A 288358-nucleotide genomic window follows, 5' to 3' on the forward strand; every position below is an offset into this window, starting at 1 on the left:
TTGATACAATGTACTGTAAAACAAAGAGTGATCGTCATGTGCATGTGGTGATCACTACCATTAGGCAGACGCACCATCCCTGTGTGTTTCAGAGGCCTGCAGAGCCCCGCCTCCAGGGAAGTCACTGCGAGGATGAGACACCACAACACGCCGTCTGAGGACAGTTTATTTATGCTCTTGCAAATGTACAAACGGGCCTTGTTTTTCTGCAGCATTAAGAGCACACTGGCTCACATAGCGTCCATGAGTCTACATTTAGAATTGTGTCTTCATTCACATTCTTTCCACACGGCTCACAGCTCCTGGACTGGAAGACAGTAGTCACTTTACCCTGGCCAGGCCTCAGGAGCAATGCCAGCCGTGGGTCACCCAAGCCCAGATCTTTGCTCCTTGCTGGGAAGTGGTCCATGCTATGTGCCCACTGTCATGGTTGTACAAGTAGAGAGACAGGATCATTTTGTTTTTTAGGGCAAATCAGTCTGAAGCCATCCACAGAGCTCTGCTGAACTATATAAAGATGAGAGCCAAGCTTTGAGGGTTTTTCTGGACCAATGTGTCTTAATTGTTCTCTTGTGATATCATTGACAAAGCTACTTGCCACTGCCCAGTAATTCTCCCCAAGTTTCTCTTTGCAATGTTCTTTTCTCACCCAACCATTTGAAGCAATAGAGCACAGCTCACCATTTCTAGAAGCCTGAACCAGACATGAGGTCATGTTCTCCACCTGTGAAGAATTAAAAGTAAGCCAGGGAAAAACCAACCCTGAAGAAGGGGAAGAAAGTGAGTGAGGAAATCAGAAGCCCTGTTGAATGTCTGGATCACATTACTTTTGCTCCAAAGCAAACTCCAGCACAAAATGAGATTTGCTCATATAATCTTCCCTAATGTCAGGGGCAAAAGGATTTGGGTCAAATGCAAATGACATGGGAAGATATGCCTATAAATTTGTTCCCATCTGTATTAGAGGAAATATAAAGTAATAGATCAAGTCTATGATTTCTCAGGTATGATTATTTTACCATAAAGTTCTGCTTAAAACAAGATTCAGTTGGGTGCCAGTGGCTTGTCCCTGTCATATGCTTGGGAGAATGATACCTGAGAACTGCAGTTCAAAGTCAGCCCAGACAGTTAAGTCTGTGAGACTCTTTTTTTTTTTGGGTCCGGTAGTGGGGTCTGTGAGACTCTTACCCGCAACTAACCACCAAAAGCCAGAAGTAGAGCTGAGTAAGTGGTAGAGTACTAGTCTTGAGCGGAAAAAAAAAATAAATAAAAGCTTATGGACAATGCTCAGGCCCTGAGTTCTAGCCCCAATACCAGCACAGGGGAAAAAAAAGAAAAAAGGTAAGTTGGTTCAATTTTTTTTTAGAGAAAAATAGTCAATGATTTATAATATAGATGGCTAAAGATGTGATTTAAAAATTAATATGTCTGTAATACTAGTTACTTACGGGGCTGAGGTCTGAAGATGAAAGCCCAAAGCCAGCTGGCAGGAAAGTCCATGGCATGACACTCTTATCACCAATTAATTTTGGGGAGTGGGTGTCCCCCCCAAACTCTGGAAATCACAGTGTGGCTCAAGTATAGAGTGTCATCCTTGGGTGATAAAGCTAAGGGACAGCACCTAGGAACTGAGTTCAAGACCCAGTATAGGCGTGTATGCGTGCATCACACACACACACACACACACACACACACACACACACACACACACAATCATGGGATGAAATAATGAAATAGCTGGTCTTTTGGAAGCTCTGAAATATATCATCATGTTTATGTGCATGAGTTCCTTTGACCCTCAACCCCAGAGAGCACAGCCACTCTCCTCAGCTTAGCCATAGGTAAACTGAGGCTCCAAGAGATGTCATTGGCTAGTGCCAAAATAAAAAGAGAAAAGAACAGAGGCAGTGCTGGAGTCCTGTGTACCATTTCTCAGTGTTGGTTCATGTCTCAGGTCAGCTGGTACTTGCTTGGACAAGCTGGAGAGGTGGGAGGATACACTCAAGAATCACTTTGGGCCTCTCTGGAACCTTCACTAAGCTATGAGCTGAGGACCCCCCCCCCATACCTCCAGGGCCTGGAAGTGGGTATCTTCCTGTGCCAGATCCCTGAGATCCAGTGCCTCAGGCTGCAGGGCAAAAAGTAGCCACTGTTTCTGACTTCATGACCTAGACGTCCACCATCTTGACCTCCTAAGGCTCATGGCTGAAGATGCTGCCAGGCCCCCGCTGAAGCTAGGATAGAGATGGCTGCCCTTGAGGAGCCCAGGGGTCAGAAGGAGAGGACAGTCCACAAATAAGTCCAGAGGTACAGTTGCTCAAGATGTCCAGGCTTTGGGGTACCATGTGGAACAGGGCATCTGGTGGGGATCCTTCAAGCTTTGGGCTAGGAGAGCATAAGAAAAAGATTCTAGTAGAAGAGAAAACACTTGTTCATTAAATACTGGCAATGAACAGAGCCGCAGAGAGCTGGCCATGTGAACTGGTACAGCATAAACAGAGGCACTGCAAGTGGAAGCAATTTGGGGGTCTGCAGACAGTTTGGAGAGTAGGGGATCCCAGATCAAGACAGAAAGCAGCTCATTGGACATCAAAGGCTTACATCTACAATTGTAGCTACTCAGGAGGCTGAGGTCTGAGAAGTTCAGTTCAAAGCCAGCCTGGACAGGAAAATCCATGGGACCCTTAACTCCAATTAAACAGCAAAAATCTAGAAGTGGAGCTGTGGCTCAAGGGGTAGAGAGTTAGCCTTGAGAAAAATAAATGCTCAAGGGACAGCACCCAAGCTCAGCATTCAAGCACAGGACTGACCAAAAAAAAAAAAGTTTTTAAAAAATAGAAAGTGATTAGAGAGCTTTTCTTGGGGCTATGGGGTGCAAAGAGGGAGCAAATAGCATTTGCTCCACAAAGTGATTTTGCTAATGGCACCCCAGCCTTACAAATCCACTGAGCTTGTTGTAGTGGCCAAACTCCTGAGTGGACATTATCTTGCCACCTCTCTTAGTATTACACAGCCCTGAAACCCAGCCTGGCCAGCCCCAGCCTGTGTCTGAGCAGATTATTTTGCTCCAAAAGCTAGGTTAGAGTACGACTCCTTACTCGAGGAATGCAGGCTGGGCTCATCCAGGGCCAATGATGAAAGCGGCTATTTCTGCTCGGGACCTCAGCAGGCCTGAGGGCGCTGGCTCCAAGGCACATGTCGTGATGTTCTCTGAATGTTTTCCTCAGACAAATGTTTTCCTTCCTCTCTTGAGCGATTTTGTTTTAAATTCCAATCTAAGTACCTGTAGTAGCTTTCGAGATGGTCGTGGATTGAAGAAAAATTGGAAACAGAGTGTGGGGGGTCTAATGGCCAAGCCATTTCTCACTCCTCAAGTTATCTATTACCCGTGGCTGTTCTGGATGTAAAAATAGCCGCCAAGGCTGTTTGTTTAATCTGACTGTTACTTGACACCACGCGGGTGTTGCAGTGTTTGCCTCTTCCCTACCAAGAACACCATTTGGTTTTTTTCCCCCTCAGCCGGGTCTCTGTAGGTAAGCTGTGTGGATTTCCAGTGTCTGGTCGGCTTCTTGTCTCTGATTTCCTCACGTGGGCAGGTTTGTGGGAGATCCTAAGTCTACGCTCCTCTCCTCTGTGGGTGAAGAAGTTTGGGGGCTGCTGGGCAGAGCTGGGCACTCCATTCCGGGAGAGGCCGGACCATCGAGCAGCTGGGACGTGTGGAAAGCGGAAGGTACAGTGAGGCCGGACACTTGCCTGGCTCCTTGGCACCCGCCTGGCAGGAACGATGCAGCTGATTGCAGGAGAGAATTTGTTCCAGGAGGGCTGGGGGTGTGTTGGGAGCATCAGGGTGTGCATGGGATGGGAGGACAAGGGCATGCTGGATGCTGAGGTGCTGGGGGTGCAGGGGATGTTGTGTGGCGGTGTACCCTGTGAGACTCTGTCCTCCCTTGGTCAGCCTGCTGTGCTCACACATGATTGGGTGAGCCCATGCCTCAGGACCTGCTAGACCTCAGCATTGTCAAATGGGCCAGCTCTGTGGGCCCAGGTCTCAGGGCCGTGAGCTGGAGGAGGAAACTGCCTTGTCTCCTCTTGGGTCAGGATCTTACCAGCCAGAGCAGTGACTATGGGATACTTGGACCTTTGGACTCTGAAAACATAAATGTCCCCATCACAGAGACTGCCTGTTCTCATGCACCCCAGGGGGTCCAACCAGTGCCATGGGCAGGCTAGGCCCAATCTTAGATCATTGCTATTTTTTTATTTGTGGAACAGAATTGATGGGTGGGGAAAAAAACAGTTTTGAATATAGAAGAAATGTTTTGCAGATATACATATATATATTTATATGAAAAGTTTTGAGTATAGATGAGAAGTTTTGAATATGGATGAAAAGTTTTGAATATGCATGAAAATAATTATTCTATGGTACCTTGACATCTGCCCGTAAGCACAAGAAGTCTAGAGACTAAATGAAGCACATGTGCATGCTGAACCATTTGGGTTTTCAACTTTTGAGAGCCTTTACAACAGTCGCTGCTGAATTACGGGGGCCAGTGGGCTGGGCATCTGGATTTGTAAATAAAGCTTTATTGGCATGCAGCCATGCTCATTCATTTACATATGGTCTACAGCTGCTTTTACATGATAGCAGCCAAGACCACAGGGCCTGTAACAGTGAAATCATCGACTGTGTGGTTCTGTACTGGGAAAGTTCGCTGACCCCTTGCTGTACAAGCCTGAGTCTTAGATGAGTTGATTTTGTCCCTACTTCTACTCAAATGATGAACATTACTATCAGAATGATCTGAGAAAGACCTTTCAGGACCTGTGGCTGGGTGGGCAATAGGCCTCCTCCCTGTCTCCGGGGTTATTTTTCAGATCTGCCTGGCACAGGAAATGTTCAGTTTGTCATGGTCGCTGTGGGGCTGGGAGATGGTTAGCTTAGCTGTGAAGTCACCAGCTGTACCGTGTCCGTGTGGCCCAGCCAAGCGGGGTAGATTGTGCTTATCGAGTGCTTTATAAATAGCCACCTCCGGTGACCCAAGTCCAACCCATGTCTGCCCCACGGGTCTTTTGGTGGTGAGTGGTTGTCTCTGATCTTTAGTGACCAGCAGCTCAATGGGATGAGAGACTCATATGAGATGCTAGAATGCTGGATGCTGGAAGCAGAGGGGCTCGGACACCCCCACCCCCACCCAGCCCCAGGAAACCCAGGCAGAGAGAGGGAGTTACGAGAGAGGGCAGAGGAGGTAGAGGCTTGACATTCTCAAGAAAAGGGTGCATCCACCTCTGGCCCGCTCATGTCTCCGTGCTTCCTGATTCTGCCCCTGATGGTCAAGATGCACAAGTGACCCTTCCAGCACAGGGGAAGCCCCATGTCTTGAAATAGCCCTACTCGGCCAGTCTCAGCCAGCCCCAGCCAGCCTCAGTTAGCGAAGACCTGCCCCGAGGCACCGAGGCTCAGCTGCTGCCTACTGACCCTGGGGCTTCATGCTGTCTGCCAGGGGGTTACTGGAGAGAAGCAAAGGGCTTTAAGGGACAGCCCACGAGAATGGGCTGTCGGCTGGAGTGGATCTTGATTTTATTTCCATTTGAGGGTCTAACCCCATCTCAACAAATCCAACCAACCCGTGGCCCTGTAATTGAATCTTAGGTTTCGTTTACTTAATTGGAAGAACCCCAGATGCCTCTTGGTTTCTATCTGGTTCCTCGGGTTATGTGACATGAGTTGCTAGGAGTAGCCAGAGAGAGAGAGAGGAGGCCAAGGGGTCAACGAAGGCCCCTAGCTCAAGACCCAAAAAAAGAACATGAGAAGCACTTGCTAGGGCTGAGGCTTGTCACCCCAGTGTAAGTCTCAGGCCCAGTGTGGAATGTGGCTATGAGTGCAGGCAGCAAACCTCTTGAATTCTTTTATTTTTGGACCAGTACAGAGGCTTGAACTCAGGGCCCTGAACTCTTGCTTGGCTTTCTCACTCAAGCCTGGCACTCTATCATGTGAGCCACACCTCCACTTCTGACATTTTTCTGGTTCATTGGGGATAAGACTCTCTTGGATTTGTTTGCCCAAGTTGACTTTGAACTGGGATCCTCAGAGCTCAGCCTTGGGAGAAGCTAGGATTACAGCTGTGAGCCACCACCTGTACCTGGCTGAGAGAACACGTTCTTAGCAAGAAGGGAAGAGGAACATTTCCTGAACTACCTTCTGTTCCTACTTAGGTCAACCTCTGGGGGGACCAGCCCAGGTCAGACATGAGGGGCACATGGCAGCCCATGAAGGGCTCTTAAGGCCTCCAGAGACCCCACATGGCTTCAATTGCTAGCTCGGGGCTCCCCTGGGCCTCAGTCAGCCCCCTTCTGCCCTGGGCTTGAAGGGCAGGAGACTGCAAGGCTGGACTGAGGGGTGGATTTCCTCTCAGCCATCTCCCTTTCTCAAAGCCCTTGTACAGAACTGAAGGAAGGCAGGGCAGAGCAGCTCAGATTCCTTTGAGGTGTCTCTCAGGGGATACAGGGACTAACCCTGTGCTTCCCACTCCTTGCTATGGCCGGAGAATGGTTTCACTCCTGCTGGCCACTGAGCCTCATCTACATAGGCCAGGTTACACTGAAACTGCCCTTTGCCGGCTCCTGACCTGGGGCCCACCGGGCCAAATATGTAACCACAAACTCGTCACCTCATCTGGCCCCATCTGTCCCTTGTAGAGACAGATCAGGCCCAAAGGTTGCAGAAGGGAAAGGGTCAGAGGTCAGACCTACAAGGCTAGACTCAAAGAATCAGACTCATTTCCTATCCTCAGTTTCCCCGTCATGTCCACCCGGCAATCCTGGCTACCTTGTCCCATGGGCAAGATCTTAGGAAATCTGGGGTTATTCTTAAGGTCACCAGACATGGTAAGGCTTGTAATCCCTTTCTTTGAGGCAGGCTCTGAGCCCAAGAGAGGTTAATTGACATCCCCACGGATACTTAGCAAATGAGCAGTGAAACCCAATCTAGGGAAGGCAAACCCCAGAGGTGGCTCCAAGGCTGGGGAGGCCTTGGGGGACCTGGTCTGCCAGGTCAATGTGAGGGCTGACCCTCTCCGCTGATGTGGAAAAGAAAAGCCATGCCAGCCACTCATGGCCCCTGGTCCTGTGTTAACCAGGCTACACTGTGGTAATAATGATGAAATCCCTTGGGTAATTGCTAGGGGTCTGTCACTTCACCCTCTCAACAACCTTGTGAGTTGAGGACTACTTTTACAAATAAGGAAACTGAGGCACACGTGACTCTGTAAGTTTTCAAAGGCCATTACACAGCTAGTTCAGGAGAGCCCAATGCAAGAAAGAGGTTTGGCTTTTGTCCCTGTTCTTCTGGCTAAGGGTTATGGTTCACATCAGGAGCTTCACAATGATGGGAGTGAGTGGCATTTAGGTATTAAATGAGCACCTGTTAAGTGCTTTACAGACTTGAGCTCCTGAGAACCTACTACGTGCTTTGCAGACGTGAGCTTCTCACAAATACTTGGCATTGCAGTTGGTGGTGTTGATGTTGGCTCTGTTGATTAATGCAGGATTCCTTTCCCCCACTACATGCTTCAAAAAAAAAAAAAAAAAAAAAAAACCAGCAGTCTCTGTGTCAGTCTGTTTACCCTGCTGTAAGAAAAAAAAATCCCATAGACTGAGAAGCTTTTCAACAACAGGCTTCTATTTCTCCCAGCTCTGGAAGCTGGAATTTCAAGATTAAAGCTTCAGCTCAGAGTCAGGTAAAGGCCTATGGCACTCACAAATGGCACTTTCTTGTTGTGTGTCTTTTTTTTTCTTTTTTGGTTCCTGGGGCTTGAACTCAGGGCCTGTGCACTTTGCTCAAGGCTAGCCCTCTACCACTTGAGCCACAGCTCTATTTCCAGATTGACTGATTGATTGATTGATTGATTTTTAGTGATTAATTGGAGATAAAAGTCTCATGGACTTTCCTGCCTAGGTTGGCTTCAAACTGCAATCCTCAGATTTGAGCCTCCTGAGTAGCTAAGATTATAGGCATGAGCCAATGGCACCTGGCAACAGCCTCTTGATGAGAAAATAACAGCCCCTTGGAGGGTCTCCTGTAAGGCAAGACGAGTGACAAACATGTGTCCCCTTTCCCAGGGGCCTCTCAGAACACACTGGAGCTTGTTACATATACTGTGGGCCCACTAGGGGAGGTCTAAAGTTTCCAAGGTTATGTAAAAACAACCAGAGTTTAGATAGACTTTCATAGTGAAGCAAAAAAGTAGATAAATAAAAAGCACAGGGCTCTGAGTTCAAGCCCCAGGACTGGCAAGAAATAAAGGAAGGAAGGAAAGAAGGAAGGAAGGAAGGAAGGAAGAGAAGGAAGAGAAGGAAGGAAGGAGAAAGAAGGAGAAAGAAAAGAAGAAAGAAAGAAAGAAAGAAAGAAAGAAAGAAAGAAAGAAAGAACAGAAGGAAGAGAGAAAGAGAAGAATAGAGGGAGGAAGGAAAGAAGGAAGGAAGAGAAGGAAGGAGGAGAAGGAAGGAAGGAAGGAAGGAAGGAAAGAAAGAAAGAAAGAAAGAAAGAAAGAAAGAAAGAAAGAAAGAAAGAAGGGAAGGAAGAGAGAAAGAGAAGAATAGAGGGAGGAAGGAAAGAAGGAAGGAAGAGAAGGAAGGAGGAGAAGGAAGGAAGGAAGGAAGGAAAGAAAGAAAGAAAGAAAGAAAGAAAGAGGCAGAAAGAGAGGAAGGAAGGAAGGGAGGGAGGAAGGAAGGAAGGAAGGAAAGAAGGAAGGAAGGAAGGAAAGAAAGAAAGAAGGAAGGAAGGAAGGAAAAAGAGGAGCTGTTATTCTAAGTAAACTTGCCAGACTTTTGGCTTTAAATTCCAGAAGACTTGAAGCCTTTATAGTCACAGCTGAATGTTTTTCTTGCCAGGAGAAACTCCATGAAGAAGGTGGATGTCAGCTGGGAGCTGGTGACTCGTGCCTGTAAACCTAGCTACCGAGGAGGCTGAGTTCTGAGGATCATGGTTCAAAGCACTAAAAAAAACCCTCCAGAAGTGGTACAAAAGTCTTGAGCACAAAAGTTCAGGATCAGCAACCAGGCCCTGAGTTCAAGCCCCATGACCAAACAACAAACACACACACACACACACACACACACACACACACACACACACACACACACACACACACACACACACACACACACACACACACACACACATCAGTCAGCATCTTGTGACATGTCACACATGGTGTGGGGTCCTTCTCTATTTTCCTCCCCAGTCCCAGCCCCCGTCACCCTGCCCTGCAAGTGAGGAAACAAAGGCAGCATTCACCTGTACCCTACAAATCAGCCAACTACGTGGGCCTTCCCAACCCTAGGCAGAAACCTGATGAGCAGCTCTGCCCCTGCGCAGAAGGGTTGGGATGCCCCCCCCATAGGTGATCTGTGCAGGGCCCTTTCCCCTTAGCCCAGATACCTATGGCTTCTCAGGTCAGGATGGGGCTACAGGGGTGCCAGGCCAGTGTGCCGAAGCTTCTCCAGCCTCCCCAAGGCAAAGCCTCCTGGTGGGAAGAGATAGCATAGAAAGCACCAGGAAAGAGGGGCCACCGCTCTTACCTCTACAGGGAAGCACCCCATTTCCTGCCTGTCTGCTTTTGTTGGTTTCAGAGGGCAGAGCCCGGAGACATGGGTCTGGATTCTAATTCTGCTTCTCTGTGGCTATGTGACCTTCAGTGAGTTCCTCAAATTCTCTGACCCTTAACGTCTCCACCTAAAATTGTCTTGTTCCCGGTCGGACCTAATGTATCGGTTGGAATAGAACTGGGTGGGGTCATGGATACAGAATGTAGATCCATGGGAAAAAATGATCTAGAGCTCAATCAACAGCATGGATGCTGAGAAAAGCCTGTAGGGTGCCTAGGTCAGTTGTGGCTCTCTTCTTTGCCTCTGGGCTGTTTCACCCAGCCCCATATCAGCACCATCTCTCAGGTGGGCAGTTGAGAGTCTAGGGGACTCTGCTGTACCTCTGCCCTCCTGTGCAGTTGGGAGAAAGGGGCAGGATCCCTCTGGTACCTTCTCCTTGCCTCCCTGGTCTGTGGTCCCATTAAGCCTCAAGGTGACCAGACATGGCTAAGACTCAGACAAATGGCCTGGCTTAGCTAAAGTCCAAGATTCTGAAGATCTCAATGGAGAGTCATGTGTGGCAGCCCCTAGAGGCACCACAGGGTTCCAGGATCCTGGAAGTCTTGGCTCTGGAATTCCAGGTATGATGGGATACAGGGGATAGGACATCCTATGGCTCTAGTTCCCTAAGGCCAGTTCCCAGGAGATCAGCGTGTGAGGAGAGGGGAGGGGAGGAGTTGAGGAGCAGGGTAGGGGCTGTAAGCTGGCTTCCAAAGACTATGTCAGGCATCTTAGTAGCTGCTGGTGGAAATCTGTGTGTGTGTGTGTGTGTGTGTGTGTGTGTGTATTGTGATATTGTGATCCTGGGGCTTGAACTCAGGGCCTTGGCACTTGTCCCTGAGCTTTTCTGCTCAAGCCGAGCACTCTACAACTTGAGCTGCATCTCCACATCTGGCTATTTGGTCCACTGGAGATAAGACTCTCATAGATTTTTCCTGCCTGGGCTACCTTTGAACCATGATCCTTAGATTTCAGCCTCCTGAGTTTCCAGGATTGCAGTGTGAGTTAACTGGCACCTGGCTGTAGGAAGGTTTTTCTTTTTTTTTATGTACATGGCTGGTGCCTAATCTTGGAGCAGCCCCAGGTCCCTGCCTAACCCATCAGGTGCTAAGCCTTCCCCATTCTTTCCCATTTCTCCTCAGGAAAGAGCAAGCATAATTCCTGCCACTCACGGCTGCTATGAGTTTGAATTAAATAATAAATACTAACCAGTAATGCTGTGCTACAAAGCACCCATCTTTTACCAGGTGCTCAGTAAATGGGAATGTCTTTTATTCATTCACTCAACAAACATGTCTCTTGTTAGGTACAGATGCAGTACAGGCTGTGGACATAGCCCAAGGCCAGAACAGCAAGGCCTAGCCCAAGCCCCTCCAGAGGGGGTCTGCCTCCCCAGAGACTCTGATCAGACCCTCCAATCTCTGCACTGAGGCCTTAGCTCTCCAACTCTCCACCCAAATGGAAATCTGTATCACTATCAACAGGTAAACAGGACAGCCTTGTATGGTGCCAGAGCAGGGGCACTGAGAGATTCTCACCTCAAACAAGTTTCTAAAAAAAACACTCAAGCTAGGTGCCGGTGCCTGTAATACTAGCTAGAAGGCTGAGATCTGAGGATCAGAGTTGGAAGCCAGCCCCAGCAGGAGAGCCCTGACACTCTTTACCTCCAATGAACTACTAGAACACTGGAAGTAGAGCTGTGACTCAAGTGACAGAGTGATATGATTGAGTACAAAAGCTCAGGGACAGTGCCCAGGCCATGAGTTCAAGACCCAAGACAGGCACAAAATAAATAAATAGATCATGTCATTCCTGAGTCCCCAAATCACTTATTAAGTTGCCTACTCAGTTTTTTTCAAATGAAAGATTATAATAGAAGTAAATATAATAAATAGGAAATAGAAGAGAGAGAAGAGAAAATAGAGGAGAATACAAAATAGAAGATAATTAGAGTAGTATACAAAGGAAGAGTAAATTTGCTTCATGAACTCGCCTTTCTAGATCTCTGGGTATGCTCTGTGGGGTGATGGTAATCTAGTTCACAGGAGTGGACCAGACCTCCCACCTCTGCTGGGGAAGCCGGGGAGGACCAGGTAGAGCTGTCATTCACTTGCTGTACAGCTGCCAGACAGGAAATGCGAAGCACTGCACTGACTCCGTTTACCTGGCCTCTGTCTGGCTGGGGAGTTAGGCAGCTCGGGCCTGGCTCAGACACCATTTCCACAATTGCTTTTCCCAGTGTGGGAAACGCCCCTGGGGGTGGGGCGGGGCAAAGCGGGAGCAGTTCTCATCATCTCTATCATACAGTGGTTGTTAAGTAACATGGCCAGCATGACACTCTTCCTTCTGCCCAGAACATTCTATTTGACTTCTCTCTCATGTCAGTTCCTGTGGTTTCCAGAATCTGGATTCTAGACTCCAAGGCCAGGCACTCCTGAGAACGATGAGCAATGCTGGGGCACTGTGGGGAAATGCCACGTGTGCATGCATGCCTGGACTCCGTAACAGTGGTCTCCACCTGAGGGACTCCCAGGGGTCTTTGGCAGTGTTATTTTAGAGACCCTTTGAGGGGCCTCTGCAAGGTACACAGCCTGAAGCTCACATACCTGGCATCACCTAGCCAACATTTAATGTGCACAGAGCCTCGCTGGGGACTTGAACCCAGATTCCCATGTAGAGTCCTCACAACTGTGTTTATTAGGAGCTGGCACCGCTCCTGCTTCTTGGTGCCAGCCTGGCTGGGTCTGGCAGTGCCAGGCAGTGGGCATAGCCCTGTTAGTTTGGATTGAGTGACGTGGCCAAAAGGTCAAAATTGAGCCAGGCATTGATGACTCATGACTGTAACCCTAGCTACTCCGGAGGCTGAGATTTGAGGATCAAGGCTCAAAGCCAGCCAAGGCAGGAAAATCTGTGAGGCTCTTATCTTCAATCAATTACCAAAAAAAAAAAAAAAAAAAAAAAAAGAGCTGGAAGTGGCTCAAGTTATAAAGCACTAGCCATGAAGACAAAAACCAAAAATCTCAGGGACAGTACTCAGGCCCTGAGTTCGAATCCCAGTACCAAAAAAAGTCAGAAGTGGAGCTATAGCTCAAATAGTAGAATGCTAACCTTGAGCAAAACAACTAAGCAAAAGCTCAAGGCCTTGAGGTCAAACCTCAGTTGTGGCATATAACATACACACACACACACACACACACACACACCACACACACACACACACAGAGGAAACAAGACAATGAGTCTTCTTTGAGATCAGTCACAGGCTGGCTAGAACAGAGCATGTGTTTACATCTTTTGAGTCAGGAACTGACTTTCAAGAACAATAAGGAGTAACTACAAGACTTTACCATTTCCCTGGTGCTCCAGTGATTCTCAGTAGTCCAGGCCAGTGTCCAGCAGCTCTGTATTGAAGACATCCACTGAGGTTCTGCATTTTGCACATGGCTATTCGATGATGTGCCAGGTAGCTGGTGGCAGGCATCAGCCACCAATGCAGGTGCCTCTGCCTTGTGCAGAACAAACCATACTGCAGCAAGCTCGCTGGTTCTCTGACACTCCTCGCACAGATGCTGGCCTAGGCAAGCACATATCTAGAGGGGCAGCTTCTGCACAGCACAGAGCCAGGGCCAGCGGGGTCCCAGGAAGAGGCTACATTTCATGTATACATATAAACATACACACATATACATATAAACATATATGTATATATGTGTCTGTCTGCCTGTATATATATATACATGTATATATATATACGTATATATATACATATGTATATATGTATATATATACATACGTATATATATATATATATGTATATATATACATACGTATATATATATATATATATATATATATATACGTATGTATATATATACATATATATATTGGTTTAAACAGCCAAAATTAAGTTCCCAAAGTTTGGAGGCTGGGAAGTTGGAGATGAACACACTAAAAAGCCCAGTGTCTGCCATGGCCTTACTTCCTAGCTTATGGCAGACATATGACAGAAGGAGAGAAAGGAAGCAAGCTTGCTTGACTTTATTGCTTGATTGGTGCTCTACCATTTGAGCCAGATTTCCAGCCTAGATTTTTGCTGCTTATTTTGGAGATAGAATCTCTCCAACTTTTCCCCTTGGGTTGGGGAAGCTTTGATCTGCCCAGTCTCAGCCTCCTGAGTAGCTAAGATTACAAGCGTGAGCTTTCAATGCTTGGCTCAAGCTTTCTGCTCATTGGGCACTCATAGGACTTGTGTCCCCACATATGATTTCTGGGGACACAAACCTCCAGTCTCCAGCAATGCATAAGCAAATGACAAAATGACCTTGCTCTAGAGGTCTTGGGGATGGGGTGGGGGGAATAGCAGACACAAGTTAGGCACTCATGGATACAGCCTGGGGCTCACCTCTACCTGCTCTTGTATTTGGTGCCTCATGGACAGGATTCCCCAGGAGACCCTTCATTCCATCTTGTAGTGGGGTAAACTGAGGCTCCTGGGATTAATCACATATTCCTTGCTGGAACAATGTAACATCCCATCATTGGCCTTTAATTCCTGCCTTATGAGCCCACAGTGATTTCTCCTCCACTATTTCCCAGTGTGGTGATTGCTGTGTCTTTGTAACTCCTGATATTTGCCAATCACCAATTTCAAGTTCACTTAGATTTTCCTGGAAGACTTTAACAAATTCGAGTTAATGAGAAGTACTTTGATACACTCTTTCATTCAAAAGCACCTGGGGCTGGGTGCCGGTGGCTCATGTCTGTAATTCTAGCTGCTCAAGAGGCTGAGGTCTGAAGATCATGGTTCAAAGCCAGCTTGGTTAGGAAAGTCTGAGACTCTTATCTCCAATTTACCACTAAAAAAGCCAAAAGTGAAGTTGTAGCTCAAGTAGTAGCGTGCAAGATTTGAGCAAAAAAAGCTCAGGAATAGCACCCAGGCCCTGAGTTCAAGCCCCAGAACTGGCAGAAAATCAGAACAAAAGCTATTGGTTGAGCACTTATTGGAGCACTTACTACACTGGTGCTGGAGACACAGCCGGGGCAGGGCTGATGTGAGCCTTTTCCCTGCAGAATTCCATGAATCCTAGGAGAGCACTGCTTTGTTAAAAGTACATTCATTCCAGGCACTGGTGGCTCACGCTTGTAATCCTAGCTACTCCGAAGGCTGAGATCTGAAGGTCAGAGTTCAAAGCAAGACTGGGCAGAAAAGTCCATGAGACTCTTATCTCCAATTAACTACCAAGAAGCTGAAGTGAAGCTGGGTCACTAGAATGCTTGCCTTGGGCAAAGAAGTTCAGGGACAACATCCAGAGCCCTGAATTCAAATCCCCAGAGTGGCACACACCACACATACACACACCAAAATGCATTTACCCTTGCCTTAGACTGGCTTCATTGAACAGTTAAAACACAGCTTTGATTTACACACCTTGTTTGCATATGTACTTGGCCATTTTGGCTGTCCCTACCAGGTATTCAACATCTAAAACCAAGCCTGGCTCAAATAGCCCTCAAATTGAGAACTAGGCTACAAAAGAGCAGTAGACTGGCTTTCCATTCATCCTGGCCTTTTGCCAGCTTCTTTCATAAGTCATGTGACTTCATTGCTTTTAGACTTTAGTATGTTGGACCCTCTGCTTAGCATTCTTTTCTTTTCCTCTGCCCTACCCTGTTTCCTGGCTAACTCCTACACATGCTTCAGAACCCCAGATACATACCCCTTCACCAAGAAAGCCTCTTCAGGTTATTTCAGGTGCTCCCAGGACACACTCTCATAATTGGTTTGGCCTGCCTAGCAACTGAACTGGGTGATTTGCTGGTTAATCTCTCTCTCTCTCTCTCTCTCTCTCTCTCTCTCTCTCTCTCTCTCTCTCTCTCTCTCTCTCTCTCTCTCTCTCTCTCTCTCTCTCTCTCTCTCTCTCTCTCTCTCGGGACTGGGAAGGTGGCTCAGTGGTAGAGCGCTTGCCTTGCATGCTCAAGACCCTGGGTTCGATACCTCAGCACCACATAAGCAAAAAGAAAGAAGCCGAAGTGGTGCTGTGGCTCAAGTGGTAGAGCGCTAGCCTTGAGCTGAAGAGCTGAGGGACAGCGCCCAGGCCCAGAGTTCAGGCCCCACGACCGGACCCAAAAAAAAAAAACCAAAAAACCTCTCTCTCTTGTTAGCCTGGGTGCTTCTCTGAGCTGGACTGTTGTCTGTCTGTCTTTCCACCTGTCTTCATGACCTGACATGAGATGTCTAACATGATTAAGTCTTTCTACTTCCACCCTGAATATTTTTTCACACTATTAGTTTCCTTAGCAGAATTTTTTAAAAATTGATTCAATGGTAATTTGGCAATTGCTGACCTACCACAAATCCTAGAATAGAGAACTTGAATCCAAGTGAATTTTCGTTATTTTTTTATTCCAAGCCCTAACATCTGTAACATTTATCTGTGGTCAATAATGGACTGTGGTCGAAAATGTAATCCTAACTACCCAGGAGGCTGAGATCTGAGGATTGCGGTTTGAAGCCATTCTGGGTGGGAAAGTTTATAAGATTCTTATCTCTAATTGCTTACTTAAAAACTGGAAGTGGGGGCTGGGAAGGTGGCTCAGTGGTAGAGCGCTTGCCTTGCATGCCTGAGGCCTTGGGTTTGATTGCTCAGCACCACATAAGCACAAAAAGTCAGAAGTGGTGCTGTGGCTCAAGTGGTAGAGCACTAGCCTTGAGCTGAAGAGCTGAGGGACAGCGCCCAGGCCCAGAGTTACTTGTAATTAACTAGCAAAAGTGGAGCTGAAGTGGAGCTGTGGCTCAGGTAGTAGAATGCTCACCTTGAGCAAAACAGCTGAGCAAAACAGCTAAACACAAGCTCAAGGCCTTGAGGCCAAGCCTCAATACTGGTATACACACACACACACACACACACACACACACACACACACACACACACACACACACACACACACACACACACACACGAAGCAGGAGAACTGGAGTCTTCTTTGAGATTAGTCACAGGCTGGCTAGAACAGAGCATTTGTTTACAATACATCTTTTGAGTCAGGACTGAGTTTCAAGTACAATAAGGAGTAGCTACAAGACTTTGCCATTTCCCTGGTGCTCCAGTGATTCTTAGCAGTCCAGGCCAAGAGTGGTTGAGGTCCAGTCAAGCATCCAATAGCTCCATGTTGAACACTCCACTGAGGTTCTGTGGACGTACCTTGCACGTGGCTATTTGATGATGTGCCAGGGAGTCAGTGGCGGGCATCAGCCACCAATGCAATTGCCTCTGCCTTGTGTGAAATGGACCACGCTGCAGAGCTCAACAGCATACTCGCTAGTTCTTTGACACTCCCTGCACAGATGCTGACTCTTAGCAAGCACGTGTCTCTGGGCAGCTTTTGCAGAGCACCACAGCCCAGGGCCAGCGGGGTCCCAGGAAGGAGCTCTGGGGTAGGTATTCATGTGTGCATGGCCTACAGGGGAAGAAGCACCTTTGCTGGAACCCTGGAGCCCTATGGGGGAGGGGGGGACTGTGACTGGCTGCTGGAGACTTGACCAGTGTGCTCAGAGTTCGAACAATTAACAGTGGAAAACCCTGAGTGTGTGGTTCCTTATCCTGAGTATTTGACCTTATACAGTAATCCAATCACAAGACAAGAGGCTTCCCAGTATGTACTGATCCTAGTACTTATCTGATTCTTAGAGTGTGCCCTTCTGCTATTTTCTCTGTTACTTCCTTAAGATATCCTATAGCAAGTTGGGCTCTGGTGCCTTTAATTCTAGCTACTCAAGAGGCAGAGATCTAAGGATCATGGCTCAAAGCCAGTCATGGCAAGAAAGTCCTGAGACTCTTATCTCCAGTTAACCACCAAAAAAACAGAAGTGGAGCTGTGACTCAACTGGTAGAGCACTAGTCTTGTGCATAGAAGCTCAGGGACAGTACCCAGGCCCTGAATTCAAGCTCCAGGACTGTCCAAAGGAAAAAAAGAAAACCTGGTGCAATACGAATCTATAAAAGCAGAGGCTGCAGGGAGATATCTTCAGTTTAACCATGTCTGTCAGTCAACCCATTCCTTGCCACATGATGTTATTAAGAGGTTTTGAGTTAACACGGTCTGGGTATATTCTTCATAGAACACAGCAGAATCTGGTTGTTAGACCCAACACACTTCCAGGAATGCATCTTGTCTTCTCTCATGCCAGGGATCTCTTTTTCAATTGGAATATATCAAACCTGTCAGATCTGAACACGCATCCTCATGAACCAGCCCCTTTGCAATGTGAGCATCAGAATATCCTTTCCTAAATTCACAGCTGGATTTTACCTCCTCCAAATATTTCTGCACATGATGCTTTTTGGCATGTCACACTGCAAGATGCTAATGCACTGTCAGGGAGGGATCAGAATGGACTAGAAGGTGTGACTTCTGCACAGACAATTGGTTTCTCTCCTAACTTCTTACAAATGCTAATACACCACCCTCCAGGTTCATTTTCAGCCCCACAGTGGAAGGGTGCAACATTCCAACAAAGACAGGGCCCAGATCAGTGACAATGGAGGACCCAGCTCAGGGGCTTCTGCCATGAATGAGGCCGAGGCTGTAAATATAAGCTCCTTCTCTTCCTCTTCCTCCTCTTCTCTCTCCTCTTCCTTCTTTTCCTCCTCCTCCTTATTTTTTCTTTTATGGTTCTGGAGTTTGAAGTTAGGAGCTTCATGCTGCTCAACTTGTTACTTGGCTGGCTTTCTACCACTTGAACCATGTTTTCAGTCCAGATTTTGCTGGTTTTCTTGGAAATGGGAGTCTTGTGGAGTTATGTGCCTGGCTGGGTTTGAACTGTGATTTTCCAGATCTCAACCTTCTGTGTAGTTAGGTTTATAAGTGTAAACCACTGGTGCCTTGATTCAGTTTTACTTTTGAGATGACACAGAAGGTTCAGAGAGGTGATACAAATACTCCGTATCTCACAGTGCATTGGTGACAGCTGGGCTGGGGACTTAGGCTACATGGTGCTGGGGTCTGCAACAATAAGATAGACATAGGTAGGGGTCTGGCATGCCTCGGCTGCCAGATAAAGTAATTTAAAATTACCCCCCAGTGAAAGCCAGGCATTGGTGGCTCACCCCTGTAATCCTAGCTACTCAGGAAGATTATAATATGAAGCCAGCCTAGGCAGCAAAGTCTGTGAGAAGTTGTCTCCAATTAATTCCACAAAAGCTGGAAGTGAGGCTGTGGCTCAAGTGGTAGAGTGCTAACCTTGAGCAAAAAAGCTCAGGGACAGCACTCAGGCCCTGAGTTCAAGCCCCAGGATTGGCACACACACACACACACACACACACACACACACACACACACACACACACACACAAACTACCCCTAGTGTAAAGATAAATACTTCTGTAGGTAGTATATCTGGGCAATATATGGAATGTATTTACAATAAATTACTAGCCTGAGTCTCAGACTATATATATACACGTATATATATAGTGGCAACCCCAGGGCCTACTAGTGTTTATAATCAGGAGGCCAGTATGGAGAGTCAATACTGGAATAACAGCGACATCAGTGATCTGTATGCACACCACTTCGTAGCTCATGACCTACTTGTCAGCCATTAGCTTGTTCAATTTGGAGAAGGGCTATGTAGGTGGAGAAACAAAGGCTCAGAGAGGCACACGACACAGCTCAGGGCTACACATCATACAAAGAAAGAGAGGGGTTGCAGCTGGGACTCAGGTCCTGGGGCTCAGGCTCCCCTACGTGTGTCTTGTGGCATTTTGGCCACTTGTGGCTCCTGAACTTGAAGAGTTCACCAAAGATTTAAAAGCACAGTGGAAAGAAAAGGAGTATTTTATGTTCATGCCACACGCTGGAAATCCTCTCTGCTATTTTTCTGTTGTAGCCACGGGGCGGGGGGGGGGGGGGGGGGAGGGCGGGGAAATAATAGTTTATTCCACAGGAAACGGGGTCCCTCCGTTTGGGATGTGTGGGTGCTGCTGAGGGTTGGGGACAGAGGCTGACTCAGGGGACCTTGGACAGGCTCTGAACGCCCATGGATTCTGCCCAGCTTTCGCAGGAAGCCATTGGGGTTTGCTCTGCTGCTGGGTTTGACCACTTGCCTGTACTGTGGTTTTGGAGCCCAAGGTCTTTGGGTAGATTTAATTGCCTTAATTGAATGGTGTTTTTACTTCTCAGTCAAGGAGGAAGCAGGAAGACAGAGGAGATGACAGAGGCTGGCTTTATCACACCCAGAAGGCCCTGACAAATTGGAATTGATTCCTCTTGCTCTGCTTTCTGGGGTGGGCTTCAGAGGCATCACCTCAGGCAGGCCCTAAGGAGTGCTTTGGAGTTGTGAACTACGACATCCCCTGTCTGTCTTCAGGCCTGAAGCCCCACTCCACTGTAGATCTATGCAGCCCTGCCCCCACCCCACAGCAGCCCCTATACTCTGTCAGAACTGTGCCTTGCTGGTCAGGCCTGAGCCACGTGCTTGGCCTCTGTGTCCACCAACAGTCCTGTAAGAGTCAGAGGATTTGCTTGTGCATATTCTGCATTGCATAAGGGGAATGTCTTAGTTTGGGCTAATGTGTGTGTGTGGGCGTGCACATGTGTGAACACACATATATATGCATACCTGCTGGTTAATTGCAGATAAGAGTCTAATGGACTTTTCTATACAGGGTGCCTTTGAACTGTGAGTTTGATAGCTCAGCTTCTTGAGTAGCTAGGATTACAGGCATGAATCACTAGCACCCAGATGATCCCTTTTGTGTCTTATTTTGGTGCTGAGTCTTGAATTCAGGGCCTGGGCACTGACCCTGAGCTTTTGTGCTCAACACTAGTGGCTCTACTTTGAGCCACAGCTCCACTTCAGGCTTTTTGTTTGTTTGTTTTTTGTCAGTCTTGGGGGCTGAACTCTGGGCCTAGGTGCTGTCCCTCAGCTCTTCAGCTCAAGGCTAACACTCTACCACTTGAGCCATAGCACCACTTCCGGCTTTTTGTGCTTATGTGATGCTGAGCAATCAAACCCAAGGCCTCATGCATGCAAGGCAAGTGCTCTACCACTGAGCCACCATCCCAGCCCCCACTTCCAGTTTTTAAGTGCTTAATTAGAGATAAGAATCTTATAAACTTTCCCACCCAGGCTGGCTTCAAACAGCAATCCTCAGATCTCAGCCTCCTGGGTAGCTAGGATTACATTTTTGATCACAGTCCATTTTTGACCACAGATATATGTTAGGGCTTAGAATCAAAAAATAAAGGAAATTCACTTGGATTCAAGTTGTCTATTCTAGGATTTGTGGTAGGTCAGCAATTGCCAAATTACCATTGAATCAATTTTTTAAGTTCTGCTAAGGAAACTAATAGTGTGAAAAAATGTTCAGGGTGGAAGTAGAAAGACTTAATCATGTTAGACATCTCATGTCAGGTCATGAAGACAGGTGGAAAGACAGACAACAGTCCAGCACAGGGAAGTTCCCAGACTAACAAGAGAGAGAGATGTTAACCAGCAAATCACCCAGTTCAGTTGCTAGGCAGGCCAAACCAATTATGAGAGTGTGTCCCGGGAGCACCTGAAATAACCTGAAGAGGCTTTCTTGGTGAAGGGGTATGTATCTGGGGTTCTGAAGCATGTGTAGGAGTTAGCCAGGAAACAGGGTAGGGCAGAGGAAAAGAAAAGAATGCTAAGCAGAGGGTCCAACATGCTAAAGCCCCAAAGCATGAAGTCACACGACTTATGAAAGAAGCTGGCAAAAGGCCAGGATGCATGGAAAGCCAACCACAAAGTAGAAATAGTCCAGAAATGAGGATGGTAGGAGAGACTCCTTACTAAGACTCCTTTGGAATATGTGAAAACAGGTAAGCCATTGAGGTTCTAAGCAATGGGTGGACATGACAGATTTGGCTTTCAGAAGCTGTATCTGGATGGTGTATAAGAGTGACTGGGGTCCTTCTGTAGCCCAAGAGTGTCATGACAGCAGGGAACGGTAGCTACTGTGGCGGTTGATAACAGGAGATGGGGACAAGATGCTTTCAGCAATGATGCTTGTCACACTTGGACTGGCGTGAGAAGGTGGCTGGGGCTGGGGCTGGAGAAGAGTGTGCTCCCATGTTGTGATCCTTGGGTTTGGGGATCCCCAGAGGGTGAGTGGTCTCTTGCCATGTCTCCCCTTTTACCTGACAAGTTGTCCTATGAACAGATACTCAGCCAAGTCAGGCCCTGTGTGCCACACCGCGGGCTTCTCCAGAACAGCCTCTGAGCTGCACCCAACCCAGGGGCCCTGAAAGAAACACCACCCACCACCACATGCCTGCCCCTTGGCCACATGTGGTACCCATCAGCTGCAGCTCAACTGTGAATATTCTTGTTTTCTGGCCACTGGTGGCTCACCCCTGTGATTCTAGCTACTGAGGAGGCTGAGATCTGAGGATCTCAATTCAAAGCCAGTCAGGGCAGGAAAGGCCATGAGAGTCCTGTACCCAATTAACCAACAAAAACTGAGAGTGGAACTGTGATTCAAGTGGTAGGGCATGGATGGAGCCCAGACCCTGAGTTCAAGCTCCATTATTATTATTATTATTATTATTATTATTATTATTATTATTACTATCATCATCATCATCATCATCATCATCATCATCATCATTATGTGATGATGATGATGGCCTTGACACACTCAAGACCAGGACTCTTTCTCCTTAAACTTTCTACTGTTTTGCTCCCCCTTATTTATTGTGTGTGTGTGTGTGTGTGTGTCTTGTGTATGTGTGTGCGGATCCTGGAGCTTGAACTCAGGGCCTAGGTGCTGTCCCTGAGCTTTTGTGCTCAAGGCTAGCGCTCTACCACTTGAGTCACAGCTCTACTTTTGGCTTTATTTGATTTTTGTGGTTAGAGTTAAGAGTCTCATGGATAGTTTTTCCCAGCCTGGCTTTGAACTGTCATCCTCAGATCTCAGCCTCCTAAGTAGCTAGGATGACAGGCATGAGCAGCTAGTGACTGTCACAATTGCCACTTTCTGAAGCCTGAGTATTATGATACTCGGGAGGGCACAGATTGAGCTGTGGGGAAGGTGGCGGCCTGCTGTGAGGATGGGCGGGCAGGAAGGCCCACCCAGGGCTGCCTGGGGAGGGGGACCGGGATTCACCATATGGTAACCGACACAGTGTGCGTCTGCGATTCTCCAAAGAAATATATTCCCCAAATTTATATTATTATGATTACTAATATTATTAATAAACTACCTTCAACTAGATTAATATCCAGCAGCTACAATCAAGGGATGGTCTTGTGGAAACCCCAGAGATCTGCACTTAAGATTTGCATAGTGGGTTTATTTTAATTAGTTTGCACTTCATCCTGAGCACTCTGAAAATTCTCCTGGGCAGCTTTTTGGTTCTGTTAGCTGTCAAAATAGATGTTCACACCTCCTGCCAACAATTAACCAAACAAGTGCCACTCTTTGCTGACTGGACACAAGTTTGGCTGCTTTTGTTCTCTTTAAAACCTAAGGGACCTTTGGTTAGACCTTTTACTAGAAAAAACAATTTCATGACTTGGCCAATCATAGAAGAAATCCCAAAGGCTTAAGAGTGGTTCTTAAAGATTTCTTGGACCATAGACAAATAAGGAATTTTAAAAGTGTTAACCCTATGTTGGTTTGCACCAAGAATGTCACTATTTAGAATTTTGTTGTGTTTATGTACAGATTTGGCAACAATGATAAGGTCTGGCACTGGTGGTTCACTTTCATAATTGTAGCTACTCAGGAGGCTGAGATCTGAGGATTACAGTTCAAGCCAACCTGGGCAAGAAAGTCTCTTATCTCTAATTAAGTACCAAACAGCTGGGTATAGAGCTATGGCTCAAGTGGTAGAGGGCCAGCCTTGAGCTAAGGGACTTCAACATCTTAAGCCCTAATTTTAAGCCTAAGTACCAGCATCGTCATCATCATCATCATTGATAATAATAATAGAGCAATTGAGACATTCAGGAAGTTGAGATGAGGATCATAGTTTGAAGCCAGTCTAAGCAAAAAGTTAGCGAAATTCTAGCTTAACAAACAAAGGGAATTGTAGTACACACCTGTAATCTCAGCTATGTTTTAGGTAGGTATAGGTAAAAAAAAATTGTGGTCTGAGACTAGCCCCAAAGAAAAATACAAGATCCTGTTTGAAATATGAATTAAAACAAAACAGGACTGGAAGGAAGCAGAATGCCTTCTTGAGTTCAAACCCTAGTAAGACCAAAATAAACAAATTTTAAGGAATGACTGTATTACAACTCAATCACTGGTATTTAAAGACAGTGTTTGTTTCTTTCCACTGAACACTTTGGCCCTTTGGTCAGTTGGGTTGCACTAAAATTATTTTCTCTTCTTTCTAGATGGGCAGTGATAACCTCCAACATAAGCATGGAAAGAAAGTTTAAGATCCCAGCTCCTGTACCTCAACAAGGCAGGCACCTGCAGCCCCCACAGCTCTAACAGGTAAGTGTTCATCCACTTTCTATGACAGTAACAAAGACCTGAGAGAACCAAGTTAAAAAGAATAAAGCTTTATTTGGATTCCCAGTTTGGAGGTTTCAGCCCATGGTGGGTTGACCCCATTGCTTTGGGCCTGTGGTGAGGCAGGACATCACACTGTAGCAGGAGCCTGTGTTGGAGGTTCATGTCTCGATGGAACCCTGAATACAAAGAGAGAGTAAGGGAGACAGACATCTAATAGCTTCTTCAAAGTCTGTTCAGTCCCAAAGACCTAACCGCCTCCCATTAAGCCCCGCCTTAAATTTTCCAACATTGCTGCAGACCAGACCTATAGGGGACACTCCAGACCCAAAGCATGATGATGTAGAATCAATACCTCCTATGGCTGGTGCCTGTGCTGGAGGAGCCACTGCTAGTGTGAGGATGAAGCCAGCATTGGGACTGACCTCAGGTCATCAAGTCAGAATTGAAGAAATAACCTGAATAAAGGCAGTGGGGTGGTGCTGCATCTCCCTGTCTCCTGGTGTGAACTCATGTGGTTACTTTTCTGGATGCTTAATCAGCAAACACTCTTCATTTTGTGTGTGTGTGTGTGTGTGTATGTGTGTGTGTGGTCCCAGGTATGAACTCAGAGTTTGGATGCTGTCCCTGAGCTTTTTTGGTCAAGCTTAGTGCTCTGCCACTTGATCCACAGCTACACTGCCAGCTTTTTGGGGAGTTTATTGTAAATAAGTGTCTCACAGCTGGCTTGAACTTTAATCCTCAGATCTCAACCTCCTGAGGGCTTATTTCAGTTTTAGTTGAAATCACAAGGTAAACTTGGGATCCATTAGAATTCTTTGGTCACAAGCAACAAAATCTGGACACATCTATAAAAACAAGTAATTGTGGAATGGAAAATTAGAGATGGAGTTTGAAGTTCAAAGAATGGAAAGATCAGAAAGCAAACAGTCCCCAAGGATGCTGAAAGTTCTCCCACTGATAAAAACCCAGAGAACAGGGGGCTCCAGCATAAACATAAAATCAGCATCTCTGCTGAGTGTGATAGCTGACACCTATAATCCTAGCTACTCAGGAGGCTGAGAACTGAGGATCATGTTTCCAAGACAGCCCAGACAGGAAAGTCTGCAAGACTCATCTCCAATGAACCACAAAAAGCCAAAAGTGGAGCTGTGGCTCAAGTAGAGTGCTAGCCTTGAGCAAAAAAGCTCAGCTTTGAGGCCCAGGCTCTGAGTTCAAGCCCAGGATCAGCACACACACACACACACACACACACACACACACACACACACACACACACACACACACACACACACACACACACTAGCACCTGTCCTGGCTCTCACCCTGGCTCAGAGATTACAGTAAGCTTCCTGGCTTTCAGCACCCCTCACTTCTGAGCATGATGGTTGGAAGAAAGACTTTCTCAAAGATATCAAGTCTTTTTACTCAGAAGGGTGAAAACTCAGTGTTCCAGAATACATAGCAAATATCGGCTAATATAACAGTTCACTTAGCCAGAGTCTGTTAACTCTCAGGTTCTAGACTTAGTTCTACAACTCTCCTATTTGTGTCATACATGCACCACGTTTTTCTGATATCATGTACCCATACTGATGAGTGATCTTGGTGTCCCAGACATCAGCAGACACCACCACCATACTGAAAGGGCCATGGGGCTGCTGGTAATCACATTGTAATGGAGAGACAGGCAATGAAGCAGTGAACATAGACGAGGAAGGGGACATCCATGGAATATGAGAGGAGGATTGTAAAACTTTATCTGAATGTTAGGCCCTTTATTAGAATTCTTCAGAACAGAACAGAACAGGATGATTCATAGAGGAGAGCGACAGAGAAGGAGAGAGGGGAGACACTTTAACTACGATCTATCCTCCTTAGCAAAATTCTGCCCACTCAGCAATGCAGCATCATTAAGAATAGGCAGCATACTCCACAGAAGAGCTCTCAAGTTTATTCATCATGTAAAATCAAAAGTTTTATCCCCTATGACCATCAAGCCCCCATCACCCAGCCCCTGGCAATGGCCCTTCTAGTCTCTGGAGTAGTTTGGACTCTTTTGAAGTAGTTTGGCTCTTTTATATAAGTAGGCTCCTGAGGTATTTGTCCTTCTGTAATCAGGCTTATTTTACTTAGTGTGATGTCACTTAAACTTAGTGTTTATCTGCAGTGTCACAAATGGCCTTCCTAACACTTTTATTTAGGTATGTTAGTTGTACCAAAGGGTACAACTAAAGGGTCATTGTGACATGACCATATATGCATACAATGCCCCCCAATCAAACTCACCCCTCCCTCTCACTACATCAGCCCCTCACCCGGCTTTGTGAAACAATTTTGGCAGGTTTCGTTGTTCTTTTTCCGTACATGTATATAAACTATATGGAGCATATCTGCCCTGCTTTACCCTCTCTATCCCCGGACATGCACTGCTACCCACCTCCCAGCTGGGCCTGCTTTTCTCTCCTACCATCCAGTTTTGAATGGATTTGATTGTATAAAGAGTTTTCACAGTGGTATTTCACATATGTATATATTATATTTTATCAGACAACTCCCTCTGTTGCTCTTTCCCCATCCTCTCTACCAGCTATTATTCAACAGTTTCCAGAGATTTCTTTTTTTTTCTTTTTGCCAATCCTCGGGCTTGAACTCAGGGCCTGGGCACTGTCCCTGAGCTTCTTTTGCTCAAGGCTAGCACTCTACCACTTAAGCCATAGCACCACTTCCAGCTTTTTCTGTGTATGTGGTGCTGAGGAATGGAACCCAGGGCTTCATGCATGCTAGGCAAGCACTCTACTACTGAGCCACCTTCCCAGCCCCTCCAGAGATTTCTTATACCATCTTCATACACAAATGCATTTCAATATTGTGTGCCTTCCATCATGCCCTCTTCCTCTCTCCTTCTCATCTCCCCAAACATTTCCACAGTTACAAGCATGTTAGACAGATGCATAGATACATTGATATATACATACATAACATAGAGACAGACACAGATGGATGATTGATAGATGAGATAGATGATAGATAGATAGATAGATAGATAGATAGATAGATAGATAGATAGATTCATTCTACCACAGGAAAGAAAACATGTGACTTTTGTCCTTCTTAACCTAGCTCTCTTCATGCATCCTGAGGATCTCCAGTTCCATCTATTTCCCTATAAATAACATAATTTTATTCTTCCTTGTGACTGATTAAATTCCATTGACTATAGACTAGTTTTCTTAATCCATTCCTCAGTAGTTGGGCATCTGGGATGTTTCGATTGCTTGGCTATGATGAATAGTGCTGCAGTGAACATGGGTGTGTCAGTGTCTCTACTGTACCCTGATGAACATTCCTTTGAATGAATATCATTCAATGTCTGAGGGTTCTAGCTTTATGATTTCCATAACAACTGCCCTAATTCATATTCTCACTAACAGTGTATGAGTGTTAGTTTTTTCCATAGCCTGCCTGGAAGCATTTGCTGTTTATGTTTTTGATGATGGTCATTCTGATTGTCATTTCTATTTACAATTTCTGCATGGCCAGCAATGCTGATCGTGTCTTTGTGCATTTAAGGTGTACTTCACTTCTTCTGAGAATTCTTTGTTCAGCTCATTTGCCCATTTATTAATTAGGCAGTTGGTTCTTTGGGCATTTAGGGGGTTTTTGGACTCATTGTATATTCTGGTTATTAATCCTTTGTCAGATGTATAACTATTTTTAAGACTAAATTATATTCTACTGTGTGCATGTACCACATCTTTTATCTATTCATCTATCCATGGACATTTAAGTTGCTTCTGTATGAATAAGGTTCCACTATGATCAGTTTTAGCTGATAAAAAGCAGGATCTCAGGGCTGGGAAGGTGGCTCAGTGGTATAGTGCTTGCCTTGCATGCATGAGGCCCTGGTTCGATTCCTCAGCACCACATAAGCAGAAAAGCCAGAAGTTGTGCTGTGGCTCAAATGATAGAGTGCTAGCCTTGAGCTGAAGAACTGAGGGACAGCGCCCAGGCCCAGAGTTCAAGCCCCACGATCGGACCAAAAACATAAATAAATAAATAAATCAGGATATCTAAGATCTTAATTTCATCTTCTTTATGTACACAAGTAGATATTGGATTAATGAATCATAAGGTAGCTTTTTTAACTTTTGAAGGAAACTTCACAAGGTCTTCCATAATGGCTATACAAGTTGCATTCCCACCAAGAATAGGAATCCTTAACAACACATGATCTTCATATATACGTATGAGTTTTGAGGGTTGGGGAGGTAGGCAGTACCGGGGTTTGAACACCAGGCTGGAAACACTCTCTACCACTTGAGTCACATTTAGTTACATTTCAAATAGAGTCTCAGGTTTTTGTCCAAGGTTGGCCTTGATCCTGCTATCTTCACCTCCTGAGTAGCTGAAGTGTAGTAGTAGCTGAGTTAGGTAGTACAAGCATGAACCACTACACCCTGCTCCTTTGTTGAAATGAGGTCTCAATAACTTTTGTACTGGATTAGCCTTAAACTTCAGTATTTCTGATCTCTGTCTGCTGAATAGCTGAGATTATGAGCCTGAGCCACTGTGTCTGACTCACTGTGGTTTTAAGCTACATTTTCCTGCTGATTACTCATTCTAGACACCTGTTATTATACCCATTGGCTATTTGTACCTCTCCTTTGAAAAAACACCTATTCAGTTCCTTTGCCAATTTTTAATTGGATTATTTGCTTTTGTTTAATTGTAGGTTATTTTGCAATCACTTTGTAGGAGTGCCTTATATAGTTTGGAAAACAATCCTTTATCAGATATATGGTTTGCAAACATTTCATCCCATTCTATGGGGTATCTTTTTTTTTTTTGACAGTCCTGGGGCTTGAAGTCATGGCCTGGGTGCTGTTTCTGAGCCTTATAGCTCAAAGTTAGTGTTGCCACTTGAGACACAGCTCCATTTCTGGCTTTTTTAGTGGCTACTTGGAGGCAAGTATCTCATGGACTTCCTGCCAGGGTAGGTTTCAAATCTCAATCCTCAGATCTCAGCCTCCTGAGTAGCTAGGATTATAGGCATGAGCCAAGGCACCCAGCTTCCGTGGGGGATCTTTTCATTTAGTTGTTTTCCTTTGCTGTACAGATGCTTTTCCTTTTTAGGTGATCACATTTGCCTTTTCTTTTTTTGCTTTTGTGACCATCCTCTTCTCCACTGTTTTTCTCTTAAGGACTTTAACTCACCTGCTTTACATGGGGTAATCTGCTTTGTCCTTTCCGCTGATTTGCATGTTCATTGTACCTGAAGAACCCGGTCGTAGGAACATCTAGTCTGTGTGCCTAACCCCAAACCATGCTTGCTGTAAGCGAGCCTCAGCAGCACCAAACTAGCCATCCCAGGCACCATTACCTACCTAGGCCAGCATACTGATCTATTACGTTGAATGTACTATTTACACTATGCATTTCTTTTCCAGAGGGGGAAAAAACAAGCAATTAATAAATTCCCACTTTGCAATTGCAACTGGTCAACAAGAAGCTCAAGTTTGTGGGAAGAAAGTTGTCCCTAATTCTGACAGAATCGCACCCAAGGCACTGCCCGCTGACAGGGACCGTCCAGCCACCGTCCACAGACCATGCAGGGGAGCAAGAAGGGCACAGATGGATTCAGTGACACCTCCAGCATTGGCAGCGTGCTGGACGATGCGGACAGGGAGGTGAGTAACCTCACAGACCGGGCGTTCCGCAGCTTGTGCATCTCCGAAGACACCTCCTTCCATGACTCTGAACTCACCCTTTCTCCAGATAGCAACCGCCAGGGGTTCGGCTCTTTCCACCAAGAAGCCGTGGGCCATGCCCACAGGAAGAGTGGCATTTGGACTCAGCTTCCCTCCCAAGGCACAGAGCACGCTGGCTGGGCTGCCGCCTTCCAGCAGCTGCCCAAGTATGCTCAGGGGGAGGAAAGGTACCCCAAAACCAGCCCCCCACCAACGCCAGCCCAGAGGCGACTGGAGGTCCCCGTTTCTGGTCTGAGGAGCAGCACTAAGCCCATTTCCAAAGTCTCATCTTTGATCAAATCCTTTGACAGACCTGAGAGCCAACATTGTGACAGTAGGCCCCCGCCTAGCAAGCCTCCGGCTCTCAAAAATCCCCCCAAATTCGCCCCTCTCCCAGAAAGCGGTGTCAATTTTTGTTTCGATTCTGCCTTTTTGACTGTCAGAAGAGTCCCCGCTGAAGTCTCCAATCCCCACCAGAGCGCCCACCAGCCCGGCAGGAACCTCGGGGAGCAACAGTCCCCCAAGAACTCTGACATGGCCTCCCCCGGCTCTGGCAGCTTCCTCCCCGCAGAGGACAGTGCCACCAGCTCCTTAGAGTCCCGGTTCCCCTCTCCACCCAACAAGTCAATCAAGTCTGAGCCCGAAAGAAGCAAAGAGTGGGCTCCCAGAGGGACTTTTCTGCATAGTGAAAACAGCGCTTTTGAGTCATGGAATGCCCACCAACCAAAGCTGCAGGAGAGGAAGGAGGTGGCTGAAAGCATCCCAGAAAGCAAGGCTCCCAGACATTACGAGGACAAACTTTTATTGAAAGAGCCCCATGCCCCCGATCGCAAAGTCTCTCCCTGCCAGGTCCGACCCAGCTGCAGCCAGGAAGAGACCAGAGCAGCACCAGGATCTCTGTGTACCTCAGGATCCTGGGGGCCCAGAGATCCAGGAGCCCCAGTGTTCCCTCCTGAGGGAAAAGCATCTTGCTCACAGTCAGAGCCTCAGGTGAAGTCAAGCCAGCCCCCGTGGAGGAAGCCAAAACCTAGCAAAGGAGGGAAAGACCCTTGCCAAGATACCCCAGAAGAAAAGAAACAGAGTCACTGGAGAGATCTGCCTCCATACTCAAAGCACAATCCGCCTGGGCAGTTTCCAGACAATGATGCTCTGGACATGTCTGGGGATCCCCATGAGCACTACAGTCCTCCTTTTAATATCAGTAAGCTACTGACCCCCATCATACCCACCAAGCACACCCTAGAGTCCTCAGGGCCCCAGCCTGGGCACACCAGCCCCTCCCCCCCAGCACAGCTAAATGGATACCAGGAGAAGGAGGCCAGCCAACACCTGCCTCGGGATGGTTACAAATCCAAAGCGCCCAGCCTCCTGTTCAACCTCAAGGATGTGAGGAAGCGGGTCAAGAGTACCTACAGTCCCTCCCCTCTCTTGAAAGGCTTTGATGAAAAGCACCGGAGTAAGACGGATAGCAAGCAAGAAGCCATCATCAGCAATGGGGTGATGCTGCCCAATGGACTTGAGGAAAGCCCTCCAAATGAGCTTTCAAAGGAGAGCCCAGCTGATGCCCCCAGCACTCCTCACAGCGGTACCCAGGGGGATCCCAGTGACTCCACTGCAGAAATCCATCGTACCCTCAATTCTCCTCCAACTGGCACCCACACCCCTTTCTGTGTCAATGGGGAGGCTGTAGAAAGGAACTCTGAGAAGGAGGAAGCAGAAGGAGAGGCAGAGCTGGGTCCTGCCAAGGCCAGTTGGCACCCAGACTCCAAGGAACGTCACCCCAGAAAGCACCTGTCACTGAAGCTTTGTGACAGGGAGCCTGAGACCGGACAGGCTACAGAGAAAACAAAGGTCAAAAATGGGCTCTCGAGATCCATCTCCCAAGAGACAGAACCTGAGCAAAAAGTGGGACTTCTGGTCCCACCCTTGAGCCAAAAGTTCTCCCCCGGGCCTCTCTCTCCAGAGGAAGAGGAGGTGTTCTACAGTGACAGCCAGTCTGATTTCATGCCGAGCCTCCAGAGCAAGGCCAAGTTCAGCACCAGCTCTTCAGACCAATCATTTGCCTCCTTTGAAGATCAGCAGAAGACATGGTTTCCCGAGAGCCAGTGGGAAGACAAGAAGAAGGACACAACGGCAGGTGACAGTCAGAAAGATGAGAAGAATGTGCTAGAAAAGGATGAGCCACCAAATCATGGGGAAGGGGGCATGGAAAAGCCTACCCAGGGTGGGGTGCTGGGAATAGAAGGGGCAGAGTTGTCTACAGGGAGACCCAGAAAGACAGCGGTGGAAGAAGTGAATTTGAGAGGCTCTTGGATCCAAGGAAAACAGGACACAGCCCTTCCCCATGCCAAAGACACCCCTCCCTCCCCAGCTTCTGCACCAAACAAGCACAAGCTGTTCCCCATTAAAGACAACACACTCAGGGCCACCCCAGTGATAAAACCTATCATCCTGCCTCTCCTGAGGACCACAGCTTGCGAGGAGTCTCCCAGCGGCGGCCACCGCGAGGAGGAACTGCAAAGGCCAGGGTGGGGGGAGGAGGCTGGTGGCCCCTGTGCTCCCCCAAATCAGGAGATGCCCAGCACCCCAACCTCTGCTATGCTACAAGGCACCTGCCTGAAGCACACAGTTAGTGAGAGCCTGGAGGACCCCTGGCAGGTGCACACTGGAGCCAAGATAGAGACCTCTGAGCAAGCTCACAAGGGGAACTTCCCACCTGAACCCCTGACAGGAGGAGGGGGTCACGGGATGTCACCCCTAGATGTAACACATACACTCCTGAGCAGTGATGGCAAAAGCAGGCCCACGGAAGGGGGCACGCTGCCCACTCCCAGGCATGTCCCCACGATCGCTTTCCCCCAGGAAGATTTAGAAGTCCAGCCACTTAGCACACATTGGGAAGGTTTGCAGAGTCAGTTTTTGTCTCCACCCAGAGCAGGGCCTGCTGGGAGAAGGCAGGTCCCCTCTGAGATGGTGGCTTCTCCCCACCCCAGCTCCCTGGGGGAGAGCAGCACCTGCTCCCCAGCTGCCAGCATCCTTTGGGATGACACTTTCCAGATCCCCAGCGACCTGGGTCTGCTGCCGGAAGAGCCTCCAGCCTCCAGCTCCTTGGCCAGCCAAGGTCCTCTCAGGCTCACCCGAAGAGAGGACCTGACCCATGGCCTCACGTGGGAGGCAGATAGCTCTGACCCCCAGCTGGAGGGAGCCGCAGAAGATGTCCGGACTCTCTCTCCAAAAGGTACACTATTAGAAATGGCTGCCAGTTCTGCAGGCCCTTCTGAGAAATCTGAACATCCGGCTCACCTGGGAAGGACAGCCAGCAAACCCCCGGCAGTTCCACCCAAGACAGAGAAGGCCCTGAGGAGGGCCAAGAAGCTGGCGAGCAAGAGGAAGAAGATGGACAGAGTGCAGGAGAAGCCTGGAGAGGCCTGGGAGAACTTGCAGGAGCCGGAGCACAGGCCCGCCTTGCCTGGAGACAGGCCTCAGGCTAGATTTCCTGTGGTGAGGGCCCTGCCCCCTCCAATACACCGCCACTCAGTATCAGGAGGCCCAGAGCCTATGGGAAGGCGGTCCTGGGGTCCTCAGTCCCTCACACCCCTGCCCCCCTACCCTGCTACCCAGAAGATCCTTCAAGATCCTCAGTCTGGAGAATACTTTGTCTTCGACTTGTCCCTGCAGGTGAAAATCAAGACCTTCTATGACCCGGAGACGGGCAAGTATGTCAAAGTCTCTGTCCCCTCATCAGAGGGGGTGTCCCCTGAGCCACCCCTGCAGGACGGCCTGGCTCCTTCTTACCTGCTGTATCCTGGCTTCCGGCCTGTGCCTGTGACCGCCCTGACACCCCTGCGGTGCTCCTCCCAGCTCTCTGCCCCTACCTTCCTCAGGCAGGGCCCCCACACCAGGCCCCAGAGTGTCCATGGTGGAGGACTTCAGCCGGCCCTAGGGCATCGGGGTGACCCTACCCCACAAGCTGCTGACCTGCACCCACGGGAGCCTCCCCACAGCCCAGAGGAGGGCACAGAAGTCTCCAGCCTGAACATCATCTCCACTGAAGACCTAGAGGACTTTGCCACTGAGGGCATTTCCTGAGAATTGCAACAGACTAGATCCTCCCACCCCCAAAACAAAAAAGCTTACAATTCTTAACAACTAATCTCTCTCTCCCTCCCTCCCTTCTTCCCTCTCTGTCTCTCTGGGTCTCTCTGTCTCTCATACACACACACACACACACACACACACACACACACACACACACACACACACACACACACACACACACACACACACACACACACTTAAACTCATACTTAGCTGTTTGAATTTCCTAAAATCCACAAGAAAGCGGGGATCCATGTGACTCCATCAGAAGGGCCCCAGCCTCGGCTCCCTCTCAGTCCCTTCTCAAATCTGCTCTCCTCCCTTCTCCCCCTTCCCCATTCCTGTCTTTCTTTGGCCCTGCACAAGAAGGATGGTAGGGCACAAGAAACTGTCAACCTGATGGGGTGACTGAACCCCCACACCCTCCTTCTCAAGGGTGGGTTCTTCCCTGAGGTCCCAGCAGTGCCAAGGCCTGTGGTGGGCACGCACACCCCGCAGGAGGAGCTCTGTCACACTTTCCTGGGGGGGACGCAGGTGGCACATGGTAGCCGGGCTCCTGGTCACTGAGATGGAACTGGCCGAATATGACCCGAGATGGATTTTGCAGAAACACTGTGAGTGGGCAATAGGTTTTGTTTGCAGAAGGATGTTTGCCCCGGGAAGGCTATGTCCTGATCAAGAAAAGACTCTCCTGGAAACAGTGAAACAAGTTTGCCAATGTGCTTCTGTCCCTGGACTCCTGTCTTTCTTCTGTGGGCAGTGGGAGTTGGGAAAGTTTGGTGTGCACTTCCCAAGGCAGCCCGCAAGGGATTCTGTGCCTGAATGGAACCGCAGCCCCCCGGGACCCACGGCATTCTTTAACCCTGCTAGTGCCATCTTGGGGAAGACTGTCAGTGCAAAAATGAGGGAGTCAGGCGTTAGCTCACTCTCAGCCTTGGCCCAGGAAAGCTGAGTCAGTTCAGTCAGTTGACTCCGTTTTCCCAAGTGAAGAAAGCAAGCTGCTCTGACTTAGTGACTGGGTTTTGCACCCTGCACTCAAAAAGAATGTGTACTCTTAAGTCCTTGGTCTCTGGGGGCAGAGCCGGGGGTGGCAAGGGGGGGGGCATGGGAGGAGAGGGTAGTGACTCTGCTTAGGTCACCACCTGGGCTGTACAAGTTTTGGGAAAGATAGGGATGGCAGGAAGGGACCAGATTCAAGCAGCAGTGCCAGTTCATGCTTTAGATTTCGGGGTTTTATACCTCTCTACTTTCCTAGCAAGTACAGCTACACCTGAACTTCATTGTCAAGATGTTCCCCAGGTAACTTCCCCATACACACACATGCACATACACCCTGGATTGATGCTACTGGCTCTAGTTCTATCTGTGAAGTCAGCTCAGCTCAGTGTCATACCAGGAATGCAGGTCCCAGTGCCACACACCATGTTCTCATTGCAAGGGGCAAAAACAGAGCAGTCCTTGATGCCACCAGCCCAATACCGGCAGGCCCTCACCACTATTTTTTGTCTTACTAGAATCAGAAAAATGAGTTCATCTGCGAATTCTCAGAGCCTCTGGGGGAAAATGCCTAACGAAAGAAAGGTCTCTTCATTCAATAATAATCACCTGTTAAAAGAACTGTGTCCTCACAAGGAAAAGTACTGGAGGGATGGGATGGGGGAAGCTGTTCCCTTCCATCTTGGGGTGGGGGGGATGTATTAAAAGGACTATGGGGAGGGGCAAAAGGATCAAGGTGAAGATCTGGAGATTCAGGTCAGCTCTTTGGGGCTCTGCTGGATTGCAGTGTGTTGGTGGATCGCACCAGGGAACAGGAAAGAATGTCTGGCCTGAAAAAAGCCAGCCTACACCTGCTCACCGCAAAGCATCCTCCATCTTCAGTTCAGATAACAGCCCAGGAGACAAAAGGTAAGAGTGGCTACTCAGGAAAGAACAACTCACGGTGGTTTGTACCAAGATGAGGGGGGGGATACTTATGTTTCCTTCTTCCCTCCATCCCTTATTCCTGTTCATCTCCTCTCCCCCCTTCATCCCTTCCTTTTTCCTTCTCCGTCCATCTGTTTTTCCTACTTTCTTTCTTCTCCCCTTCCCTCTATCCCTTCCATCTTCTTTTCCCTCCCTCCCTTCTTCCCTTCCTATCTCAGCCCCATCTCTTCCTTTTCCCTCCCTCTCTCTATCTCTTCTCTCTTCCTTCCCTCCTTTTTCCCCTCCTTCCTCTCTGTCCTCCTTTCCCCCAACCTCTATCTTTTGTCAAACCTCAGCACAGAGCCAGGCACTTTGGTGGGCACTGGAGGAACCATGATCATGAAATCTGCGCTCAGCTGTCAATGAGTTCAAATCTAACAGAGAAGAAAGACAGTTGCCATCCCAACATTCGGTGTTGGGACACAACTCAGCCTGGAAAGCTGAGGGAGATGGTGCCCAAATTAAGGAAGGTACAGCAGTTCATCTACCTATGAAGAAAGAACATTTCCCCTTCATCTGTTTATCAAAGATGACACTGATCAAATGTGTCTAGTAAGATGTGTCTTACCATAGCACATTGGATTCATCTAGCAATTCATGAGCATTTCTAGTCAGTGCAAGGGCTGAGGATAGACCTTTATTGAAATGTCTTTCAGCTTCTGAATTCATATTTTATTCTTTTGGCTTCCCAAGAAAACCCTTATTCGGCCATTGTGTCTAAAAGGGCGAGAAATATGTATGTGTGTAGTTAGTATATACAGTACATTCTGCCTGCATGTTCTTTACTGTGGGGATGTTTTCTGAGTTAGACTCCTAAAGTGTCTCCTTAGAAGGGACAAAAATGTACAGCCCACTCAAGGGGTGTATCAAAAGTCCTGAGGTTGGTTAGTGCAGGAGGGAGATTGTTATGCCAGCTTCTGAGTAGGGAAATGTGAGCCTGTTATTAGTCATCACAACAATCTGTATGGCTGCCTTGGCTTAATTTCCCCTGTATACAAACAAACTCACTTGGATATGATGTAATTGCCTAGGCACTAAGGACAGATTGTGTCAGAGGCTTGAGGCTCTCACTTCTGGGTGGATATTTGAATCTTAAGTTGATGCCTCTTCAAATCTGGTCCTCAGATCAAGCCAAAAGCTAACCAGAACCCCAAGATCTGACCATTTTTCCAAGGTCGCCAAGGTGACAGATTCATCTGCAAACTGAACTCTGTGAAAGTGCTTTCAGTACTATTGAGCCTGCATAGGTGATTTAAGTCAAGAAACTCACAGACCTGTCTATTTATTGTGGGTCCTGACCTTATACCTTCCTCCTATCTACTTCTGCAGGTCCTGACCTCTATCCTGACCTCTATCCTCCTTCTATCTACTTCCTGTATGTTCTAACACTCTCTTCCTGGCCTTATACCCTCCTCCTATTTCCTGTGGTCCCTGACTACATACCATCTTTCTATCTACTTCCTGTGGGTCCTGACCTTGTACCCTCCTTCTTGTCTGCTTCCTGTGTGTCCTGACATCCTCCTCCTGTCTACTCCTGTCTACTTCCTGAGTTTGCAGCCTTCTTTCACCTGCCTCCTAAAGTGCTGTATCTTCAACACTGTGTATTCAAAGAGACTGCCTCTGATGCCCTCACTTCTGGCCATACCTAACTCACTTGTGTAGTCTGCCAGCACTCTCTGATTCTCTATCCCTGCACATGTTATAACTGCCTTATTCCCTGTGTATCTTCCTCATCCACGGAATGGTCAATATGGAAGAGAAGAATCTTGCATGTCTGTGTTACTGCTGCCTTCTCCCCGTGGCACAGTGCCAGGTGTGAGGGAGGCCATCAGTAACCATCTCCAGATTCATCACTGACTTATGTTAAATTGTTGGGTTGGAGCTGGTAACAGAACTACACTGGGAGAACAACCATTACCATCTGGACAATGCTACTTTCCCCAATTGGGTGTGGCTCCCACACAGCTAAGCCTTGGTGCTAAGGCAGAGTAGGTACTTTACTGCCTTGACCACAGTTCTGGGGGACAGCTGAGCAGCTTGCACCCTACAAATGAGGTCTCAGGGACCCAAAGCCCAAGAACAGATGTCTCCCGATGTAACCCTGAAGTATTTGCATTTCACTAATGTTCTTTGATGAGAAATTCCACACCTGCCAACAAACGGAGGCCAAAAGACTTGCCCGGCACCCACATCCACATCCAAAACCCAGATTAGAACCCAATTATCCTTTGGCATTGTGTTGATCAAATGATGAGGACATTAGGCAAATTGTATTAAGTAGAAGTGATGAACGTGCCTGAAGTCTGTGTGTATCACCACAGGATGCCTATGGACCACACCTCATTCTTCAGAAGTATTTTACTGTGTTTGCTTGCTAGGTGGTAAGGCTAGTTTTAGTGTAGATGTGTTTTAACTTTTAAGTCATCCTCCTTCAGGATCAAGAAGGTAATCCAGGCACTGGTGGCTCACAACCTGTAATCCTAGCTACTTAGACAGCTAAAACCATAGTTTAAAACCAGACAGACAGGGAAATCTGTGAGATTCTTATCTCCAATTAACTGAAAAAGTGGAAAATGGAGCTGTGGCTCAAGTGATTAAATGCTATTATTGAGGGGGAAAAAAGAATGGATGGAGGGAAGGAAAGAAGGAAGGAAGAAGAAAAAGAAAGAAAGGAAAGGAAAATGAAAAAGGAAACTTGAGGGATAGCATCTAGGTCTTGAGTTCAAGCCTAGAAAACAAAAGGTAAAGTAAGATAGTTGTTTTTATCTTCTCATGTTCTCTTAATCCAATCCAATGAATCTGGCAAATTTTAGTTCCACTGACTGAGAAATGAGTCTAAAGGTCTTCTAAAAGCACCCACAAATCCAGGCTTAAGCCTGTAGTAGATTTAAACATGGAGGATCTTGAGAAAATCTTCACAGGTCCAGGGTAAGCCTGACATCTTCATACCCAATACACTTCTCTATGACTTTTTCAAACAGGTGACTCTGAAGGTTCTTAGGAATTCAAATTAGTCATTAAGAGATGATTTTTTTCAATGTTCCAAAAAGCTTCTTATTTTGAGCATGTTGTTAAGGGTCCAGAAATTTGACCAGTTGTTCCCCTCCGAGCACATATTCGAAGGTACTCTGACCACACTGACACCTTAGAGCACATTATCTTTGCAACCAGCCCCAAGAAGACCTTTGCCTCTCACATGGTTGGGGGAGAGGATCCATCAGAAGCCAGGAGAAGAAAGGCAGAAATCTCCATATATATATATATATGTATATACACACATATGTGTATATTTATATGTGTACATATGTACATGTATATAAACATATATGTGTACGTGTGTATATATGTACATATATATAAATTAGCACAGTACAGCACATAAATGCAATCAGGAAAAAAAAATCACATGATGGGGCTGGGAAGGTGGCTCAGTGGTAGAGTGCTTGCCCCTTATGCATGAGGCCCCAGATTCGATTCCTTAGCACCACATAAACCGAAAAAGCCACAAGTGGCACTGTGGCTCAAGTGGTAGAGTGCACTAGACTTGAGCTGAAAAGCTCAGGGTCAGTGCCCAGGCCTAGAGTTCATGCCTCATGACTGACAAAAAAAAATTACATGATCAACTCAATGGATAGAGAAAAAAAATCAACATCATTTTATGATTTAAAAAAAAATTAAGATGGGCACCAGTGGCTCATGCCTATAATCCTAGCTACTCAGGAGGCTGAGATCTGAGGATTGCACTTCAAAGCCAGCCCGGCAGGAAACTCCATGAGACTCTTATCTCCAATACACCACCAAAAAGCCAGAAGTGGTGCAGTGGCTCAAGTGTTAGTGCTCACCTTGAGCTGAAGAGCTCAGGTTCAGCAGCCAGGCCCAGAGTCCAAGCCCAATGCCTGACAAAAAAAAAAGAAAAACTCATCCAGACACTGGTGGCTCATGCCCATAATACTAACTACTCAAGAGGCTGAGATCTAAGTACAATGGTTCAAAGCCAGCCTGGACAAAAAGTCCCCATCAGACTCTTATCTCCAATTAACCACCCAAAAACCAGAACTGTCACTGTGGCTCAAAGTGGTAGAGCACTAACCTTGAGCAAAAGAACTCAGGAATAGTGCCCAAGGTCCCAAGATCAAGCCCCACGACTAACAAAAAAAACTGTGAATAAACTAAGAAGAAATACACATTTACATGACATATCTTTAGCCAACACCAAGCTTAAATTATGTCCTCTGAAGTCAGACAGAAGATAAAGGTGTCCACTCTCCCTAGTCTGATGGAAGGTAGAACTGGAACACCTAGCCAGAGCAATCAGCAAGAGAAAGAAATAAAAGGCATAAGGATAGGAAATACAGAAGTCAAATTATCCCTATTTGTACTTGATATGATACTATGCATAAAAGATTCTAAAAACTCCACGAAAACAAAAACCTCTTAGATATCTTTCAGCAAAGCAGTCAGATATAAAAATAAATAGAAAAAGTCATTTTTCTATACATGAGAAATGTACTTGCAGCTGGGCACTGGCAGCTCACACCTGTAATCCTAACTATGGAGGAGGCTGAGATCTGAGGATCAAGTTTGAAGCCAGCCCAGGCAGAAAAGTCCATGAGACTCAGAACTCCAATAAATGACTCTAAAAAAGCCAGAAAAGGTGCTGTGGCTCAAGTAGTAGAATGCTAGCCTTGAGCAAAAGAATCTCAGAGACAGAATCCAGGTTCTAATTTCAAGCTCCAGGGCCAGAAAAAAAAATGAGCTGGCTAAAAAAGAAATCAAGAAAGCAAACCCAACCACAAGAAGCCTCAAAAAATGTAGGAATAAACAACTAAAGAGGTAAACAATCGCTACAATAAAAAATTATAAAACATTGAAGAAAGAAGTCAGAGAAGGCATCTGAAGGTAGAAAGGCCTCCCACATTCATAGATTAGCAGAATCAATATTGCAAACATGACTATACTACCAAATTCTATACATTTGTTGTAACAATATTAAATTAAATCCCAACAATATTCTTCACATAAATTGATAAATCAATCCTAAAATCATATGGAAGCACAAAGACCTCAAATAGGCAAATTAACCCTGAGCAAAAAAGAAAACAAAAAAATAGTGTTGGAAATATAATACCTGACTTCAGGCTATAATACAGAACCATAGTAACAAAAAAACAAGGGTACTGGAACAAAAGACACAAAGACCAATGGAATAAAAGACCCAGAAATAAACCCATGCATTTACAACCATTTGATTTTTGACCCAAAAAAATGTACCAAAAACATAAAACGAGGAAAAGGCTCTTCAACAAATAGTATTGGGAAAACTGGTTATCTTTATCTAGAAGACTAAAACTAAATCCCCATTTCCCTCTCATTGCTGAAATCAATTCAAAATAAGTCATAAACCTAAATGGAAGACATGCAACTTTGATCAAGAGAAGGCAGCTTGTGCGTATGATCTTAGCTACTCAGAAGTAACAAGATCTGGAGAACTGGTGTTTGAGGCCAGCTCAGGCACAAAAGTTGACTGAATTTCATTCCCAAATTGACCGGCACAGGCAGGGCTAGTGGCTCAAGTGGCACCAGCCTCAGCACAAAAAAAAAAAAAAAAAAAAAAAGTCAAGCAAGATCATAAGGCTTAAAATTCAGGCCCTACTACCAACACACACACACACACACACACACACACACACACCTTTGTGCAGTTGATTTATACTACTTTTTAAAATAAATAAAAATAGCTGGTACCAGTGGCTCACACCTATAAACATAGCTACTCAGAAGATCTAAGAATTGCTATTCAAAGCAAGCCTGGGAAAGAAAGTGTCTGAGACTCTTATTTCCAAGTAACCACCAAAACGCAGAAGTGGAGCTGTGGCTCTAAAAAAAGCTCAGGGAACAGAGCCTAGGACCCGGGTTCAAGCCCCAGCACTGACCAAATAAGTAAGTAAATAAATAATAAAATAAAATTGGTACTTCTAGACAAAAATTTAAAAGAATGCAACTCTGGAAGACTTTGACCTCAGATATCAAATCTTATTCTTTTGACGCACTGATGGCTCACACCTGTAATCTCAGCAACTCAGGAGCTGAGATGTAAAGGTTGTGGTTCAGTCAGTATGGGCACACAAATTTGTTAGAGTCTCACTCCAATTAACCAGCAAAATGCTTGAAGTAGAGGTATGCTCAAGCGGTAGAGTAAAAGCCTTGTGTGAAAAAGCCAAGCAAGAAAGTTCAAGCCCAGTACCAGCAGGGAAAAAAAAAGTGAAATACTCAAACATAACAAAAAATAACCAGATTCTTTAAGCAGAGGAAAAATGACATACACTAGCAATCTAAGAATATAGCAATGAATTAACCACTTCTAAAATGATGAATATGTAGGCTAATAGAAACATCTCCCTGCACTTAACATATTGCAAAGAAATTTGTTTAAAACAAAAAGGACAATGTGTGAGGTTTACAGCAAAAATAGATGCAAGTTTATGTCAACAATGGTGGAAAGGTTGTAAAAAGGTAGAAAGAAAGTTTTCTTATAAGGTTTTTATGATATATAACAAGTGGGATAATATTGCTTGGAGGTTGTTTAAAATTAAGACTTAAGTTGTAAGTCCTGGAGCAAACACTAAAAATAATAATAATAACATTAAACCAATAATGAAGTAAAATAAAATTTTTTTACCCAAAACAAAGGAGGAAAAGGCAGGGTTAAAAAAGGACATAGACAAATGAAAATGCCCTAAACACTCCAATTCAGAGACACAAGATGCTCAGAAAATTCAATTACAACTTGTCAACAAAAAAATTCACTTTTACTGTAAAGCCACAGTCTAAATCATAAATAGAAAAGGATAACGCTAACCCGTCTACATTAATATCAAACAAAACATGTTTCGGAGGAAGAAAGCATTACCAAAACTAAAGAAGATCATCATCTTCTCATACTAATAAGATCCTAATAGAAAACAAACCTGCTCTGCACCCACAGCTCACACCTGTAATCCTAGCTACTCAGGAGACTGAGATCTAAGGATCACAAGGAGAAAGTACATAACTATAGTTCAAAGTTTCAACATTACTTTAACTTCTACAGCCCAACGTAATGGTGAATTGTAACAAGGTGACTGACAAAGCACACTTCTCTGGGTGTGTCCATGAAGGTGTTTATAGAGATTACTGACCTCATGAATGGACTGAACACTTGGTGGGTTCCTAATATGATGGCATTGGGAGGTAGGTCACTTAAGCTGGGCTGTAATCCTAGCTACTCAGGAGGCTAAGATCTGAGGATCATAGTTCAAAGCCAGCCCAGGCAGGAAAGTCTGTGAGACTCTTATCTCCAAATAATCACCAAGAAGCCAGAAGTGGAGCTGTGGCTCAAGTGCTAGCCTTGAGAAATAAAGCTCAGAAATAGATCTCAGGCCCTGTGTTTCAAGCCCCAGGACTGGTACAAAAAATAAATAAAAGCTAAGGGACAAAATTTACTAACCAAAAGCATGCTTGTCAGTAAAGTGAGTTAGTTATGGGGCTGAAACTACAGTTGTGAGCACCTATAGGTATCTATTCCTGTTACAGTAAAAGGAATACCAAAGACAGAGCCAAACTGGCTTATATAACAGATCTGCTCTCAAGATAACCTGCTAACCCATTTTCCATTAATCCAAGAATGGTTAATATATGTATGAGGTAAGGGCAGAGCCTCTGCCACCTAATAACCTCTACAAGGTCCTTCTGGTCCACTTCTTAATAACTCTACCAGAGTTTTAAGGGGTATATTAAGTAGGATCATAGATTGATAACAAATAGATGATAGATGGATGGATGGATAGATAGATACATACATACATATACAGATACATACACTGGAGGCTGACATCTGAGGATCACAGTTCAAAGCCAGGCTGGTTAATTTCCAATTAACCAGCAAAAAGCCAGAAGTGGAGGTGTGGCTCACATGGTAGAGTACCAGCCATGAGCCAAAAAAGTCAAGTGAGAACATGAAGCCCTGTTTAAGCCTCAGTACCAGCATCAAAAAACAAACCAACAAACAAAACCTTCAGTGTTGTTGTTGCCTTCCCCATGCATCTTAAAGAAACAATGCAATATAAATGCTATTAGCAAGTTGCATTAGCAAATTGTTGAGCTAATAATGATCATCTTCAGTACAGACGCAACATTTTTACGGGGTTTGTTTTGGGGGTTTTGTTTTTTGTTTTGTTTTGTTTTTTGTCAGTGGTGGTGCTTGAACTCAAGTCTTGGGTACTATCCTTGAGCTCTTTTGCTCAAGGCTAGCACTGTACCACTTTCACACCATTTCTGTTTTTCTGATGATTAATTGGATATAAATAAGAGTCTCATAAACTTTCCTGTCCAAGTTGAACTGTGATCCTCTGATCTCTGTGCTTGGTTGAATCTGCAGATGCAGGACCCACAACTACAGGAAGAAAGAAAACCAAGATGACTATTAATTAATTTCAGTCAAGGTAGATTTTAGATGAGGAAATAAATCAGGACATTTCAGAGTGAGCAAGAGGTAGAGCAGGAGGGAAGCTCAGAGGGGCTTGGGATTCCCTATCCCCTAAATGGCGCAAGGAGTGAAACTGTGTCTGCATGTTCCCTGAGCCTAAGGGACATCCACGTCCAGCCAGAAGGGTAGCGTTCAGTTCTGAGGACTAAGGAGGCTGATGCTGGGCAAGGAAGGATAGAGAGAAGACAGGCTCTGATCCTTATAAACCCCCTCACTCTAAATTCCTCCCACTGAGTAAACAGAGATGAATCTTCCCCATAAAGAGGGACTCCAACTGATGCCATTACTAATTGCTAGCAATAAAACTGCTAAATAAAGAACAGAGACGAGATGATGAATCTACAGGAGGCCGCCCGACAGAACAATTAGACTTGAGAGACGAACCTTCACTCACAGGCTGCGCCACCACGCATGCATTATTAATAAAGTAGACATTGAGCTCTGACACTAGAAGAAAAGGGGACCCTAGCCTTTGCCGCTCACCCCAGTAAAGTCTCCCACTCTCTCTCAACTTTGGCAATGAACTGTAACTGAAAAAGAAGTTGCTGGATGATGCCCCGCGATAGAGAGGCACCAACTCCACAACTCGAGTCCCAGGTAAAACTCTCAACAGTTCCAAATGCTAACTCATGCCCCAGGGCCTGCTCCTCTCCCAGGGCATCTCAATGGCAGCTCCCCCACTGCTGTTGCACAACAAAGTATCTTCTCAACTGAAAACAATAGTCGGCCAGGTGCTGGTGGCTCACGCCTGTAATCCTAGCTACTCAGGAGGCTGAGATGTAAAGATCATGGTTCAAAGCCAGCCAGGAAAGTCCATGAGTTGTTTATCTCTAATTTACCACCAAAAAGTCAGAAGTGGAGCTCTGAATCAAGTGGTAGAGTGTTATCCTTAAACACAAAAGTTCAGGGACAACACTTAGGCCCTGAGTTATGCCCCAGGTTGACATCAAAAAGAGAAAGAAGGAAAAAAACTGGTGATTATCTTCCAAGTTTCTGTGGATCAGGAACTGAAAGTGTCTTGGCTGAGTACTTCTGGCTTGTGAGGTCTCCTGGTGTTTAGGTGAAGCTGTTGGTCCAGCCTGAAGACTAATTGGAAGGAGCACTTCCTGGCTCATCCCAGGTTGGCTTGTTTTCCTGTGTCTGTGAACTTGAGGCCCCATCAGACATGGCAGCCACCCTTCATGCCACTCTCATCCTGAGGGAGTTGTCCTAGAAAGGGCTAAAGACCTCAGAATGGAAGCTGCCATCTTCTCAGGGCTCAAGTAACAAACTGACAAAACAAACAAGCTGGGTGCTAGTGGCTCACACCTGTAATCCTAGCTACTCGGGAGGCTGAGATCTGAGGACTGGGATTTGAAGCCAGCCTGGGCAGGAAAGTCCATGAGACCATTATCTCCAATCAACCACCATAAAAACAGAAGTGTCTCTGTGGCTCCAAGTGGTAGAGTGCTAGCCTGGAGTAGAAAAACTCAAGGACAGTTGCCAGGCCCTGAATTCAAGTTCCCAGGATTGGCCAAAATAAGTAAGTAAATAAATAAATAACTCAAAAGCCCCAACTCTAAAAATAGAACTACCATATGATCCAGGACTTGAACCAAGGACTCAACCAAGGAGTTGTACACCCTGATTCATAACAACAGTATTAGACACACACAAATAGCCAAAATATGAAAATGGCTCATTGATAGAGAAGATGAACAGAATGTGGTGTACTCACACAAAGGAGCAAATTCAACAACGTGGATGAACCTAAGGGACATGGAGTTAAGTGACAGCTGGTCACAAAAAAGGACAAATTACGCTCTGTCTCCACTCCTAGAAGGCACTCTGGCAGCTAACAGCATGGATGGTTTTCAAAAATAAGCAAAAGGGTACATGGGAAAGATTATAAGATGGAAAGTTCCAGAAATGGACAAAGGTAATGCCTTCACAATAACATGCATATACTTAACACTACTGAACTGTGAACTTAGAAATGGCTATGGTTTCAAAAAGAAAAACAATCTCCCTGTCTCATAATAGTCATGGCATACTTTTGTATCAATGATGGCCCCAGAGCTTTTTAACTCAGGGTCTAGGCAGTGTCCTTGAGCATTTCTGCTCAAGGCTAGTGCTCTATTATTTGAGTCCCAGCTCCACTAATGGCTTTTAGACGTGTATTGGAGATAAGAGTTTCATGGGCTTTCCTGCCCAAGCTGTCTTTGAACCATGATCCTCAGATTTCAGCTCCTATGTAGCTAGGATGATAACTTCTTTAGAAGTTAAGATGTGTAGTGGATCGAATATTTGTATGTGTCCCCCCTCCCTGCCTCCCCCCACTAATTCATATGTTTAAGCTGAACACCCCTGTATCATGTACTCAGCTGCTAAGAAAATAATTAAGGCCGGGTGCTAGAGGCCCATGCCTATAATCCTAGCTATTCATAAAGCTGAGATCTGAGAATCATGATCCAAAGCCAGACCAGGCAAAAAAGTCTGGGAGACTCTTACCTCTAATTAACCTCCAAAAAGTCTGGAAGTAAAGCAGATGGCAGAATGCCATCCTTGAGAGAAAAAGCTAAAGGAAAGTGCCTTGGTCCTGATTTTAAGCCTCAGCACCAGTAATAACAACAACAGCAATAATGATGATGATGATGATAATAATAATGAAGAATTATTATTATTATTATTATTATTATTAAGTAGGGTCATAAAAGTATAGGGTGGTGCTGGGCACTGGTAGCTAAAGCCTATAATCCTAGCTATTCAGAAAGCTGAGATGTAAGGATTGTAGTTCACAGCCAACCCAGGCAGGAAAGTCCATGAGACTCTTATTTCCCTTAACCATCAAAAAGCCAGAAGTGGAGCTGGAGGTCAAGTGGTACAGCAGTGGACTTGAGCAAAAAAGCTCAGGGATATTACTGAGGCCCTGAGTTCATGTCCCAGGACACACACACACACACACACACACACACACACACACACACACACACATATGTATGGGATGCTGATCTGACAGAATAGATGTCTTTATAAAAAGACATATTGAAGATATTTCTGTCTCCCTCCCTTTGCCCATCTTCTGTGCATACATAAGGTTATATACAAATAAAGAAAGAAGACAAATATCTGAAAGCCACAGAGAGCCCTCCCCAGGAACCAACCCTGCTATTGAACTGATCTTGAACTCCCAGACTGCAAACTACAAGAAAATAAACTTCTGTAATCTAAGCCACCCTACCTGGCCTGGGTCATTTTGTGACAGAAAGCTGAACTGACTGACAAATGCATGTTGCATATAATTAATGTTAACTCTCTGTATTTAATGTTTCAAACTATTATGGATAACAAGTCATATTTAATACTCTCCTTTGAAAAACAGCCTAGCCTAGCCAGTGTAATCCTGTAATCCTAGCTAATCACGAGGCTGAGATCTAAGAATCATGAATTGAAGCTAGCCTGGGCAGCAAAGTCCATGAGACTCTTCGCTCTAATTTATCACCCAAAAGCCAGAAGTAGTAGAATGCTGGCCTTGAGGGGGGAACTAAGCACACAGAAAAAAAAGTGTGTGTGTGTGTGTGTGTGTGTGTGTGTGTGTGCACGCGCGCGCATGCGTGCAATCCTAAAGTGATAGAGAATGGACCAGAGGCTATGCCATGACTGACGGGGATAGAAAGACAGTCTCTTTGGGATGATGAAACAGTCTGTACTCTAATGAAGAGTGGGTTACATGAATCTGTTCTAGGATGACTTTGCGCATATCCATTGTCCCCTCTCACATGCACCCTCTCCACCAAAAATGAGAATATGTAAAAACTGATGGAATCCAAAACAAGTCTGAGGTTTAGTAAACCACGCCGTCCCAATGTCTGCGTCCATGCTGATCATTGCTCTCAGCTCTTTGGGGAGAGTGGGTGAGAAGTTCGTGGGGATATCGTGCTACTTTTGAAAATCTAAAATTATTTTGGAATAAAAAAAACTATTAAAAATGTATCCAGTCAAACTGAGTGCCCGTGGCTCATGCTTATAATCCTAACCACTCAGGAGATCTATGGATTGTGATTTGAAGCCATCCAGGCAGACAAATCCATAAGAGTGTTATCTCCAATCACCCAGCAAAAAGCTGGGAGTGTAGGTGTGGCTCAAGGGGAAGAGTACCAACCTTGAGCAGGGGTGAGAGGTAGAGTATCCAATTACTGAAGACGTGGTATTTTGTACCTCTCTGGAGATAGAACTCACTGATAGCATAGAAGGTGTCATTTGTGCTCTTTTTTTCCCCTTGGTGCCTGTCCTGAGGCTTGAACTCAGGGCCTGAATGTTGTCCCTGAGCCTTTGTGCTCAAGGCTAGTGCTCTATCACTTAAGCCACAGCTCCACCTGCCTTCATTGGAGTTTAAGAGTCTCACAAACCTTCCTGTCTGGGCTGGCTTTGAACCATCATCCTCAGATCTCAGCCTCCTGAATTGCTAGGATTGCAGGTATGAGCCATCGGTGCCTGAATCATTGCCTCCATCCTAAAAGAGGGCAAACTGAGACATGGTTCAGGAAAGAGATTCGCCAAGACCCCACAGCCAATGGATAGGATGAGATCCAGGATGCAAGGTCAAGTCTGATGACCCCCTTACCTTGACTGCAGATCCCTGCGTTGGCCACCCTGGGCTGCCACCTGCAGGCTGGCCTCTGGCAGCAGGTGCAAAGCCAGCCAGTAAGGACAGGGCTCTAATTCAAGGCTGTGGGCAGAGCAGCTGGTTGCTGAAGTCCCCACGGCCCGGGGCCACATTGCTCTTTATGTTCCTGGGGAGATAAAATGCTCCACTTAGGGGAAGCTCTCTCCAGGCTGCAGGGCCATTAGCTCACTGACTCAAAAAAAAAAAAAATACCATTTGGGCAGCGCTGACAGATGTGGCCATTACACCATTACTTAGCCATTCTCCCTGCTCCTCCCGACCTTGGGAAGGGGAGGGGCTGTGAGGCACGCAAAGCCCTGGGGAGGGGCCTCGAGATTCACTTCCTGGCACCACCTCCTCTCCAACCTTAAGTTGCACTTTGCCAAGCCACCTCAATCCACGGAGCAGGAGACAGCCTCAGACAGTGAGTATGCTGCCACTCCCCTTGAACTTCAGTAACGGCCTTCACACGCCTCATCTCCGTTCCTCCCACCAATCTTGTGTACTGGGAATGAGACTTAGTAGTGCCATGATCCTGGAATAAGGAAGCAGCCCAGAGATGTTCAGGAGCTTTCCCAAGGTCACACAGAGAAGGGGTGTCCAACTTCTGGTCCCCAGCCTCCTGCTTCTACAATATTGTTGGGGTGATCCATTCTCAAAGTGGTGCTGATGCACTGAGGGAAGGATGAAGACTGACTGAGGAACCTTTCACGTATTGGCAATTGGTTCAACCCCCACTCCCGCCGCCTCACGTGACCCAAGAAGGTGCCTGAAGACCTTCTAACACCTGACAGTCCCCAGCCAGCAGCAAAGGCTGGGCCAGTTCCTCCAAGCTGATGGTGAAAAGCCACAGCCACAGCACAGCTGGCCTATGCATCCGAACCCACCTCCAATCCCAGACGCACAGTCCTGGAGAAGCATGCCAAAGGACAATGACTGTCTCTCACCCACAGCCATTTGGAGAAGTGGATGGATTTGGACAGCTTGGGCTTCCTTCAGCCTCTACTCAGCTCCATGACCTCAGAGTCCAGTCAAGGAAAGAAGGACCAGCCCCCAGCCCATCTCCTCCCATGGGCAGGGGGATGGGATGGGGGTGAAGAACCCAAAGAGAAGATGGAGCTGGGAGCAATGGCTCCTTATCTTAGCTGAGTCAGTCTTGATGGGGCAGATGGATGTCTCTTCAAGAGTCTGGAGGGCCCAAACCCTTCGTACCATCTTCTGATGGAGAATCTGAGAGGGTAAATGGGTCTGGCTTTGCCAAAACAGCCAGGGCCAGGAGGGAGATGGAGCCACTGCTCACGGTCGGTCATAGAGACTACAGACCCCAGCAGCTCCCAGGTCCACCCTCCTGCACTAGACAGTCGTTCGTGGAGCCCAGCCCTGGAGAGCCGAACTCAGGCAAGAGCTTCACTGTCACTGACAGCGCCATTTGGACACAGGCTGGCAGCTTTGGGTCAGCTCACAGGACACAGGGAACTCCACACCCAGGTATATGAGCTTTCTGGGTGTAAGCTGCACAGCCCACAGCTATGCTTGTGCAGGGGCCTGCAGCAGAGGCCATAGAAGTCTTTGGCTAATTCCTAGTGGGGGGGGGGGAACCCTCAAATGTTGACTTTTCTGAAAATAAGCTGGCTAGCTCCAGTCCTGGAGCTTTAAAATGATTATTCCAGTCAGGTGTTGGTGGGTCATGCCTGTAACCCTAGCTACCCAAGAGGTTGAGAACCAAGGATCGCAGTTCAAAGCCAGCCAAGGCAGGAAAAGTCTGTGAAAATTCTTATCTCCAATTAACCACCCAAAAAGCCAGAAGTAGAGCTGTGGCTCAAGTGATTGAGGGCTAACCTTGAGCACAAAAACTCAGGGACAATGCCTAGGCCTAGTTCAAGCCCTAGGACTGGCACAAAAAAAATTAATTAATTAATTAATTTTATTTATTTTAAAAAAATCACGATTTCAAGTCTCTTACAGTTTCTGTCACTAAGGACCATAAATGTCATCTTGACTCAGCAGAGGTTGGCTCTTCCTCATCTGTACCTCTCTCTGTACCTGATGTGGTCTCCCTGCAGTGGGCACATTCTAGACTCTGCCCAGGACCCAGAGAAGGGTATCCAGTGCTCCTCGGGCTCACAGGGTCAAGGCAGCCATGATACCATGCCTGATTGGACCAGAGGCATTTGCCCAGCCATGCTGCACCAACTGCATTCATTCACCATGGTGGCAGGATTCCCAAACACAGGGAATCAATGCTGAGCTAAGACTGGAGTCTAGGTGCAAAGAGAAGAAGCAGAAGCGGGCAGAACTGCAGGGTGAGGAAGCAAAGGAGGAAGAGGAGTTGCTCTCCTAGCTCCTGGTGCCTGTCCCACCTTCTCACTTCCACTTCAGGCTAACACTGGTCTCAACTTTCCCTGCAGCTAAAACATTGTCTTCCTTCCCTGTGCTCCCATCATGCTTCAGTGCCTGCCTGTCAGGTTCCAGGGCAAGTCCTCAGTTGCCTTCCCTGGCCTCAGACCAGAGGACAGGCCTCCTCTTGGAAGTCCTACACACCTTGTGGGGGTACTCAGGAAAGAGAGGTGGCCACTCCAACTCCCTCTGTAGGCTTGGTAACTCAGAGCCCAACCATCTTGTCTCCTTCTTGCAAGACTTTGCCTAAGGAACATCCTCAAACCGTTGACATGGTGTGAATTCACTTTACATTGTGACCCTGTGAGGCTTTGCATTCATCACGCAAGAGTGTACCAAAGCACAGAGAGGTTAATAAGGACTTACCCAGTCATACAGTGTCAAAAGGTTGGATTTCAAACAGGCCAAATGTACTCTTCGTCTGCAAAGCTGGACTCTGCGTTTGTCAAAGTTTTACGTTATCTTGTGAAGCCAGAAAATTAGGAAAAGAGTGTCCTTTATGTGGAGTGGTTAAATCTTGGAATACCTTGGTGGTGGCCCCCTCTAAAACACATATGCACACATCTGAGAGGCCTAAGAACCTCTGGGTACCATCAAATCTCTTTGGGACCTGCTCCTGACAGGCTAATACTCGCAGTCTTTCAAACACACCAGGACCCTTGACTACTTTCTAGGGTCTTAAGGAAACAGTCAATCCTAAAAATTCACCTGTTAAGTGTTGATTGTGTGGCAGGCAACGACATGGCCACCAGCCAGTTGCCCTACCCTCCTGGCCTCAGTTTCCCTATCTGCCAAATAGGAACAGAACTGTACATCCCTTATCCAGAATGCTGGAGATTAAAGTGTTTCAGATATGGGATTTTTTTTTCAGATTTGGAAATATTTGCATAAGCATCTTGGGAAGGGAACCACAAAATTCACATAGGTTTCATAGGCACTTAACACAGCCCCAAGGTAATTTTATACAATCTTTTTAGTAATTTTGTATATAAAACCAGTTCTTATGGTATGGAATTTCCCATTTGTGATGTCATGTCAACACTCAAAAGCATCTCCGACTTTGGAGATACACAATCTGTGTTTACCTTATAGATTGACTGTTGGAATTAAATTAGCTGAGCTTATCTGGCACTGGGGGCTCACATCTGTAATTCTAAATACTCTGGAGGCTAAGATCTGAGGATCACAGTTCAAAGCCAGCCTAGGAAGAAAAGTCTATTAGATTCTTTTGATTTTTTTTTTTTTTTTACCATTTTTTACCATTGCTGGGCCTTGAACTTAGGGCCTGGACACTGTCCCTGAGCTTCTTTTGCTCAAGGCTAGCACTCTACTTCTGGCTTTTTTCTGTAATTGGAGATAAGAGTCTCATGGACTTTTCCTGTCTGGACTGACTTTGAACTGCCATCCTCAGATCTCAGCCTTCTCAGTAGATAGGGTTATAAGAATGAGCCACTGGCACCAAACTCATGAGATTCTTGTCTCCACTTAATCAGCAAAAAGCAAGAAATGGAGAAATGGCTTAAGCAGTAGTGCCAGTCTTGAGTAAAAAAGCCTAAGGGAAGCATCAGATCCTGAGTTCAAATCCTAGTACTGGCACACGCGCACACACACACACACACACACACACACACACACACACACACACACACACACACACACACACACACACACACACACACAATTAGCTAGTCAATCCAAGGAAGACCCAGGAGCTGGTCTTGCATAAATAAGCAAGGGAAGGAAAGAAGGAAGGAAGGAAGGAAGGAAGGAAGGAAGGAAGGAAGGAAGGAAGGAAGGAAGGAAGGAAGGGAGGGAGGGAGGGAGAAAGGGAAGGAAGGAAGGAAGGGAGGAAGGGAGGGAGGGAAGGAAGGAAGGAAGGGAAAAGGAGGGAGGGAGGGAGGGGGAAAAGGGAGGAGAAGAAGGGAGGGGAAAAGGAAAAGAAAGGAAAGGAAAGGAAGGACAAAAAAGAAAGAGAGAAAAGAAAAGGAAGAAGAGAAAAGATGAGCTCCCCAGTGTCCTATGCCAAAGCAGCCTACCCTGCCCCTGTCTCCTGACTGTTTCCTCCTCTCAGGGCTCCTCTCGGATAGGATGCATGGGATGAATGGGATGAGTGGGATGGGCCAGGCCACTGCCCAGGCCCATTTCAGTGGCTTCTAGGCTCTGTTCTCCCAGCCTGGAGTGCATTAAGACATGCTCTTTGGAGTGCTTCAACTAATAAATGAATAATAATTATTAATCAATCAATCAATCCCCGGAGCTTGGGCCTCCTTCCCAGACTGAAGCTCAGCTGCCTTTTATAGTCATCTTATGACCATCTGCAAGCAGAGCAATCTGCAAAGGTTCTACCCACGGCTGCCCCAAAGGGTTCTTCACCAAGGACGGCCTTGAAGAAGAATGAACAAGGCCATGCCCATCCTTCCGGGGACCAAAGCCTGACTCCTCGTGGCACAGGCACCTGGGGAGAACTCTAGCTTACACAGGAGACTCTGTCTTGTCCCAGCATCTGCTGGGAAGGTTCCCAAGCCAAAGCCTCAAAGCCTTTCTGGAAGTTTCTGAGAGGTTCCATTTGCACACTGGCCAAAGTAGAGGAGTACAGAGCCACAGAACCTACCCCACACCACAGCCTCAGGACCAGGACCAGAAAGAACAAAGAGAGGACCTGAAATCTTTAGGTTTTTGTTTTAACTCTTCTAAATTTATTTGGGTATTTAAACAAACAAAAACTACATCATGCACCAGTTACTTTTTGTTTTTTTTTTTCTTCTTGTTGTTGTTGTTTTGCCTTTGTACAACAAAACTAAGTACTCAATATTTCTGCAGAGATTTGGCGCTGGCTTTTTCCCCTTCTTTCCGTAACGTCAGGCAGATTTTTTTGATGTTTTCCAGTTTTGCACAGTCACTGGAGTGTTGCGTCATGAATTATTAAATCAGTGCTTCGTGGTAATACATAATTTCTTATCAATTATTCATGCTAATGTGTGTGTAGTTTACTTAATTGTGTTATTGACGATCAAAAGTAATTTCCTGAAAGTCCTCAAGGACACAAAATTTAATCAGCGTAACTACTTTTCGGATGCAATGCTGTTAAGTATTCTTAATTTGCCCAACAGTTCACTTATTTATGTACCTTTCTGGAGGAAATACGAGTTTAATCAAACAATTAGATTGAAGACTTAGTGTGCATAAGGGCTCGAGCTTACATCGCTCAACGGAACATTCGTAATTACAGGGAAACAGAAGCTTTTTGGCAAATTGTTTCATCTTTGTACTCAACAAGCAAAATACAGCAGGAGGAAGGATCTGATTTTTTTTAAAGGAGACAGTGTTTTTTCAAACACTTTGTGGTAATTATAGACGAGGCACAATACACATGGGAATATTATTGGGGGAAATATTGGAAGGAGGCTAAAAAGAGGGCAGAGGATCTGAAAGTAGAACCATTTGATTATAATAACTGGAAGAAAACATGGAAAAAAACATCAGCAAAAGCCATCAAAAGACCCCCAACACCTTGTAGGAGTAGGTGATGGGCAGGGCTCACGGTATTGCACATTTCTCCCTTTGATCTCTTCAAAGTCACCATCTATGCAAGAGCAAATAGTCCCACTTGATTGAAACAGAAATCCTAAGAAATTTGGCTTTTGGGAATCCATTCTCTCCATACCACAAGGAAACCATCTTTCATAAGTTTCTTCTCTGCCCATCTACCAGTCTTATCTCATCTCATTTCCTACTTTTCTTCCCTCCAGTTAAAATAAATCACCTCTGGAGATGGTCCTCCGTGTACCAGATACTTGATGAGAGGTAATGCGTCTGGATGCCTAAGTATTTAGGAGGCATTTTTAGAAGCTTCCTCTCCAGCAAGGGTCTCATCCTTGCCTGGGCCAGAAAGCTGATTTCCAGTTGGTCAATTTCCTACCAATCTCCAGATCTCTTCCAGCAAGAGGCAAGACCCTGTGATGGGCAGTTCCATGGCAAGGGCTTGCTTTCTGCCCACAATGTCAAGATGGCAGCTCCCAGGTCATGGAGTTCAAGGCCAGTCAGAATGTCCTGGCCTCCCTGGCCAGATATGGCCAGCAGAGAGACTCCTGCCTGGGCAGTGCCATCATGTTCCCTGGGAACACACTGTGTCCCCTCAGCCCTTCTCCACCCCCACATTTCTTCACCTTCAAACCAAGCCCATCATCAGAAATACCCCTCAACAAGATAAAAGTCTTGACCAACAACAGTTGGTTGGGAGTCCACCAGTTCTGAGGTTCTTAAGCAATGTAACATGTTCAGTCCCATCTCCTATCATGAGATTTAAGCCCTGATTATCTCTCTGGGATGGCCCACACCACAGTACCTTCAAAGGTGACCCAAGGAGGGGACAGGAGCCATAATCCCCCTCTCTCCAGACTTATAGGCCTGGATGGAAAAATCCCAGGGGGTCTCACCATAGAGTGACTTCCAGAGTCCCCCAGTACCAGGGACATGACACCAAAAAGAGCCAGGACAACACAGCCCACCGGTGGGATTCCAGAGGGGACTGTCCAGGCGCCAAGGGAGCTGCAGGCATGGAGTTCCCATCCTGCATCCATGAGGAGGAGGCCCAAGCAGCAAGCGTCTCCTTGCTGTTCTGAGTTTGCAGGGCTGAGGCTGGCTGGGGAAAGCAGGAGCATGGGAGAGGGCACACCAGGCAGGGTACTCTGGACTCTCAAACACTCTTCTCTCCCTCGCTCTGTTCCTTGGTGGGAGAGGTCTTGTCTTGGCTGCCGTCCGGGGGTGCTGGCTTGGTGGCCGGGCCGGGGCTGCCGCTGGTAGATGGCAGGAGGTTGGCCGACTGGAGGACAGCTTCTGAGTGCTCCCGGGCCTTCATGCGCAGGGCTGCCACACTGGCTGTGCGGTTGCTCTGGCAGCCATAGGTGGGAAGGAAGGAGAGGCCCATGGGGTCTGGGACGCAGCAAGAGCACAGTGGGCCTCCTGGAGGAAGGAGGGAGAACAGATTTCATCATAGACCAAGCCTTGTCTCTTAAGGTTTGGTGAAAGCAAAGGACTGGGGCTCAAAGGAACAAGACTGATTCCATCTGGCTCCAGACGCCAAAAGGAAAGCAGCCTGTGCTCAGGACCCCAGAACTGCACAATGCACACCATCCAGTTCATAGTTAAAAACATAACCAGAGCATTAGGGGGGATGTGGTGATTGGTGGCTCCACCATCCATCAGCCACATGGTCTTTGATCAAGAGCTTGGTTTCTCTGAGCTTTGGCTTCAATGTATAAAATGAGAGCTGGGTGTTGGTGGATCATGCCTGTAATCATAGCTACTCAGGAGGCTGAAATCTGAGGATCACAGTTCAAGGTTAGCCTGGGCAGAAAAGTCTGTAAGGTTCTTATCTCCAATTTTCCAGAAAAATAAAAAGTAGAGCTGTAGCTCAAGTGGTAGAGTGGCAGCCTTGAGCAAAAAAGCACAAAGTCAGTTCCCAGGCCCTGAGTGCCAGCCCAGGACTCGTACGAGAGAGACACAGAGAGAGAGAGAGAGAGAGAGAGAGAGAGAGAGAGAGAGAGAGACAGACAGACAGACAGACAGACAGACAGACAGACAGACAGACAGAGAGACAGAGAGACAGAGAGACAGAGAGACAGAGACAGACAGAGAGAGACAGAGATAAAGACAGACAGAGAGACAGAGACAGAGAGACAGAGAAAGAGAGACAGAGAGAGACAGAGAGAGAAAGAGAGACAGAGAGAACACTGACATCATAAGATTACGATATGGACCCAATGAAGTAACTCCACATTACTTTATGCCAGGAGGTCCTGCAAGAATTTATTGAGGAACTCTGCAGGGACATTTTAAATGCCAGATGTCATGCACGCTGCTTGCTCTGAGCTGCTCCTGACTTAAATGTGAGAGCATAGTGTATTGCTTTGAAGGGTGTTGTATCTTTGTGAAGTGAAATTTTGCAAGTATCCATGTGCTGTATAAAATAAGAAATCTGGTACCACTCTAGCATTAGAAATACAGAGTGTTCTAAGTGTGTCCCTGTGTGTCCACCAGATACACAACCCATTAAAAAGAAATGTTAAAAGCCAGGCACCAGTGGTCCAAACTTGTAATCCTAGCTATACAGAAGGCTGAGATCTGAGGTCTTGGTTCAAAGCCAGCCTGGGCAGGAAAACCTGTAAGACTCTTATCTCCAGTTATCTGCCCAAAATAAAGCTGGAAGTGTAGGTGTGGCTTTAGTGGTAGAGCACCAGCCTTGTCTTAAGGAAAAAAAGCCAAAGGAAAGTATGAAGCCCTGAGTTCAAGCCTCAGTACCAGCACAGAAAATGAAAGGGGGGAGGAGAGGAGGAGGGAAAGCAAAGGGGAAGTGAGAGAGAGGGAGAGGAAGAAGATACTGAGATACTGAAGTCAAGCAGAAAAGTCCTCAAGACTTAATAAACAGCAAAAAGGTGAGGTAGAAGTGTGAGTGTGGCTTGAGTGGTAAGAGCATCAGCTGAGCAAGCAATCCAAGCAAAACTGAGACCTCAAGTTCATACCCAATTTCCAGAAGAAAAAAATGATTTTTAGATGGTAGCAAAGTTGTTGGGACATAGATTCTTACTGTCTAGTCTGGATCTAACCATTTCATGAACTGTCAGTTAGCTATTGCTTACAGCCCCAGGAGAAGGAGGGATTAAGAGTCTCTGAAGCGATTGTTAGGTAAGTACTTAGACCAAGTCCAATCCTAGGTATAGACTTCTTACACAATTATTACTTTTTCTGGAAATACTGGCAAGTAGACATGGTGAGCTGCACTGGAATATCTAAAGGGAGTCATAATCTAGAGCTGAGGGTTGTGTCAAAAATAAGACTCCAAACCAGGCACTGGTGGCTCATTCCTATAATCCTGGCTAGTCAGGAGGCTAAGATCTAAGGATAGCAGTTTGAAGCCAGACCAGGCAGGAAAGTCTGTACGACCCTTATCTCCAGCTAGCTACCAAAAAGCCAGAAGAGGAGCTGTGGCTCAAGTGGTTGAGTGCTGGCTTTGAGCCCAAAAGCTCAGGGACAGCACCTATGCTTTAAATTCAAGCCTCAGGAATTACACAACTACAAAATAAATAAGTAAATAAATGAGTAAGTAAGTAAAGTAAGTGAGTAAGTAAGTTAGTAAATGATAGCAAAATGAGAGACAGAAAGGGGAACTGTTAGGGATAAAAAGTGGCAGACATAACATGTAGCCAATAACATGTTCCATCAGAGCAGTTCTTGTTCCCATGATGCCTCATGTTCTAGCTCAAATGTTTCTTTCTACTCAAATGCTTCTTCTTCCCATATTGCCCTGGGTTCCTGGCAACCAACGAAAAAAGCCAGGGCTGCACATGCACAGGCCATCAGGCAAGCAGCACACAGCCAAGGGAGGAGATACGGGAGGAGCCCCATGCTATAATAATGGCCCTCCCAGAGGACACCATTGGACTCTGGGCCCCTCTCCAGATGGAGAGCTTCATTAGTTACTTTCACAGCTTTCTTTTCACTTTCAAATAAACTTACTCAGTTTACCTTAAACAGTTTTCTGCCTTTTAATTCTTTAATGGGAAGAGAAAATGAACCTTTGGAGAGCTAGTTCCCTGAGCCAATGTGGTTGGCTGGCTTCTAGCCTGGTGTGCACTAGGTCGGATCCCCAGTGGTAAATGTTCCATGGCTCCCAATGGCTTCATACTGACGTAGCCTCATACCAACAGTCTCATACCAACACACTTTGGGGAAGTGGAAAATTTTGCCAGAACTGGAGGTACAGCTGACAGAGCATTAGCCTTGAACAAAAAACCCTGAGGTCAAGCCCCAGTACCAACACACACAGCGGGAGAGCAAGAGAGAAATAGAGAGAGGGAGGGGGGTTACAATGAATACAATAACTCAGAATCAAGGCTGTGGCAGGAAGGAGAATATGTATGTGTGGCCTGGTTCACAACTCACTCCCAATTCTAGTCAGATGGGAAACTGAAAACCAGAAGGACTCTGGAAAACACTGTAGTTAAGAATTGTGAGGGCCATGCACAGCAGGGAGCAACATTCCACTTTAAAAAGAAGGAATGCCATCCAAAGTGATAACACAAACCTCAAGGACATGCTAAATGAAATAGGCCCCAACATGACTCCACTCAGGAAGTATCTGGAATAGAGAAATTTACAGGGAGAAGTCAAATGGTGAACTCAGATTTGGGGTGAATTGGGCCTAGGGAGCTGTTGGTTAACAAGTAGAGGATAGTAGGGGAAAAACAAAGGAGGGGGTAACAATGCTCAAAGTACTCATTACCTTATTCATGTAACTGTAACTCTCTGTACAGTATCTTTACACTAAAAAAAAAATAAAAATTAAAAAACAAGTATAGTTTCAGTTTTACAAAACAAAAACAGCATTCTAGAGTGGTGTCACAGTGTGATTAAAGTTGTCCCTCAGTATCCACAGGAAACTGGCTGCTGGAAGTCCCTGTGAGTACCAGAATCCAAGGATGGTTAAATCACCTAGAGCATCATGGCGATACATATGCACAGAACCTGCGATATTCTCTCCTATACTCCAAATCATGCTAGGTGACATGTAATGCCTCAAATGACACAAACACTAAACAAACATTTCTTATACTATATAATTTAGGGAATCATGACAAGAAAAGTGATCTGTACATTTTTGGCACAGATGTTTTTTTCTCCAATTATTTTCTATCAGTTAATTGAATCTGAGGATGTGGAATTTACCTATGTAGAGGGCTGGAAGTATACTTAAAGTTATTGAAATATACACTTAAAAGTGGTTAAGGTGGCCGGGTGCCAGTGGCTCACGCCTGTAATCCTAGCTACTCAGGAGGCTAAGAACTGAGGATTGCAGTTCAAAGCCAGCCTGGGCAGCAAAATCCATGAGAATTTTATCTGGAGAAAACCAGAAGTGGTGCTGTATCTTTTCTGTTGTTGTTGTTTTTGGTTTTTTTGGTCAGTTGTGGGGCTTGAACTCTGGGCTTGGGCGCTGTCCCTGTGCTCTTCAGCTCAAGGCAAGTGCTCTACCGCTTGAGCCACAGCTTGCTGTATCTTAAGTGGTAAAGTGCTCACCTTGAGCTGAAGAGCTTAGGGACAGTGCCCAGGCCCAGAGTTCAATCCCCATGAACAACAACAACAACAACAACAAAAAGTGATTAAGGTGGTAAAGTGAGACGGTAGAATTCCTTGTGGAACTCTGAATATTAATTGAAAGAGATATGGAATTACTAAGTGATATGTTCTCACAGTGTTATAAAGTCCAAAACTAAGTGAAGCCACTCTAAATCTTTCTAAGCTTCCATATCCTCTACTTAATACACTTACCTTGGATGACATCTACAAAATATCCGATAGCAAATCTTACTTCCCTAACTCCATAAAAACAAAAGGAGAGTTCAAGATCACATTTCACATCCTACTCCAGTGCCCACTGAGGAACCCAAGTTGTGCTGAGGGTACTGGAATCCACCTGACACTAACTGAGAGCTGTATTTGCTTCTTGTCAAAGCCTTCCATCTGATCAGAAGGCAGAATACTTTGCCAAGAGAATTCTGAGGAGCAAGCCAAATACACATCCAAAACCTCAACTTTTAGTTGTTAGATTTCTAGACTTGGAACTCCAGAAGAAGAATAAATAGCAGGAGTGGGTAGTTTGTTGGTGATGATGGTGTTTGTTGTTCCTCTTTTTGTCTTCAGTCAGCAGTGTATAATCATGGGCCAAAAATTAAATTAGCTACAAAGGAAGTTAACTTAATATGTCATATAGCAATGAAAAGCCTAACGATTCACAGTAACCCACTGTAAAGGCAGCCATCAAGAACATAACACAGCTATGACAAAACTGTACAGTTAACCCATCCTGCTTATGCTTAGTTTCATTAAAAAAATATATACACACTCCAAAAATCGAATGGTGCTTCACTAGCAAGGTAAAAGTTAATGCACTCTAATTTAAGTGATAAAGTGAAAATGTTAGATTTGTTGAAAGGCAGCCTTGTCTTTAGTGGAAGTTGGGGAGGATTGTGGAAAATATGAGTCAGGCATCTGCAGTATAGTCCTGTGCATCCTGAGTATTTGTGCTTTTTCCCTCAATGATGATCTCCTTGGCAACATGCACCCACAGATACCAAGGGTTTATTTGATGCCATGAAAAGAAGACTAACAAAATATTCATTTCACATTTCCCACTTCCTTTATCACACATGTACATTGAGTGTTGTTGGTGTATTCAGCTTCAAAAGACAGCAGAAGGAACAGTAAGCCAGCACAGCCCCATGTTGGCAGATGTGTGAAGGTGTAAAATGAACATACTCAGGACTTAAGATTTCCGTTTCCCCCCAAATTCTCCTATAGACATTCTAACCCTAAGGCAATGGTAAATAGAGGCAGGGAATCAGGAAGGCAAATAGAACACGAAGGTAGAGGCCCTGAGGATTAATCCCCTTGTGAAAGAGACACCAGAGGCTTGTCTTGTCTCTTCCACCATGCGGAAGCTCTCTACAAAACAAGAACTGAGCCCTCACCAGACACCAAATCTGCCAGATACTGAAACACTGGATTTCAAGAACTGTGAGAAAAAGATGGAATATTTTGTTACAGCAGACCAAACAGACTAAGAATACAGTTAACCACAGACAGAAGATAGATAGATAGATAGATAGATAGATAGATAGATAGATAGATAGATAGATAGATAGATAGATAGAATAGTATATCTTTATCACTTGAGATAGTCATTCCCCCAGGTCTATGATTTGGTTCCAGGACCAAATGCATGGATGTTCAATCTTGTTATATAAAATGATATCATATTTGAATTTAACCTACTTAATCCTCCCACATACCTTGGGTCACCTCTAGATTTTTTTCTAATACCTAATGCAATGTAAATAGCTTTTATGCTCTCATATCTAGGAACAGTACAGATGAAATAGTTTTCAAACACCTTTGATTTGTGTTTAGTTGAATCTATGGATTCAGAACCCCTAGTATATGAGCATATGCAATCCATATGCCACATGATTTGTGGTGCATAGGCATATGTAAGCTTTTACACATATAGTTTTTGAAGAATATTTTTAAATTTATCAAATTAGATCTTCTCATTTATAAACAAGTTCTGAAATAAATGTTCATTGGAGATACATATGTTTACAAATAGTCTGGTTAAAAACAAAGTAGTTACCAATACTGAAATACAGTGGTTGGTTGTAGGTGTTAATATTATGAAGAACTTCGTTTTTCTTGGCATTTCACAGTATTTTCTATGTTTTTCCTAAGCTTCCCAGTAGGAGTCTCATAAAAAGATGTCCTTCCTTTGGTCTGTGATTTCCTGTGTTCTGTGTGAGGGACTGGATGGGCATTCTTCCTTTGGACAAGAGATCCAACAATGCTGGTGAGGAATCACACCAGTGTCCAGAAGGGCAGATGCCTAGAGGCAGATGGCCTCAGCACTGACACAGATACAGAACTGAAGATGCACCATCGCATAACTCAGGAGCCCTCTGTCTACCTCCTGCTTTGTGAGAATCAACAGGAATGCATCCCTTCACCTGAGATCCAGCTCAACCCTCAGCCTAAGACACTCCTAAAAAGCCATAACGACTCCATCCCTTTGACCTAGCCAACTCCTGCCATCACCAAAGACTATGCAAGAGCCATCTGGCCCTGAAATGTGGCCTGAGAATTGTTTTGTTTGGAAAACATACTACCTCCTGGACGCTAAATTAAAACACACAATTAGATTTCCATTAAGTTACAGCAAATTCTGCTGAATTGATCTAATCGGCCTCCATCCCTATATGACATCATGCTTTAAAGGCTTAGCTTGAACATAAATACTTAATGTAATAAATACAGTCTGAAATATTTGATCTCCTTGGCAGTTTAATTGATCTACTGCAGAGACTGACAGGAAAAATTAAGTTAGCTCTGTCTCGTCTCTGCCAATAGCACATTTTCATCATAAAGATCCGTGAGAGCTGAGGTGGGAGGGAGGCAGAGCCTTGGCACTGTTTTCTTGTTGACCATCCAGACTCAATGTAAGAGGTGAACAAGAAAATGAATGCATGGATTCGTGAGACATTTCACAATGAAAACTGTAGCTCTTTTTCTTTCATAATCAAATACATAAATCTCCATGTTGAGATGTGAGGATCACGGTTCAAAGCCAGATGGGGCAAGAAAATCCATGTGACTCTTATCTCCAATAACTACCAAAAAAAAAAGTGGAGCTGTGGATCAAAGTGGTAGAGCACTAGCCTTAAGCAAAAAAGCTCAAGGACAGTGCCCAGCCCAGAGTTCAAGCCCCAAAACCAACAGAAAAGAAGGAAAGAGAGAAGGAAGGAAGGAAGGTAGGGAGGAAGGAAGGAAGGAAGGTAGGGAGGAAGGAAGGAAGGAAGGAAGGAAGGAAGGAAGGAAGGAAGGAAGGAAGGAAGGAAGGAAGGAAGGAAGGAAGGGAGGGAGGGAGGGAGGAAGGGAGGGAGGGAGGGAGGGAGGGAGGGAAGAGACTGAGTTTATGAGTTTATGAGGACAGTTTAAGTGGGACTGTTAGGAGATGCCCACAATATTCAAGTTTGTTGTTTTTTTTTTTAAGTGACTATGTTCATGATAACCAAATGTGCTGCAAGGGCAAATTCAAACCTGAACACATTGCGTTTTACCATGGGCCCCTTTGAAGTGCTTGGCTCAGATCCTGATAGACTGCTGGTTTGCTTTTTTAACCATGAGTTATGCTTAATTCCCTAGTCCCGCTCCCACATCCCTGATCCCATAACTAAAGTGTTCCATTTTGGTCCAAAGTAAACATTTAGTGAATATTTGAGGGGGACAGAAATCTGTCCTTTCAAACTAAATTGGCATATATTTTAGTATCTCAATTTCCCATGAATAGAGAAACTGTAAAGTTATCCAAATAAAGTTACCCAAACTGATTAATGCCAAAATCAGCAGCTTATTACATTTTACAGATTCTTTTGGTGAAAATGCTAAAGTTCACCCCTTGCCTTAATTCCAACTCAACTACCGCATGTAAGTTCCCTATCTCCTCTGCAAACTCTCACCAACCACTCAGACCAGAGCTGTGGGCTGTGACAAAGTCCTAGGGTCCCTTCAACTGCTCCATTTCACCTTGAATGTCTTTGCAAGGTCAAGCAGATCCCATGGGCACTAGCATAGGCTGTTTTTCCCCAGCCTCCCGCTGCCTCTGGCACTGGCTCAAAGCCTTCTGCTCAGCTCCTTGCACTCCAGGGTCCCATTGATCAACAGGAAGTGCAGGTCCGTCAGCACCCAAAGGAAATGACTTCCGGAAAATTAACTGCAGGGTTCTGTTTTAAGCCAGAGGATGACAGCGGGTGCCTTTCCAAGGACTGGAATCAATACAGGGAGCTGAGAGGTACATACCTGGGCCCTCAGCTGCCCTGCCTCTGCCAGACATGCTCCATGACCTTGGAAAGCCCCATCTCTCCAGTAGGTCTCAGTTTCCCCCACTGCAGCCTAGAGAGATGTTTTTCCAAGGTGTAAGACAGGACCATGTCTTGTCCCCTGGAGTCCTTGCTCCACACATACCTTGTGCAAGACTGTCTTTCCTTCCTTGAGCACCATGTCACAAATCCACCAAAACACCAGGGGTCTTAGTCACTACAACCTGGTGGCTGGGAGCCCTCATCCCTTGGCAAGAAAATGCATGTAGGATGCAGTCCTCAGTCACAGACATCCAAGCCCAAACCCTAAACATCCTCTCAGCCTTACTCCCTTGACACTAGCAACAACCACAGCACACGTACACAGAACCATCGCTCAACAAGAGGATGAACCATGCCAGTCTTATGCCTTGCATGTGCTTTCTGAGTATGGGGTCCATACTCACTGGCATTCCCTGAGCTTCCTGCAAGACTTCCTCATCCCATGCAGAGGGACTTCCTCCCTCTGCGTGCCTCATGTGGGCATGCTCCTCTTTGTCTCTGTGGGAGCCCATCACTTTTCTCTCCCAGAATTCCCAGTTGATCTGCCTGCCTCTCTCCTAAGCCACAGACCTCCTTCCTTCCTTCCTTCCTTCCTTCCTTTCTTCCTTCCTTCCCTCCTTCCTTCCTTCCTTCCTTCCTTCCTTCCTTCCTTCCTTCCCTCCCTTCCTCTCTCCCCCCTTCCTCCCTCCCTCCTTTCCTTCCTCTCTCCCCCCTCTCTTTTTTTTGTTGTGGCTCTGAACCATGATCCTCAGATCTCCATCTCCTGAGTAGCTAGGTACAGGTATGAGCCACCATTGCCCAACTATGGCATCCACTTTAATCACTACAACTCATCAGAGATGACAGTCTGCCTATTCTAGGTGTAACTGCGCAGTTTGAGAACCTCAGCTTTTTGACACGTGGAACCCAACTGCGACCCAATCCTACCCCAAATTGGCTGTGGTAAAATCGCTATGGAGAAAGAGAAAGAAGAGTTTCAGACTTAGCTCCCATCTGGCTGCAACCCTCTGGGAGACCCCAAGCGAAATCAGCAGAAGAATTGTCTAGCAGAGCCCAGCTAGTCCTTAGGACCAGGAGAAAATAAGAGTTGATGTTTTATTGCACAATCAGTCTCTTGTATGCATAGGTTCCCATTTTTGGATTTAACCAGCCAGAGAAGGAATATATATGAGAAAAACTACTTCTGTGCAAAACATGCACAGGCTTTAAAAAAAATCCTAAACAACAAGTATAACAATTGCTTATCTAGCATTTATATTGTATCAGTTACCTGGACAGAGTGTAAAGGAGAAAGTATGTATGTTCTATGCAAATATTATGCAAATTTATTATAAAGATTTGAGCACCTACAAACTTCGGTATCTGTGGAAGCTACTGCAATCCCCTGGATCCCAAAGGACAACTGATATTTATGGCAATCACAGTTCAATAAAATGTAGTCTGGAGATGATAAGAAAAGAAAAATCACTGACCAATTTCACAATCATAAATGCCAAAACCTTAAAGAAAATATTAGCAAACCAAATCCAGCCATCTATTAAAAAGATAACATGTCACTTTTAATTTGGGCTTATTTCAGGAATGTGCAGTTGGTTTAACATTGAGGAAATCAATCAAAATAATTCATCATCTTAATATATTGAGAAAGAAATATCATGCAATCATCTCCACAGTGGCAGGAAACGTATTTGGTGAAATTCAACATGCATTCATCTTTATGACTTTTTAAAATAATAAAACTAGGACAAGAAGAAAGTCTGCCTATTTGATGAAGTAAAGACTCTGTGCAACCATGAGACTTTGAAAGCATCTCCAGGGGTTCAAGAATAAAGCAAGGACAGGTGGCATCGGTGGCGTGCACTGAAGACAGTGCATTCTGCGAAATGCCCATGACAATGACAAAATGGCCATCAACTAGAGAGACAGAGAATAGATTTGTGGTTTCTTAGGGCCGGGAAGCTTGAGGGAAATGGCTGTCCACCCATGGGTAGCAGACAATGAAAATGCTCTAAAATGATGCAATGATTACCGTACAACTCATCAAACAAGCTAAAAATCACTGACTTGAAGCTGGGCACCAGGGCTCACTCCTGTGATCCTAACTGCTCAGGAGACTAGATGTGAGGATTGTAATTCAAAAGCCAGCCTGGGCAGAAAAGTCCCTGAGATTCTTATCTCCAATTAACCACCAAAAACGCAGACATGGAGGTGTGACTAAAGAAAGTGGTAGAGCTCAGTCTTGAGTAGAAAAATCTAAGGAACAGTGCTCAGACCCTGAGTTGAAACCCAGTATTGGCACCCATAAAATAATCATTAAATTCTGTACCTTAGTGGACAAATTGAGCAGTTAAGCATATCTTAATAAAACATTTTTAAAATTAAAATAAAACAAGGATATCTATTTTTGTCACACCTAAGATTACTTGGGAAGCAGAAAGAGGAAGATGCCCTGAGCCCAGGAATTGAAGGGCAGTTTGGGCAACCATAGCACAACTTCGAAATCTCAATTAAATAAATAAGTCAGCATACATAAATGTATACGTGCATATATGTATATGTACATATATATAGCTATTCAGGAGTACATGTAAATACATTGCATACACATGTATTTACATGAATATATGTGTGCATGTGTGCATATACACACATATACACACATATATACACACATATACTCCTCAGTAGCAAGAATTACAACCACAAGTGCTCGGCTCAGAATGCCCACCTCTATGGGAAAGTCATCTCATCATAAAAGTTAGCAGGGTAGTCTCTCTTTCTGCCATGTAAGGACATGGAAAGTGGGCACTGTAAGCCAGGAAGAGATCCCTCACTAGGAATCGAATCTGTCACAAATTTGATCTCAGAATCCCTGACCTCTAAACACTATTAGTTTAGACTGAGCTCCTGCACTGGGCCCAACATGTCAAATCAATATGGAGTCATTTGTGCCACCAAGCCCAAACTAAGTTGTTCATCTGACCTTGCAAGAAATCAGAAGAAAAAAAAAGAGATAATAGTCCAGTCCATGAACAGGCCAGTTTTAACTCACACACCCACAAAGAGACAGAGCCCACAGAAGCCTAGTCTCAGAGTAGCCATAGTAGGCAGGGCCCCTAGCCTCCTGAGAAGCTTGGAATGGTACTGGCAAGGACGTGCTTTTTTAGATTCACAGAATAAAGGAAAATTGAAGATGAATGAAGGGAAGCTTTTGTAGGCTCTGAGGAGAAAGTGGCCACTTCTGAGCCTGAGCCTTTATGAGCAAAGGTTTTATGACAGTCAAAACACATGTTACTGTGATGCTAGGCACTGGGCGCCTGTAGCTCACGCCTATAATCCTAGTTAATCAGGAGGCTGAGATCTGAGGATCAGGATTCAATACAGTATTTTTCCATCTCAATAGCTGGCACTGTGGCCTGTCTTGGAAATTAAGGCAGGAAGTGGAGACTCCCTCAGTTTGGGTCACACTAAGGAGACTTGTCATGGGGATGGACATGCTGGACTCTCTCTCAGCACGGACCATGCCTTTCCTTTCTCACACATGCAATGCAGAGTCAGGGCTGCTACTACAGTCACTGGCAACTACTGAATGCCCCAGGGGTGAGAGTAGGTGAAAGAGCATTATCTAATAGCCTCTCCTTCTGTCTTTACAACCAACTGGTCAGGCCAGTGAGGCCTGGATGCCAGCTCTAGCCCATCTGTGCCCAGACTCCTCCCAGCTGGATCAGCTGGACCCCTCCCACCTCTCCTGCAGCAGGTATAGAGAGGTAGAAGTAGGCATCAGGTCAGACTGGATTGTTCTGCTGGGTTTCTCTGGCCTCAGGCCTGACAGCATCAAGACCTGACTGCCCCCATCAGGCAGTTTGGGCCAGTGGGCTGTTTTCTTCTGTTTGGGGAAGGTCAGATATCATGTCCCTCCCAAGAGGCTGACCAGTCCAGGACAGGAGAGCTGCTGGGACTCTCCCAGCACACGTAGACAGGGAGTTATAAATACTCTCTGTAAGCTGGTCATCTGCAGCTCACGCTTGTAATCCCAACTGCTCAGGTGGCTGAGATCTTAGGATGGTGGTTCAAAGCCAGCCCAGCAGGAAAGTCTATGATACTCTTATCTCCACTAAAACCTATCCCCAAAAGGCCAGAAGTGGAGCTGTGGCTCACATGGCATGTGCTAGCAGCTGTTATTCTTCTCCACATCACATCCAGCTCTGACAATCACAGGTTAGAGGCATCAGGCTTAGTAGTCCAGGGAGCATACCTCCTCCACTCCCTGCAGCAATCCAACCCCCATCTGTACCTGCCCAGCATGTAGTCAGCACTTCCCCCAGAACAAACCCTGGAACAAACTCCCTGGCCATGAATAACTTCCACAATAATGAATTGTGATCACAGTGCAGGACAATTCTTAAGGTTGCTTCTCTGAATATCCATCCTAGTGCAAACCTTCCCCGCATAGGCTGAGTCCTGCTGCTTTCTTATCTGAGGTTTTCCAAAGAATATGCACTCACAAAATATGCTATTGTGCAGCTGTGCATGCCTGTAATCCTAGCTACTCGGGAGGCTGAGAACTGAGGATCAAGGCTCAAAGCCAGCCTGGGCAGATAAGTTTGTGAGGCTCTCTTCTCCACTTAACCAGCAAAAAGCCAGAAGTGGAGGTGTGACTCAAATGGTTTGTGCCAAAAAGCCAAACAAGAGCACCAGACCCTGGGTTCAAGTCCCAATACTACCACAAATAATGACAATAATAATAATAATAATAATAATAATAATAATAATAATAATAATAATAATAATAATAATAATCTACAAACAAAAGTTAATAACTCCTGCTACTGTCAGCCCTGCCAGCCTGCCTAGCAGGGCAACACCTCTCCAGCCATTGCAGATGCAAAGAACATCCTGTGAGCTGGGTGCTAGTGCTCACATCTGTAATCCTAGCTATTCAGGAGCCTGAGATCTGAGGGCCACAGTTCAAAGTCAGCCCAGGTAGGAAAGTCTGTGAGATTCTTATCTCCAATTAACCACCAGAATACTGGAAGTGGAGTTGTGGCTCAGGTGGTAGCATGTTATCATTGAGCAAAGAGCTCAGGGACTGAGCCCAGTCCCTGAATTTAAGTCCCATGACTGACAAGAAGAAGAAAAAGAAGAAGGAAAATAAGTGGAGGAAGAGGAGAAGAAAGAGAAGGAGGAGGAAGAGGAGGAGGAGAATGAGAAGGAAGAGGAGAAGGAGGAGGAGGAGGAGGAGGAGGAGGTGATGATCATCCTGTGAAAGCCCGAAGCAGCCATGGCTAGGTACCTCTGCAAGGCACAGAAGAAGTAGGAGGAAAAAAAAAAAACCTTAGCATTGTGAAAATACGAATTATGGGGCTTACAGAAAGGATGAATTTCCAAAGCAATAAAGCTTGGGGAGAAGGGGAAAGTCTACGAGTACTGATATTTCCATGGGCTCTCAGAAGGTAATGGGACCTGAGCCCTGGCACAGGAGTACATGTGGAGGACTCTGATGAATGGTAATAGTACTAAAAGTGCCATCCATATACCAAGGGCCTCAAACGTCCTCACTCATGCTCTCCTTGGCCTATGTCTTACAAAGTCAGCCCAGCAGGGTCAGGCTGCCCATTTGTCAGATGAGCAAATAGAGGCAAAGAGTATCAGTAATGGCATAATTGGAGAATAGGCAAACCAGGGTTCACCCAGGTAGACCCCTCCACAGCCCTTGGTTTGGGACTCTGTGCTTGCCAGCTGCCTGCTTTTCAATGATCTGCTCTGTCTGGCCTGAGCTATCTAGCTGCCTTAATCCAGGCTGGGGGTAGCCCAGTGCTGGCCAAGCACCTGCTTGATGAGCCAGGACTCTGGTCTCACACCTGCTTCTCATGATTGCCCAACCACAGGGGACTGCACACATGGGCCTCTCGTCCAACAAAAGTGGCCACTGCTCACTTTCTGTTTACTCCCTGCCTCCCATTACCTGAGCCCTGCAACTAGCATACATAGATACGTCTTTTCATGCATAGATATGAACAAGCCCTTCTGCATTCTCAAACACTGAGCCTCTTGCACAAGCACCCCCAAACCTCCAGCCCACAGCTGCCTCTCAGCCACCCTGACCAAATCCAGAAGCCTGGTTGGCACAGAGCAGCAGCCTCAGAATAGAAAGATGGTGATGTGGAAAAAGGGGCGGGGGGCGGGGGAACTGTCTCTGATCTAAACAACCACACACCTCTTTTCTTTCTTTTGTTGTTGGCTATGGGGCTTGAACTCAGGGCCTAGGCATTGTCCCTGAGCTCTGTTTGTTCATGGCTAGCTCTCTATCACTTTGAGCCCCAGCACCACTTCTAGTCTTCTAGTCGTTAATTGAAGATAAGGGTCTCAGGGACTTTCCTGCCCTGGCTGGCTTTGAACTGTGATCCTCATCCTCCTGAATAACTAAGATTACAGGCATGAGCCACGGGCACCTGGCTCATAAAGCATCTTTTAAGAACATCAGTACTGGGGCTGGGAAGGTGGCTCAGTGGTAGAGTGCTTGCCTTGCATGCATGAGGCCCTGGGTTCAATTCCTCAGCATCACATAAACAGAAAAAGCCAGAAGTGGTGCTATAGCTCAAGTGATAGAGCACTTGCCTTGAGCAGAAGAGCTAAGGGACAGTGCCCAGGCCCAGAGTTCAAGCCCCATAACCAACAAAAATAAAATAAAAGAGCATCAGAACTTTAAGATACTCAGCATATTTAACAAGCCCCAAGCCACATACAAATGCTCCACGCTTATAAGGCAAGAGCTTTGCACCCACCAAAACAATGCCTAGGAAAAACATTGCCCAAGAAGAAATGTACTCATTACCTGACTTATGTACCTGTAACCCCTCTGTACATCACCTTTATAAAAACCATAGAAAAATTAACATTAAAAATGCCTAGAATTTATAAGATTATTTCTTTGTTGCTTTGTATGTCACTCCCCCACAGTATAACCCCTGCTTTCACTATATTTGATGTCGGTATAATTTGTGGAGGGGAAAACAAATCATTTAAATAGGGATACAGGTGGACCCATTGCAACAATGAGATGTACAAGTCCTTATGTCAAAAACAAACTTTATAACTTTCGTGTGGGGCGGGAGGGGCGTGGAGGACTTGGGGGGGGTGGCGGGAGGAGGATGGGAAGGGATGGGAAGGGGAAACAAAGGAGGAGGCTACAATGCTTGATAAGAAATGTACCCATGTAATTGTAACTCCTCTGTATAGTATTTTCACAATAAAAATAAATAAATATGCCTAGAACCAAAGACTGTACCCACCCACCCCCAGCCTTGTCCTGGGATGTCCAGTAGGGCACTGAATGGGCACTTCAAACCCCAGAACTCCAATGGGACTGCTCCATGCGTTTGCAGGAGGACAGATACTATCTCATGGCGTTGGGAGCCCTGCATTTGTGTCCCCGCTCCCCCGCCTCAACTAGGGGCAGGGTGCAGTATAAAAGTGGTCTTGGCTGCGATCTTGTGCCACTGAGCCTACAGTCTTGTCCAGGGCTGGGACTGAAAGGGGTTATGTGATGGCAGGAGGACCACGGGCCTTGAATCTGGGAGATAAGATTAGCTCAGATTCATTTCTTGAATCCACTCTGGAGAGGAGGGTTGGGGGTCTCTGAGCTGGGAGGGGCCACAGAGTTCCCTCAACATGAGTCCTGGTCTCTAGAGCTCCTGCCTAAGTCCAGACCACCTCCCCAATAGAGACTCAGAGAAGCAGGGTAGATGTCAAGGTCCCATTGTGTTTCTCTTTCCAGCAGGTAGGTGCTCACTCAGAGGAAGGACTCAGTGAGTAATGTCTTCTTTAAAGAGCTCCCTAGGATGCTGAGAACAGCAATCTACCTTGGCAGTAAGGTCTCATCTCCTCATGTTCCTGCCCCAAGACTCAGCTAATCACCAGTGAAAAAATCTAGACAAGGGTTTCAAGTGCCATACCCCTCCCAGCCAGCTGGGGCAGTCCTCACCCCTCATTGGCCAGCAGCCCCAGAAGCAGCCTTAGAGAAGGACAGCTTGACTGAGCCAGCTGCGCTGCCCGGTATCTGAAGGTATAGGGGGGGGGCCTGGGAGGCTAGATGGTAGCTCAGAGCTCTTGGGGAGGGGGAGAGACTAGGCTATAGCCTAGAAAACTAGGCCCACTCCTCTTCTTAACCCAGATGAGGCATTCACTTTATTTCAGCAGCTTGGGGAAACATGAGAGGAGAGGGCAAGGTGGGCCAGCAAAGAGTCAGGAACTTGCCCTGGCATCAAACCATTGAACAAATTTCTCCCCGGGGTGGGCACAGGCACAGAGGCAAACTTGCAGGAACTTGTCTATATCCTGGGGCAGTGTTTCTCACACGCAGCTCCAGGGCTGCAGAGCCCGCATGGGTTGGACAGGGGCTGAGCGGAGCAGCCAAATCAGACACAGCTCCAGGGATTTCAGACTTAGAACAACATCTGACTTCCAGAAGAGCCACCACACTGTGATCTCCATCCCATGCATCCAGAATGCCAAGGTGCCCAGCCCACATCAGCTATGCTCAGCCAGCCCAGCTCCTCAAATAGCTGCCAGACTGCTGCCCCTAACTCACAGGATGCTGGGTCACCTTGACAGGAACTAACCCATGAGCATTCCTGATAGATTGCTCATTTCCCTGCATTTCCAACATGGCTTAGCTTGCTGGAGAGGTGGAAAACGCCAAGTGTTCAGTGGGGTGGGTGGATGAGAGGGAACCACAGAGGGAGAGAGTGAGGGTAGGGGCCGGTCACGGAGGGAGAGAAAGTGCCTGGGGGCGGGGCTACAGAGGCAGTCAGCCAGACTAGGGGAGGAGACCACAGAGGGACAGAGGCTGGGGGCGGGGCCAGAAGAACAGAGCTTGAAGAGGAACCCAGAGAGAGAAACTTTGCCCAGGGTCTGAGAAGGCCTGTGTGCAAGAACTAAGAACACAAAATGAGAGAGTTGAAGAACAGCTCTGCCCAGCCCAGTGCAAATCCCCAAAGGTAGGCCACTGGTTGGCGTTATTATATCTGACCCAAAAGATTTGCAGGCACCTTTTTTCTTTTTTTTTTTTTCTTTTTGTTTTTGGTGCTGGTCTGGGGCTTGAACTTAGGGCCTGGCCATTGTCTATGAATTTCTTTTGCTCAAGGCTGGTGCTCTACCACTTGAGCCACAGTTCCACTTCCAGCTTTTGGGGGTAGGTTTTAGTGGAGATAAGGGTCTCATGGACTTTCTTTCACAGGCTGGCTTCAAATCTTGATCCTCAGATCTCAGCCTCCTGAGCAACCGGTGAACAGCTTATCATTTAAAAGATAAGATTCTTTTTTCTTTTTTGGGGGGGGGGGGGTCCAGTCCTGGGGCCTGAACTCTGGGCCTGGGCGCTGTCCCTCAGCTCTTCAGCTCAAGGCTAGCGCTCTACCACTTGAGCCACAGCGCTACTTCCGGCATTTTTTCTTTTTGCTTATGTGGTGCTGAGGAATCGAACCCAGGGCCTCGTGCATGTAAGGCAAGTGCTCTACCACTGAGCCACCTTCCCAGCCCTAAAAGATGAGATTCTTATGGACTGACTGATTGTGTGCCCCAAATTCTAAGTTGAAATTCTAACACCCAAGGGCATGGTGTTAGGTGAAATTTTGGGAAAGATCTGGAGTCTGAAGGGTGAGCCCTCCCAATGGGATTTGCCCTTTTAGAGGCAACCTGCCACCTGAGCACTTGCTTGCTCCCCTGTGTGAGACACGGGAGGACTCCATAGGCTCAGCAGAAGCTGAGCTTCAGAGCTCAGCCAGGACTTTCTGGCTTCAGACCTATGGGAAACAGATGTATGCTTATATTCATGGCCCAGTCTTTTGCATTTTGTTATTGGAGCCCCAAGACAGGAATATTTCAAATAAAAATGCAGATTTCCAGCTTCTAAAAATTCCAAAATCCCCATCTCTATTACTGCCAAGTCCAAACCTGCCTGAGGGACCTTGTACATTGCTCCATGCATTACTATTTCTGATAATAAAGAAATATGCCTTTCACCTACACTTCCCTCAAATACCATGAACAAATAGAGCTCAAGCGCCCCGGGCTTCCAAAACATCAAGCAAGAGTTCAAAGCCATCCCAAGCATGGGCTGATATTCCTTGTGACTCTTGTCTCAAATTAACCACCAAAACTCCAAAGGAGAACTGTGGCTCAAGAGGAAGATGTCCACTCTGAGCAAAAAAAGTTAAGGGGTCCTAAGTTGAAGCCCTCCCAAAAAGCACAAAATTAAAAAAGAAAGAAAATGAAAATGAAAAAATATTTGTAGAGGGAAAGGAAATGTATGCATTCATTTTCTCTTATGGTTTGCCTGGGTCTGCAAAGATTCCAGCATGTTGCCAGCTTCAGTAGGCCTGGCCACCCCAAACTTTTCTCCAACTCAACCTGATGACACTCAGGAAGGGTGTCTAATGGGGACACTAACAGGTGGCCCTGGGCCCTGCAGCAAAACAATCAAAGGAAAATCCATTTCCAATGAGGCAAGCAGCCCAGCCAAAGGGGTTTATAGGAGGAGCAGAGGTAAGAACAGAAGAAAGAAAAAGGAGAGTTGCACAGAGTCCTATACTGAAGCTTCCCCCACCAGACCTGGCCTCTATTCTGGCAAGGTTATGATTTCCTACAGATATGGGAGATTCAAGTCCCAGTTTTGTCTCCCTCTCACTTCCTGTCCTTGACTTCTCCAGCCCTCCCTGCCCTAAGGTTTTGCCTTGAACCTTCTTACCTCTCGCCTTCGGCCACTGCAAGGGCCCACAGGGCCTCATCTGGCTTACAAGAGATGACCCAAGAACCAGAGAGGGGAAGATGTGTGGATCCCCTCCTACTATTTATGCAGCTAGAGGGAGCCAAGTAGAACACACTTATTAAAGGAATGGCTATGCTTAGGTCAGCTGCTGGCTCTCACTGGAGTAGACAGCATTGGACGGACAGATGGACAGACAGACAGATGGATGGATGGATGGATGGATATGAGACTGCTTCTTGGTCAAGATCAGACCTTTGGATGATGCTTAGATATGATTGGTAATCTCCTTTCTGGGGCCCTTTTCTCATTAGCTACCAATTTCAATTGTATACGTTGTTTATCTCTTATTTAAATATATCTCTTATTTGAAATGACCAAGAACAGAAATGTTTCAGATTTTCTCAGACTTTGGAGTATTTGCTTATATGTAATAAGATACAATGGGAATAAAAGTCAAGGCTAACTACAAAATTCATTTAGGTTCCATATACATATAGCCTGGAGTTGATTTTATACAATAGTTTTAGTGTATCTAATTTGGGGGAGACAGACAGTATTGGGGCTTGAACTCAGGGCCTTGCACTTGCTGGGCTCCATTCTAGCACTAGAGCCACAGCCCCAGACAGTGCATCGACAGTTTGACTGCATCTTATCACATGAGGTCAAATGTGGGAATATATATATATATATATATATATATATATATATACATATATATACATCAACATATATACATATATATATATATATATGTATATGCTAGTACTGGAACTCAAACTCAAAGCCTATACTCTCCCCCTTGGCTTTCTCACTCAAGGCTGGTTGGTGCACTCCACTTCTGGCTTTTTGCGGGTTAATTGAAGATAAGTCTCACGGTCTTTCTGCCAAAGCTGGTTTCAAACCAAAATCCTTAGATCTCAGCCTCCCGAGTAGCTAGGATTACACGTGTATGCCACCAGTATCTGGCAATTTCAGGGTTTTTATTTGAAAACTACAAATTGAGCATTTCTTATGTCAAGATGCTGGTGTTCTACATGGTGTCAGCAGCAGCCAGCCCACCCAGCACAGCCAGCTGAGCAAAGGGATGTACAAGTTGCCTAGATCCAGACCTGGGAGGTACACCTCTTACAGTGAGACATCCAGACCCAGCACTGGCCATTAGGGCCTTGATGGATTCCTGGGCTCTCTTGGTGGGCACCCAACACACTCTCCATCTTCTAGACAAGCGTATGCATGCGCTCTCTACACTTGGAATGCCCTCTCCACCTTCTTCAGCAGACTTCTCAGAGAGACACAAGAACTCTCCTTCTGCCTCCATCTACATCTGCATTGCACGTTGGGATACTCTGTGGTATGTGTATGTTTCTAACCCACCCGTATTGAAAGGACTGCTACAGGACAAGGAGGCCCCAGGTACTAGCCCATGACAGGCAAAAGACACCCAGGGCAGCCTCTCCCACTGCCTATGTTTTGGGAAAAGCCTACAGCCACACCTTGTTACCTCCCAGACCTTCTGCCACAGACAACAGGAAAGCACTGCTTCTCACTCTCTCTAACCTGGCTGGAGCCCAGCCCTGTTCCTCGCTGGCACAGCCCGCTCACTGGACCCACAGGTACATAGCAAGGCATTGAGAGATACTAGATCGGCCCTTACATCCAAGGATAGTACCCTCAAAAATCTTAAGACAGGGCTGGGAAGGTGGCTCAGTGGTAGAGTGCTTGCCTTGCATCCATGAGGCCCTGGGTTCGATTCCTCAGCACCACATAAGCAGAAAAAGACAGACGTGGCACTGTGGCTCAAGTGGTAGAGTGCTAGCCTTGAACTGAAGAGCTGAGGGACAGCACCCAGACCCAGAGTTCAGGCCCCACGACCGACAAAAAAAAAACCTTAAGACAGCCTTAGAATGACTTTCTCTGCTTCTGACAAAACATCCCTAGCCATTCTCATTCTTCATGTAAGAAAGCCACTGGAAGAAAACAAATCTTAGAAAGCTGTGAATCCTAACAGTGCACACCTCTGCCATGAGGAGTTCCCAGGAAAGTCAAGCTTCACATAGACACAAGCCCTGAGAAGCCAGATCTCTCTCACATACACACACACACACACACACACACACACACACACACACACACACACACACACACACACACACACACCAACACCCCTCCAGGCCTCCCTGCAAGCAGCAGTCAAACACCTTAACTGTGATGGAGAGGCAGGAATGATGGAATGTGAACATTTGAAACAACCAGCTCTGGGACAAGTCCTGGGCTGAGAGGGATGACACTTAATGAGGCGCTCACTCGTCCACATTCTCAAGTCAGATGGAAATCAAACAGGACAACAAGTCCAGTTCCCTGGCAGGAACTGACAGGAGGAGACTGTTGAGCCAGCCCCAGGGAAAATGAGCAGAGGAGAGCCCAAGAATGGACCATCAAGACATCGTTCAAGCCATCTCCACCCTCCCCACCAGCCACACCGCTCATCCAAGGGAAGCTTACCTTTCAGAGAGGCCACATGCGACAAGGCCTGGGCATATGTAGCTGTGTTCAGGAGTGTCCCTGGCAAACAGGAGGGAAAGAAAGGACCTGCAGGACCCACTGTTCGCCCCAGGCTGGCAAAGAAAGAAAATTCCGTTGAGTTCTTTTTATGTCTATTGAGCTGCCCAAGACCCCCACAACCCCCTCCCACACACACACACCAGGCCAGAAGCCCAGCAGACCCTCACCTCTGCTGGGCCTCCAGCACCTCCTTCTTGCCCCGGGCCTGATCCCCGGGAGGTGGAGAGTTGATGTTCCTCACTGGAGGTGGTGTCACCTCTGCCATAGGCTCCTTTGCTCCTGGCTCCTGATCAGAGGCCCCTCTCTCTGTTTTTCTCCACTTGGCTCTTCGATTCTGGAACCAAACCTGAGCACCAATGGGAAACATGCACCCAAAGGAGGCAGAAATTAAACAAGAGGAGGAAGCCACGACACAGCATCCTGGATGTTCGGCTGGTGCTCATGGCCAACCTCATACTGTGTTCTCTCAGAATCAGAGTTTCAAACTTTCAGACAGATCAGACTGATCTACATTTATGATAGGCCTCTCTCAATGAATACTAAAGAACTGACAGTATGCATTGCTCACAGGAAGGGTAAAACTGCTGCCTATGAAAGATCTCAGTACAAGAATTACACATGAATGTATTTATTTGGTGTGAAGTGTTCCGGTAGGAGACCATTGTCAACACAACTTAGAAAACACCTCCCTTGGACTGGGAATGTGGCTTAGTGGTAGAGTACTTGCCCTGCCTATTGGACTCAATTCCTCAGTAACACATAAATAGAAAAGGCCAGAAGTGGCACTGTAGCTCAAGTGATAGAATGCTAGCCTTAAACAAAAGAAGCTCAGAGACAGTGCCCAGGCCCTGAGTTCAAGCCCCAGGACTGAAGAAGAAGAAGGAGAAGAAGAAGGAGGAGGAGGAGGAGGAGGAGGAGGAGGAGGAGGAGGAGGAGGAGGAGGAGGAGGAGGAGGAGGAGGAGGAGGAGGAGGAGGAGGAGGAGGAGGAGGAGGAGAGGGGGAGGAGGAGGAGGAGGAGGAGGAGGGGGAAGAGGAGGAGGAGGAGGAAGAGGAGGAGGAAACACCTCCCTCAGCTGGGTGCTGGTGGCTCACACCTGTAATCCTAGCTACTCAGGAGGCTGAGATCTGAGGACCACAATTCACAGTCAGCCCGAGCAGGAAAGTCTATGAGACTCTTATCTCCAATTAACCACCAGAAAAGCAGAAGTGGAGCTATGGCTCAAAGTGGGAGAGCACTAGCCTTGAGTAAAAAGGCTCAGGGACACTGCCTAGGCCCCAAGTTCAAGCCCTACAAAAAAAAAAAAAAGAAAGGAAGGAAGGAAGGAAAGAAGGAAGGGAGGGAAGGAAGGAAGGAAGGAAAGAAGGGAAGAAAGGAAGAAAAGAAAAAGAAAACAACCCTCAGGCTTCCCATCAGAGACACAGTCCTCTTTCAGCAGGCTCACATCCCTGGGCTAATCTTGACTCATTGAAGTACATGTCACAAGTTCATGATTAGCAGCCCAGAGTAACCAGGAGAAACCCTGAATCGGAATCAGCCGTGACTTGGAATTATGGCACCCAATGAACCTGGTTTCAAGTCCACCCCAACTCTAAGCGTGAGCAGTTCTACCATCCCCATTTACAGACAAGGAAATTAAACACAGCAACTCCCCAGGATCAGCCAGGTGGTCAGAGACAGTTTACAATCTCCAGCCCAGTGACCTGGCTTAAAAATCCTACCACCCACAGCATCCAGGACACAATGTCTGCCTGGCACAGAGCCATGGTCACCCAGAGAATGCTGGCTAGCCTCCTAGCACTGTCACCCTTAGCTCAGTGAGAGCTTGATGACTGACCTTGACCTGAGCACCGTCGTAGATGCTGGTACCCATGGTTTTGAAACTGCATTTGCAAAAGTACAGCCCCTGGAAGCTAGGCCACCAGTTCAAGGTGGTGTTACCAGAGCTCTGTGAGAGTTGCTACTCTACTCTGCCCAGCAAAAATCTCCTGTCCTCTTTTCTCCTGTCCTGTCCTGTCCTCTCCTGTCCTCTCCCCTCCTTTCCTCCTGCATCTTCTCTCCTTGGAGATAATTCCTGGCCAAAAAAAATAAACAAGCCAGGCTTGGCCAGGGCTCCCCTAAGCTCCCCAGGGATGAAGCCCTGGGCCTCCACTGGCTGCAGACACACTGGCTAGGACAGAGCTTGGGTCCTTAGGCTGAGCCTCCTTGGCAGCCCACTCTATCTCTTAATTTTCATTCTCCTTTAACTGGGTTTCTTTCTTTCTTTCTTTTTTAATCGAGTTGGCTTTTAATTGCACATATCAGCAACCATTGAGTAATGATTTTATCTATATTCTAAATTTAGGGCAGTTAAATGCAAAGCAAAATGCAGACACTTTCTCGCGTCTTAATTGAATGAAGGTCACAGCTATAACAACATTTAATTGAGCTATTTTTCATTATCATATTTTAATGACTTTGCACTGACAGTTCTCCTGCTTCTGAGGAAAGAGCATGATGGAGTCGTTTATTTCCCTATTTAGTTATTGTTTGACAACATCAGCTTCGATTAAGACCCTGCTTTAGAGAACATTAATCATATTTGAATGAGCAAGGGGTATAAATGTAAACACATCTCCATTCCCCGACACCAAAGCCCACGTCCCCACACGGAAGCTCACTAAACAAACGCTCCAAGGCCATTGTCTGCCTGCATAATAGCTAACAACCGCCCGGACAACAGTTCTCAGCCTTAATTGCTACCACCCCTATCTTACCCTTGCACCTTTCAGAAAGAAGTTATGATCCTCTACTTCTGAATGCTTAATAATTGTGTCATTTATCTCAATTTGCAGTTCAGTCTTTAGGCAGCTATTGGCAAGCTGGCATTAAAAAAAAGAATGAAAAAGAAAGAAAGAAACGATAGACAGTCTCTGGGCCAAAGAAGATTTTCATTTCCAAATAATAATCAGTTTAATTTGCCTGCATATGACCAATGATTCATGTTCAGATTTAATCATCAGGATCACATAATCTGATTATAGGGGAAATAATTTGTTTACAACCCCCAATTTACTGCTCAGAATTCCATTATCTCTCTTCAGCCATTGGTTTTTAAGATATACTAACACGACCCAGGGGGACTGAAAGCAAACTATTATATTTCCTACAATTAGATCTTTGCATAGTCTTAACCCCAAGCTCCTACATTAAAAAAAGAAGAAGAAGAACAGAAACAGCATGGAGGGAAACTCATAAATAAAATGAATATATAATTGTGCTAAAGAATAGCTCGCCTGGAGAGGCAAAACTGTGAATGTGTTTCTCTCCTGCTTGGGCACATCTGCTGGGCTCTGTGGGTTTGTGCACTTAAAATATAATCACCGTGTAGTTTAAAAAAAAATCCTGCTCAGAGACCAACCATCACATAGCTTGTTCCCATCTCTGTCCAACCCTTTTGCTGCTGCTGCTGCTTAAAGATTTTTAAATTGCACCTGTTCTGTGGATCCACTTCACTGAAAGAGTCTGTGTACAGAAGAAAAGTTGGACATGAGGCAATTTCTGGAAAGCAAATCAGACTTCCCATCTGAAAACGTGGTTCTCTGCAATTGACCGGCCTCACCCCAGAGCGGTCAGAAGAGCTTTGAGAGCAGCATCTCAGCTTTTTTTTTTTTTTTCCAAAGCAAGGAAATGGATGTGCATTGATGTAATTTAGTACCTTAGAGACGCGGACAAATTAGTGTAGAACATTATCACTAGTTAATTATGAATGACCGATTAATCAACCTAATCTAATATTCCACATTATGTTGATGTTATTAAAGTGTATCATGAAAATGACAGATAGTCTTCATTTGCTTTCTTTGGCCAAATGTGCAATCTGCAGTCGTGATATCAAAAAAAAGTTTGCCAGTTTTAATATTAGAGAGCTAAATAATTCACAAGGTTTACCTGCACTCGAGCTTCTGTGAGGTTGATCTTCATGGCCAGCTCTTCCCGCGTGAAGACATCTGGGTAGTGCGTTTGTGCAAAGACAGCTTCAAGAGCTTCCAACTGGCAAAAGGAAAAAAATGTGTACTGGTAATAGGCTCTGGTTAGGCAAGGAGGAGCGGATGCATAGTCCAAACCTGCTGCATGTGACAAGGAAGGAGGCCCTTATCACAGGCTGATGGAGTTAAGGAAGCAGGAGGAGGAAGTTAGCTCTTGGAAAAGATCCCCACAGGGTGGCAATTTCAATCCTGGAGAATTTAGGAGCTGAGATTTATTAACCACCTCAGTGCTTCCCCCCAAGAAAGAGAAACAAGAAGAGAGATGTGACTATTTCTATGTATGTACATGGAAATCTTGCTACAGGAGTTAAAAAGGTTATAGGTGAGCTGAGCACCAGTGGCTCACACCTGTTATCCTAGCTACTCAGGATGCTGAGATCTGTGGATCGCAGTTCAAAACCAGCCCAGGCAGGGAAGTCTGTGAGACTCTTCTCTCCAATAAACCAACAAATGGCCAGAAGTAGAGCTTTAGCTAAAAATGGTAGCCTTGAGCAAATCAAAGAACAAAAATAAAAAACAAAACTGAGGGATAGCATCCAGATTCTGAGTTCAAGTCCCAGTACCAGCACATGCATGCATGCATGCACGCGCGCGCGCACACACACACACACACACACACACACACACACACACACACACACACACACACACACATGTTACAGGTAGCCTTAGGAACAGAGTGATCCACAGGGCTCCCACCAAGAGTCTGAAAGAAAGGAGAAAGTCCAGCTCCTGTGGTTCACACCTGTAATCCTAGCTACTTAGGAGGCTGAGATCTAAGGATCACAGTTCCAAGCCAGCCCAGGCAAGGAAGCCTGTGAAACTCTATCCAATTAACCACCTAAACTCTGAAAGTGGAGCTGTGGCTCAAGTGGCAGAGCACCAGCCTTAAATGAAAAAGCTAAAGGACAGTGCTCAGGCCCTAAGTTCAAACCCCAGTACTAAGAGGTAGGCAAGGGCTATCAACCTGAAACCATGAGCCTAAGGCAACTGGGAAAGAAATTATTGCTTCTCTAGTTCACAACCTGTGATTATAGGATTAAAATCTTCCTTCCCCACCCCAGACCAATTCCTTGACAAATAAATTGTTCATGAAAAAGGAATGGTCCACAATCACTTGACCTTATTTTGTTTTAATTTTTGTGTGTGCCGGGCCTGGGGCTTGAACTCAGGGCCTAGACACTGTCCCTGAGCTTTTTCACTGAAGCCTAGGGCTCAACCACTTGAGCCACATCTCCACTTCAGGCCTTTTGGTTGTTAATTGGAGAAAAGACTCTCATGGACTTTCCTGCCCAGGCTGGCTTTGAACTGTGATCCTCAGATCTCAGCCTCCTGATTAGTTAGGATTACAGGCGTGAGCCACTGGCCCCCAGCTTAAATTGACCTTTTTTGAAAAGATCAGGGAAGGTTACTCAGCTCTGCCTCGGGAGGAGGTGAGCAGCAGCTGAGCTCATTCTGGGGAAAAGACTGATGCTCACCTGTTGAAGAGTAAACGTGGTCCGGTTCCGGCGCTGCTTTCTACGCAGGAAGCCATCGTCAAAATCCCCCGAAGAGTGGTTGCCAAAGGGTGCAGTACCTACTGGAAGCAAACTGGATCAGCCTGAGCACAAGGGACCCTGATTCTCAGGCTCGCCTCCTCCTTGAACACCCATTCATGTCCCCTGCAGACATGGAGCCTGTCTGTCCCAAGGCACTTCTCCCTGCCCACGTCCCCCTCATCTTGTGTCAGTACTGGATCTTGAACTCAGGGCCTTGGGCTCTCACTTGACTTTTTTACTCAAGACTGGTACTCTATCACTTGAGTCACCACTCCACTTCTGGTGGTTAATTGGAGATAAGAGTCTTGGATTCATCTGTCCAGGCTGGCTTTGAACCACAATTTTCAGATTTCAGTCTCCTAACAGGCTAAGATTACAGATGTAGGCCACCAGCACCTGCTTCTGCATCCACTTCTTTCTCTATCTTTCTTTCTCACTTTCTCCTTCTTTCTTTCTCTCTCTGTCTCTCTCTCTCTCTCTCTCTCTCTCTACAAAATACCTCAGTGGTCTGTACTGAATAGAGTGATAGTAAACAATCCCCAAGAGAGTCAGGCCACTCTCCAAAGAGTTCTGGACCCTGTGTCAGTAGCTGGAAGTCATCTGCTGCCTGACTCCTTGTTGCACTTCTGATCCTTTCCCCTTCATTTCTTCAGATACTTTGGCTTCCTCAATAGAGGGCTATGTATCTCCTAGCTGCTCGTCCCTTAGCTTATTTCTATAGTTACCAAAGTTTAAAAAGATTGGGGGTAAAGGAGGCAGAAGAGAGGGAAAAGAAAAAGGGAGAAAGGGAGAAGAAAAAAATCAAGAGTTTTTCATCTCACCTTTTCTCCTGGATTTGCAGAACTCGTGGAAGTAAGAAGTTTTAAATGAAACTGCATGCTGATGGCTCATGCCTGTAATCCTAGCTACTGAGAAGTCTGGGCTCTGAGGTATAAAAGCCAGCCTGAGCAGGAAGGTCTGTGAGACTCTTATCTCTAGTTAACCACCCAAAGGAAAAAAAATAGCCAGAATTATAGCTGTGGCTCAAGTGGTAGAGCACTAAAGCAAAAACCCTAAAAGACAGCACTGGGGCCCTGACTTCAAGCTCCAGAACCAACACACACACACACACACACACACCACACGTGCACACATACACACAAATATAAGTTTATAAATGAATATTAATTACCATAGATCACAGCTCATCAGCACCATAGTGAATCTATTACACAGATGTCAGTTAACAAAAGGCCTGTCCCAATAGCAACGGTCTTGAATGCCAAGCAGACTTGGACAAGGCTACTCTCAAAGGACACCCGAGACTCTGAACAAGGCTTAGAAAGCACCCAGTGCTCCCACTTTCCTAGAAAAGAGAGACTTTGTCCTCCCCAGCAGCCTCCAAAGCTCATGATCAAGCCAGAACAGAGTCTGGCCCCAAATGTGCATTAGGATCATTTTCCAAATGTGCACTATTTACTTGATAGTCCACAATGGCTTCTTAGGAAAACAAATGAGCAAGTTGCCATTAACCAGTGAACACTTTACCTGCCATGGGCTCTGTTCTCGGCATTGCTGTGCATGCAGTCTCAGCTCTAAGCCACAATGCCGACAGCGTGGCTCAAAAGGATCTCGGTCCTCAGAAGCCAAACCCTTTGGGTTTCTTCAAATTATGTTCACTGGGGAAGCACTCCAGGGCCATCCTCCACTGCCACCAATTTCTGCCCCATTTTCTTGTCCAATTGCAGTCATCTCCAAAACCCTAGTCTCAAACATTTATCTCTAGCACAAAGGAAAAGTATGTGTGTGTGTGTGTGTGTGTGTGTGTGTGTGTGTGTGTGTGTGTGTGTATGTGTGTGTGTGTGCATGTGTGTACATGTGCGCGCTTGGGGCTGGAACTCAGGATCTGGGCTCTCCCCCTGAGCTTTTTTGCTCAAGGTTAGCACTCTACCCCCCTTGAGCCACAGCTCCACTTCTAGCTTTTCAGTGGTTAATCGGAGATAAGTCTCACCAACTTTCTTCTCCTGGCTGGCTTCGAATTAACCATGATCCTCAGCCTCCTGAATAGCTAGAACTACAGGTGTGAGCCACCAGTGCCCAGCAGAGTGGAAACTTTTAAAGGACAGTCTCTCCAAACAGTCTTATTTCCATTACTTTGCAAAAGGCAAAATTGCCTCCTTTGAAGACAAAGCATTTGACTAGTAAGGAAAGAACACAATCTCTAAGTCCTCCCAATCCTCTCACACCCCCACACTGCGCCATGTGAAGTTGTTTAATACAATACCTTTCAGTGGAATGCTCTATGCCACACAGACTCAAAAAGAAAAAAAAAGATTACTTTCCTCAAAATAAGAAATAAACTAACCAACTCATAGAACAGAAGCAGAGATAAAGACATTTCTCTCATGTAAACACAAATCGTATGGTTGACGATATGAAAATGTGCAGCCTCACAGCTACTTAAACACAACACAACAGAATAATAAACCATTGCTTTGCCATTTGGACCCAAAAATAAATAAATAAATGCCCAGTGCTAATAGGTTGCAATAAATTGTGCATGCCCATTCATCATTTATATGAGCATCAATTGGTACACTTATTAGAATGTCATTTTAAAATAATTATCAAAAATTTAAGTGCACATACACATCTTTTAATCTATGAATACTCTTATAAAGTGCACTAAGTTAGAAAGAGGGAGAAAAGAATATGCCTGAAAACATTGTAATTGAACAATAAAACATGAAAAAGCCAAAGTACCCATCAGCAGACTTTCTGCAAAACATATAATGGACTACTACACAGCTGTCTAAAAGAAATAAGAAGCTCCGCATTGACATGGAAAATTTTCAAACATACAGTATGAAGTAAAAACAAAATACAGAATGATATGACAGTATAATCTCGGTGCCCATAAGATATGACATTTAGAGAAGAAAACACAGACAGTAGACATTCTTTTTCTTGAAGAATTCTTAGGAGCCTGCAGCAACAGTTACCCTTCGGGAAGATAGAGAGGTGGATTTCATTGGTCAGTGTAGAAGTTTCTGTTCTATTTGAACTCTGGAAGATCCATGTCATAGTTTCAATTTATTGTCAGCAAAATATTTATTTGTTTGTTTATTTTTTATCTGAGAAGTGAAATTATGAGCCCTGCTTTGTTTTTTCTCCTGTATTCTTTTTGGATTAATAAGGAATTAAAATTAAAGAGCAAATTGTTTGTAATAAGAGGTTAGAGTCCAAAAATAGTCTGGTTCTACTCCAATCCTAAACTAAATTTAGCAAACTCCTGAAAAACTCTCACAGACAGCAAGATGGAAGTTTCTTAAAGCTCTGTCTCCTTTGTCTCTGGTCCCATCACTGAGACTTCCTGGGGGGGAAGAGAGGTGCTGAGGGGTGCGAGCAGTAAATGGCAGCCCCGTGGAGCTGAGCAGAGGGCAGCAAGCAACACTCAGGAAGAGCAGGAACTGCACTGATCTATTTCTACAGCTCGAGCTTTCCACTCAGATCCTCAGGATACCCACTGTCCATTACTGACTCAATGCCCAAGCCTCTGCCTCGAAAGCAGGGCTGCCGGCTGACAGTCAGCCCTGACCCCTAGGGCCCAGAGGCATAGAAAAGGTACCCATCACACTGTTCCTTGGTAGCCTCCTTCAGAAAAATCCTGCTGGATTCTTAAAAGCTTTTTTGGAGGGAAAATAGAAGCAAACTTCCAGAAATTCTGAGGCCAGGGTACTACTTAAAGTAACCTGGAGAGAAGAAAAGTCCCCTCTGCTGTCTAATGGGCTTTTCTCCTGTGCCATGTTCCCTGGATTTCTTGGCTCCAACATTATTCTACAGCAAGAATCAATCAAAGGACTAGGTTGCTCCCAAGGTTACCGAAGTCCTAATATCCTAGCCTTGATTTTCTGGGGAGAATCTGGCTCGAGCCCAGTGGATTATGTAGAAGAGTAAAAATCCCAGGTGGCTAATAACCAGCCCACTCCCTAGGACACTTCAGGCCCTGGGCTGGGGCTCCTGGAAGTACAGGCTTTTTTCTTATCTGGGAGAAAAGAGATCACACCAGGAACCCTGTAGGGAAATTTCTTGTGTGGTCTGGGCCTTCCAAGACAAGACTCTGGCCCTGGAGGGTGGGAGGGGGAAAAGAAGGACTAAGGGGTGATCAGAAACCTAATGAGTCAACCCTGGGCAAGTGGCTCACACCTGGAATCCTAGCTACTTAGGAGGCTGAGATATCTGAGGATCAAGGTTGGAAGCCAGCCTGTGTAGGAAAGCCGGTGAGACTCTTATCTCCAATGAACCAACAAAAAGCCAAAAGCAGAACTGTGGCTCAGATGGTAGAGCACTAGTCTTGAGCAAGAAAACTCAGGGACAGCATCCAGGCTTTGAGTTCAAGCCCCAAGACTAGCACAAGAAGGAGGGAAAGAAGGAAGGAAGGAAGGAAGGAGAGGGAGGGGAGAAGGAAGAAGAGAGAAAGAAAAACAGAAAGAGAAAGAAAGAGAGAAAGAGGAAGAAAGAGAAAGGAAGGGAGGGAGGGGAAAAGGAAGAAGAGAGAAAGAAAGAATGAATGAATGAAAGAAAGAATGAAAGAAAGAGAGAGAAAGAGAAAGAGAGAGAGAGAAAGAAAGAAAGAAAGAAAGAAAGAAAGAAAGAAAGAAAGAAAGAAAGAAGAAAAGAAAGAAAGAAAGAAAAGAAAAGAAAAGAAAAGAAAAAAGAGAACCCCGCGAGTGGGCAGAGGCCACGCGGGCCCTGGGGCAGGTGGTGAGCAGGGCCCCAGGTCTCTGGGGAAGCTCGGCCAGCAGAGAGACTGGCGCTGAGTTGCCTAGCATTTTGAGTGAGACCGCACCCCCTGGGGTACCCTGGCCAGAGCCCCGATTTAGGGCAGCCCAGCCTTAGGTCCTTCCTGGCTCGTGGTGGGGCCCAAGACTCAGCAGGCCAACTTGCTTTAGCTTTCCGAGATGTTCGCCAAACACCGTGAAAGATTGATGCGGGCCCCCTGGGCGGAGGCGCCCCGATTAGAGGCGTGACACCAGCATCTGTGCCTGGAGGCCCCGCGGCCCCGCCGGCCGCCTCGCCGCCCGGGGCCACCCGACCCAGGCGCGGAGTGCGGAGGCAGGTGGCGGCGGCGCGGAGGGATGGAGCAGGGTGTGGGAGGGAAACGAGGGCGCCCCGCTCCTCGCCAAGCGGCTGCTCCCTCCGGGGGCCCGGGACTCCCACTCTCCTCCAGTCCCGACGCCGCCCGGGCCCTTTCGGGCCGGCTCCGGCCTCGCCCAAGAAGCCGAGGACCGGACGCTTACTCACCCTCCAGCTGTGGCGGGCAGTGGAAATAAAACATCGCCGACGGTGGTCGGCGGTGCGGGCTGGACGGCGGGGCCCGAGGGTGGGTGGCCACGGGACACACGGGCGCGCGCAGGGCCGGTCTGGCTGCAAAGCAAATACAGTGCTAGAATCCAAGTCTCCTTCCTGCGCCCCAGGCCCGTCCTGGGGCGCACGGGGAGCTCGGCTTCTGGAAAGCCTCCACTCCCCACCCTACCCCCGCCCCAATCCAGCAGCCCACAGTAAGCACCTCCACTCGCGAGCCGGGGCAGCCCTTCGGTAGGTCCGTCTCTCCCACAGCCGTGCCCTAGCCCCAAACCCGCACGCTCTGCGCCCCAACTCTCAGGGGCTCCCCGCGCCGCCAGCCCTGCACCTGGCCCCCCGCAGTCAGGTCCCGGAGAGCGTGCGAGACCATCTGCGCTCGCCGCAGCTCTGGCCGGAAGGCGGTGGAAGCCCCTAGGCCGGGGCGCGCGGAGCCCACCCGGGGAGTGGGTCGGGGACCCCCCCATACCACGTACCTCCTCCGCAGGCAGCGGGCGACGAGGCCGGAGCGCGGCGATCTCCAGTTCCCGCGGGCGGCGGGCGGGGCTCGGCGCTGCTGGCGCCCGCAGGACCGGAGAAGTGACTCGGGAAGTGGCCAGCTGTCTTGTTGTCTGTCTACAGCGCGCGCCGCCGCTCAGCACTCGCCTTTATAATCTCACGCATAATTGGCCTTAATCTGATTATTTCCAGCGCTGTCTACAGCGAGTAACTTGGATAGGTCTATTGGGCCTTACAAATGGCCCACGTGGTGTTAAAAAAAAACCGTCATTTCTCAGCAAACATCAGGAATGGGTTTTTTTCCCTCTTTTCAAAGAAAATAGAAACAATCGCCACCAAGATCTCTCTCTCTCTCTCTCTCTCTCTCTCTCTCTCTCTCTCTCTCTCTCTCACACACACACACACACACACACACACACACACACACACACACAAAGAGGGTGATGATCTCAACCCTCAGCCCGCCCCCCACCCCCACCCCGTGTCCCCTCCAAGAATCAAACCTTCTTTTTAGGGAGAGATTAAATTTGGGTTCGCCCTTGTCAGAGGCCTGGCGACTCCCGGGCTTGGGCTACGAATTGGACAAAGCCAGCTCTGCTAATTGTCGCCGCTGGATGGGTTGTTTTTGGGGGGACTCTTTGCACACGGCTTCCCTTTCCAAGCGATCGTACAAAAGGAAAGTTTGATTTTGTTCTCAGCAAGGGGTCCCTGAATTTATGTTCGCTTCTCCATGCAAATGATATGCGGTGGGACCCTTCGCAATTACTTTTAAAATGCATCCGAGGCAGACACTCAGCGGAGAGAGACCGCCCTTCTCTCTGCCTGGGTGAAAATTAAACTCTAAAGTACCGGGCTGAAATTTTCAAGTCAGGGGCGCGGGATTGGATCAAATCACATAAACTGCAAAAAAAGCAAGTCTAATGGCGCATAATTGGTTCTGTAATAGCATTACACCAGGATAATAGCCCGTTACGGCCCCCTGCACTATTAAGTGCTTCCCTGGCGGAAAGCCTTTATGATATTAAAGGGGGAATATAATGATATTTTGGTTATTAAATGCGTGTAATTAATTTATGCACCACTGAAAATAAAGTTGGTATTATGGCCCACTCAAGATGCATCAGAAGATGCAAGTCAGACAACTGTTGATAAGTTCTGATGTCTATGTTCCGTCTAGACTGCTGATTTTATTTTGGGACGATGGCTTCTTGGACAGACTGCGTAAATTGAATATTTTATAAACATTCTAATGCTGCGTTCGTTCGGGAGCCTTGGCGAGGCGGTGGGGTCGGGTCTCTGCCCGGCCCGGTTTCTAGCTTCGATCTTAAAGACACAACGCATTGGAAAACAAAAGGCCTGGAGGGCCCACGCGTGGACAACCGCCCCAGGCGAGCAACTGGAGGGCTGAGAGTTGGACACTCCGCGGGGGGAGGAAGAAAAAAACTCCCCGAAGAAAACGAGGCACCGCTCCGGCCCAGGCAAGTTAAGGCTGGTTTCCGTGAAAGGCCCTTCCTGCGCTCAGCCGCCCAAGGGCGCGGGATCGGCCCAGGCCCCAAGCTCCGAAACGGCAGGATGATTCTGAGCGGAGACCCCAGGCATCGGCTCTCCGCCAGGGCCACTGATTGCACGAGTCCCGCGGCCAGCGCGGGAGAGGAACGCCCGTAGATCCGGGAAGCGGGTTTGGTAGCTGGCCATGGCCAGCGGGGCAGCCCCGAGAGCGGGCCTTATTTCTAGTTGAGGGCTGCAACCTGGGGACGGACCCCGGCCAAGAGGCGGGCGGGCGGGCGGGCGCCGTCACTTCTTTCTCCGTCTTGCTCTCGGTTCCAGAGCCCGGAGGTCCCCTTGAGCTCCCGAGTCTACCCTAAGTCCCCTCGGATTCCGTCCTGCCCCAGGCTACAGCTCCCCGCCCGCCCGGCCCGTGCGCTCCCGAGCCTGGAGTCTGGACAGGGAAGTGAGCAGGGTGCGGTGCGGTGCGTGCGGTGCGGTGCGTGCTGGCTCCCACCTCAAGCTCCAGGCACAAACTGGGCATCTCGGTGTGCGCGAACCCCAGGCGCCAGCCGCGCGCGGCACTGGGCGCGGCGTTGGCCCCAGAAACCAATGGAGTCCAAGCCTGGGGCTCGAGTCCCCTCACTGCCATCGATCGATGCACAGAGCTTTTTTTTTCTAGCCCAGGGCCCCAAGATATCTACCCGGGACCCGCCGGGGCTGTCCCGCTCTGCGTCAGCCCTCGTAGCGCGTCCCCGGATCAGGACCCTGGACAGCGGCGCTGGCGTCTCCTCCTCCCCCCCCCCTCCCCCCCCTCCACTACACACACACCCCAGCTCCAGATTGGGGCCGGGAATGAAGCGGGCGCCAGGGCCGGTCTGAGGGTCCCCGCTCGGCCGGATCCCAGGCGTTAGCGGTGGGAGGAAGAGGACGACCCCACTCTTCTCCGGATCCAAATCACTGAAGTTGTTTCGAATGCGAGTTCAGGCCTGGCGGCCGGAGCCCCAGTCTCCTGCGCGCCGAGGGGCTCCGCGCCGCCCGGCCCCGGCCCTCCCCGCGTCCCCCGACGCCGGCCCGGCCTCCTCCCTGGCTGGCAAGCCCGCCCAGTGCCAGGAAAGCACCCACCTCTCGAGGGGCTCCCAGCCAGCCCGGGACCCCCCCGGCCTCGCCTCTCCCGACGTCTACCTCCCAGAGCCGCTCGTCTGGACTCCTTCCTGCTGGCCAAACAGCGAATACACCAACAACCAAACAAACAGCGAACCAAGAGCAAACTTTGATGACGCGAACCCCTTTGCTCCCGATCGTCGCTGATGCCCGGGGGTGAGGGGTGGGGGCTGGAGAAGGTGAGCTAATTGATATTTGCTAAGTTCGCCCTCCGCCCCTCCCCCCCAAAGGGCGTTAGAAACGAAACGGTTCTTTTTCCTTAATTCGTGTGCAGTAAAAATATATTTTGCAATTAACCAAATTCGCCGATCTGTCCCGCTTGGACACTCTGATAATTTACAACCTAAAAGTGTACTTTCTTTATCTAAAGACCAAGGTGACTGCTTTTAATTTTCTCTAACCTTTTTACACTCGGTGTTCACCAGACTCATAACGTTAATTGGCTTCATACACGGATCATCAGTTTAATGAAGAAATAAATCCTGTGTTGCTTTATGTTTTAACAGTGATTGCTTTAATGAGGAATGTGACGTGTTCCAAAATCAAAGCTGCAGGAGACATTAGAAGGGGCTCGGGTGAAGACAGAAATGCTTATTTAAAGTTAAAATACACTGAGTCATATTTCATCAGATTCTCCTATGGGGAGGGGGGGTTCCCAGCCCCCACTCAGGGGGCTTCCGGCCTCTGCACAGAGACAGTGGTCCTGCAGGCTTCCCCTTTCAGTTACCTAATTCCCAGCAGCTGCAGAGATGCTTTCCATATAAGCGTTTCCTGGTTACTAAATAGAGTATGCCCCCTTACCTCCTGTCCAGCAGGGCAGAGAGGAGCCGGAACAGAAAACTTTCAAGGTGATTGGTGTTTAAAAATAAATAAATAAATAATAACTGAATAAATAGAGTAGCATGTACACTTCAAGACTTGTATGCAAATGTACTGCAAACGCAGCTCCCTTTCCCCCCAGAAACTTCCTTAGTGCTGAAAACTGAAACCCTAATTCTTCAAGGGCAGAAACTCGTGCTTAGGCCAAGGGGGTACCCCAGGCCCTGGTCCCTTGCAAATATCTATAGGAGAAGTGTTGAGCTCTCCAGGTCATGAGAGCCTTACATCTCTGTATCAATTAATTGCAGAGTAAATCTACTTTCTCTAATGGGTGTTTGATTTTTTTTTTTCTAATTTTAAGCTGTTCTATGAAGAGAGAAAAGTAAAAGAAACCTGTCCTCACAAAAACGCTGAGAACAGCAATAACACACCGGAAATGGGAACAGTCCATGCAAACCTTCCATTGTTCACAGTTGAATTATGAGTCATTTTAAATTGATTCCTAAAAAGAATCCTAGGTCTGTAGAAAATGTAGGGTTTTAAAACTCTAGACCAAAAGTTCTCGCACCACACACAGTATTTTCTTCTTGTTGCTTGCTCTCATTAGGGAATAGACAGACAGATGATAGTGTATTTTTAAAATTATTTTAAGTAATTGTCCAAAGGGGTTTCAATTCAACACATCAGCTTACAAATACAATGCATCTTGACCCCCATTTTGCTCTTCCTCTCATCTCTCTCAATTCCACACACCCCCTTAAGTTACCTGGTTGGACCCCAAATGAATATATGTAAGACTTAACAACTCATTTGTACTTAGCAGGGATTTTCCTGACTTCTCTTCGAAAACTTTGCTTAGCAAAAGCAATTTCAGTAAACACGGCTCAAATTTATAACAGTGTGGGTAAAGCAGATAAAATTATTCCATTAACGGAGTGAGGGAGCAAAATAAACCACATTGAATTCCTAATTATGTGTTTTGGAAGGGTGCGAACGTTTTATGGGTTTTTTGTTTTGTTTTGTTTTGTTTTGCTGCTGTTTTGATGTTCATTTCTAAATGAGCAGGATTCTCAACTCCAGCTCTTGTGACCACACAACTCTTTTGGGACAGAGCATACACCGTGTGCATGTGACATGCTCTCTACTTACTGGCAAATTCGCATTGTTTTGTTCGTTTGGGAAACTGCCAATAAAGTTTGGGTTAGCTAAACGTGATGCAATGTTAAAAGACCAAAAATAAAAGTGCAGCTTACGGAAATTCTAGGTGAACAGAAAACAAGTATATACAAAGAGATAGATATGCATTTGATTGTTGGTTTGTTCTTGTTGGTGGTGGTGGTGTGTATGTGTGTGTGTGTGTGTGTGTGTGTGTGTGTGTGTGTGTGTGTGTGTCTGTCTGTCTGTCTGTCTCTGTGTGTGTATCTGTCTGTGTGTCTGTCTGTGTTTCTGTCTGTCTGTCTGTCTGTATGCTGGTCCTGGGGCTTAAACTCAGGGCCTAGGTGTTATCCCTGAGCTTTTATACTCAAAGCTGGTGCTCTACTACTTGAGCCACCATTCTACTTCTGTCTTGTTGGTGATTGATTGGAGATAAGAGTTTCTCAGGCTTTTCTGCCTGTGCTGGCTTCAAATGGAAATCCTCAGCTCTCAGCCTCCTGCATAGCTAGGGTGACAGGCATGAGCTACAGACATCTGGTTTGAAATTTATTGTGTTGGAATTTCCCTATAATTCACAACTTCACCTGCAAGCCAAGTTCCAGTAACTTCACTTTGTCATTGTCTGGTGGCCTCAGGATAACACGGATTCCATGAGGTTCTCCAGGATTTTGCAGCTCAGCTTGGGCTTTTGGCCTTGTCCTTGCTCAAGCTTATGAGCATCACAAGGAAAGCAAGCAGCATGAAAGGGGATCCACCAGAGCAGGAACAAGGCACTTCCTGTCTCATGTGCTTCCTGAGTCATTTTGAGAGGGAGCCAAAGTCGATTCCTTTATCAAGTGCTAGTGGGAAGATCAAAAGATCTACAATATTCTAGCTGTGCACCAGTAGCTCACACCTGTAATCCTAGCTACTCAGGAAGCTGAGCTTTGGGGGTCCCATTTTGAAGTCAATCTGGGCAAGAAAAGACTGTGAGACTTCTTTCTCCAATTAACCAGCAAAAAGCCAGAAGTGGAGAACCATCTTTGGAGAAAAGGAGGAGGGGGAGGAAAAGGAGGAGGATGCGGAGGAATAAGAGGAGGAGGACGAGGAGGATAAAAGATACTTTATCCAGACCCCCAGTTCAAGCCCCAGTAGTAGCATAAAAAAAACTACAATATTCTTAGGGCATTCAAACTATTCTGCATGGTACCATAATGTCAGGTATATATCACTTGATGTTTGTGCAAAGAGAGAGCTTTAATGTCCACTCTGCAGTCTGAGCAGTAATGATAACACCATGGTGGGTTCATCTATCTTAACGAAGATGGCCAGGTAGGGCTGCATATTGATCGTAGAAGGGACTGTGCATGCATTGATGCTGGGGATGTATGGAAATTCTTTAGTTCTGCGTGATCTTTATTTTTGTATTAAAGTGCTCTAAAAACTAAAGGTTACTAGAAAACAAAGAAAAAACATTTCTAAAAACCAATGCTAAACAAATGTTCAGCCCTGAACGCCATAACATATGATTACATTATTGTTATTATTACTATGACTGTTTTGCTGTTATAGTGCTAGCCACTATTATACTTAGAAACCATCATCTGTGTCTCAGTTTCCTCTGGGCTTTCTTGGTGAAATGCTACCTGAGCTCCTTTGGTCTCCTGTTGTTGCCAAAGTGGCCATACCCAGGGGATAGTTCTCCTCGGGTTCTTCCTACCACCTTTTTGCCTGTCTGGTTATGTTTTCTTTCTTCTCTTTTTCTACTTCTCACACTTAAATGCCTCATTCATTGAGCTTTACTTGACACAATTATTTGGCTTATAAAAAAATACAGAGCAAGGGCCTTTGAGCTGGCTTACAGGTATTGTATTTGCCCAGTAGAAATTTAAATCAATTCCCTTTAACCTGGGTATATGGCTATCACTTGGCCCCAGGCCTCAGCATTCCCTGTGACTTTCCTCCAGCACAGCTCCTCGTGGGCACACTGGGCTGAGAAGCAGCACTATGTGCCCTGGCACACATAGGCACACAATCTATGCCAGTTCATCGTAACTCTAGACGTGTCAAATGTTAGGATGGGAAGGGAGCGTGTTGGGGGAGGGTCAACTGAGGAAGAAGAGTGACACCAATTTTAGTTTGTGACCCCAGAGGCTCTGATGAGGAAAGAAGACAGGGAATCAGGGAGAAAGGTTGTTGGGATCATTGGAGAAGCATCCAGAAGGTGCCAGAGGCCCTGGATGGAGACCCTTCTTAAGAACTTCTGGAAGGGCAGTGTTCAGATGAACCCCACCTCAGCTGGAAAGCCTCCAACTTCCTGGACCCCTCTATAATAGCGCCAGATGGAGAAGAGTTCACAAACACCATCTCCCAGTCCCCAAAGTTTGCAGCAGAGCAAAAGAGTTTTTCCAGGACTCAACGCCCACCCGCACTTCTTACCTTCCTGCTGTGGGCCCAGGGAGACCATCCCAAGCCTGACCACACTGGTCCTGGCTGTGTTCTGCAGGTGCACAGACAGGGGTCAGCTCTGATCGCTCCACTGGAGCAGAACCTCTTCCTACGCATCGAGTCGCTGAAGGCTTACTGAGTATTATTAAGACATAATAATGACTTGCTAATAGGAAAACAAAATCAATCCAAGGAAACTTCAAATCCAATGCAGCCAAAAATAGATTTTAAGTCTCTACATCTGAATTATCATGCCAATAATCCACCACCCACCCACCCCCCAAAAAACCAATAACCTTCAAGGTCAACACCTAGGTGTACAGCATTTCCCCAGAACACCTGGAGAAGGGAGCTGTAGACTGTACAGCACAATGGCTGGAAGATCTGGTGAGCAGCAGAAGCGGAGATGGCACCCACCCTTCCAACGCAAACCTTCTCCTCCTCGCAGCTCCTCTCAGTAACCAGACATGTTTTCCCTGAAACAATCATAGTCGATTGCCCACGCTAAGTGCTCAATAAATGTGCAGGATTTAATTGCAATTACGATTGAATGAATGAAATAAGTTTGCTACATGAATGATTAGTAAACACAATAAAGCCTTCCCATTGCTAATAGACTTGAGTTATGTAAACAGCCATAGTGGCAAGGCAGAGATTCTCAATCAGGAGGACTTGGGGTCAAATCGAGCTTCTTAAGACTCCTCCATTTCTGTATCCAACACAGAGATGAATGGGGTATTCTCCCAACTGCATAAACTCCTTCCTCTCTGTCCCTACCCTACCCCACCTCACACCATACACACACACACACACACACACACACACACACACACACACACACACACACACACACACACACACACACACACACCGAGTAGGTACTTTATAATGGTCATTTTTCTGTAATACTCTTACAACCCTGGAATTTCCAACCTTCTCTCTTCCCACCCAATCCACTTCCACCCAACACACACACACACACACACACACACACACACACACACACACACACACACACACACACACATTAAGAGTTTTAGGACTGTTATCTTTCTGTAATAGTCTTGCAACTCTGGAATTTCCAACCCTCCCTCTCCCCCCAGTCACTCCCACCCATGGTGAGGGTCCCATTTCCAGGACGCGCTCCACTCCTTACCTGGCACCCCCACACTTCTCTGCTCTGCCGCTTCTGTGTGTTCTGTCTTGCTGACATGACTTACATCACCTGCCCCATCCTGACCAGCCCAGTGTAGTCCCAGGGGTGGACTCTGCCCCTCCCCCTTCCCAACAGCCTCAGCTCACCCACAGCAGCTTCCCAGATTGCAGTTGGAGCCTCAGAGAAACATGGATGGAATGAGGCTGACGTGCCTAGGCCAGGGATGTCCCACTCTCAGCTCTATCCCAGGGGCCCACAGCCCTGACTGGCTCAACATGGCACCGCCTGAGCATACTTCACCTCCTGTACAGACATTCATTTCACAGACACCCTGGTCTGTGAACAAACAAAACTCAAAGAATCTCAAGAAGCTGGAATGAGCCAGGTGGGCACTGGTGGCTCACACCTGGAATCCTAGCACTCAGAAGGCTGAGGTGTGAATATTTGTCTGCTTGGGCAGACAAATCTGAGAGACTCTACTCTCCAAGTAGCCAGCAAAAAGGCCATGTGGAGGTATGGCTCAAGTGGTAGAGCACCAGTCTTGAGTGGAAAAGGCCAAATGAGAGAGTGAGGCCCTGAGTTCCAGTTCCAGTACCAGGATGCACATAAATGAAAGAAGTTGGCATATTGGAAGGATTTCCCATGGCCATTGTATAGAGCTTGCCGGAGCCAGCCTCTCAGAGATGGCAGTGGGTCCCAGAGTGCACACCAGACCGGATGCCATTTATCTAACACTGCCCTGCAGCTTGGCATCCAGGTGGTGCCCGCTGCCAGAGGGCCCCTCTAGGATCTTCTTTCTCTGCCTCCCTGAGTAGGAGATGAGGTGCATCCTAGGACCAACCATCATCTTCACCTCCACTCCTCCTTCCTTTAGTAGATGTTTGCTATGAACCACACTGGTCCCACTGTAGGCTGAGGCAAGAGGACAAAACAGTAAGATAATGTGGACATACTTTACGGATGAGATTTGGTTAATATTAGTGCCCACTTCGATTGTGCGGTCTGTGAAGGTGAGCAGAAGGTCTGCTTGGGCTCATCCATGTACCCGAATATAGTAGGCGTGCAGCAAGCACTTGTAGATGCATCAATGAAAATGATATGGTCAGCCAGACTGGTGGTTCATGCCTGTCATCTTAGCTACTCAGGAAGCTGAGATTTGAGGATCAAGGCTCAAAGCCATCCTGGGTGGGAAAAGTCCATGAAGTTCTTATCTCCAATCACGTACTAAAACCAAGCCAGAAGTGGAGCTGTGGCTCAACAGGTAGAGTGCTAGCCTTGAGAAGAAAAAAAAAAAGCTCAGGGGCAGCACCCAGGCCCCGAGTTAAAGCTCCAGAATTGGCAGCAAAAATAAAATAAAATAAAATAAGGTCTGCGGCCTGTCACAGAAGACAGAGACACCGCAGACAGGGAACAAAGTGTCTGCCTGCCATGCGACCCTGTGTCCTTCACTCTCCAGAACAAAAGTCAGCACTTACATCAGCCAGTGCGTTCGAGAGGACAAGCCATTTCCTCTTCTTCCCCGTGTCTCCCCTGTGCCCTGCTGAGCACTGTGCAGGGTTTGCAGAACACGGGGCCACTAGGTCCTTTCTTATAAGAAAGGCATTTCCCTTATCTGCACCCCACTGTGCCCTCAAACAATTCCAGTTGCTCTCCTGTCCGCATCTGTAGCCAAACTCTTAAGAGAGTCTGCTGCCTCTCCAACCCTGCTGTCACCCTTTGGAGCATCATTCTTCCATCTGCAAAGATGAGAAACTAGTCTCAGGTAGGGAGATGTCCTTTATGAAATGGGAAAACACTTCGAGACCACAATGGCCATAAACAAAACCAGGCAGCTGAGGGTGTGACCAGGACAGCACTTTACTTCCGCATTTCTGTCCTGTCCTTAGTCTAGAGATGCCCCTTCCTCTGTCCTTTCCCTTCCTTCCTTCCCTGCCTCTTCTCTTCCCTCCCCCTCCAGTCTCCTTCTCCTTTTCTCCCTTCTCCTCTTCCCTGCTTCTCTCTCCCTTCCTTTTCCTTTCCCTCTTCTCTTCCCTGCCCTCTCTTCCCTTCCCCACCACTCTGCTCCCCTCTCTCTTTTCTCTTCTCTCTGTCTTCTTCCTCTTTCTTCCTCCTCCTCCCCTTCCTCTCTTCCTCTCTTATTTCTCCTCCTCCCCGTCCTCTCCTCTTTTTCTTCCCCTGCCTTTCCATTTTTCTTCTAGGCTAGATTTTGCCACTTGAGCCACACCTGTTTTTTGCTTTTTGCTGGTTAATTGGGAGTAAGAATTTTCGTGGACTTTGAACCACAATCCTTAGATCTTGGCCTCCTGAGTAGCAAAGCTTACAGGTGTGAGCCACCAGCACCTGGTTCACTCGTGATTTTTAAAGGAAAAACTGGGGTGATAACACTGCCTGCTTTTGTAAAATTGTTAAACATAGCAATACATCATAAATCTCTTTCTGTGTTATTAAATTTCCATGCTGTGCACCAGCAGCTCATGCCTGTAATCCCAGCTACCCAGGAGGCTGAGATCTAAGGATCATGATTGATTTGAAGTCACTCTGGGCAGGAAAGTCTTGAGATTCCTATCTTCAGCCAACCACCAAAAATCCAGAAGAGGAGTTGTACCTCAAATGGTAGAGCATTAGCCTTGAGCACAAAGGCTCAAGGACAGTTCCTAGGCCCTGAGTTCGAGCTCCAGGAATGGCACACACACACACACACACACACACACACACACACACACACACACACAGAGCAAATATTCTTTCTATGAGTAGGCAGGATGTATGCCTGGTAGCTGTCTGTTTCAAAGACCTACAAGAATAGCTTAAGTAACATAGTTATTTTCCTCCAAGCTGGGTATGCAGAGTTCTGCCACAAGAGGACCCTATGCCACACTTTAATTTGATTTCTCTACCATCTCTAAGGTGCAGCACCTCCCCCCAACATAGTCCTCCTCCCTCCACTGGCAGACTCCCCCACCCCCCAGATGGAAAGGGGTCGCATAAGGAACACCCATCCTGAAGAGCCATGCCCCTCCAGGACCGGAAGCTGCCCGTTGTGGCTTCTGTTGCTGCCCGCAGTTCTGGCCACACCCAGCTGTTAGGGAGGCTTAGAAGCCAATTTTATCTCGGCATTTCCATGTAGGATATATATACAAAGGGACTCCTACTGTGGAAGAAAACAAAATAGATACTGAAGACAGCTGTCAGCCTCTGCCACAATTGTGTTTTATTTTGGAAACTTACCAGGGGCATGGATATATCCATTATTAAGTTCACAAATTTTCAGTCAAGGAATGATCTGATCAAAGAAGAAGCGTATCTGAGACTCCTCAGAATCACACCACTTCCCACTGATACTGAAAACCTGAAATATCTGGATGAGCTCCATTGTCTCTAGGGTCTCCAAGAACGACCCCACATGCACAGAAGAAGCAACGGTCATTGGACGGCCTACGGGCCATATCAGTCCCCAGACCTAATCAGAGGCTTCATGCAGCCTGCAGCAGCTCTCCATGTATCCTTTTATCTCTGACTGGATGCTCATGCTGGCACGCACCTCTGGGGCCCAAATCCATGGTTCTTGTACAAGTCTTCCAGAGGCCACGGTGTGATGCCCAGGGGCCCACGTGCACAACTGCTCAAGGCCATGATGATGAGATGTCCAGGGGCCCACACATGGGACTGCCCAGGCCCATGGTGGTGAGATATCCAGGCACTGGACATCCCAGATGTACGTGGGACTGCTCAGGGCTATGGGGATGGGTGCATATACTCTATGGGGGGGCCTTTGCCCTGATTGCCCAACCAGGCTCCATTACTGCTCTCTTAATCCCTAAGACATCCAGCTGATAGCCACAGCAAGGTAAATATTTTTCTCTCTGGCTTTCCTTCAGTATCTTTTCTCTCCTCATTCTCTCTCTGTGTGTGTATGTATGTATGTGTGAGCGTGTGTGTGTGTGTGTGTGTGTGTGTGTGTGTGTGTGTGTGTGTGTGTGTGTGCCAGTCCTTGGGCTTGAACTCAGGGCCTTGGAGCTCTCTCTGAGCTTCTTTTGCTCAAGGCTAGTGCTCTATCACTTGAGCCACAGCTTCACTTCTGGCTTTTTGGTGGTTAATTGAAGATAAGAATCTAGGATTACAGGCTTGACCCACTGGCACCTGGCCATAGCCCCACTCTTTGACCAGGTGTGTGGCCATGGATTGCTAGCTGGAGGGCATAACCCTGTCCATCAGTCGTAGCAGAGCATGGGCCAGGAAGGGACCCAGGGATGGTAGGCCGGTGTCAGATGCTGGTACGGAGGAGTGGGCAGCCCAAATGGCAGCCCCAAGCACCCAGTGCTTGCATCGAGAAGCTGTTTGAGGACAGGAGTCAGAAGCAGGAAACTCAAGATCAAAAGACTCTAGGCTGGGGGTTAGAGAAATGTGGAAAGCCAGGTGCAGGTGGCTCATGCATGTAACCCTAGCCACTCAGGAGGCCAAGAGCTGAAGACCACAATGCAAAACCAGCCCCAGGCAGAAAAGCCCTTGACACTCTTATTTTCAATTAACCTGTACCCCCCCCCCAAAAAAAGGATACGGAAGCAGGCTTGAGGTCAGTGAGAAAGGCAATGTCAAAAGACTCAAGAATCAATGTCAAAAGTCAAAGGTCAAAGAAATCAAGCTCCCGACTGACCTCTTCCAGGCAGGGTGCCACACTGGGTCTCCCCAGCACACCCCCAGCCTAAAGGGGCTGTCGCCAGCAGAAGAGGTTCTGCCTATAGCGAGATTCTGTAATGTCTTTCTGGATAACTAGATAAACTCCATAGCATGTAAAGTCAGAGCAGCAACTAATATGTCAGAAGGAGGACAGGGGACACAGAGGAAGGCAATAATCCAGACGATCCTGTCTCTGGGAAGTGGAGGTAGTGTGGGGGAAGTTGGGGGTCCCTACACCTCCAGGATTTCCCAGGCCCAACGCCTTTCAAATGGGACTGAGGAAAAAGTACCCAAGGAATCCCCAAACCTCCAATCAGCCCCTTCCACTCCAGCCAGTGCCAAGGACTGCCACCAGGTGGCGCCAAACTGCAAAGGGAGTAAACAGCTCGTTTTCCTCAACTGTGGAGGAGAGATGGGAGGCCAGCCTATGCGACCTTTAGTCCCTACCCCACTCTCTTGCCCGGCTCCTGGCTCCCTTCTAGGCCCCCAAACAGAGCAAGAACTCACCAGATGTGCATGGGTCTTCCAGTTGGAGAATAGGTGCAGGGAGGATGAGTGGGTGAACTGATGAATGGACAGGTGAATAGGGCTCGCTATTCCTCCCAAGACAGCGTGGCACCCCTTCTTCTGGTTAGTGTAAATGAGGCTAACGATACACCCTTCAAGAGCAGGCTTCAAAGTCTTTATTGCACAAAGACAGGTGCCAGGACTGTCCTGTGTGCCAGAGGGTGGAGAACAAAGAGGTCATCAAGGTGACTTCACACTGCATCCAGATCCCTGGCGCCATTAGAAAGTCTTCTCTGTGTTCAGTTCTAAACCCTACCTTGCCTACTTTGTTTTTGCTGGTACCTCAGGACCTCACTCTCTTGCTTGGCTATTTGGCTCATGGCTACTGCTCTACCACGTGAGCTACATCCCCCTTCAGCTTTGTTTCACGATGGTATTTTTATTATCTTGAAGTCATTATACAAAGTGCTCCCCATAATAACATCAGTTGATGAGTACAATGCATCTTGCTCAAGGTCGCGCCTTTCATCCTTCTCTAGCTTTCTGCTAGTTTTTTTTAGAGACAAGAGACTCTCAGCTTCATCTGCTTGGGTTGGCTTCAAATCAAGATCCTCAGATCTCTGCCTCCAGAGTAGCGAGGGCTAGAAGCAGGAGCCACTAGCATCCCACTCCTTGCCGCATGTTTTGCTCTCCCTGCGGGCATGTCAGCTCCACGTACCCCAATGTCTATAACAGGGCCTGGTGCACACGATAACCCCCACTCCTTCCAACTGGTTTTGCCCATTGCCAGGCAGGTTCTGGGTCTCTCAGCTGCTGTCAGCTGCGTAAATAAGGTGAGAGGACCATGGAGACTGCAAGGCCACAGTGGCTCGCAGCTCTGCAAAGCCCCCACCCTCCACTCACCGTGGACACTGGGGCTGGGCCTGAGCGCATGAAAATTTGGAGGGGCTCGAACAAACAGGGGATTTATAGGGCCCTTGATTTTGGCCAGGGCTTGGGGTGGATTTTGAATCTCTCTCCCTAGGCCTAAGGGGCCCAGACAAGTCCCCGGGCCTGCCCTGGGCACCTTGGCGGTGAGTGGCTGTGGGATCTCAGGCTGGCTAGGAATCTGTCCTCACTGTGCACTGCTGCCCACATCAGAGAAGAATTCCTGGCAGCTGCATATTCCTTGCAGACTAAGGAGCCTTCTCTGGGGTGAAATGGAAGGACACTGGTGGCTTGGAGCTGTGGGACCTGCAGGCCAGAGCCTGAGAGGGCCACTTGGCTTTTCAGACCCCCAAGCCCCACAGAAGGTGGGTTTGTCAGCCAAACTTAAGAATCTGTGGAGGGTCAGAGCTGGGGCGAGGACCAGGCTTCCTGCCCCGTCCCCCGCCTCCCAGCCAGGCTTGCCCAATCACCTAAGGAAACAATGAGGCAGGCTGAATCCACCACAGGCCCAGGAGTTGTGCCCTTGATGGGAGACAGAATGTCCCAGACAGGACATGTGACTGCAGGGAAGGGACAGCCAAGCCAGGGGAGGGGTGGAGCCCACTCCTACTCTATCAGGACCCAAGAGAGCCTGCGCACAGGACCTGCTCACCCCTGCAGCACCATCCTGTCCCCCGACCCTGGCCCATGGAAAAATTCCCACCCAACCTTCTAGATCAGCCAATCATTGCTGTGTACAGTGTTGGCTTAGCAAGCACAGGCCCTCAGATCACACCCAATACCATCACCACAACTTGTACCTACATAATATGTTCATATTTACATGACTGCATAATGTTACAATGGTCACTATATCAACATGTCCATATATGTAGTCATTAATATTTCAATGACCATATTAACAAATATAGTAATAAAATTAATATGATTATTATCATAATGAACATAAAAATTCATATAACATTAGCAATTTATATATAAATGTGTATTCTATATAATATAGATTTTTAAAATCTATATTATATGAGTATATATAAATACATGTGATATAGTTAATAGATTAAATCTATTCAATAACTAATATATTAATAAATATGCAATATGAATTATATACTTATAAGACTTAATACATTGATCACATAATTATGATTGTATTACATTAAAATATATCTATATAATATATAGTATATATTTACATATATATGTAAAAATTTATGTAGTACATTATATATACTATATATACTTACATATTTTATATAACATATAGTATATATCATATATTATATATAATATGTTTTATTATATATAAAATATATTGTATATGTTTATAGTATATATATTATATAAATCTTTATATATACCATATATAATATAGCATATTTTCATATGCTATATATATATGAATAATAAAATATTCTAATATCATGCACACATACAGAACTAGTCTTCTGAGTATGATTTCCCACTGAAACAGGAGCCCAGTTGGTGAAGGTTCTATAAACATGGAATGACTTTAGAAGAAAGGGCGGAGGGTGGAAGGGACACAGTCCCTAGAGAAATGGCTGACTTCAGCACGGGCAGGTAAGTACACCCAGAGCCAGGGCCAGCCATAGTGACGGGTCCAAAGCCTGCAAGAGCTGGCTCACCACAGCCCCAGCCAAAGTTGGGTAGTATCTGAACCTCAAAATAAAGGATGATACTAATGGATGATAATCCACCAAATACAACAGCATTTTCGAAGCCCACTGTGCTATAAATAAATAAACAATCGCGCTGGCTCTTGCTTTTCCCGTGAATGCCAATAATACACCGAGAAGGAAAGACGAAGCCAGAGACCCTTTGGCAGCCATCGTGGCCATAATGGATTCAGGCAAAAAAGAAGAAAAAATAAAACTTATCAATGAAGGTTAAAAGAGCAAGCAGAAGTCAGAGCCAGAGCGAAATGTGTGTGTCATCTCAAATGATTTCCCTAAAAGTCACTAAGTCAGAGGGACACAAGCAGCTGCTGGTGATGGAGCCTAGAGGAGTCTGAAGGACCCGGGGGTGAATGTGGGCTCAGCAGGGCCACCATGGACGGAGATCCCCTGAGGCACCTAGGAAGAACCAAACCAAGGTGGCCAACACACTCAAACCCAACTGCAGGGATATACTAGCCAGCCCCAAACAGAGGTGCTCTGAACACTGCGAACTGAAGGTCCGAAGGCAAAGATGGACCACTGGCCACGGGCCCAGGGCCCAGGCAGTGTGCGGTTCTGCACAGATGGCAGAGGATGGAACTGGTGCTGCTGACACTGGGGTGCAGCAGTGTCTCCAGTGAACTGTGTCAGTGTGAAGTGTTCGAACTTGGTAACAGCCACAGCTAAGAGGTCGTCCTCGTGTCTGAGAAAACCATGCTGAAATATGCACCAACAAAGGGGGGTGGTGTCTACAACGTATTTCCCAAGATTCAGGGGGAAAAGTGCGTGTGTGTGTGTGTGTGTGTGTGTGTGTGTGTGTGTGTGTGTGTGTGTGTGTGTGTGTGTGTGTGTGTGTAGACAGAAAAAGGGGAAAGGGGGAGGGTAAAAGAAAAAACAAGAAGGAAGAAGAAAAAGAGAAAGAGAAGGGGGAAATTGGAGAATTGGAGGGCACAGGAGGAGGAAGGAAAGAGCAGAGAGGGCAGGGGGAGAGGAGGGGACAAAAGTACCTAATTAGTCCATTTTGTCAAGGACACCTCTCTGCAATTCTCATAATGTTGCTTAAGTTTAAGGTTCTTTGAAAATGAAGATGACTTTTTAAAAAAAAGGGGGGGCGCTGGGAATGTGGCTTAGTGGTAGAATGCTTGCCTAGCATGCATAAAGCCCTGGTTCGATTCCTCAGTACCACATAAACAAAAAAAAAAAAGCTGGAAGTGGAGCTGTGGCTCAAGTGGGAGAGTGCTAGGCTTGAGCCAAAGCAGCTCAGGGACAGTGCTCAAGCCCTGAGTTCAAGCCCCAAGACTGGGGAAGTGGCCCTAGAACTGGAACACAGAGCCTGGGTGCTGTCCCTGAGCTTTTTCAATCAAGGTTATCACTCTACCATTTGAGCCACAGATCCACTTTCAGATTTTGGTGATTAATTGGAGTTAAGAGTCTCATGGTTTTTCCTCCTGGGACTGGCTTCCATGTAGGATCCTCAGATCTCAGCCTCCTGAGTAGCTAGGATTACAGGCATGAGCCACCAGAACCCAGCTTGAAGATAACATTTTTAAATGAGCAGCATTTATATGTACTGGCCCAGATACTTGTTTTGGGCACACCAAGAAGAGTGATAAAAGGTGAGGAGAGACAAGGCCTCTCTTACCTGTGGAGGTATCTGTCCAGCCTGATTGCTCTACCCTGACGGGGGAACCAGGTAGGCCAGGCTTTGGCCTGTGGGTAGGAGAAGGCACTGCCCAGGACCACTGTCTGACACTATGGTGTGAACCACACTGCTCTCCCCACCCCACCCCACCCCACTCTGGCTGGTGTTTAGTGACATCAAACACCAGCCAATCATCGGTGGTCAGAGGTGGGTCACTATGCAAGAGAATACTCCTTCTGTATGGAAATTTCAGTATTTTTCCTGCCAGGAAAAGGCTGGAAACTGGTGTTGAGAGAATTTGATCTAGGTGTATAGACTACAATATTATATGATTGCTGGCTCATCAGCAAACCATATTCAAACAGTAAAATCTGATGTCCTCCAGGCATCTTCATCCATTCTTCAGACCTTCCACAATTTCCCTGGGTTTTACCCTCACTGCCTAGGGGATGCAATCCATGCTGAGCCTCCTATGCTTACCCCCAACAGACTGCTGCCACATTCCACCAGGGGCTTCATTGTTGGCGCTGTTCTCCTTTACAAAGCGCCTTCTCCTGGTAATGTGTGTGTCTCCCCAGACTAGCCCAGCCCGGGCAGAGCGCCCCTCACTGGGACAACACTGGCTTACAGCAAGGGCCCACACAATGGGAAGTGCCATGCAGTCATTATGTCCCTACAATCTTACAATCCTGTCAGGCCTGCCCCTTCTCTGTCTCAGTCTTTCTCTCATTTCTGTCGCTGTCTCTGTCTCTGTATCTCTTTTTCATTTCTCTGTCTCATGCTTGGTTTTTTCAATCAAGGCTGGTACCACTTGAGCCACACCTCCATTTCTAGCCTTTTTAAGGGGGGGGCTGGTAAATTGGAGTTGAGAGTCTCATGGATAGTATGCTTAAGCTAGCTTTGAACCTCAATCCTCAGATCTCAACCTCCTGAGTAGCTAGGCATAAAGCCGCTGGCAACGGCACACACCGGCCTGTTCAGAGCTGTGAAACACCCCGCCACGGGGGTGCGGGGTGCGGGAAGGGCTTCATTTTATTCACCCTGAGAGATGGATGAGTCATATGTATCACTGACACCAACAAACACAAATGAAAGAAGAGTGGGGACAAGAGGGGAGCAAGGAAAGGACTCAGGCTTGCTAAACCCAGACAACCTGCTTTTTGCCACTCTTAGGCCCACTTTCAAAAACTCTTGCCACATCACCATGAGGAACTGGCCCCAGAGCTCAAACAGGCACCCGTCCTGGCTCTTTTCCCTCAGGCCAAGACCCTTCCCTCAGCCCAGCCTGGAGGCCGGGGAAAGTAAGGCTCCTGCACTGCAGAGCCTCAGGCGTGGGGAGCAGGTGGACCCTCACTGCCGGAGGCCAAGATACCCACATCAACCTTTTTGCTAATACTGGTTTTAATTACTTGGTCAAGGAGTAGCTCAATATCTGTATTGTATACTTACAAATTTGCCGTTTTATAATTAATAAGTCATTTGTGGCGGTTACATTGAGACTATATAAATATGCTCCAGACTTAACATCCATTAGTGGTTCTTCCATTTTTACTATGATAGATGCCAAATGGTTTTATTTTTCCCGAACTCCATCATTCTTTCGACATTTATTAGTTGGCATTCTATAGTTGCAAAGAATTTTTCCTTCTCCTCTGTCTATTTATTACCCATCTATCCACTGGAGAGCCACAAGCATTTTTGTTTTATTTAATAATTATAATCCAAGCCAGGTGCCAGTGGCTCACACCTATAGTCCTAGCTACTCAGGAGGCTGAGATCTGAGGATCACAGTTCAAAGCCAGCCCAGGCAGGAACGTCTGTGAGTCTTATCTCCAACTAACCACCAGAAAACTGGAAGTGGTGCTGTGGCTCAAAGGTAGAGCACTTGCCTTGATCTGACCAGCTCAGGGCAGGCCCAGAGTTAAAGACCCACAACCGACCAAAAAAAATTATAATCCATTACTGCCATTTTTATTTGGATATCTAGAGTGTCCCAAATTTGGCCAATGAATGACATTTCAAGTTTATACTTGTATTTATTATGATATAGCTCTGATAATCTGTTGATATTACTTTCTATCCCTCCCTCCTTCCTTCTTTCTTTCCCTCACTTCTTTCTTCCCTTCTTTCTACCTCAGGGTATAATTTTTGTGTGCATGCTGGTACTGGGGCTTGAACTCAGTTACTCATACTTTTTCTTGACTTATTTGCTATACCACTTAAACCACAGCTCCACAGCTTTTTGCTGGTTAGTTGGAGCTGAGTCTCTTGGACTTTTATGCTGGCTTTGAACTATGATCCTCAGATTTCAGCCTCCAAAGTAGCTTAGGAATACAGTCACTAACCCCTGGTTGGATTTTAAAATATTTTGATTGATTTAATTATGATCCTCTAATTCACATACTCATGGTGTAATAACCACATCAGGGTTATTAATCTATCATCTTAAATATTGATCATCTTTTGTTGGTGAGAACATTCAAAATTGCCAATTCTGCTGGGCAGGGGTGACTCACACCTATAACCCTTATATTCAGGAGGCTGAGATCTGAGGATCGTGGCTTAAAGCCAGCCTGGGCAGGAAAGTCTGTGAAACTCTTATCTCCAATTAACCAGCATAAAGCTAGAAGTGGAGCTGTGGCTCAAGTGGCAGAGCACCAGCCTTGAGTGAAAAAACTAAGAGACAGTGTACAGGTCCTGAGTTTAAGTACTAGCACCAAAAGATGGTCTATTCTATTTTGAAATATATGTAATCCACTGTTGTTAACTATATACACCTAACTATGCAATAGAACAGAGCTATTTCATGTCCTACTGTGACATCATATTGATGACTTTAATATGTCAATGTATTGACATCGTGTACATTGATCGACTTCTCTTCATTTTCCTTCCTCCTACCCCCCACAACTTCTGTTAAGCATTCTACCCTCAAACCCTATGAGATGCGAACAACTTTCTTTCTGCTTCTAGATTATTTCACTTAATGTAATGATCCCAGTACCATCCATATTGTCACATAGACCAGAGTTTCATTCTTTTTTATGGCTGAATAATATTCCATTGTACAGATCACATTTTCTTTACTCATTATCCACTAATACACAGTCTTGGATACTGTGGATAATAACTGCAGTAAACATGGATATGGCTTTAGCATAATAATTTTATTTCATTTGGATATAGACTTGGTAGTGAAATAGCTAGACTATACAATATGAAGGAAGAGCTATACTGTATTTTATAACTGTGTTAGTTTATATAATTCATACTTTAACGTATAATTTTATGTGTTCCTTATTCTCTGTTTCACCAGCATTCATTGCTTTTTAAAAATGTTAAACATTCTGAAACATTTCACTGTGGCTTTTTTTCCATTTTATTTTACTTTTATTTTGTGCCCATCCTGGGTCTTGAACTCATAACCTAGGTGCTGTCCTTGAGCTTTTTTGCTCGTGGGGCACCCTACCACTTGAGCCACAGCACTACTTCCAGCTTTTTGGTGGTTAGTTGCAGATAAGCATCTCATGAACGCTCCTGCAGGATGGCTTTGAACCACAATTCTCAGATCTCAGCTTTCAGAGTAGCTGATTATAGGCATGAGCAACCAGCACCTGGTTTTTTAAAAAATATATCTTTTAAGTACTTGTACAAATGGGGTTCAAGTAACTTGTCAGTTTACTGTGGTTTTGATTTGTATTTCCTTGAAGATTGATGTTGAGTAGTTCATATATTTATTGGCCATTTATATGTACTTTTGAGAAATGTCTATTCAGGTCTTTGACCTACTTTTTGGATTAGAGTATTTGCTTTTTGCTGTTGAACTGTGTGAGTTCTGTCTCTGTTCTGGAGAGCAATCCGCAAATGTTTTTTTTCTGAGTCACACTGTTGTTTCCCTTGCTCTGCAACACTTTCTAGTTTGATGAAATCCTATTGAATAATTTCTCTATTTCATGCTTGCTCTGTATGTGTGTGTGTGTGTGTGCTGGCCCTGCGTTCAAACCCGAGCTTGGTTTTGTGTGTGTGTGTGCGTGTTTCCTCAAGACTAGTGCTCTACCACTTGAACCACAGCTTCACTGCTGGGTCTTTCTGGGTAGTTAGAGATAAGTGTCTCATGGACTTTTCTGCTCGGGCTGACCTTGAACTGCAATCCTTAGATTTCAGCCTCCCAAGTAGTTAGGACTACCGGTGTGACCCATCAGTGTTTGGCTATTTTGTGCTTCTATTGCCTGTATTTTTAGAGTTTTATCAAGAAAAAAAAATCCTTCTCCAGACCATTATCCTGAAACATTTTGTTCTGTTTTCTTCTAATACTTTTGTGGTTTCTAGTCTTGCATTTAGGTCTTGAATCCACTGTCTATTGGTTTTGTGCATTGTATGATAGGGGCTTTGGTTTCATGCTTCTATATGCAGATATTAATTTTTCCAGCCCCAAATACTAAAGAAAACCTTTGGTTGGGTGCCAATGGCTAATGTTTGTAATCTCAGCTACTCAGGAGGCTGTGCTCTGTGGGAGCGAGGGAGTCAGGGGATGTGTGGCTGGGAGAAATAAAAGAATCCCTTAGAACAACGCCATTTTTGTCTTTTTTTTTTTTTTTTTGTCTGTTGTGGGGCTTGAACTCTGGGCCTGGGTGCTGTCCCTCAGCTCTTCAGCTCAAAGCTAGCACTCTACCACTTGAGCCACAGAGCCACTTCTGGTTTTCTGGTGGTTAATTGGAGATGAGTCTCACGGAGTTTCCTGCCCAGGCTGCCTTTGAACCGCAATACTCAGATCTCAGCCTCCTGAGTAGCTAGGATTACAGGTGTGAGCTACCAGCACCTAGCTTGTCTTCTTAGTTTTTGAGGGGATGCCACTAAGGTTTGAAAACAGGGCTTTGCACTTGCTTAGGCTATTCCTCCAGCTCCCTCCCATTTTTTGTTCTCTCTCTCCCTCCCTCCCTTCCCTTCCTTCCTCCCTTCTTTCCTTTTTTCTTCCTTCCTTAGGGCAGGAGAAGGGAGGGAGGAAGGTGTCTTGTTCCTTTTCTGCATTTGTAGATCCAGCTGGTTCCAGCTGAAGGTGTCTTGTTCATTTTCTGCATTTGTAGATCATTTTTCAGAGTGTTTACTAACTTCTCTGGGCTTCAGTAATCATCATTGAACACCAAGACTGAAGTTTGGGCACCCTTAAGATGTCCAGAGCATTTCAGGGGGCCGGCTGGGCCAGGGTCCAGCCCAGCCTCTGGTGGATAGATTCCCTGTACTGCTTAACAGTGAAGCCAAAGGGAGTCTGAGAGAGGAGAGCCTCCTCTCAGGGCCTCCATGTTTATTCTGCCCTGTAGAGGGAGGCTGGAGGCTGGAGGCTGGAGGGCCCTGCCCCAGCCCTGGAAGGAAAAAAAGACAGGGGAGGGACTACCTCTTAGTCTGGAGGAAAACAAAAAACAAACAAACATTTCGAGAGCACTCATCCCCAGGGCTTTGCTCTCGCACTAATTTGGGTCCAATGACCCTCTAATCTGGCCTTGTTATAGACAAGAGAGCAGTGGTCCTCCAGGCAAGGGCCTCACACAGCCACCTGTCACCCACCTGAGAACTACTGAAAACACACATTCCTGCCCTAACCCAGGCCTCGGACTCAGAACTTTGACATGGGGCTTGTCATTGAAAAGATGTTTGTTTGTTTTCTTAATTTATGATGCTGGGAAACTAGCTATCTCTATGTAATTCACGAAGGTACTTATGAGTGTGTATTGACCTTGCTTCTTAAATAAGGAAACCCAAACATGGGCGCTAAGTTTATCATATTTAAATGTCTAAGCCAGGCACTAATGATTCCTATTTGTAATCCTAGCTACTTGAAAGCTGAGATCTGAAGATCTCTGCCTGATAGGGCAGAAACATCTGTGAGACTCTTCTCAGTTAACTACTAAAAAGTCAAAAGTAGAGCTTTGGCTCAAATATTACAGCACTAGTTTTGAGCAAAAAAATCTCAGGGACTATGCCTAAGTGCTGAGTTCAAGCCTCAAGACTAGTGCAAATTTTTTTTTTTTTAAACTCAAGTGATGTCACAATTTCATGGATGTTCTAATCTTCCCTTATTTATTTATTTGGTAATGGGGCTTGAACTGTGGGCCTGGGCACTGTCCCTGAGCTCTTCAGTTCAAGGCAAATGCTCACTTGAGCCACAGGGCCACTTCCGGTTTTCTGGTGGTTAATTAGAGTTAAGAGTCTTACAGACTTTCCTGCCCAGGCTGGTTTTGAACCTCAATCCTCAGATCTCAGCCTCCTGAATAGCTAGGATTATAGGCATGAGTCACTAGCACCCGCTCATCTTCCCATATTTCTTATGTAAGTTTTAAAAAGGCCGTTAAGCAAAATTAAAAACCTAGAGCCCAATAGGAAGTGTGTAAGACCTTTATGAACAATGTTATTAAAATTTTACCTGACTATAATGGACTTAAATAAAATGAGGCCTATCATCATACTAATGGGGACAATTTAATTATAAACAAGTCTATTATATTCAAATTAATGGATAAACTAATGCAACCCTGATCAAAAGAACCACACCATTTTAGTAGAACTTCATAAGCTGCTTCAATTTGTTTGGAACAAAAATATACAAGAATAAGACACAGAAGAGGGGAAGAGAAGGTCAGAGACTATACCACAAACAACACACAATGCAAATCCAAATGGCAAACATGCAGTGCCTGAAAAACAGACGCCTGGTTCTATGGCAATCACCCAGCACAGCATAGGGCGAGGTGAAACTTGGATTTCAAGTTGGCAGGGGAAAAAATGGTCTACTGACCAAGACTGAGAGCATTTCTATCTGGGGGCAGCAAGCCCCAAAAGGAAATACCCCTAAAAATTAGGCAAATATGTATATAGAGAAATGTTTGGTTTTGGAAGTAGGAAAATTCAAGTTAAAACAAGACTATTTTTTTTCACCAGGTTGGTCTGAAAGAACCAATGAAGACCAACAGTACCTGCTGTTGGTCAGTGTGGACAAATGAGTCCCTTAATGGGTTGTGAATTGGAGGAAACAATTTTACTGCCTCCATGAAACCTAGCAATCGGGTGAAAGAAGGAATGCATAAAATGTTAAAGTCAGAGGATGGCATCGTCCCATTTATGTGAATTATATATAAAAAACAAACTCGCAGTTAGAATCATCTCCAAGAGCAAATAGTTTTAGCAAGTCATTAACTTAGCTCCCTTTTAGTAAGAATCAATGGCAGGTGGGTCAAGACTGGCAAGGCAGCCTTCCCCATCCTCAACTCGCGATTTCTAGAACAACCCAGGGCCCATTGAGGCTCCAGGGGCATCTGAGCCAGCAAGAACAAGGGGAGAAGCATGAAGGGGAGTGTATAGCCCAAGTTCTTGTTTAAAGCCCAGTCTGGAAGTTGTACTAACATCTCACTGACCAAACTTGTGTCATATGGACACCACTAACTGCCACAGAGGGTGGGAAGTAGTTAGCTGAGCAGCTATGAGTCCAAGTAAAATTCAGGGATTCTACCAAAAGAAAGGATAACAAAATGGATTATGAAAGCTAGGCATCAGTGGCTCACACTAGTAATCCTAGTTACTCAGGAGGCTGAGATCTGAGGATTGACATTTGAGGCCAGCCCAGGCAGGAAAATACATGAGGTTCTAATCCCAATAATCTACCACAAAGCTGGATGTGGCACAGTGGCTCAACTGGTAGAGCACTAGCCTTGAGCAAAACAAACACATGGACTGAGCCCAGCCTGTAAGTTCAAGCCCCAGGACCTGGGGGGGGGGGGGAGGAAGAGGAGAGAGAAAGAGAGATGGGGCAAATGGATTATGGTAATAATCTGTGTTGTATGCTGTGTAAACACCAAGGAAACAGGCTAGCAGAACATGTGCCACGCTGAACCCCAGCTCTGGAACAAGAGCAAGGGCTGGTGGGGGAAATAAAGAGTTAAGAGCATTACTAGAAAAAATTTTAAGTGATAGTATACTAACATAGTTAACAAGGGAAATTAAAAAAAAACTTGACAACATTTTAAAACTATTTTTAATGATATAACATTAAATTATTAAATACATTGGATCTATTTACACTGAAATGAAGTGTTGAATGTTAAATTAAATTAAATGTTGTCTCTGTGGACAAGGTACTATATATTATAAAACCCTTTTATTTAGAGATCTACATTCTCCGATCTCCACTCTGAGACACACCTGCCCAGGGTCATGGCAGGCCAGTGACATCATAACTTACACTGTAGGTACATGACCCAAGGGATGCACACTGGTGAACCGTATCAGCACATCACATTGAGAACAAGGGGAATGTGATGTTCTTGCACAAAAACAAAATCCAAGAGCTCCCCAGAAACAAACCAGTCATGACTTTTAACTTCCTTCCAAGCAAAGCCCACACATTTAGGACTTACCTGTTGAAAATCTCTATGATCTTTAGATAATGATGATGATGGAAAAGTAAAAAAATAATATCACCCCCCATATATATATACTAAAAACAGAGGGAGGGAAGGGAAACCTACAATCCAGAAAATCCTGATGGGAACCATGACTGGGGCAGGATTGCTCTATGGAAGAGAGGAACCCTTGGCTGAAACTAACAAAATCTAAGATCAGAGAAAGCCAAGCCTGTGTCTTCTCTGGTTTGGGTCATAGGAAAGAGCGAATGGTTGATCTGGACACAGATGAAAGGGTTAAGCACAAGCCAGTTGTCACAACTGGGCATAAAAGGGCAGGCAAGCACACCACAGAGAAGTGAGAGGTAAAATCACAAGCCAGAGCGCACACGTGCAGGAAAAAGACCACCTGTGAAGCCTACAAGAAGATTCTAAGGAAAGCAAGACCCAAGAGATGAGACAATACAACAACTGAGAGAGGGAAACAAGAAAAGGGAGTTTGAGAAAAGTTAACAGGCTCAAGGTCAAATCATGACAACAGCACAAATACATGAACTGACTAGTCTGGGAAGCAGAGAAACTAACACAGCTGGGCAGGGGCTCACCCAGGAGGGCCGCATTCCTAAGACTGTCAGCAGTGCCCTTGGCAAAGCGCCTCAGCAATCAGACAGCGCTCACCAGGTGACAGAAACAGGACTTCATGCTGTCACTTCCTGTACTGAGGGCACATCTAGCTGTTGTGCATGCTGTTTTTGCATGTGTTTGCATACAGGTGCATCCAAATGGTGTGTGTGTGTGTGTGTGTGTGTGTGTGTGTGTGTGTGTGTGTGTGTGTGCGCGTGTGTGTGTGTGTGTGTGTGTGTGTGATTTTATTGCTTACACTGGTTTTGCCTGGGTTTTTTTTTTTTTTTTGGTCGGTCGTGGGGCCTGAACTCAGCCTGGGCGCTGTCCCTCAGCTCTTCAGGTCAAGGCTAGCACTCTATCATTGGCCCTAACACCACTTCTGGCTTTTTTTTTGCTTATGTGGTGCTGAGGAATCAAACTCAGGGCCTCATGCATGCAAGGCAAGCACTCTACCACTGAGACACCTTCCCAACACTTGCCTGGGTATTTTTATACTAACACATTTTATTCTAAAACCAACTGTTTCTTGGGAAAAATACACCTCACATTAATAAACAAGTATAGTTAAGTACACTGAGGATGTTATAACTTGTCACAAATGTACATCTTACAATTTATCAAGCCATTTTGCACTGTCCTAGGAAAAAAGTTTGCCAGCTGGGGGTGTCGTGTGCTTGTATGAATGTACAAGGTCCTAGGTTCCAGACCCAGCACCACAAACAAAACAAAACAATAAATAATCTGCCAATTTAAGAGGACATTAAAAAGATTATTTAAAGGCAATTCATATGATTTGAGAGAGAACAAATCTTTTTGTATGCATTGCAAATGAAAATAAACATTTAGAAGTTAGGCATCAAAACATTACATTGTTGCTATGAGATACCAATAAACTAATTTAGTGGACAGGCCAGACTAAATCTAAGACATGTTTCTAGCACCAGTACAAAGGACTGTGATTTCTGTCCCAGACTTTGAAGTGAGCAGCAATGTGGTCCCTACAGCATCTTTTGTATAAAGGAAGAAATGTGTTCCAAGAGGTAACTATTAGGTCCCTGATTTCAGAACATAATTCCTAGAGCCAAGAAAAAAAGTCAACCTAATCTTAACTATCTTCTTCTTTAGTCAGCATTATTAAAACTTTTCATTTTGGGGGGAAGAGTTTCTTCTTCCTTCAAGTGTTCATTTTGAGGTAGAAGCCATTTAAAGTAAACATCAAGTGCTGAGAACGCCTGTGGTCAAATGTGTGATCACTCATCGTGGGATTGATGGCCAGAAATGCCATTTGAGAAGCAAACTACAAGCCGAGGGTGCAGTGTGCTCAGCAGTACTCCGGCTTCAGTTTCCAAATCCCTTCTCCACCAGAAGTTCTATGAAAAGTGCACAGATTTCTCAATAGCTCTCGGAAGACACAAGACTGTGAGGTGGACAGCTTGGATTCGAACTCTTGCAGTATCTCTTGAGTGCTAGCCTGGCCGTCCACATGAGCCTGAAAAGCAATGAAGTTCCTCATCTCTACCAGTAGGTCGTCGTGTTCTGTGGCAGTAGGCAGTGGGGCAGAAGTCTCTGGAAGGAGTCCACTGTCACTCTCTAAGCGCTCTGGCAGAATCAGATGGTTTCTTGCTCTCATCCTGGCCAAGAGTAAGGAAGAAGCAGGGGCCCTGGAGGAAGACTCTGCCTCTTCTGCTTTGCCACTGAAGTGCTCCAAGGCACCATCTTTCCCCTCCTTCTTCAATGTGCTGTCCTAGAAAAGAAGATCACTGCATTGATAGACTGATTCAGTCCCCCAAAGGGAGAAGGAGGTAATATAATCCAGGTGCCCAGCAGGCAGGTCATGCAATGCAGATAGCTGAGTCCAGCCAGGCTGAACACATCCTAAACAAAGAAACAGAAAGGATGGCCAAACAGGCGTTCCCTGAAGCCTCCTTTGAGTGTGAGAACAGAGGGAGGCCAAGGGAGGGCTGCTCTCTGAGGCAAGTGGAAAGGACTCAAACTCTGGCTACCAAAAGCACAGAAGACGGGAAATCAGAAAGCTTTGCTACACCTAAGTGTGTTTGGGTCAATTTGAAATTGGAGTTCAGGCCTGAGCTTTTTTAAGTTTTATCATAAACTCATCCTTAATCAGAAAGAGAGAGTGCTGGATGGTGGGAAGGGACAGGGGTTCCAAAGAAGGGCTGGGAGCATGCAGGGAGCTGCAGATCAGGGAGAGACACTGGGCACTCTGCCCTGGCAGCTTGTCCATTATGGACAACATTCATGATTGTTCTCTGGACCTTCCTTCTAGAGGGTGGCTGTCTCTGGAACTGCCAGGTAGACTACATTCACACTGGCACTCCTGTCCTTGTGCCAAGTTTCTAAGAGCAAACAGAAACTCCTATAGATTTTGTGCTTTAGGAAGTTAACTAGGCCTTTAGAGTCAAATGAAGACATCAGAGTTGACAAGAAAAATACGAGTTACCACTGTGCCAGCAATAACCATTTTCTTTATATGAAAATCTAATGTAAGCCAGGTGGTAGTAGCTCATGACTATAACCCTACCTACTTAGGAGGCTGAGCTCTGGGGATCATGGTTTGACTCCAGCCCAGGCAGGAAAGTCTGTGAGACTCTGATCTCTAAGAACCAAAAAGCTGAAAGTGGAGCTGTGGCTCAAGTGGAGGAATGCTAGCCTTGAGCAAAGAAACTCAGGGATAGCACAGTGGCCAGGCTCTGAATTAAAGCCCCAGGAGCAGTACGTATCCCCCTCCCCGCAACACACACCACGCCACACAATGATCTAATGAAGTTTCCTAGCTACTCCACCAGAAAAGCCTCATACATACAAAACACAATACCTGGCATTTTTGTGTTGGAGATGCTGAAGAAGGAGACTGCACAGTTAACTTAGAGTTCCTTTTCTGACCAAATCTGCTCCTAAGAAAAAGGATCACAATAGATACAATGCTGTGAATCAGAGACCAAAGTCCTCTTTGAACAATTAAACAGTTCCAACTTTGTGACAAAGCTTTCAGAGCCTCAGGGCCATGGGTTTCTTCTCTATTGCCTTTGCTTGGTCCTCTCTGCTCTCCAGGAAGTAAGGGCCACCACCTCTTGAAGGGAGGCAGTCCACCCACTGCAGTCGCTGAGTCTCTGCCGACTGCTTCAAATGGCTGCTCCTTTTATTGAGTTTGGTCTCTCTCACTGTTTTTAATCACCTCTGACAAAATGGATACCATTTCCCCTTGCCCCCTCCAAATACTGGGCTCTGGAAAATCGGGATGACAGTGAGGGAGAGGATAAAATAAGAACACTATTTCCTCTCCTCACCCCAGTCTGGCCCATTTGATGGCTCTCTGAGGGCTTTTTATTATGACTGACTTTAGGCTAGCTTGGCAAGCTGGGAGGGTTCCCTTACTTTATTCCTGCAGGTGCACCAGAAGTCCCCCTGTGGCCGGTCCAGGTAGGAACACCAGATGCAGCCCCCAGACACCGCTGACGTGAGAGCTTCAGGGCTTTCAGGGCCTCTTGGGCCACTCGGCTGGCTTCCGCCTCCACCAGCACATAGTCTGGGCTGGCCCCATCCACAATGGCATCGTGCTTCACCACGCTGTGCACGCCCACTGCCAAGAACAAGGGAACAGTGACTGTGATGCCTGTTTGTACCCTGGACACGTTTTCATCTGGCATAGGCCAGTGTCGTGGGAGACAAATCAGGAACATTTTTAGCTGCCATTTTCAGATGGTTGTTATGACCTAGCACCTTCACAAATGCTGTATCCATTCACTGCTGCCCAATGAGGGAAAGCTATTAATTATTCCTGCTTTAAAATAATTTCAGGAAAGTACTTGCATTCCAATTTCAATATTTAACCTCTTCCCTTGCTACCAGGAACAAAGGCAAAGGTCTCCTAAGAAACTCAGTGAAAGGGACTATATAAACCAGAATTACAGAATTTTCAAAAATTAATCACAAAAATGCTATATATAAGAATCACTGGGCTGGGAATGTGGCTTAGTGGTGGTGTGCATGCCCAGCATGCATGAAGCCCTGGGTTCAATTCCTCAGTACCACATAAATAGAAAAAGCCAGAAGTGGTAGAGTGCTAGCCTTGAATACAAAGAAGCTCTGGGACAGTGCCAGGCCTTGAGTTCAAACCCCAGGACTGGCAAAAAAAAAAAAAAAAAGAAAAGAATCACTGAGGTATACTTGACACAGGAATCAGTGGAAATTATACATCTTTTTATATTATATTATAGAAAGAAACAAAATTCCAAAACACCAAAATACATCAAAAAATGCAAGGAATAAAGGAAAAAGGATGTAGAGAATGATGAATGTAGAGAATTAATGATGTAGAGAATCATGAATCCAATTTAAAAAGACTCTTAGCTTGCTGAAAAAAGACATAATAAATAACTCACTAAGCATAAGAAAGGAAAAGAAAAATAAATTTACAGAATTATAAATGTGAAGAATGGAACAATTATCTTGGAACGGAGCAAACTTTAAAAAATCATTATGAGTACTTTGTACACGTGTGAAAATTTGAAAACTAGAAAAAATTGATAATTATCTAGGAAATGATAAAAATTTGTAATAAAATCAATGATAAGCATAATACTAAGAAAACTAGAGACCGATATCATTTATGAACATCAATGAGGATATAAGTATGATAATAGCAAATACAATCAAACAGCAATGTAAGAAATCATACATTATAGCTTAGGTAAGAGTAATTCTAGGAATTCAAGGCTGGTTCAATACAAGGAAATCCATTATTTAATAACCCTTACTATATTGATTTCAACATCATCTGCAGATATTTCATAGATGCTGGGAATGTCTCTGACAAAACTCAACATCCAGATCTGATGAAAACACTCAGAATCTTGGGAATTGATCAGTATGAAATAAAATATACAATAAAACATACCTTCGCCTTATATCAGGCTAGTGGGCAAACACTAGAGGCTATTTTCACTAAGAAAAAGAAAATTAGGTGTCTATTATCTCCAAAACTATTGTTTTTTTTTGCAGAGGTAAGGACTCAACTCAGGGCCTTGCACTTGTCAGGTGCTCTTCCACTGAGCTAAATCTTCAAGTGCTCTTCCACTGAGCTAAGTCTCCAACCCCTCTAATACTATTTTGAGAGTTGTTTTGTTCTGTTCTGGTGCAAGGGATGGAACCCAGGACCTCATGCATGCTAAGTATGGTCTCTTCCTACTTTTGAGGCTTTTAATGGTCAAACAGCTAGAAAATCCCAGAGAATCAATGATAAAACTTAAAATAATTCAGAAAAGAATAAAGCATAAAATTTACATACAGAAACCTATAACTGGGCACACAAATGGAAGGAAAAAAGGCAAGCAAATCAAGTTATTATAGTCAATATACATTATGTAAAAGTTGAACTATTTACCTTCAAAAGTAGAGAGGGATGGGGAAAGATGAGAGAGAAGGATAGAGGGTTGACACTGATCAAGATGTATTATAAACCTGCCTTCTGGAAAAGAACCCCTTTGTACAATAATCATCATCACCACCATCACCATCACCATCATCATCATGAAACCTATAACCTTATTTACTAGCCAACTAAAGATACAGTGGTAGGGAAAACTTCAAATGCAGTAACAAAAATATGAAACAGGAATAAATCAAAGACACGTCAACATTCCTGGGAAGGTAAGATATGCTTCCATACAAGTGGAAGGCCTTCATTGCCTTTGACTGGAGGAATTCACTCACCAGTCTCCTTGAGCTAATTTCTACACTTACTGCAATCTCAGTTTTCTTTTCTTGTACAAAGCTACACACTGATACTAAAATCTATATGGGAAAATGAACCTTCATGAACTTCTGGGAAATCCCTGGAAAGGCAGGGGGGCTTTGGTAGGAACAGACTCATGAGAGTTCATCACAAAGTCTATAAATAAGACAGTTACATAGGAAAACGGACTGTTTGGTAGAGGAAGCTTCCCAAGTCACCAGAGAACAGATTTTCGGGAGTTACTTGATCCAAATGGATCAGAGATCTAAGTGTGGAAAATAATATCACGTAAGTGGTACATAAAATCATACATGAAACCATGGTAAATTATCAAAGTGTAGGAAAAGCTTTCTAACTATAACTCATGATGAGACTGATATACTTGTTACTATTATTTGTGTGTGTGTATATGTGTGTGAAAGTGTGTGTAACACAGTCAGTCTTAGGGCATGAACTCAGGGCCTGTGCACTGTTCCTGAGCTTTTTTGCTCAAAGCTATTGCTCTAGCATTTGAACTATAGCTCTACTTCTGGCTTTTTTGGTGGTTAACTGGAAGTAAGAGTCTCAAGGACTTTCCTGCCTGTGCTGGTTTGGAACTGTGATCCTCAGATCTCAACCCCATGAGTTGCAAGAATTCTAGGCATGAGTCACTGGCTTCATGGCTTTAATATTTTTAAAATAATATTTTCATGAAAAAAACCAGTAAGAACAACAAGACAAACTTTGAGAAAATATCTGAAACATATATATAAAATAAGTACAAAAAACAGGGATAATGACTCTCTAAAAACAAAGGGAAGGCAGGTGTTGGTGCTCCCACCTGTAATCCTAGCTACTCAGGAGATTGAGAGGATTGTGGTTTGACACCAGCCTAGGCAGAAAAGTTCACCAGGCCCTATCATGAAAATAACAACAACAACAACAAAAAAAACAGTCTGGAGATGTGGCTTAAGTGGTAGAGCCCCAGTGAACAAGCAAAGCCAAGTGAGTGTGAGGCTCTGAGTTCAAACCCCAGTACTGTCAGTAATTATTTATATAAATAAAACAAATCTTCAAAACTTACCTGACTTTTTGAAAAGCTTTTGTAAAACATAATCATCGCTGTTTTGTTCTGTGGCCTGACTTTCCTGTTCAGAGTCTTGCTTGTGGTACCGTTTTTTCCTCACCAGATGTGGAATGCGAGTTCCCTCAAATTTGGCATCTCTATGGCACTTTGCCTTCATGGGTTTCCCTGGTGTCTCTTCACCTGCCATATCTTGATGTTTTGTTTTTGATTTATGCTTATGAAAATGACTTTCCACTCGTCCGTTCTCCCAAAGAGGTTCTGTCTTCAGCGGACAACTCTCTCCTTCAAAGGATGGCCCTTCCTTCTCGGAAGTACTTCCCCCACCAGAGGGCCCGGGTGTCCTGCCAACTCTGACAGAATCTGAGCAGTCACCGCTTGCACTGGCCACTGGCAGCCCCTTGGGTCCAGACTCCATGCCTGCCTCTCCACTGTCCCCAGCACTGCTACTGCCACCCAGGTGCAGGGCGCCTTTCAAAAGGCCGCTCTCGTTACATGTTACTACTCCTGCGGCCTTAGGCTCCTCCTCAGTCAGTGTGGCCCCCTTGGCAGATATGTTAGAATCTGGAAACTTGGTGCATTTTGGAATGGTGTGGTCTGTTCGAAAGGCTGGTGTGGCCTTTCTTTTTAAACAGCGAGAGGGTGTCTTCACATCTGATCCAGTTCCTATGAAGGGGAAAAAACTCAGCTCATGTTACTCTGCATGATTTTTCCTTTTTTTTTTTTTTTGGTGCCCATTCTGGGGTATGAACTCAGGGCCAGAGTACGTCCCAGAGCTTTTTTACTCAAGGATAGTGCTCTATTACTTGAGCCATAGCTCTACTTGGGGATTTTTTGGTGGTTAGTTGGAGATAAGAGACTTTCCTGTCTAGGCTGGCTTCGAATTGAGATCCTCAGATCTGTCTTGTGAGCAGCTAGGATTTCAGGTGTGAGCCACTGGTGCCTGGCTCCCTGCACATTGTTATATAATCAATTACTCTAAATTAAACAACTTTATGTAATACCTGCAAAAATTGCACTTGTTTCGGTGCTCTGGCTTACATCGGGGCTAGTCAGAGTAAACAGCTCATAAAGATCATTGGATTTGAAAAACCGCCTTTGTTTTGGGTCTTTTAGCACTCGGTTTGTCAGAAATTGCTTGAAGATTTGTCTAAAAAGATAAAAGCAATACTGGTGTGAAACAAAGCCTGTCTGAACCTCAAAATTCCAGTGATGAAACAATATGAGAGTGACGGTCATTCAGCTCTTCAAGTGGCTCAACAATCCCCTGTACCTGGCCTTGAAATTTACTATGCAATGCATTATTGGTCATAAGGAATTTAAATTAGGAATCATACCTTGTTATTTTTCCCCAATGAGCCTTTTTCATTTCCAAGATTCATCATATTTCACATATGTATAGGACTCACTGGCTGAGCAGCCAGGTTCATGCTGCACAGTTCACGGAGGCTTCCTTGCTCTTGCCTGGGCTTTTCAATGCCCTCACTCTGAATGGTGCCTCCAGTTCTACCTGCTGGACCATGCTCTGCTAAAGCCCCACACCATCATCCCTCTTACATGGATATCTCCATGGAAAAATATATCTCTTCCAGCTAAAAGTTTCCTTTCATGGGAGTCAATTCATCCCCAACCCTCTCCAACGGGCCCTTAAAGGACAGATCACTCCAGCAGTGGCCCAGGGCTGATGGAGGAGTTGCACATAGGACAAGTATGAAGTCAACAGTGAGAAAGAAAAGCTAGCAATGTCTAGACTTAGCTGCTGAAGTTACCATTGCCTGAAATACCTGCACCATGGCAGAGAAAGTCAGTGAAGGAACAAGTATCCTGCGCCACCTTTTCTCTAAGGGGCATCTATCTAAACCATGTGACACCCACACTGGGGGACAACTGCCTCACATGTGCAAATGTTAATATGCCAGCTTCAACTTTATCACTTTTCTCCTCCTTTCCTTCCTTCCCCCCCTCTTTCTCCTTCTCTGTTTATCTTTCTTTCTCTCTCTCAGGTACTGGGTTTGAACTCAGGGTTTCATGCTTGCTCAGCTGGCACACTACCACTTAAGTCACTCCTCCAGCCCACCTCTCTCCTGCTTAATTGGAGATTAAGTCTCTTGGACTTTTCTGCCCAATTGGCATCAAACTGCAGTTCTCTTACTCTCAGCCTCCTAGTAGCTGGGATTACAGGTTTAAGATACCAGTGCCTGGTGACTTCACAGTTTTTCTAAAAGGAAGTGGTATGCCATATATGGCAGATAGGAAGAGCTCTCTGAGGTCACAATATGAAGACCTTATTTACCAGGCTGAAAGACATTTTTGAAAAAAACTATGTTCCTTAAATTACAGTAACAATTATCCTAAGATGAAAACATTTTAAAAACAACTCCCTGCACCACACTCTGGGTGTGTCATCAGGGCTGGCAGAGTGTGCACTGACCGGTGGTAGATCTTTTCCTCAATGGTTCCGGCCATCAGAAGCCTGTACACAGTCACCTGCTTCTTCTGGCCTATCCTCCACGCTCGCTCCCGGGCCTGCAGTGGAGACAGACTTCTCAACAAGGGCCTGCCCAGAGCAAGGACTCAACAAAAGAAACAGAGTCAGCACCATCTTTAGCACGCAGAGTGAGAATTCTCGCTAAGGACAATTACACTTAAAGTCTACTAAGGGAAATAAACCAGTTGTCAAAAACAGAATAAAATATCTTGTTTGCGGGGGGGGGGGAAGCTCCTAACTTTGCAGGTGCTCTTCACCCCACATCTATGAGGAAGACGCTGGATAAACAGCTTGTGACTCTGAAGGTTGTTCTTCATGTGCAAGAACAGGAATGGACCAAAATGGAGACTGTACTTGGAAGCCAACTAGCATATCCAAGGATGATCATGGTGCCAGGCATGAACTGTACTTCTACTAACGCATTTTTGCTGGGAGGAGATAGACAGACCTGTGTGTCCGTGCTAGGGTTCCAGTCAGGGTCGTAGATGATGACTCTGTTGGCCCCGGTCAGGTTGACTCCCAGGCCACCCACCCTCGTGGTCAGAAGAAACACAAAGATGGATGTATCCTACAGGCAAGATCAACAACAAGGTGAACAAACCTGCAGCCCATGAAGTCTCCATATCTTTGCCTCTATAGGCCCTACCTATGGCATCTAGTTGCCAACAACCACAACCTAGAGACCTCTGGTGAATCAAGATCCCACCCCACAGCTTTTGTGTGTGGTGTGTGTGTATATGTATGTGAGAGCCTGGGCCTGGGTGCTGTCCCTGAGCTTTTTTGCTCAAGGCTAGTTCTTGACCACTTAAGTCAGATTCCACTTCTGGCTTTTTGGTGGTTCATTGGAGATAAGCATCTCAGACTTTTCTGCCTGAGCTGGCTTCAAACTGGATCTTCAGATCTCAGCCTCCCTATATAGCTAAGATTACAGGTGTGAGCCACTGGCATCCTGCTGCATCTGCTTTTAATATTCATTTTATTAACAACATTTAAAAAGTACATTTTTTAATGAGGAAAACACACATATATACACATACTCCCTTCAACAAGACCCTCCCCAGTACAAAGGCTATACTCACACACCTAATAATCCTGAATTGTATAGAAGCTAAATGCAAAAGACCCTATTAACCCCTGCCCAGCCCTAAAGGTTGAGAACACACTCACCCCCCACCCACTGTCAGCAGCATCATTCACCTCTGTCATACTCCCTTGTTACCTCATTATATTTTGCAATCAGAGGCTGCCGTGAAGCTATGGTGGTACTCCCATCCATTTTGAGATAGGAGTAATTCCGGGCTCTCAGGAACACTTCAAGGATGTGTAACATCTGTTGGAAGATGGGGAGACTAGTTCACAAATCAAATCTCCCCTGGTGAGTGCTTATCCACTTGTATTAATCCCACAGCTTCCCCCAAAGACCTATAATGAATGGACTTCCAGCTTTACAGCAGACACAACTGCTGTAAGAGTACATTGGTAAGTTCTTTATAGTTTAGTTCTTATAACTTTTCTAAGTAGCCCGAGATCAGACTCAAGTTCATCTAGACAACAGGTGTGATTAATTTCCAGCCAGGGTACCAGTGGCTCATATCTTTAGCTATCTACTCGAGAGGCTGAGATCTGGAGCATCATGGTTCAAGGCTAGAATGGGTAGAAAATTTCTCTAGACACTGTCTCCAAATCACTACCAAAAACCAGTCCTGGAGGTATCGTTCAAGTTGTAGAGTGCCAGTTGAGCAAGCACAAGGCCTTGAGTTCAAATCCCAGTATTGTCTCCACCCAAAAAAAGCCAACTTTTAGATTACATCTCTAGAAAAGATCCAGTCTCTCAAAGAGACTATCTTTGGAGATATAATTTTGGATTTTGATATATGACATAACATCGGCATACCTTTTTCTCACTGGCGATCCTAAGTCCTAAGAACCAACTTGGTTTTGCATATGGTTTGCACTCACCTGCCTTGACTGAGAAAACAGCAGCACTCGCTGACCCTGCTTGTGCCATATTTTCAATAAAGACTCAACCACAATCATTTTCCCAGAACGTTTCCAGTATCCAAACTGATTTTCTTCTAGTTCCTCATCTGGATGACCTCTGAGATTCTTGGGACCTCCAGAAAAGAGATCAGGGTGGTTGCAGATTTTTCTTAGGGCTACAAGTCCAGAGAAAATCTGTGGTATAAAGGAATTTAAGTGTGCTCAGGTTACCTCATAGAAAACAGGAAGGGAAGAAGGCTATTCAGTATGTGACAGGATTCAAAAGTCATTCTGCGCCAGCCTCTTAGCTTCTTCTCTAATCCCAGAATTCCTAGGAGCTGTGTTTCAGCTGGTGATCTGGAATAGTCCACAAAGGCTCTTATGTTGAAGGCTTTGTCCTCAACTCAGCAACCTTCAGATGTGGCACTTTGAGAAAGTAACTGGATCATGAGGGCTCAGTTTTTATCCGTGGATGATCCTATCCATTAACAGGTTCATAATTTGATGCACTACCAGAAGGCCACAGAAGCTTAGGAGGTGGAACCTACTTTAAGCATAGTCCTTGAATGGGTCCTTGTTCCTGGCCCCTCCCTCTTCCTCCTCTACTTCCCTACTTTCTCTCTCCATGAGGCCAGCAGTTATGCTCTACCATTTGCTTCCTTATCATGTCTGCCTTACCATAGCCCAGAAACAAGAGAGTCAAGTGACAGTGACTAAAACTTCTGAAGCCATGAGTCAAAATAAACTTTTCCTCCTTTAAGTTGATTTTGTCACAATGGAAATCTGAGTTAACATAAGCTGTAAAAAACTAAGTTCCACTCATGTTCAGAGTAACTTTTCTGGAAACAACAATTCTTCTAAAAAAATATGGTATTTTAAGTAGTTGTTCAAAAGGACATCAAGTCAACAATGTCACATTGAACAACAAGTCTATTAGACTGAACACATCTACAAGGGTCCAGTTACTGACCATTCATTTTCCCTCACTAAAAAAAAAAACTGCCATGCAGTTCAAGGCATTTCAAACGTGATAAATAAATCTGAACTCTCCTCAAATCAACATATCAAAAAACCAAGCCAATCTAAATTTGGGGATATCAGTCACATGACTTATCAGATGCATCTAAATAGTACATTTGCAAGTACCTCATTACAAGTTTTAAAGCCTAATTGTGCATCAAAGTTCACATTGTTACTGAAGCAGAAAACAAATCTAAACAACCAATGCACAAGTGAGAAAGATGTAAAGATGATCCACAGACATACAGCAGAAAAGCGAAGGAGGCTGGGGTACATGCTCGCTGCTAAACCCACCCAAGGCAACTGCTCCAGACATCAGCTAAATCAAGAATGGGGTTCTCCTCAGCTTCCAGAATGTGACTCAAATCAAACCCAATGACATGTAAGCTCAAATAGAAAGAGAGAATGTATTAACCCAATAACAAAAGGCTAATACCAATTTTAGGGAGTCAACAACAGTCACACAGTAAATGATTAAAAAGACACTCTGAGCCAAGTGCCAGCGGCTCATGCCTGTAATCCTACCTACTCAGGAAACTGAGATCTGAAGATTGCGGTTCAAAGCCAGCCCAGGCAGAAAAGTCCATTGGACTCTTATTCCAATTAACCATGAGAAAACCAGAAGTGGAGCTGTGACTTTACTGGTAGAGTGCTAGACTTGAGCAAAAAGGAGCTCAGAGACAGTACCCAGGCTTGAAGTTCAAGTCCCGGGAACAGAAGAAAAAAAAAATCTGAGAAAAATCAGGAACACTAACAAAAGAAGAGCCACCTGTCAACCTGCAGTCCAGCCCAGTAGCAGTGAGCCTCATGAGACTCCTGAGTGCAGGAAGCTCGGGCTGAACTGAGATGCACCGCAAATGCACAATCAAATCCAAAAGTAGAGCCAGGCCCCAAAATGGTCAAATACAACAATCATGCTTACATATCAATCAATCAATGATTATATAAGAAAATATTTTAGATACATTAGGCTAAATGTGAGAGCAAGGGACACATTGTCCAAAGAGAAATATACTCTTTACCTGACTCATGTAACTTTAACTCCTCTGTGTACCACCTTTATAATAACAATAAAATATTTTAAAAAGCCAAGATCAAAATTAATTTTACTTTTTACTTTTCAAGGTAACCAGGAAAACTCTAAACTGAGAGAGTGGATTGTATACTCTTATCTACTGAACAGTATGAGCCAGACCACCCATCTTACAGAAGTGAAGGAGGGGTTCGGGAAAGCTGAAGAAATTGGCATGACTTAGAATTTTCCTATGGATACATGGGACATGAAACAAGAAACCAGATGGAAGCACCTGGACCTGAAAGCACAGGATCTGACATCAAGAACACAGTGTGTGTTTGTCTCAAAGTATGGGAGTGGGCTAGGAGCGGCTTGAGCCTACAGTGCACTCAGCTCTTCCTCCAGCAAGACAGGACAAGGACTGTGGCTGCAGACCTCAGTATGGTCTGACACAATGGACTGGATTCCCAAGGCTGGTTTTGACCGCACACATGGAAACAGCTCTGCTCAGAATGCAGGCAAGGAGACTGGGTCTCCCTAGCCTTAGGAATCTTATCAAATCAGTAAGGCACAATTCACAGGGTAAAATACTAATGCACAAAAAAGAGACAAGTTTCACTGAAGGTTTAGAGGAGATGCTGATCACAAGCCTATCACATATGCTTATTTAACACAGACGCCAGAGGCTGATTACAGCCCACAACTAACAAAGCTATTAGAGATCAGTGTGCAGAAATGTTCTTCCTCCATGCGCCTGCTAAACCACTAGGCTGGAGTGTCCCTTTACCAGACCAGTGCTGGATTCAAGTGCACCATCCCACATGGAGACAAAAGAGGAGTGTTCTTAAATTTATTGTGTGTTCTCTAACTTTTGGAAGGAATTCGGGTTCAAGGTTCTCACCAAGTGTTTTCAAGAGGGTCACAGGAAACTGCTGACCCAGTGGTAGCATATGTCATTTAAAAAAATCCGGATGCCCAGCTCTGGCACACATTCCTCAACTCATCCATGATGCTCCCACCAGCTGTGTGGTCCCACAGCATGTTCTCATCAAGGCCTGAGGACACTCCACAGTGGAAGAGGCCAATCTCCACCACATGCAGATCAGTTATATGATGGGTTTTCTCTGAGAGGACACTGCTAATCTCCACATTCTAGACAGTAGTAGAAAGAACTTTTGAAGCATTGAAAGGAACAGAATGACATAAGTAAACTATTTTCCCACCTTGGGGAAAAGCAGAATTAGCATCAGAGACATCTGAACTAGAATTATATCCAGCTTCCGATATGACAATGGTCCATCAATATATATGGGGTACAGGGCTCATCTGAGAAGTAGATGAAACATTCTGAGAGAATGAAGAATTTTGATCAAAATTTTGGGTAAATCCCAGCAATGCACTCCACACCCACCTATGAGGTAAGACCCTGGGTTCTAGCTCCATAGCTTCAGGTTGCTACCTGAAGCTACCTGAAGCTTCTCTACTCCTAAAGTCTCTACATTATAGCTAGGACTCCACTTCCACCCCACAGACCATACACAGTTAAACTGAGAAGACATGACAAGGTAGGCCTGGAACATCCAAGACATTAACCAGTCTCCTTCCATCTAGTGTCTCCCTTGAGCTATAGGTCATTTCCATACATTCTACTCATTTATAGTTGCAGTTCATCTTCTATTCTTTGGCTGACCTGCATGTCTCCATTGAGAATCCCATAAACTTCTTTGGAGTCAATGAAATTCTGGTAGACTTCATGTTGCTCATCAGTAAGACGGCAAAATAAGACCTATGGGGTGTGGAGGGAGAGACATAATAATCTTTTAACAAATATTAGAATCAAGTAATTAAAAAGCCAGACATATGTACCTTGTATTAAGACCACAAATGATAGGACCTCTTTTTTCCCCTGTTCTGTATCCATCCACCACGTAAGAATCCCCTTGGCTTCCTGCTCAGGACCAAGGTGCAAAGACCACCTTTCATCTTTTCTTCACTATACAGAACTCAGACTGCCCCTCCTGCTCCACTTGGTGCCTGCACTCTGCTGACACACCTGGCAGGACCTTTCTCACCTGGGACTCCCCCATCTCTGAGTTCATCTATTTACCAGACTGATAGCAACCCATCCCTTCCCAGCCACCTATGCCATTGTGTTCACTGACTTTCTATCTCTCAAACTCCTCTTTCTCCAAGGCCACCCTTGCCAGGCATGCTTTGACTTCTTCCATAGCCAGCCATAGTCCCATAGGATGCTCTTTCAACTATTCCTGTGCCCTTTTCAACCAACTATACCTTTCCAATGAATAACAAACTCAGATCTACATTTCCAACTGCCTTCTCCATTGCAGCATGGTCAGTGTCCCATGGCAGCCTGCCCCATCTATTTCAAAGACTCCCTGTGCATATCCTGCATAGCATCTTCCGAAAGTGAAGAATGCTTTGCCAATATTCTTTGCCCTTCCCAAGACACTTACCCACCAGACAGCTTTGTCTCAGCATCTACTCAACAATGATCAAATAGGGCTGGATACACTAGTTAGCAGTTGCTTACTGGGTGCCAGTTGTTCACACTAAAATCTTAGTTACTCAGGAGGCTGAGATCTAGAGGATTATGGTTCTAGGCCCAAATTAAAAGAAAAGTCCTTGAGACTCCATCTCAAAATAATGTGCAAAAAAGCAGGCAGCATGGCTCAGGTGGTAGAGTGCTAGCTGAGAAGTACGCAGAACAAGCACAAGGCCCTAAATTCTGAAAAAAAAAGAAAAGAAAAGAAAAAGAAAACCAAAATAGAAGTTTGAGAATCCATATGATTCTCTAGTCTCTACTACCTGAAATGCCTCTACTGCATCTGAATTTGCTTTATTCTCCAAGGAAGAGAGTTCAGTCAAGGTCAAAGGTCAAAGGCAGCCTTCAACTTCTGCACAGGAGCTGAATGAGCTCTCACCCTTCTCAGGACAGTCCCTCCTTTAGAGGGAGACAGAAGAGGGAACAATCCGTGCCATACTTCCTAACTTGCAGACACTTCTGAAGCCAAAACCTGGGGCAGGTCTGGGGGGCACACCAGTGATGCCTCTGAAACTCTCCCAATGTGCTACTATCAACTTTAGAGTTGTCAAACACACTCGATTCTTTCCAGGACGGCCCTTTATCCTTTGTTCTGATGGCCACAGCCTCTGCTTCTCCTACCCCAGCTCTGCCTGTCTATGGAGCCTCTGCCAGTCTTCCCAGATGGCTCCTCTTTCCACTTATTGTTTTGTCTCTTTTTGTGCTCCATGTAATCCTCAGGCAAACCCAACCTTCAGAATGTCCCCCAGCTTATAAGTCTTATCTACAAGTCTAAGCTAGAGCCCTCTTTGGGGAGTTAGACCCATCTGTGGCCTTGTGTGCGTGTGGATATGGAATAGGCACTCCCCACACATCCTAAATGAAACCTGACTGTGGTGCTCCAAGCTGGCTGTCCTTTGGAAGCCTCAATGACAGCAAATTCATCCAGTATCTAAAGTAGAAGTGTGGTCATCTCTGAGCCCTGTGGATCTGTCCTTCCAGCCCCAACCTCATTGTGGTGCAGGTCACAACTTTTCTCTGAGGACTTTATATTATAGAGTAAGGCTGACATATCATTCTGCTCCTACTTTCCTTCTCTCCCCAGAACTTTCATATGCAGCCTGAGTAGTCTTTCCAAAATATGAAGCTGAGGGTTTACAATTCTTAATTTAGCAAACTTACATTTTGGTCCTTTAAATACAATAACAACAAAGAAAAGCTTTGCCTCTCAAATGCATGATTAGTTGAAGAAAATTTCATAGGTGCCTAGCATCTACCAATCATTGTGGCAGCTGTCATAAAGATATACAAAGTCCAGATAAAATATCAAGCAAGAATTAAGAGTTAAACCTCAGTACCAAGTATGAGTGTGCATGTGCAAGCACATACACAAACACAAACAAAAGAATGAATGAATGTGAGCTCCATATTAATATGAAACTTCACTTTATTCACTGCTATGTCTCAGTGCCTAGAGTCATGAGTGGCATGAGGCTGGCACCTAATGTGTAGCAGGAATGAATGGGGGGCTTATGGAAAATGAAGACATTTAGGAAGAATAGTTATAGGAATCCATGTGCTAACAGACCAGACCAAAGGCTTCAGATTCCAGGCAAGAGCAGATGCCACAACAAGTACACCTGCCACATAAAGTGTATAAACAGTGCCAGGACAACTACCATAGGTATGGTTAATCCAGGCAGAAAAATCACCCTGTGCTTGAGAAATGGCTATTTATCTCTTGGATTTACAGACCTGTTCATTTTTATCAGGTAAAGAAAGGCTCATCTTGACATCTGACTTCATTCTCCTCAGCAGGTATGGGTTTATAGTGTCCCGTAAGACACATGCACACTTATAGGCAGTCTTAACCTGTAAGAAAAGAAAAAGGAGGGAACTGGCTCAAGGAATGCAGTTGTTTTTACCTCTCCAGTTAAAAAGTAAAAGAAGGACCAAGTGCTGTACAAACAGATTTGAAAATGATTTGGTAGTCAGGTGTTGGTGGCTTACATTTGTAATCCTAGCTATTTGGGAAGCTGAGATTGTTGGAATCATGGCTCAAGGTCAGCCTAGGCAGCAAAAAGTTCTCAATACATCTTTCTAACAGAAAGCTGGATGCAGTAGTGTATGCCAGTGATTATGGCTACCAATTTAACACAGATAGGCACAATCAGGAAATGAGGCTTTATCTCAGAAATAAGAGGAAAAATCAGGGCTACAGGCATGGCACAGCAATAAGAGTGCCTGCTTAGCAAGCGTGAGGTCCAGTTCAAGTGCCTAGTACCATCAGAACCAGAAAATGGCTTGGAATGACTCACATAAGTTCTGTACGCTTAGGGACAGCAGCTTTCATACTAACATCATCAGTGAAAAAATTTATCTCATTAACTAAAATGTACAACAGAAGAAAACTCAGTAATTCTGTGCCCCATTCTTTTTATACTTGCTTTAATGATTACACAGTTAGACCCTAAAGTAGAGATTTATTTGGTTTTGACTACCCTTGAGGGGGAAAAAAAACACTTTGAAACAAATCTCTCTTCATAATCTTACATTCTCCAAAAGCTACAAAGGACTACAAATCTGCAAGACTGAAGATCAAAAGCCAAGTGTGGGGGAAGCAGCAGCCAGGGGAGCCACCAGCTAATAAGCAGAGATTACTGCCCACTAGAGACTCAGAGAGTAAGTTCAAGAGGAGCCCTATGCTCCTAGAAATGAAAGGCCACTCAGCCTAAAGTGGAGCATATGGCTCCATAATGGACACCACACAGAAGAGGGGTATTAACTGCAAGCAGAAAAACAAAGGAAAAAAACACTCCCCTCACAATTCACTTAAAGCAAACAAAGACTTCAATACATTATTGATAATGCCCTCAATAATCTAAAAGACCTTTAACAACTTAGCAAATTACTGTTTCATAGAACAAGAGAAAAAAATCCAAACAAAATTTAAATGTAAGAAAGTCAACTCTAAAGTGAATGATAAAGCTTACTTATAAAACAAACAAAATTTCAATAAAAAAAATTGACATGTTTGCCAGGCAGAGAAAATCCCAGCTACTTGGGAGGCAGAGACAGGATGATGATGATTTGAGGCCATCCCAGGCAAAAGTTGGTGAGATCCTATCTCAAAAAAAACTTGGGTGTGCTGGAAAACACGTGTAATCCTCGCCAGACATAAGGTAGAGGTAGGAAAATCATAATTCAACGCTAGCCCAACCAAAAAGCATCAGACAGGAAAAAAGATAAATAACAACAAACTAAATCAAAAGGCTGACGATAGGTCAAATCGTAGATTATTTGCCTAATAAACCTAAGGACCAGAGTTCAATCCCTAGTACCATCAGAAAAAAAAAACACTAGCATGTAAAAAGGGACATTATAAAAGAACCTACAATCAAGAGTTTCAGGCTAGCTTGGGTTATATATTGAGATCCTGTCTATAAAAACAAAAACAAAAACATCCTTCAAATCTAATACCTATATATGAAGCTGTGTGTGCAGATGTATGATAAGCTAGTATAAACAGCTGGGATGACAGATAAAGACAACAACTTTCTAGCTGGGCACCGGTGGCTCATGCCTGTAATCCTATCTACTCAGGAAGCTAAGATCTGAGGATCCCGGTTCAAAGCCTGCCCGGGCAGGAAAGTCCATGAGACTATATTATCTCCAATAAACCACTCAGAAAATCAGAAGTGGCACTGTGGCTCAAGTAGTAGAGCATGTGCCTTGAGCTGAAGAGAGGAGGGACAGCACCCAGGCCCAGAGTTCAAGATCCACTACCGACAAAAACAAACCAACAAACCAACAAAAAACTTTCTATTACATTATATGGCCCCTTAAATGTCTTATTTGGACATTGATAAAAATTACCTTTAAGATGGTGATGAAGTACATACAATTGGTGATGCAGAGACAATTACATTTCACAATTAATCAATACTTTTGGTGTTTCCACCTTCCCCCCTCCCCCCCCCCCCCACAACCCCAACTCTGCCCACACCTGTATGCTGCTGGCTAAGGACAATGGTAAACTAAACCAGAGCCAGGCCTTGGGAGTGGCCATCTCCCAGCTCCTGCTCCTTCCAGTGTGGACCCCAAGATGTCCTTATATTTGATTCCTGCCTAGCTCCCAGGTCTTGTCTCTGTTAGTTCAAGCATTAGGCAGGAAACCAACTGTATTTCTCTTACTCACTCCCAATTCCCTGGTGCTGTGGAACCCAGATTCCTGGCTGCGAGCACCCATGCTTCTTCCTACTCCCAAAGTAGAGGTGGTCATACCCCAGCTCTGCCTGTCAGAGAAGAGTGACCACATCCAAGCCATCAAAACACAGGAAGAATCTCAATATTGAGGAGGATTAAGAAATCTTCCTGTACGGTTCTTTTCAAAAGTTCTGAAATCAGAACCCAGGAAATGGCCATTACTGTAGGCTGTGCTTCTCTACCTTCATCCTCCTCAGCCCATCAACTCTGGCTTAAATATCAGATCATGAGGCCTTTCATGAGCCCACAAGTTCTGTTGTGAATACCTCCCCTGATTATAGTCCTTGTTACTCTATTCTGAAGCCATGTACCAGTTTCCTACTTTCTTGCCCCCTCCCACTGGGCTAGAAATGCTTCAAGAAAAGCCTCTACCTGCCAGTTGCCTCCCATCATGTTTGCTATAGACTGACACAGTAATAATCTGGGATTCAATAGCATAGGGCCTATATAGCTTAAACATAAGGAAGCAAATAAGAAGAATTCCCTACTCTCAAGACCCTTCTGTCTAGACAAGGGAAAACCTAAGTACAGTGGTCTTCCCTTACCTAGTTTTGCTTTTTGTAGTTTTAGTACTGAGGGTCAACTGCAGTCTAAAGGATTAAATGGAAAGTTATAGAAATAAGCATTCATGAGTTTCAAATTATGTGTTGTTATAAAGTGATTTTTAAAAAGTTGCACATGGACTGGGATGTAGCTCAGTGGCAAAATACTTGCCTAGCAGGTGCAATGTCCTGGGTTTGATCCCCAGTACCAAAAAATAAAAGACAAAAAAAAAAAAAAGTTAAAAAAAAAAAAGATTCACTGCTCAATTGGTACTAAATTACATGTTGTCCAACATTGTACTCATAAACTGACATGTTCAAGTCAAGCACTTTTGTACTACTAAAAAAATTTAAAAAAAAACTCGAATTAAAAAAAATTATATGCTGGGCTGGGAAGTTGGCTCAGTGGTAGAGCGCTTGCCTTGCATGCCTGAGGCCCTGGGTTCGATTCCTCAGCACCACATAAGCAAAAAGAAAAAAGCCGGAAGTGGCGCTGTGGCTCAAGTGGTAGAGCACTGGCCTTGAGCTGAAGAGCTGAGGGACAGTGCTCAGGCCCAGAGTTCAGGCCCCACAACCGGACCAAAAAAAAAAAAAAAAAAAAAAAAAAAAAAAAAAATTATATGCTATCCAGAATAGATGTGTTCTTTTCCATGAGACCTTACTGTTCCTGTTAGCACATGATATCATTTTTTAAAAAATCTCTTGCCTGAGAGAAATATCCCAACTAAAACTGTTTCAGTTCTGTCATGCAAAGAGTTTCATTTTAGGGATTCCCACCAAATAAATATTTTGTGTAGTATTTTTTTTTTTTTTTCAGTCATGGGGCTTGAACTCTGGGCCTGCGCGCTATCCCTCAGCTCTTCAGCTCAAGGCTAGCACTCTACCACTAGAGTCACTGTGCCACTTCCAGTTTTTTGAGTGGTTTATTGGAGATAAGAGTCTCATGGACTTTCTTGCCTGGGTTGGCTTTGAATCGTGAACCTCAGATCTCAGCCTCATAAATAGCTAGGATTACAGGTGTGAGCCACCGGTGCCTAGCGCATAGTATTTTTAAAAAAGAGAAAATCACTTTAAAAATACGGAAAAATATGATCTAACAAGCAGAAATAATTTCTTGACTTTTATGAAACTGTAATGTAACATTCTGGCCATTTTATTTATACTCTGAATGAGGATAATGTTCAGTGGGAACATTCTAAATACTGACATACCAAGGCATTACCGGTAACAGCATTACCAGTGACCAAATTACCTGGACAGGAGATGCATTGGAATATCCTCCCATTGTGATGGGAACAGAGAACTGTTCCATGAACACAGGCAGCGTGCCCAACTTGCCAGGGAAAACAAAGTCAAAGAGCGACCATAGCTCTCGAAGGTTATTCTGCATTGGTGAGCCAGACAGAATGATCCGATGGGGTGTACGGAACTATTTTAGAAAATAAAACTTCTTTTAATTCAATTCACCTTTTAACAGATGACCCTCAGACACTCCCCCATGGTACTGTTATCTAACACATTTACTCGTTATTTCAGCTCTCATAGCATTTTGGCCCACTGTAAAACACATACACTTTATGTAATTAGAATTCTTTAGATACATCTTGATGGAAATCTGGAGAACTTTTTTTTTATTACTATTCTATTAGGGATTAGAGGTAGATTGATTACATTCTTGCAACTTACTCTTACAGGAGACATTAAGTAATTTGAACAGTCAAAATTTTTAAAGTAGAATTAAAGGTAAGCATAAAGAAGTAAGACACAATAAGTGTGCTACAAAAAGCAGATAACTGGTTCTAAATTAAACACTATTATACACCTGAAAATGCCCCAGTTACCAGAAGTCATACCTGTTTGCAAGCGAGGGTGACAGCAGCATTTGGGTTTCGAATTTTGTGTCCTTCATCTAAGATCACATAGTGCCAGTCATACTTGCTAATGGCATCTTGCATTAGTCGAATGTAGGAGTAAGAAGTGATCAAAATTCCATGGCAATGAGCAATATCTCGAACTAGCTTCTCCTAAAAGCACAAGAAAATAGGAAAGTCAATTTTAAATAAGTAAGCATGACTTAAAAGGACACTATTTCAATCATGAGAATCTAAAGCACTTAAGAAATGTATGGTTGCAGAGCTAGCTTCTGGGCTTGACAAACAGGCTTCAGACAGGCAAAGCTTCTGAAATAAGCTGCTGGAGCTGGCTACAATGCACCCAGTGCAGATGGGGATTCTGCAGGAGATTCAGGCACTCATCACAGACAGGATGCTAACAGCAAAATTTACACCAAAGACAGCATGACCGCCACTGACCCCTATTTTACACATGGAGATGATGGCCTGGACTTGGTAACAGATATACCAAGCTATGTAGCTGGTGAGAGGTGAAGGGGAGATTCCCAAGTAGGATAAGCCCAGGGCATAGCTGAAACTCTGAAGCACAGGCTGCACTGCCTCGTACTATATTACAAAAGAAAACCTTGAAAAGGGACAAGTATATGTGATGGACACACCATTTTCTTAACCACTAATACATGGTAATGAAGTTAAACACCAAACACTTTTAAGTAGAAGTAAAATTGTTAGGAAAGTGTCTGAAGTATATAAAGGAGATATATTTTCAAGTGTTACTATCTATAATGACTATCTGGCTTAATAGAATTTGGGAGTAAAATTAGAGGATATTAGGAAATTAAGTACTGTTGGATCTTGAATGGTGAGAGCAAATGTGTTACAATACATTTGTAAAACTAAAGCCTGATTGTTACTGATTAATAGCTGCTACTTCTGTGGAGACAGCAGAAAAGAAAGGCAGCTATCACATTCTGATAGAGGAAAAGGTAAAGGAAAATGCAAGCTCCATAAAACATGATAAAGTGAAAATAAAGCAGCACACTTTAGACATCAGACACACATCAGACACATGACCCTGCAAGAGAAAACGCTGCCTACCAGATAAAGAAGGTAAAAATCTAGATCTGAGTTCAAAAAGACCCAAACCACACTGGCACAGAGGTGAACCAGAGGACTTATCAAAGACACATATACAGGAAATGCTTTATAACAAAGAGCAGAATAAGCTGGCAATAAGTATCAGAAAAACAAAAATGGATAGGAAGAGTGATACTCTGTATTTTGAAGGAAAGGTATTAGTATGCCACAGCCTTTACTTATACTGTAACAAACACACAGCAAAGCTCCGAGAGCTGTCTGGACTAAGAATATCTGGAGACATGGCCAATGCCTCTCTCACAAAGCAAAAATAAAGTCAACCAAGTTAGGGTTGCATCATGGCTCAGTGGTAGGGAACCTGCCAATGAGCAAAGGTATAAGATACTGACTTTGAGTTCCAGTCTCATACGGGAGGTGGGGGTAGGGGTGGGAACAGACAACAAAATTTAAAAAATTAAACAAGTAGGATATAAGGGACTGAAGTATCAGTGTTAGCTCTTTTCCACAGCTACCTACAGAGCCTTCGGCTGTACAAAAGCAGACTCATTCTGACAAAGAACCACTCAGAAAAGCTCAGATAAAGATCTAGTTAACAGGCTAAAAAAAGAAAATGACAGAGTTAATAAGACAAACACAAAAATTAATGAATCACAAAGAAGAAAATTGGTAGGATTCATTCAGCAAATGAGTAAGCAAATAAATAACTTTAAAAAAGCAAATGATTATTCTTAAAAAAAACTCTACAAAAATCCTAAGACTAAGTTAGCTTTATATATCTCCTCACTGATGGAGAGAATACAAAAACACTAACTAACCCTATGTGACTGAAAATGTGAAATTTTTCACAGAATACCATATAATTAGACAAAGAAATTACCAGCCAGGCACAGGTGGTTCACACCTGTAATCCTAGCTACTCAGGAAGCTTCCATTTGGGGATTGTGGTTCAAAGCCAGACCAGGTGATCTCCAGTTCACCACCAAAAAAAACCAAAAATGGAGCTGTAGCTCAAGCAGCAGGGCACTAGCCTTGAGTGAAAAAGTCTAAGTGACTGCACCCAGGCTCTTAATTCAAGTCTTAGTACTAGCATACGCACGTGTCCCAAGAAAAATGACACATGAAAAAGACAATCATAAAGAACTTAGATGCTACACTCTTAATGCTTCACAGCTACTAAACCCCAAGATTTCATGACACCACAGAAATAGACCTAGTTAAACTCCCCAAACATGGAAGAAAGAATTCCAGATCACTGTTGTAAGGGGAGCAAAACTGGGTTTTCACAGCTCACAGAGGAGCATGTAACTTCCGAACTAGAACCATTACCTTAAGGAGTCATTACTATATAGATAATACATAGCAATATGTTACTATATAGATAATATTTAGCACTATGTAAATCTAAGGCCTACCATAGGAATATAAGAACAGTTAAATATGAGAAAGCCTACTAACATTATATAATCACAACCACCTGATGTAACTGTACAGAAATTAAAATCTTCAAAAATGATTTGATTAATATCATCTTAAAGAACTAGGATTAAAGTACTTTTTAAAGCCTGGAAGGGTGAGGCAGGAAGATTTTTAGTTCATGGTCAGCAAGACAAAAGACCTTGTCTCAAAACTGAATATATGTATATACACACATGTACACATCCACATTCTAAATATATATATATTCGACACAGTATAAGAGACTACAAAGAAGGATGAGATTTTTTTTTCAATACTTGGGTTTGAACACAGGGCTCTGTGCTTTCTAGGCTGATGCTCTGCCCTTGAGCCACATATCACTCTCCCCTTTTTGCTACTGTTATTTTTAGGATCCAGTCTCACTATTTGGCTGGGCCAGTCTGGACTGCCATCCTATTTGCACACCCAGCGTACCCGGGATGACAGGGATGCACCAACACACCACGTTTTTTTCTGTTGAGCGTCTCTCAAACTCCCCACTCCCCTGCCAGCAGAGAACTGTGATCCTCCTGATCTCAGCTTCCAATTTAATTGTGATGACAGGTATGCGTTGCCACACCCAGCTATAAACTTTTTGCCCCACTGGCCTCCACACAGTCCTCCCAATATTCACCTCCTAAGTAGAAAGAATTATCAGCATGAGCTACCAATGCCTAGCTGAGAAAATTTTGGAGAGGAAAATAAAAGGGGAAATTGTCAGGTGTCCCACTACATTTTTACATAAAACTACTTTATAGACTCACTACAATGCTTAGTACTTACTACTAACTACTCTTTTGCCACCTTCCCACTCACTATCAAATTGAAGGCTACCTAGCTTTCCCTATCTCTTAGCTCTAACTTTAGTACAATGTACCAGTCAATACCTTGGGGTCCTCAGCCTTTCAAACACACCAAGAGACTCACCCAACCTGGGTGAGTCTCCCCACTCCCCCAGCCTGGGTGAGTCTCCCCACTCCCCCAACTATACTGCTATGTCCAGAGCTGCCGGAGGAGCAGAGTACTGCTGAAAGAGGCATCTTCCACACCCCAGCATCTCTCAGGTGTGCCACAACTGTGAGACACACCACAGCTGATTCCACACTTTCCCCACACCTACAGTTCCTATCATGGGCTGGGAGCAAGCTCAAGCATGAAGTCCAGTGTTTGTTCCCCAGTACCAAAAAAAAACAAAAACAAAAACCAAAAAAAAAAAAAAACAAAAAAAACTTTCAATTTCCCACCTTGATTCTGGGCAATCAGTGCCCTATGGCTGGCTTTCCCAGCAGGAGGGCAGAAGTTGCCAGAAGCCATGACAGAAGGTGGGGCACAAGACAGCCGCAAACTGAGCCATGGGAATGCTCCATGGCCGAGGCCACTGCACACACAGCTGTGTAGGCTCAGAAAAACAACTACAGCTTTCTAGAGCTTAAAACACAGTGGAAGCAAAATTACCATTCACATTTCTAGAACATTCACTGTGCACAACAAACCCTGCAAGTGTTGGCTCACTGCTCATGAATCCCAGGACTCCCATCTGCTGGATGCAGATTTCACCATGACCATCCCATGAGCCTGTAAGAGGCACAACCCTGACCAGTTCTGGACATCACTTGGTGGAGCCTGAAGCTTTACCACAGTTGAACAAATAAGATGCCAGAATATAAGCCACTGAAGCAATGTGTAGCTTCTTTTAATTGTGAAAGAATTAAAGTTATTTAATTTACAGTGTTAGACATAGATTCAAAACTCCTGCTATATTCAGAAAGGTGTATGTCAGTTAATAAGAATTAAGTTGCTTTTATAGAAAGAATATACCAAAAAACAAACTTGTTTTAAAATGTTCCTATTGAAAATATAATCTCTATTTTGCTATAGGGTAAAGACACAGCTAAGACTTTTTATCTGATTCAATCTCTGATTCTATAACTGACTGGGCTAGAGTTGCAATAATGGTGAAATGTTGAATATTATGGACGTCTCTATCCAAACACTTAAGACAAATCATCTCGGGCGGTTTCAAATTAAAAGCTTGTAAAATATGTAACCTCTCCTAGTTTTTGCAATTAATAGGGTACATCTGCAATTAGCCTGACTTACTGAATGCAATGCTGTTGTCATTAAAAGATGTCTGTGGAAGTGCTGCTGTTATTATGGAGGCTCAGGAGACCAATCCCTCCTAGAGGGCAAACAGTGGACTGGTAGAAAACAACAGCCATAAATCACACTGTCAGGCAGCGGGGAGAGCGGGGAAGCACAGGCACATGAAGGCCATTCACTGTAAACACAGCACGGCAGCTTCCCAGGCAGGACTTACTGCACCTGTAATTAATTAAAATTTCCTTCAAGCTAAATCTTTAATAAACAAGGATTTGTGCTGACAATGAAGAAAAAAAGGGGGGCTCCAGCAACATAATTTTACAATATAGCTCCGAGAATAAGCCGGGCATCTATCATTTCTTCTATCAAGTATACACTAACTTTAAAGCTAGCAGGAAATAAAACACTTCACGTGTTACAACTGTGTACTTGGAACGGCTCTCCAATATTTAGACCCTCTTTCCATTTTTTACTTGACTCCATCCCTTTTAAAAAGCCAAGTCTTTTGGCCCTAGCAATTCAGAAAGTGGGCATTTTGAAGAATACACAATGGCAATTTCATGTGGTCATGAGCATTACTGATAACCAGAATACATACCGAATCAATCTACAATGTCTCATTCAGCATCTAGGCCTGTGATTATGCTTTGCTCCTAACAAGACAAGAAATAGTGCTATAACCTTTAAATGCCTATGTTACTGTTACAACAAAACTCTTCAGCACACACATTAATCCAATGAACATTCCCCAAATTACTTTTAAATTCCAATTTTCAGGTCATCAAACCAGGCAAAGAGAAGTCCAGACTTGTCCAAGGTCCCAAAATTATAAAATGTCAAATCTGAGGCTCCAACTCTAAGTGGTGACTACAAAACCTGTGCTCTTAAAACTGTAGGCAAGGGCTGCTTTCCCCACTCCTATACCATTGAATGACAGGAACTGAATGAGACAAAATGCTTTGAGTTAGCTAAACTATTCTGCAGAATTGATTCTACACAGCAGAAAAAGATGGCAGAGATAAAGTCACAAACACTTCAGAACACAAGCAGTTTACCATTACACATTTCCTAACTAATTGGAAGAAAAGTCTTAATCGCTAAGAAACTTGACAACACACACTTAGATGCCACTACCCACTGTTATGAAGTGTCACACAACTGCCCTTTTCCATTGAGTTTTGATACATACTTTCTGTCCCTGAAGGTAAAAGTTGGCACTTCAAGATTATAAACATCATATCCATGTTTTAAGAGTCCTAATAATATCAAGTACCTAAAATATCATGTTATCTAACAAATATAGAAGTTTTTCTATGCTAGAAAAAAGATGACAAATTATATGAGAAAAAGAAAACTTTAGACCCCCCCTATTAAATGAGATTTCACCTAAAAAAAATCACAGGAGTTTCAGAAGCCTAAAAACTTTTATAAGAGTTAATCACTTGGCTGAAACGATTCCATACATTCTTTTTATTTTTTTTTCAGTCACTAGGTATACATTTTACAACTCCCAATTATGCTGCCTATTAAAGAAACTATTAACAAAAATAACTGGGCAAATGGGGAGAGATGTGGGAAGATAAAAGGCAATTTGAGGAAGATTTTATGTACACTATTAAGAAATTGTGTGATCATTTGAAATCTACAGAATACCAACAAACAATGGCAATAAAAAAAAAAAACAAGACAGAAAGGTTTTATACAGTTAAGTCAGAACACTTGGAAGGATTTAATCTGGGTAGAAAAACCACCTATTTCTCAATGTAAAATCACTTTCTAAAAAAAAATCACAGCACTTAACTCTAGCTCATTAATTATCTCAACTCAGTTTGCTTTCCATTTATCCTTTATAATCCTATGCAAGTTCCAAGCAAGACACCTCCGATTATTTGGGTTACCAAATCATAGATATTCCTGATCCACTTGTACCATAAATTTTTGCTCACACAAGACAATGAGTACATGGAATGTGGAAGAAAGGAAGCAGTGTGGGCCATGGTACAGACATTGGAAATGAGAACCTTCTGAGTATCTCTCTAAGTGAGGTGAGACTTCTGAGGCCCTTACAGATAGCACTGCTTTTCTGGGGTGCAGGGACACTCAGGAGTGTAAAAGACTAAGAAGTGACAAGCTGCCAATTCTTGTCAGTAACGTAACCTGAAAACCTATAGTAAAACCATGACTTTTATTTATTCAGCAAATGCCTACCCCCTTGGGATGCAAGATGAACTTATGCGTATAGTCACAATCAGGATGGCAAGACAGAAGAGAAGGGAAAAACCCAATATCATACATGCAGTCAGACAGCTATACACCTATAGAGGTGGCAATGTGGCTGTTAATGAAGCCACAAATAAAGGAGGAAATACAACTTTCAACACATGATGACTCAGGATTTGGAGAGCAAACGCAATGTAGTGAAAAGCAGCAATGCCTGTGAATTTCTCAAAGTATCAGGTTTCTTCTTTCCTTCATCAGAAACCTGTTTTAAAAGAGTTTGGATTTTTTTTTAAGGATTTGGAAACATTAGTATATACAAAATATTAAGGTTGGGACATGAGTCTAAACAAAAAAATTATGTTTCATATATACCTTATACACAGCCTGAAGGTTACTTGTTTTCACTAGCACATATCAGCTGTATAGGGTGGGGAGGGGGTTCCTTGTGACATTTCTATTCAGGTATACACTGTATCACGGCCAATCTCACCATCAATCTCCTGTACTTATCCCTCATGCTTGAAACAATTTCAGCAGGTTTCACTGTTGTATTTATATCCATTCAAATAAACCACTTTCTACCACATTCATCCTCTTTTTACTGCCCCCCCCACTGTTAGCCTAAACCTGTCTACCTTCCCCAAACACAGCCTATTTCTCTTTCCTCATTCCCCAACTTCTTACTAACAACCTTCACTGAGACTCTGTATCTTCACATACAGTTGCATTCACTCTCTTTCTTTTTCCCTCTCCCCTTTCTCTCCTGAAGGTAGTTTTATACAGTTTTTTGGTGTGCCTGCATTTTCATGGTGACCTGTTAAAGGAGGTAAGGTATAGAATGTTCTAGCCTTATTGGTGCTCAAAAATTTTCAGATACTAAGCCAGGCACAGTAGCTTGTACCTGTAATCCTAGCTATTCAGGAGGATTATGACAAGGCCAGCTCAGACAAAAATGTGCACAACCCATAAAAGGCTGGGACTATAGTGGTATACACCTTTCATCAAAGCTCTTGCAGGAAGCATAAATAGGAGGATCTTCCATCAGGCTGGCCTGGACATAAATAAGACCCTATTTGAAAAATAATGAAAGCAAAAAGGACTGGTGGCATGGCTCCAGGTGCACAGCACTTTGGCAAGCACATGGTCCTGAGTTCAAACCCCAGAATATCATATATTCTCTCTCTCTCTCTCTCTCTCTCTCTCTCTCTCTCTCTCTCTCTCTCTCTCTCTCTCTCTCTCTCTCTCCCTCTCTCCCTCTCTCTTCCTCTCCCTCTCTCTCCTAGGTCTATAATAGGTCTATAATCCTAGGTACTCAAGAGGCTGAGAACTAAGGATCATAGTAGTTCAAAGCCAGCCTGGGCAGGAAAGGTGGTGAGACTGTTATCTCCAACAACTACTTAAAAAAAAAAAAAGCCAAGTGGTAGAGCACTAGTCTTAAGCAAAAGAAGCTCAGGGACACCTAGCTCACTCTAGAGTTCAAGCCCTGTGATTGGGAAAAAAGAAAACTGAGTATTTCACATGTGGGATTAAGAGATGTTAATCTTGCTATTACTTTGTATCAACATTCCTAAAACTAAACTATCAACTTTCCTAAAACTTTCAGTTAACTGTTATGTAAGCCACGTGACTTATGAGCCCCTCTCCACACAATCAGATTACTCCTCATGTCCAGCTGTGCTATGCCAGACAACAAACATGCCTTAATTTATTTGAAAATACAGAAATTATGTCAGTAATTCTAAGTGTATAATTTTAAATGACTAAAGGGAACAGGAACACGGACAGGAGAAATACATGGCTCAAAGGAAAAACGATATTTAAAATGGAGGGCTTTCATACAAAATGAATGAGGAATATTCAAGTACTGTAACATTACCTTTTTGTGAGTGTAGGAGCCGGTTTCATGCAGAATTGCCACTCTGAATGGAGGCCACCACATGTGGAATTCTTTCACCCATTGATGCATCACTGTTGTTGGACAGACAATTACGGTGGGGCCCAACCCCTCGAACCTGCACCCAAAGGTTCAAGACATAACCATGAAAGACAGCAAAGAATAACCAACTGCCTAAAACAAAAATTTTTAGTAGCTCAAAAAAGAAAATCCAAGCTACAGAAGTTTACTGGTATTTTCTTTAAAGAATAAAAACATCAAAAGGCTGGGCATGGTGGCATATGTCTGTAATCTCAGGTAATAGGGAAGTAAAGCTAGGAAAATGATGGTTTGAAGACAATGCAGGCAAAAAGCTAGCAAGACCCTATTGCAAAAACAAGCTGAGTGTGGTTGTTTATACCTAGAACTCCACCTACTCACAAAAGGAAGATCATAGTCTGAGACTGGCTTAAGCCAAAGTATGAGACTTCATCTGCAAAACAAAGTAGAAGCAAAAAGACTGGGGACATGGTTCAAGTGGCAAGCTCAGGCCTTGAGTTCAATCCTTCCTACAGCCAAAAACTGAAAGGATACTGAGTTAATCCATAGTAAGTAAAATCTACATGATTCCAGTCATCAATTTGTGAAGGCAGGAGTTAAGAGAAACCACCAATGCATAAAAGTTACCACCTATAATAAAGGAAAATCAAACAAATCTAACAAAAACACTTTATTTGTTGTTTGTTTTTTGTCAGTCATGGGGCTTGAACTCTGGGCCTGGGCGTTGTCCCTCAGCTCTTCAGCTCAAGGCGAGTACTCTATCGCTTGAGCCACAGCGCTACTTCTGGCCTTTTCTGCTTATGTGGTGTTGAGGAATCGAACCCAAGGCCTCGTGCATGCGAGGCAAGCACACTACCCCTGAGCTACCTTACCAGCCCCTCTTGTACTATTTAAAATTAGTCATGTTCCTACACAATCTACCCTAACTTAGCTAAAGGAATACAGCAGCATTTCGGTATCTCTGAAGCTTCACACTCTACCTGAGTTTTCAGCCCACAGAGCTTCAGTGTATTTCACCACACTGGGAAGTAAGCAGGGCAGAGATAGTTTAGGGTCTCAGAAAGCTGGGGTGCCCATGGTGACATTCACACCAGTAGCATTCTCCCTGGGATGCTACACTGCTGGAGTGGACCACACTGGCTTCACCTTGCTGGCAGTCACACTGACCCAGCCATCCCAACATGCCAGGATGAGCACTGTACTACTGCTTATGGAAATGGTGGATACGACCTGAATGTTCAGTTCAGGGACAAGGGAAGGGCTGAGCAAATTATGTCACTAGCCCAGCACAGGCTCATGGTCAGGAGTACTGCCTGGGTCACAGCCCCAGCTCTGCGTGCACTAACTGCATGATGTCAACACACTACTAAACCTCTCCAAGCCTCAGTCTCTCATGTTCAAATGGGAGTAATGACAGTGCTGAGCATAGGTACCAAGTAGATCAAGAAGTAAACATCTGCAAGTACTCAGAATGTTGTCCTATAGTAAATACTGTCAGAGTTTATTGAATAGTCTTGAGGAATACTTAATAGTACAAGATAATGCTACCAATAATAAAAGTAAAATTATTTATGGAATCATTCCCATCCTTGACACTTAGGTAGCCAAGAGCCTGGTGGAGGTCACTGTGGTGTGACCCTCTCTCTACTTCCTCACAGAAGCCATGTGCAGCAGGCTTGGCTCTCCCCTCCCACCTCCTTATGGGGCCCTGACCACTGGTGTAGCCTTGATGAAGGACTCCCATTCCTCTCAAGACTCAGTGCAGAGTATGCCATTATAACCCTCCCCAATCCACCAACATTAACTTGGTAGGACCATCTAATCTAGGAAGAACTTACACTGGAGAAAACAAGCCTCCCTCCTTCCTCCTTTTCTCCCTTGGTCCCTCTAGGGCTAGGGGCCAGGTGCTGGCCAGGCTGGGCTCAGGCCTATCATGTAAGCTACGAGGAAGACAGAGATAAGAGACTGTGGTCTAACACCATCTCCAAGTAAAAACTTAAGATCCTAGCCAAAAAATAGCTATAGCAAAAAAAGGGGTAGAGGTATGGCTTAAGTGATGGAGCACCTGCCTAGAAAAACAAGGCCCTGAGTTCACTCCAGGAAAAAAAAAAAAAGGGCAAAATATAAGTTAAACAAACTGCAGCCATGAGAGTGACACCACACTCAATATACAAGCATTCAATGCTGCAGAAGGTGACTGTCAGAGGTCCATGGCCACCTAGCCTGCCTTGCCTCCCTTACTGGGAGCACAGTCACCAACACTGAAACAAAAAGCACACAATCACTCCACAGTTCACACTTCCCACAATTTCACTAATCCCCACTGTTTCAACTCTCTATACCAGCAGGATGCTAACCTGGCTCCAGCCAGATGTCTTTTCTAAGCTCCAAACTGCCCTACTGGATAACATGGAGACATCCCCACAGCAATCCCCCCCACCCATCCTCTCGAATCAACACACAGAACTGTCACCTCTTTTCCAGAGGCCCAAATTCAACATCCAAGCTGCTTTCCTTGATTAGCCCCCATCTTGACCATGAGCCACGTGCATCAAGTTTTGTGTCACTTCCACCTCCTAAATCATTCTCCCTTTCCAGCTCTAGTCACAAGCACCACTCATCTAGGTTATGGCAGCACCTAGCATAATTCTGAAAGTAAAATATGAATGTCTCATCCCCTCACATCAAGGCCTCCAATAGCTGTCCACTGTTCTTGGGACAGCCTATACCCCTTGGTCTGGCCTATAAAACCACGAGGATATGGCCTCTGCTCACCCAACTCATCTCTTCTATCTATCTACTGCCACCAGCCTACCCCTGCCCCAGGAGCCAGTCAGTACTCCATCAGCCTGAGCTGCACAGGGTGCACATTCTGGTTTCTCAACCTTTGCTTGCTCCTTCTTTCCTTTTTCTCTCTCCCAGCTACCTTCTACTCATCGTTCACCCCAGCTTCCTTGCTAGAGCCTTCCCTGTTCCTTTGTTTCCAGACAAGCTGCTAACTCTTCCTAAGGTAGGACTCCACACTGTCCCTGTGCAATGTGCCTTCTTCCTAGGCAATGGAAGAAAAAAGCAGGGACCTTCTCTTCTTGGAATGATCTCACGACACAACCCACAGCAGGTAAGGAATGAACATGAAAGCATTTTTTGGTACTCGTCCTGGGGCTTGAATCCAGAGCCTGGGCACTGTAACTGTTGTTTGAAGCTAACACTCTACCATTTGAGCCACAGCTCTATTTCAGGTTTGGGGTAGCTAATTGGAGATAAGAGTCTTACAGACTCTTCCTGCCTGGGCTGGCTTTGAACCCTGATCCTCAGGTCTTAACCACCTGACTAGCTAAGATTACAGACATAAGCAACTAGTGACTACCAAAAACATCTTTTTAAGTTGATGAAAAATACATCCACACATGAAAGAGAGTATTTTTGAGTTGGGGGATCATATCTAATCTTCACTTTTTTTTTTTTTTTTTTGCTAAATGATTCCTAAACTTTTTTTTTCTTTTTGCTAAATGATTCCTAAGCTTAAAACAATGTTTATAAATGACTCAAAGTAAACCTCATAGTGCTTGAAATGCTAAAACTCAAAATGTACAAAAATAAAAAGTTGTTCTGCCTAAAAGTGAGTTTTGGTCAAGCCCTACCTAAAAGGATGTTTAAGCCATGAAATGTCTCTGTCACTCATGAGTCCTCCTGACTTCTGTTACACAGTCAATGCCTTTGGCTGCGAAACAAGGGCTGGACCAGCAGTCAGAGGCCACAACAGACTCAACACTTCCTACAAAATTTCCAAGCCATGTTGTTACCAAAGGCAGGGCCCAGACAGGTGTCCCTGAAGCTCTCTGGGGAGAGCAGACTCTGCCCTGGCCCCTGGCCCCTTCCATGATGGCAATCCCTTTTAAAAGGATTAAATGCACCAGCTTCTTTATATCTTCCAAGGGGAATAAAAGAGAGTTATCATCAATATGCACTTAGCAGGGATTAGGGACCAACCAATCAAAAGCTGTGTAAAATATTTAAAACAAGCTCACATCACATAAGCATTAATCCATACATATGCCTTTATAGGCTGTACAGCAGTTTTTCTTTTATAATATACAAACCACAACATTTGGTAGCACACTGTCATTTAATGCTACTATTTTCTTCTGGATGAACATCTATCTGGCAGTATTATGCCCTTTAATTTCTGCCATTCTCCCTCTAGTAGAAGAGTGACAAGGTATTCATGCTCAGAGCCCGTTCCTTCCTGTTCCACAGAAGGGACAATCAAACCCATTAACATTCTTGTCAACTGAATTACCCGTTTCCAACCCCAGTACCAGTGAGCTGAGCAAAAGAAATGGCTAAATGTACCAGAGTGATTAAGATCAACCACCAAACAGACTACAGCTCCTTTCATCTTTGCTCAAAATTGATTACATAATGAATTTAGCACATGTCAATAGCTTCGCAGTCAAATAGTTCAACCTACAAGATGGAAACCTGCTAGTTATAACCTAGAACTTAGTAGAAATTACAATGTATATTTACCCTTGAAATTTTATTAACTTTTTAGGATACTTACTCTTCAGTAAAAATAAACAATAACTAAGACACTAGAGTAGTCACTGAAATTTGAAAGGTAAATAATTTACTTCCTTTCCATTATAAAATTCAGGATACCCATCATAAAAGAACACTAAAAAAATCAAAGTGGCTTATGACTATAATACGAGCTGCTCAGGAAGCTGAGATCTGAGGACCCCAGTTAAAAGGCAGCTCAGGCAGACAAATCCAAGAATCTTATCTCCAATTAATCAGCAAAAAGCAAGAAGTGGATACATGCCTCAAGTGGCAGAGAGCCAGCCATGAGTGAAAAAACTAAGCAAGAGTACAAGGCCCAGTTCATATCCCAGAACCCATAGCCCCTGCCACAAAAAAATAAAAAATAAAAATAAAAAGAATGACAAAGGGAAAAGACACTGTGTTCATATCCATTATGAACCAGGAATATAACAGTAGATGTACATTTTTATTAACCATGTGTTTTTCAATCTTCTAAAAACCAAAGACATATAACAAGCACTAATCTAAATAACAATAACCAAACTTATTTGCAATGAAGTTATCAAAGACTTGCAGAGTTCCTTCCAGAGCTCAAGATTTTAACATTGTAACACCAAGATTATCTCAGATTAGGACACCAACTGTAGCCTACCAGGATTCAGAGGAAATACACACAGCCAGTGATGCAATAGCAGCTCAAGGACTATTTTCTTTAGGACAGAACATAGAGAACTCCAAGTCCACCCAGGTAGAGGATGACATGTTACAAAACTTAGGGAAATGGTACCCTATTTACGTGGGCATTTAAATGGAAGGGAAGCAAGCTCCTCAGTTCACCACAATTCATAAAGAGTCCTGTTGTTTGGCTCATATATGGCTACATTTTGGGAAACCCTTTCTCCCAACTCTATTTTAATAAAGATGACCTTGGGGGAAACTGGGAGAAAGTAAAGAAAGAGGTAACATTGTCCAAAAAAAAAAAAAAAAGAAAGAAAGAAATGCACCCATTACTTGACTTATGAAATAGTAAGCCCTCATTACAACACCTTAATAATAAAAATGAAATATTAAAAATAAAAAATAAAGACAATCTGGGCACAAGTCCAACATGGCACACTACAGCATTATGGAAAAGAGGATATAAACATTGATAGTTAATTGATTACAGCTGATGCTCATTATTAGCCCAACGTCTCTCCCAGCAAGATCATTACCACTCCAGAGAGAACATATTTTAATTTTTAGATCAAAACTACCCTGCAGGGATGACTTTAGGTTTCCTAGGCCTAAAGTATTAATCTCTACACAAATTTTCATGATAGCAGGTATTGTTTGAAGAGAAACAGTACTGGAAACCATTTGAAAATTCCAGTTATGAAAGCAGCCTAACCCGTGGCCAAACCAACCAAAGAGATGTTACACGAGTAACAATCTTAGGTAATAAAGCTTAAAGGAGGTTAACAGGTGAGACATGCCTATAATCCTAGTCAGTCAGGAACTGAGATCTGAGGATCATGATGAGAAGCCAGCCCAGTGGACAAATCCTCGTTTCTTTTCTCCAATTAACCAGCAAAATAAGCCAGAATTGGAGACATGGCTCCAGTTGCAAAAAACAAGAAGAGAAGAAAAGTGAAGAGGAAAGGAAGAGAGACCTTACATGCTTATTTTTCAACTCTCAATTTTCCGTTAGGCTGGATTATGTTCACATTCCCTGGTAAAATGTAATATCTGAGTGGAGGCCATTTTTTTTCCCCATTCCTGGGGCTTGAACTCAGGGCCTGGGCACTGTCCTTGAGCTGCTTTTGCTGAAGACTAACACTCTACCACTTGAGCCACAGTGCCACTTCCTAAAATGTAATATTTGAAAAAAAATCTTCTGTTCCAGTACAACTTCAATATTCAATTTCAATACTTTTATCCAGATTTCCATGAAGCCAATTTACAGCTTAAATAAGGAAATGCTCACAGTTCTTTATTTCAAGATCTAGAATTTTGTATTACAATGAACAGATTATATACTGATTTGTTAAATGCACATTATTTTGTAAGATCAAAGCCATGATAAATTAAATTTCTAAGAAAAATAAAGACTAAAATGCAAACATACTTTTCATTTAGGCCAAAGCCTAAATGATTTTATATATATATGATATATATATATATATCATATATATAATATATTGATATATACATACTCTGTGTGTGTGTGTGTGTGTGTGTGTGTGTGTGTGTGTCTGTGTGTCTGTGTGTCTGTGTAGTGTAAAGATCAGGAAGGGAAGCAAAGAAGAGTGAGCAGATAAGTAACTTCATTCAAAAAAAGAACTATCTATAAATGCTATCTGCACACTGACTGTAAGGGAAATTAGGGAGAATGGCTTCTTCAAAGCTCAACTTTCCCCATGAATAGACTTTGTACTTACTGTAATGCTCACCTGGTCGCCTGCCAGAACAAATATTTTAATGTAAAATTTAATAAATGGAATGAAAGGTATTATGTCTACTTTAAAATTCCATATTGTGTAAACTATTGATATTAACATAATTGAGTTTGTAAACAATCCATTTGCAGGAGCTAACCTTAGACATTGTATTGACCCAAAATATCTAGTGGGGCTCATCTGCAAAATGAAGCATCAATGCCTGGAATTCATTAAAAGTGTTACATGTTTAATTTCTCCTGCCCTACAGCTCCACTGTCTCGTAAAATTTTTCCTTTGATGTCCTCCACTAAAAGAATTAAAGGAATATTGTAATTGAAATGTCATCAATAATTCACAAGACCCTCCTCCACAGCAATACATCTGATGAAATATTAATTGAGCTCCACAGACTGACAGTCTGCAGAGGAGCACTTGCCTGTAATTTGAACCACGAGTCCTGATCTTGCTGTAGCTCAGACCTGCCAAGAAGGCAATTATCTGGATGGTCTTGCCCAATCCCATTTCATCTCCCAGAATTCCTCCTGCCTGCTGGCAGTGCAATTCCCACAGCCACCTAACACCTGTCTGCTGGTACCTACAACAACAAACACCAACAAGAAAAAAGAAAATGGCAAGCAGTGGGTAATACACATCATAACAGAAAGTACTCATGAATTAATCATTTGGCTAGGTTCTAGTACCAATCAGAGAAACATGCGGATGTGTGTTTTACATGAGTATTATATTTATAAGGTCATACATTTTTGATCACCTAGGCATAAAATCACAAATTTTTCTTTACAGAATGTTAACACATTTCTAATTAAGCTGATAGATGGGGTAATTAGGGACTATTTCATTTCTTTTCCAACATTACAAAGAGCTGGGTAAACAAGCATAAACTTATTACCTCTTATTTACTCTATTTCTAGGGAAGGAATCCCAAGTATTTCCAGAATATAAATGTACTGAACATATATTTTTCTACAAGGAAAGGTAATTTTTTTCAATAGTAACATCAACAGAACAGAGAATACCACAATTTATAGTTTATGTTGTTGTAAAGTCACTTGCTAATCATTACATTTTTATAGGAAAAATTAAATTAAATTTTAAGTCCATAAACAAGTCTGAATAATAGAGCTGTCCTCAAAATTAGTCCATAACAGATGATTCTGTTGTATTACTAGCAGATGCAAAAAAGAATAGTTTAAAGACTCAATAATACAAAAGGTCTTTTAATATTTTAAAGCAGAAATTGATTCAGGGATTTTATCATAGGTACAAAAGGATCAGAGCTGTTGAAATTTTAAATAAGGAATACAGGTCAAAAGGAAACAATATATCACTTTCTCCTCTCAAAACAAATAGGAGTTGGTGTTTTCCTTTCTCCACCAATGGCAAATTCAATCTATAAACATAAAGTAGAGTTTTTCTTAAGAAAAAGGAATAATGTAAAAGCATTTTCTGGGAGTAAAAGAATTAACATCATGGAATTGTAGAAAATGCTACCTAATTGGAAAAACCACCTAACTTAAAAAGATAAAAGCCAAAAAGCAAAGCTACTGAGGCTACTGAGCTACTCACTATATATACAGCTATATATACAGTATATATACCGGTATATATACAGCTATATATACACTATATATACAGGTATACAGCTGCTCTCTTATGGCCTTAACATTTACTATTGGGTAAATGGTATGCCTACTTTAAAAAATCTCATTTTGAGTACTGGTGGCTCCCCTGCAACCTCAAGCTACTGATGAGACTGGAAATCTGAGGATCCCAGTTTGAAGCAGATCAATCAGAGAGACTCTTATGTCCAATTAACCAACAAAAAGCCACAAGTAGATAGGGCTCAGTTCCCATCCTTGAGCAGAAAAAGTCATACAAGAACAGAAGACTCTTGAGTTCAAGACTCAGTACCAACTTGCACACACAAAGTCTCACTTTGCACTTCTGTTCATGTTGAGTTGATTTTATTTACTTTCTTCTCAATAAATATGTCGTAATTAACTTTCCCTCAAAATTTTGTAAATCAATTTTAGAAGTTAGACTCTAGCTGTTGTCATTAGTATCTATAAAATAAAGAAAATTGACATTTATTGCTTATGAAGTTTGCCAATTATAGTAGATACATTGGATATGCACTTTGGAGAAAAGGATTAAAAATCAAAACCCAATGAAGTATGGATATAAGATCATTTAGTTTGGGAAAAAGGACAAATTCCATTAATGTGTGATATGTCATCAGAAAATAATGGCTGCCAAGTGAGGAGCCCATTGCTGGAGAGGCAATCACCCAATCTGTACAACTGTCAACACATTTTATAGGTAGGAACTAAATGCTGAGAATGGCTAAGAAACTGATCACATCGACTTTTTTTTTCTCTCTCTCTCTCTTTCTTTCTTTCTTTTCTTTCGTTCTTTTTTTTTTTTTTTTTTAAAAGAAACCCAGACTGAAATCCAGAATTGTAGGATTCCAAGGTGATTTTCCTTGGGAAATAATCTAGACCAACAGTTCTCAACTTGGGGGATACCTGAGGAACAAATTTGGTGCTATCTGAAGACATTTTTGTTACAATTGGGAAAGTACAACTGGAAAGTACTAGTGGACAGGGGTTGAGGCGCTGTTCAGTATTCTGTAATACACAGGACAGTCCCCAGAACAAATGGCTCCAAATGTCAAGCAGGCTAAGGCAGAGAAAACCCTGAACTGGAACAAAGGTGGCTCATGAACTGGGCTTACCTCAGTTTTTGAGAGAGACAAATTACAAAAGCCCTTTAAAAAACATTGTGTGCCCTCCGTTTCCCAATTCTAACTGACCTCCTCTTACTAAAATGCAAAGAACTGTGGGAGCAGCAACCCTGGGCATGGACCAGAACCTTCCAGTGTTCAACCCAGTTCAACTTATTCCCACATCTCACAGCCTCCATCCAACAGAGGCCAATGCCTTTCCGTCTGAGGCCCAAAGTCAATTAAAATGGGAAAAATCTGGAAAGCACCAATTGGATAATTATGAAAGTAACAGTAGCCAGTATGCAATTCTAGAAAGATCCTGGGATGGGGCTGGAATACTGGATTCTGTGTGAACCCAGAGAGGCAGTAACAGTGTGCCTGCTGGATGTTTCCACATCTCCAAACCTAGGTATGTTTAAAGGAAGATGTGCACGGAGAAAAAACTAGTCAGCAGCCCTGTCCGCTGCATCATCAACAGGTAGGGATTATATAAAGATGGTGCTATGCTACTCTCTACCCATCCACTGCCCAGGAAGTTACTCAAGACTGCAGCTAAAGAAAACTCAAGCACACATGCAGAAGCAGCCACCACCTGCTAAGTAGGGCTGTGTGCTGAGTGAGGAGGGGTCTGGGCTTGGGTTCCAGTGACGCCACTAACTAATTTTGGGTGCACTGTTTCTCATTCCTAATAAGCACCTTCCAAAAGCATTTAAATTTGCTCTTTAGAAACATTAAGGATTCTTATAAATGACTGTACAGCTAGTCTTCTCTGCCATGGGACGAGAGCATCAGAAAATACCACAGAGAATTGGTCTAAGTGTCTTAGCATTGTCACAGTAACTCAAGACTGCATTTTCTTTTTTTTTCGGTTGGTCGTGGGGCTTGAACTCTGGGCTTGAGCTCTGTCCCTGCACTCTTCAGCTCAAGGTGAGCACTCTACTGCTTGAGCCACAGCGCCACTTCCAGTTTTCTAGTGGTTTATTGGAGATAAGAGTCTCATGGACTTTCCTGTCCAGGCTGGCTTTGAATCGCAATCCTCAGATCTCAGCCTCCTGAGTAGGTAGGATTACAGGCATGAGCCACTGGCGCCCAGCTCAAGACTGCATTTTCTAGTCTGGCTGAGCAAAAGTAAGGTCAAAAGATTCCAGTTTTGTCACAGGACTGCTAAAGTAAACAGATAAATAACTGTCAGGCAAATTTTCAAAACAGAAATTTAGAGGTTAAACATGATGCTGCAGAAAATAGCACTTAATGGAAACTACTTTCTTCTTCCTAGTGTACAGCTATATGCTTGTTAATTCAACTCCCCAGAGTACAGTAAATACAGTAAAAAATATATGTCTACAGATTAAGGTTAAATTGGCCTGGCTAAAACTTAATCATAAAATAAAAATAGAAGACTTTATCCCTCCTCTTAATTTCTTTTCCTACAATAGGAGAAACAGAATGGAAGTTTTATAATACTTATAAAATATTTAAAATCTTGTTTGTATGGATATAGATAAAACAAAATACTTTCCAGGAAAGTATAATTAAGGCTAATTAAAAACACTAGCATGTATTTATATGAACTATAATAAGGTCATAACTATATAACTAACTATAACATAATGGCCAATATACTGACTCCTACAGCACATTCTTAGTAAGTGATGTTTGGTTCTATTAACTGAAATTTCCTTCCTAGAAGATCTGACATTTACACAAAAATAAACATTCAACAGGACTCTTGAGGATATTTCCAAATCACTTACTACACATGCAGAAGTATCCTGTCTTTATTAAATCAATTTAATCTATAATTTGGGTATTCTGTTTTGCTAGTACAACGCTGATACTATTTTGATTGTTCTTTAATAAGCAATCATTTTAGAGGAAATGAAAAGAGTTGCCAATAGATGTTGTCATTACTTACCTTTTCATAGTTAATTTTCATTTGGGAGAAGCAATAAACAAAACAGTCACCTCTCCAGGCTATGAAATGACTTCTCTGCAGAAATTACTAGAGATCTTTGGATTTTGCTTTCTATACAGTTCTTCCTCTGTTCACTTACAGCTATTCTACCAAGTCAATTTACACAGTGAGGACTCAGTGTTGTTATATGCTTAGCAGGATAAAGTAACTGTTCTACCTCTCCAACCCCTCCCAATACAGAGAGAAATTAAAACTTTAATATAGAGCTGGGGTTGTGGCTCAGTGGTAAAGCACTAGACTAGACTAGTATGAACAAGGAGGCCCTGGGTTCTGTCCCCAGCACCACAAATGTTTATGTTCATGTACATATACGTATATGTACATACACACACACTCTTAAGTTCCCTGAGAGGAAATATAAGAGCATGCTATTTTTAAAATGTCTTCCGCAAGTTTAGGGCATGTTGAAGGCTGAATCTATAAAGGACATTAAGTTTAATTATCTCACAGAAAGAAGTTTGTATCCTGCTCTGGACTACAAATTGATGATACAAAAGAGAAAGAAGCTATTTAATGGTTTAACTTCCTATAGGCATTTAAGAAGCCTTCCTAAAGCATCTTGTTAAGTAATTCCCAGGAGTGAGGAGACTGAAAATGTTCCTGGGTCTTTACATTCATCATGGGAGACCCGCCCAGCCATATAGACCAAGCATGCATTTATCAGGCAGCATCTGGTGCTTTACAGGTGGAACTTAAGTCAACTTCCAACAGCGACTTAATCCTTGAGGTGCTGCCTATGGGCTCTCCTTTGATATGAGATGGACATCTACATAAAATATTTAGATACACATTTGGTCAGCTCAAAAGTATTATACCCTTAGGTACGATATAAGACACTTAGAAAATAATCTCAATAGTTTTTTATATCCACATAGAAGGGAAAAAAAAACTTCCTCAAGGTTTGATTTTAATAAACAACTCTCATTATTGATTTTAATATACAACTCAACTTATTAAATTAATCTGACTTAAGAACTTAAAAGTTTGGTCCTTTAAAATTATCATGAACAAAAAAAAATATTTTGATGGTGAGGCTTGTAAATGTATTGTTTTTAGTCTGCTGAGACAGGTCCATATAGATTCATCAGCTTACAAACATACCCAATGCACACTTCAGTCAATTTATTATCATCTAATTTTAATGAACAGCATGTGGCTAAAATTTCATTTGACAGTGTCTGTCTTTGCTCCAAGTACCTGAAGGGCCCACAGGTAACTATTGTGTAATTCCTAAAACATTAATTTGAACACATGACTTGGTGACAAATACAAAAGACAGAATACACAGCACATACTTAAAGAGCTTTTTGAACAGAAAACCCGGCACTTTAAAGCCTTCATCAAATTCAGCATCGCTTTCCTCAGAATCATCATCCAGCTTTAGGCATTTCACTTTGTCTTGCAGTCTCAGTTTATTCCACCTCCTACAATGAAAATAAAAATCATGTCCCTGTTACTCTAGTTATAAGATATATAAATATTATTTTGGTTATAAAATATATAAAATAGCATAGTTCTAGATCATACACTGGAGGAAACAGAAAAATAAGGATGATCTCTCAAGTTTCTGCTGCCAGCATTACCCCAAACACAGACATTCAAAGAAAACCAATTCCATTTCTGTCTTCTCAAGTCAATTCTTGTGTGAGTTATTATAGCTGCTCTAGAAATATTCCAGTTAAGGTCTCATTTCATTATCAAAACTACTTGCTCCTCTTCTGGTGCACCCTAAGGAAAAATTTCTCACTAGTTCCTAAGATATATGAACTTGGTTCCAGAAAAAGACTGAGAAAAATTTTAGTTAGCTTCATATCTCCACAATGGTGATACAGTATAATTTTAAGAAGTATTTATCACTATTTCCATTCCATGGTAGTCATTAACACAAAACAACACAGTATCTTGGGCAAAGGATAATTTCTTGGTCAAAAGGACCGTCTCTGATTCCCTTTTCTAATTATTTCACTGAGACAGAGCATTAACAATATCAACATACTAATAATTATGCCACTCAGAAAAAAAAAGTAGGCTCATTAGGTAAAGTCTAAGTTGTAGAATTAGGAATATTATCCCTTTACATACAAAATAAGATGAACATTTGTATCTCAGGAGCATGATGTCATGATGTTTGACAAAAAAGGCATCAGTCACGTCTGCCCTGAGTCTCAGAGCAGCTCGGATAGGAGAAGGTGCAGCCGTTAGCCAGAATGCACTCACATGAACCCCGGTATCCTGAGACTCCACTCACTTTCAGAAGAAAAGGATGATGTTGTTCAGCATGAGTACAATTCACACTACAAATGTCACAAAGATAGTATAAATAGAATATCGCTACTGATAAATGCCTTCAAGCTAAAAAGCTCACAGGAAGGGAAGGAAAGCAGCAGCATCCATAGCAAGGCATTTATCTGCCTATGACTAACGCAGGGAAGGGAAGGGAAAGGCAGGAAAGAAAATGAGAGGGGAAGACCATACACTGAGCCCACTGGAGGGATGGTCCCTTCCCTAGTATCTGTCACAGAAGCAGCAAGGAGACTAAATGCCACCACCCAGGGCACTGCTGGCAAGACCATAAAGCACAACTCTTGACTGGCTGAAAATCTCAATTCTTCAAAGTAACAATGGAAGGGCCAGCTGAAATGTACTTGTAATCCAGAAGAAAGCGTAAGCTGGTGATCTAAGACTGCACTGCAGGGTAGTGAGAGGACACAGAAATGAGATCAATGAAGCTCTCTTGGTAATTTCTAGAAGAGCAAATGGAAGAGGCAGTACATGGCCATGTCTTGGGAAATAGTTATAACACATAAGCGTGGGGTTTAGTAAGTGATAATCTTTTATATAAAAATTTAATATCCTTTTTTTTAAATGCTTAACTTCTAAAGGCAATCTCTTCTTCTCTTTTATTAGTATTTTCCCTCCTTAAAAATGATCTGCACACAACTGACAAAATGAAGTATCTTTAGGTGGCTTTCACAGTCGTTTACTCTTCTAGGTTTCATGTTAGTTACAAATTTAGTTCATCCCAATGGTGTAGAGGGGTGATTCTCAACAGGCACAGGGCAATCTGACACAGGGACACACTTGGCTGCTACAGATGTGGAGGGAATGGCATCCTGCAGGAGCTTGGGGATGCCTCTAAGCATCCTACAACACATGGTGTAGCTGCTCCTCCCACTGAAAAAGTTACCCGGTCTCACATGTCAGTAATGTTGACTTGAAGAAACCCTCAGGTTTCTTACCTTATTGTCAGAGCTCCAAAAAAAAGTATGTATTTTCCTGATACACATAGCTGAATTCTTGCTAACTGCTCTTTAAAACTTAGCCATCAATCAGTTTCAGATAACTAGATAGTCCTTGGTTTCCACACCCTTACTAAGAAGTCAGCACCAAGGGTCTGCTTAACAAAGAACACTTAACTTGTATTAAGTAGATTTGCAGGTGAGTGAAACTCCAAGAATCACAAAAGCTACCAGGGCCACTTAAAAAGAATTCATTTTGCAATTTCTAAAAGATGATTTTACAGGAGAATTAAAAACACCAGAAGATATCCGCTTTAGCAGTTCAGCACAGCAAGATCATAATTTGCCATGCAAGAACATCACACATTAAACTCCACTGGGAGAGGGCAACTATTTCATCAAGACTCAGCCAGTAGATGTTTGTGGCTGTTAAGCTTCCCAGCACATCATTCTATCCTGACAAGGTCTCCCAATCTCCTCCTACCTCCCTCTCTCTTCTAAAATACACAGGCATCATGTCACCACAGGACACAGTACCTAGGAAACCACATAAGCCACCACAGAAATAATTGCCTCCTAGGGTTTCCGACTCATAAAGACAAACCGGCTGAACATTTATTCTGTTTGGCCAAAGGATGAGTAGAGGTGGTGGCGGGGGAGGGCTCATTATGGTCGACAGGCACCTGAACCATTGTGAAGACAAACTGCCCCAGCAGAATCATATACACGTATTAAAGACAAACACTTACAACCACACGCACACGTGGCTCCGGCTGAGAAACTGTTATACACCACCATGCTTCCTCGTGAGACTCAGAGCTGACCACCTGAGGGGAACCCACTGAAGCAGCGGGTTCAGGAAGAATCTAGCCAAGAAGGACCACAGAGCCCACAAGAGAGGCGAAATTATCCAAATACAGAAAGAAACAAATAACAAGGCAAAAAGAGAAGCAGTGGCTCTCCTTATGTGCTGACTGAAGTCTCACAAGCACCATCTCACCTCAGTGGTCAGCTTGTCCTGCAGCCTGGCTGAGCAGTATGGCCATCAGGAGATATAATGAGGGAAGCCATGCTATGAATACTCTGGGTTGGATGCAGGCAGAAGCTCAGGCTGACACACAAAAGTCTGGGTGTAGCCTGGCTAGAATCAAATCCAGTTACATTTATTATTAGTACCAACTCTGTATTTAGTCAGCTTTCTAGTGCTGTGACAAAACACCTGAGAAAATCAACTTGAAGAAAGAAATGTTTATTTGTGCTCATGGTTTCAGAACTTAGCTCCATCATTGCTGGGCCATGGTGAAACAGAACATGATGACAGGGAGCATGTAGTGGCCAAGTTGCAGAGAGAAGAACAGATAATCTCAAGCCCAGTACTGGTGGCTCACACCTACACAGGAGTCTGAGATCTAAGGATCAAGGTTTGAAGCCAGCACAGATAGGGAAGTCCAAGAGACTCTTATCTCCTCTCCAATTAACTCATCAAAAAGCCAGAAGTGGAACAATGGCTCAAGTGGAGGACTGCTGCCCTTGAACAAAAAACCTCAGAAACAGTGCTCAGGCCCTGGGTTCAAGCCCTAGGACACACACACACACACACACACACACACACACACACACACACACACACACACACACACACACACACACACACACACACACACACACACACACACACACACACACACACACACACACACACACACACACACACACACACACACACACACACCACACACACACCACACACACACACACACACACACACACACACCACACACACAAACTTTGACATATTTTATCCAATAGATACTCATTTTGAAAATCATGCAGTCAACATAGAACAATTGCCTTTGACCAGACACCTACTGGAATGCCTTAATTCAAAAAAAATCTGCCAAGGGGCAGAGCTGGGGCTGTACCTCTGTCTTACAGTGTTTTTTTGCTCAGGTCTCAAGTTCCATTCCAAAGCATCAAAAAAGTAAAAATGTTGCCAAAGATTTATAAACAATAAACTTCTGTGGATACAGAGAACTTTTATGTTACAGTAACAATCAGTATATAACAGAATGAGTTGAAATCGACTAGAGGTAGGGATAAGATCTTACCCCAAGTAAGCTAGAATCTAAAAAAAAAAAAAAGGAAAATAGGCCCAAATTTCAAAATTCTGTCCCTTCAGTATCAGTTAACCAAGAAAAGTGGAAGGGAGCAGTAAACTGTTCAATATTTACCTTTTTAGAAAAGAAATGGCTTCCTCATGTTCTCTAGCCTCTCATTTTAAAAAATCCACACATGTAATCGTCACAGCTGCAGCCACATAAAATGAAGTGAGCCTGGTGTTCGCTGGCAGGGGTTCTAACTCCTCACATGGCTGCCATGCTCAGCCTGCTGTCGGCTCCACTGGCAGCCACTTAGAAGAGAAGCCAGCAATGAGTTTAAACTTCCAATCCCAATCAGATGTGGGCACAGAAACACCCTCTGGATCCCCACATTTGTGCAGGAGGAGACCCTGGCCCAGGCTGGGGGTCTGGGACTCATTCTGTAACAATGATCTGTCAAAAGCAACGCAGACCTACCATAACTAGTTGAATGACACCAGCACAGTATAAGCTACAGGGGTGCCTTGTCAATGGAACCCTAAGCATACACCTGAGAGCAAGTTGCCACCATTCAAAGTTTATTTTACAAGTTCGAGTATTTCAATATGCTCAGATTGTATAAGCAGAAACCCCAGGGAGGTGCCACTATTCCAAATCTTGTTTGTGCCACCTCAGTTCTGTCTACTGTCTGTCTCTTCCCTCCTCCCAACATGCACATCCACAAACCTGGTGAGGCCTTCAGACCCCTTTCAAGCAATGTCTCCCCTCAGAGGAAGATCCCTGACCTGGGAGTCAGGCACCCTATGCTCCAAGTATCTCCACCTGAGCACACTGGGTCTACTATACCCATCTAGTATTAGCATATTATGAATCCCAGTCTGTCTCCCTCATTAGCATGGGAGGGCAGAGATTAACATGACAGACATGCAATAAATGCAGAATGAGTGAGTGAAGTTCAGAAGCAAGCTAGAGACAAAGCATAGTTTAAAGCTCAAAGTCAGTCATGTAGAAACAGTCATAGAACTTTCTGTGCTGCCTCACTAGAAGTCTACTACCCTGCTTTCTACTCTTTATCTGTTGGACTCCAAGGCTTAATGCATTGCTCTATCCATTGGATAAACACAGCAAAGGTCCATTAACAAAGAATGACCCATATCGGAAAAAAAATCTTATTTTACAATCTTTACAGAATTTTTATTAAAACAGAATTTGTAACCAAAACACTGAAAAAGTTTATCTGAACATAAAAAAAATAGACTGTTGTAAGTTATTTTCCAGTCTGAGCTCCATTTCTCAGGTTCCCCAGTGGGTACAATTTGGGACACAGGACTAGTTTCTGCAAGCCACCCAATGGAAAGTTGCAAGCCTATTTGCAAGCTTCTCCAGGACCACAGGAAACGCTGAGCCAAAAGATGTGATAGCATATGCAACAATTCTGATAAGCAAAAAAGGAGTCTAGTCCTAACCTACATTTAATATTACATTACTAGGAAGGAAATCATGCCTTTGATGTTCCCATCTTCATGTTTTCCTTTACTCTAGACTTGTAATAGCTCCAGCTGCAACCCAATAAAACAAAGGGAGTACATTATTCCAGGGGAATGAGGAGATTGATTCCTACCTCCTGTGGCCCATCTGACTCCACAGTGACACTAGTACAGAGCTCAATAAGAAACACAGATTGGAGACACCACTGAGAAGGGAAAAGCAGATGCTGGCCTGCAACTTTAGAGAGCATCACTGCCACTACTGCACTTCTGAACCCAACCATAAGATGAGCCAAAAAATGGGTTATTACAAGTACTAAATCAAACAGTACATGTACAATACATTTAGGAAAGTACATAAATATCAGATGCTAGCTTGTAATTATTAGCATTTTACAGAATTTTTATTAAAACAGAATTTTTTGGTTAATTCCAGGTTTAATGTGAAGAAATAATAACAAATGTCAAAACATCTACTTCAACTTTGAACAGGCCTCCAAGCATGTAAGACTGACAGGACTAATGCCATCCTCTGCATCTAAGATGGCCAAGAGTCTGGAAATCAAGGTATCTGAGCAGACAGGAAGAATATGACAACAACTACTGAGAGCAGAGCTGCAATCAGTGCTGTTGAAACCCAGAACAGACTGTAGAGTTCCAACTGACCCTGCACAGAGGCTCACTGCCCCCTTGTGTGGAGAGAAGGAACTTTTCCCCAAACAACCCAATAACCATACCCACTTAAACACCTATAAATAAATATTTTAGCACTAATTATGACCTACTTACAGTCAACAAAAAATGTATTAAAGGCACAGAAAAAAAATCAGTAACATCAACATGAAGTTGTCTGGGTGTGCACACCAGTCCCAAGGCTTGAACTCAGCATCTGGGTGCTGTCCTTGAGCTTTTTTGCTCATGGCTGATGCTCTACCATTTTTTACTTTTCAGTGTTTGATTAGAGCTAAAAGTCTTATATGGACTTTCTTGCCCAGGCTGCCTCAAACTGTAATCCTCAACTCTCAGCTTCCTGAGTAGCTAGGATTATAAGCATGAGCCACTGGTACCCAGCAAAACGTTTTGATCAGCAAATGGATCCATGCATACCAGTATGAACTCTAACTGGTGCTCACCTAGAAAAGATGTCACCTTTTCATACACATCACTGTTTCTAAGCTCTTCTTCACAGTTTCCACAGATCCTTATTTGAAGCATCATCCTCGCGTGATGGAATCTTTTTTCTTCATTTTCCAGTTAATGGTGGAACACAGGAACAGCTAATAGTTATCAAATGCCTGATTATCTCTTCCAGGCATCTTGACCCCTGGAGCCAAGTTCAGTCCCCATTTCACAGACAGGAAGACACACAGGATCTCCTGGCCTCCAGGTGAGGCCCTGGCAAGCTCATTCTATAACCTATGAGTTCCAGCCCTGATGCAATTACACTATCTCTTTAAGTGAAGGTGGCTAGCTCTGGACATGTTTTATTTGGAGATTACGCACACATATAAGCTCATGTATGTATCTAGAGTCAGAAAACCAATGGTAATGACTAATAGTTACTGGTGGTCACTGTGTATTGGGCTCAGACTTAAGTATTTCACATTTATTGCTCCATTTAAACTTTACAACCCAATGAGGTTAGGGCTATTATTACTCTTTTCTTCATGCCCCCCAAAAAGGCAGACAGGCAAGGAGAAATAAAGGAGCCTGTCCAAGATCACCAATGAACTAATGAGGAAGATGCCAGCCAGACAATGAGGCTGTCCAATCTTTCCCCTCTGTTGTACGTTTGCTCTTCAAAAGTGTTTTCCAAACTCCCTAGAAAACTCAAGCCAGTAGTAACAACAATATTAACAATAATCAACTCTGTATCTTCCACATCATGAAAACAACTACACATGGACAAGCCAAAGCCTAAACCTTCAAATTTTGTTTTTAAAAGCCAGTGCTGGAGTTTAAAGTGGAGAGACTTCTTCGTTTTACAACATGGTGCAACAACACGGTTCATTTCTCTCTTCACCACCCCATGGGGCAAGTCACAGCTACTCTTCTCCAGACACCTGTACTTTCTCTGGTTTGGCAGTTCTGCCTGCAGACTATCAGACCTAAACTATCACAAGACACATTTACACCAGACAAGTCAATATACACCACTACTTATACCAAGCCACTAACAAGACAAAATACACCTACTAATGGAAACTGCCAATCATGCAGTGTGGGAGGATGCAGCTGTCAAATGAATAGCTCCCTACCCCCCAAACTATAAGGAAGTCCCATACTGAAGTGCTTGAAATTCAAAACTGAACTTACTGCTCTGTCTTAGTACTGTTTTTATGTTGCCAGGGTTGCTGAGCCTGGTACAGTTTTAAATCTTCATTGATTGGAAAGGAAGAAGTACACATCAGAGTTAAATCAGTCTTAAAATAAAGTGAAATTTCTACCTCAGGATCATTCTCCACTTATTGAGATCTCCATGAAAGAAACTCTATATCAGCAACACAATGAGTACAATTTGATTTTTAAAAATATATTCAGGCACCAAGCTGGGTATTTAATATAGTTTGCATTTTTGTGGTGCAATAGGTTTTCTATTTCAGACAGCTAAGAATTCCTTACAGATTAGTCTAATTTGCTAAATTGAGACACTCAGTGTTTTACTTTTCTGATCTGCCTTTTTATGGTCTATCTGGGTAGACTTAATTGGCACATCTGAGCGATGAAATACCCTCAGTTAGGAGTCCAGATCTCACAGAGTAAATTAAGACTGATGCAGACAATTATGCCCGGAGCTAAGAATGAAAGGTGTGTGTAGAGCAGGAAGCAGAATTAGTCTTCATTTGTGTCTCAGCTTTGTCATTTCAAAGAAGCCAACACACTCTCTAAGAAAATATCCTTAGGGGAGTAGCTTTTCTCTTTAAAATATAGATTCCTAGACAAAAATAAAATAAAATAAAAGAGTGACTTATTTTGGAGAAAGAAATGAACTTCAGAAATAAATGATAAGGACAATCTTAAAATCATTGTAGTTAGGCTTCTGGATCAAATCTAGAATTCAGACCTTTCACAGTTACTGCATTCCAGTTACAAATAAACAGGAAAAGGTATATCAAATTGAATGGGTTTTCCTTAAGTACTGCTGACTGCATCATTTAGTTCAAGCAAAATCTAACTAGAGAACAGATGGGAACAATCCCAGGGTCAATGGGCTAAAAGGGAGAGAAAGGCTCATGAACACAGCACAATGGAGACACAGAAGCTGGGACAGCGCAGTGCTTGGGGCACCGTAGGGCCCAGGAAGGTGTAGAACTGGCTCTAAGCAAAGAGAGAGGCCCATCCCTAAGGGCAGCGCTGGCCTGAGTCCACTGTAGCAGATCAAGCCACTGGACCACTCCCAACTGCCAAAATCACTTTCTCTTTTTCAAGGCTCTTCCACTCACCATACCTCGGCAAAAAGTTCATCTCAAGGAGTATTTCTATTTCCTAGGAGGCTATGAAGACTAAACCAATCACACACGTGCCTCAAAGTATCGCCAAGTTGGTAACACATTCAAATTTCAATGCTATTAGCTATGGTGGCTCTTATGTCCCCTTACTCCAGCATTTACACACTTGCTTAGGGCACAGAGGCCACCAACCCTCTAAATCTATACAAGTCCAACACTCACCCTATTTGCTTGAACCCTCCCAAGCAGTCTGACCTGTCAGCATGCTAGAACCTGTTCCACCTCAGAACTACACATGTATGCAACCAAAATCTAACAAGCAAAGAAAAACAAGGATCAAAACTGAATTAAAAGCAAGTTGCAACAAGAGGCATCATACATATCTAGTTTACTCCAGGCCACAAGGCAAATTCTACCCCCACCTCCACCATGCTTGGCAGGTCTTTTAGACTCCCTATCTTCATCCCATTACCAAATCTCAAATCCTGGCTCATGTATTTGCTTTGGTAAAGGCAACAATATGTTGGTTGTTAGCACCACCTTGTGGTCACATCTACATATTGCACTTCCTACTAGCATTGACCTTCAAACTTCAGCTCTACTGCTTAGTACTGAGACTATATTGACACTGATAAACTGGGAAGAGCTATGGGTTTATAACAATCCACTGACCTGCTGTAACTATAGCAATGTAAATATATGTGTGCACAGAATCAAAGACTTGAATAATGTAGAAAAACACTCAAAATATAGGTAATATTTTTTTCATTCTAATATTGTTATCCTTTTGCAATTAAAAAAGGTGTAAAAAGGCACAAAAAGGGTAGAAAAGCTCCATAGCAGGCAGAGATCCCAATATAAATGGATTCCAGGGTACCAGACTCTCTGGGAAGACAGGCACCTGTGAAGACGACTTCTCAGATCTCCTGTGTTTTACTGCCTGTGGTGCAGGTAGAGGGGATTATCCCGCATGCAATACTACGCTAAAGGTGGAGTACAGAAAAAAGTAGTACAACTCAAACCCAACATCCTTACCAACAATTCTCTCCAATAATCTCAAAGGCCTCCTAAATCAGAGCACAATTCTTTTTAAACTAGAAATTAGGCTGGATGCTGGTGGCTCAAGCCTGTAATTTTAGCCATTCAGGAGGCTGAGATCTGATCATGGTTCAAAACCAGAATAAGCAGACAAATCCAACAGACTCTGGAAGTGGGATGTGGTTCAAGTGGTACAGTGCTGGCTTTGAGTAAAAAAGCTAAGCAAGAACTTGAGTTCCAGAATTAGCACAAGAAAAAGAGAGAGAGAAAAGAAAAGAAAGGCAGAGAGGAGAAGGGAAGGGAGGAGAGAGGAGAGGAGGGGAGGGGAGAGAACAGAAGGGAAGGGGAGGAGAGAAGTAGGCAGGCAGACTGAGCTGAAGACTTGGACCAAATCAGAGAAAGCAGGGTCCCTACTGCCATGGCCCCAGGCAACAGAAGGGATAGGAAACTTCACTGAGTACCCAGTAAAACAGAGATACCTAGTTAGGATGAGCCTAGGGCTACTAATAAAAGGCTAACTCTCCAGCTGAGGGAATAAAGAGGATGAGATGTCTAGGAGTCATCTGTTCTTACTTCTGAGAATTTTTTAAAAACACGATAATTAACAGGCTATAACCAGCATGTATTTGTTAAGTTCTATAAGGTTCCCAGTCTAGGTATATAGGACTAAGTTCTAAATGCTAAAAGAATAGAAAAATTCATTTTGTATATTTTGCCTACAGAGCTTTCTTATGATCACTTGTCATCAAGCTGCTGCTAAGACAGACAATCCTGATGTTCTTCCCTCCATGGGATAGTACTATGATTTCCATCTATCTATAAAGATCAGCAAATACAGAGTGACTGGCAGTTCATGAATGTTCTTAATATGATTCACAATCCTAGGCATTTTAATTTCTTTTAATATCCCTCAATCCAAAGAGCACCAAAGGAGATGTAATACAAACAGTTCAATGTAGATATATACAGTTTAACATTCTTAATAACTAGCTATAAAATTTTAAGAGCTATCGTATTTTGGTGGCAATTAGACTTATTGATATTTTAGAAATTCATTTGAGAGTCTACTGTAACTTTAGCAAAAAAAAAAAACTTGGCTTATATGGCTCTGGAAATAATAAATGGTTTTACAATCTTAACATTATTAAGAAAAACTTATTGCTGTAAAATTAAACTATACCCATATTTAAAATCCAATCAAACAAATTGCTCTTGAACAAAATACTGACATTATTTAAAATATATTTAATATTGACCAAGTTTAATGAGAAGAATATATATTGCTCCATTTATAATCAATGTTGAGATGAACATTTTATTAATTTTCTACAGTAGTTAAAAAAAAGACAGACACAGCTCACTGTTCAGAAGTATTGAGCAGCAGTCCTTAACTGACAGTACAAATATTAGGTGCATACATTAGTTAAACTTGCAGTAGGACGTAAGCCTACTCCACTAGATTATTTCCTAAATTGCTACTGAAGTGAGTGGACATCTCTCAAGACCTGGATTTAAGTAATCAATGTGAAAAAAAAAAAAAAAAAAGATTCTGTGTGTGCTGCTACTGAGGCTTGTACTTACGGCCTTGCACTTTCATTTAGTTTTCTTGCTCTACCACTTGAGTCATACCTCCAGTCTAACATTTTGCTAGGTGACCAGAGGTAAGAATGTCACAGACTTTTCTGCCCAGTCTTGGGCTTTGAATCTCAGCCTTTTGAGTAGGTAGGATTATAGGTGTGAACTACCAGTGACCAATCTCAAATTATTTTAAAATAACTATTCTGCCTCTGAAAAGTTTATGCAATATGCATTCAGACATGGCTCATGAGCAGTTCTAAACAACAGAAGAAAAGCCGCAGATCAAGTAGAAGTAGTTTCAAGAAATTTCTTATGGTCACAAATGTTCATAATATATGATATAAAATTATATTACAAAGTCCAATTATGATTGTAAAAAGACAATATATTGGTCTTAGAAAGGATGGAGACTATAACTGGTGGAAATAAAACACATAGAGTGACACTTCAAAAACAAACAAACAAACAAAAAACCACAGATCAACATTCACAAAGGCCAGTGGAATGCTACGAGAAATTTTTTAAAACTAGGTTTCCCCATACTGAAGATGTAAAAGGAAACCTCTTGAGGACCAGGAAAAAGCCACCCCAATATTCATACTTTAAAAATGCTTTGGTTCCTTTTCCCCCTTGACTTCCTGGGCATTCTTACAGAGCAAATATATGTAATATGTGCTCACTGGGTCATGGTGGAGCCTTGTTGTATGTGGATTGCTTTCTGGCACGCAGCAACATGGCCATGGAGATTCTGATTCCATGTCATACACAGTCACACCCTTTTCATCTCCCAGCATATAATGACAATGCCATGGAGGCAATAAGCTGTGCATACTGAGACACAATGGTGGTTTACAATTCCACAGATGACGATTTTCTCAAGACAAGGAAGGAGGGAATTATGAAAGCAAGCTTCATATATTACTCAACTGAGGTGAATTTGATCAAAACACATTATTTACATGTATGTAATGAAACAATGAAACCCATTTATAGAGTTAACATGCACTAATAAAAAGTAAGCTTATTCTTTCATATGCCAACACTAAAGTTTCAAGTGTTTTTTTGTTGTTTTTCATTCCTCTAAATTACTATCCTTCTTCAAAAGGGGGAAAAATAACCCTCCACTCAGTTTGTCCTTTTCCTGACACATACATCCCCCAGGCCACACAGCTCATACTTGGTTCCTGCCCTGGGCTTGCATCAGCCTTTCTCTAAAGCTCTTCATACTAATGTCTAGAACTCCTGAGGACTGAGACTCCTGGTTCTAGTAGGCTAGAATGCTTACATATGAATAAAGCTGTAGCCCACAGCAAACAAGCAGTACAATCTGCTGACCACCTCTGCAGACTGACCTTAACCGCTGCTTGTAATAATCTTCATCTCCATCATCTCGGCACCTCGCTTCTTTGCGACCTCCTCCTCTTCCTCCTTCCTCCCCTGTGGCTTCAGCTTCTTCCCCCGAACTTGGGAAAAAGTCATCATCAACTTCCTGTGCAAGGACTTTTTTCTGGCGTTTTCGGCCCCTGCGTAGAGGTTTCAGTTCATAATCTGTGCCATCTTCAGAAAGCTCAGCCCCTGTCCTGTCTTCTTCTTCCTCCTCTTCTTCCTCCTCCATCTCCTCTGTGGGGAAGGAGCCATACTCCTCACCCTCAGAGTCTACCTCTGTCTCTGGCCCTCCCTGGGGCTCCAGGGACTTCTTCCCCTTTGGCAACTGCACTTTGCCCTGGAACTGCAGTGCCCTTCTCTGCAGCTTCCTCATGTGCTTCTTCAAGCGTTGGTCTGCTCTTGAGACAACTTTGCTTCCCTGGCTTGGTCTGTTTTCATTTGGTCCTGTGTTAGACTCACAGAGGACCGGGGCTTTTCTGGCTACTTTCTTATTAGTAGCTTGCTTCTTCCTTTCAAAAGACAATTTTGCTTGATCTGCCAGATATTTTTCGAAGCCCGACGCCTCATTGAGCATTATTTTTCTAGGTTTTTTCTCCTGTTTCTGAGGGACCTGGGTTCCAAATGGTGTCATCTGACCAGTGCGGATGAGCTCATCCCATGCAGTTTCCTGAGCAGGCATGAGCATACTGCCCAAACAGGATGGTCCCGGCTCTAAAAAGGAATTGACAGTACAGATTATTGTAAAACTTTCCAGAGCACATTAGAAATATTCACTTGTTACAAAAATAGCAATAACTCACATTATAAAAAATCAGAGCACTAAAGCATAAAGTAAAATTGATGATAACATGCATAAGGCCAGATTTGGCACATTTTCTCAGTAACTTTCCTTCTAAATATGGCACTACATAAAAATAATACATATGTACCACAAAATACTATTTTGCCATAAAAGAGAAATTCTTTCACCTGTGGTTGTACTGATAGAACTGGAAATCATTATGCTAAATGAAATACACCAGACATAGAAAGATCTCACTCCCATGAAATCTAGAAAGTTTGATATCATAGAAAGTGAGCTTGGAATGATGGCTGGCCAAAGGCCGGGAAAAGCAGGGTGAAAGTGGGAAGGGGAAGACTGATCCATGGTACTGCTACAGTTGGATGGGAACATGAAGTTCTGTTGCACTGTAGGGAAACTAGAGATAACAATAATGTACTGTGTGTTTCGAATAGCTAAAAGAGAAAACTTGAATGTTTTCTCCATACAGCAATAAGGAGAGGAAAAACATAACACGCCAGCTCTGTACACCCTAGTATGGTAGCTAGGAGTCCCATGTGGCTTTCTAAAATTTAAGTTACCTAGGTGCCAGTGGCTCGTACCTGTAATCCTAGCTACTCAGGAGGCTAAGACCTAAGGATGGAGGTTCAAAGCCAGCCTGGGCAGGAAAGTCCCTCAGACTCTTATCTTAAACAACTACAGCAACAGCAAAACAAAAACAAAAATCTGTCAGTTAAGTTGATGTTAGGGAAATGAACCCTAAGATATGTATTCAAATGTTTTTTTTCTTTCATGCGATTGTTTCTAACACATTTATAAGATTATTTCTTTGTTGCTTTGTATGTCCCTCCCCCTCGGTATAACCCCTGCTTTCACTGTATTTGATGTTGTTATAATTTGTGGAGGGGAAGGGAAAAACAAATCGTTTAAATAGGGATACAGGTGGACCCGTTGCAACAATGAGAAGTACAAGTCGTTATGTCGAAAATGAACTATACAACTTTGGTGGGGGGGGGGGGGATAGGTCGGAAGGGGAAACAAAGGAGGCTACAATGCTTGATAAGAAATGTACTCATTATCTTGCCCATATAATTGTAACCCCTCTGTACAGTACTTTCATAATAAAAATAAATAAATAAAAATTTAAAAAACCTAAGTTAAATACTGAAATGTAGTTACTCTTGCCATCCAGTAAATTCTCAATAGCTCCAGGTCCCTAATGACCACACATAGACAACAAAGAAATTATGTCTCTCATTGTAAAAAAGGTTCACTGGTCAGTGACTGGAAGAGATGAAAAATGTAAAGGGTTGCTATGAGTATAAAGCCATCCAGAAACTATTCCTCCTTCATTAAAATTAATCCCCAGCAAAATAATTACCACATAATCAGAAAAACCAAAAGATATAAGGCTTAACAGGAAAAATTCATGTGATTCCTTATGAATATATATATATATATATATATATATATATATATATATATATATATATATATATATATATACCTTCTATTTTATTATGTTTTCTTGAAGTAAAATATACAGTGCCTAAAATGGACATTCTAAATCCACTTTTAAGGGTACAGTCTAGTGGCATCAAGTACCTTTGTGGCATTGTGCAGCCAACACTACCCCCCTACTTCCAGGGTTTTCTCCTTTCCCCAGAGCTCCCCTCTGCACCTATTAAATAGCTCCTCTCCAACTAACCCCAGGCAGCCATCGCTGTGCTCTCTCTGCATGTGAGCACCCTCGGTAGCTCCTGGGAGTGGAATCGCTTAACCTAATGCCCTCAGCCTCTACTCACATTGTAGCATGTGTCAGAATTTCCTTCCTTTTCAAAGCTGATTAAATCCATGAAACAACTCTGTCCTGATGGGTTTAGTCCTCTACCAGTTACTCCTGGGCTGCTTCTACCTCTTAACTTATACATCATACTGTTCTCAACATGGGTACACAAGTATCTCTTCTAGTTCCAGCTTTCTGTTCTTTTAGTTCTATACTCAGAAGTAGAATTCCTAGTTCCATGTTTAATTTTTGGGTAAAGTCCCATAAGAAATCTATTATTCTTGTAGGCCAATGACACTGCAACCAGGTTTTTTTATTGAAGTTGTATTGAAAATACATCAGAGTACACAAATGGTAAAGCTCAATGAATATTCAGGAAGAAAAGTTTTACTCATTTAACAGCATCCAGATGAAATAACAATTTTCTAGCATCCCCAGAGCACCCTTCATGCAACCTCCTGGCCTCCAGCTGACCCAGAGATCAGGATCTGACAGGTCTACTTCAATAGATGAGTTGTGCCTGGCTCTGAACTTTGTGTAAATGGGATGTTTTTACTCATGTGTCTGCCTGCTTTGCTCAGCATTATGCTTGTAGGTCCATATTGATTTGCTGAGTGAAGCTGAAGTTTGTTAACTCTCCCTGTTGCTAGCAATCTATATGACAATACTACAATTTTTCCATTTCACTGTTAATGGACATCTGGATGGCTTCCAGGATTTGACCACCAGAAATAATGATGTTACAAATATTCCAGTACACATCCTTTGGTAATAAATGTATATAGTTCTTTAGGTATGGTAAACTTGTTAAACAGATATGTGGAGCAGTATTAGCAATGTAAACTATAAGCATTACCAACGGTATTTGGTAGATCCAACTGGTCCACATTCTTGCCATTCCATTAAGCTATTCTGATAGGTGTGAGGTACAACACACTTACATTTCTTAATAACTAGTAAACCAGTGTGTCTTTCATAGATCTATTAATCTTTGAACAGCATCTTTAATATAGAAAATGTGAATTCTTCTCCCTGTTGTTCTCAGTCCATATGTGCTTTAAAAAATTAGTTTTTCATTTCTATTTAGAATAGATTCAACAATAAATAGCCTAAGAAATTAGAGAAGTAGTTTTTTTTTAGATGAAAACTATAAAACCTTAAAGAAGGAAACTGAAGAAGACACCAGGAAATAGAAAGAACTCCTATGCTCATATTGGCAGAATGAATATTTTAAAGATGGCTATATACTGAAAGCAATCTACAAAGTCAATGCAATCTCACTTCTTATTAGTAAGTGTGAAAATAAACTGAACAGACAATTCTGAAAAGAAGAAAAGCTAAGAGGCAATAACACATGAAGAAATGCTAAACATCCCTACCATAAAGTAAATGCAAATCAAAACATTAACATTCAGACCTCTAATCTGCTTGGAATATACTCTTGTACATAGAGTTTATAATTTATTTTCATTTGGATTAAGGCAGTATCCATGATGGAAAAGGCTACTTTTCTGTCACAGTTGAACACTTGATTCTGTCCCATGGATGTGTCTGCATCCTTGTGCCAATACCACACTGCCTAAACAGCTTTATAACAGATCTTATGTTGTTTTTTAGGATTTCCTTAGCTATTCTTGGCTTAATGCATCTTTATGCAAATTGTAGATTGAGCTTACTGATACCTCTACCCTCAACTTACATTTTTAACTCATAGCTTTTGCATTAAATACCAACAATAAGACTGTATAATGAAGAAGTGATAAAAACTGAATTACCTTTAAAAAAAAAAACCCTAAATTTATACTGGCATTACACTAAAACTACAGCAATGTTTGCAATGCACAGCCACACTGTACTTCCCCATCTACGGGGTCTTCTCTAACTCTCCAGTGACATGTGGTAGTTTTTAAAGTAGTAAATACACTGCAGAAAACTGTGTGGGTTTTTGCTAACACTTATTTCTAAGTATTTGATTTTAATTATAACTGGCATCTTTATTAAATTTTTTGGTATATGAAAATGATTTTTAATGCCTAATAATGTCTTCTTTATACCTAACGATAGCATAAAGAAACCCACTGAAAAATAGGGGTAGAGGGGAAGAAAAAACAGAACAATAGATATAGGTTAATCTGACTAAATTATATACACATGTAAATTACCATGGTAAAACCCTTTGCACAATATATGCTAAAAAATGAATGGAAAAATCATAATAAAACAAGCTATGCTAGAAGGTAGGTACCAGTGAGAGCAAATAGGGCAAATGCAGAGAGTGCAGGAAGGTGAATATGGTTGAAGTACTTTATATGTATGTAAAGAGAATAATGAAACTTGTTGAAATTGTTTTAATTAGGAAGAAGGGAGATAAGAGGGGCAGAGGGAGAATTTCTCAGGATAGATTGTTTGAATGCGCAGAAATATCACAATGAAATCCTTTCTTGTACACTAGTAAAAATCTTCTGTAAAAGAAGATGAATATTTATATCCTGTGTATCATTTAGCAAAACTCCTAAATTCATAATAATCTCAATAGATTATTCATCAATTCCGTTGAGGGTTTTTTATTTGCCAGTTCTGGCACTTGAAGTCTAAGTTTGGGCACTGTCTCTGAGCTCCTTTTTGCTCAAGGCTAGCACTCTACACTAGAGCCACAGTGCACTTCTGGCTTTTTTTTGTGATTAAATGGAGATAAGAGTCTCACACTTTCCTGCCCCACCTGTCTTCAAACTGTGATCCTCAGATCTCAGCTCCTGAGTAGCTAAGATTACAGGCATGAGCCACCTACACCTGGCTCCTTTGAGTTTTCTACACCGATAACCATACTATCTTATGAATGATGGTTTCACTTCTTTTGTTCCATTCTCATGTTTTGTATTCCCTTTCTTCCTACATTGTCCAGTACTATGCTGAATAAGAAGATAAGTGAGCACCCTCATTGTCTTCTAGATCACAGTGTCCTCATCCTACCTACTGTCAGTGAACCTTCACAGCTGCCTATACAGAGCAGGGAAAAGGAAGCCTTGGGGAAGCAAGAAGACTGCTGGGAGGGGTCACCACATTCATGCCTACTACATTCAAGACAAAAAAACCCACAAAAATCACATCTAATATTTTCTATATTACCTACTGTTATGTTCTTCCTAACAATTCTTGTCTTAGAGATTAAATGTCTGAAGCCAGTTCAAAGTATTGACTTCGAAATTCCAAATATTAGGGAGCTTAACCTATATTTTAAGCAGTGAGAGCAGAACAGCAACCAACAATTTCTAACCCTAAGAGTAATGTGAATAAAATCACGGCCATGGTAAAACCTGCATGTCTTTTCTTCTTAAACAACAGAATGGAAGGTTGGAATGCCTGCCAAATGTGCTCCTTGAAGATATGTGAAAGCAATACTACAGATGCTGATTGATGATGCTGGGCTTCCAAAATGAAATTCAATCAAGATGCAGATCTCTTTATCAAATTAACTGTATAAGAATGTTTAACATTTCCAATTTATTAAATGTGCATCAGTAGCCTCCAGTGAACCGAGTTAAAAATGTACTTTCATTCTCTAAAAGCCCCACATGACTTAAGAGGTTTGATTCTGCAGGAGGAAAAAATTTTCCATTATGACACAGAGGCAAAGAAATATGTAATTCTCAAAGCTCATGATAAAACTAGAGAGACACCTTCCCTTGGATATAGGCGCAGGAAATTAACTCAAGAACACTGAGAGCTGCTCCCATTTCCTTACCTGCATCATCCTCCTCCAGGCTAGCATGCTCCAACTCCACTTGTACCTCTGCTCCTCTCAGGATGGCCTGGAGACGTTTCTGCTTTGCAGTTATCTTCTTCAGCTGCTGTTCCTTGAAGGGTAAATCCCAAGTATAGAACATAACCATGAAGTGACTTATTGTTGAGATATAAAATTTTGAAACTTTAATCAAGAATAAAATTAAAAATAAAACAGAACTCACATCTATTACTATCATTATAGAGAACCTTATTTGAGCAACTACCAGGTCAGCTTTGATGTCTTCCTGCCAGGCAGCCAGCTCTGCCCACAAACTCTCCCCCCTGCACACATAACACACATCTTTCCAGTCATTTATACTGACTATTGAGGTGGAACTGTCCACTGGAGTCCTCGTACTAGACTTCATCATTAGACACATCACTAACCTTCTCATTTCTGATCTTACCAGCCAACAGGCAATGGAGGGCAATGGGACACAGAGCTAAGAATTTTTTTTTTTAAGTCAAATAGTTAAAAAACAAAAGTCACTCCCATTTGATAAATGTCCATGGTTTCCTTTCCTAATCCTACTCTACCCCTTTGCAATCACAAAAGTTTCAAAGACAAATACATTTTGCTATACCTCTTTATCCTACCTGTCCCAGACTACTCTTTGCCTTATTTCCCTTGATATTATCAGAACTTAAATATGTGATCTCCCACAGCCTCTCAATTAACAAAACCAGTAATACCTGGCTCATCATCACAGGAAAAATAACGTATCAACACCATAGCAATACAACATTGAGGCATGTGTGAGACTCTGGGTTTGGTCCCCAGCATCACCAAAAAAAATAAAAAGATTCAACTCCAAATATGAGTATAGAGCAAGAAGAATAGTTCCTGAACAAATATTAACAGCATACTACATGAACTTAAAATTTGTCTTTTGCTCAAGACTTTTGCTTAGCAAAATCCTCTTTAAAACACTTTTACACTGAATAGTTTATCTTTAAACACCAAGGAGTTGCTAAATAAAGACAGGAAAATATAATTGAGACTAGGACCTAAAGTGGTCTAACATTTGGTAATCTCCACTGTTGAAATCTCAGCCTATTAGCAGCCCAAGATGGTCAATGGTATCTCTACATCAATTTACATGCTCCCATAGAGGCCGATGTTCCCTTCAATTTGGGAAGTCCCCATTTGCAATGAGCTGCTGCTAGCTCTAATCTTTTGGGAAGATAATGGACTAGTGTATAAAAAGCAAAAGAAGCATATGAACTAGTTTGTAGCCATTCTCACCTCTCTAACTCAAATCAAAACTATAAGGACCCCTGAACCAATTGTAAGCACAGTATGTTGCTAGTCATTTTGAATGGCAGAACTGCCATGATCAACACCAGTCATTACCACCTACTGCAGCATATTAATCCAAAACCATGTTTCAAACCTCCTAAAACTATACACAAACCCTAAAACAAAGTTTCAAACCTCACAAAAATAATATCCCAAGTAACAGATTCTCCTTACTCCCAACCTTAAAATTCTTTAACACTAAGTGCAGCTCCAGTGTGGCTAGGTACTGACTATAATACCCAAGGCAGGGATGATGGGCCAGCCTCCCCAAAGTGGAAACAGGACGTGCGAGAAGAGATAGTTGTAGCAACAGGACACAAAGGGGCAATGATCAGTGAAAACAAGCCAAAAAGCAAGGTCCCCATGAAACAAGGAGACTGAGTAAGAGACCAACATGCCCAGGAGAAAGTGATAAAGAGGAAAACGGTGGCAAGAGAGGGGTCTGGAAAAGCACAAGGGTGAGGAGGCCACACTGGAAAAACCACACTATAACTGCTCTCAAATTCAGACATTATGGAAGCATTGTGCACAGATCTGTGTGCTCATGGCTCTATGTGTGGGGCTTTATAAAATACTGCATAATAGAAAATGTAAAGGAGAATCAGTTGACAATATAAACGTTTAATACACAAGCAATTCAAAATTCCTCTGCTGTAATTATAAATACTTGTTTCATAGATTAAACTTTGCAAAACGCTTGCTCTATTATCAAGTGGGCTAAAATGAAACCTTAAATGTAATCCTTAATATGTGATTTTGAATCACCTTATTATACTTCTGCCGTTTTACAGAATCTAGTTTCCTGCTGATGTCTCTGCTGGTGGGAGCCTGAGGACTAAGTTGTTCAATAATTTTATCGATCTGCCTTAAGGACTTCATACATGACCTGCAAAAGAAGACAAATTTTCAGCTTTCCACACTATGGTAACATTTCTTTTAGCATAATACAAAAAGGAAAAAAAGGCTAAAAAACATGTCTGTTACTTCTTAGGAACTAAAACTTAAGGAAAACTAAACCAAAATGCACATTTTTTTTTTTTTTTTGGTCGGTCGTGGAGCTTGAACTCTGGGCTTGGGTGTTGTCCCTGCGCTCTTCAGCTCAAGGCGAGTGAGTGCTCTACCGTTTGAGCCACAGCGCCACTTCCAGTTTTCTAGTGGTTTACTGGAGATAAGAGTCTGACTTTCCTTGCCCAGGCTGGCTTTGAACTGTGATCCTCAGATCTCAGCCTCCTCAGTAGCTAGGATTACAGGCTTGAGCCACCGGCGCCCGGCTAAAATGCACATTTTTTATTAGCCAAAAAATGGTTAGAAGTTTAAGATAGCTACTACTGCTTTTCTCTTCTCTGACTTAGCTCAGACCCACTTGTAAAGTGACTCATTCCTTCTACCAGAATATTTTGCATGTGCCTGTCAATCCTTGGGCTTGAACTTAGGGCCTGGGCACTATCTCTAGGTTTTTTGCTCAAGACTGGTGCCGTACTTGAACTACAAATTCCACTTCTGGTTTTTTGGTTACTTGGAGACAAGTATTTCATGGAGTCTCATGAGATCCTCTGACCTCAGCCATATGAGTAGCAAGGATTTCAGATGTGAGCCACCAGCACCTGGTCTACCAGCCTTTCTTAAGTGTCTTCTTCACTCAAGACATTCAGCTAGGAAATGGTGTAAAAAGTTGTACTTTTACATATGAAGAAATGCATATACACATTTTTTAAAGCCCATTTGGAAGCCTCCTAAATTTAGAAAAGTCTAAAGTACTTAAACATTTATTTTCTTATTATACACCTGTGACATGTTTTTATTTCCCACAACTAGATTTATCTACCATAGCATTACACTTCATGGTATGAGGACAAAAAGATGATTTGCTCCTAAAATAGGTATCACAGAATTATAGTTTCCAGTTTTAAAAACAGAAATTCAATCTTCTGCCTATGTATCTAACTTGCCACTTGAATTCTTTCTGGATTTTAGGATGAACAATGCAAGTTTTTTAGCCATCTAAGACATCACATGTCACCAGCCATGTCATAGCATTCTCCTCTGTCTTGTCACCTCTGTAGGAAGAGGAAGCAGGCACATATCCAAAATCAAATGTAAAAGGTTGTGTCACAACAAGGATCTGAGGCTGCCCTCAACACTGAAGGCCAAGAATATCTGATTTGCTTTTTTTTTTTTTTTTTGAGGGACGGGGGTTAGTCATGGGGTTTGAACTCTGGGCCTGAGCACTGTCCCTCAGCTCTTCAGCTCAAGGTTAGTACTCTACCACTTGACCCACAGCACTACTTCCAGTTTTCTGGTGGTTTTGTTGGAGATAGGAGTCTCATAGACTTTACTGCCCAGGCTGGCTTTGAACTGTGATCCTCAGCTCTCAGCCTCCTGAGTAGATAGGATTACAAGCATGAGCCACCAGCGCCCAGCTGAGTATCTGATTTTCAAGAGGTGAAAACCACCAAAACCAGATTAAAAAGAGCCAGGTGCTGGTAGCTTACGCCTACAATCCTAGCTACCCAGGAAGCTAAGATTTAAGGACCATGGTTCAAAGCCAGCAGGGGCAGGAAAGTCCATGAGATTCTTATCTCCAATTAACAACCAAATACACCACCAGAAGTGGAGCGCCCAAGTGGCAGAGTAGTAGCTTTGAGCACAAAAGCTCACGGACAGCACCCAGGCCCTGAGTTCAAACCCCAAGTCAGGCATGCACACATGAATGCACATATGCACCAAGGAACTGTTAGCAGAAAGCATGTCCTTTAAGCAAAAACAGTTACCTAAACATGGTTCCCAACAGGGTAGCTACCAGCACCATACCTCTCTCCTCTAGCCACTCAAGAGACCATGCCTTTTCTCTACCCAGTCCAGTCCTCAGGTTCTCTTCTGCCTAACCCTGCACAAAAGATCACCCAATGGCAATAATGAGGAGGCTCAACTCTCCTTCACCAGCCCAGGCCAGGTCCTCCTCTCCATGAAATACACTATTTGACATAGTCCATGTCTCTCTTCTCTATTACAGTTCCTTTCAGAATCAGAGGCAGCACCAAAGAATGGAATGGTAGGAAGTTTTTTCTCATTAGACTTAGAAATGCAGATCTGAAAAACTGCTAAGGGACCAAACACTCCATTTAGGGACAGCAAGCTGGAAATAAACTAGAGCACAGAGAACAATGTGATGAGGAGGCAGGAAGTATCACTAGTATCTCAAAGAGGAGACACTCAAAGTGCAGGTGCACTGTTCCTGGGACCTCAGTGCATGTGCTGGTGAGTGACAGGACATTTATAAAGGATATCCCTTCTCTCCAGTACACAAGGTAGGAGATAGGCCTTTGCCAGCTGAAATGAGCCTCTGCTTAGCATGCACAATACAGTGCTACACCTGAGGGGAAGGACAAGGCTGTCTTTACTAGTCCTGAATAAAAGCTTTCAATGTTGTTGGTGGTGGTGGTGGTTGTTGGTTTTGGTGCCAGTTCTAGGGCCTGAGCTCTGTCCCTGAGCTTCTTTTGCTCAAGGCTAGTGCTCTATCACTTGAGCCACTTTTTAGCTTTTTTGGCAGTTTAGTGGAGATAAGAGCCTCATAGAATTTCCTGATTAGGCTGGCTTTGAACCATGATACTCAGATCTCAGCCTCCTGAGTAGCTAGGATTATAGGAGTGAGCCACCAGTGCCAGGCTCAGGATAAGAGGTTTTATAAACCCCCTACACTTCTGGAATGTTACAGTTCTCTATTACATTAATTTCCTTGCCATGATTAAGTACAAACTCTGAATAAGTGGACTATACTCACATGAAGTCATCTAGGACCGACCGGTACTCCTTTTCAGCATCAGCAAGCTGGGTGGCACGACTGGCCTCATTCATGGCACTGTCCACCTGCTGAAGCACACCCTGCTCTAACACGGACTGGTCATAGACATCCACTCCCAGGCCCTGCAACTCCAGGGCCTGCGCACTAGGCTCCACTGCTGGAATCTGATGCCTGTCGATATGCAGCAGGCCAGGCCCTCTCCTCCCAGCCACTGATGCACAGGCCTCAGCTGGGGTGGACAGACCATAGTCAGAGGAAGGAGAGGGAAGGCACTTCTCTGCCTCCCCATTCCCACCATTTTCTGGCTCAGTTGATGTTTCTTTACTAGCATTGACATGGTAACTTTGAAAGCCATCTTGCTCCTGAGCTTGACTTGAGTGAGGGATTTCCTCATAGGGCATCTTCTACAGGCTATCTGAAAAGAAAAGGAAAAAAATTATAAGCTTCTTGGTTACATACAATTATTATATCTTAAATACTTTATAACTAATTCACTGATTTCTCAAAGCATCATCAAGTAATAACTACTAATTACATAAATGCAAGTTTCTAAGTGTTAATTTCTAGCTGTTGTTTTTATTCATTACATCTCTTGATAATAAGAAAGGTTAGCCAAAAGAAGAAACCAGTATGCCATGTACAAAGAACATCTGGGTAGCCAGCTGAGAAAGCCAGCAATCCAATCCTGAGGGACACCTACAACAACTGAAGAGGACTGGCTGCTGTCTTCCTTCCCATTAGCATAATCACTGTGCCATGGCATCATTAGTGGATTGGTCAACTGCAATATAGAGGATCAATGAAGAAAAAACTTTATATGAATCTTGACACTAGAAACTCTGAACATCTACCTAGTAAACAAGAACTCTGAACAAGTAATTAATCCAAGAGATTAATTACAATGTTCTCAAAAATAAGCTCGTTTCAATGAACAATGCAACTTCTCACCCATCAGGATGGCAGGCAGGACAATATCCACTATACACAAGAAGGAGAGCCCTTCCAATGCTGCTGGTAAGAATATAAATTATACAGCTCGTTGGGGGACAATTTAGCCATAGATGTCAAAATATTCAATGCATAGACCTTTGCACAGCAACTCTGGTTGTACATACTTATTTCAGAGAGATATGGCACACTGTAGTCTCAGTTACCTGCCCTCAAAACTGTAAAGCTGATGAATGCCACTTGCTTCCAAAGCCAAACACTGTGAGACAGAGAGGATTGGACAGCCATGCTAACCCAAAAAAAGGATAAAATTCAAAGAATGGTTTCTACTGAGGCTGGGCTGCTTTCACAGAAACGATCATAAGGACAAAAAAATATACTACAGATTGTCTCTTATCATACATAACAGAAGAGTGCACATTATAGCATGTTTTAATAGTCAATGTAGCCACTAAATTTTTTATAGTAGTAGAACCAGCTATGTTGAGTGAAAACAGTCAAGGGCAAAGTATCTATGTATCTGTGTACATGGAATGCACACAAACATACTAAACCTGCCACAGTTGGAGAGAGAAGGCAGGGACTGAAATGAAGGAAAGTTCTACATTTTATCCATACTCAGGAACAGCCTGAAAGATATCATACTCTATTATCTGTGTAACAATTAACAAATACATTAAAAAGCAACACAGTAACCAAGAAAGAGACTTACTTTTTATTTATCTGCAAATAAACAAAAGTTTCTTTTTTAAAAAAGTAATTTCTTTTAGCACTGAAACATTATTTCCATGATATGAGCACCAGCTCCTCCCACTCCCCCCATCCACCCATATCCAACCTAACTCACTCCATACTAAATGAACAATCCCAGCAACCAAACATGGGATTCAAAGATGCCAAGAATTTTGTATTATGTGCCCGGAATGGCTCACTGAAGCCACTTTCTCCTGAAGAAGCACATGAGTAAAAACATGGTACAATGAGCTAAGATCTGAACCCCAGATCCCCAGGCTACTGGGGAGGAGATGGCTGCTGAAGGGAAGCATGGTTCAGAGAACAAGTCAAAATAAACAGTAAACAGTCACCAAGATGAGACTTTCTGAGAGGAAGCAGACAGGCAGCAGGGAGATGGTTGAAGAGCTTACAAGTCCAGATACTGGAGCATCACAACACAAATCTGAGCTAGCAAGAGAGGTCTGGGCACAATGTGGATAACACTAGAATGAGCAGCATTAAGGGGCCTAAGGATCTGACAGGCCGCCAGAGGTCATCATTTCAAAAGGTTACAAGAGGCCAAGGCTGAAAATATTAAGAGTGAATAGCAGAAAGAGAAGGTTTCTCTCCTTGGGGGGGGGGGGGGGGGGGTTCTGATTATCTTCAGAAGAAAGGCCACGGTTGGACTCTACTTCCCTTTCCCAGGAGTAGGGAGGGAGGGAATAGACTATAAGAGGTATCTGAGCCACTATCTGGAGGATGAACAGGATTTTTTTTTTTTTTTAATGTGAGGGCTGGGGCTTGAATTCAGGGCTTCTTGCTCAGTTCTCTTGCTTATGGCTGACACTCTACTTGAGCCATGTCTCTAGTCTGGCATTTTTACTGGTTAATTAGAAACATTCTCTCGGGACTTTTCTGTCTGAATTGGCTTCTAACTTCACTCTTCAAGATCTCGGCTTGCTAAGCAGCTAGGATTACAGGTTTGAGTCACCTGCCAGCGAGAAATAGGATTTAATCAGACCTAAAGGAAAGCTAATACCTTGCGATAAAATATATGCAAAGGCTGGAAAGAACTGGTGAATCTGAAGTGGAAGGCAGCTGAAACGCGGTTAAAGACAACAAGATAAGGGCTCGAGATTCACTGTGTAAACCTTACAAAGTATCTTCTGGGGAAACAGTGTCTTCCTTGTCCCCCCCCCCCCCGCCCCCTTGGGCGCTGGGGTTTGTGTCTGGAGACAAACTGGACTGTGGACCGGACACCTGCGTCCACGCACGGATCTAAGGGCACACGTTCACCCAGGTCTGGGAGAACATGAACCTGGGATTTTACTCTCAAATGTCCAGTACAGTCACACGATTCGGATCATGTCGGGCTACCGTGTGGGAGAAAGTACTGAGGAGACCCTGGCAGGCCCAGGGCTAGGCACAGCGCGCCCGAGGCGAGGCGGGGCGCCCCGCGGGGAACCGGCGGGGCGGCGTCCGCAGGCGACCGCTCCGGAGGCCGGAAACCCCGGCCGGAGAAGCGCCAGGCCCGAGGCTCTCCACGAGCAGCTCCCCGACCCTCCCTCAAGGGCCTCGCTACTTGAACGGAGACCCGGCAGCGCCCGGCCCTCAAGCTGAGCGGGGCCGTCCGCCCGCAGCGGGCCAGCGCGCCGCCGCGTCACTTCCGGCCGCAGGTGCGCGGTCCGAGAGCGCCGAGCCGCGACCCACCGGCCGCCGCCACGGCGGCAAGGGCTCCGTCCCGGAGGCCTAGGTGCCAGTGCCCCGAGCGGCCGCCCGGGGAGCCCCGACACCTCCCGCCTGACATCCAGCCGGGCCGCCGAGCACTCACCCTGAGCTGTGTGGCCACCCAGACGCACGCGGAGACACCACAGACGCCGCCGTCGCCGCCACTGTAAAACGCGATACCACCGGGCGACGCGCAGGCGCCCTGGGGGCCGCCGTAAACTCCGCCCTTGCATACTCAGCGAGGTCGACTGCGCAGGCGCTGGTCTGCCTGGCTGCAAGTATACAATAGGTACTAAAGACTGCTTTTTTAAAAACAAAACAAAGAAAAGCACTGACTTGAGCCCAAAAGTTAGGAAAAGTAGGAGAAAAATGCTGGCATCCTTGCCTCTACTTTATATGTCTTTATGTTGAATCATTCTCTTCTCTCTTGCAATCACTTTATAGTCACATTTGTTCCAAAAAGTACACAACTGATGGATAACATCTTTATAATAAGGGACCAAAACAATCCCCCCCCAAAGAAAAGAACAGCAGAACCTCAAAGGTCAGACTACACTCCTGTACCCCCCAAAAGTGGGAACAATTATCTGTAATGATGAGGCTGTATCCTAGAGTAGGAATAATCATTCGTGGGAACCAGATTGCTCCCGCTAAGTGATGAGAATAACTTCTGGAGAAGTCTCATACCCTGGAAGAACAAACCTGAGATAATGATCACCTGAAACTGTTTATGCATACTTCTCTCCCTCTGTCCCAACTCTTCCTCTATTTCTGTGTCAGCACTAGAGCTTGAACTCACTCAAGCACTTGCTTGGCTTTTTCCACTCAAGGATGGTTCTCTATCACTTGAGCCAAAGCTCCACTTCCAGCTTTTTGCTGGCTAATTGGAGTCTCACAAACTTTTCTGCCCAAGCTGGCTTCAAACCTAGATCCTCAGTTCTCAGCCTCCTAAGTAGATAGGCATGAGCTCCTAATGCCCATCTTCTTCCTCTGTTTAAACCTAAAACTCATGTAAGTACCTGGAAGATAGGTTGAAATACTTACTTTATCTTTTCCCATAGCATGTCTACAATAAATCTCTGCCTTGTTATGACTTGTATTCCTTTCTCCCAGTTCATAGGTTGAAGTCCTCACCAGAAGTACTTCTGAATGTATTTGGAGACAGGATCATTTAGGAGGTAATTAAGTTAAATGAGATAGAGTAGGCCTTAATCCAATGTTCCCACAGTCTTTATAAGAAAAAAATAATTTAGACACAGACATGTGCATAGAGTATGTGAAGATGAGACAAGGAAGTTGAGAGAACAAGGAAAGGGAATGTAGAAGCAAGGGAAATGGAAGTGTTCTACTTCATTATATTCATTCCTGCACATAGAGCTCTGACCTCCAAGAGACATTAATACTGAAGATCCTAGAGTGGCTTATGTCTGTATTCCTAGCTACTCGGGATGCTGATATCTGAGGATCAGGTTTGAAGCCAGCCCAAGCAAAAAGAAAAAAAAAATCTTATCTCCAATTAGCTGTCAAAAAAGCCAAATGAGAACATGAGGGCCTGGTATCAACACCTTCCCTCCTCAAAAAAAAAAAAAAAAAAAAAGGGAGACAGGAACATAAAACAGGTTCTGTTTGAGATATGTACTAGCAGGAGGAGGGAGGAGAATATAGAACAAGGAAACATGCTGAAATTATTTAAGAAGTGAAAGGAAGCCAGGCACCAGTGGTTCACACCTATACTCCTAGCTACTCAGGAGGCTGAAGTTCAAAGTCAGACCAGGCAAGAAAGCCTGTGAGGTTTTTTTGTTTTGTTTTGTTTTTTGCTTTTTTGGGTCCGGTCGTGGGGCCTGAACTCTGGGCCTGGGCGCTGTCCCTCAGCTCTTCAGCTCAAGGCTAGCGCTCTACCACTTGAGCCACAGCACTACTTCCAGCTTTTTTCTTTTTGAGTATGTGGTGCTAAGGAATCAAACCTAAGGCCTCAGGCATGCAAGGCAAGCGCTCTACCACTGAGCCACCTTCCCAGCCCCAGTCTGTGAGGTTTTTATTTTAGTTAACCACCAAAAAACTGAAAGTGGAGCTGTGCTTCAAGTGATAGAACCCTAGCCTTGAGCACAAAAGCTCAGGGACAGTGACCAGGCCCTGTGTTCAACCCCAAGGACCAGCACAAAAAGAGAGAGAGAAAAGAGAAGAGGAGTAGTAGAGGGGATAAGTTTAATTAGAATACAACCTTTGTTTGTATGAAAACATCATAATGAAACTCCTTTGTATACCAATATATGCTAATTAAAATGAGGGGATGAGCAAGTCTCCAGCTTATACCTGTAATCCTAGCTATTCAGGAGGCAGGGATCTGAAAACTGCATTTTAAAGCCAGCATGGGAAGGAAAGACCCCAAGACTCTTATCTCCAAATAACCACCAAAAAGCCAGAAGCAGAGTTGTGGTTCAAGTGCTAGAGTACCAGTTTTGAGTGAAAAAAATAAAGGCCAGTGCGCAGACCCTGAGTTCAAGCCTTAGGACCAGCACAGGGAAAAAAGTGGGGGGGAGGGGAAAAAGTGATAGGATTTCTTAAATATGCTTAGAAGTTTGTCAAAAGTTGTCTGACCTTTGCCCACCTGTATCTCATCAGTCCCCAGGTTGCAATGGCATCTCCCCAACTCCTGATAAACCTATCTCCTCCAACCCCTCTATCCAGTTGCCTTGACTATTGCAACCATCCTCCCACTTCCAGGCTGCATCTTCCTATATCTACTCACAATTACCAGAGAGATTTATCTAAGGTACAACTATGATCTGATCCCCTCTCTGCCTCAGACTTGACTCTCCACCCCACCCCTCTGCACACAAGGTAGAATCTAAGCTACTTAAGTCACCCACACTCTTCTCCAGCTCTGTGCCATCTAGTATTTTGGCTTCATATCTGCCCTTCACTCCTTGGATGCCTATGCTCAAGATTTTGGGAACTGATTCTCCTGTTAGCAAGTCTGTTATGTGATTGCCTTATCTCTGGCTGCTATAATAAAATGCCACAGGCCAGGCAAGCTTAATCAGCAGAAATTAGTTCTTATATTTGTGGTAACCCAGAGCCCAAGGACAAGATGTAAACAGCTTCGTTTCTTGCTTAGGGCTATCTTCCTAACTCCTGTTAATTCCATTGAGAAGAGGAATGACACTACACTGTGGTATCTCTCGCCCCCCCCTCTTTTTTTTTTTTGTTGATGTTGGTCATGGGAGAGTTGGTTGTCTGGGCTGAACTCTGGGTGTGGGCATTGTCCCTCAGTTCTTCAGCTCAAGGCTAGCGCCCTACCACTTGAGCCACAGTGCCATGTCTGGCTTTTTTCTGCTTATGTGGTGCTGAGGATTTGAACCCAGGGCCTCATGCATGCAAGGCAACACACTACGACTAAGCCAACTTCCCAGCCCCTCTCTTTCCCTTCTTTTTTTTTTTATTGTAAAGATACTATACAGAGGGTTACAGTTACATGAGTGAGGTAATGAGTACACTTCCTCTTGAACATTGTTACCCCCTCCATTGTTTTCCCCCTACCATCCCCTCCCTCCCTCCCTTCCCCGAGGTTCTTTTTTTGTTTTTTATTGTGATTAAGTGATTACATAATTTCCAGAATTTCACAGTATTGTGGAATAATGATGCTCATTTAAAGTCACAAGTTCATTCTAACTTTCCTGGAGCAAATTGTCTATCACAGTCTGTAACATATAACGGTGTTCACATGTTATACACCATATATGTGATCAGCAGCGTGGGGATATTTAGTAGTGGTTCAACCAGATGAGTGGGAGTTCTTTGTTTCTTAAATCCTGTTAGTTTTGTCGTATCACCTAACATTTTGGATTTAGCATCCACTTATCAGGGAGACCATGTACCGTTTGTCTCTTTGCTCTTGGCTTACCTCGCTCAACATGATTCCTTCTAGCTCCATCCATTTCCCTGCAAATGCCATTATTTTGTCATTTCTAATGGCTGCATAATATTCCATTGTGTATAGATACCACAATTTTTTGGATCCATTCATCTGTGGTGGGGCATCTGGGTTGTTTCCATATCCTAGCTATTGTGAACAGTGCTGCAATAAACATGGAGGTGCACGTGTCCTTGTATATTGGTTCCTGTTGTTCAGGGTAGATGCCTAGAAGTGGTATGACTGGGTCGTAAGGGAGGTCAATCTTTAGCTTTCTAAGGACCCTCCAGACTGCTTTCCAAAGTGGTTGTATAAGTGTACATTCCCACCAGCAGTGTAATAGGGTTCCTTTTTCTCCACATCCCCTCCAGCATTTGTCATTGGCTGATTTGTGGATGTGGGACATTCTGACTGGGGTAAGGTGGTATCTCAGGGTTGTCTTTATTTGCATTTCCTTCACCACCAGGGATGATGAACATTTCCTCATGTGTTTCTTTGCCATTTTTATTTCTTCATTTGAGAAGTCCCTCTTTAGTTCCCTTGCCCATTTAGTAATTGGTTTGTTAGGTTTGGGAGGGATTAGTTTCTTGAGTTCCCTGTATATACAGGATGTTAACCCCTTGTCTGATATATTGTAAATATTTTTTCCCAATTAGTTTGTTGTCTTTCTAGCTTAGTTGCGATAGATTTAGCTGTGCAGAAGCTTTTTATTTTAAGGTAGTCCCATTTGTCGAGTCTCTCTCCAACTTGTTGTGACCCTGGGACTCTGTTCAGGAAGTTCCTTCCTGTGCCTATTAGTTCAAGTGTCTCTCCTACTCTGTCCTGCAGTACTTTCAGAGATTCAGGTTTAATATTAAGGTCTTTAATCCATTTTGAGTTGATGTTGGTGCATGGTTATAGGCTGGGGTCCACTTTTAGTTTTCTGCATGTGGCTGCCCAGTTTTCCCAGCACCAGCGGTTGAAGAGCTGTGTTTCTTCCATTGTATGTCTTTGGCTCCTTTGTCGAATATCAGCTGGCTGTAGGCCTGTGGATTTATTTCTGGATCTTCTATTCTGTTCCATCGGTCTTCGGGTCTGTTTTTGTGCCAGTACCATGCTGTCTTTGTTATTATAGCTCTGTAGTAGAGTTTGAAGTTCGGCATGGATATCCCTCCCATATTGTCTTTATCCCCTAGAATTGTTTTGGCTATTCTAGGTCTTTTGTTGTTCCATATGAATTTTTGGACTGTTTTCTGTATTTCAGTGATGTACGTCATTGGGATTTTAATAGGAATTGCATTGAATTTGTATATTAGTTTTGGAAGTATTACCATCTTTACTATATGAAGTCGGCCTATCCAGGAGCATGGGAGGTCTTTCCATTTCCTAGTGTCTTCTGCAATTTCTTTCTTTAACTTTTTATAGTTCTCATTAAATAGTTCTTTTACATCTTTGGTTAGGTTAATTCCTAAATATTTTATTTTTCGGGAGGTTATTGTGAATGGGGTTGCTCCTTTTATTTCCCTCTCTTCTTGTACATTGTCAGTGTATAGGAAGGCAACTGATTTTTGTGGGTTGATTTTGTATCCTGCTATTTTGCCGAAGTGATTTATGATTTCTGAGAGTTTGGGGATGGAGTTTTTGGGATCGTGAAGGTATAGTATCATGTGGTCTGCAAAAAGGGATAGTTTAACTTCTTCTTTCCCTATGCAGATCCCTTTAATGTCTTTTTCTTGCCTTATTGCCCTGGCTAAGGGTTCCAGGACTATATTGAAGAGGAGTGGAGACAGTGGGCATCCTTGCCTTGTTCCTGATTTTAGGAGAATTGGTTGTAGCTTTTCCCCATTAAGTATAATATTGGCTATTGATCTGTCATAAATGGCTTTTATTGTTTTTAGAAATGTTCCTTCTATTCCTATTTTCTCCAGAGTTTTTAACATGAATGAATGTTGAATTTTATCAAAGGCCTTTTCTGCATCTGTGGCGATAATCATGTGATTCTTGACCTTGGCTCTGTTGATATGTTGGATTACATTTATTGACTTATGTATGTTAAACCATCCCTGTGTCTCTGGGATGAAGCCTACCTGGTCATAGTGTATTATTTTTTTTATGTGTTTCTGGATTCTGTTAGCTAGAATCTTGTTAAGGATCTTTGCATCTGTGTTCATCAAGGAAATTGGCCTGTAATTCTCCTTTTTGGTTGGGTCTTTGCCTGGTTTGGGGATGCGTGTGATATTGGCTTCGTAGAATGAGTTTGGGATAGCTACCTCCTTCTCTGTTTCTCTGAAGAGCTTGAGGAGTATGGGTATTAGTTCTTGTTTAAAGGTCTTATAGAATTCTGCTGTGAATCCATCTGGTCCTGGGCTTTTTTTTGTTGGAAGACTTTTGATAGCTTCCTGTATCTCGTTATAGGATACTGGCTTATTTAATTGGTTAATTTCTTCTTTGCTCAGTTTGGGCAACTTGTATTTCTCTAAAAATGCATCCATTTCTGTCAGATTTTCTTCCTTTAGGGAGTATAGCTTTTGAAAGTAGTCTGTTAGAATTGTTTGGATATCTTGGGTACGTGTTGTGATGTTTCCAGTGGCATCCCTAATCCTATTAATATGGGTTTCCTCTCTTCTTTTTTTAATTAATCTAGCCAACGGGCCATCAATTTTGTTTATTTTTTCAAAGAACCAGCTTTTTGTTTGGTTTATTTTGGTTATGGTTTTCTGATTTTCTAATTGGTTAATCTCTGCTCTTAATTTGGTTATCTGGCTTCGTCTAGCAAATTTAGGTCCCATTTTTTCTTGTTTTTCTAGCTGTTTTAGTTGCAACATGAGATTATTTACTTGGTCTGTCTCCATTCTCTTGATGTGGGCACTGAGGGCAATAAATTTGCCCCCCAGGACTGCTTTTGCTGTGTCCCACAAGTTTCTTTGTGAGGTGTTTTCATTTTCATTGAGTTGTAGGAAGTGCTTTATTTCTTCTCTGATCTCTTCCGTTACCCAGGCATTGTTAAGGAGTGTGCTGTTCAATTTCCATGTATTAGAGAAATTTCTGCGGTATGCTTTGTTATTGAGAGCTAGCTTGATTCCACTGTGGTCAGATAGGATACAGGGGATTATGTCGATCCCTTTGTATTTGCTTAAGTTCCTTGCATGAACTACGATATGGTCTATTTTGGAGAAAGTTCCATGAGCTGCTGAGAAGAATGTGTACTGTGTTGTTTTAGGGTGAAATACTCGGTAGATGTCAGTTAATTCCGCTTGAAGTATGGCCTCACTTAATTCGGTAGCTTCTTTGCCAATCCTCTGGTTGGTAGACCTGTCCTTTGGTGAGAGTGGTGTGTTAAAGTCTCCTAGTATTATCGTATTGGGATCTATTTTGTTCTGTAAGTTTGAGAGCATTTGTTTAACATATCTGGGTGCACCAATATTTGGGGCATATAAGTTGATGATGGTTATATCCTCCTCTTGGATTGTTCCCTGTATTAAAATGTAGTATCCGTCCTTGTCTTTCTATACTGATTTTAATGAAAAGTTTATTTTGTCAGATATCAGGATAGCTACACCTGCTTTCTTACTAGGGGCATTTGATTGGTAGATCCTTTTCCACCCCTTCACTCTGAGTTTGTTTGTATGTTTGGCTGAGAGGTGGGTCTCCTGAAGGCAACAGATGGATGGGTCTTGTTTTCTGATCCAGTCCTCAGTTCGTTTTCTTTTAATTGGCGAATTCAGCCCATTTATATTAAGAGAAAGTATAGAGAGATGCATTGTTGTCCCTGCCATTCCGTTTTCCTAAGTTTTTCTTCTTTCCTTTCCTCCTGTGCTTGCTCAGTTAGACTTTGAGTAATGCCTGTTTGGGGCAGGTCCCAGTTCCTGGTTGCTTTCTTCAGGTTGTGTCCCCCCTCTTAGTATTCTTTGTAATGCTGGCTTAATGTTTATGTATTCATTTAGTTTTTCTTTGCTATTAAAAGTTTTCAGTTCTCCATCAAATGTGAATGCTAGCTTTGCCGGATATATCAGTCTGGGTTGGCAGTTATTGGCTTTCAGGGCTCATATGGTGCTTTCCCAGGCTTTTCTTGCATTCATTGTTTGTGTGGAGAGATCTGCAGTGATTCTAATTTTTTTCCCTTCTTCATTTTTGCTGCATGCAGGATTGTTTCCTTATTATTCAGATCTATCATTTTTACTATAATGTGTCTAGAAGTGTTTCTCCTGGGATCTTGCTTGTTGTGTGTTCTATAAGCTTCTGTAATGTAGGTAAGATGGTCGTTTTTGAGGTGGGGAAAATTTTCATTGATTATCTTGTTAAATAGGTGTTGCATTCCCTTGCTCTGGAATTCCTCACCTTCGTCCACTCCAATTATGCGAAGGTTAAATTTCTTGGCATTATCTGCTTGCTCTTGAATTTCCCTTTGGTTTAATTTGAGTGATTTTTCCATATCTGTCACTTTTTGGTCCAGTTGGTGTATTCTGTCTTCTGTATCTGACACTCTACCTTCCATTTCATTCACTCTGTTGACCGTGGCTTCTATTGTAGTTTGCGTGGAGGAAATGGATCCCTTTATGGATTCAATGTTGGTTCTCAGAGTACTGATCTCAGTATGTATTACCTCTAATTTGGCATTTATCTCACTTCTTACTGAGGTTTGTGCAGCTTCTATTTTTGCATCCAACTTTTGTTTGATATCCTGTATCTCTTTTGATAGTTCATCCTTGTGCTCTTTCAATTTCTGATCAATGTCTCGCTTTATTTCTTGAGTCATTGCCTCCAGCAACCCTTGGATGTAGCTTTTGTCTTCCATTCCTGCTTTGCTCCCACTAGGGCTCTCCCCTGCATGGCTGCTGGCTTTTGAGGTGAGCTTGCTGTCCTGGGTGGTGGTAAATCTTGTGATTTTTCTCTGTGATTTTCACATGGGGGTTCAGGAGACTGCTCTGCAATTTTGTTTTGGTGTGTCTGTCTTTGCTTGGTTGCTGATTCTGTATTGGTAGAGAGAGTCTGTGCCTGATCTGGGTTCTGTTGGGAGCCTATTTCCAGCTGCTATTCTGACCTACTTAGGATTCTCAGCTCTCTGCTGTAGATTGCTGGGAATTCCCGCCTTTGGAAGGGTTGAGCAGCCTAGACTGCTTGTGTTTGCTCCTACGGGTGCTCTTGTGAAGATCAGATGCTCTGGATGCACTCTCCCAAATACTGGAGTCTGCTATGGGCTCCTGATGTGTTTTTGTTTGTTTGTTTGTTTTGGGCTGGTTGTGGGCTTGAACTCTAGGTTTGGGTGCTGTCCCTCAGCTCTTCAGCTCAAGGCTGGCACCCTACCATTTGAGCCACAGCACCACTTCTGACCCTTTTTGCTTTTGTGATGCTGAGGAATCAGATCCAGGGCCTCATACATCCAAGACTATCACTCTACTGCTGAGCTGCCTTATCAGCCTGAGCTCCTGCTTTCTATCAGGTGCTGGCAGCCTGTGTTGCCCAATTCCCAGTCTAGGGTATATGGGTGGAGTTTTGGTGGGGTTTGGGCTTCTCTTGTCCTGGGCCTCCAGGTCTTTTGTTGTCACAGGCGTGCTTCCCAGGGAGTGCTGTTTCCTGATTTTCTCCCCTCTGTTGAGGCATATGCTCAGCTTTTTACTTCAGTTGGGAGGAGTTGGTTGTGTTGTTCAGGCACCGGATCCCCGGGCCTGGTTCCGGCCCCAGCCTGGAGCGCGCTTGTTAGGCCTGTGCTGATGTGTATACCGCCTAGGTTATGCAGCCTGGAGCGTGCTCATTAGGCCTGTGCTGATGTGCATACCACCTAGGTTATGCAGCCTGGGGTACACAGTTCAAATTTCTTCTACTGTTGGTAGTCTTGACCCAGGGGCGCTGTTCCTAGATTGGGCATTTAAGCTCCCTTCCAGGGGCACTCTTGTTCTGGCCTGGCCAGCAGAGTGTGCTCCACGGGCTGGGGGAGCTCTCGAACAGTTCCCAGTTTTAGTGGGTCCTGTGGTCCGGGTGTTGGGGTAGGGAGTCTAGGTCAGGGTCTGGGAATTCCCTCCAGCTCTGGTCTCCCTTGAGGGATACACTGTCCCCTGTGGGGTACTCACCCTGGAGCTTGTTGTTTCTGTGTGGTGTAGGTCGTCAGTTGTTGTTGCAATCCGAGTTCAGTTGGGGTGGTTGCGGGCTGGGCTGGGCGGTGGTGGCTCTGTGTGATTCTTTTCTGTCTCTGCCTCTATGGAAGCTGTCGGGTCCACCGTGTCCACGCTCAGGCGGCTTCTTCGCGGGTTGTAGAGATCTGGTGGGTCTCAAGCCAGTGCCTTAGGTGGCTTCTGCGCGGGTGATCTGCAGGCAGCCCCCTGTGCCTCTGGGACCCGGGCGGCCCCCGCGGGTTGTTGCGATTGCGATCGGGCTGGTGCCTCAGGTGGCTTCTGCGCGGGTGGTCTGCAGGTGGCCCCCTGTGTTTCTGGGGCTCCGGCATCCCCCGCCGGGCCGGCTGGCCGGCTGCTTGGCCCACTGCCGCGTGGCCAGTAAAGGTTAGGGGAGGGGTCTTCGCTCTTCTCTGTTCTGAAATTCTTCTTTTCCTCTCTTTCTTTTTTTGTTATTTTCCATCTCCGGTTTTTCTCTGAGTGTTCGTCTTTTTGTTGTTGTCGGTCTCTTGGGGAGATTAAGCGTTGGAACTAGAACTCTCCTTTTGGTTGGGGAGAGCTGTGGCGTTTCCCTACTGCCCCGTCGCCATCTTGGTCCCCCCTCTCTCTTTCCCTTCTTAAAAGACATCGATCTAACTCAGCACCAGTGACTCACGCCTATAATCCTAGATACTTAGGAGGCTGAGATATGAGGATCCTGATTTGAAGCCAACCCAAGCAGAAAAGCTCATGAGACTTTTATCTCTAATTAGCTGACAAAACAACAACAATCAGTAGTAAAGCTTTGGCTCAAGTGGAAGAATGCTTGAGCCAAAAATCTCAGGAATGATGCCCAGGCCCTTAGTTCAAGCCAGGACTAGCACCAAAAAAAAGAAAAGAAAAGAAAAGAAAAGACCAAAGAGATCCTCCTGAATGGAGAGGAAGGAAGGATGGGAAGAAAAAGCAGTTATAATATTCAATGCATATCAAAATTGAGGTAGAGATGGGAGGGATGAGGGGATGACATTGATCAAGGTGCATTGTACTCAAAAAGTAACATGTTGAATGGTAACCCCATTGTACAACTACTTACAAATAATAAAAAATATATTTTTTAAAAAGACAGCCCTATTGGATGAGGGTCCTACCTTTAAGATCTCATTAACCAGAATGACTTCCTAAATGCTCCATCTCCACATACCAGTTAGGGATTAGGGTTTAAGATCACAGAATTCATAGTTGTGCTGGTAGCTTTAGTGTGGTCTTGTTTGTAAACATTTGGGTAAATGCCCAAAAGTGGGATTGCTGGGTCATAGGGGAGCTCTATGTGGAGTCTTTTGAGGAACCTCCATACTACTTTCCAAAGTGACTGAACAAGTTTACACTCCTACCAACAATGAAGTAAGGTTCCCTTCTGTCCACATCCCCTCCAGCATCTGTTGTTATTAGAGTTCTTGATTTTTGCCATTCTAACTGGGGTGAGGTGGTATCTTAATGTTGTTTTGATTTGCATTTCTTTTATGGCTAGGGAGGTTGAGCATTTCTTCATGTGTCTATTGGCCATCCTTCTTTCTTTCTTCTTCAGAGAAGTTTTTCTTTAAGTCTTTAGCCCACTTATTTATTGGGCAGTTGTTTCTTTGAGGATTTGTTGTTGGGGGATTTAATTTTTTGAGTTCCAAGTATATTTTAGATATGAGACCCTTGTTCATTGTATGGCTAGTGAAGATCTTCTCCCAATCCATGGGCTTTCTATTGATCTTGCTAGCTATGTCCTTTGCCATGCAGAAGCTCTGCAACTTCATGCAAACCCATTTGTCCAACCTTTCTTTGATTTGTTGTGCTTCCAGGTCTCTATTAAGAAAATTTGGGCCTGTGCCAAGGAGACCTAGGGTTTCTCCTATTCCAAATTGCAGCATTATTTACTATAGCTAAGATATGGAACCAACCCAGATGCCCCTCAGTAGATGAATGGATCAAGAAAATGTGGTATATATACACAATGGAATTCTATGCCTCTATCAGAAAGAATGACATTTCCCCATTTGTTAGGAAATGGAAAGACTTGGAAAAAATGATATTAAGTTAAGTAAGCCAAGCCCAAAGAAACATAGGTCCCATGGTTTCCCTCATTTGCAATAGTTAGTATATGTATGAGTCAAGCAAAAAAGGTCAGATAAGGTGATGTTAGGAAAATGAACCCTAAGATATGTATTTAAATGTTTTTTTCTTTCATGCATTTGTTTCTAACGCATTTATATGATTATTTCTTTGTTGCCTTGTATGTCCCTCCTCCACTGTATAACCCCTGCTTTCACTGTATTTGATGTCGGTATAATTTGTGGAGGGGAAGGGGAAAAACAAGTCGTTTAAATAAGGATACAGGTGGACCCGTTGCAACAATGAGAAATACAAGTTGTCATGTCGAAAACGAACTTTACAACTTTGGTGGGAGGGTGGGGGGAGGATTGGGGGGAAGGCTTGGAAAGGATGGGAAGGGGAAACAAAGGAGGAGGCTACAATGCTTGATAAGAAATGTACTCATTATCTTGCCCATGTAATTGTAACCCCTCTGTACAGTTTTTTCACAATAAAAAAATAAAAATAAAAGATCACAGGATTCACTCCATACTCCACATATTTTTTAATGTCCTTATACTGGTAACTTGAAATTTCCCCATGGATTATATCCACACCACAGAAATAGTCTTGATTTCTCGAGGCTTTGTGGGATGCATTGGGACCATTGTTAATGTGTCCAGCCTACATCCACTAAGTACTCTCAGGTTTCTGTAGCTTTACTTGTCGGTTCCTCTGGCTGGAACTCTACCAGCTACAAACTCAGCCCAAAGTTTCACTTTTTAGTCTGAAGCATTCCCTGATGTTCTAAATAGAATAGTGCCTCATCCATCAGCTCCATATCTACAAACCAATATTATAATCACATCTTTTATTGTATTTATTGTTTATATTTTACTGATCACTTGGTAGATCTTACTCTTCTGGACATTGTCTCGAATGCTTTACAAATATTTAAATGAATACTAATGTTCACTCCTTTTGTATGTAGACAAAATTAACCTTGTGCTTTTGTTTTACAACTGGTGTCCAGTGTAAGAGGCTCCTTGTGCTCCTGCATAGCAGAAGTGCTAAGCTGATTTTCATTTTTCAAAACCATGCTCACATTTCTAACCTTAGCATGAGGGCTTTTCCCCCACAACCTAATCACCTCCTGAAGGACCCAACCCTCACTACTATTGAGGTTAACTTTCCAGCACACATGCAAGCCACTGATGTGGTACCTGAGCAGGAGCTACTCTGTGTGTGTGTGTGTGTGTGTGTGTGTGTGTGTGTGTGTGTGTGTGTGTGTGGACAGGTTATGGGGCTTTAACTTAACACATGGGAACTGTCAGTGTCTTTTCTTCAAGGCTAGCATTCTACCACTTAAGCCACAGCTCCAATTCCAGCTTTTTGGTGGTTAATTAGAGATAAGCGTCTCAAAGACTTTTCTGTCCAGGCTGGCTTTGAATCACGATCCTCAGATCTCAGCCTCATGCATAGCTAGGATTACAGGTATGAACTATATGTATCCATCTTGAGGAACCATTTTGGAATGACAGAAGAGAGCTATAGAAGGGTCAAGCAGAAGGAGAACTTGGACAGGAAACTGTTATAGAGCAAAGCAAGATATATTTAAAGGCTAACCATTGGTCTTCTGTAACTGAAGCCCAGATACAGAAGGGCAGTCTATAGTTCATCCCTTCTCCTGCATCTAGAGTTCTACAAGCTAGGCATGAAATTTAGATATTATTCTTTAAAACTCCATTGGAAGTTTTAAATAAGAAGTGATATGGTTGAATTTTCATTTTGTAAGCATTTTGTAAGCATTTAAAATATTTTTCTGGACATAAGGATACACACACACACACACACACACACACCTATAGTTGATTTTTGTGTGTGCATGTGTGTATATGCCCATCCTGGCTTTGAACCCAGATCCTTGGATCTCAGCCTCCAGAGTAGTAGGATTACAGGCATGAGCCAGGAGCACTGGGGAAAAAAATGACATTTACAGTTTCTGGATTTAAACTCCAGTTTGGTCTATTGCATTCTCTCAATCATTTTTCTCACCTTACTATTGGGACCAACAATGTGCCTGGCCCTGGAAGAGTGGAGAAGTAAATGTCTGAGTCATTGGTCCTGTTCTTACCTCAGGCTGTTAGTCTGCCATACTCCCATACTGCCATACTCCTGAATGGTTCCAATCAAATTCCATCCCTTTTAGAAAGCTTTCCCAACACCAACCTTCAGGCTGTCTGAGGACTTCTTTTTTCTGTTCATCACTGTCAATGGCTACATCAAGACCTAAGCTTACAAATGACTGAGAAGCAAGATCTACTGCCCCCATAACCTCAAGCCTGAGGGGTGTGGTGTTGAGGCCCATCACCTCTCCATGGGGGAACATAGGGCCCTGCAGACAGTCTCACAAGGAACTAGCCTTGGAAAACTCAGAACCATTGCCTGCTTTAAGGTTAAACAATGTGGGGATGTTGCCTGCTTTAACGTTAAACAATGTGGGGATGTTTGTGTGTGTGTGTGTGTGTGTGTGTGTGTGTGTGTGTGTGTGTGTGTGTGTGTGTGTGTGTGTGTGTGTGTGTGTGTTTCTGTCATAGGTCCTAAACTCAGGGCCTGGATGCTGCTGCCCCTGAGCTGGTTTTCCTCAAGGCTTATGCTCTACCACTTGAGCTTCACTCCCCACTTTTTTTTGTTATTGTTTTTAGTTTATTGGAGAGAAGAGTCTCAAGGACTTTCCTGAGGAGGCTGACATTGAACCATAATCCTCAGATCTCAGCTTCCTTATAGCTAGGATTATACGTGTGAGCCACCAGTGCCCGGCTAACAATGTGGAAAAGTTTTAGCAGCCTATCGCCTCCAGTCCGGCACGAGCTTCACCCCTCTCGTTTCTGTAAGGTTTGTAATTAAACACCCACATTTTCTCAAGGTATATTTTTTAAGACTTCCCCATCTGGGCTGTGATGTAGCTCAGTACTAGCAAGTGCAACATCCTAGGTCTGATCCCCAGTACCAAAAAGGGAAAGACAAAAAAAGACTTCCTGGTCTGTGCTAGCAAATTGTCAATCACTTTGTGGCAGCACAAATAAAATCAAAGGGTTTAATTGAAATGAATGAATGAATGAGCAGAGACCATGCTGGCCCCTGTGCTCAGTAAATGATGAAGGTGTCATACATGGAGTGATGTGTTTTAGCAGAAGCAATGGGCAGCAGAAACAAGGACCGGGGTGGCAGCTCTTGCTGACACAAGTGGAATCCCCATTTTGATGCTTTTTTTTTAGTTATTCTAGTTGCCAGCTGGCCTAACTTCATCTCGTGCTGCTAGAACAGAATTACACAGATCTGGTCATTTATAATGAACAAATTTATTTCTTACGGTTCTTGAGGCTGAGAAGTCCAAAATCAAGAGACTGGCCTCTGACAATTGCATCCTTCTTCATCATCCCATGGTAAAAGGGGGAAGGGGCAAAAGAGCATGGGACAGGGGAGAGAGAGGAAGAGAAAGCCAAATTCACTTCTATAATAAACCAGTTCCCAGGATAACAACAACCCCAACCCCCCCCCCCACCACCACCACATGCACACACAAACACACATACAGTAACAGAGTCAGGACAGATTCTTCATGACCTAACCTCCAAGGGTCACATATTAAAGGTCCCATCTCTCAACATGATTGCATCTGGGGTTACATTTCTAATGAGTGAACTTAGGGGAAAACATTCAAGCCATATCATGGCCCACACACAGGATGCTGTTCTCTTGCTCAGGAAGGGAAGCAATAGACAGCGAAGCCACACCACAGACATTTAGTGAACGAGGATCAGGAATTGCATTGTTTCCAATGTGTACAGATGCAAAGGGAATTGTCCCTTATCCCCCTTTAGTTTCTAATGCTTTCCAGACATTTCTGTAGATCAGAGGCCTGCTTCTCATGATTTCCACTTAGATTTAAATTCCATGTAAATATGAAGTCCTTTTTACATAGGTTTTGTTTTAAGGCTTTTTTTGGTGGTTGGTTCTTGGAGGTGGTAGTGGTATTGAGTTTGAACTCAGAGGCCATGACCTTGACAGGCAAACACTCTACAACTTAAGACACAATTTCAGCCATTTGTCTTTGGTTTGGTTTTAGTTATTTTTTTTTTCAAATAGGGACTGTGTTTTTGTCCAGACTCAGCTTCAAACTGCAATCTTCCTACCTACCATGTAGCTGGGATTACAGGGGTAAACTTCCATGCGCAGCTTGTTCTTTGAATAGAGATTCACTAACTTTTTTACCAGGCTGGCCTCAAAAGGTAATCCTCTTACCTCTAGGCATGATCATAGGCACAAGCCACTGTGCCCAGCACTGCACAATTTTAATACATAAAGAATTTTCTAGAAAGGCAGCTTCTGCCCAAAATAAGGTTGAACTGGGAACTAGGGAGCATTTTTTGGATGGTGTCTTGCTGTGTAGCTCAGGCTCGTCTTGAACTTGTGATCCTTCTGCCTCAGTCTCCTGAGCACTGAGATTATAGACACATACTTCCATGCCTGGCTCTTTTGTGATAGAGCTTATCAAACCTCACCATCTTAGAGTAACTCCATTTTACTTTGGCGACTCCATTTTAGAAGCAAAAGATATCCCCACCTGTGAGACTAGGTCCTTATAGTTTGGCATTTATGTGCCCACTGTTCTGTTTATGTTCTTACATAATGTACATGCTGCCCTCACTCAATGCTGTGTTTGGCTCCTGTACCTTCCCACTTGGCCTGAGCCTGCAGAGAAGAACCATTAGGAACTTTCCACTCTTGAGCAAACAAGGACATAAATTTTCTGCTTAAAAGGAGCCCTGAGAACAGGCTCAGTACTGCACTTGGGTGTCCCAAAGGCCCAGTATAGTCTGCTGGCTAATAAAGACTTTCTATTAACTGTACTCTGTGCTGGTGTGTTCACCTCACAAAACTTTGGCATCATTTAAAAACCCATATCCCCATGACAACACTTCTCCTACCACAGCTATTTTTTTTTATATAGCACACCTGCTTCAGTCTGCATAGAGGCTTGTCATTCACCTTGATTCTTCTACAGGTACCAATATTTTACTGTTCATGAGTGCTGGCCTTCCCAAGAGCTGCATGTTGAAATGCATATTCTTTTGTCATAAGTTACTTCCCTTTCATCTTAAAGAGCTAGATCATGAAGCTGACAATAAAAACTGGTATCTGTATAAAGTAAGAAATATTCAGAAAAAAATACTAGTGGGGATTTTGGGGAAAAGGAAACCTATTGCATTGTTGGTGGGAATGTAAACTACTACAACCACTCTGGAAGGCATTCTGGAAGTTCTTCAAAATACTAAACATAGATCTTCCCTCTGACCCAGCCATACCATTCGTAGGGATCTACCTAAATCATTATAAGTCAGCTGTGGTAAAGATACTTGCACATGCATGTTCTTTGCTACACTATTCATAATGGCCAAGTTATGGAAACAGTCCAGATGCCCTACAACAGAGGAGTGGATCAATGAAATGTGATACCTGTAAGGTCTACCTTTTCCCCTCCAGATCTTGTCAACCCTTATCTAGGATACTTCCACACCCTCTATGGCTAGACACCATAGTCCTGTCCTCATTAAACTTAAAGACCCTACCTATTTCCCCAGTACATCCCAATACCCCATTTCCCTTCGACATAGGCATGATTTAAAACCCATCATCCTTTGCCTTCTTAAACAAGGACTTCCAAGACCTACTAACTCCCCCTTTAACACCCTTATTCTGCCAGTAATTAAATCTGATAGAACCTATTGCCTAGTCCAGGACCTGCATGTTATTAATGCTGCAGTCCCTCCTATTCATCCAGTTGTGCCTAACCCATATAATCTCCTTTTACAGATACCTCCTGGCACCACCTACTTCTCAGTGCTGGATCTCAAAGATGCAGTTAGGTATAACTTCTTCGAACATTTAAAATACTGTTGTTGTTTTTTTATTGGAGCCTGGGAAGTTGGCTCAGTGGTAGAGTGCCTTGCTTGCGTGAGGCCCTGAGTTCGATTCCTCAGCATCACATAAGCAGAAAAAGCTGGAAGTGGTGCTATGGCTCAAGTGGTAGAGCACTAGCCTTGAGCTGAAATGCTGAGGGAGAGCACCCAGGCCCACAGTTCAGGCCCTACAAGAGACCAAAAAAAAAAAAAAAAAAAGAATAAATAATGAATTCCAGGAAATGAAAACATGTTTTTTTGTTGTTGTTGTAGTTATTGGTGGTGGTAGTGTTATTGTTTGTTTTTACTTTGGGTTTTGTTCCTTTTAGTGGAGGCAAAAGGGACTGCAGAAAGGGAGGGAGGAAATATGAACAAATGCAATTGTGCTATTCAGTATACACTGTATGGGAAGTAACATATGTTACTTGTGGGTAGGGATGGGAAGGGGAAACTGGAGGAAAGTGAAGAAATGGGGACATTTTCCAAAAAAAGAAATGTACTCATTGCCTGACTTATGAAAGGGTGACCCCCCCCGTACAACACCTTAATAACTAAATATATATATATATATATATATACATATATATATATACATATATATGTGTATGTATTTAAACCCAGCATTTTATTCCTGCTCTGTCCCAATGATAATGTCTCTGGAACTCCTAGAAAGACAGAAGGAGATAATAGTCAACCTGGCCATGCATACAATCTAGGATGTAATGATGCATGTTTCCCTTACTCCCTGCTCCCTGAAGCTAAAGTCTGTCTTCCTCAAGACTGCGGAAGGTGAACTTCAGTGTGTCTTCCCATAGCTTCCCATGTAATACATTTCCTTTGCCTGCCCTTCAAAAAAAAGAGAAAAAAAGAATATTTATTAGAGAGGCTGAGTACTGGTGGCTGACATCTGTAATCCTTGTTACTTGGGGGACTGAGATTGGGAGGACCACATTTCCAGACATGGCCTGACAGAAAAGTCCCCAAAGACTTCTATCTCCTCAGGGAAGCTAGATGCGGGGGAGTACCTGATGCCAGCAAAGTGGATCATGACTGAGACACATGTCTTGGGAGGAAGCGAGACCCTGCCTCAATGATAGCCAGTGAATCTGGCTATGGGTGGCTCATGGCTGTAATCCTACCTACTCAGGAAGCTGATATTTGAGGACTGTAGTTCAAAGCCAGCCCAAGCAGACAAATACACGAGACTTCTCTCTCTAATGGACTGCAAAAAGCCCAAACTGAGACATGGTTGAAGTGGTAGATGGTAGCAGTTAGTAAAAACATCAAGCAAGTATGTGAGCTCAGGGTCTACTACTGGCATGCACATGTTTGCGAGCTCACACACACACACACATACACATACATCTGCTGTGTAACTGTATACTCTGACCTACTGATCTTTCTGAAATTTACACCAAAGTTTATATACTCATACCTTGGTCTTTTCTTTCTGCGAGAACTTCTGCAAGCAGTCTCATAATTTGAACTTTTCCCCCCTATCTGGATAGACAGAGTTTTCCAAATGATCAACTCTTTGCTTAATGATCTTCCCTCAATTTATTTCTCTCCTGTTTTATGTTACTATAAACAGCATCAAGCTACACCTTCAATGATTTCCTTGGAATCTCCATGGCTAGATATCCAAACTTAGAACTTACAAATTCTGCTTTTCCCAGACAATTTCTGCTAAATGTTCTGTCATAAAACTGTTCATTCCTCTCCAATCCATTAAAATATTCCTCACTTCCTTCTGAGTCTTCATTTCCAGCAACCTTAGTGTCCAGGATTCTAAGTCTGCTCAAAGTGACTCTAATTTTCTTTACCAAGAGCTTGGGAATTCTTCCCACAATCCCTTCAGACTGCCCCCAATCTGGTTCCAGATCATGCCTGCAGAAGTGACACTCTGGAACATCTGTCCCAGTCCTTATCACTGTGCCACAAACAACTACAGATTTAGCTGTGTATTACAATCACCATCTTCAGTCCCGTGAACTGGAATCTTACAGACAACATGACTGGACTTGCTCAGAGTTTCCCTAAGTCTACAACAACTTGCTAGTGGAGGCTGCATTCACAGGTGAGACTCTTATCTCCAATAAACTACTCAGACCCTTTTCCAAGGTCACCTGCAGCTCTTGTCAGCCATAAGGCGGCAGTACCCATTTCTAAGTTCCTAGCAGACACTTTCAATCCTTGCTATTCACTTCCCTTTGCCTTTGAAGCCAGCCACTGAGAATCCCTCTCAATTTTAAATCTTTCAGAAATCAAGAAAAATCAGATCCCTTTTAAGGATAAACCCAAAATTTTAAGGTCTCATTCATCCCAAATGACTCCCCCTTGTTAAGATTAATCTGGGACCTTAAAGATATCTACAAAGCTCTATTTGCCATATAATTAACATAGTCAGGGAACTGATTTGGTATTCAGAGATTCTGCCCATACTCAATAGGAGGAGATCATCCAGGGAAAGGATTACTGAGAATCATCTTCAAATCCAGCCTCCTACAAGTCTCTGCCTCATAGATTTGTACACAGACTAAAATACTGAATATACCAATGCTCCATGACTTTCCAAATTAAACCCTCAGAAGTCCATTGTATGTTGAAAATATCAAGAGTTGGACATACACCAGAAACACTGAATCTATCAAGGCTCATAGCTTAACAAGATCATATACTATAGTTTCCTGATCATGTGGCTTGCTAGGAGCCAAAGTTCCCAGGGAACAGAATTATCCTATTGCATATCACTAGCCTAAGTAAAGATCAAAATTCAGTATTGGAGGCAAGATTTCTACAAAGTACATATTGTTTCTATACCATTGTAAGCTGAAAAATTATGAAATCAAGGACCATCCATTTTATAAAATTCTTAGGATAATGGCTGGCACAGAGTTGGGTTGTCAAGTGTTTGCTGTTATTGTTGCCATTAAACACAGATTCCCAGGCCTCTTTCATGCCACCGAACCCAGAATCCTTAGGGTTGCCTGGGAATGGACCACTGTTCCCAGTTCTCTGAATATCTGGTTTCCAGTGATAGGTAGCCAGGATTCAGACCCATATTTATGCTCTTCCCCTCCCTTATGGACTCTTCTTCTTCTTGGTTGCTCTTCCTCCCAGTGGATGTCCATATTAGACTGCAGTTCTCTTCATTTCCTTTCACTTCCTACTAGTATCTTGGCCTGTCCTACATCAGAATAACTTGTCAGAGCATGGTCATGCATTCTTCCAAAGCTTCACCTTACTTTACATTTCTCACTGGAGAAACATGATGTTTTCCTTGGAGTGGCTGTTCCAGCCTAGAGGTCAATGTGGGAATGACAGCAATAAGGAATGGAAGTCAGGATACAAAAATCAGCCTCATCCCGGGGGGAAAACTCAAAGAACCAAACAATATTGAAGGGAAGGGTGAAAATCCTTCTCAATGAAAACTCTGGGATTCTAGTTTCTTCCACTTAAAAATGTAAAATCCTTACTAGGGTAAATCCTGGGGAATCCACTAGTGTGGCAAAGTGCTACATTTTTGACTAACAGAGGAATGGAAGCTTTGGGTTCAGCAGCAAAAATGTTGGGCTCAGCAAGTTTCCAGTGTGGAAGCAATATGAAAGTGGGGGTGTGGAGGAGATCAATTCCCTGCCCCAAAGCTTTTAAACAAACTCAAACCCGGGCTTTTTACACAAATGATGAGAAATTAAAGCAAAAATTTCATCTAAGCAAAGGTGTGCTTTCAACATTAGCCCCTGGGTGCCATTTAAAGGAAATTAATGTGGAGGGTCAAAGAAATGGAGTCGGCAATATGCAATACCCTAGGGAACCTGCCTGGGAATTTGTTCCTAGTATAGCAGAAATGAACACTCCCAGCTAAATCTTCAGGGAGAAATAAGACACGTGCATAAGGAAGATTAATCAGTCATGCTGGCATCAACCTAATGAGTCATCTTTGACATCATCAAACTAGAAAAATACAAGGCTGTGGCCTATCAAGTCTGTGTGTTTTCAGAAGCAGCAAAATGGGGGCCTCCCCAAGTGCACAGTGGTAGGATGTTCTGCGCACGCTGAGCTCAGCAGAGAAGAGGTAACAGACAAATGAATGTGTCCTGGGAATTAATGCCCTAGCATAGGAGGAGACTTAGACTGAGAGAAACAAAATAAAACAGGATTAGGACGAGCTGAGACCTGGTGGCTCAATCTTGTAATTCTAGCTACTCAGAAGGCTGAGGATCAAGATTTGAAACCTGCCAGGGCGGGAAGTCCATGACACTCTTTTTTTTTTTTAATTTTATTTGTGAACATACTGTACAGAGGGGTTACAATTACATGGGCAGGATAATGCGTACATTTCTTACCAAGCATTGCAGCCTCCTCCTTTTGTTTACCCTTCACGTCCCTTCCCAGCCTCCCCCCTCCCCCCCAATCCCAATCCTTCTCCTGTCCATGACACTCTTATCTCCAATTAGCTATCAAAAAAGCTGAAAGTGTAGCTGTGTCTCAAGTGGTAGAGTGCTAACATTGAGCCAAAGAGCTCAGGGACAGCACTCATGCTTTGAGTTCGAGTTCCAGGACTGGCACACACACAAAAAAGAAGAGGGCCTATAAACCACTGTCTTTAGGATCCTTCCTGTTTTGCTCTGGTAAGGCTCCCAAGGGAACTGTTTCCATCCAGACAAACCATCCCTTACAACTTCCTAGGAAGCAGTGCTACCTTCCAGGACGCTGGAGAAGGAGGACCACTGAGGGCTCTCCATGTTTGCCATTAGCCTCTGCTGTAGCTCTAGTTTATTCAGAAAATACTTGAGACTGAGCATTGCTATTGGATTTGTTTATAGCACTGGACAACTTTTTGTAATTCTTCATGGCTTGTATTATTCTCACTTTTCAGATGAGTAGGCTGAGTTATCAAGTCAGACAGCAAAGACCAAAGCTGAGGAGCTAAGCCACCACTACCACTATCTCCACCCCAATCTTACATTTCTGCTTTCAGCAGGACACTAAAGGAGTAAGACCTTCTGAATATTCTGGCTATCCCTTGCAAAAGTATTGGAGGGGAATTTTGTTCACCAAATATGGATAATTCTATGCTCCATTTCTCTCCATATTCTGCAGGCCAGCCCTCCCCTCGAAGTAGCACTGATTCATTGCCTCAATTATGTACCTGCTTACTCATCTGCCAATAGGAAATTGTCTGCCTCCAAAGCAAAAACTGTACATCTTAGCTGGATGAGCATTTAAACATAGAGCCTGCTCAAATAGTATATATATATATATATATATATATATACATAGATAGATAGGTAGGTAGGTAGATAGATAGATAGATAGATAGAGATAGAGGTATATCATATATACATATATACATATATATATATATATATATATATATATATATATATATATATGATCCCTAAGTTCTTAAACCTAGGCCAAGTGCAAGTAGAGAACAACTTGAACACACTTAGACATCACTCCTATGTTGTTTTTATCAGAGCAATTCCATGGGGGAGTCAAATCAGTAATTCTAAGGCCATAGCCCACAGGAATATATCTGCCTCTAGAACAAAAATAGTAAATCTTAGCTGGATGAATATCAAACACATCAGTATTTTGCTTTTTTTTCAGTATTTTGCTGCTTTCATAAGAAAAGTTTTGTATTGCTTCCTTTACAGCCAGTAGTCTACAATAACCCACAGTGAAACATTCAACTCCAAAGCCAAAAGGGTACATCTTAGCTGGATTAACTTTGAAACAGCGACTTCAATCCAGTGGTAGAGCAACACTAGTATTTGAATCTATGCAGGCTTCATAAAGGTAATCTGGATAAATTTCTAATCAGTGATCTCTTCTCATATACCCATGGGAAAAACCCACCTCTCAAACCAAATGATGTGACTTTACTCAGTGGCCTATGAAACACAGACTCAATTCATTCTTTTCATAAGAGCAGTTTAGGACAACTTTGGATTCAATCTGTCATTGCTACTGGTTTAGGTGTCAGGGAAGTATCAACTTCTAAATCCTAAATGGTTAATTTTAACTGGATAAACTCTTACTCATAGATTAGTTGAAGGAGTTAACCAATCTGAAAGCATTAGAATCTCACTAGGTTACTGTTTCTAATTAGAACCATTTGGGATGGCTATGAACTCAATTAGCTAAATATTTCCAGTTCAGGCCCCAGGAAAATATCAGATTCTAAATCCACTTGATTAATGTCAGCTTGATAAACTCTTATAGGTTTAGTTCAAAGAATTGAGCAACGAAAGCATGAAAATCTCACTGGGGGGACAAATCTCACAGAAATGCTGGGACAAAGGATGAACAAATTCAGCAGTGATATTCTTTAGATACTATGTTGAAAATGAACTGTACAACTTATGGGGAAGGGGGGTCAGGAAGGAAAAAATGGAGTAAATGAGGGAAGAGGTGACACTTCAAAAAGAAATATACTCAGTACTGACTTGTGTAACTGTAACCCCTCTGTATATCATCTTTACAATAAGTAAACTTTAAGAAAATGAAAAAGAAAATTTTGCTGTGTTATTCTTAAATAGCATCATTTTTAGATCACTTTGGTCTCAGCCATTCCAACCATTTAGGCTGCAGGGAGATATCAGTTTTAAATCCCAAATGGTTAACATTAGCTGGATGAACTATTACATATAGTGGTTGAGTACAGTGGTTGAGTTACATATGAGTGGTTGAGAAATCTGAAAGCACCAGAATCTCACTAGGGTATTGTTTTCATTAGAGCCATTTGAACTAAATCAGGACATATTTCCAGTATAGTTCCCAGAAAAAATCAGCTTCTAAATCTGGAAAAGATCATTTTAGTTAGATACACCCTTATGCATAGATTTATTTTGAGGAGTTGAGCAATCTGAAAGCACCAGAATCTTGCTAGGTTACTGCTTTCATATAAGCTATTCAGGATCACTCTGAATTCAATAACCCAACACTGCCTATTTAGTCCCCAGGGAAATATTAGTAGAATGAACTTCTACATATAGACTCATTTCAAGAAGTTTAGCAATATAAAAGTACAAGAATCTTGCTTCATTACTTTTTCCCCCAGAATCATTGGGGCCTCTCTAAACTCACTCAGCAGGAACTGCTGATCTATTCCCCAGGAAATATCAGCTTTTAAATCCTAAAAGATTAATATTAGCTGAGTGAACACTTACACATAGATATTAGTTTGAGTCTTTGACCAATCTGAAAGTACTACAATCTCACTGGATTACTGATTTCATAAGCTATTTGAAATAACTTTGAACTAGATCAGCCAATTACATTATGGCCTCCAGGAAAATATTAGCTTATAAATAACAGTTAATGAAGAATGGATGGGGACTTACATACAGACTTAGCTCAAGAAGTTGAGCAATCTGAATCTCTCTGGGTTACTTTTGTCATCGGGGTCATGTGAGAGAATTTTGTACCCAAGTAGCTTAGACTTTGGGTTAGGGCACAAGGAAATTTCAGCTTCTATATACCAAATAATTAATTTTAGCTTAGTTTGATGATTAGACCATTTTGAAAGCAACAGAATCTCACTTGATTACTGATCTCATAAGAACCATCTAAAATTGTTTTGAACACTGTCAGCCAATATTGACTCTGGGAAAATATCAGCTTCTAAATCCCAAATGGTTAGTGTCAACTTGATGAACATTTATGTCTAGAATCAGTTTGAGGAGGTGAGCAACCTGAAAGAACCAGAATCTTGCTTGGTTACAGTTTTCATAAGAGCTGTTTGAACCACTCTGAACGAAATCAGCCTCTACTGTTGCTTTGGGCCCCACAGATATATTAATTTCTAAATCCCAAACAGGTTATGTCAGCAGAGTGAACTCTTACCTCTACACTTAGTTCAAGGAATTGGGCAATGAAAGTGACAAAAGTTCATAGGGTTATTTGTTAGAGAACATCATCTCAGGAACAATTTGAACTCAATTTGATACTACTCAGAGGACAGAGTCTCATGGACTTTTCTTCCTCTGGTTGGCTTTAAACTGCAATCCCCAGATCTCAGCCTCCTGATTAGCTAGGATGTTAGGCATGAGCCCCTGGTGCCTGGCTTTACCCACTTTTAACACAAAAGTACTGATAGGTTTAAGTACTAAGAAATATAAAGCACTGAAACATTTATATGTGGATAATAGAAAGTATTAACCAAGCAGGGTGTTGGTGGCTCTTGCCTATAATCCTAGATGCTCAGGAGGCTGAGATCTGAGGATTACAGTGTAGGCATACAAATCCTCAGGATCCATATTTCCAATGACCAAGTATAAAGCCAGAAGTGGAGATGTGGGTCAAGCAGTAGAGCATCAGCCTTAATTGGGAAAAAAAAATCCCAGCTAGAGGGAGGGGTCCTGAGTTAAAGCCCTACTATCAGCTCATACAACAAAATAAGCTGCAAAGTACTTTTCTCTGGAGTAAGGAATGAGGCCTTGAAGCCACCTCAGTAATCAGCAAGACCTGACCAATCTTGGACTCAAAGGTATAGATGTAGAAACTTGCTGCTAAGATTGCCTGGGGAAGCTACCCTGCTTACCCAGGGAGCTTACAGAAATGATTGTTCTAAGAGTCCTTTCCCACCTTGAGTCCTCAAGGCTTTCAGAGTTTGTTCCCGCCATGCTTCAGACAGGAAGAGACTCCAGTGTAAAGGCCTGTAGTGAGAACAACTTCAGCACAGAAAGCTGGCACTCTTTTTTCCTTTCAGATGTCACTTGTTTAGGGTCATGAACCAGTGGACTGGACAGTCATTGTTCCAAACAGATATAAGCCACAAACAAGAATTTATATGTCAATATGCCCATTTGGGCCCTTTAAAATACAAATAACAAATTCAGTATTGCTGGTAGAGAGGCAATGTATTTTGAAAAATGTACTTGTGAACAAAAAATCATACAGCATAAAACAATGTATATTACTAATAATGAAAAACTATTCCCTAGCCAAGAGCCCATGGCTCACACTTGTAACTCTAGCTACTCAGGAGGCTGAGATCAGAGGATCATGGTTCAAAGTCCGGGCAAGAAAGTCCGTAAGACTCTTTTCTCCAATAAACCACTAGAGAACCGGGGGTGGCACTGTGGCTACAGTGGCAGCATATTTGCCTTCAGCTGAAGAGCTGAGGGACAGTGTTCAGGCCCAGAGTTCAAGCCCCATGACCAGCAAAATAAATAAATAAATAAATAAATAAATAAATAAATAAATAAATACTATTCCCTAAAATAGTTAATATATGCAACAACATAAAATATTCCATTTCTCCCAGATGACAATGTAAAATATTTCTTTTGTCACAGCCCTTACCACTGACCCTTCTCTTCAAAATGTTGTCACACAAATTTTCCTTTATCACAATGGAAAGTTCTCACACAACAGAAATAATCAATCTGGATTTCAAACAAATTCTTGGTTATCAACTAACATTTATGGTCACATATTGCTTTCATGAATAAATTACAATATAAATTAAAATGTTTTGATTCAATTTTAGTGTGACTTAAACTAGAAGAGCTACTGAGGATTACTACATGGGTTTACTTTAAAAACTAAAAATATAAACCGTGGTTTGGTGGCTCACACTTGTAATCCTAGCTACTCTGGAGCTGAGATCTGAAGATTATGGTTTAAAGGCAGCCTATGCAGGAAGGTCCATGAGACACTTATTTCCAATTAAGCACATAAAAGCCAGAAGTGGTAGAGTGCAAGCCATGAGCAAAACCACTCAAGGACAGCACATAGGGCTTGAGTTCAAGCCCCAGTACAGGCACACACACACACACACACACACACACACACACACACAAAGTCAGACACCATTTGTTCATGCCTATCAATAAAGAGACTCAGGAGGTTGAGACCTGAGGATTACAATTCAAAGCCAGCCTGTGTAGGAAAGTCTGTCTGTGAGACTCTTAGAATCAATTAACTACCCAAAAGCCAGGAGATGGAGTTGTTGCTCAAGAGGTAGAGTTCTAACCTAGAGCAAAAAAGCAAAGAGACAGTGCTCTGGCCCTGAGTTCAAGCTTCAGTACTGCCTCCCCAAAGGGAAAAATAAAACTACAAACATAATTCTATCTACACTGACATACACCCAAAAGAAATCCAGCATAATCCTAAACATCCAAATGCATCACAAAAGTCACAATAGCTGAGGTTGGTAATTTGTCTAGACAACTGATCAAGAACAAGTGAGTGGATACAGCAATGTGTCATATTAACAAAACTATGAATCTGCAAACTTTTCTTAATTTGTCTTAATAATTAAAACATACTAAAATTGGAGAAACAATTCAAAGTCTACTTTAAATAATAATCATTCCAAAGAGGAGTCCAATAAACAAATGTTTGAAGTAAGGAATTCAATTCTGGATCTGGATGAGAAAGTCAGAAGTATGGTTGAAAAGTTCCATAGAGAAACTGATATTTTAGAAATAAGGGAGAGAGGAGTCTGGAGGAAGATGGCAGAGGAGAAGCTGGGGGCTAAACAAGCTCTCGTGGAGAAACCAGTTTTAGTGTTCCAGTGAAAAGTCCAAGGCTAGAGAGTCACATCAAGTGTGCCATCATAGTACAGAGTTTGACCAGAAAGGAATAATTCAGGCAGCTTGGTTAAGGAGACAGATTTGAGCACTCACCAGTGTCTGTGGAGGCGGCAGCCTCTGCTACAGCCACCATATCAACAGAGAGAACCCCAGAAAAAGGCCCCAGAGGTGGTGTGGGAGTGGATTCTACTCACCACCAGCAAGAACAGACAAGAAGAGGAAAGCTTCATACTGCTGACCACAGACACTCACAGATTGTGAATGGCCCAGAAACCAAGGGAAAGGCATGAGTACCCCACACGACATCCTCACTCCTTCTCACAGAGCAGTGTTGGGAAGGTAGCCCCTCCTCCACCACCAGAGAAGAACTCCACTTTTGATACTGACAAAGACTGGGCTAGAGCAGCTAGCACATAACTCAGGCCTTGGAAGAAGACAATAAGAGCCATTCAACAAATCAAAGGAACCTGACTTGCTTGGCTCAGCTCCTTTTCCCTTGGGGAAAGTTGCCTGTCCCAGGCAGAGAAAGCTCCACCCATGGAGGAGTGACTTTCTTCACTGGGTAAACAGAGACAGAGGTTTCCCCACCCCACTGCAGCACTGACAGCAGACCCAGCTGCTGGAGGGTGAAAGAAAAACAATTGGAAACTCAGTAAACATACATCCTGAGAATGGCTCCAGGCTGGGCTGTGTGTCTCAGGAGCTAGCCCCTCAGGGAAAAGCTACTGATTGCTGACAGGCCTCAACCCTACCCACAACCTAGCCCCATCACAGCAGCCATCTCCCTCTTTTGTGATACTTAAAGCAGATTGCCCTCCCACTGAAGCACCACCAGCAAGAAGAGGAAATCTTCATCCTGCTGGGAAGAGCCTGGGAAGAGGAGCATAAAGTCCCTGGTAAGGCAGAGCTTTGTTCTGCCTACTCAAACTGATTGAAGAAACCAATTAAGCCACAGGAAAACCAGACACCAGCAAACCAGAGACTTCAACGAGACTAGTTACAGGACATAGGGGTCACAAATCCATACCCACCCCCCTAAAAAAATTGAAGAACTCTTTTCTACTTATTTCTTAAAAACTTATTGTTTTTTTTTTTTTACAAAAATTGTATTCTAGGCAGGTGTGGTGGCTCATGCCTGTAATACCAGCTACTCAGGAGGCTGAGATCTGAGAGGATCATGGTTCAAAGCCAGCCCAGGCAGGAAAGTCCATTAGACTCTTATCTCCAATTAATCACTCAGAAAACTGGAAGTGGCATTGTGGCTCAAGAGGTAGAGCACTAGCCTTGAGGTAAAAAGCTGAGGGACAGCTCCCAGGCCCAGAGTTCAAGCCCCACAACCACCCCCCCCAAATCATTTTTTTCATCATTTTTATTTTGGGGAGGTTAAAAAATTCTTTTTACTCTTGTCCCTTTTGGTCTTTTTGCTTTTGTTTTTGTTTTTGCTTTACTTAATTGCTGTTCTGTTCATCCCCAGGTAATCTTCGATTATTAGACCTTATACTTCATTGTGTGCATACTTAATTCAGATAGCAATTACTCAATTCACAAACTCTCAGCCTTAACTCTTTTAATTGTAGTATTATTTCTTTATACATATATAATTTTTGTGTTTAATTTTAATTTTTTTATTTTCATTTTCCTTTTTCTTTATCTCTCTTCTCCTTTCCTTCTATCATTTTCCACTCTTTGAATTTATGTCTTGGTTATATCCCCTCTCTCCTTTTCCCTCCCCAAATTCCTCTAATCTTATTTTCTCCCCACAATTCTCCCTAAACCTATTCATTTCTGGTCTGTTGACTCCCTTGATTTTCTTAGTCCATTGATCCCTTGTTGTTTGTTGTTGAACTAGATTGTACCTGTACTCATTTTGACTGTGTCAACCAATCTGTGCAACTACAGGGCTCTGGCTGATGCTTGCCTTAAAATAGTGTTGTAGCATGGAATTGGTTTTGCTTTCATACACAAATGGGCAGAACAAGCTGAAGAAACACAAGAAAAAAGGAAAGTCCAGGTATCTCAACTCGCACCTATGATAATCAGGCAACAGAGCAGTTAATGAATAATCCAGAGGAGAGTTCCCAAAATGCTCAATAAACACAATTGGTAAACATGGTGAATGAAAAGACTGAAAGACTGCAAAGGATGCTGTGCGAGAATGACAGGGAAGTGCATGAGTGTGATGAAGCTAAACAAAGATTAATACAAAAATTTCATGAGCATAGGATGCTAATCAAATATTAATAGATGAATTGCATGCCAGGATGAGAATAAACAAAGATTAATAGAGGCATTCATGGAATTCACAAACAGAAAGCTGGAAGAACCCATGGAGGCCACAAAGGGAATGCTGAAACTATACCAATCAACTAAGGGATTTGAGAATGAACACTGAAAACCAAATTAAGGAGTTAAACAAGTCCATACAAGATCTAAAACAAAGCTCCAACAAAGAATTTGAAGCCTTCAAATCTGACCAATTTGAAGGAAGAAAATGAAAAACAAATTAGAAAGTCTTGACAGTAGGTTGGACCATGCAGAAGATCAAATCTCTGGGATTGAAGACAGCCTAGACATTATAGAGAAAGAACAGAGAAGTATTCAAGACAAATCCAAGAAATATGATAGATCTATTCAACATTTAGAAGACACCATCAGAAGGCCTAATTTAAGGCTAAGGTGTAGAGGAGGGCCTACAGACAGAAGTTAAAACTCTAGGAAATTTACTTAACAGGATCCTAGCAGAGAACTTTCCAAACATGCAAAAAGATAGGCCCATTCAGATACAAGAGCCTTTAGAACCCCAAATAGACCAGACCAGAAAGGACATCCCATCATCACATTGTAATCTGCACAGGATAGAGACCGAAGAAAGGATCATTAAAGCTGTGGGAGAAAAGATCAATCAACCATAGAAGGAAACTAATCAGAATAACTTCAGACTTCTCAGAAGAGACAATGAAAGCAAGAAGAGCCCAGAATGATGTATGCCACACCCTAAAGACAAACAACTATCAACCAACAACACTGTACCCAGCTAAACTCTCCTTCATAATACAAGGTCAAATAAAAACCTTTCACAGCAAAGAAAAATTGAAACAATATATCTCCACCAAACCATCCCTACCAAAGATACTTAACGATTCCTACACATAGAAAACCAATAGCATGAGAAAGGCCAAGAAACAGCCCTCAAACAGAGAATCCAAAAACCAATAGCATGAGAAAGGCCAAGAAACAGCCCTCAAACAGAGAATCCAAAAATCATAGGAAGAACCCAGTTGGCACAGCCCCCAAGAAGGTGCATAACATGGCAGGAACTACCAAACCCCTTTCAGTCCTCTCAATATTAACTCTCCAATTAGGTGACATAGGTTGTCTAGTTAGATGAAAAAGCAAGATCCTTCTATCTGCTGCCTTCAAGAGACACATCTTGCCTGCAAAAACATATTCTGAAAGTGAAAGGCTGGGATAAAATCTACCAAGCAAATGGCTCCCATAAATAAGTGGGAGTTACAATCCTAATATCAGATAAAATAGTCTTCATGTTAAAATTAGTGAGAAGAGATAAAGAAGGTCATTCCATACTAATTAATGGATCTCTCCTTTTAGAAGTTTATTACAATTCTAAATATCTATTCACCAAATAATGGAGCACCCAAATTTGTCCAAGAAACAGGACTTTCCCTAAAATCTCACATAGATCCAAGAAATTAATTGTTGGGGACTTCACACCACTATCCCCACTGGATAGATCAACCCAGAAAAAAACTCAATAGAGAAACCTCAGATCTAAACAACTGCATAGATTGACTAGACCTAATAGCCATGTACAGAATATTTCACCCAGCAGCATCAGAATACACAATCTTCTCAGCAGCACACAGAACATTTTCCAAAATAGACCACATTTTAGGTCACAAAGCAAATTTGTCCAAATTCAGAAACATGGAAATTGTGTTTTTCATTCTCTCAGATCACAAGGGAATAAAATTAGAATTCAACACCAGAAGCCATCATATTAAATCCTGTAACACACAGAGGCTGAACAACACACTGTTGAACCACCAGTGGGACATGGAAGAGATTAGAAAGATATTCAAGTATTCATGATACTTAACAACAATGAACACACAAATTACCACCTCCTCTGGGACACAGCAAAGGCAGTACTCAGAGGCAAGTTTATAGCTCTGAGTTCCTACATCAACAAATTGGAGACATCTGAAACCAGTAATTTAATGAGGCACCTGAAGCTCCTTGAAAAAGAGCAGCAAGCTAAACCCCAATCCAATAGACAGAAACAAATAATTAAAATTAAATCCAAATTAATGAATTAAGAGTCCAAAAAAACATAGAAAGAATCAACAAAACAAAGAGTTGGTTCTTCGAAATAATTATCAAAATTGATAGGCCCTTAGCAAATCTTATTATTAAAAGAGAACACACCCAAATAAACTCAGTGATGAGAATGGAAACTTACCACAGAAACAACCAAGATTCACAACTTTATAAAGAAATAACCAAACATTTGTGCTAATAAGTTTGAGAAGGAATAAATGGTCAAATTTCTAGCAAATATTGACATGCCCAAACTAACTTTTTTAAACTAACTTAACAGAACCATATTGAGCACTGTAATAGAAAAAGCAATGAGACCTCCTACCCAAGAAAAGTCCAGGACCCGATGGATTTACAGCTGAATTCTACAAGGCCTTCAAAGCAGAACTCACACCAATACTCCTCCAACTGTTCAATGAAATTGAAAGTGAAAGTTCACTACCAAACTCTTTCTAAGAAGCCATCATAAACCTCATCCCCAAACCAGGCAGGGACTCATCAAAGGAAGAGAACTATGGACGGACCAATTTCTTTGATGAACATCAATGCAAAACTTCTCAACAAAATTTTGGCCAGTTGACTGCAACAATTCATCCAAATAAATCATACACTACGATCAAACAGGATTCATTTCAGGGAAGCAAAACTGGTTCAATATATGCAAATCAATTAATATAATTCATCACATCGACAGGAGCAAGGATAAGAACCGCATCATTATCTCAATAGATGCAGAAAAAGCATTTGACAAGATCCAACACCCCTTTATGACAAAAGCTCTGGAAAAACTAGGAATCCATGGAACATTCCTCAATACAAAAAAGCTGTGTAGCTCTCTCCACTTCTTTTCAATTTAGTATTAGAATGCCTACCTAGAGCAATAAGACAAGATGCAAACATAAAAGGGATCCAAATAGGGAAAGATGAAATAAAACTCTCCATCTTTGCAGATGACATGATCTTGTATTTAAAGAACCCCATGGACTCCACTCCCAAGTTACTCAAGCTGATTCAAAACTTTGGCAAAGTAGCAGGGTATAAAAATTAACCCTCAAAAATCAATGGCTTTTCTGTAAGCCAATAACGAGAAGAGCACATCTGAAATCAGGAAAACAACTTCTTTTGTAATAGCCCCCCAAAAATAAAATACCTAGGAGTTAACTAAAAAAGTGAAGTACCACTATGATGAAAACTTTAATAACTTGAAAAGTGAAATTAAAGCAGAACTAAGGAAGTGGAAAAACCTCCCGTGCTCCTGGATTGGAAGGATTAACATCATAAAAATGGCAATACTGCCAAAGGCTATCTACAAATTCAATGTAATACCTATCAATATTTCAATGTCTTTCTTCAATGAAATAGAAGAAGCCCAAAAATTCATAGGGAACAATAAAAAATCCCAAATAGCAAAAACAATTCTTAGCAGAAAGAACAGTGCTGGAAGAATATCAATACCAAATTTCAAACTCTAATACAAATCCATAGTAATCAAAAGAGCTTGGTAGTGGCACAAGAACAGACCTGAAACCAATGGAATACAACTGAAGACCCAGAAATGAACCCATAGCCCTATAGCCACCTAATCTTGATAAGGGCGTTAAAAAAAAATAAAATGGAAAAATACAGCCTCATCAGTAAATGGTGCTGACAAACTTGGGTAAACACCTGTAGAAAATTAAAGCTAGATCCTTATATATCATACTGCACCAGAATCGACTCCAAATGGATCAAGAGTCTGGGGATAAGGTGAAGGAGAGAGAATATGGGGAGAGATAAGGCCTTTTTCTGGGTTTATAAAGGGGGCCAATAATACCTCAAGCCACGAGGGGTGGCCATCCATGAGGCATGCACTGCTTACGAAGGCAAAAGCCACGAGGTCTTTCAGGTGGCCAAAGAAAGCTCAGAAGGCTCCGTGCTCCTGATGGAGAAAGGTCTTGGAAGGAAGAGAAAAGTAGCAGAAAGGCTCCATGAGAAGTGGCAAGGAGGCTGGTGGCCCCTCAGGAGAGGTACCCAGTTACTCCTGGCACTCTTCCTCTCCTGCGTGTTGGCACCATATGGTAGGAAAATGGAGGAGAATGGAAAAGGAATAGGCTGGACTCCATCATCAACAGGTGAGGACTGTTTATTGAGGAACAGTGAGGGGCACTGACCTTCCTGCATGTTTGGAGGTTATGCCAGAGAGTAGGGGCAGGAGCTGGGTTTTTATATGAGCTCTGAGCAAAGAGGCAGAGGCTAATGAAAAAGCTACTAGGTCAAGGGACATGGGGCTTTTCAGTTGGGCCCACAATGGGATGTTTAGGTAGATTGATCTGTCAGCACATCAAACAAGTTCACACATACCTGGGATTTTGCCTGGCATCTCTAATGGGCCCAGGACAATCGGGTGGCGGTCAATCCTTCATATTTGGTACAGGAGCTGGGTTTTTATGTGAGGTTTGAGCAAGGAGGCAGAGGTTTGTGACTGTACCAAGGAGCCCTAGAGTTTCTCTTATTCCTTCCTGTAATGTTTTCAGGGTGTCTGCTTTGACTTCGAGGTCTTTGATCCATTTGATCTCCAGGCAGGAGGCTCTTTGCTGTTTGACCAACTCCACCCACCACCTAAAAGCCTTCAGGACAAGGTAACCAGCACGGTCTGTGGCAGAGGTGCCCCAACACAGACCCTGGGACTCCAGGAGTCCCTCCCTTCCTTCCTGTCTGTGGGATCTCCAGAGACTCCAAGAGTCTCTCCCATTGCTTGACCCCTTGACATCCTTTAATTAGGACCTTTGTGCATGCCCTCTCCTAATTATTGGGATCCATCCATTTGCCTTCCCAAAGTACCAGGGATGCCTGGAGCAGTGGGACAGGCTCCTAGTCCTACCAAACTTTCCAAATTGTCTCCCAGAGATACCCCATTGGCATGCCTGCGGTCTAATCTTAAGAGTCTAGGCTGACTGATTTACAGTCCAAAAAAAAAAAAAAAAACACCTGACTTGTTTGTCCACTGAAATCTGTTCTCACTACAATGGCCTACATTTGGAACCTTCAGTTTTATTCTTACTGATTTAAACAATTCTCCAACGAAATGGTGAGTAGTCTGAGGTCCCCTGAACCTAAGCCTTTCTCTGACCTCCACTCCAGAGACCACCCCCTCTGCTCGTCCTGTTCTGTCCACCAAAACCTTCTCTCACATCCACTCCAGGGGTCCCCCTCCCCGTCCTCCTGCCTTGCTCACCAAGCCCTTCTCTTCCATGAGCCTCCCTATCATTTCCTCTAGAAAAGTAACTCATCTTGTAGCAGCTCATTCTGTCTCTCACCCCTTTTTTTCTTTCTCTCTCACTCCCCCTCCCTTTCTCTCCCTCTCTCTTCGATGACCTCCAGCACCAAAGATCCTTTTCTCCTTCCTTGCTCTTCTAACTACACTCTTGCTATTTTCAGTTGGTCCAGATTCTCTAGACTAAAACTGTCTCTGATTCAAGCAAACTCCTTCTACTGACCTCTGTCCTGGTGCCTGCCTGCTTGTGTAGCTGACACAAGGTGGGGGTGGGCATAGGCCTCCAAAGGTAAAACAAGCTAATGGCCCCTCTTGAACTCCCTCTAAACAAATCCCTCAAAACCTACACATTACTCAACCCCCTTCTATAGCTAATACATAGCTAATACACCTTATTCCCTTCCAGACCCTAAATGAAGGGGCCTCTCTTTCGTTAATCTGTCACTGACAGTGGCTGGCTGGCAAACACACCAAGGCCAACCTCTCTCTTTACTGCTCTCTCCCTTTCCTACACAAATAAAAACAAACTAGTACTTTTTCTCTTTGGGACTCAGACAATAATCCAATCAATCCTTTTTCTCTTTCCTGAGTCTACTCATCCAAAATCTGGATTCTTAATTTCTCTTGTAGGAGACTGCAGAAGAGAAATCCCTCCCTCTCACCTCTTCCAATAACTCTAACCAATCACTCAACATTCACTTTTCAGTACCTTCATTATGTCATATCCTTCCTTTAAATGTCTTCAGGTTAAAAGTGCTACTTCTTCTTCCCCTTACAAACCTGTTCAGCCACCCCCTCCCTCATTTCTCTCTACAGGCCCTGGAAGCTGACATCTAGGAAAAGACAAAGGCCACATGATGGGTTTTTCCACAACCTCCACTCTTCCACCAACCTTACTCCTCTTCACTCATCTAGGTGTTAAAACATTCAATTCATATACTAATGTGCCTCATCACCAGAACTGATTTAAAGGTTCTCTGCTCTTATTAATGTTTGTTTAAGCATGTAAATTCTGTTAAATTCTGTTAGTCAAAATTTGCCTTGTATTTTGTTTGGTATTGACTACTTTTCCAACATTGACCACGTGTTTTTATCATATTGGGCAAAACAATATCACTTTGCCACTGGAATTCGAAAAAACTTAAAGCCAATTTTCATTTTTTTTTAACCTAAGCATGCCTTAAAACTTTTGTTTAAATGTGTGTGTGTGTGAACATGTTCAATTTAATCTCCTTGTAATACACTAAAAACTGTGTAAAAGGTATGTTCTTCTATTTCTTTTTTTGTGTGTGTACAGAGGAGTTACAATTACATGGGCAAGATAACGAGTACGTTTCTTATCAAGCATTGTTGCCTCCTCTTTGTTTCCCCTTCCCATCCCTTCCCATACTCCTCCCCTCCCCCCATCGGTCTTCCCCCCACCCACCATCTTCTATTTGTTGTTACTGATATTTCCTGAATTTCGTGTTGAAGAAGTTAATTATCAAATGTGCTCTTAAAAGGAAACATCTTTATCAAGGGTAGTAGTAAAAGTAATGAGACCCACCTCAGCTCCTAGCCAGCCGTGATGAAAGACACCAATAAGGAGATAAAAATTGTCTTAAAATGTTTGTTCCACATATTTGTTTCTGTCCCCAGAATGTTCGAGTATGTAACAGATGGTATGAGTATGCCTTAAAAGACAGAGCTTATGAGTAAAGTTTTCGGTATGTAATTGTTGCTGTGATTTACATTAAAACCAGCATGTCACTCTCTATGTCCATCTAAAGTCAAGTGTCTTTAACCAGTCAGTGTAAAAATCTGTCAGCAACCCAGCAGGAGATGAGACAATCCATTTGAGGGGCTTGGTCTATCCCAGATTCTGCCTGGACCATCCTGCCTACCTCCATATGGTAAAAGTAGACTGACTACTGCCTGACTCCATCACACAGAGCTGATTCCTTGTGAAAGACTGCTTTAGATTTACAAAAACTAAGACTTTTGTGGGATACACTCTGCAAACCTTGCCCAGCCTGACTTTAAAAAGTTGGCTATATTGTTAGGCTATTGAAACAGGTGTAGGCCAGGAGAGCCTTTTGTGAACTTTGGTTATCATATTTTCCAGGTAACCAAGCTGTACTATATCTATGCTAAAAGTCTCATCACATCTAGTGAATTGTCACTGTAGAGTTCTGGCAAGTATTTGTTGGTCAATTCTTAATGGGTTGCAGGTAAGTTCTACTTGTTCCCATTGATCTCCTTGTGCTTTAATCGAAAATAAAGAGTGTTTTTTGTTGTATTTTTTGGCCGTTCAAAGCCAACTTGGGCAGAAAAATCCCTCTGAGACTCTATCTCCCAACTAACCAACAAAGAACCAGGCTGAAAGCATGCCTCCAAAATTAACCAGCCAAATGCTAAAAATGGCACAGTGACTAAAGTGGTAGCACACTAGCCTCAAGCAGAAGTGCTCAGGGAAAGTGCCCAGGCCATGAATTCAAGGCCCGTAAATGCCAACTGGGACAAGTTATCCCACCCACAAGCACCTAGACACCCAGGACAAGGTGGAAAGAGTAAGAGAAGATGATGTCACATCAGCCACTTTGTGCCTTCCTTTTCAAAATTAACCAGAGCCAGGAGGTCAATAGAAATAAGTTGGGAAGCTTGTCCATCAAATGTCCATATCTGTCTAACTTCTAACTGAACAGGAATTTACATTCTTGCCTTGTTACCTGCTATTTATAGGAAATGATCAAGGTTTCTCACCAGACCCTTAACTACTCCAATCCAACCCTAGCTTCTGACTGGTTGTGGTCTCATGCTCCAAAATGGACTTCTCTGGCTTGTGCCCAGGATGTGTTCCCCTGTGTCATTCATATCAACCAGTCCTGCCATCTTGTCAGCCTTTTGCCTGATCTCAGCTTTTTCAAGTTTCTCTCTACCAGGATAACAGCCCTCATTCAGGACCTGGGAGCAAGTCAAGGCCATCCTATTACTGCAGGAAACCAGAAGCCTCGCTTATGCTGCCCTACCCAGTGCAGACCTGGAACCTGAAGACCCCAGACCCAGTGACTCCTCAATACCCCCATGCCAGCAGGAAGTAGCCAGAAAAGACCACATCGTCCCTTCACCTTTTATACTCCTTCAAGGTTCCAAATGATGGGAATCTGCTTTGTTCTCATAACTCTATGTTACTCGCCTCAGCCCAATTTTTTTTATGTATCCAAAGATCTTATATGAAGGAATTGCCTCTCTCCTCTTGGCCCAATCATTTTATGTATCTAAAGATTCTTTTATATTCCATGAAGGGTGGACTCCCACCCTATTGTCCCAGGCCCATACAGACACCAGGCAAAATCCCAGGTATGTGTGAACTTGTTTGATGTGCTGGCAGGGCAATTCACCTAAGCCCACCTGTAAACATCCTATTGTGGGCCCAACTGAAAGCCCCTACCTCCCTTGACCTGGTGGCTTTTTCATTAACCTCTGTTTCCTTGCTCAGATCTCATATAAAATCCCAGCTCTTGTCCCAACTCTGGCACAACCTCCAAGCCTGCAGAAAGCCTGTGCCCCTCGCTGTTCCTCAATAAACAGTCCTCATCTGTTGATGATCGAGTCTGGCCTATTCGTTTTCCATTCTCCTCCATTTTCCTAACAGACATACTAGCAAGACCAATAGAAAGCCCACAGATTGGGAGAAGATCTTCACTAGCTATATATCAGATAAGGGTCTCATATCTAAAATATATTTAGAACTCAAAAAATTAAATCCCCCAACAACAAATCTTCAAAGAAACAACCGCCTGATTAATAAGTGGGATAAGCCTTAAAGAGAGTCTTCTCTGAAGAGGAAATAAGAATGGACAATAGACACAAGAAGAAATGCTGAACTTCTCTAGCCATAAAAGAAATGCAAATCAAAACATCATTGAGGTTCCATCTCACCCCAGTTAAAATGCTATAATCAAGAAATCTCCCAACAACAGATGCTGGAGGGGATGTGACCAAAAGGGAACCCTACTGCATTGTTGGTGGGAATGTAAACTTGTTCAACCACTTTGGAAAGCAATATGGAGGTTTCTCAAAAGACTCCACATAGAGCTCCCCTATGACCCAGCAATCCCACTTTGGGGCATTTACCCAAATGATCACAAACAAGGCCATACTAAAGTTACCAGCACAACTATGTTTATTGAAGCATTATTCTCCATAGATAAGATATGGAACCAACCCAGATGCCCCTCAGTAGATGAATGGATCAAGAACATGTGATATAGATAGATACACACACATATGTATATATATATATATATATATGTATATATGTATACACACACACACACACATACACACACATTCTTCCATGAGGAAGAATGACGGCGTCCTATTTGTTAGGAAATGGAAAGCTTGGAAAAAATGATATTAAGTGAAGTAAGCCAGGCCCAAAGAAACATAGGTCCCATGGTTTCCCTTATTTGCAATAACTAGTATATGTCTAGGACAAGCAGAAAAGGTCAGCTATGTACATATGACCATATAAGATGGTGCTAAGTGAAATGAACCCCAAAATAGGACACAAGAGGTTTTCTTTCTTGATGTTATTTTTAATGTACTTACAATGTACTTTGTGATATTTTTTTGTTTCTTTTGTATGTTCTTCCCCCATATTATAACCCATTTTCACTGTATTTGATTCTAGTGTCCTGCATCTTGTATATACATATTTTCTAATTTGGGGAGGGGAAGGGAAATAACAAAATACTGAAATAAGGATACAGATTGAGCCATTGTAACAATGAGAAGTACAAGACACCATGTTACAAACAAACTTTACAACTTCTGGGGGGGGGAGGAGTTGGGGAGGTGGGGAGAGAAGAGATGGTAGAGGAAAAACAAAGAAGGGGGTAACAATGCTTGATAGGAAATGTACTCATTACCTTACTCATGTAACTGTATCCCCTCTGTATAGTATCTTTACATTAAAAACATATAAAAATATGTCTAAACATGGAAGAGAAAACTATTGGAGATCAGGCAATTTTCCTAAAATATTAGCCCACAAATACAAATTGTGCCAGACAAATGTGGGGAGTATTTTTGTAACAAATACCCATCTGCTCCCAGAATTCTGTAAGCTATATGAGAAAGAAACTCACAAAAAAATAGACATGGGGCATTTGCAAAAAGCAGATGTGTGAATTGAAATCTACAACTAGGTAAGAACACATTAAAATTGACATAATCACAGCACAAAAAATGTAAGTGATGTATATTAAAGCATAATGGTCTGCTGGCAGGAATTTAGGATTTGTAGAATTCCCAAAGAGCAGTTGAGAAACAAAAAGAAATCTAGAATAGTAGATCATTGACCCACACTGGGAATAATAAGGTTAAGTATAAGTTGGAAGAAACAAAATGCCCAGAATAAATTCAAATGAGGAACTTGTAGGGACTACTGTATAACACAACTAGGAAAACAAGCAGAAAGTTATTTATTCATTAAAATAATTCTCAAAATATACCTATGTTGTGGCTGGAATAATATTATATACTTGTATCAGACACACTGTGCATTATAGAAAATACTTCTGTTAGATCCTACAAAGGCTTATTTCTCCCAAAATGTGTTCTATCCCTAAACCTATGCAGGGAATTTCTGTCTGGCCTTAACAAGAGGATGTAGCATGGAGGGGCAAAGATCAGCCTGGAAGCCCTCTGCTAGAGGCCAAGATGGAGAAGACCTCGACAGTTACCATAACCTTCCTCTTGTTGATGTAGTAGACAGGCAGGAAGGTGAGCCAGACCCTGCAAAACACCAGCATGCTGAAGGTCAGGAAGTTGGCCTCTTTGAAGGCGTTAGGCAGGTTCCTGGCCAAGAAAACCACAGTGAAGCTTGCCAGGGCCAAGGAGCTCAGGTACCCCAGGACACAGCAGAAGGCAGTGAAGGCGCCCTTGTTGCACAGGACGATGATGTGGCCAAGTTCGGAGTATGCATCTGTGTCCACCAAGGCAGGTGAAGCTCTTAGCCAGAGGCCACAGAGAGTCACCTGGAGGAGGGTGCAGATGGGGTTGATAAGGTTAGTTGCCCAGGACACCAAGCAACTGCCTCATCCTTCTCCCAGAGCAAGTGACCCTGAAGGCTAGAAACACGGTCACAGTATTGGCCAAGACAGTGGAAATGGCCACAGTGAACACCACTGAGAATATGGCCTGCTGGAGGATGCAGATGGTTGGATTGGGATGTTCAATGAAGAGCAAGGAGCAGAGGAAACAGCAGAGGAGGGAGCTGAGCAGGACATAGCTGAGAGCTTGGTTATTAGCCTTGACAATGGGGGGGTGTGTCTTGGTGCTTGACAAAGACCACAAGAACAGCAGCCGTGAGTGCTGAGCAGCAGAGTGCCAGGCAGGCCAGTGACATGCCCAAGGGTCTTCATAAGCCAGGAAGCTCTCTGTTTTCGGCAGGCAGTGTTTCTTCTCTGTGTTGGCATACTGATGATCTGGACACTGCACACACTGCTCCATGTCTAAGGAGTAGTGTGGGATATTATTTGTCCTTTGTCGGTATTTCACTTTCTCCTCAGCTCATTCCCTAAAGCAAATAATGTACTGGCATTGCACATCTATTCTCCTTCATTTCTGTAGACATTAAAGAAAATAATTCACATAAACTTAATGAGTCCTGCTCACTTTTCTACCTCACAAAATTAAACATGTATATGGTCCAGTCTCTGCTAGCCATTCAGAAAGTATACCATTCCTGACAAGTGCAGCTATGTCATGGGGGAGATAATTTGATAAACTCTAGGGAAATCGAGATGAACAATGACCTTATGATGAACAATAGACCTCTGGCTCTAAATAAGCAGGACTTTTCATCACAAGCATGTTGGAATTGATAATAGCTGCACCAAATCACGTCACTAATTTGGGGGAAAGGGACATTTTTCAATTATGAGTGCTTTCAGCCAGAATCATGCTTTAAACCTACACTATTCTAATATGTTTGTATTTTTCTATAACTTTGATGGAGAGATTTTCCACATGGATCACGTGTGTGTGTGTGTGTGTGTGTGTGTGTGTGTGTGTGTGTGACAAGAGGCTTGAAGTCAGCCTCGGTACTGTCCCTGTGATTTTTTGTTCAAGGCTAATACTCTACTTCTTGAGCCTCCACTTCCACCTTTTGAGATAAATCTCATGGACTATCCTGCCTGGGCTGGCTTTGAAATCAGCCTGCTGAATAGCTAGGATTACAGACATAAGCCACCTATGTCTTGCAAAATTAATCAGTTTTTGAACATTAAAGGCAGTCAGTATTTTAATTATTAAATGCAATGATTTAAATATTTTTATATTGTAATTTCCCAAACACTATGAAAATCTTATTTCTTTGTATACTACTAATTCATCTTTTCATTTGATTTTTTTTTCTGACATGTGATTGCCCAGGATCCCAGCACCGTATGAGATAGAAATGGTCATTTTGAGCATTTTTGCCTCATTCTAACTTTAACACTGTAGCACAGAACTGTGATGCTTGGCTTGAAATTTTGTATATACTTTTTATTGTACTGAGGCCAATTAGCCTTGATTTAATAAGTCCTGTATTTTGTTATTTTATTGTATGTAGTGAACAGGTACTAAGTTTTATTATCTATTTCCTTATGGTCATTAATAATATTTCTCCCTTCGGAGAAACAAGTATATTATTTTTTTCTTTTTGCTTATGTGGTGTGGCCTTTACAGTGATTGGTTGGTTCCATTTCCTCCCCTCCCACGCAGTCTTTTGCTTTAAAAAGGGCATGCTTGGGGCTGGGAAGGTGGCTCAGTGGTAGAGCGCTTGCCTTGCATGCTCAAGGCCCTGGGTTCGATGCCTCAGCACCACGTAAGCAAAAAGAAAAAGCCGGAAGTGGCGCTGTGGCTCAAGTGGTAGAGCGCTAGCCTTGAGCTGAAGAGCTGAGGGACAGCGCCCAGGCCCAGAGTTCAAGGCCCCACGACCGGACCCAAAAAAATAAAAAAATAAAAAAAAATAAAAAAAAAAATAAAAAGGGCATGCTCCCCTTGACTTGACTCCCCACTGCTTCTGATTGTCTCCCGGGCTAAGGGAGGCTGGGAGGCTGGGCAGGCTGGGGAACAGGCAAGCAGCCACACTTACCTTTCCTGGACCCTGTCCTTCCTTCTTCCGTGGGACAGACGAAGACCCGACATTGTTTTACACTGTTTACTACACTTAGCAAAAATCCAGTATCCCCATAACTGATAACCACATTTGTAGATGATTTCATGATTTGGTTATAAATGAATGAAGGGTTTGTTTTATGAACAATTATCTGGGACTATTTGTTCAAAAGCAATGCCGGTTCCATTCTTGTCCAGCTCTTCTCTCAGTTGTGAAAGAATCCAAAGGCCATTCTCATTTTCTGAGTTCAACACCCCCACCAGATGATGCCAAGGACTAGAGATGTGTCCTTGGCGAGCATTCAGTAGACAGAAGGAAACTGGACATGGTCGCTGAGGATCACATCAAAAAATCCAACGCTAAATTGGTAGCCAGGTGAGGTAGAAGATTGCCATAAATCACAGTCCTGGTCACATGTCCTAATGTAAGTGGTAGGAAAGAAGGATTGCTTATCTTGTTTTCAAGTCATCTTCCACTTCCTGAGATTTTTGTAAAAAACTAATTGCCCAGGCTCAGAAATCCAAGTATTCCTTTTGCATGGTCCTGCATCTCACTCTTCCCTTTACCAAACCAATGAAACACGAACACCTCACACCACATGTAGTGCTCTTTCCCTTTTAGGTAATATATTAAATGGGTTTCTTAAATCCACTCTCCTCTTTTCAACCTTTTCAGACAGGAGAGAATGGCATCAAGTGGATGTGTTCTCACATCCTTCCATTCCTTTAACCCACCTGGGGAAATTTGTAGACGTCCAGAAATGTCTCAATGTGGGCGGAGGTGGTGCCTGATGGTCCTGTCAGGGCTGCTACAGTCTTGCTTGCTCTCTTACAGGAGTAATTAGGGATCCAATGACTTCCGGAGAGCCAAAAGACAAGACTCTGGAATGTTAATGCATCTCTGTATCTAACAGAATAGACATGAAATCCTAGAGTCATGTTGGGTAAAAAATGGGGGTTCTTGTTGATCTCCTCCACAGCAAAAGCAAAGGCCAAAACAAACTGGTAGCTGATGAAGTTATATCTGTAATTGAGGACATAGGAATGTTCAGGAGGCAGGATTAAAACCTATTGACTCAAGTCCATGCAATACACTGTTTAGCCATCCTATTGATATGTCAAAATCTTTTCACTAATGGAATGGTCTGTGGAGTTTTCCATGCAGGTAGCTTGGATTGGGTGAGGCACAAGGGGGACTTTCTCCTGAGGGACACAATACTGTGAGATCACAGGGGGAGCTTGCTTTACCTTCTGCTAAATACAGGAGTTGGTTATGTCAAAAGATGAAAAATGTCTCACACAGACCATACTATTTGATGTTCTGAGATCCATCTACTTAACTCTGTAACAAAGTAAATATTTTATTGAGCCTTTTGGTTTATTTTATGAGGTTTTAGGCCCCACTCCATTAGAAGAATATGCTAATTCAAGAGAAACAGCCTTAAGCAGAGTAAGATAACAAATGATGATTTTCTAGTAAGTGCTCACAGACATCAAATGGTCAGAATAAGAGCTAACATATCAGGCAAGGGATAAAATTGTTTTATTAAAAACAGAACAAAGAAGATGTGTTAAAAAGTATACAAAGAAGTCATTTCCAGTGAAAACAGGGGTTGTATCGTGGGAAATGACTTCTTTCTACACTTTTTAACACGTCTTCTTTGTTCTGTTTTTAATGAAACAATTTTATCCCTTGCCTGACATTTCACAATAAAAAAAGAAAAATAAATAAATTGATTTACTTAAATATAAAAAAGTCATTTCCCATGTTACTTTCTTCAACCAAACTCCAAGGGACCCAGAATGCCAGGGGAGATTCTAATTGGAGGAAGAGGGAGAGAATTAAATCTGGCCCTTTGACTTGAATCCCCATGCCTAGCCCACCATGGAGGTACCTAGTAATGAGAAAATCCCCATTACATCTACTGTCAAGCAAATACCTCCAGACTGAGCTTCTCCACCTGTGCTGGAAGCCACTGCCTCTAAGATCCCTTCTACACTGCTGGAGGCTCCCCTGCCACGCAGCCCTCTTTATAGAAGACTTCATGCTATCCAATTATTCTGACTGTGGCACAGATTAGAAACACCTGCAGGGCTTTCTGAACCATTTAGATGGCTTGAATTCTCTCTCAGAGTTTCAGAGTTTCAGATTCAATAGATCTGTTCAAACAGATATAGTAATATATACTATAGTAATATGTAGTATATAGTACATATATAGTACAATATATAATTGTATGATATATTTATACATATAATAATATATAGTACATATTAATATAGTATATATTTTATAACATATAGTAATATATATTATGTTATATATAGTTATATAGTACACTGTACAATACATGGTAATGTATTATAACATCGTAATATATACTAATATATAATAAGCTATATATAGGGAAATATATAGTATAATATTGAGTAATATATAGCATATACACAGTACATATAGTAACATATTAATACAGTATATATATATATGTAGTATAATATATAGTAATATAGTGTACATAGGTTTCCTCTGGCTGTTCTTTTTTTCTTTTTTTTTTTTTTGGTCGCTCATGGGCCTGAACTCTAGGCCTGGGTACTTTCCCTCAGCTCTTCAGCTCAAGGTTAGTGCTCTACCACTTGAGCCACAGCACCACTTCTGCCTTTTTCTGCTTATGTGGTGCTGAGGAATTGAACCCAGGGCCTCACCATGCAAGGCAAGCACTCTACCACTGAGCCACCTTCCCAGGACCCCCTGGTCATTTTTATTGTGGGAGGGTTTGGTGAGACAGGATGAGGTGAGACAGAGAAATGGATAATATTGGAATACATTGTGTCAGTGTATGTTCCTGGCTTAAGCAATTCATTGAAAGCTAGTGTAAAATAGAGGACTGAAGGAAATGGGATAGGAGAGAGCAAATAGAGGTTAATACCCCTGCAGTAGTACAAATGCTTGGGTGAGATTCTATGTACAACCTTGAACACCTAATAGTTATTAAATAAGAAAGAACAAAAGACAGAAAAATGCAGGAAAAATGTAGGAGGAAGAAGTCTGATGGAGAGAGTTAATGAGGGGAATCTGGTTAAAGTATTCTATATTGCAATTGTATTACAGATTGCATTACAATGAAATCTGTTGAAATTGTTTTAAGAAGGGGTTTGAGATTGAGGGAGCATTTCAGAGAGGTCTAGTTTGATTGAGATTCTTTTTGGTTTTGTTTTGTTTTAAATTGTTATTGTAAAAAGTACCTTTCTTTTCTTTCTTTCCTTCCTTCATTCCTTCTTCCTTCCCCGCGCTTCCTCCCTTCCTCCCTTCCTCCCTCCCTCCCTCCCCCCTCCCTCCTTCCCTCCCTCCCTCCCTCTCTTCCTCCCTCCTTCCCTCCCTCCCTCTCTTCCTCCCTCCATCCCTCCCTTCCTTCCTTCCTTCCTTCCTTCCTTCCTTCCTTCCTTCCTTCCTTCCTTCCTTCCTTCCTTCCTTCTTTCCTTCCTTCCTTCCTACTTTTCTGGTCCTAGGATGTGAACTCATGGCCTGGGTGCTGGCCCTGAGCCTCTTTGTGCTCAAGGTTACTGCTCTACCACTTGGGCCACAGTGTTACTTCTGGCTTTTTCTGAGTAGTTTGTTGGTAACAAGAGTCTTAAAGATTCCCTGCCTGGGTTGTCTTCAAACCATGATCTTCAGAACTCAGCCTCCTGAGTAGCTGGGATTACAAGCATGAGACACCAGTATCCGTTAAGAGTACAATTCTTTTTGGACAATGTTACCCTTTCCCTCGCTCTCCCCCAGTTTTTCCCTCTCATCCCAACCTACAAGTTGCATAGTTCATTTTCAACAGTGTCTAGTGAGTACCAATGCTGCATTTGGATTGGGATAATTTTTATACATCTTTGGAAATATCACAAAGAAACTCCTCTGAAAAAGGAGGAGGAAGAGGAGGAAGAGGAGGAGGAGGAGGAGAAGGAAGAAGGAGGAGGAGGAGAAAGAAGAAGGAGAAAGGAGGAGGAGAAGGAGGAGAAGGAGAAGAAAGGAGGAGGAGGAGGAGGAGGGAAAAAACAAGAAAGCAGTAGCAGCCAGACACTGGTGGCTTATGCTTGTAATCCTAGTTATTTAGGAGGCTGAGATCTGAGGATCATGGTTTGAAGCTAGCCTGAGCAGAAAATTCCATGAGACTTGTCTCCAATTAATCACACACACACACACACACACACACACACACACACACACACACACACACACACACACACACACACACACACACACACACAGAGCTGTGGCTCAAAAAGCAGAGCACTATTTTTGAGCAAAATATCTCAGGGACAGAACCCAGGGCCTGTCTTCAAGCCCAAGGACCAGCACAAAAAGAAAAAAGAAACCAATTCAAAACTTAGATGAGAAGTCCAGCAAAGAAATAGAAATACTTAGAAACAAAACCCAAAGTGTGTTCTGGTCAGACACAGATAGGGTTTCCAGGACATGGGTCTGTACAGAACCACTTCCCGAGTCACACATTTCTCTCTGAATTTGGGAGTGGTGGGGACAGAGAACTAGAGCACCCCAGCAACATCATGTGGCTTCTCTGAAGCACCAAGGGTCCAGGCTCTTCTCCAGGCTGCTGTGGCACAGAAAACAATGCTGCCTTCTTACCTAACAGACGCTGCAGCCTGAGCTGACCTGACTGTCCTCTGTAACCCTTGCATCTCTACACCTCTTAAGCCATCTATTCACTGTTCATTTCAACCAAATCAACCATGGTACCCTCAGAAGCTGATGATAGTTGATATGTCAACAGCCCTCATCCTGCACAGACCTGAGGTAATATTTGATGACACTGACCTATCTTGAACAGAAACTAAGTCAGGCAGAATCCTCAGAGAGGTGCAGTTTTCTTCTTAGGAATTTCCCATTCACAGACGCTTATCCTGATCCTTCACTGCAAGTCTATTTGAGCATGCTGTACTTGAGGTGGGGTCTAACTCTTTTGCATCCACTTCCGAATCTCATCAGAAATCTACAGGAAATCCTTCACAAGAAATACATAACTGATCATCTTTAACAACTGCCAGACATAGTGTTTTCTTTTGGGGGGTTGTATGTGGTTCTGGGGCTTGAACTCAGGGCTTAGATGTTCTCCCTGTGCTTCTTTTGCTAGAGCTATACCACTTGAGCCACAGCTCCAGTTCTGGCTTTTGGGAAGGTTATTAGAGACAAGAGTCTCATAAACCTTCCTGTCTGGGCTGGTTTCTAACCTTGGTCCTCTGATCTCAGCCTCCTGAGTAGCTAGGATTACAGGCATGAGCCACTGGCACCGGGCAGGTAACCCCTCCTCCCGCAAAAAAGTGGGTAGAAAGTAGCTAAGAAACAATTATTATCAGCAAACACAGGCATCAAAGAGTCTATCTGAACACATCAACAAAGTATGCAAATGTTAAAGTTAAGGGAAAAAAGGAAAATAGAAAAATGTTGATAATTAAAAAGATAAACAAAGATCTAGAGGTTACATATGAGAAAGGAAGAGATCTTCTACATCAGGACAGAGTGGGGGATTCTTAACACCTCCATTTCTGCTTCCAAATGTGGGCAAAATTTGTTACGCCAGCACTTGAAATCAGGTACAAGTAATGAATGCTTCCTATGGTGTGTTACATTCAATAAGAATAAAAGGGTTTGCTATTTTCTAGCCTTGCTTTTCTCCTCTTCTTGCTCATAGTATTACTTACCACTTCTCTTGGCTTCCCTTCTTATCTCCATCCTCATCCTCTTCACTGCTAGTAGGTTATAGGCTTGGTTTCCTTTCCAACTATCTCTGGGGAAAAAACTATCTGGGAAGTGACTCCATTCTGTATTGAAGTGGCAAAGCTAAATTACTTATTCTAAATACAACACATACTGTAGTTTGTGATAATGTAATAATTTCCTTGCCAAGGTAACTAGAGAGATCTTATCTTGTTACTTTATCCACATAATTGTGTGGTATGGAGCTGGGAATGTGGCTTAGCAGTAGAGTACTTGCCTAGCATGCACAAATCCCTGAGTTCAATTCCTCAGGACCACATAAACAAAAAAAGCTGGAAGTGGCACTGTTGCTCAAGTGGGAGAGTGCTAGCCTTAAACAAAAAGAATTGGGGACAGTGCTTAGGCCCTGAGTTCAAGCCCCACAACTGACAAAAAATGATTAATAATAATTGTGTGTGTATGTGTTGGTTCTGGGGCTTGAAATAGGGCTTGGTAATGTCCCTGAGAGTATTCTATCACTTGAGTCACAGCTCTACTTCCAGCTTTTTAGTGGTTAATTTGAGATACAAGGTCATACTTTCCCAACTGGGCTGGCTTTAAACTGATCCTCAGATCTCAGCCTTCTCAGTAGCTAGGATGACAGGTGTGAGACACCAGCACTGAACAACTCTGCCAGTGTTTTTTTTTTTTTTTTTTGGTCAGTTGTGGGGCTTGAACTCTGGGCTTGGGCGCTGTCCTTGCGCTCTTCAGCTCAAGGCGAGCACTCTACCGCTTGAGCCACAGCACCACTTCCGGTTTTCTGGTGGTTTATTGGAGATAAAGAGTCTCACAGATTTTCCTGCCCAGGCTGGCCTTTGAACCAAGATCCTGAGATCTCAGCCTCCTGAGTAGCTAGGATTACAAGCATGAGCCATAGGTGCCCAGTTCTCTGCCAGTGTTTTAATAACATTGAATGATTCTTAGCATTGGCAACCAATGTGAAGCAGTTACAGTGATAGTAGAGTGCTTTAAGCCCTAATAAGCAAATGGAACAAACATAGAATACTTTCTTCCTCTTTAATGACATCTCAACAGGGAGACACAATTAGTGTAGGGCTGTTTCTGGTGAAGTTTTGTGTGGTAAGGAAGGGTACAGTTTAAAGAAAGCATTGATTTCCATAGGAAGTGCCCATTTGGATAATCCAATAGAAAGTCAAAACAAATGTAGGAGAGCCCACACACTGATGGCTCATGCCTGTAATGCTAGCTAATCAGGAGCTTGATATCTCAGGATTGTGGTTAAAAGCTAGCTTGAACAGGAAAGTCTCTTATCTCCAATAAACTACCAAAAAAGCCAGACATGGAGCTGTGGCTCAAGTGATAGAGCATTAGCCTTGAGCAAAACAATCTCAGTGACAGCACTAAGGCCATGAAGTCAAGCACTAGGACAGGTGTGTGTGCATGCGTGCACACACACACACACACACACACACACACACACACACACACACACACACACACAGAGGAGTCACTTACTTCACTCAGTAGCTCTCCATGGCTCGGTTTCTGGGATGAGAAGTAGTACTAAAGTGTAAGGAGGGGAAAAGCCAGCAATCATCACATCTCCAGCCAAGTGTGCACTGTTCCACTTTCTCCTAAGGCATTTGTCTTGAGGAATGGAACTGACAAGAAAGGGAAGCTGGCCCAGGAGCAATGGAAACATCAAAGGGATCATTGATAGAATTGTCCGTACAGCATTCATTCTGAACAGAGATGGAGACTGAGGTGTTAATCAGTTAAGTAACTATATCATGAATGATATGTGGAGGGGTCTTTTTCTTGCCTGGGGTGGCCACTCTCACCCCCTCTTACTTCTTCCACCACAGCCTTCCATGTTTCCTTAGAGGAACACAGGACACTATTACCCTGGAGCTTTGCATCTGAGCTTTGCATCAGGTGAAAAACACAAGATGGAAAATACATTTTCCAATCCTCCTCTTCATGGTCAGGTGCTGTGATTTCATCTGAGGCCACAGAGTCCAAGGCTTGAGGGATGACTTGCTCTTTATTCCATGTCAGGAAGAGTTTTGCATGGAAGTCACTTGGGATGATGTAACAGACTGCTTCAGAGGATGCCATGTAAGGTGCATGGAGAAATGGGAAGAAAGGTCAGTGCTTGTAAGGATTCAACCAAAGTTTTCTGGCACTATACACACACACACACACACACACACACACACACACACACACACACACACAGAGTCAAAGATTGGGGAATAGTCTTATACACCGATTAAGGGCAGCCCAGAACATTCCTGGTGGGGTCCATGTTGGATTCCATGCTCATTCTGATCTGAAAAATCCTTCTATTTCCCTTGAAACACTAGAAAGTAGAATAAATGAAAGAAGATCTGGGTGCTAGGTGCAATCCTAGCTACTCAGGAGGCTGAGATTAAGGATCACAGTTCAAAGCCAGCTCAGGCAGGAATGTCCATGATGCTCTTATCTCTAACCATCAAAAAGCTGGAGTAGAGCTGTGACTCAAGTGGTAGAGAACTAGCCTTGAACACAAAAGCTCAGGGATAGCACACAGGTCCTAAGTTCAAGCCCTACGACTGGCACAAAAATATCTCAAAAAAAGGTAGAAAATGAAGAGACACCAAATGGCATCCGTATCATTCCCCTCTAGTCCTCTGTTGTAGTTATCTATGGAGATGCCTCAGATGTCCATGTACTATGCAAGCGCACAGCACTGCTTCTGGAGGAAAACAGTGACCCCACTTGTTTTCTCATGAGTTTTATTAGGCTGTTGGCTTTGTAAACATCTGCAATTAATAACAAAGAAAAAGAAAAGCAACTAGGGCTTAACCAAAACTAATACCACAGGTATTCTACTGTTAGCAATGGCTTGTATGTCATGGTGTTGCATAGGAATAAGGACACCATCAAGAGAGGAACCTGGCAAGGCCAAGTTTACTTCTGCAAAAGGATGTGCCATCAGCCAAAATATGGCAAGGAAACACACAGTGAAAGCAGGCTGCTCCCTTTTTATCCCTAACCAGGCAGGCCCCACCCCTCTTCTCTCATTGGCTGAGCTCAGGCTCACAATATGTAAAAGGATGAGGCTCAAATAATGGGATAAAATTAAAGTTCATGCATACAAGGCAAGGCAAGCGCTCTACCACTGAGCCACCGTCCCAGCCCATAAAATTAAAGTTCAAAGAGCTTCTAACAGGATGTCTTAATTAAAGTGCCCAGGAGAAGGGTGTATATAACAAATGTAATTAACATGGCCCAAACCTCCGGGCCCAAGCAGTAACCCTTCAGAAAAATCATTCTCTCAGGATTAACAGAAAGGAAACAAACTGCTTTCATAGACATGTTTCTCACATCTACATACAGTCAAACAAGGAAACTGTGAATCAAACTTGTGTGGGCCACAGGGGAGCTATGCATTTTTCATGTCCCAAGGATCATTGTGTGTGATCATTGTGGAAACCAGTCATTTCTTAGAGAAACACGAAGTGTGTTTTAAATGATGACATCCTGTGATTATACTATATTTTACATTAGTGACAGGGATTCCCTTGAAGTTCATAGGCAATAGAGGTGTTTCTAGGCATGTATGCCTGATACATCAGAGAGCATGGATACTACACTAGTTCCCAGGGAAAAGGTGAGACACTGGGGAGGCCCTGAGTGGCTAAATGAGTTGTCTGGTTCACTCACCTTGTTAAAGATTAGTGAGGTGGGTAGGGGTCTTCCTCTGTCTTTTGAAGGTAAAGTGCTGTCAGCCCTTAGGCATGCCCAGGGATGGGAGGGTGGGGAGGTTGGTGGAACTGTCTCCAGGTTTCATATGGTGGCAGGTCCAGTTAGAAGAAGAGACTTAGGAATGAGATGAAGGAGGTGACTTTATTTCTTCACAATCAACCAAACAGAACTCGGACCCCAGGTAACCAGGCAACCACATTCCAGAGCCAACCCCACAAGCTCCCTGTCCAGAGACAGTGGAGAATGTAGGAGGTCCTGTTGCTGGATCATGCCTCATGTAGTCCTAGATTCATTGATACACTGACTGGTGGTCAACCCTGAGCAAAACTCTTTCAGCCATTTCTCGGTGGGAGGGGGCATCTGTAGGTCACCACAAGCAGGCAACAAATAGGCCAGAAAATCATTTTGATGACGCCTTCTTCCTGGACAACCTCAGAATCCCAAATGCTGTGGATCTCCAGCTGTGTCTGCCCATATCATCTCAAACAGAACAATCATCTCTGGTTATGCTTTCAGGGGTAAAAGCACATCTTGTAGCTGCTGGAACTCTAGTGGGTCTTCATTATCTGAGACATACCAACTTCATCCAGTGGCAGCAACTAAAGTGGATTCATTGTCCATCTGAAGTGAGTCTCCACCTGGCTCTACGTGCAGATCAACTTGCAGCACAGGCAGCTGACAATTCACCATATCTCCTACCTGGGTTAGAGCCTCACCTGGTTATTCCCATATCAGCCAAAAGAGATCAACTTCACACCTGTGCCCACAGTGTAACTGGTACCTCTTCTGGCTGCCATCTAGAAGGCTCGGTACACATAAGAGATCCTTTCTTGCTAGATTACATAATAAGCTAGGTTACATAATAAGCTTTTCCCCTAGAATCTTGCTTCACCCTTAGAATATCTCCAAATTCCACCACTAGAACAGCTCTCCTTTGCTCCTCTGAAAAATGTTTTACCTTTTCTTGTTCATTTATTTATGTTTGAAATGTAATTCTAATTATTGAGTTTTTTTGCAAATTTTATTGTGATTAAGTGTTACATAAATTTCACAAATTTCACAGAATTGTAGGATAGTGATAGTTAAAGTCACGAACACATTCTAATCTTCATAGGGCAAATTATCTCTATCCTGGTCTATAAAGTTTATGGGTTCTATGAGCTTTGACAATACATTTATTTCTTCCACATCGGGTAATATGTATATTCCTTTCCTTTTGCTTAGTGTCAGCTGTTTCCTCTTTCCCACTCATTCCCTCCCCCCCCCCCATTGCTACCATTGAGTTGCTTAGTTCATTTTAATCAATGTCCAATGAAGCTGATGGGTCCCACTGTTGTATGTTTTCCCCTGTTTTCCTGTGGTTCTGTGTCCTTCTCCTAGTTTCCCTCCGATGTGCACATATATACCATATATGTGGTCAACAGCATGGGTTCATTTAGTAATGATTTGACCAGATGAGTGGAAGACCTTTGTTTCTCCAGTCTTGTTTACTTTGTTGTATCACTTTATGTTTTGTATTTAACACTCACTTATCAGGGAGACCACGTGCCATTTGTCTCTTTGATCTTGGCTTACCTCACTAAACATGATTTCATCTAGTTACATCCATTTCCCTGTCAATGCCATTATTTTGTCCTTTCTAATGGTAGCATAATATTCCATTGTATATGGATACCACAATTTTTTGATCTATTCATCTGTAGTGGGGCATCTGGGTTGTTTCCATATCCTGGCTATTGTGAACAGTGCTGCAATGAACATGGAGGTACATGTGTCCTTGTATCCTGGTTAATGTTGTTCGGGATAGATACCGAGAATGATATGGTTGGTTCATAGGGGAGATCTATATTTAGCTTTCTGAGGACCCTCCAGACTGCATTCTAAAGTGGTTGTATCAGTGTGTATTCCCACCAGCAGTAATGGGGTTCCTCTTTCTCCGCATCCCCTCCAGCATTTGTCGTTGGCTGACTTGTGGATGTGGGACATTCTGACTGGGGTAAGGTGGTATCTCAGGGTTGTCTTTATTTGCATTTCCTTTACAACCAGGGATGGTGAGCATTTCCTCATGTGTTTCTTTGCCATTTTTATCTCTTCTTCTGAGAAGTCTCTCTTTAGTTCCCTTGCCCATTTAGTAATTGGTTTGTTGGGTTTGGGAAGGATTAGTTTCTTGAGTTCCCTGAATATATACTGGATAGTAACCCCTTGTCTGATATATTGTTGTTAATATTTTTTTCCATTTAGTTGGTTGTCTTTCTAGTTTGGTTGCTATGTATTTAGCTGTGCAGAAACTTTTTATTTTAAAGTAGTCCCATTTGTCAAATCTCTCTCCAATTTGTTGTGACCCTGGAACTCTGCTCAAGAAGTTCTTTCCTGTGCCTATAAGTTCAAGTGTCTCTCCCGCTCTGTCCTGCAGTAATTTCAGAGATTCAGGTTTGATATAAAGGTCTTTAATCCATTTTGAGTTGATGTTGGTGTGGAGTGTTAGGCTGGGGTCTACTTTTAGTTTTCTGCATGTGGCTTCCCAGTTTTTCCAGCACCAGTAGTTGAAGAGGCTGTGCTTCTTCCATTGTATGTCTTTGGCTCCTTTGTCAAATATCAGCTGACTATAAGCATGTGGTTTTATTTCTGGATCTTTTATTCTATTCCATTGGTCTTCAGGTCTGTTTTTGTGCCAATACCAAGCTGCCTTTGTTATTATAGCTCTATAGTAGAGTATGAAGTCCAGCATCGAGATCCCTCCCATGTTGTCTTTTTTACCTAGAATTTTTGGCTATTCTAGGTGCTTTATTGCTCCATATGAATTTTGGACTGCTTATTGTTTTTCAGAAATGTACATCATTGGGATTTTAATAGGAATTGCATTGAATTTGTATATTAATTTTGGCAGTATGGCCACTTTCACTATATTAAGTCTGTCTACCCAAGAGCATGGAAGTTCTTTCTATTTCCTGGTGTCCCCTGTAATAAGTTTTTATACTTTTCACTAAATAGTTCTTTTTACATCTTTGGTTAGGTTAATTCCTAAATATTTTATTTTGGGGGGCTTATTGTGAATGGGGTTGCTTCCTATATTTCCCTCTCTGCTTGTACATTATCAGTGTATAGGAGGGTGACTGACTTTTGTGAGTTGATTTTGTTTCCTGCTACTTTGCCGAAGTGTTTTATAACCTCTAAGAGTTTGGGGATGGAGCATTTGGGATATAAAATCATGTCATCTGCAAAAAGAGATAGGTTAACTTCTTCCTCCCTTATGCGGATCCTTTTTATGTCTTTTTCTTGTCTTATTGCCCTGGCTAAGGGTTCCAGGACTATATTGAAGAGGAGTGGAGATAGTGGGCATTCTTGCCTTGTTCTTGATTTTAGGAGAATTGGTATAAATTTCCCCCATTAAGTATAATATTGTATATGGCTTTTATTGTTTTTAAGAAATGTTCCTTCTATTCCTATTTTCTCCAGAGCTTTTAACGTGAATGAATGTTGTATCTTATCAAAAGCCTTTTGTGCATCAGTGGAGATAATCATATGGTTCTTCACCTTGTATCTGTTGATGTGATGGATTACATTTATTGATTTACGTCAGTTAAACCATCCCTGCATCTCTGGGATGAAGCCTACTTGATTGTAATGTATGATTTTTTTTATGTGTTTCTGGATTCTGTTGGCTAGAATTTTGTCAAGGATCTTTGCATCTGTGTTTCATCAAGGAGATTGGTCTGTAGTTCTCTTTTTTTGTTGGGTCTTTGCCTGTTTGGGGATGAGTTTGATATTGGCATCATAGAATGAATTTTGGATAGCTTCCTCTATTTCTATTTCTTGGCAGAGTCTGAGGAGTATGGGTATTAGTTCCTCTTTAAAGGTCTTATAGAATTCTGTAGTGAATCCATCTGGTCCTGGGCTTTTCCTTGTTGGAAGACTTCTGATTGCTTCTTGTATCTCATTATAAGATATTGGCTTATTTAATTGATTCATTTCTTCTTTGCTTAATTTGGGAAACTTGTATTTCTCTAAAAATACATCCATTTCTGCTAGGTTTTCTGTCTTTAGCGAGTATAGTTTCTGGAAATAGTTCTTTATAGTTGTTTGGATGTCTTGGGTATTTGTTGTAATTTTTCCCGTGGTATCCCTGATCTTATTGACTTGAGTTTCCTCTCATCTTTTTTTAGTTAATCTTGCCAAAGGTCCTTCAATTTTATTTATTTTTCAAAAAAAACAGCTTTTTGTTTTATTAATTTTATTTATAGTTTTCTTAGTCTCTATCTCGTTAATTTCTTTTTTTATTGTGAAAATACTGTACAGAGGGGTTACAATTACATGGGCAAGATAATGAGTACATTTCTTATCAAGCATTGTAGCCTCCTCCTTTGTTTCCCCGTCCCATCCCTTCCCATCCTCCCCCTGCGCCCCCACCCAATCCTCCACGCTTACCCTCCCCCCCCCTGCACCAAATATCTCTTTAATTTCAGCTCTTATTTTGGTTATCTGGCTCCATCTAGTAAGTTTAGGTTCTATTTTTTTTCATGTTTTTCTTTTTTTTTCATGTTTTTTCTAGCAGTTTAAATTGCAACATGAGATTATTTACTTGGTTTGTCTCTATTTTCTTGATGTCGACACTGAGAGTGATAAATTTACCCCTCAGGACTGCTTTTGCTGTGTCCCGCAGATTTCTCTATGATGTGTATTCATTTTCATTGAATTGTAGGAACTTTTTGCTTCTTTAAGTTCTTCTGCTACCCAGGTGTTGCTCAGAAGTGTCCTGTTCAATTTCCATGTATTTGAGTAATTTCAATGGTATGCTTTGTTATTGAGAATTAACTTGATTCCACTGTGGTCGGATAGGATTCAGGGGATTATGTCAATACCCTTGTATTTGCTTAAATTCCTTGTATGAACTGTGATATGGTCTATTTTGGAGAAAGTTCCATGAGCTGCTGAGAAGTATGTGTACTGTGTTATTTTAGGGTGGAAAACTCAGTAGATGTCAATTAGTTCTGCTTGAAATATGGCCTCACTTAATTCAGTAGCTTCTTTGCCAATCGTCTGGTTGGTAGACCTGTCCTTTGGTGAGAGTGGGGGTATTAAAGTCTCTTAGTATTATCATATTTGGATCTATTTTATTCTGTAAGTTTGAGAGTATTTGCTTAACATATTTGGGTGCTCCAGTGTTTGGGGAGTATAAGTTGATAATGATAATATTCTCTTCTTGGATTGTCCCCTGTATTAATATATTGTGTCCTTCTTTGTCTTTTTGTATTGTTTTTAATGAAAAGTTTATTTTGTCAGATATCAGGATAGCTACTCCTGCTTTCTTGCTGGGGCATTTGATTGGTAGATCCTTTTCCAATCCGTTACTCTGAGTTTGTTTGTATGTTTGGCTGTGAGGTTGGTCTCCTGAAAGTAACAGATGGATGGGTCTTGTTTTCTGGTCCAATCTGCAGTTCTTTTTCTTTTGATTGGTGAATTGAGCCTATTAACATTTATAGTTTATAGAGAGATGCATTGTTTTTCCTGTCAATTTCCTGTTTTCCTAAGTTTTTCTTCTTTCCTTTCCTCCTGTGCTTACTAAATTGGACTTCTAGTGATACCTCTCTGATGAGGATCCTTGCTCTTGATTGGTTTCTTCAAATTGTATTCCCCCTCTTAATATTCTTTGTAATGCTGGCTTATTGTTTATGAATTAATTTAGTTCTTTACTATTAAAATTTTTAGTTTCTCCATCAAATGTGAATGCTAGCTTTGCTGGGTACATCGGTCTGGGTTGGTAGTTATTGGTTCTCAGGGTATAGATCATACTTTCCCAGGCCTTTCTTCCATTCAGTGTCTGTGTGGAGAAATCTGCAGTGATTTTGATTTTTTTCCATTATAGTATAGCTCCTTCTTTGTTTTTGCTGCATGCAAAATTGTTTCTTTAATATTCAGATCTATCATTTTTACCACAATGTGCCTAGAAGTGTTTCTCCTGGGATCCTGCTTGTCTGGTGTTCCATATGCTTCTGTTATGTAGGTAAGATGTTCTCTTTTAAAATGGGGGAAATTTTCATTAATAATATTGCAGAATAGGTGGTGCATTCCCTTGCTTTGATATTCTTCACCTTCATCCACCTCAATTATACCAAGTTCAAATTTCTTGGCACTGTCTGCTTGCTCTTGGTTTGGCATAATTTGATTTTTCCATATCTGTGACTTTTTTTCCAGTTGCTGCATTTTGTCTTTTGTATTGATATTCTAATTTCCATTTCATTCACTCTGTTAACTATGACTTCCATTGTGGTTTTCAGGGAGGAAATTGAGCCATTCATGGCTTCTATGTTGGTTCTCAGAGTATTAATCTCATCTATTAATGAGGTGTGTACTGCATTTATTTTTGCATGAATCCCCTGTTTGAAATCCTGCATCTCTTTTGATATCTTGTTTCTGTGTTCTTTAAATTTCTGATCTATTTCCTGCTTTAATTCTTGAGTCATTGCCTCCAGCATCTCTTGGATGTTGTATTTGTCTTCCATTCCTGCTTTGCTTCCACTGGGGCTCTTCCCTGGGTGGCTGTTGGCTTTTGGGGGTAGCTTACTATCCTGGGTATTGATAAATCTTGTAATTTTTCTCTGTGATTTTCACATAGGGATTCAGGGATTATTGGAGACTAATCGGATATTCTGACTCTTTTGATCAATAGGTGGTTGTCTTTGCTTGGTTCTGGGTTGATTCCTGGATCAATTGATAAAGCTCGCTCTCAGTCCTGGGTTGTCTGAGAGAGTCTCTACCTGGTATTGGTTCTGTTGGGGGAGAGGCCAACCTCCAGCTGCTAGTCTGACCCATGTAGGTCTCTCATCTGTCTGCTGTAGATCACTGACAGTTCCCACCTCTAGCCAAGGACTGAGTAGCCTAGACTGCTCCTGCTTACTCCTACAGGTGCTCTTGGCAAGACCAGGTGTGCTGGATATACTCTCCCAGTTGCTGGAGTCTGCTATGTGTTATTGACTATAATCCGGTGCTGGCAGCCTGAGCTGTCCAATCCCCAGTGGGGGTTTTACAGGTCAGGTTATAGTGGGGTTTGGGTTTCTGGTTCTCCTGCCCTGGACACACAGTCCTTTTGCCGTCACAGTCATAATTCCCAGGGGGTGTGGTTCCCTGCTTTCCCCCTCTGCTGAGGTGTTTGCTCAGCTTCTGACTTCAATCAGGTTGTGCAGCTCAGGCACCTGATGCCAGGCCCAGCCCTGGCTCCCAGTCCTCCACCTGGGGCACACTGGTTGGACCTGTGCTGCTAGGTATCCCACCTGGGGTATGCAGCCTGGGGTACAATTCAGATTTCTACTGCTGCTGGCTGCTGTGGCCCATGGGCACTGTTCCTGGCTTGGGTGTTTAAGCTCCCTTCCAGGGGTGCTCTTGATCTAGCCTGGCTGGCTAGATCACCAGCTGGTGGGGCATTTGTACAATTCCCAGTTTTAGTGGGACCCGTTGTCCAGGTGTTGGGGTGGGAGTCTAGGTCAAGTTCTGAAGGTTACCACCTTCACTGGTCTCCCTTGGGGAGGTACATTGTCCTCTGCAGGGTACTCACCCTGGAGCTAGTTGGGAACTCTCCAGTGGTGCTGTGGCAGATTGCTGTTTCTGTGTGATGCAGACCACTGGTTGCCACTGTGCTCTGTGTTGGGCTGAGATGCTTGCGGGCTTGGCCAGGTGGTGGTGGCAGCTCTGGGTCAGTGTTTCTCCCATCTCTGCCCCTGTTGATGCTGTCTGGGTCCATGTCATGGACTACACTGGCCCCTGGCCAAGGAGTGGGGTAGGGGGTCTCCATGTGGGTTCTGAGCTCTGAGATTTCTGTCTCTGTTTGTGCTATCTGGGTCAGCACCTTGGAAGTCTTCTGCACTGGCATTTTGTGGGTGAACCCCTGTAGTTCTGAGGTTTCCCCCCTGCAGGGCCATGGGGCCGAGTGGCTTTAGTGGGAGGAAGCAGTGTTGCTTCGCCAGTAAGGGGTGGGGGAGGGGCCTTTGTGCAGGCTCTGAGATCTGAGGTTTCTCTGTTCGCAATTAACAGGTCCACACCAGCACCTCAGGTGTCTTCTATGTTGGCGATCTTCAGACCACCCCCTGTGGCTCTGGGATTTCCAGCAGCCTCCACTGGGCCAGGCTGGCTATGGTTTGGAGCATTGCTGCACAGCCAGCAAGGTTTAGGGGAAGGGTTTTCATGCTTTTCCGTTATGAAATTCTTTCTTTTCTTTTTTTGTTTTTTTCCACCTCCTGTTTTTCTCTGCGTGTTCATGTTTTTACTGTTGTCGGTCTCTTGGAGAAATTAAGCATTGGAACTCAAGCTCTCTATTTGGTTGGAGGGAGTTGTGGTGTTTCCCTATTGTCCCGTCACCATCTTACTTCTTCCTAATTATTGATTTTAATAAAACTTTATTACTTAGTCATCAAAACCTATTCAAACTTTTGAGCTATCACAGAATGATGAAGATCATGACATCACAAAAGGGGGGGAAACAAATATATATATGTTCTCTAACATAGCAGAACAATGACCCTTTAGGAAGCAACAGAGGTATAAATGAGGTGCAGTTGATCTTTTATAATTTTAAGTTCAACTTAGCCCCAAAGGAAGTTGGGTCAAAATTACAGCTAGAAGTCAGCCAGAAGTAATTGAAAAAGCTTGGAAGAGTGGGTTTTCCTATTTTTAATAGGAATGTATTATTATGTATTACCTACTATTAGGTAATACACTTCTATTACAAATAATATGAGTGAAAATGTTTTGTTATACTGATGAAAGTGGCATATTACAAGCAGGAAAGCCCAAAGCCTAAGCTGGGTGCAAGAATGTACACCTGTGTTCTCCTGACCAGGTGCCAATGGGCCATATCTGTAATCCAAGCTACTCATGAGGCTGTGATCTGAGGAACACAGTACAAAACCAGCCCAGTTAACTAGGCAGTTAAGTCCATGAGAATCTTTTTTTTTTTATTTGAGAACATACTGTACAGAGGGGTTACAATTACATGGGCAGGATAATGCATACATTTCTTACCAAGCATTGCAGCCTCCTCCTTTGTTTACCCTTCACCTCCCTTCCCAGCCTCCCCCCTCCTCCCCACCCAACCATACCCCCCTCCCCCAACCACACAGACATTGTAAAGCTGGTTTTGACATGACATTTTGTGTCTTCAAGTAACCTTCAAAAAGCTACAAGGGAAGCTGTGACTCAAGTGGGAGAGCACTAGCCTTGAGCAAAAAAGCTCAGGGACAAGTGCCCAGTACCTGAGTTCAAGCGCGCGCGCGCACACACACACACACACACACACACACACACACACACACACACACACACACACTACTGCTGGTTTTTCGTTGTTTCCTCTTCCATATTTTAAGCAATTATTTTTATTTTTTATTGTTATTCTAAAGGTGATGTACAGACGGATCACAATTACATGTCAGGTAAAGAGTACATTTCTTTCTGGATAATGTCACTTCTTCCCTTATCTCTCCCAATTTTTCTCCTCTCCCCACCCACAAGTTTACACAATTACTGTTCCTGAATCAAGCTTATGATTGGATAGTACCATATGATTATGGTACATTATTATGATTCCATAGTGCCATCAGTTGTATCATCTGTTGTTGGTTGTCCTTAGATGGAAGTGATGATTGGAATTTTGCTCTGAAACCAACTTGTGATTTCTTTAGAAAATTGTTCTTATCACACAAGATACTAGGAAACATATTCAAAGAAGGTCAGAGTTACAGCAGCCTAATAACAGCAAACAGAAAATGTGATTTATTCTGATTTTACACTTTTGGTCCTGTTATTTGTTGGTTTCCAAACAGAGCTATATCAGTCAGGGGGGCTTAAGAAGGATTAGAGAGTTCAATGTGCACCCAACACACCCATCTTGTGGATCATGTGGGCAATAACAATAATAATTCTTTAGATGAGATAGTACAGTCACTGCGTATGGGTGTCTCCACTTAGTCCCACTGAGAGACATTCAGGAGAGATTATATAAGAGGACTTCCCACATTCTCTTTGTCAGATCTTAAACTGAGTTTAAAAATGAAGATAACCATCTGGAGAAGATGACTCATAAATTGCAGATTCCTAATGTTTAATAAGATTTTTATTGTGAAAATACTGCACAGAGGGGTTACAATTACATGAGCAAGGTAATGAGTAGACAATTTTTTTTTTTGGTGCTGATCCTGGGGCTTAGACACAGGGCCTGGATGCTGACTCTGAACTTTTACTCAAAGCTAGTGCTCTACGACTTGAGCCAAGTCCTACTTCTGGCTTTTTGATGGCTAATTGGAGATAAGAATCACAGGCTTTCCTGCTTTGGCTGGCTTCAAACATCAATCCTCAGATCTCAGCTTCCTGAGTAGCTAGGATTACAGGTGTGCGCCCCCAGTGCATTGAGAAGTTCAAATGTATGGCCTTCCTCCACCATTATCTTCACACTGTCAACTGCCTCAAAGCAGTCACCTGCAACTAGTGACAAAGATGATCCAGACCTCAAATTATTCTAAGCCAACTGTCATGTGATGGCTACTTAATGAATAAACTCCCCCTTTAATTGACAAAATCCAGAGAGAACCTCATTGTGAATCGATGGGGAAATTGTCTGGTGTTTGATAGCTTGATGAAACAATTCTATGTCTATCACTGTTTTGGGCAATATGGACCTAAGCAAGAGTATGTTAAGCTTTATTATACTCTATCCTATAAGGGTAGAGTACCCCCACTGCCAGAGAGTTTATATCCTCCCTATTTGTTCCTCCCTCACCACATTTCAAATTTTTTCTTATAATTTATTTTATTATTGTTTTAGAGGTAATATACAGCGGGGTTACCTTTGCATACATCAGGTAATAATACATTTCCTTTCGCATAGTGTCAGCTATTCCCTTTTTTCCCCTTTTGCCGGTCCTGGAGCTTGAACTCAGCGCCTGGGCTCTGTCCCTGTGTTCAAGAGTACTCTACCACTTGAGCCATGGATCTACTTCCAAATTTTTGGTGGGTAATTGGAGATTAAAATGTCATGGACTTTTCTGCCAAAGCTGGCTTCAAACATGTGATCCTAGGATCTCAGCCTACTGAGTAGCTAGGATTACAGATGTGAGCCACCAGTGCCCAAAGTACAACTCCCTCTTCCATCCATAGACAGAGTCCCAAGCTCCTTTTAGTAAATAATAATATTGAGTCAGACTTTTCACTGATTCTTTCTTTTTTTAAAAAAACAAACTCCTCCAGAGATAAGCCTTGAAAACTACTGAAATTTCATAAACAGTAATATTGAGTCAAACTTTTCACTGCTACTATTGATTACATTGGCTCACTGGGCTTGTAATTAGCAGCTGACATTGAAACAGTTCATTCAGGAGAGGAAGCACTCATTGATCACATACTCACCATTACACAGTGTTCTCAGAAAATTGGTAAAAATCCCTGGTAACAATCAAGTTGCCAGTTTGAGTTTTCCATTTCTTGTTGACTTCCACCCCCAGTCCCAAAACTGCGTGTATCTCTGGCCTCCAGCTGCATCAGCAGAATGCTGTCTGTCTAGTCCTGACCACAACTGTTGACTTACCCCACCACTAATGATCTTTAATGTCCAGCAGCTGAAGAGTATCCCCACCACTAATGATCTTTGATGTAGCTTCTGTAAATCAGCATACTTGCTTGTACAACCGGCACCTGCATGTGGTTTCTGACTTTATAAGCCCTGCCCCATTGGAGATTGCTGCTTCTCTGAGATCTGAGACACCATAACCCAGGACAAGGCAGTTGCCAGCTGGCTACAATAGACTCCTTTGTTACCTTTGACTGTGCCTCTGTGGATTTCTGTTATTTTGTTGATGAAAATGTTACTAAAATATTAAAGAATTTACTAAATACTAAAATATGAGTTGTTAGTTTTCTATTTTGAACTTGACAGTCTCCATTTTAGGTCTTCAGCTAAACTGTGGTATCACTAACCCCAGCTATATCAGTAGAATGCTACCTAACTTGCAACCAGAAAACCCTACCCTGGCTGTAAGCTGTCTTTAGCATTCAGCTGCTCTGACAGTACTTCTCATCCCTATTGAAATTTCCCATCTCTAGTCCCCTGACTGTATAAAAAGGACCCTGAACAAAAGACAGATGCAATTTCGCCCTCTCTCATGAGAGAATTGGCCTTAACAGGCCCGGGGGCAATAAACTCCCTTTGCTCTATGTGACTGTGTCTGTGAGGTCTTCCGGGATGGTTACACTAATAGGATTGCACCAATGCTGGCAGAGATTTGAACGTGTTTAGAACCTACCTATGGTATACATTCATCAAATTGCTATACTTGGTATCTCCCAATGTCAGAGTGTATGCACTGACCTGAAGCATGTGGGGTTTTTCTTTCTTTTTACACCTATACTCATATAAATGTCAGTGACAGATACATAGGCGTTACCTTGGATTTTCTTCCACTGCAAGGTATGAATCAATCCTACATGAATCTGGGAGGTTAGAACTTTCTAATATAGTAACTACAGATATTCTGACAGGGTGATAAATGGTGCTAATACTTTAGAGAATTTTTTAAGTTTTATTGTGAAAATACCGTACAGAGGGGTTACAATTACATGGGCAAGATAATGAGTACATTTCTTATCAAGCATTGTTGCTTCCTCCTTTGTTTCCCCTTCCCATCCTTTCCCATCCCTTCCCTGCCCCCCATCCTACTCCATCCCACCAAAGTTGTAAAGTTCATTTTCAACGTAACGACGTATACATCTCATTGTTGCAATGGGTCCACCTGTATCCCTATTTAAACAATTTGTTTTTTCCCTGCCCCTCCACAAATTATACCAACATCAAATACAGTGAAAGCAGGGGTTATACCATGGGGGAGGGACATTCAAAGCAACAAAGAAATAATCTTATGTGTTAGAAACAATCACATGAAAGAAAAAAAAACATTTGAATACTTATCGTGGGGTTCATTTCACCTAACATCAACTTATCTGACCTTTTCTGCCTGACTCAGACATATACTACTTATTGCAAATAAGGGAAAACATGGAACCTATGTTTCTTTGGGCCTGGCTTACTTCACTTAATATCATTTTTTCCAAGTCTTTCCATTTCCTAACAGATGGAGGTTAGAATTCCATCGTGTATATATACCACATTTTCTTGATCCATTCATCTACTGAGGGGCATCTGGGTTGGTTCCATATCTTAGCTATGGTAAATAATGCTGCAATAAATACAATTGTGCTGGTAGTTTTAGTACGGTCTTATTTGTGATCATTTGGGTAAATGCCCAAAAATGGGATTGCTGGGTCATAGGGGAGCTCTATGTGGAGTCTTTTGAGGAACCTCCATACTACATTCCAAAGTGGCTGAACAAGTTTACACTCCCACCAACAATGCAGTAGGGTTCCCTTCTGCCCACATCCCCTCCAGCATCTGTTGTTATTAGAGTTCTTGATTATAGCCATTCTAACTGGGGTGAGGTAGTATCTCAATGTTGTTTTGATTTGCATTTCTTTTATGGCTAAGGAGGTTGAGCATTTCTTCATGTGTCTATTGGCCATCCTTCTTTCCTCTTCAGAGAAGTTTCTCTGTAAGTCTTTAGCCCACTTATGTATTGAGAAGTTGTTTCTTTGAAGATTTGTTGTTGGGGAATTTCATTTTTTGAGTTCCAGGTATATTTTAGATATGAGACCCTTGTCCATCGTATGGCTAGTGAAGATCTTCTCCCAATCCGTGGGCTTTCTATTGATCTTGCTAGCTATGTCCTTTGCCATGCAGAAGCTCTGCATGCAAACCCATTTGTCCAACCTTTCTTTGATTTGTTGTGTTTCTGGGTCTCTATTAAGAAAATTTGGGCCTGTGCCAAGGAGACCTAGGGTTTCTCCTATTCCATCCTGTAATGTTTTCAGAGTGTCTGCTTTGACTCTGAGGTCTTTGATCCATTTGGAGTTGATTCTGGTGCAGGGTGATATATAAGGATCTAGCTTTAGTTTTCTACAAGTAGTTAACCAATTTTGCCAGCACCATTTACTGAAGAGGCTGTCTTTCTTTCATTCTAATTTTTTAGTTCCCTTATCGAAGATTAGATGGCTATAGGTCTGTAGGTTCATTTCTGGGTTTTCAATTCTATTCCATTGGTCCTGAGGTCTGTTCTTGTGCCAGTACCAAACTGTTTTGATTACGGTGGCTTTGTAGGAGAGTTTGAAATTTGGTAATGATATTCCTCCAGCACTGTTCTTTCTGTTGAGGATCGTTTTTGCTATTCAGGGTCTTTTATTTGTTCCATATGAATTTTGGGATTGCCTTTTCTATTTCCTTCAAGAATGAGGTTGGAATATTGATAAGTATCGCATTGAATTTGTAGATAGCCTTGGGAAGTATTGCCATTTTCATGATGTTGATTTTTCCAATCCAGGAGCATGGGAGTTTTTGCCACTTTCTAAGTTCTGTTTTGATTTCCTTTTTCAGGTTTTTGAAGTTTTCATCATAGAGGTCCTTCACTTCTTTGGTTGTTAATTCCTAGATATTTTATTTTTTTGTGGGGCTATTACGAATGGAGTTGCTTTCCTAATTTCAGCCACACTTTTCTCATTGTTGGCATACAGAAAAGCCATTGATTTTTGAGGGTTAATTTTATACCTTGCTACTTTGCCAAAGTTTTGAATCAGCTTGAGTAATTTGGGATTGGAGTCCGGGGGATTCTTTAAATACAAGATCATGTCATCTGCAAAGAGGGAGGGTTTTACTTCTTCTTTCCCTATTTGGATCCCCTTTATGTTTGCATCTTGTCTTATTGCTGTAGCTAGGCATTCTAATACTAGATTGAACAGAAGTGGAGAGAGTGGACATCCTTGTCTCATTCCTAAGTTAAGAGGAAATGGCTTTAGTTTTTCACCATTAAGTATAATGCTGGCTGTAGGTTTGTCATATACAGCCTTTATTGTATTGCGGAATGTTCCCTGGATTCCTAATTTTTCCAGAACCTTCATCATAAAGGGGTGTTGGATCTTGTCAAGTGCTTTTTCTGCATCTTTTGAGATAACCATGTTGTTCTTATCCTTGCTCTTGTTGATGTGATGAGTTATACTAATTGATTTGCATATATTGAACCAGCTTTGCATCCTTGAAATGAATCCTGTTTGATCGTGGTGTATGATGTTTTGGATGAAATGTTGAAGTCAATTGGCCAAAATTTTGTTGAGAACTTTTGCATCAATGTTCTTCAAGGAAATGGGTCTATAGTTCTCTTTCTTTGATGAGTCCCTGCCTGGTTTTGGGATGAGGGTTATCATGGCTTCATAGAATGAGTTCAGTAGTGAACTTTCTCTTTCAATTTCATTGAAGAGTTGGAGGAGTATTGGTGTGAGCTCTGCTTTGAATGCCTTGTAGAATTCCTGTGTAAAACCATCTGGTCTTGGTCTTTTCTTAGATGGGAGGTTTCTTATTGCTGTTTCTATTGCAATGATTGATATAGGCCTATTAAGATGGTTTAACTCATCTTGGTTTAGTTTCAGCATGTCAATATTTGCTAGGAAAAGGTCCATTTCTGCCAAGTTCTCAAACTTATTAGCATAAAGGTTTGAGAAGTATTCCTTTATAATGTTCTGAATCTTGTTTGTTTCTGTGGTGATGTTTCCATTCTCATCTCTGAGTTTATTTGGGTGTGTTCTCATCTTTTTCTGATTAGATTTGCTAAGGTTCTGTCAATTTTGTAATTTTTTTGAAGAACCAACTCTTTGTTTTGTTGATTCTTTCTGGTTTTTTTGGATTCTAATTCATTTAATTCTGATTTAATTTTAATTATTTCTTTCCATCTACTGGATTGGGGTTTATCTTGCTGCTCTTTTTCAAGGAGGCTCAGACATCTCATTAAATTGTTGGTTTCAGATCTCTCCTATTTGTTGATGTAGGAATTCAGAGCTATAAACTGGCCTCTGAATACTGCCTTTGCTGTGTCCCAGAGGAGTTGGTAATTTGTGTGTTCATTTTTATTGAATATCCTGAACATTAGAAACATTCATTTCTAATCTCTTCCATGACCCACTCGTGATTCAGCAGTGTGTAGTTCAGCCTCCATGTGTTACAAGACTTTCTTTGGTGGCTTTTGGTTTTGAGTTCCAATTTTATTCCCTTGTGGTCTTAGGGAATGCAGGGTGTAACGTCAATGTTTCTGAATTTGAACAAGTTTGCTTTATGACCTAAAATGTGGTCTATTTTGGAAAATGTTCCATGTGCTTCTGAGAAAAATGTGTATTCTGATGCTGCTGGGTGAAATATTCAGTAGATGTCTGTTAAATCTAGTTGATCTATGCAGTTGTTTAGATCTGCGGTTTCTCTGTTGAGTTTTTGCCGAGTTGATCTATCTAGTGGGGATAGTGGTCTGTTAAAGTCCTTAACAATTAATGTCTTTGGATCTATGTGAGTTTTGAGGGAAAGTAGTGTTTCTTGGATAAATTTGGGTGCTCCATTGTTTGGAAAATAGATATTTAGAACTGTAATATCCTCTTGAAGTAGAGATCCCTTAATTAGAATGTAACAACATTCTTTATCTCTTCTCACTAATTTTAATTTGAAGTCTATTTTATCTGATATTAGGATTGCAACTCCCGCCTGTTTATGGGGCCAGCCTTTCACATTCAAAATGTGTTTGTATTTATGGGCAAGGTATGACTACTGAAGGCAGCAGATAGAAGGATCTTGCTTTTTAATCCAACTAGACAGTCTATGTCACTTAATTGGAGAGTTAAGTCCATTAATATTGAGAGATAAGACTGAGAGGTATTTGGGAGTTCCTGCCATTTTATCCACCTTCAGGATTACCTACTATTGGATGATTTACATCTAAATCATTTTAAGTCCTATTTGAACAACTTTACAAAACTAATTTACTTTACTATTATAGAGGTGATGTACAGGGGATTACAATTCCATGAGTCAGGTAATGAGTATATTTCCATTAGTACAGTATCTTCTATTCCTTCATTCTCTTCCAGTCCCTTCCTCCTGGCTCCACACATGAGTTGTAGAGTTCACTTTCATCAATGTCCAGTGAGTTCCATTGCTGTACTTTTTCACCGTTTCCTTTAAGTTCTGTGTCCTCCCTCTAACCTTCCTGAATATATACATGTGAATACATCCTACATAAGGTAAAGACAGAATCATCCAAAATTGAAAACTAAAAAAGTCTTTTGTTTCCATATCTTGGAGTTCATTTCAGTATGTATATTATTTTATAAAAATACAAAGAGGCACTTATGCATTGCATCTTTGTGGTTCTCTCCTAAGAGTATCCTCTTTTGGTCTCACTGTATATGAATATCTAGAATCCTGTATAATTTGTCATATACCAGTGCATTTTAGATCTAACATTTGTATATCAGACAGAACATGCACTATTTGTCTCTCTGAGCTTGGCTTACCTCATTTAACATATATGTTCTAGTTCCATCCATTTCTCTGCAAATAGCATTATTTTATTCTCTCTAATAGATATGTAAAATTCCATTGTGCATAGATACCACATTTTTGGGATCATTCATCTGTAGTGGGGCATGTGGACTGTTTCCATATCTTGGCTATTGTGAATAGTGCAGATGTGCAGATGTGCAGATGTCTGTACAGTATCCAGCTTGTGATGCTCTGGAAAGATGCCCAGGAGTGGTATGGCTGGATCATAGGGAAGGTCTATGTTTAGTTTTTGAGGAACTTCCAGACTGCTTTACAGAGTAGTTGCACTAGTTTAAATTCCCACCAAGAGTGCAGTGGGGTTCCTTTTCCCCCACAGCCCCACCAACATTTGTTGTTCCAAGTCACAATGTTTGCCAATCTTAATTGGAGTGAGATGAAATCTCAGAGTTGTTTTGATTTGCATTTCTTTTATGGAAATGCATGGTGAGCATTTCCTTATGTGTTTCTTTGCTATTCTTACCTCTTCTGAGAAGTCTCTCCTTAGCTCCTTTGCCCATTTAGTGACTTATCAGGTTTGGTAGGGGTTAATTTCTTGAGTTCCTTTTATATATTGGATATTAGGGCTTTGTCTGATATTTTGCTGGTAAAGATCTTTTCTCAGTTTATTGGCTGCCTTTCTAGTTTAGTAACTATGTCCTTAGCTGTGCAAAAACATCTTATTTTGAGGTATTCTCACTTGTCAAGACCTCTCCTATATTTTGTGCCCTTGGGAATATTTTCAAGAAGTTTCTGTCTATACCTATAAGTTCTAATGTTTCTTCTATTCTCTGTGCAGTAGTCTCAAAGTTTAGGATCTGATGTTGAGGTCGGTGATCCACTTTGAATTGATATTGGTGCATAGTGACAAACAAGAATCCATTTTTAGTTTCCTGAATATGGATGTCCAGTTTTCCCAACACCAATTGTTGAAGAGGCTGTTTTTTTCCCCACTGTTTGTCTTTGGCTCCATTATCAAGTATCAGATAACTATGTGGTTTTATTCTGGGTTTTCTAATCCATTACATTGATATTTGGGTCTATTTCTGTGCCAATACAAAGAAGTTTTTGTTATTATGGCTCTGTAGTAGAGTTTGAAGTATGGTATTTTGATAGTACTGCATTGTTTTGCCTTAAATTGCTTTGGCTATTCTAGGTCTTTTGTTGCTTTGTATGAATTTTTGCATTTTTTATCTCAGTAAAGAACATCATTGAGATTTTGATGGGGATTACACTGAATTTGTATATAATTTTTGACAGTATGGCCCCTTACACAATATTGATTCTACCTATCCATGAACATGGAAGGTCTCTCTGTTTCCTGGTGTCATCTTTAATTTCTTTATGCAGAGTTTTATAGTTTTCACTATAAAGATATTTTATGTCTTTGGTTAGATTAATTCCTATGCTTTTTTTTTTGAGGTTATTGAAAATGGGTTTATTTCCAAGATTTCCCTTTCTGCTTTTTGGCATACTGAAATATTACTAAATTTTGTGGGTTGATTTTATATCCTAATACTCTGCCAAAGTGTTTGATCAGCTCAAGGAGCATGGGAATGGACTTTTTGGGTCCTTTGGGTATGAAATCATATCATCTGAAAATATGAATAGTTTGATTTCTTCTTTCCCTAAGTGAAACATTTTATGTCCTTTTCTTGCCTTATTGCTCTGGCTAGGAATTCCATACATATATTGAAGAGGAGTGAGGAGAGTGGACATCCTTGCCTTGTTTTGATTTTAGGGGAAATGGTTATAATTTTTGCCCAGTCAGTATGATGTTGGCTGTTGGTCTGTCATTTATAGCCTTATTGTTTTCAGGAATGTTTATAGATTATTGTTTACAGTAATATTTCCAGCATTTCCAAAGCTTTTGACAAGAATGGATGTTGTATTTTTTCAAAAGCTTTTTCTGTATCTATTGAGATGACCATGGTTCTTGTCTTTGGTTCTTTTGATATGGTGAATTATATTTATTGATTTGCATATATTAAACCAAGGATGAAGCCTACTTGCTCATAATGATTTTTTAAAAAGTTGTTTCTGGATTGTGTTCATAAGAGAAATTTGTTTAGGGCTGGGAAGGTGGCTCAGTGGTAGAGCACTTGCCTTGCATGCGTGAGGCCCTGGGTTCAATTCCTTATCACCTCATAAGCAAAAAGAAAAAAGCCAGAAGTGGTGCTGTGGCTCAAATGGTAGAGCACTAGACTTGAGCTGAAGAGCTGAGGGACAGCACCCAGGCCCAGAGTTCAGGCCCCACGACCGGACCCCCCCCCAAAAAAAAAGAAATTTGTTTGTAGGTCTTATTTTTTGTTGGATCCTTACCTGGCTTAGTGATGAGTGTGATACTGGCTTAATAGAAAGAGTTTGGAATTGCTACCTCTGTTTCTATTTCACAGAAAAGCTTGAGTAGTATTGGTATTAGTTGACCTTTAAAAGTCTTACAGAATTGAGTGGGGAATCCATCTGGGCCTGGTCTTTTCCCTGTAGGGAGACTTCTGATTACTTCCTTTATCTCATTGCCTGTTGGTGACCTCTTTAACTGATATATCTTCTTGGTTTAATTAGGCAGTTTGTATGTCTCTAGATTTCTGCACATTACTGCTAGATTTTTTCCTTCTTTTTTTAGTATAGGGTTTTAAAGTAGTCCTTTATAATTGTTTGGAATTCTTGAATATTTGGTTGTTTTTTGTTTGCCAGCCTGGGGCTTGAACTTGGCATGGGCACTGGCCCTGAGCTTCTGTTGCTCAAGGCTAGCACTTGAGCCACAGCACCACTTCTAGCTTTTTCTGTTTACATGGTACTGAGGAATGGAACCCCAGGGTTTTATGCATGCTAAACAAGCACTCTACCACTAAGCCACATTCCTCATGCCTTTCTTGGATGCTTGTTGTAATGTTTCCTGTGGCACCTCTCTGATTTGTATTGGTTTGAATCTCTTTTCTTCATCAATCTCACTAGTCTATCAATTTTGTTTTCAACAAAACAGCATTTTGTGTCATTGTGTGTGTGTGTGTGTGTGTGTGTGTGTGTGTGTGTGTGTGTGTATATATATATATATTAGTCTTTTGCATTCATTTCTGCCCTAATGTTTGCTATTTCTCTCTTTCTTTCCATCTAGAAGCTTGGGGGTGGTTTGTTCATGTTTTTCTAGCAGTTTTAGTTACATTACGAGGTTATTTATTTGAATGTTTCTTTATGTGTGTGCTTAGGGCTATAAAGTTGTCCCTCAGCACTGGTTTTGCTGTATCTCAGAGGTTCCATTGTGATGTGTTTTCATCTAATTGTAGGAACTTTCTAATTTCTGATTTTCTTTGGTGATCCAGGTGTTAGTCAGTAGTATATTATACAGTCTCCATGTATTTGAGTTTTTTGCAATATATTTTGTTGTTGAGAACTAGTTTGATTCCAACGTGGCCAGATAGGATGTTCTTGTATTTGCTTAGGTTCTTTGTACTAAGATATGATCAATTTTTGAGAATGTTCCATGGGCTGCCGAGAATGTGAATTGGGTCGTTGTTGTGTGGAATGCTCTTTGGGTATCTGTTAAGTCCATTTGGGAATGGTGGCATTTATTTCAGGCTTCTTTGTTTATATTTGTTTGGTTGACCTGTCTTTTGGTGAGGGTGAAGTATTAAAATCTCCCACTATTATTGTTTTGGGGTTTATCTTGTTCTGTAAGTTCAAATGTTTTTGTTTAACATATTTAGGTGCTCCATTGTTCCGTGCATAGATATTGACTACTGTGATTTCCTCTTCATGAGTCATTACTTTTATTAATATGTAATAGCCTTCCTTGTCGTTGCATACTGATTTTAATCAAAACTATTTTATCAGATACCAGTATAGCTACTCCTGCCTTCTTGCAGAGTTCATTTTTATGGAAAATCTTTAGTTTGTTTTTATCTTGACTGTGAGGTATGTCTTTTGGAGACAACATACAGATGCATCTTCTTTATTGATCCAATCTGATACTCTACTTCTTTTGATTGGCAAATTGAGTCCATTAATGTTTAAGGTTATTGAGAGATGTGTCATTTTTCCTGCCATTTTCTTGATTTCCTGTATTTTGATTCTTTCCTCTTTCAGTGCTTACTAGTCTTCTGGTTTTTGTCTGTGTTTCCTTGACTTTGTTTTCTTCAGATTGTGTGCTTCCCTTTAGTATTTTTTGTAATTCTGGTTTAGTGTTCAAGAATTCCTTTAATTTTTGTTTGTCATGCAAGGTCCTAGTTTCACCATCAAATGTAAATGATAGCTTCACTGAGTACACCAGTTTGGGTTGGAAGTTGTTGATCTTCAGGACGTGAATGATACTACTCCAGGCTTTCCTTGAGAGTTTGAGATATCTGCAGTGATACTGATCTTTTCATTGTACTAAAGTTTCTTCTTTGATTTTGCTTTATTTATAATTAATTTCTTGTTTTCTGGGATGGAGATGTGGCTTAGTGGTAGAGTGCTTACCTAACATGCATGAAGCCCTGGTTTCCATTCCTCAGTACCACATACACAGAAAAAGCCAGAAGGGACACTGTGGCACAAGTAGTAGAGTGCTAATCTTGAGCAAAAGCAGCTCAGGGACAGTAAGTACCCGGGCCCTGAGTTCAAGCTCCAGGACTGGCCAAAAATATTCTTGTTTTCTAAGTCCAAAGTTTTCATTATTATGTGTCTAGAAGTATGTCTGCCTTGTCTACTGGGGGTCTTGTATGCCTCTGACAGGTGAGCGAGATTTTATCTCTTATGATTGGGGAAATTCTCTTACTCTATAGTTTTTTTTAATGCCTTTAGTTTTGGATTCTTGCTCTTTATCAGTCCTGCCTATACATAAATTTGATCTTTTGGCTGAGTTTGCCAATTCTTGGATTTCCCTTTGGTAGTTCTGAGTGTATTTTCCATCCCTTTGATTTTTTTTCTAATTTTTCTAATTTTTGTTCTAATTCCTCTTTTATCCTCAAATCCTGATATTCTGTTTCTCTTATTATGTTGCTTAGACTTTCCACTGTGATTTGCAATAGGGAAATTTAACTTATGCTTCCAAGTTGTTGAGGTCACTTCTCATGGTGTTAATTTTGTCTTTCAATGAGCTGTGTAGTGTTTCTGTTTTTCTCTCTGTGTCTTTTTGGGTGACCTATATGTTCTTTGTCATTTTCTCCTTGCATTCCAGTATGTGTTTTTGGATATTCCCTTTCATTTTCTTGTCCAATTCTCCCATAATTTCTTTGGTCTTTTGTCCTCCTTCACTTGCGGTAGGGTCCTTCCTTGGATTGTTGTTGGCTTTTCGATTTGGTTTGTTTTCTTGATTGTTCATAACTTCGTAGTTTCTCAATGTGATTTGTGCATTTTGGTTCACAGATTGTCAGGGTAATTCAAGTTGTGGTGAAGTGTAGTATTGGAGTGTGATTCACTGGATGGATCTCTGTCAGACTTTGTTTTTTGGCAAATCTTCAGCTCTGGGTGGTGCAGATACTATAATGTGTCTTTGCCAATTGTTGGGAGTTTGTGATGTGTGGGGCAGTCTGCTGGTTTAGGTTTAGGGCCAGTGGCATGTTCCCATTATGTGTCCCAGAGCAGCTAGTGTATAGTTTATTAGTCCAGCTGTATGTCTGGGGTAGGTGGTTTCCCACCAGTCATACTGGGGAATCAGGTCTGAGTCCTGTACTGGCGTCTATTTCTAGGGGATCTGGGAACAGAATTCCAACACTCAAATCTCATTGAGCCCTGGTGGGAAGGGGTAGTTTCCCACTAAGCTTTAATGGGAAGTTATTCCTGCCCAAGTCCTGGATTGGTACAGGTGGAGGCCTCAGAGTGGGCAGGCTCTGACAGGTCAGGAGATTGTCTTCACTCATATCCCAGGCTGGCACCTTCTTTGTCCCAGTCTGGCATCTACTTCCCATGGAGTGGTGGGTGGCATGTGCTTGGCCCCTGGTTGCCTTGCATTGGGCCTGACCTGACATAATCACACTAAATAAGCAGTAGAAATGTAAAAGCAAACTAAAAAATAATAGAAAGACAAGAAAATATATACAAATATTATTCCCTAAGATCTTTATAATGCTGAAAAGAGTAACCAAATGCAAAAGATCTAAATACATGAACAATTGTATTACATTATAAATTCCAAGATTCAACATAGAAAGGAGGTCATTATTCCTTAAACTGAAGTATTTAAAGTGTTTAATTATGTCATATGTTTATATATTATAAAAACATAATTCCTATCAAATGTATAGCAGTATTTCTGTATGTGTAAAGAAAGTGTACTAAATTCTAGTTAAAAGAAATGGAATATTCATAATTAAAATAATTTTGAATAAGCTGAATAAAAGAGCAGAAATCAGAGTATATGATCAAGAGTTATAAATATAATACTGTTATACCTGAACACAGGTTATTTCCATAAGTGACATACATGCTTTAGGCTTTGGTTCCTCATAACTGGTAACATATATATGCAGAATCTTCAAACTACATAGATATTGTGACAATATAATTAGGCAAGCACCAGTGTCTCACACCTATAATACTCACTACTCAGGAGGCAGAGATCTGAGGATATCTGTTTGATGCCAACCTGGGAAGTAAAGTCCATGAGACTCATCTCCATCAATAACCAAAAAGCCAGAAATGAAGCTATGACTCAAGTGGTAGAGTACTAGTCTTGAGCAAAACAGTGCAGGGAGAGTACTCAGACACTAAGTCCAAGCCCCCAAATGGACACACACACACATATACATGCATGCATGCATACACACAAAGCCATTAAAATAAAAAATATCCTTCAAAATATTTAGCATTCATGCAAAGCTGTAAACAGAGGTAGACAAAGACTTGAAGCAAAGGAAATTTTCTCATAAAGACAGGGAACTCAAGAAACTAACCCCTCACAAATCTAACAAACCAATCATGAAATGGGCAAGGGAACTAAAGAGAGACTTCTAAGAAGAAGAGATAAAAATCACAAAGAAACACATGAGGAAATGTTCATCATCCCTGGCTGTAAAGGAAATGCAAATAAAGACAATCCTGAGGGGGGTTGGGGGGGAGGATGGGAAGGGATGGGAAGGGGAAACAAAGGAGGCTACAATGCTTGATAAGAAATGAACTCATTGTCTTGCCCATGTAATTGTAACCCCTCTGTACAGTATTTTCACAATAAAAAATAAATTTAAAAAAATTTAAAAAAAGACAATCCTGAGATGCCACCTTACTCCAGTCAGAATGGCCCACATCCTAAAGTCAGCCAACAACAAATGCTGGAGGGGATGCAGAGAAAGAGGAACCATACTGCATTGCTGGTGGGAATGTATACTAACATAACCACTTTGGAAAACAGTCTGGAGATACCTCAGAAAACTAAATATAGACTTCCCCTAGGACCAGCCATACCACTCCTAGGCATCTACCCTGAGTAACAGGAATCAGTACACAAAGACACATGCAACTCCATGTTTATTGCAGCACTGTTCACAATAGCCAGGATATGGAAACATCCCCAGATGCCCCACTACTGATAACTGGATCCAAAATTGTGGTGCCTATATTCAATGGAATATTATGCAGCCATTAGAAAGGACAAAATAATGGCATTGGCAGGGAAATGGATAAAACTAGAGCAGATTATTTTGAGTGAAGTAAGCCAAGAACAAATGGCACATGGTTTCCCTGATATGTGGATGCTAAAGCCAAAATACAAGAAGATATGGCAAAGTAACAGGACTCAAGAAACATAGAACAGCCACCCATTTTGTCATATCATTGCTAAATGACTCCATGTTCTTGACCATATATATGGTAAATATATGCACACAAGAAAGGGAAGACAGGAAAAGGAACAGAATAAGTTGGAACAGCCTACATAAGCAAAAGGAAAGAAATGTAAACATCACCTGATATGGAAAAAATAATTAGTATTGTCAAAGCTCCTAGAATTCACAAACTGTATAGACCATAATGACAATTTGGCTTGTGAAAGTTAAAATGTGATTGTGACTCTATGTATCACTATTCCACAATACTGTGAAATATGTGAAATTTCTGTAATCACCTACTCTCAAAGAAAAAAAGTGAGAGAAGGGATGCATTAAGAGAGATTGGTGACAATGTTGTCAGACACTTTGTACTCATGTACTATTTTGTAGAATGGGAACTTCTTTGTACAACTACTTAAAGATAATAAAAAAAATTAAAATTAAAAAAATAAAAAAATAATAAACTTTTTGTTGTTGTTTTTGTTGGTAGTGGGATTGAACTCTGGCCCTGGGCGCTGTCCCTGAGCTCTTCAGCTCAAGGCTAGCACTCTACCACTTGAGCCACAGTGCCACTTCCTGTTTTCTAGTGGTTAATTGGAGATAAGCCCGGGCTGGCTCTGAACATGATCCTCAGATGTCAGCCTACTGTGTAGCTAGGCATGAGCCACCAGCACCTGGTTGAAATAATAAACTTTTAACAATTAAAGATCAAACAATGGTAAACAGTAGGTGTATAATGAGTATAGACAAAATAAAATTAACTAGTCTATTGAATCAAATCAAAGACTTATAAATGGAAAAGGAATATCAAAAACACTGGTAAAATTGTGAGAAATTTAGAGAAAGAGGAAAAATAGAACCCTTAATTCTGTACATGAGAATAAAACTATTCTGAGTAATGAAAAATAACACTCTAACCCAAGTGGACTACTTTTCTGTAAAAAAGGGCTTTGTGTGTATGTGTATTGAAACAAGATCTCATTCTGCAGCCCAATTTGGCCTCAAACTTAGTATTTCCTGCCTGATTTCCCACTTTAAGACTACAACCCCATAATAGATTTATGAAAGGAAGATTTCTAATGGGAGCCTTGTGAATGTAGCCAATCAAACCTTAGGTTAATAAAGACAAAATAAATGGGAATTTTAATAAATGTTATAAAATAGTAAAATGAAAAAAATCTCTTAGTATTCTAAAAACTGGCATATAAGCTCTTTAATCCATATATTCCTTTAATGGTAAATAATACCTCATTAAAACTAAGCATAAAGAGCCCTTTAATTTCATCATACACATCATTTTATACACACAACTGACAAGGACACTAAACAATGAAATAAAAATAAAATATAAAACATTGATAGAAATACAATATAAAATATTTTGGTGCAAAAATCTTTTATTATATTACTACTGTTTCACTTACAATTTTGTCAACATTAACTAGTAAATTTTCTGTTTAAGAACAAGTAGCAAATCAACAGGAAATTTACAAGCAGTTATTATATGACAATAATCCAGGAAACTGAGATATGAGGATCAGGCTTCAAAGCTAGCCCAGGCAGGAAAGTCTTGAGACTCTTATCTCCAATTAATGAACAAAAAGCTGGAAACGGAGCTGTGCTTCAAATGGTAGTGAACCAGCCTTGAGCAAAAAAGCTTAAGGACAGCCTCCAAGACCAGCACTAAAAAAAAAAAAAAAAAAAAAAAAAAAGCCATGAAGAAAAATGAAATTTGTGTTTGAAGGAAATGGATGGAACTGTAGATCATTATGCTAGGCAAATTAAGCTTGATTCAGAAGGGCATGTTTTCTCTTACATGTAAATGTGAGTTGTAAAAAATAAACACTCATAAACAGGATTGTGTGTGTATGTGTGTTAGTAGTTGTAGGAATGTAATAGGTGATTAGGAGAGAAAAAGAGATTGTCAGATGGTGAACAATACTGAAATACATAGCATCTGAGAATGGTCACTGAAAACTGTTGAATAACATGTGTTACTGGAGATGGGGAAACTGAAAGTAAGGAAGGTATCGATCTGATAAAATTCTGTATACACTTGTATGAAATACCTCCCTGAAATCCCTTTGAGCAATTAGTATACACTCAAAATATGAACTGATAGAAATATAAAACAGGTCATTTCAAGGGTGTGAGCACTAGTGGGAGGGTGGAGAGTGAACAGAAAGGTTGAAGGAATGGGAATATGTTCACAGTGTTTTAGGCACATGTGTGAACATGGAACAATAAACTTGTTCATCTTGATTTGGGAAGGATACCAGAGGCAAAGGGAGATGACAGAAGGGACAAGTCCTATCAAGGTACATTGTATGCATAGACAGACACATCAGAGTGAAACTCCCTTATACAATTAATTAATGCTAATAAAAATATGAGAAAGCCAGGACTGAGTGCTCAGGCTTGAAATACTAGCTATTCAGGAGCATCACAGTTTAATGCTTTCAGGATCATAACATTCTACAATACTGCACCTGCAAAAGAACCAGTAAAAAAAAAAAAAAGTAGAGTTAGAGGTATGGCTTAAGTAGTAAAAAACAAAACAAAACAAAACAAAAACCCAGCCCTCAATAAGTCCAGCTACCACCCGACCCTTAGCTCAAATGCTGGCACCATCAAAAATGATGTGTGTAGTAAATAAAGACAAAGTAGAGAACAATATAAAATTAGTTGGGATAAGAAATCAAAGGGTGATTCTAGGAAAAAAAGAACTTTAAGACAAGGATGTCCACTCTCTCTACTCCTCTTCAATATAGTAATGGAATTCCTAGTAAACAAGCAGTAAGGCAAGAGAAAAATAAAAAAGGAATCCAAATAGGGAGGGAAGAAGTAAAACTATCACTTCTTGCAGATGACATGATCCTGTACTTAAAGGACCTCAACCCAAGTGACTAGAGCTGATCTGAAACTTTGGCAAAGTAGCAGGGTATAAAATCAACCCACAAAAAGCAGTAGCTTTTCTGTATGCCAACATCGAGAAGATTGAGACTAAAATCAGGAAAGCAACCCACTTGCAATTACCTAAAAAACAAAACAAAACAAAACCAAAACCCTGAAAATTAACTTCACCAAAAGTTCAAAGGACCTCTATAGTTTGGAAAAAGGAAATTGAGATTTAAGGAAATTGAAGAACTTTCATGCTCCTGGGTTGGAAGAATTAACATCATAAAAAGGACAAAACTACCCAAAACCATTTACAAATTCAATGCAAGAGACTAACAGCATTCTTTAATGCGATAGAAAAAGCAATCCTAAAATTCATATGGAATAACAAAAGGCCCCCAATAGCAAGAACAACCCTTAGCAGGCAAATAGTGATGGAGGAATAATAATACCAAACTTAAAACTCTATTACAAAGCCATAGTAATGAAACCAGCCTGGCACTAGCACAATAAAATAGGTCTGAGGATCAGTGGAACAAAATAGAAGACCCAGAAATGAACCCAGACGTACAGCCATTCAATAAGGGAGCCAAAAATACAAGCTGGAAGACAGCCTCTTCAACAAATGGGGCTGGCAAAACTGGATATCCATGTGCAGAAAATTGAAACTACATCCTCATATTATGCAGCATCAATTCAAAATGGATCAAAGATCTCAATGTAAGACTAGAAAGCATGAAACTTTTACAGGTAAGGGAAATACTAGAGCTCCTGGGCACAGGTTAAAACTTTCTAAGTAAAAATCCAAAAACATAACAAATAAAAGGAAGAATTGATAAATGGGATTGGCATGTCAAAGAACATACCTAACAAGCTAAATAGAAAGCTTACAAAATGGGGGATTTATTCCAGCTATCAATCAGACAAGGGCCTAATATCTAGAGCATAGAGCTCAAAAAATTAAATCCTCGAAAATTAAGGTCTCAAAGAAACAACAACCCAATTAATAAGTGGGCTAATGATTTAAAGAGAGACTTTTCAGAAGAAGTAAAAATAATCAAAAGATACATGAAGAAATTCTCAACGTTTGTGGTTATAAAAGAAATGCAAATCAAAACAAGATGTCATCATTCCAGTTAGCATGGCCATCCTCAAGAAAACAAACAGCAAATGCTGATAAGAATGTAGCCAAACAGAAACTCCAATACAACTGTTAGTGGGAATGTAAGCTCGTTCAACCACTCTGGAAAGCAGTATGGAGGTTCCTCAAAAAAAAAAACTAAACTAAACATAGCTGGGTGCTGGTGGCTCACACCTATAATCCTAGCTACCCAGAAACCTGAGAACTGAAGATCGTGGTTCAAAGCCAGCCTAGGCAGTAACATCTATGAGACTCTTATCTCCAATTAACCACCAAAAAGCAGGAAGTGGCACTGCATCTCAAGTGGTAGAGCTCTCCTCTTGAGATGAAGAGCCCAGGGACAGTGCCCAGGCCCATAACTGACAAATAAATAAACAAACACAGAACTACCCTACCAACCCATTGCTGGGCATTTATCCAATAAAAAGTCAACAAGGTTGAAGTAAAGCCATCAGCACAACCATGTTCATTGCAGCACTAGTCACCACAGCCAAGATATAGAATCAGTTCAGATGCCCTTCAACGGACAAATGGATCAGGAAAATATGGTATACACACACAATGGAATTTTACTCACCTATTTAAAAAAAATGATACTGTACCATCCATAAGGAAATGGACTCAGAAAAAGTTATGTCAAGTGAAGTAGGCCAGACCCAGAGTAACAAAGGTTTCATAGTTTCCCTCATTTGAATTAGATAGAATATACCTATAAATTTATAAGAAATTCACTGGGTTGTATACAAGTGGTTACAAATGAGTTAACTAATGTATAGTAAACTCTTTGGAGAACTCAAATAATATAATCTTGTAGAAAGGCTAGGTCTAAGCCCAACAAAATTAACACTAGGAAATGGTACATCCAAGAGGAGGGGTGGAACCGGGGAGAGGGGAAGACAAATGAAGGAGAGAAATGAGAAAGAATGCAGTCAAGAATTCACTATACATACCACATCACTAAGAAAATGGAAGGGATAGATTCAAGGGGTGATGGTGAAAATGTTGAAGGGGTAACACTGATCAAGATGCATTATATCTATAAACTGCATTGTCATATGGCACTTCCTTTGCACAACTACTTAAAGATAGTTTAAATATTTTCTAAAACATTAATAAAAATTTGACAAATCTGAGGAAGAAAAAATTTACTTAAATACTATAAATAGAAATAAAATCAGACTCTAAGTCATGAAAATAGTATTCTAGTCCAAGTACACTATTTTTACATAAAGGAAAGGGTTTAAAGTTTTTTTTTTGTTTTTTTTTGTTTTTTTTTTTGTTTTTTTTTTTTGTTTTATTTTATCCTTTTTGGGTTTTTGAATCTTGGTCTCACTACATATGTAGCTTAGCTGGCATCAGATTCACCATCCTCCTTTCTCAGCTTCCTCAGTTAGGAGATTATAGACAAACACATCAATGCCATGTTTAAGAAAGAAGATTTCTAACAGGATACCTCTGAATGTATCCAAACAAAATCTTGAGTTGGTTAAAAAGTAAATCACCATCTTAAGTTACACAATATCCAATAAAATTAAACAAGTCTCCTTAAGGACTCTGAACATAGAAACTCTTTAAGCAATATATTCACTTTAAAAAGCAAATAATTTCTCATTAAAAGTAATAAGAAGACCATTAACTTCTTTTTTTTTTTTTTGTCGGTCGTGGGGCTTGAACTCTGGGCCTGGGTGCTGTCCTTCAGCTCTTCAGCTCAAGGTGAGCACTCTACCACTTGAGCTACAGCGCTACTTCCGGTTTTCTGGTGGTTTATTGGAGATAGGAGTCTCACAGTCTTTCCTGCCCGGGCTGGCTTTGAACCGTGATCCTCAGATCTCAGCCTCTTGAGTAGCTAGGATTACAGGCATGAGCCACCAGCGCCCGGCACCATTAACTTCTTTATATCTATAAGTGGCAATCAGAATTTCTGGACAAATACATAAATAAGACAAAATGAACACAACTGGCAGGGACACTAAATAAAAATTAAATTAAAACATTTTATTGATGGAAAGAATATAAAAAACACCTTTTTTGCAAAACATTTTTACTGTAATTGCTGTTTTACTCATAATTTTAGCAACATTAATAAAAATTTCTGACATGACAGCAAGTACACAAGAAACTTCACAAGGCTTTTTAAAACAGTAATCTAGATATTCAATGTATGTATCAACAAAATAAAATAACAGTGCTTAAAATTATATAGTACTATCAATACAATTGTATAGTACTATCAATACAAAAACAGAAGCTCCTGAAAGACTCAAGTGAAAACCTAAAAAATGTAACACCATAATATCCAGCAATATCACTCTTGGGCATAGATCTAAAGATTCTACATCAAGATGTAATAGAGTTACATACACAACCATGTTCACTGCAGCAATACTAACAATAAGCTATGGAAATAGCCTAGGTTTCCTACCACTGATGAGTGAATCAAGAAAATGTGGTATATATTCACAATTGATATCATAAAGAATAAATTTCCTCATTTTAAGGGAAATAGAACTGGAGATCATTATGTTAATCAAATTCAGTGAGCTTCAGAGGGGCAAAATTAAAGCAATTTTTGTTCATTATATGAATGCCATATCTTAATGAGAAACATATAAACAAATGGAATCATTTAAATTTGTGTGTTTAATGTTTGTAATTATGGTACAATTCAAGAGGATCAGAAGATTGAAAAGAATTCTAGAGGGTGAATACTAAAATATATGGCATCTGTAAATAATGATAGCAAAATCCTGAAAGCTGTTGATAATGGTGGGTAGAGCAAATGGAGAAAGTGGAATCAATCTGATTAAATTCTATATAGCATGTGGTATGATATACCACAGTAAACAGCATACACTAAAAAAAATGCTGAGAATGTAAAATAAGTCTTGTCTGGGATGGATGCACTAGTGGGAGTGGAGAGGGTAAACAAAGAGCTTTAAGGAGGATGAATACGGATAAAATATTGAGGTATTTTGTGTGAAATATACATGTGTGAAAATGGAACAATGAAGCTTGGAGAACTTTTTCATGGAAGTGGGGAGGGTGTAAGGGAGACTGATGGAGAGGGCAAGTCTCATCAAGATATATTGTATACATATATGAACTTTTTGAAATAAACCAGTTGAAAGAAATGATGCAAATAAAAATGTGGGGATATCAGAGATTCACTTTTGTAATTCTCAAGAAGGTAAGATAAGGACAACAGTACAGAAAAGTTCACATGACTCCATTTCCAAAAGAAAACAGTGAAATAAATAAATAAATAAATAAACAAATAAATAAATAAATAATATAGCACTGGAAGTGTGTCTCAAACAATAGAGCACCGGCCATGCAAACAAGCATAGCTATCACAGAGCCCTGAGTTCAAACATTGGCACTGCCAACAAAAGTGACAGCATAAAGTGGCAGTATAGTATAAAGATAACTAAAAATCAGATGAAACTGAGTGAGGGTTTCTACCCATCAAGTAAGCATATGTAGGAAATTAATTTTTTTAACTTTAAAAATAATTTTAACTGCACTGATCCAAACCACATGTAATAGTCTGCAAATAACAGACTTTCTGTATACAACAATTATAACAACATTTTAAAAAACTCTGATGTCAGAGATTTAGTATGTTTAAATATCTGGTAAACACTAAAGTCAATAATAATAACAAATACAACTACTCCTCCTGGGCTGAAGCCATAATCAGTTAGTCCCCAAAAGAAATAATTTTGGTGCTACTGGATAGTATGTAATTGTTATATTTTTAATTTCATGTGGTTTTGCTTTAGGCTGAAATACTGGCTTTTAGCTTATCAAAAATAGAAGCCCTGGGTTATTCTGAAAATTTTCTTTTAGAGCTAAGGGAGATGGTTCAATGTCAGATGTGTTCACAGTGATAGATAATGCTGTCCTTGATCCTGGCTGAAAAGGACCCAGGGACACTTGAATAACTACTTAGGTCTCAGGAGGCAATCCTAGTTGCTTAGGCTTCTTAAATATTTGGTGACACAGGGTCTTGTGCTGTATTTTCCCCTTGAAAGTCAGAAACTGTAGCCTACATTTTGAAAACAGGTGAACCTACTTTTCTCAGTGCCCCTACAATGACACATGCATGCACATACAGTTTTGAAATTTTTGAGACAGAGCAGATTATTTGTATTTGCATGGCACTTTCTCAAATGTGTTAGTATATCAGCAAAGACTGATGACCTATATTTGCAAACCTGGTACACATAGAGCATCTCTCCAAGATTATGATCATCCTTTATGTGTTGTAAGAGAGCTTGATCTGTTTCAAATGACAATTCACAGATTTTACAGGGAGAATAAGGCTCTTTGGTAGTATGCACTCTGTCAATGTGACACTGTAGCTGGAAGGGCTTGGGGGAATTTCCGGTGGCAATTGCCGTCAGATGGTGCCCTTTACCAACTTGTTACCACTCTGCTTTTCAAATTCCAAATGATACCTCATGTGCCTCATGAACATCACATTTATTAGAACCTGATGACATCTGGAGCATTTAAAAATTGTGCGGGTCTTCCGCTGTGGCTGCCCATACCCCTCATAACATCCATAATTAAAGTCATTAACTAACAGGGTCAGATTTCCATTCTTGGGATCAAAGTTCTTGTTTTGTATTGTATGGTTTGAAATGTCTGTTTTTGCCAATACATTTGTTCTATCAAGATTTAAACTGATTGGCTTGAAGTGGACACTATCTTTTGGAAAAGCTGTTGGTGACTCACTCTGAACAAGGTTTAGACAGGCAGGAACACTATTTAAAGGTGAACTTTGCTGAGGATTCACTTTATAAAAATTGCCTGGAGGAGGCAAAGCTGAAGAACATCTTTCTCTGTGTCTGTCATTAAGTTTTGGCCTTTTGGGATTGATGCTACTTTCTTCAGAAGTGGAACACTGGCGCTTTGCCACATGAGGACTTTCATTCACACCTCTTACTGAAAATGCTGCTGTTACTGGATGATGCCATGAACTTGTGAATGCAACCATGGGATAAAACTCTGAGGACCTAATGGGCATGGCTTGTGGTGAATCATTTTTATAACCGGTTTCAGACAAAGGCTCAGTAATAATAGGACCACTTGCTGATATTAATTCAGATTGACAAGTTGTTTCTGACGTTGGGAACAAATAATGTGTAGGCTGTGATTTGTGTGTGGTATCTTTCTGAAAGTGGTTGAACATTTTTCTCCTTGAGTATGAACCTGGGGTGACTCTGTTCAAAATTTTGGAAATGACTGGTTTTGCCTTTGAAATTACCCCAACGAAGACTACCTCTGCATCTTTATCCTCTATTTGTTGGGTTTCTTTTGAGCTTTTCTTCAGTTCTGTTTTTTGTTCTTCCACATTTAACAAGCATAGTTGATCCATGACAATATTTCTATTCTTGCAAAGTGGAGTCACAAGTCACAATGCTGCCTTTACACAAACTGTCACCTATGAACAAAACACACCACACATCAGTCAGTATGCAAAATACATTGTCTTATTCAATTCTCCCCAAACTTTGAGATAATTATAATGTCATTATTTTATGAAAAACAAAATTGAGGCTCAAGGTAAATTAAATGACAGTTTAAAAATTAGAAGCCAACTAAACATACATAATAGTAAACATCATGGTGATATTATCCTAAAGCATAATGTAATTATTCTTATCTTCACCATGATTCTTGTCCAACACTGGAAAACACAGTGCCAATCACTATACAGATGATGAGTGTATGAAGTTTGGAGTATAGTGGTATAAATATAATTTATAACTTCAAAATTAAGACTAAGTAATAACTTGTCTACATGTAATGTCCAAAAAATATAATGTTGGAGTCAACATTGCTTGTACATATAGATCTGGACTGTATACATATAGTTTTAATTACATAATCCCCAGATGATGACTGTTAGCTCAGTGTTTTCCACCTAAATTGTATGACATTTGAGAACAGAAAGCTCTATATATGTGAATTTTTTTGGTGCTTAGCAGATCTTTCTCAGCATCCTTGGTCTTTATCCAATAGCTACCATAGCAGTTCCCCAACTGTTGCAATCCAAAATGGCTCCAGGTATTACCATTTTTGTTTTTTACTGTACTGGGGTTTGAAATCAAGACCTTAGGATTGATGACAGATCAGACTACTTGAGCTACACCTCCAGCTGAGTAAGGCATTTTTACTCTGGTATGATGGAAATTTGTGGTGTTACATAGTAAAATATCAGCAAACTTCGCTTTCAAATGAATTTTTCTGTGGATTTTCACCTATGTAATTTTCAAAAATAACAATACGATAATCAATAATATAAAAATAGAAATAATAGGATAGTATGAACAATTCTCTATTAATGAATTAGATACATTAGATAAAGTGGAAAAATTCAAAAAGACACAAAGTGTGAACTAACTACAAAGGACAATCAAGCTCTGGTATCTGCATCAATTAAAAAAATTAACATTAATGTTGCAGAAATGGAACCAGAAAGTAGGAGAAAACTTTGCAACTCATTCTGTGAAGCAATAATACGCTAATAACAAATTTATAAAAGTCACAGATGGAAAATTAGTGTAAAACAATAGAGATCTTATAGAGGCAGTATCCTAGCAGGGACAGGCACTGGTGGCTCACACCTGTAACCTTAGCTACTCAGAAGCCAGAGACCTGAGGTTCATGAAACCTAGCCTGAGCAGGAAAGTGTGTGAAACTCTGATCTCAGATTAATTACTACAAAAACTGGAAGTGGAGTGTGGGTCAAATGGTAGGGTGTAGCCTTGAGCACAAAAGCTCAAGGACAGCACCCAAGCCCTGAATTTAAGCCCTGGACTAACACACACATATTCTTTAAAAAATTCCTGTGGCTGGCAAACCCTCAGAATGGCAGCATGGCTGGAGTTACAAACCTGGCTTACTTCTTCAGTTATTGTTTATGTTCTAAGTCAGAGCCTCACTATGGAGCTCAGGTGGCCTGAAGTTCAAGATCCCCTGTGCTGGGATTACAAATGTGTCCACCTAGCCAGGCTCTTGGAAAGTGATAGTTACCACCATTTGGCAAGGCAGAATCTGGCCTGGGCCAACCTCAGGAGCCAGTGACCTCTTCCCAGAGACGTGTCCCGAATACTGGGGAGGAGTGGACAAAACCCGGCAGCAGTGGAGACTGCGGAGGCCCGGTCCCAGGTGTGGCTGGACCCCCTCCTCGCCCTCCTCAGAGGCCACCTCATGGGAAAGACCACTCAAGCCATGGCCAGTATGTGAGGCATCCCTGCCAGACATGAGGGCTATAACTATGGGCCCTCCTAGCTCCTCTCTATAAGCCCAAGGCGTGACGGGTCACTTGGTGCAGCACAAGCAACGACACCTATGTCTAGAATCTTCCTCAAGTTCTGGCACTGCTCACAATAGCTTTTCATGCATGCCTTTGCACTCCCTCTGGCTGCCTGTGATTGGCTCCTAGGGAGGTTCATATGGGCGGGACTCCAGGTGCTGTAATCTGATTGGTTATAAGCACCTTCACCAAGACCGAGTCTAGAGCTGACCTCAAGTTCTGACGTCACCAATAATGGCTTCTTTGCCTCTGCACACTCCCAGGTCATCTGTGATTGGTTTCTAGGGAGTTCAGTGGGCGGGACTCCTGGTGTTACATTCTGATAGGTTGTGAGGTAGTTAGGGCAGGGCCAAGAGTCCCAGACTAAGGAAGAGTTCGCCCAAGACTCCTCCAAGCACCCCATGTGTGGTCCTTTTTCAATAAAAGCACTAGGTAGCTAATTCATATCTAAGGAACCTGACTGTGGTAGAACTTACTGAACAGAAATCTTCAGATGTTGTAATAACCAGCGGCCCCATAATCAGCTTGGCCACGTGGCCGGCTGGAGGGGACAGGGCATGCTGTAGAAAGGGAGGGGGCATGCTGCTGGAGGGGGTGGGGCCTCAAGCTGCCCATTGGAAGTGATTGGACAGTGAGCAGCTTGGGGGAGGAGCATGAATGGCTGTTGAAAACCATTAGGCAGATGAAAACGAGCGTCCAGTTGACATGGGGGAGGGGCGCAGCCTATATATGGGCTGTGTGTTACAAGTGGAAAGAGAGATAGAGAGATGAGGGGAGTGGAGAGAGAAACAGGGGGAGGGGAAAGCCTGCTGGAGCAGAGTAGAGCAGGGTAGGCCTGTGGAGGGCAGGGCAAGCCTTGAGAGGCCATTTGGAACCTCCTTGACTGGTCATTTGGGGCCTCCTCGAGAGGCCATTTGGGACTTCCTTGAGAATCCATTTAGTACCTCCTCCAGAGGTCTTTTGGGGCCTCCAGGAGGGGCCATTTGGGTCTTTCCTCTAGAGAGGCCTGTGGAGAGGCATCTCCCAGAGCAGAGCAGAGCAGGCCCATGGAGAGTGGAGAGGCCTGCAGAGAAGGAGCTTTGGAGCTTTGGAGCTTTGGAGGTTTGCAGACCAAAGGCCGGGGCTTCCCATTGGAGGCTTCGAGGTTTGGTGGTCAAGGCTGTTCTTGGTTCTGGCTATTTAGTCCAGAACGAGGTAGCTGCAGGTCCCCTTTCTGGTGTAAATATTTTTTTGTTATCTTTAATCATGCCTCGATGGATTGTCTCGCTCTTTAGAGGTCATAATTATGTAATGTGTATACTTGTTATTCAATTAGAATGCTATCAAAATTAGAAATTGATAAAGTAATCTATTAAATTTTAAAAATAACTGCTGTATAATACTCTGAAATAAACATATTACCAGGTTTGGGGACATAGAAAAATTGTAACGGAGAGGTAAATTTACAACATTAAATACAAGCCAAAAAGGCATTTATCTGAGGATGTTGAAAATGGGAAACAAGAAACAATAGGTAATGGCTCCATGTAGAGCAGCTGTCCAGCAAGTGAGAGGCTCAGCACTGCCAAAATAAATACAGAGGACCATCTTGTATTTAAAGAATCCCATAAACTACACTCCCAAATTACTCAAGCTGATTCAAAACTTTGGCAAAGTAGCAGGGTATAAAATTAACCCTCAAAAATCAATGGCTTTTCTGTATGCCAACAATGAGAAAAGTGTGGCTGAAATTAGGAAAGCAACTCCATTCATAATAGCCCCACAAAAAATAAAATACCTAGGAATTAACCAAAGAAGTGAAGGACCTCTATGATGAAAACTTCAAAAACCTGAAAAAGGAAATCAAAACAGAACTTAGAAAGTGGCAAAAACTCCCATGCTCCTGGATTGGAAAGATCAACATGGTGAAAATGGCAATACTTCCCAAGGCTATCTACAAATTCAATGCGATACCTATCAATATTCCAACTTCATTCTTGAAGGAAATAGAAGAGGCAATCCAAAAATTCATATGGAACAATAAAAGACCCTGAATAGCAAAAACGATCCTCAACAGAACACTGCTGGAGGAATATCAATACCAAATTTCAAACTCTACTATAAAGCCATAGTAATGAAAACAGCTTGGTACTGGCACAAGAACAGACCTCAGGACCAATGGAATAGAATTGAAAACCCAGAAATGAACCTACAGACCTATAGCCATCTAATCTTCAATAAGGGAGCTAAAAAAAATAGAATGGAAAACAGACAGCCTCTTCAGTAAATGGTGCTGGCAAAATTGGTTAACTACTTGTAGAAAACTAAAGCTAGATCCTTATATATCACCCTGCACCAGAATCAACTCCAAATGGATCAAAGACCTCGGAGTCAAAGCAGACACTCTGAAAACATTACAGGATGGAATAGGAGAAACCCTAGGTCTCCTTGGCACAGGCCCAAATTTTCTTAATAGAGACCCAGAAACACAACAAATCAAAGAAAGGTTGGACAAATGGGTTTGCATGAAGTTGCAGAGCTTCTGCATGGCAAAGGACATAGCTAGCAAGATCAATAGAAAGCCCACGGATTGGGAGAAGATCTTCACTAGCCATACAATGAACAAGGGTCTCATATCTAAAATATACTTGGAACTCAAAAAATTAAATCCCCCAACAACAAATCGTCAAAGAAACAACTGCCCAATAAATAAGTGGGCTAAAGACTTAAAGAGAAACTTCTCTGAAGAGGAAAGAAGGATGGCCAATAGACACATGAAGAAATGCTCAACCTCCCTAGCCATAAAAGAAATGCAAATCAAAACAACATTGAGATACCACCTCACTCCAGTTAGAATGGCTAAAATCAAGAACTCTAATAACAACAGATGCTGGAGGGGATGTGGACAGAAGGGAACCCTACTGCATTGTTGGTAGGAGTGTAAACTTGTTCAGTCACTTTGGAAAGTAGTATGGAGGTTCCTCAAAAGACTCCACATAGAGCTCCCCTATGACCCAGCAATCCCATTTTTGGGCTGTATGGAGGATCCTCAAAAGACTAAACAGAGCTTCCTATGAACCAGCAATCCCACTGCTGGGCATTTATCCAATTGACCATAAACCAGGTCACATTAAAGCCACCAACACAAATATGTTGATTGCAGCATTGCTGACCATAGCTAAGATGAAATCAACCAATATATGTCCTGTCCCTGATCTTCTTTTTACTCAAAGCTAGTGCTCTACCATTTGAAGCACAGCTCAATTTCCAGCTTTTTGCTAGTTCATTAGAGATAAGTTTGATGGACTTTCCTTCTCAAGCATACTTCAAAACACAAGCCTCATTTCAGCCTCCTGAGTAGCTAGAGTATTATAGGAGGAGCTTCCTGCAGCTGGCAGATAACACCCTTCTTGCACCTTTGCAAGGAACTGTGCACAAGCCCCTTAATTATGGAGTAGTGCTTACTCAGACAACCTCTTGGTTTTCCCACAACTAAAATATCAGTAAAGTTGTTTCTTAATTTCCCATTCTTGCAATGGTTAATTTTCCCCACCTAGAATCCTTTCCCCTTTTATTTTTTTTCTATTTTCCCACAGGCCTCACCCTTTTAACACAGCAGAATACTCCTGACCCATATCCCAGCTAGAATTTAAATTCCATGAAGAGAGCAACCTTTTGCCCTTTTCATTCACTGATAGGAGTAAGAACTGATTGGAAACTTTCTGGGTGTTGGTGGCTCACACCTGTAATCCTAGCTACTTAGGAGGCTGAGATCTGAGATCTCTACTCCGTCTGGCTGTTAGCAAACCACTTGGTCCCACAGAAGTTACTTCCCTAATGAGGAAGAGGCAAAAGGGGAAAGATTAGGTAGATAGAGACAAAAACCCCTTCTTCCTAGGCTTTGGGAGGATTCAGACAGCTCCTCCTATTCCTGAAGATGGGAGGAGACACTGAGATAATTGCTCTAATGAAAGCAGATCCCCTGGAGACCCTAAAACAAAGCAGGGGATAGGTGCCCCTCTTGGGGTGAGGTTGCCAGCAACAGTGCAATAGGGTTCCTTTTTCCCCACATTCTAATCAACATTTGTTATTTTAATTTTCAACATTGGCCAATCTATCTGGGTGAGTTGGAAGCTCAAAGTGGTTTTGAATTGCATTTCCTTTGTGGCCAGGGATGTTGAACATTTATTTCCTCCTGTGTTTATTTGCCATTCTTACTTATTCTGGGAAGTTTCTCTTTAGTTCCTTTGCCCATTTATTGATTTGTTTACTAGCTTTGGGGTGTTAAATTTTTGAGCTTCTTGTATATGTTGGATAGTAGGCCTTTATTGGGTATACAACTGGTAAAGATTTTCTCCTAGTCTGTTGTCTTTCTAGTTTAGTAACTATGTCCTTTGCTGTGCAGAAACTTTTTAATTTTGATGTAATCCCATTTGTCAAGTGTCTCTCCTATTTGTTATGTCCCTGGAGCTCTTTTCAAAAAGTTCCTGCCTATGCCTTTAAGTTTGGCCCTTCTTCAGCTGGGAGAGGCTGACACTGATACTGGAGCCTCTATTTATACCACTCCTAATAATGATGATTGGTCTATGTATTATTATTAACCTTGTCACAACTCCCCCCCCCCAACATTCTGACTCCTTTTTATAGGCAGCTATTAAAACACGTGTAGACAACATTTTTTTTCAAATAGTACCACTATCAGCAGATCCCTCAGCTCTTAAAATGGATCTACATGACCAAATCTTTACCCTTTTCAACTCTATTGCCTCAGGATGGTTCATACCCCTCCCCTATAGGAAGAAGCTAGAAAAATCTTCAGCATTTCGCCTCAGATCTCATTCCTCTCTACAGAACAAAAGATAAAAATGTCAGTTCCTTAAGCTACCAGTCCTAATCTTGAGGCCCCAAGGCAAAGTTCTTTTTTGTTTTGTTTTGTCTGTTTTGGTGCTAGAATTTAGGGTCTGACTAGGGTCCCAAATCTCTTTAGCCTGAGGCTAGTGTTCTAAAACTTGAGCCATACCTCCACTGCAACTAGAGATGGAGTTTCTGGAACTTTCCTGTCCAAGATGGCTTTGAACTGCAGTCTTTAAATCTCAGCCATTCAAATAGCTAAGATTACAGGTTGTGAGTCATCAGTGCCCAGTGCAGGCCAATGTTTTGATTAACAAATACACCTACTTTTCCTGGTCTCCTCCTCTAGTTGTGGCTCATTTAGTGCATTATCTATGTCTCAGTACGTGGTGCTTCTTTACCAACCCCTGCATGAGACAAAACCACACAGTTGATCCATCTGCCTATTTTCTGTGCCTTCTTGACTATAACATAGGAAGTGTAAATCACGGATCTTTCTAGGCCAGTCTGAGTATAAATACAAAACCACACTCGAAAACAACTAAAGGAAAAGGACTGGGGTGAGCACAGTAATGCACACTGCAGTCCTGAGGCAGGAAAGATTAGGGAAAAGAAGGGAATCAAGGAAGGACATCATTTTTAAAAAAAGTATTTGCTTCCAGGAGAAGCAAATACTTGGAAAAATAACTTGTTCTGGCAGGAAATGCTTATCTCAAAGGATAAACATTTGTGGCAGCATTTATCTTCGCATTTGTGATTATCTTTATTTCAAAGATAAACATTTAAAAATATGTGGCAGATGCATTTTTTCCTAAAAGGGATGCCCTAACATAGTGATCATATATTTAAAGTATTGGTCAGTCTCAGAGACCCTGAGCCCAAACTATAAAAGTATTAACACCAAGAGAGACTAGGAGCAAAGATAAACATCTTTCTTTGCATAACCTTAAGTCAGACCCTGTTTTTATCAGATAAATAGCCCCAGATGTCAGAGTTCAGTGTTTATCTCTGAGAGCTTGCACACTCTGTTCCTCTTCCTTTCTGCTTGTCTGGCTGCATTTTTTTCTGCTTGTTAGCATGCCTGCTTGCTTACTTGCTCAATAAAGTTTTGCCAGATTTTCTTACCATTATGACTTGTCCAGAAATGCTTATTTTGTGATTGAAGTCAAGAACTTCAAGCAAACAGTCCCTACTTTTAGAGGGAAACTTTACAAATTTTCACCTGGACCAGATAACAATGTCAGTACTCAAAAAGCAAGATCCAAATCTGAGACCAGATTCATAATGAGACCTTACCTTAAATAAACAAAAATAAAACCACAAACAAAGGGAAAGGGCTTGAGGTTAGCACTCTACCACTTGAACCACACTTCTACTTGCTGCTTTTTGGAGATAAAAGTCTCATGCCTTCCTGCCTGGGCTGCCTCTGAACCATGATCCTAAGATCTCAGCCTCCTGAGAAGCTACTATAGGCATGAGCCACCAGCACCTGGCTCATATACTTTACTGTTGATAGATTTGGGGACTGATTAGCTGGCTTGTTAGAATTAGGGTGCTATGAGCTTGTGGATTCATTTTTAAATCAAATGTAGGCAGGACTTAATGATTTGTCCAAATAATAGAGTATGAAAGAAGAAAAAAATGTAACTTTGTTAAGAAGAAATCAGTGGTAAGTCTTACTAACAGCATGTTTTCTTGATGAAAACATATACATGTGAAATCCTTTTAAAACTCTCATATGGGGGGGACCAAGATGGTGACGGGACAGTAGGGAAACACCACAGCTCTCTCCAACCAAAAAGAGAGTTCCAGTTCCAATGCTTAATTTCCCCAAGAGACTGACAAAAAAGAGATGAACACCCAGAGAAAAACAGGAAGTGAAAAAAACAAAAAAGAAAGAAAGAAAAGGAAGAATTTCAGAACAGAGAATTGTGAAGACCCCTCCTCCAACCTTTATTGACTGCATAGCAACGCACCAAGCCATGGCCAGCGTCACCCAGTGGGGGCTACCCGAGTCCCCAGAGACACAGGGGGTTGCATGCAGATCATCTGCTCAGAAGACACCTGAGGTACTAGTGTCAGATCCACTGATCACAGCGAACAGAGAAACCTTAGAGCCAGGAGCCTGCACAAAGACCCCTCCCCCACCCCTCACTCTCCGAGCAGAAGGGCTCCATCCCGACATAGCCACTTGGCCCCACTGCGGGAACTCCAGAACTACACGGGTCACCCACAGAACACCAGAGCATTAGACCTGTAAGGTACTGGTGCTGATCGGAGAGTGCAAAGACAGACAAATCTCAGCACTTAGAACCTGCACAAAGACCCCTTCACCACCCCTCTGCTGGAGGCTGGCATGCAGCCTGCTTGCAGCGTGGCCCTGCACTGACCTGAACAGCATCAACAGAGGCAGAGGCAGAGATAGAGGAGAAACACTGAAGCAGAGCCACCACCGCCCAGCCCAGCCCACAAACATCTCAACTGAACACTGACTACAGCAGCAACCAGCGACCTACATCACAAAGAAACAACAACTAGCTCCAGGGTGAGTACCCTGCAGGGGACAGGTATCCCTCCTCAAGGGAGACTAGAGCTAGTAGGAACCCCCAGATCTTGACCCAGACCCCTACCCCAACACCTGGACTACAGGACCCACTAAAACTGGGAACTGTTCAAGTGTTCCACCAGCCTGGGGAGCACATTCAGCTGGGTAGGCTAGATCAAGAGCATCCCGGAAGGGAGCCTAAACACCCAAGCCAGGAACAGCACCCATGGGTCACAACAGCCAACAGTGGAAGAAACCTGAACTGTGTACTCCAGTCTGCATATCCCAGGCAGGATACACAGCAGCACAGGTTCAACTGGCATGCCGCAGGCCGGGGACCGGGAGCCAGGACCAGGCCTGGGGATTGGGTACCTGAGCAACACAACCAACTCCTCCCTATTGAGTCAGATGCTGAGCATATACCTCAGCAGGGGAGGGAAATCAAGGAACTGAACCTCCTGGGAAGTGTGCGTGTGACAGCAAGATACCTAGATGTCCAGGGCAAGAGAGCCAGAAGCCCAAACCCCAGCAGAACCCAACCCATATATCCCAGCCCAGGAATTGGACAACTCAGGCTGCCAGCACCTGATAATAGGAGCTCAAGTGGGTAAAGTGGCCCAGCGGTAGACTGCTTGCCCTGTGTGCGTGAGGCCCTGGGTCAGATTCCTCATCACCACATAAGCAGAAAGGGCCAGAAGTGGCACTGTGGCCCAAATGGTAGGGTGCTAGCTTTGAGCTGAAGAACTGAGGGACAGTGCCCAAGCCCAGAGCTCAGGCCCACAAAGGGACAAAAAAATATATATAGAGAGATACATATATATGTATATATATATGTATATATATATATGTATATATATATATTTTATATATATATGTATATATTTATATATATGCATGTATATATGTATGTATGTATGTGTGTGTATATATATATATATATATATATATATATATATATATATATATATATATATATATATATAGTAGACTCCAGCAACTGGGAGAGTACATACAGCACACTTGATCTCACCAAGGGCACCTATAGGAGTAAACAGGAGCAGTCGAGGATGCTCAGTTCTTCTAAAGGGGGGAATTGCCAGTGATCTACAGCAGACAGCGGAGCTCCCTATGTGGGTCAGACTAGCAGCTGGAGGTTGACTCTCCCCCAACAGAACTGAGACCAGGTAGAGACTCTCTCAACCAACCCAAACACAGCAACCAAGCAAAGACAGACACCTATTGACCAAAACAAAATTTCAAATTAGTTTCCAATAATCCCTGAACCCCCATGCAAAAATCACAGAGAAAAATTACAAGGTTTATTAACACCCAGGATAGCAAGCTACACCCCAGAAGCCAGCAGCCACCCAGGGGAGAACCCCAGTGGAAGCAAAGCAAGAATTGAAGACAAAAAAAAGCTACATCCAAGAGATGCTGGAGGCAATGACTCAAGAATTAAAGTGAGAAATAGATCCGAAATTTAAAGAACACAGGAATGAACTATCAAAAAAAATACAGGATTTCAAACAGGACATGCATGCAAAAATAGAGGCAGCACACAACTCACTAAGAGGTGAGATTAGTACTTTGAGATCCAACATCGAATCCATAAATGAGTCCATTTCCTCCATGCAAACCACAATGGAAGCCATAGTTAGCAAAGTGAATGAAATTCAATTTAGAGTGTCAGAGACAAAAGACAGAAAGCACCAACTGGACCAAAAAAGTCACAGATATGGAAAAATCACTCAAAGTATGCCAAAGGGAAATCCAAGAGCAAGTGAATAGTGCCAAGAAATTCAACCTTCGTATAATTGGAGTGGACGAAGGTGAGGAATATCAAAGCAAGGGAATGCAACACCTATGCAACAAGATTATCAATGAAAATTTCTCCCATCTTAAATGAGAACATCCTACCTACATAACAGAAGCATATAGAACACCAAACAAGCAAGATCCCAGGAAAAAACACTTCTAGGCACATTGTGGTAAAAATGATAGATCTGAATATTAAAGAAACAATCTTGCATGCAAGAAAAATGAAGCAGGAGCTATATTACCATGGGAAAAAAATTAGAATCACTGCAGATATCTCCACACAGACACTGAATGCAAGAAAGACTGGGGAAAGTACGATCTGCGCCCTGAGAACCAATAACTGC

General features: G+C 42.9%; 3 protein-coding genes, 2 long non-coding RNA genes and 2 pseudogenes across 10 annotated transcripts; 2 read left to right on the forward strand and 5 right to left on the reverse strand.

Moving 5' to 3' along the window:
- The first annotated feature begins 3471 nt into the window (after positions 1-3471).
- Positions 3472-34184, forward strand: CUNH10orf71 (chromosome unknown C10orf71 homolog). Of its 2 annotated transcripts, none has more exons than XM_070020800.1 (3): positions 3472-3533; positions 24020-24122; positions 29591-34184. In XM_070020800.1, the coding sequence occupies exon 3, from the start codon at positions 29750-29752 to the stop codon at positions 33977-33979; it is 4230 nt and encodes a 1409-aa protein (XP_069876901.1). In that variant the 5' UTR covers positions 3472-3533; positions 24020-24122; positions 29591-29749; the 3' UTR covers positions 33980-34184. The 2 variants fall into 2 exon arrangements, with proteins under 2 accessions (XP_069876901.1, XP_069876902.1); XM_070020801.1 differs by lacking the exon at positions 3472-3533 and adding an exon at positions 3599-3730.
- A 22028-nt stretch (positions 34185-56212) lies between these two features.
- Positions 56213-89213, reverse strand: Drgx (dorsal root ganglia homeobox). The gene is made up of 6 exons (XM_070020406.1): positions 89155-89213; positions 83812-83909; positions 82236-82337; positions 78474-78652; positions 78247-78359; positions 56213-56478 (listed from the first exon to the last, which is right to left on the reverse strand). Exons 1-6 carry the CDS (start codon positions 89186-89188, stop codon positions 56213-56215), a joined length of 792 nt encoding a protein of 263 aa, XP_069876507.1. The 5' UTR covers positions 89189-89213.
- A 26164-nt stretch (positions 89214-115377) lies between these two features.
- On the reverse strand, positions 115378-188705 carry Ercc6 (ERCC excision repair 6, chromatin remodeling factor). 2 transcript variants are annotated; one of them, XM_070020802.1, is made up of 21 exons: positions 188593-188705; positions 185079-185514; positions 182063-182183; positions 179957-180068; positions 173614-174358; positions 160667-160795; positions 155087-155245; positions 147629-147764; positions 138880-139050; positions 138279-138455; positions 133974-134090; positions 131367-131462; positions 127621-127836; positions 126881-126991; positions 126110-126229; positions 125605-125699; positions 124178-124323; positions 123174-123839; positions 119752-119956; positions 119192-119270; positions 115378-118102 (listed from the first exon to the last, which is right to left on the reverse strand). In XM_070020802.1, the coding sequence occupies exons 2-21, from the start codon at positions 185498-185500 to the stop codon at positions 117680-117682; spliced, it is 4446 nt and encodes a 1481-aa protein (XP_069876903.1). In that variant the 5' UTR covers positions 185501-185514; positions 188593-188705; the 3' UTR covers positions 115378-117679. The 2 variants fall into 2 exon arrangements, with proteins under 2 accessions (XP_069876903.1, XP_069876904.1); XM_070020803.1 differs by lacking the exon at positions 188593-188705 and adding an exon at positions 187801-187873.
- On the forward strand, positions 188470-226347 carry LOC138825973 (uncharacterized). 3 transcript variants are annotated; one of them, XR_011371538.1, is made up of 7 exons: positions 188470-188778; positions 189603-189667; positions 203249-203438; positions 206421-206473; positions 212170-212311; positions 223908-224012; positions 225464-226347. It is a non-coding gene; the product is annotated as an uncharacterized lncRNA (long non-coding RNA). The 3 variants fall into 3 exon arrangements; XR_011371539.1 differs by having other exon boundaries at positions 203249-203433; XR_011371540.1 differs by lacking the exon at positions 203249-203438.
- Positions 226348-230221: 3874 nt separating this feature from the next.
- Positions 230222-231145, reverse strand: LOC138825832 (vomeronasal type-2 receptor 116-like; annotated as a pseudogene).
- A 35-nt stretch (positions 231146-231180) lies between these two features.
- On the reverse strand, positions 231181-242319 carry LOC138825724 (uncharacterized). Of its 2 annotated transcripts, none has more exons than XR_011371502.1 (4): positions 242235-242319; positions 240042-240625; positions 233534-233822; positions 231181-231259 (listed from the first exon to the last, which is right to left on the reverse strand). It is a non-coding gene; the product is annotated as an uncharacterized lncRNA (long non-coding RNA). The 2 variants fall into 2 exon arrangements; XR_011371501.1 differs by having other exon boundaries at positions 240042-240628.
- A 31149-nt stretch (positions 242320-273468) lies between these two features.
- On the reverse strand, positions 273469-278702 carry LOC138825974 (zinc finger protein 280B-like; annotated as a pseudogene).
- Between the last annotated feature and the right edge of the window lie 9656 nt (positions 278703-288358).

The sequence above is a fragment of the Dipodomys merriami genome, unplaced genomic scaffold, assembly GCF_024711535.1.
Source record: "Dipodomys merriami isolate MVZ:Mamm:240054 unplaced genomic scaffold, mDipMer1.0.p SCAF_14, whole genome shotgun sequence".
Lineage (NCBI taxonomy): Eukaryota > Metazoa > Chordata > Mammalia > Rodentia > Heteromyidae > Dipodomys > Dipodomys merriami.

Bases quoted from the DNA above. Each gene is read 5' to 3' on its own strand.
- CUNH10orf71 (XM_070020800.1), top strand. From the start codon at position 29,750: ATGCAGGGGAGCAAGAAGGGCACAGATGGATTCAGTGACACCTCCAGC.
- Drgx (XM_070020406.1), bottom strand. From the start codon at position 89,188: ATGTTTTATTTCCACTGCCCGCCACAGCTGGAGG. The intron at 83,910-89,154 runs GTGAGTAAGCGT...TGCTTCCAGTAG, and splicing joins CTGCCCGCCACAGCTGGAGG to GTACTGCACCCTTTGGCAAC. The intron at 56,479-78,246 runs GTAAGCTTCCCT...TCCTTCCTCCAG, and splicing joins GCATGTGGCCTCTCTGAAAG to GAGGCCCACTGTGCTCTTGC.
- Ercc6 (XM_070020802.1), bottom strand. From the start codon at position 185,500: ATGCCCTATGAGGAAATCCCTCACTCAAGTCAAGCTCAGGAGCAAGAT. The intron at 147,765-155,086 runs GCAAGTGCTCCT...CTTTGGGTGCAG, and splicing joins ACTCGTGGTTCAAATTACAG to GTTCGAGGGGTTGGGCCCCA. The intron at 127,837-131,366 runs GTCAGCCAAAGA...TTTATACCACAG, and splicing joins TTCTCAATGGAGACATGCAG to ATTTTCTCTGGACTTGTAGC.